The following is a 206547-nucleotide window of genomic DNA, read 5'->3' as shown; positions in this document are numbered from 1 at the left end:
TTTTATATAGCGCTAACATATTCCGCAGCGCTTTACAGTTTTGCACACATTATCATCACTGTCCCCGATGGGGCTCACAATCTAAATTCCCTATCAGTATGTCTTTGGAATGTGGGAGGAAACCGGAGTACCCGGAGGAAACCCACGCAAACACGGGGAGAACATACAAACTCCTTGCAGATGGTGTCCAAGGTGGGATTAGAACCCAGGACCCCAGCGCTGCAAGGCTGCAGTGCTATCCACTGAGCCACCGTGCATTATCTGCTATAAAGCAGCTTCATACTTTACATTAGGATTGGAAGGTTACACAAAATGCCACAAAGAGGACTGAGCATCTTTTTAAAGCCTCACTCCAACAGTCTAATTGCAGCACTGGATTGGTGCTTCTAATGCAGTGTTTCCCAAACCCCGTCTTCACTGCCCCTAACAGATAATGTTTTCAGGATTTCCTTAATCTTCTGTTAACAGCACCGCACTGGTCAGCCTCCAGCAGTTTGTGACCTGCTGGTTCGCTCCAGTATTTGCTGGAGGTCACTTTTTAATGCAAATTAATGAGCCTTGTTCTGGCTCTCACATTTGCATTGAATTCTTGTGACCATTACCTCTGACTTCCAGTCAGAAGTTGCAGTGACAAGTTCGCAGGGGGAGACTGGAGCAACACTGGGAAGAGATGAAGATGGAGGGTGGCAAGTACACTGCTCAAAAAAATAAAGTATACACTAAAATCCCACATCCTAGATATCACTGAATGAAATATTCCAGTTGTAAATCTTTATTCATTACATAGTAGAATTTGTTGAGAACAATAAAACCTAAAATTGATCAACGTAAATCACAACTAATATCCTACGGAGGTCTGGAGTTGGAATGATGCTCAAAATCAAAGTGGAAAATTAAGTTACAGGCTGATCCAACTTCAGTGGAAATGCCTCAAGACAAGGAAATGCTCAGTAGTGTGTGTGTGGCCTCCATGTGCCTGTTTGACCTTCCTACAACATCTGGGCATGCTCCTGCTGAGGCGGCAGATGGTCTCCTGAGGGATCTCCTCCCAGACCGGGACTTAAGCATCCGCTAACTCCTGGACAGTCTGTGGTGCAACGTGACATTGGTGAATAGTGCGAGACATGATGTCCCAGATGTGTTTAATCGGATTCAGGTCTGGGGAATGGGCGGGATAGTCCATAGCTTCAATGCTTTATCTTGCAGGAACTGCTGACACTCCAGCCACATGAGGTCTGGCATTGTCCTGCATTAAGAGGAACCCAGGGCCAACTGCACCAGCATATGGTCTCCCAAGGGGTCTGAGGATCTCAGTACCTAATGGCAGTCAGGCTACCTCTGGTGAGCACATGGAGAGCTGTGCAGCCCTCCAAAGAAATGCCAACCCACACCATTACTGACCCACTGCCAAACCGGTAATGCAGAAGGATGTTGCAGGCAGATCACTCTCCACGGTGTCTCCAGACTCTGTCACATGTGCTCAGTGTGAACCTGCTTTCATCTGTGAAGAGCACAGGGCACAAGTGGCAAATATGCCAATCCTGGTGTTCTGTGGCAAATGCCAAGCATCCTGCACGGTGTTGGGCTGTGAGCACAACCCCATCTGTGGATGTCGGACACTCAGACCATTCTCAGAGTCTGTTTCTAACCGTTTGTGCAGACACATGTACATTTGTGGCCTGCTGGAGGTCATTTTGCAGGGCTCTGGCAGTGCCCCTCCTGTTCCTCCTTGCACAAAGGCTGAGGTAGCGATCCTGCTGCTCTGTTTGCCCCTCCACCAGCCCCCTCTACGTTTCCTGGTAGCATCTCCAGCCTCTGGCCACTACGCTGACAGACACAGCAAACCTTCTTGCCACAGCTCCCATTGATGTGCCATCCTGGATGAGCTGCACTATCTGAGCCACTTGTGTGGCTTGTCAAGTTCGTCTCATGCTACCACAAGTGTGAAAGCACAACCAACATTCAAAAGTGACCAAAACATCAGCCAGAAAACAGTGGTACTGAGATGTGGTCCCCACCTGTAGAACCACTCCTTTATTGTGTCTTGAAAAATGCCAATAATTTCCATCTGTTGTCTATTCCATTTGTATAACAGCATATGAAATTGATTGTTAAACAGTGTTGCTCCCTAAGTGGACAGTTTGATTTCACATTAGTTTGATTTACTTGGAGTTTTCTGTTTAAAGGGAACCTGTCACCTGAATTTGGCGGGACTGGTTTTGGGTCATATGGGCGGAGTTTTCGGGTGTTTGATTCACCCTTTCCTTACCCGCTGGCTGCATGCTGGCTGCAATATTGGATTGAAGTTCATTCTCTGTCCTCCATAGTACACGCCTGCATAAGGCAAGATTGCTTTGCGCAGGCGTGTACTATGGAGGACAGAGAATGAACTTCAATCCAATATTGCAGCCAGCATGCAGCCAGCGGGTAAGGAAAGGGTGAATCAAACACCCAAAAACTCCGCCCATATGACCCAAAACCAGTCCCGCCAAATTCAGGTGACAGAGTCCCTTTAAGTGTTCCCTTTATTTTTTTGAGCAGTGTATAATGTATATATTCGGCGCAGGGAGGGATCTTAAGTTGGTAGCACTACTCCAGTGCTGAAATAAAGCACCACTCCGCTCGTTTTGTTTTTAACAGTTGTACAACAAATCTGCCACCTGTGAATTTACCCTAGGAGTATGGTCACTCCAAGCAAAAAAAAATCCACAATTGAGGGGGGGGAAAAAGCTCACTAAGGATTATTTTTTTTTTAGGTTTTTATATATGGGGCATTTTTACATGGATGGTAAAAGGAAAAACACTGATAAAAATACAAAACACTGAAAGGCACTCAAACCATTTTTTGTGTACGTGGACATCTAAATGAGGCCCAAGCATACCGAGAGTGGATTAACATGCTGGAGAACAATATGAAACAATTCCAATCAGATTAATCAAATGTTCATTTGCAAAGACCACAGATTTAGAAGTGGCAGATTTGGTTTAAAAAAATGTCTACTACTTTCCCATCATTTAAAGGGAACCTGTCACCTGAATTTGGCGGGACCGGTTTTCAGTCATATGGGCGGAGTTTTCGGTTGTTTGATTCACCCTTTCCTTACCCGCTGGCTGCATGCTGGCCGCAATATTGGATTGAAGTTCATTCTATGTCCTCCGTAGTACATGCCTGCGCAAGGCAAGATTACTACGGCGTGTACTACGGAGGACAGAGAATGAACTTCAATCCAATATTGCAGCCAGCATGCAGCCAGCGGGTAAGGAAAAAAGTGAATCAAACACCCGAAAACTCTGCCCATATGACCGAAAACCGATCCCGCCAAATTCAGGTGACAGGTTCCCGTTAAGGTAATTGTATTAGCAAAAAGGCAATTCACTGAGGTAGTGATGTTGGTAGATGGGCACATTGCTGCCACAGTGATATAAACATGAAGCAATGGGGTCTACTGGAGAAAGGGCCCTAGAGTAAAAGGAAACATAACAGGATTAGATTCTACTATTTAATTAGAATATTACCACCCTCCAATGACGTTTTTCTAAGAAAACATATTGAACACTAAATGAATTGCTGAAACAGAGGCCTATATACCACAAGACCCAATACATAAAATGCTTTTACATTCTACATCATTCATGATCACTGAATAGTATTTTCAATATATAGTCAAGGAGCATGAATTTGGACAATCATGATCAGTAAGAGGAACTAATTTTTATATTAACAAATGCACTGGAGAAAATCTGAAAATTATGTACATTGTTTATTTTGCACACAGGTTTGGTACAAGCTGGAAGGAAATATGATGATTTTATAAATTTATTCAGGGTACAATACTAAGTAGTTCAACAAAGTGGTGAAAAAACACGAAAGTCATACACTGTAAATGTAAAATCAGAACTCATAGAAGATGAAAAAGCAGGTCTTACATAATGACAACCAGCACCAGTCCATCCTACAACTGGACCGGGGACTTCATACAGGTCAAACAGCATTTAATAACATCAAGTAATCTATCCTTCCATAAAGTGTCCTGTCCTCACAGCCAGTATTAGTAATAATGAACATGATTTATATCATTTGTAGAAAGCATCTTTAAAAACTGGAAAATGTGGCACCAATTGAGGCTGAAGGTTTATAGTCAATCAGAATAGATTCATGAACAGACCGTCTCACAGGTCACGGTGTGTAATAGGATAATGCACTTCTACATACAATGGTTTCCATATAGCACTTAAGGAGGACCTGTCCAGGTCAAATGTGGCCAGTTTGTGCTCTTATTTTATTCCTGCTGTATCAAATTGGACTTTGTTTTTTTTTTAAGTTCTGCAAAAACCTGGCCTTATTTGACCTGCTGACAGGTCCTCATTGAAAGGCTGTGCTCATTGTGAGCACGGTATTACAGCTTATAAGTTACCAATATAAACATTATAAATATGGATCAGTGCAGTATAGTCTCTTCTCCAGTACAGTTTTCACATTTCTGCTGGTAGTAATCCACCAATACTGATCTGTGTACACATGCGCAATACGCTCATACCCATCTGGGAGATCTCCTGTAATATCACACACATTGTGTGCGCCCTGGGAGATTTGTTGTAGCCCCAATATTGCTAAACCAAGGCAGTGATTTGAGAGAAATGATAGATATTTGGAGAGACGCACACTTCCATTATAGTTTATATATATATATTTATATAGGTAAGTATGTGTATGTCAGTGCTGCATTACCGCCCCCCATCCTACATCTGCTGGGATCCATCCCTGTCCAAAGCAGAGAATACCAAAATAAATGGCAGATTACATCTTAATGTGCTTTCTATTAATGCAATGCAGGGCATTTGTGTTTTGTTTTTTTATTTTTTTAATTAAACAGTCATAAGACATTTTGGGCTATTAAAGTGGAGCAAACTCAGGAAGACTTCCTTTCCACCAGCTGTTATAGTTTATACTCGGTTATAAAATATAAAACAGTGTAGTGTCACCATCTACGCGCGTTTTTCTACATTCAAGTCCAAAAATGGTTAACCAAGATTGTTCTTTACAGCACTGGTATTATATATCTACGCTGCAGTCATGACGTCTGAATACTTTCTGGAAGTTTATGTGGGACTTTCAAATGTAATCCGGCAGGCTTCAAGTATGTTCCCATGGATATTTTGGAGACGAAAAAAAGAAAAGAAAAAAAAAAACTACTTCAAAAACCACCCAAAGTTAAAGGGAATTTGTCACCCCTTTTTTCGATATGAGATAAAAATATCGTTCAATTTAGCGTGAGCTCTGCATTACCGCAGTACCTTTCATATCCCCCGATTCCCCACCTTTGCCGAGAAAATACTTTTGTAATCTCTCCGGGGTCCTAAGTAAATTACCCCTGTCCGATGGGTGGGCCTATTCGCTGTCTCTCCCCACCTCCTGCCTTGGTCTACGCATTTATTTTTCTTCTTCACTGCGTTGGCGTTATTTTCCTGCGCATTGATATGTCCTCTCGTGCGTGCGCAGTATGTTTTGCCCAACAGTGGGCAAAGCATAAAACTCATTGTGCATGCGCCGGCATTTTCCATGATGTTCTGTGTCCCGGAAGTCTTTCCATGCAAAGTCCAGGAACACAAGATTTCCACAGCACTACTTCCCGGGCACAGAGCATAGGGTAAAAAGCCGGCGGATGCGCAATAATGATTTTATGCTTTGCCCACACTGCGAAGGCGCTAGAGGTCAATTCAATGCGCACGTACCGAAACTGTACGGGATCTGTGCTATTCACAGATCTCGTTACGTCCAGTGGGGGGGATGGTGAATAGGCCCCGCCCATCATAGCGGGGTAATTTACATAGGATTCCGGAGAGATTACAAAGGTATTTTCTCAGCAAAGGTGGGGAATCAGGGGATATGAAAGGTACTGCGGTAATGCAGAGCTCACGCTAAATTGAGCAATATTTTTATCATATCGAAAAAAAAGGGGTGACAGACTCCCTTTAATAGGCTTTTTTATTGATTTCAATGGAAAATCCAAATTGCTGTTCATAGAGCATGGTTTTAAAAACCAAAACTGCGTTGAAAAAACAAAAAATAGTATCTTTGATGCCGATTTTCAGAATCTGCACCAAGTTTGACACTGAAGTAAACCACTGCAAAAAAAAATAAAATGGATTTTTTATGTGGATTTCACTTAAGAAACAGTCAGATTTTTCCACTTCAAAAGACTTCATGTGAATATACCCATGGAAAGTCAGAATAGAACACAATTCTGCTACATCTTTTCACATACAAATGGATCCATAATGGTTCTAATTGGCCAATATGTAGGCCTGCTGTAGACAGGTTTAATCTGAAGATACCTAGATGATCTGTTAGATTTTTTTTTATTAAACAATAGAAATTGTATAAAATTAATCGTTTCCCAGAACAGTATGAAGATGGTGTCAAATTTGCCAAGTTTTGTACCTTTATTGTGGATAAAAATCCTTCTATATCTATAGTACACCACCAGCCTAATACGGTATAGTGAAGCACAGGACAACGGGAACAGCAGCACCTTGGATTTAAGAATTTACAATTTATCAAAAAACAAGCCTCCATGTGTTATTTATTCCAAAAGTCATTCAGTCATAGTTAATGTATGGAAATATTTACATTGTATTCCATCTGGATAATTACATTGATGCTCATCACAATATGCCAAGGTAAATCATGACCTGCATACAAGGTGACATTGAAAAATAGGAGAAAAAAATAATGGCCCACTGCTGCCAAGGAGCAGAATTATTTTGGACATCTAAGGCCTTATTCATATGGATCATTATGTCCATAACGTAAGTCCACATTTATGTTCTGCGTCTTTAAATTTAGCCATAGACAACACTTTCCTCATCAAAGTATATTTATATATGTACCTATTCTACACAAGGTAAGGCAGTTTTTACACAGCCATTTAAAGCACATACCATAATACACTGCTATATAGATTTGTCTCAAGAACAATGACTGGAGTCAAACCACTGAAAAATAGATCTCAATATATAATAATGACCCAACCCCTACAAAGTGGCCTTTGTTCTATTGGGCTGCTCTGACAAATCTGTGTGTTGTCTGCTTTTTATATTCATCAGATGGACCTATAAAGTGTCTGACACACACCCCTTAGTCTGCTCTAGTTTGCTGATCAGACTTGGCCACTAAATTGTATGGGGATCTGTAAAAAATGTAAGACATCCTCCCTACTTCAGTTTCCCATCAGAGTTTGATCCATTTTTGACTCATTGCTTGTTTAGAGTCAATGGATAAAAAAAAAAAAAAAAAAAAAAGTTTAGTCTACCTGCTTCAGTAACAAAAACAAACAAACAAAAGAGCCACACTGTTGGGAAAAAAACAAACAAAACAAAACGAGAAAGGGATGTTTTCAGAAGAAAAAGCTTTTTAAGTGGCATCTAACCGATTCCCATAGACTATTAGTCTAGTCTGGTTTGCAAAGTAAGATCAGAGCAGGACCTGTTCGGAGTCTCACGGAGCCGCAATTTTAATGGATGTGTGAATACATCCATTTTATTTTAAAGTGCTGTCCATTATTCTCATCCTTTCTTCAGGAGAACATTAACTACCCGATTTGTATGGCATCAAACATTTTTTAGCAAAACTTAGGCTGCATTTACACATCCATATTTGACAGATGAAGTAGCTGAAGCCAACATCTCAACTCACGTGTGTTCTGTTATGCATTTTTGTTTTTCTATTATCTGTTTTGTTTTGATTTTTTAAAGGAAAAAAATGCTTCATGTTTTTTTTTTCTTTAAATTGATACATCGCAATGGACTAGTTAATGGATGAACAAGAGGGGCGAGTTAGGCGCGACAACCAAGGCTTGTCTAATTCATCATGGGCTCTGGCATTCCTTGCGCCGGAAAACGCACTCCACTCAGGTCTGGAGTAAGGCTTCTGGAGTGGCAAATGGAAATGCACAGCACTTATCACCGCCCCTGATTCAATGAAAGGCGTGCACCTCTTGATGAGAGGTGCGTGTTTGAGCCAGATGTTCCGGATTCATAAAGATAGGCAAAAAAAATCACTGGTCTTGGTGACTCACAGTCACAGATCTTAACAGAAATCATAAAACACTGTGGCCCTGATTCATTAATACTTTTTCATGTTTGTCTTAATGAAGGAAACGCTGGAGTAAGATGCACAAACCCATCTTTCAACGGCTGTACACCACGACCAGAAAGGTGGCTTGCATACAATTCTGTTGTATGTGTAAAATATGATGAATAGGCCGGGTATGCTCGGCCACACCTTATCAAGCTCCATCCAGCTTTCAAAAAGCCAACTGCAATTGGGGTAAAAAAAAAAAAAAAAAGACAAATCGCGACACTTTGGCACAACGTTACACAAACTCTGGCTTGATAAATTGGGTGTATGGGTCAGTGTGATAGATTTAAAAATGGACAGCAGGCTAAGTAGTGAAGCAAACCAGCCGGTTATATAGCATCCTGAAGTTATGCAAGGTTCTAGCATTTCTGCATGGTATACTCTAAAATGCCCTTATGAATTGTGCCTTTCCCGTGCATTTATAGAAACCCAACTCACACCAGTCTAGTATGGCACATCCAAAGCCTAAAATCCTTAACACATCACCTTTGTCATTGGAGCATTCAGATCTATTACTTTTCATGCACTTAAGAGTTTAGTGAATTTGGGGGTAAATGGTGCAGACAACAAGCCATGGGATACTGCCAATTACAACAGCTTGCCCTTCCACTTTTTGCTCCAGGTCAAGTACCGGAAGGTACAGGAAGGTTATGTGCTCAATATACATAGATTATGAATAAATAAGCACAATGTACTGCAACTCAAAATATTACCATTGTTAAATTTGGCTTAGAACACAAGTTTCTTACAAACTACAATTTTATATTCAAAGTAAAGGCAGAGAACCTTAAAAATAAAAAAAGAAGTATATTTCTATTCACATTCTTTATACAGAAAATACAGTAGCTGTACAGGAGGTCGTCCTTCTTGTAATCCTATTTTGCGCTTATGCTCAATTTCCATATGTTACTGTAACATACACCAAAGCCCCCTTATTTACCTTAGTAAATGCAGGAAAAATTATAGCACAGGGGGCTATCCTCCTATTGTTAACAAAAATAACAAAGGCTAATATTTCACCCCTAAATAGAGGAAAACTTAGGGAGACAAAAACCTAGTAATTAAATAAGGGGAGAAAATTAGGAGACTACCTTATATTTAGGCATCTCAAAAAGTGGGGAGAAATCAAATTAAAACTATTGCTGCAAATTAAACCTTAAGCAGCGACAAGACCCTAAACCTATAGAAACCAGCGTTTTCTATTACATAATGTGCACATGTCGCTTTTCAACTTCAGTTCCAATTATACATATAACAATTAACAGTATTTGTCCATCTCCTTTTCACCGTTCTTCACAGTATAATCAGATCAACCAAATTGCCTTTAGGCGGCGTCATACTGTCCGGGAAGAAGTTGACAAGCGTATCAAAGAGTTGCGTCCTCTGAGCGTATGTGTGATCCACATCCGAGAGCCCTGTGTATTAAAAAAAGGCAAGTTTTCAGAACACTCCGAGAAAAAAAAGCAGGTAAATCACTGCGTAAGACAGCTACATAAGTGGTGGGGTTCATATAGGTCACTCCATTTTGCCCAATTACAACAATATAGTAGCAATACAGTATATAGAAAAAAATGTGATCAATAATCAGGGGACTAAAAAAAAAAAAAAAAAGAAAAAAACAAAAACAAAAGAAAACAAGTAATCATTTTGTATTGCATAAACGTATGAGCTATCTAAATAGAAAACTAATTGACCTACATAATAAACACTGTAAAGAAGAAAAAAAAAAATCTGAAATGTTACTTTTTCCAGTTGCCACACCGATCTTAAAAAATGCAATAAAAGCTGCCAAAATCTCATATATACCAAAATAGTATGAACAAAATAATCAAACAGACGCTAAAACAAGTCCTCTTCAAGCAACAAATAAAAATAAACCCGTGGGGTCTCCGAGAGCAAAGGATCTTTTCTGCTTGTCTTTAATTTTTTTTTTTTTTTTTTTTAAAGACGTTTTGGCCGTAATTGTGACAACTTGAAAATCACGTTCCTAAGTCTTTATATGAACAAGACGAAACAATCCAAAATTAATTGGGCATTACTTTTTACTTCACCATTTCTCCACACAGAATTTATCCCACAGCACAAAGTATGGAAAAATTGTGTCAATCAAAGTTACAACTTGACATAAAAAAATATTTATATTTATAACTACATAAGTGCATAAGTTATGAATACAGGAAGAAGGTGATGGAAAAAATGTAAGTGCTAAAAATAAAATTAGTTGCAGAGGAAAGGTGTTAAAGGAAAGATCAGCTTTACATTTACTAAAGTAGAAGGTTTTCTTTAATCCCATCATTAATTCCCCCATTAATATTTTATTACAAATTTTTATTGTAAATTAATACTGAATCAAAGATGGTCAATTACTATATTGCCATAATACTGCATCATTGATAGTGCTTAATTACATTACTATACAGCCATTGATAAAATACCAGAAAACATTTTTACAATAATTTCACTTACCCAACGGGGTGAAATCTTTGTTAGATTTAAAGAGTGCAGATGGAAGAAGCTGAAACTGTACAAAAAAATGTGTTATTCACAGTTAGTATGTAATCCATGTAATCAACAAATTCACATCATTCCGGATTCAAGCTATATAAAGCATTTATAAAGTTTTCAAAAAACGTAGAATTAAGCGCCAAGTCGTACAGACAATCATCATATATCCATTCTGTTAGCTTTAGGATAGTAGGAGATGGACTATTGCACAAAGATGAGCTCTAGGCAAATAAACATTGAATCCGGATTCCATGAAGGAAGCAGGTAAATAAAGCATGTTCTATTTATGTTGACTTTAAGCTTTTTATTTGAGAGAAAGACTAGTGCTATATGGGCCAAAAAATTGCCAAAACACTCAAAGAATAATTTTATTTGATATGCATTCAAAATAGAGACTAAACAGACAGAATATTAGCAACAAATATAAAACTGATAAAATATATCAGAAGAGCCAGGCAAAAGGAAGGCACCAATTTACCCCAGACTCAACCCTAGCTGTATACAACTGCCTGTATGGAGGTTGGCACCTGACGTATGGTCGATAATGGTACCTCCATCTCGGCGGCTGTCTCTAGAAATGCCCTATGTGACCATCAAAATCGTGGATAATCATATACAAAAAGGCCACACCTATTTAGTACATGATGGATACTTGCCCAATACAGACACCTCTTTGCATATCACTCTGCAAGTCAAGGAAAGTTTATAAATAATACTCATCACATGTTCTTGGAGTTCGCATCAAAAGTAGCCCCAACGCATTTCCCCAGCAGAAGGCCGAGATCTAGTCATAACAGCATAGCATGGCCAGTAAAGTTTGTCTGGCTCTTCTGACAACTATAGATCCTATCTAGTGATGAGCGAGGGTGCTCAGATATCAGGTTATCCAAGCATGCTTGGGTGTCAGTATCTTGGGTGTGCTAAAGTAATATGTTAGAGTCCCTGCGGCTGCATGATTTGCAACTGTTAGGCAGGCTTCACACTAGCGTTCGGCAGGGCTGCGGATGGAAGCCTTCTTCCTTCAGCTTCGCCTACGTCAACATGCATTCTGCGTACCCCATCTTTTACATTGGGTATGCAGGCCATGTGGATGTATGCGGATGCCTCCGCATGCGTCGTCTTGACGCTGCACTGACCTGCGTCAAATGCAACATGTTAGGATTTTGTTGCGGTCGGCGCAGCTTCAAAACTACGCATGCGGAGGAATCCACATGGCCTGCGTACCCAATGTTAAAGGAAACCTGTAACCCCCCCCCCCAAAAAAAAAAACTGCGCACTTCAGTACTTTGCTCTGCCCTCAACAGGGCAGACAAAGTAAGCCTGCACCGAAGCCGCAGCGTGATTACAAGAAGAGGACGTCATCGTAAGAAGATGGAAGGCCCCGGACCAGGACGCCCATCGGACCAGAATTGGACCAGGAACGCCCCTGGGTGAGTAATCTAACCTCTTTTTTCTCATCTTGCAGGATACATCGGGGGCTTATCTACAGCATTACAGAATGCTGTAGATAAGCCCCTGATGCTGGTGGGCTTAGCTCACCTTCGATTTTGGAGGTGACAGGTTCCCTTTAAAGATAGGGTATGCATAACGCATGCAGACATAGGTAGAGCTGAAGGAAGAGGCGCGGCCGTGGGCAGGGCTTCGCCGGGCACCACCTCCTCTTGCTGCATTATCGTCACCGGCGCCTGCGCTGTAAGCTTTTTTTCCCAGGCATGCGCAGTTGTGCTGCCCTTTGTACTTACACCGCAGGCGCCGGGATAACGCAGCAAGGGGAGGCGGCGCCCGGCGCGCACAGCTCTGGAGTGACGGCTGTGCTGCAACTAATTAGGAAGGAAAGTCCCGACCCGGGACGATTTAAGGGTATGTGGGGGCACATTTTATAAGCGTTTATTTCAGCGTGTGCAGGCGTTTGTAACTAAAAAGTCACCTTGTCAGAATGCAGCATTAGTGCTGCACAAGATGGCTCTTTTAGTTACAAACACCTGAGGGGGGTGACAGGTTCCCTTTAACCCCTTTACCCCCAAGGGTGGTTTGCACGTTATGGACCGGGCCAATTTTTACAATTCTGACCACTGTCCCTTTAAGAGGTTATAACTCTGGAACGCTTCAACGGATCCCAGTGTTTCTGACGTGGTTTTCTCGTGACATATTGTACTTCATGATAGTGGTAAAAATTCTTTGATATTACCTGCGTTTATTTGTGGAAAAAAACAGAAATTTGGCAAAAATTATGAAAATTTCGCAATTTTCCAACTTTGAATTTTTATGCAATTAAATCACAGAGATATGTCACACAAAATACTTAATACTGTATTTTCTGGCGTATAAGACTACATTTTCACCCCTGAATATTCTCTCAAAAGTCGGGTGTCGTCTTATACGCCAGGTGTCGTCTTACAGGGCAGATGCGGAGTAATCTGCGGTTGCCGCATATTGCGGGGGGAGCGGTCCCAATGTCAAGGTGAGGGGGCGCCTCACCGGGAAGGTGTAAGTGAAGCAGAGGCAGAGAAGGAGATAATAGGATACAAGGGCAAGCCAGATGAGTGAAAGAGGAGTGTTTTTCTAGGCACAGCACCGCTCTCTCTCTCTCTTTTTTGCATACCCCTGGCATCCCAGACACTGACAGTTTGCTTCACTTACACCTTCCTGGTGAGGCGCTCCCTCACCATCGGGACCACTCCCCCCCCCCCACACTATATACGTCAAACGCAGATTGCTCCGCACCCACCCTATAAGACGACACCCGGCATACAAGACAACCCCCGACTTTTGAGAAGATTTTATATTTTAACTGGAAAAGCTGGGGGTCGTCTTATACGCCCAGTCGTCTTATACGCCAGAAAATACGGTAAGTAACATTTCTCACATGTCTACTTTACATCAGCACAATTTTGGAACCAAAATTTTTTTTGTTAGGGAGTTATAAGGGTTAAAAGTTGACCAGCAATTTCTCATTTTTACATTATTTTTTTTTTAGGGACCACATCTCATTTGAAGTCATTTTGAGGGGTCTATATGATAGAAAATACCCAAGTGTGACACTATCCTAAAAACTGCACCCCTCAAGGTGCTCAAAACCATATTCAAGAAGTTTATTAACCCTTCTGGTGCTTCACAGGAATTTTTGGAATGTTTAACCCCTTAAGCCCCGAGGGTGGTTTGCACGTTATTGACCGGGCCAATTGTTACAATTCTGACCACTGTCCCTTTATGAGGTTATAACTCTGGAACGCTTCAACGGATCTTGGCGATTCTGACATAGTTTTCTCGTGACATATTGTACTTCATTTTAGTGGTAACATTTATTCGATATAACTTGCGTTTATTTGTGAAAAAAACGGAAATTTGGCGAAAATTTAGAAAATTTCGCAATTTTCCAACTTTAAATTTTTATGCCCTTAAATCACAGAGATATGTCACGCAAAATACTTAATAAGTAACATTTCCCACATGTCTACTTTACATCAGCACAATTTTGGAACCAAAATTTTTTTTTGTTAGGGAGTTATAAGGGTTAAAAGTTGACCAGCAATTTCTCATTTTTGCAACACCATTTTTTTTTAGGGACCACATCTCATTTGAAGTCATTTTGAGGGGTCTATATGATAGAAAATACCCAAGTGTGACACCATTCTAAAAACTGCACCCCTCAAGGTGCTCAAAACCACATTCAAGAAGTTTATTAACCCTTCAGGGGTTTCACAGGAATTTTTGGAATGTTTAAATAAAAATGAACATTTAACTTTTTTTCACACAAAATTTATTTCAGCTCCAATTTGTTTTATTTTACCAAGGGTAACAGGATAAAATGGATGCCAAACGTTGTTGTACAATCTGTACTGAGTACGCTGATACCCCATATATGGGTGTAAACCATTGTTTGGGCATATGGCAGAGCTCGGAAGGGAAGGAGCGCCATTTTACTTTTCAATGCAAAATTGACTGGAATTGAGATGGGATGCCATGTTGCGTTTGGAGAGCCCCTGATGTGCCTAAACATTGAAATCCCCACAAGTGACACCATTTTGGAAAGTAGACCCCTTAAGGAACTTATCTAGAGGTGTGGTGAGCACTTTGACCCAACAAGTGCTTCACAGAAGTTTATAATGCAGAGCCGTAAAAATAAAAAATCATATTTTTTCACAAAAATGATCTTTTCGCCACCAATTTTTTATTTTCCCAAGGGTAAGAGAAGAAATTAGACCACAAAAGTTGTTGTGCAATTTGTCCTGAGTGCGACGATACCCCATATGTGGGGGTAAACCACTGCTTGGGCGCATGGCAGAGCTCGGAAGGAAAGGAGCGCCATTTGACTTTTCAATGCAAAATTGACTGGAATTGAGATGGGACGCCATGTTGCGTTTGGAGAGCCCCTGATGTGCCTAACCATTGGAACCCCCCACAAGTGACACCATTTTGGAAACTAGACCCCCTAAGGAACTTATCTAGATGTGTTTTGAGAGCTTTGAACCCCCAAGTGTTTCACTACAGTTTATAACGCAGAGCCGTTAAAATAATTTTTTTTTTTTCGCAAAATGTTTTAGCCCCCAGTTATGTATTTTCACAAGGGTAACAGAATAAATTGGACCCCAAAAGTTGTTGTCCAATTTGTCCTGAGTACGCTGATACCCAATATGTGGGGGGGAACCACTGTTTGGGCGCATGGCAGAGCTCGGAAGGGAAGGAGCGCCATTTGGAATGCAGACTTAGATGGATTGGTCTGCAGGAGTCACGTTGCATTTGCAGAGCCCCTGATGTACCCAAACAGTACAAACCCCTCACAAGTGACCCCATATTAGAAACTAGACCTCCCAAGGAACTTATCTAGATGTGTTGTGAGAACTTTGAACCCCTAAGTGTTTCACTACAGTTTATAATGCAGAGCCGTGAAAATAAAAAATCCTTTTTTTTCCCACAAAAATGATTTTTAGCCCCCCAAATTTTTATTTTCCCAAGGATAACAAGAGAACTTGGACCCAAAAAGTTGTTGTCCAATTTGTCTCGAGTACGATGATACCCCATATGTTGGGGTAAACCCCTGTTTGGGCGCACGGGAGAGCTCGGAAGTGAAGGAGCACTGTTTTACTTATTCAATGCAGAATTGGCTGGAATTGAGATCGGACGCCATGTCACGTTTGGAGAGCCCCTGATGTGCCTTAACAGTGGAAACTCCCCAATTATAACTGAAACCCTAATCCAAACGCACCCCTAACCCTAATCCCAACTGTAACCCTAACCACACACGCACCCCTAACCCTAATCCCAACTGTAACCCTAACCACACACCTAACCCCGACACACCCCTAATTCTAATCGCAACCGTAAATGTAATCCAAACCCTAACCCTAGCCCTAACCCTAACCCTAATGGGAAAATGGAAATAAATACATTTTTTTAAATTTTATTATTTTTCCCTAAGGCTAGGTTCACATTGCGTTAGTGAAATCCGTTTAGCGCTAGCGGATTGCGCTAACGCAATGTCTTTTTAGGTGTCGTGTTTAGTGGTCGCGTTAACGTCCCCGCTCTGGAAGATCTGGGATCGGACCTCGGGCGCGCCGCGGACGCTGCAAGCAGCGTCCGAGGCGCGCCACAAAAGAACGGCACCTTGCTAGCGCGAGCCGAAAATGGCACGCTCTAGCGATGTGCTACACCCGAAAATCACATTGCTGTCAATGGGTGTGCTAACAGACCCGTTGCACGGCGTTAATTGTGACATTTTCGCCGTGCAACGCTGTCCGTTAGCGTAAACCCATTAACGCAATGTGAACCTAGCCTAACTAAGGGGGTGATGAAGGGGGGTTTGATTTACTTTTATAGCGTTTTTTATATCGGATTTTTATGATTGGCAGCCGTCACACACTAAAAGACGCTTTTTATAGCAAAAATGTTTTTGCGTCTCCACATTTTGAGACCTATAATTTTTCCATATTTTGGTCCACAGAGTCATGTGAGGTCTTGTTTTTTGCGGGACGAGTTGACGTTTTTATCGGTTACATTTTCGGACACGTGACAGTTTTTGATCGCTTTTTATTCCGATTTTTTGTGAGGCAGAATGACCAAAAACCAGCTATTCATGAATTTCTTTTGGGGGAGGCGTTTATACCGTTCCGCGTTTGGTAAAATTGATGAAGCAGTTTTATTCTTCGGGTCAGTACGATTACAGCGATACCTCATTTATATCATTTTTTTTATGTTTTGGCGCTTTTATACGATAAAAGCTATTTTATAGAAAAAAATAATTATTTTGGCATCGCTTTATTCTGAGGACTATAACTTTTTTATTTTTTTGGTTATGATGCTATATGGCGGCTCGTTTTTTGCGGGACAAGATGACGTTTTCAGCGGTACCATGGTTATTTATATCCGTCTTTTTGATCGCGTGTTATTCCACTTTTTGTTCAGCGTTATGATAAAGCGTTGTTTTTTGGCTCGTTTTTTTTTTTTCCTTACGGTGTTCACTGAAGGGGTTAACTAGTGGGCCAGTTTTAGAGGTCGGGTTGTTACGGACGCGGCGATACTAAATATGTGTACTTTTATTGTTTTTTTGTTTCTTTTTTTAGATAAAGAAATGTATTTATGGGAATAATATATATATTTTTTTCCTTCTTTATTTAGGAATTTTTTTTTTTTATTTTTTTTTTTTTTACTTTTTCACTTTGTCCCAGTTTGGACATCACAGATCACCGATCTGACAGTGTGCACAGCACTCTGTCAGATCGGTGATCTTACATACAGCCGGGCAGGATTAGAGCTGCGGCCATTTTGGATCCGGGGACTGCAGGGAGAAGACGCTCGGTACACGGTGAGTACATCACCGTGTACCGATCGTCTCAGGGAAGAACGCTGGGAGCCCCCTCCCTGCGCGATGCTTCCCTGTACCGCCGGCACACCGCGATCATCTTTGATCGCGGTGTGCCGGGGGTTAATGTGCCGGGAGCGGTCCGTGACCGCTCCTGGCACATAGTGCCGGATGTCAGCTGCGATAGGCAGCTGACACCCGGCCGCGCTCCCCCCGAGAGCGCGGCCGATCGCATATGACGTACTATCCCGTCAACGGGAATTAAGTCCCAGGTCACCTGGACGGGATAGTACGTCATATGGGATTAAGGGGTTAAATAAAAATGAACATTTAACTTTTTTTTTTTTCACAAAAAATTTATTCAGCTCCAATTTGTTTTATTTTACCAAGGGTAACAGGAGAAAATGGACCCCAAAAGTTGTTTTACAATTTGTCCTGAGTACGCCGATACCCCATATGTGGGGGTAAACCACTCTTTGGGCGCATGGGAGAGCTCGGAAGGGAAGGAGCGCCGTTTGACTTTTCAATGCAAAATTGACTGGAATTGAGATGGGACGCCATGTTGCGTTTGGAGAGCCACTGATGTGCCTAAACATTGAAACCCCCCACAAGTGAAACCATTTTGGAAAGTACACCCCCTAAGGAACTTATCTAGAGGTGTGGTGAGCACTTTGACCCACCAAGTGCTTCACAGAAGTTTATAATGCAGAACCGTAAAAATAAAAAATCATATTTTTTCACAAAAATTATCTTTTCGCCCCCAATTTTTTATTTTCCCAAGGGTAAGAAGAACTTGGACCCCAAGTTGTTGTCCAATTTGTCCTGAGTGCGCTAATAACCCATATGTGGGGGGGGGGAACCACTGTTTGGGCGCATGGGAGGGCTCAGAAGGGAAAGAGCGCCATTTGGAATGCAGACTTAGATAGAATGGTCTGCAGGTGTCACATTGCGTTTGCAGAGCCCCTAATGTACCTAAACAGAAGAAACCCCCCACAAATGACACCATTTTGGAAAATAGACCCCCTAAGGAACTTATCTAAATGTGTGGTGAGCGCTTTGACCCACCAAGGGCTTCACAGAAGTTTATAATGCAGAGCCGTAAAAATAAAAAATCTTTTTTTCCCACAAAAATTATTTTTTAGCCCCCAGTTTTGTGTTTTCCCAAGGATAACAGGAGAAATTGGACCCCAAAAGTTGTTGTCCAATTTGTCCTGAGTACGCTGATATCCCATATGTTGGGGTAAACCCCTGTTTGGGCACACGGGAGAGGTCGGAAGGGAAGGAGCACCGTTTTACTTTTTCAACGCAGAATTGGCTGGAATTGAGATCGGACGCCATGTCGCGTTTGGAGAGCCCCTGATGTGCCTAAACAGTGGAAACCCCCCAATTATAACTGAAACCCTAATCCAAACACACCCCTAACCCTAATCTCAACCGTAAATGTAATCTAAGCCCTAACCGTAACTTTAGCCCCAACCTTAACTTTAGCCCCAACCCTAACTGTAGCCCCAACCCTAACCCTAGCCCCAACCCTAGCCCTAACGGGAAAATGGAAATACATTTTTTTAATTTTTCCCTAACTAAGGGGGTGATGAAGGGGGGTTTGATTTACTTTTATAGCGGGTTTTTTAGCGGATTTTTATGATTGGCAGCCGTCACACACTGAAAGACGCTTTTTATTGCAAAAAATATTTTTTTGCGTTACCACATTTTGAGAGCTATAATTTTTCCATATTTTGGTCCACAGAGTCATGTGAGGTCTTGTTTTTTTTGCGGGACGAGTTGACGTTTTTATTGGTAATATTTTCGGGCACGTGACATTTTTTGATCGCTTTTTATTACGATTTTTGTGAGGCAGAATGACCAAAAGCCAGCTATTCATGAATTTCTTTTGGGGGAGGCGTTTATACCGTTCCGCGTTTGGTAAAATTGATAAAGAAGTTTTATTCTTCGGGTCCGTACGATTACAGCGACACCTCATTTATATCATTTTTTTATGTTTTGGCGCATTTAAACGATAAAAACTATTTTATAGAAAAAATTATTATTTTTGCATCGCTTTATTCTCAGGACTATAACTTTTTTATTTTTTTGCTGCTGTATGGCAGCTCGTTTTTTGCGGGACAAGATGACGTTTTCAGCGGTACCATGGTTATTTATATCTGTCTTTTTGATCGTGTGTTATTCCACTTTTTGTTCGGCGGTATGATAAATTTTTTTTTTTACTTTGTCCCGGGGGGGGGGGGGGGGGGGGGGGACATCACAGATCGGTGATCTGACATTTTGTACAGCACTCGGTCAGATCACCGATCTGACTTACAGTGGTGCAGGCTTCACAGTGCCTGCTCTGAGCAGGCTCTGTGAAGCCACCTCCCTCCCTGCAGGACCCGGATGCCGCGGCCATCTTGGATCCGGGCCTGCTACAGGGAGGGAGGTAAGGAGACCCTCGCAGCAACGCGATCACATCGCGTTGCTGCGGAGGGCTCAGGGAAGCCTGCAGGGAGCCCCCTCTGCGCGATGCTTCCCTGCACCGCTGGAACATCGCGATCATGTTTGATCGCGGTGTGCCGGGGGCTAATGTCCCGGGAGCGGTCATTGACCGCTCCTGGCATAGAGTGCCGGATGTCAGCTGCGATAGGCCGCGCTATGACGTACTATCCCGTCGGTGGTCCTAGGGGCCCACCCCACCTCGACGGGATAGTACGTCTAATGTCATAAAGGGGTTAAATGCTTATAGCTTTTAAATACTGATAGAGGAACATAAGGTAATAGAGAACCCCTTTTAACATTAACCTTTTTCCGACATGCACCATACTAGTAGTAGACGCGTTCCCGCAAGCAGCAGTATTAGTACTGCGCACCGATCGGGCAGCTTCACACTGAGCGGCACGCGGCAATTGGGTGCGAGTGTCAGCTGTATGTGACAGCTGACACCCCGCAGCAATGCCCATGATCGGTGCTAGCACCGATCGTGGACATTTAACCCCTCCGATACCGCTGCCAGCAGTGACAGACAGGAGCATCAAGCAGGGAGGGGCTCCTTATGAGCTTCAATCAGAACAACATGATGCTATCGCGTTGTCCCGAAAGTCTCCATGGAAACCACCAGCACCAAGATGGCTGTGGGGCCCTTGTGGGTCCTGCAGGGAAGGTGGCTTGTCAGCGCCTGCTGAAAGAACGCTCTGGAATTCCTCCTTCCCTGCCTGTCAGATCCTGATCTGATACTTTGCAGTGCAGTGTCAGATCAGTGATCTGATGTAATATACACTGTGTTCCAAATTATTATGCACAAAGAGTTTAGGAGTGATAAGGTTAGAATTTTTTTGTTTGTCATTTAAACTCATTGATGGTGATGTGTGTCAGGGCTATTTATATCACTGAAAGCAGCTGCAGATACCTGTGCAAATTAGTTTGGCAGGTGTGTCCAAATAAAGGCAAGACTACTTAAGAAGGCTGTTCGACATTATTAAGCAGCCTACATTTTTGGCCAAAATGGGAAAGAAAAAGGATGTGTCGGCTGCTGAGAAGAAACAAATTGTGAAGTATTTAAGTAAAGGCATGACTACAATCAACATTGCCAAGACACTTCCCAGCACACACGTGTACGTGCTGATAAGGAAAATTGAGGACTCTTTCCAACAGGCAATTGCGTAAGGTTAAAAGAGCAGCTGCAAAAATGCCTTGTCATAGCAGCAGACAAGTTTTTGAAGCTGCTGGTGCCTCCAACGTCCCCAGAACAACAAGATGCAGGGTCCTTCAGAGGTTTGCAGCTGTGTGTAAGCCATCCTGTCGACCACCTCTATCCACTGCACACAAGCAGAAACGGCTCCAGTGGGCCAAACAATACATGAAGACTGACTTCCAAACTGTTTTGTTCACCGATGAGTGCCGTGCAACGCTCGATGGTCCAGATGGATGGAGTGGAGGATGCCTGGTTAACGGACACCCCATGAAAACACAGCTAAGGCGCCAACAAGGAGGAGGGAGTAATGTTTTGGGCTGGAATCATGGGGAGAGAGATGGTCGGCCCCTTTATGATCCCTGAAGGGGTAAAGATGAACTCCATAATCTATGTGGAGTTTCTAAAACAACACTTCCTGCCATGGTTCAAGAGGAAGAACCGTGCTTTCCACAGCAAGATCATTTTCATGCATGCTAATGCACCGTCTCATGCTGCATAAAACACATCTGCATCTCTGGCTGCTGTGGGCATAAAGGAGGACAAATTTGTGGTGTGGTCACCATCTTCCCCTGACCTCAACCCCATTGAGAACCTCTGGAGCATCATCAAAAGGAGTGTCAATGATGGCGGGAGGCAGTTCAAATCTAAGCAACAGCTCTGGGAGGGTATTCTGTCCACATGCAAAACAATTGAAGCAGAAACCATCCAAAAACTGACAAATTCAATGGACGAGAGAGTTCAGAAGCTTCTTTCGAACAAGGGGTCCTATGTGCAAATGTCACATCACCTAGAATAAAAAGTTTTCACTTGAAAACTGTTTGATTTCATTTTGTAATAAGCGGATAATGCTTATAACTTCACAATTGACCATTTTTTTTGTTTAAATTTAAAAAAAAAAAAGGTTGTAAACTCTGCTGTGCATAATAATTTGGAACATGCATTTTGAGTGTTTATTTTTTTTAAAAAAGATACTGTTTTCATAGGCAGTTTGTTCCAAAACATAGCAATTATCCTAGAATAGTAGATGACTGGAAAATAACAATGACTGCAATTCAGATAGGTAATTTCGAGAAAATATGAGGAAATATTATTCGCACAATAATTTGGAACACAGTGTTTGTCCTCATCCTGGGACAAGGTAAAAAAAAGTTTTAAAAAATATATTACAAAGTGTAAAAATATATATATATATATATTTTTTTTTTTTTTAAAAAGTCCCTAAATAAAGGAAAAAAAAAGAAAATATTTTTCCCAATAAATACATTTATGTAAATAAAAAAACACAAAACAAAAGTACACATATTTGGTATCACTGCGTCCATAATGACCTGCTCTATAAAAAAAAAAAACTCCCACTTAACCCCTTCAGCGAACACGGTTAAAAAAATAGGGCAAAAAAAAGCAATTCCTGAATTGCTGGTTTTTGTTAATTCTGTCTCCCAAAAATCAGAATAGAAAGCGATCAAAAAATGTCATGTGCCCGAAAATGATACCAATAAAAACGTCAACTCATCCCGCAAAAAAAACAAGTCCTCATGACTGTCAGCTGAAACATGAAAAAAATTATAGCTCTGAAAATATGGTGCCGCAAATACTAGTTTTTGCAATAAAAAACATCTTTTATAGCGTGTGACAGCAGCCAAACATGAAAACCTGATATAAATCTAGTATCGCTGTAATCACACCGACCCGAAGAATAAAGTCTAAATCACCTACACAGCATAAAGAACAGTAAAAAATAAAACCAATTTTTCACCTACTGTTGATATTTTCCATTCTGCCTCCCAAATATCACAGTAAGGCTTGGCGCACATTTATACTGTACTCTGCACTGAGTGCTTACAATGGGGTTTCCGTGTAAATCTCTGAAATACGTGATTCAGACATAACCCCAGGCGGAAAATTACCTATAATGAGGTAGATGGACTCCCTGTGAATGCCAGGGGACCTGTGATCAGGGGGTTTCTGTCTTTTTAGGATTGCATAAAAGTGTCGTTGGCCAGTTTTGTGCAATTCTGAAAAGGACACTGCTAAACAGAGGCCAAACGGAGTCCAGAGTATGGCAGGTTTCACATTTGCGGTTGTGTCGGCAGCATTTCTGACGCATACATCCACATGCGTATTGATTTCATATCTTTTACATTGTGGATGCAGGTTCATGCATTTGCATGCGCTTGCTTTCGCATGTGTCTTTTCGCGGTGTGCGGCAGGGCGGGGCTAACGCACCATGTTGCAATTTTTGAGGCGGCAGATTTCCGTCAAATATGCGCATGCAGATGAGTGCGTTAAAAAAAAGCTTTACTGCCTATGGGAACGCATGAGTACGCATGCATTTGCCGCGCTTGCGTACTTCGGACTGCGCATGTCCAGGAACATTAATCTATAGAAACTGATTTAGACACGCCCATTGAGACACATCCTCCTGGAAATATCGAACGCACGCGCATAAAAAGAGCAAAAGCAGGCAAAAAACGCATACCAATGCAGCATTTTTTTGCCGCCATGCGTAACCTGATGCGGATAAAAAACACTGCATTAGCATGCATTTTTGGTTGCGTACAAGACGCTGCGGATTCAACCGCAAATGTGAAACTAGCCCAACTGCTGCCTCAGTGAATGGATCCCTCAGGATTTTCATATGTCACGTCAATTGGAGATTTAGATGGAAACCCCAAAGTAAGTGCTTTGCGTAGAGCAGATAAATGTGATCCTAAACGTTATGTAAAATGTTCTCAAAAAAAGCTTCAACTCCTTCCACAAAAAATCAAGTCCCCACTCAGGTCCATCATCTGTTAATGGAAATATAGGGGGCTTCCACGTTACTGCTAGCACAAAGACTCTGGAGAAGCTGAATTCTAACTCGTTCCCCAAACTACAACGGCAGTTTGCCATTTTCACTCCGCAACATCCACTGCTGCCTGTTTCTGGAAAACGCCAATTGAGTCAAAATCGTCACTACATCTGTAGATAAATTCCCAAAGGGTTATCATTTCCAAACTGGGGTCACTTGAGGGGGGATTCTGCTTTTCTAGCACTTAGGGGCCCTTTATATGGAATCGGCAAACTAGTCTAGGAAAATCTGCGCTCCAGGAGGCAAATAGCGCTCTGTCCCTCCCGTGTCTCTCCGTATGGCAAAGTAGTACTGTACATCCACATATGGGGTATTGCCACGTTCAGTAGAAATTATGGGACAAATTTTGGTGCCATTTTTACCCATTTCCCAGTGTGAAAATGTAAAACTTGGGGCTAACACAATTTTTGTGGTAAAAATGTTTTTCGTCACTGCCCAATGGTATAAAAGTCTGTGAGACACCTGTGGAGTCAATATAATCACTGCACCCTTAGATGAATTCATTGAGAGGTTTAATTGGTAAAATTGTGTCACTTATGAGGGTTCTGCTGTTAAGGCCCTCAGGGCTCTGCCAATGTAACATGACACCCTCAAACAAGTGCAGCAAAATTAATATGGTGCTACTTTCCTTTTGAGCTTTGCACTGTGCCTCAAAAGTAGTTTTCGACCACGTCAGGAGAAATTACACAACAAACTTTGGGATCCATTTTCTTTTGCCCTTGTGAAAATACAAAATTTGTAACCCAAAAAAATTTTTGTTGGAAAAATTAGATTTTTTTTATTTTTACGGCTTAACGTTATAAATTTGTGAAGTACCGGGGGGTTCAAGGTGCTCAATACACATCTAGAAAAGGTCTCAAAGGGGTCTAGTTTCCAAAATGGCATCATTTGTGGGGGGTTTCCACTGTTTAGGCACATCAGGGGCTCTTCAAGCGCGACAAGGCAGCTGCTAATTATTCTACTAAAATTTTCTAATTATTCCATCAAATTTTGCATTCAAAAAGTCAAATGGCGCTCCTTCCCTTCCAAGCCCTGCGCTTAAACAGTAGCATTCCCCCATATATGGGGTATCAGTGTACTTAAGAGAAAATTGCTCCATACAATTTTTAGTGCAATTTCTCCTGTTACCATTATGAAAATGCAAAATTTGGAGCTAAAAAAGATTTTTGTGGGAAAAATCGTATTTGTTTATTTTTACGGCTTAACGTTCTAAATTTGTGAAGTACCTGGGGATTCAAGGTGCTCAATACACATCTAGAAAAGGTCTCAAAAGGAGTCTAGTTTCCAAAATGGCAAATGGAATCATTTGTGGGGGGTTTCCACTGTTTAGGCACATCATGGAGTCTACTAATTATTCCATCAAATTTTGCATTCAAAAAGTCAAAAGGCGCTCCTTCCCTTCCAAGCCCTGCCGTGCGCTTAAACAGTGGTATTCCCCCATATATGGGGTATTGGTGTACTTAGGAGAAACTGCACAACAAAATGTATGGACCAATTTCTCCTGTTACCCGTGCAAAAGTTAAAAAACAAAAATTAGGCCAAAAGAAAATTTTTGGGAAACATACGTACCGTATATACTCGAGTATAAGCCGACCCAAGTATAAGCCGACCCCCCTAATTTTGCCACAAAAAACTGGGAAAAATTATTGACTTGAGTATAAGCCTAGGGTGGGAAATGCAGCAGCTACCGGTGAATTTCAAAAATAAAAATAGATGCTCCATACTGTTCATTATGGCCCCAGAGCTGTGCCATATAGTGCTCTGCACCGTTCATTATTGCCCCATAGATGTACGATAGAAAGCTGTGCCATATAGTGCTCTGCACCGTTCATTATTGCCCCATAGCTGTGCCATATAGTGCTCTGCGCCGTTCATTATTGCCCCATAGCTGTGCCATATAGTGCTCTGCGCCGTTCATTATTGCCCCATAGATGTGCCATATAGTGCTCTGCTCCGTTCATTATTGCCCCATAGCTGTGCCATATAGTGCTCTGCACCGTTCATTGTTGCCCCATAGCTGTGCCATATAGTGCTCTGCGCCGTTCATTATTGCCCCATAGATGTGCCATATAGTGCTCTGCGCCGTTCATTGTTGCCCCATAGCTGTGCCATATAGTGCTCTGCACTGTTCATTATTGCCCCATAGCTGCCATATAGTGCTCTGCGCCATTCATTATTGCCCCATAGCTGCCATATAGTGCTCTGCGCCGTTCATTATTGCCCCATAGCTGTGCCATATAGTGCTCTGCGCCGTTCATTATTGCCCCATAGCTGTGCCATATAGTGCTCTGCGCCGTTCATTATTGACCCATAGATGTGCCATATAGTGCTCTGCTCCGTTCATTATTGCCCCATAGCTGTGCCATATAGTGCTCTGCACCGTTCATTGTTGCCCCATAGCTGTGCCATATAGTGCTCTGCGCCGTTCATTATTGCCCCATAGATGTGCCATATAGTGCTCTGCGCCGTTCATTGTTGCCCCATAGCTGTGCCATATAGTGCTCTGCACTGTTCATTATTGCCCCATAGCTGCCATATAGTGCTCTGCGCCATTCATTATTGCCCCATAGCTGCCATATAGTGCTCTGCGCCGTTCATTATTGCCCCATAGCGGTGCCATATAGTGCTCTGCACCGTTCATTATTGCCCCATAGCTGTGCCATATAAAGCTGTGCCATTGCTGCTGCAATAAAAAAAAATGCCATACTCACCTCGCTGCTTGCAGCTCCCAGCATCTCGTCCCGGCGTCTCTCCACACTGACTGATCAGGCAGAGGGTGCCGCGCACACTATATGCGTCATCGCGCCCTCTGACCTGAACAGTCAGAGCAAGAGGACGCGAAGACAGAGCGGCGCCCGGCGTGTGGAACGCGGACAGGTGAATATTACATACTTACATGCTCCCGGCGTCCCGCTCCCTCTGCCTGTCACACAGTCTTCGGTGCCGCAGCCTCTTCCTCTATCAGCGGTCACCGGCACCGCTGATTAGAGAAATGAATATGCGGCTCCATCCCTATGGGAGGTGGAGCCGCATATTCATTTCTCTAATCAGCGGTCCCACGTGACCGCTGAACAGGGGAAGAGCTGCAGCACCGAAGACCGTGGGACGGGCAGAGCGAGCGTCAGGACCACCGGGACTAGGTGAGTATGCCTCAGCGCCCTCTCCCCCTCACCCGCTGACCCTGCCGCCCACCGTGACTCGAGTATAAGCCGAGAGGGGCACTTTCAGCCCAAAATTTGGGGCTGAAAATCTCGGCTTATACTCGAGTATATACGGTAATTGTTTTTTTTCTTCCACATTCTGAAAATTCCTGTGAAGCACCTGAAGGGTAATGTGGTTTTGAGTACCTTGAGGGGTGCAGTTTTTAGAATAGTGTAATTTTGGGGTATTTTCTGTCATATAGGCCCCTCTGTCACTTCAAATGTCAGGTGGTCCCAAAAAAATGGTTTTGCAAATTTTGTTGTAAAAATGAGAAATAGCTGGTCAACTTTTAACTCTTATAACTCCCCCCCCTCCCCCACCCCCCATAAAAAAATAATGTTTCCAATATTGTGCTGATGTAAATGTAGACATGGGGGGAATGTTATTAACCATTTTGTGTGATAGGACTCTCTGATTTTAGGGCATAAAAATTAAGTTTGAAAATTGCGAAATTTTCAAAATTTTTGCCAAATTTCCTTTGTTTGCAAATAAAACGCAAGTCAAATCAAATAAATTTTACTAAGATCACAAAGTACAATATGTCACGAGAAAATAGTTTTTAGAATCACTGGGATCCGTTGAAGCGTTTTAGAGTTACGACCTCAAAGTGACAGTGGTGAGAATTGTAAAGACGCATTCAAATGACCCGATGACGTAGCGGTCTCGCGAGACCGCCACATCATCACAGGTCATTGCTCGCAACTTAATTACTGGGAACGGGAGCTGCCGGCAGCATCGCGAGCATCGGGAACGCCGCAGGGGATGCCGGAAGGGAAGAATATCATGATTTTTTTATTATTTTTAACCTAGGTTGTGTATGCGTTTTCGCAGCGGAAAAATGCAGCGAAGACGCATACACAACGTGTGCACAAAGCCTTGACAGATCAGTCAAAAAAACAGACCCATTGCACCCGTTTTTAACAATCTGCACAGGATCCGTCTTTTCAACATTTTGACGGATTGTGACGGATTGTAAAAAATGGAAGTGTGAAAGAGGCCTTAAAAGGAGTTACCCAAATAAGTAGTTAGACAATACTGTAAACACAAGTTTCATACTGATAGTATTGCGTGCGCACACACAATAACATGTGTGTATATGTACAGGTGTAAGGAAAAAGCATATTACACGCACATACGCTGTGCATGTAATATACATATGTACATTGATATCTAACAAATCCATATGGCACATACAAAAATATAGTGAGCAATGTAAGCCCATGTACCCATGTAACCTGGGAGACAGTTCTCTCATTTGAAAGCGTTACAAGTAGAAAAATACATTTTTCCCCACCTCTTTAGTCTCTTCGGGGTCTGAATGATCCACAGTGACAAATAATTCATTCTGCAAGTATTTTAATGCACTAAGTGGCTCTGTCTGAGCATGTTCTTCAAACCTGAAGAAATGAAAAATTATTTTATTAGAACATACCACCTCAATGAATGTCGTTATAACATTTACTTAAGAATACAAAATGTTATTAAAGGAAAATAAAAACCCTTAAGTTACAGATTTAATTTTGGACAAACGTTACTCTGAAGTTTACAGATTTATTATGCTCATGTTATTATGTTATTAGTCATGAAGGAATCGAAAGTTAACCAAGTCCTGACCAAATAAGTACAGCGAAAAATGTATATGTAGCAGAAGAGACTTTTAGGTTAGGTACAGTACACATTACGGTTGTTGGCAGTGTCAGCAAGTTGTGTGCCCGATGGTGGCCACGGTCCGCATGAATGCCAAGGCTTCAGTCAAGGGACAGTCTAATGCGAGTTTCTATACAGTTAAATGTTACACCAACCAGACGTTGTGACAGAATACACTTTTGGCATCCAACTGGGGAATGGGGGCTTATGTGTACGTTTCAGTAACATTCATTAACTTATTCTGCATCCAGCAACATAATGCAACACTGACGCTGTGGAAGGAAAACTATGCAACATTTTTAATGAAACCTAGTTTCACGAATCCCTCTCCGTGCTGCCACTAATTTGTCACGTACCAGCTATCAGCACATGACTTGGGGTTTCGCCTGCAAGGGTTAATCTATCTCCCCCCTCTCAGTCCAGCATTCAACCTCTTCCCTATGCTGTAATGGGAGCATAAAACACACACGGACCCAGACCACACACCCACTCATACACGCTGCAACCACTCACCTAGTACACGGGCGATGAGTCCCGGAAATATGACTAATACTGTCTACCACTCATAAGGCTCACACACCTTAGGCTATGGACTCTTTAGAACATACAAGGTTCAACTGTTAAAAGTTTATGCTTTAATACTAAAAGTACAGTGCTTACAGTAAAGAAAAAGATACAAAAATATGGTAATAAAAAGACATACAGATAAGCAAAACAGTATAAAATAAACAGGAGAAAACTTACAGAAATAGCTAACTTGTAGTCTGCTTCTGCTCCCTTAGGGTAGGATGAATATAGACTGGATCACATCAGCTTCCCAGGCTGCTCTCACATGTGAACAATTTTGAATGTATACAAGCCAAATTTATAGAGTCACCCTGGAGGTCAGATTTCTAGACCAGACCCTCAAGTTGATATTCTAATTACTTATTTTTGATTGGACCACGGCCGCGCCCCCAATGAATATATTATATTCTCTGAGATTCTTTGTGTAAAGCTTCCCACAGATAGATATTGTCAGGCTGTAATTGACATCTCTCTTCAAAGAGCTGAAGGTGTGAAGCGCATCCTCTCTTTCCTGGTCCTAGCTAGGCCCCCTGGCAAGACTGGAGACAGAAGTCTGCTGTCTCAGGAAAATACATATTAACACTTGGGTGAGAGCTGCAGCCTTCAGGACAGATGTTATATTACTAGTCACACAATAAACCTATACATAGTTCACTGCACACATATATTTATACATATTTCACCACACCTAAATTTAAAAAATGATTTCTATCCCCAAATAAATGCATTTAATTTAAACACAAAAAATATTGGACAACCACTTTAAATGCTTGATTTTCGGTACCTGTGTTTTCTAATGAGGTATTTGCAGTGCCTTAGCAAGTACTCTTTGGAAGGTCGACATAATTTCAAAGACCAGAAGTCATCTAACCGCATTTTCGGTGAACAGGATTTTCCTGGATTTCCTCCAAAAAGATAATGAACCTGTGATAGAAAATAAAAAAATATACAGGAAAAAATTAACAACTTTATCAGTGCTGTTTGATAAGAGGGTTTAAGTTAAATGTAGAGGAAAGACGAGCTGCATACTGCCTTATTCTGAACAGGCCATAATTAATAATCTATATAATCGTCTAAGAGGTACTTCCGTCTGTTTGTCTGTCACGGAAATCCCGCGTCGCTGATTGGTCACGGCCAGCAGGCCGTGACCAATCAGCGACAGGCTTAGTCCGGCCGTGAATTGGCCCCTCCCTACTATCCTCCAGTCAGTGCCCCCTCCATACTCCCCTACAGTCAGCGCCAGTGTGTCGCCCCATCCCAGACCAACTTTACTATTGATGCTGGCTATGCAGCATCAACAGTAAAAAGCTATAATGTTAAAAATATAAAAAAAAATCATGCTATTCTCACCTTCCGTCGCTTCCGCAGCTTTCCTGCTCCTCGCGATGCGGCTGGCAGCTTCCGTTCCCAGAGATGCATTGCAAAATTACCCAGATGACTTAGCAGTCTCGCGAGACCACTACGTCATCTGGGTAAATTCGCAATGCATCTCTGGGAACAGAAGCTGCCGGCCGCATCGCGAGGAGCAGGACAGCTTCAGAGAAGGACAGCTTCGGTGGACGACTGAAGGTGAGTATATAACTTATTTTAATTCTTTTTTAACAGGGATATGGAGCTGGCTGTGCTACACGCCACGTGGGCTGTGCTACACGTCACGTGGGCTGTGCTACACGCCACGTGGGCTGTGCTACACGCCACGTGGGCTGTGCTACACGCCACGTGGCTGGGCAATACACTACGTGGGCTGTGTTAAACACTACATCGCTGTGCTATATACTAAGTGGCTGTGCTATATACTATGTGGCTGTGCTACATACTACGTGGCTGTGCTATATACTACACGGCCGTCCGCGACCAATCAGCGATATTGCTGCGGGATTTAAACACCGCTTCGGTGATTAATCGTGCCCAATCAGCGAAACGCAGTCTGGAATTGGTGCGGGATTTCAACCACACTTTGCTGATTGGTTGCGCCCAGCTGGCAGCGACCAATCAGCGATATTGACGAGGAATTTAACCCCCACTCACAGCGCGACGTACATACATATTCTAGAATACCCAATGCTTTAGAATCGGCCCACCAGGCATCTAGTATGTTACATAAAAAGGGTGGTAATTCATCTTAACTCCTTAAAAGGGGGTTGACCAGGCAAAACTTAACTTTACCAGCGGCTTGGGTTATTAAAATTAACAAAACGAAGCTACACTCACCTGCCGGCAGTTACCGGGATCCAGTACAAACCACTCCTTAATCTGTTATCCCAGGAAGGAAAGAGTCACAGTTCAAAGCAGCAAAATGACTACTGGGACAAGTTATAGTGGCTGCCATGGTCAGGTAACTTCAGCAACCTGAATTTCATTGATAATGTGCTTCTAAAGACACATGTACACCAGCCAAATCAGAGGTTTAAGTAAGCGACGGAAAGAGAGTATACATCAACCTAGTATGTTATTGTTAATATACCAAGTCACAGGTAAAATTTAACATTTTACCAAACAACCCCTTTTAGGATATGTCCAGACATGAACTTTTTTTCCTCTGCTTTGCATTCTGAATGAAAATCTTTTTTGCCCCTTATTGTATTATACTTCGTTTTTTCCATGAAAATTTTTATTAGTATGGTTTTTTCATAAATTAGAGAAAATTATTTAAAGGTTTCAAAAATCCAGAATGAAAATGTCAATTCTGCTGCAGTTTTTATTTTAATACAATCAGCATTGATTGTAACAGTTGCTATAGTTATGACTACACTAACAAGACATACCGTATAATTTTTCTGGGACTTAGAGGGGACAATATTATTCTTAAAAATTAATTGTATTCGGGGACAAAAATTTTTGCATTGCGGTTTCAATAACCCCATCACAATATTTGACGTACCTATACGGCTGGGCACGGGTTCCCAACAAATGACATATAGGTATTTCATTGAAATTGTGCATGATACAGGGGCTGTGCCCGCACAATTCCGACAGGAAGAGCGGCATAAATAATAGCAGAGCTCAGCCTGTTTAACCCCTAAATTACATGAACATAGATCGCAACATTTAAGAGGCTAGGAGAGAATGGGGGCTCTCCTTCCAATCGACGCTCATGCAACAAAGCAAAGTAATAAAAGTTGGGGAAAAAAGGAAAACCGCTGAAGAAAAAAAAAAACACCAAAAAGACCAAAAAAGTAATTAAAAAATATACAAATATAGCAATACATACATACATTTATGATAACTAAAGGGGTTAAATTGTGTGACAATTTTAGAGATCGGGTCATTACAGACGCAGCGATACCAAGTGTGTACCTTTTTTTGTATATGTATTCAACACACCAAAAAACGTGAAATAAAATGTGATGAAGTCGAATGTAAATAAAGACGGTATAGCTGAAAATGCCATTTTGTCCTGCAAAAATCAAACCGCCATACAGCTCCATCAGCAAAGAAATAAAAATCTTATAGGTGACAATACAGTGATGCAAAGAGAGGGATTTTTGGTACTCACCGTAAAATCTTTCTTGGAGCCTTCATTGGGGGACAGAGATAACCGTGGGGTGTATGCTGCTGCTGCTAGGAGGCTGACACTATGCAAAAAGGAAAAGAACAATAGCTCCTCCCCGGCAGTATACACCCTAGACAGGCACTGAGCATCCCAGTTGGTGAAAAAAAGCAGTAGGAGAAACAACCATAACCTAAAACACTTGCGTACCAACTCAATCGGTACTTGTAAGCCCAAACACGGTACCAAACAAATAACCAGGGAGGGTGCTGTGTCCCTTAGACAACCAAAAAGAACACAATATCCTAAAAAAAATACTTTATTGATATCTAAAATTTGTAATAGAAAAAAATATACTTAAATGTATGCTACCAACATCAACCGCCTAGGTTCGGGTAAGGTAGGAAAAAAATGTAGGAAGTGGTAACAAATGTATTCCTGAAGCAGTCCCTGTTAGGTGTCCCTAGAATATCTTACACCTGCCTAACAGCGGAGGTTGGCACCCTAAATAGCGATGTGGCGCCCCCGCTCCACGTCGACTGTCCCTTCTTGCCCTAACTGGGCCCTACCAACTACCCACGCCCAGGAGCCCCACAGACACACACAAATTGACCACAAAGGTCACACTAACCAAAAACGTGAAAAAAAAAATTGTGAAAAAAAGTGAAAATAGTGTAACAAAGCCTACTAAAAAACCGCAGCAAAGGAATAGTGCTGCGTAAAAGTCCACTAAATTACATGTACCCCAAGGCTATATCAGCCAAACTGGTATATATATTGCTCGAAAAAATAAATAATAATATAAAAGCAGCAATCAAAAACCAGAGTTATGTTTTTACTCATATGTCACTATAAAAAATGAGCAAAATATTCAACCAAAAAAGAAGAAAAAATGATCAAACACTACGTGGGGCTTGCTTACATATGGGCCCAGTCTAAATGAGAGATACTATATGTTATACCTGGCATAGTGTTCATTTTTTCATTTGTGTTTGATCATTTTTTCTTCTTTTTTGGTTGAATATTTTGCTCATTTTTTATATTTGACATCTTATGCTGAATTCATTTGGTATCTAGGATGTACATTTATATAACATCTAAACATATGAACACCCTTTGAGTGAGCTGATATATCTGCTATTTTCGTATCTTAGACACTTAGTCTAGGAAGTTACCTCTTGTATGGGTCCTAGGTATAGGTCTGCCGCTTATGACATGTGGGTCATGTACTAACAAAGATAGTGACATATGAGTATTAATACTAGGGGTTCTTATTTTTTTATGACCTCTGAAGCATTTATGAGCACAGGATATTGGTGCTCTACTGTACCCCATAACTCTGGTTTTTGATTGCGGCTTGTATATTATTATTTATTTTTTCGAGCAATATATATACCAGTTTGGCTGATATAGCCTTGGGGTACATGTAATTTAGTGGACTTTTACGCAGCACTATTCCTTTGCTGCGGTTTTTTAGTAGGCTTTGTTACACTTTTTTCACTTTTTTTCACAATTTTTTTTTTCACGTTTTTGGTTAGTGTGACCTTTCTGGTCAATTTGTGTTTATGTCTGTGGGGCTCCTGGGCGTGGGTAGTTGGTAGGGCCCAGTTAGGGCAAGAAGGGACAGTCGACGTGGAGCGGGGGCGCCACATCGCTATTTAGGGTGCCAACCTCCGCTGTTAGGCAGGTGTAAGATATTCTAGGGCCACCTAACAGGGACTGCTTCAGGAATACATTTGTTACCACTTCCTACATTTTTTTCCTACCTTACCCGAACCCAGGCGGTTGATGTTGGTAGCATACATTTAAGTATATTTTTTTCTATTACAAATTTTAGATATTATCAATAAAGTATTTTTTTTAGGATATTGTGTTCTTTTTGGTTGTCTAATCCAAGTATATCCTTATAGTATTCTAGTTGGTTGTCTACTTAGGGTGCTGTGTCCCCCAATGAAGGCTCCAAGAAAGATTTTACAGTGAGTACCAAAAATCCCTCTTTTATCGCTTCATTGGGGGACACATAACCGTGGGACGCCCAAAAGCAGTCCCAGAAAAGGGTGGGTAGAAAGGAAACATGAAAAGGGCTCAGGTCGGCTGGTGTGCGACTGCTGCCTGCAGCACCTTCCTACCAAAACCTGCATCTGACGAGGTCTGGGTATGAACCCTGTAGAACCTCGTGAACGTATGCAAAGACGATCAGGTGGCCGCCTTGCAAAGCTGAGGCTTGGTGACGAATAGCCCAGGAAGCACCGACCGCTCTGGTGGAGTGGGCCTGTACCCCAGGAGGGGGCTGTGTCTCTCGAGCACAGTAGGATTTCGTTATACCAGAATGAATCCAGCGAGAAATTGTGCATTTGGATGCTTGAAGGCCTTTCCGGCGACTCTCAGCGATGACAGAGTCGGATTTGCGAAAATGGGCAGTTCTAGAAAGATAGATCCGAACGGCCCTGACAACGTCAAGCTTGTGAAGAGACTTCTCCAAGGGGTGAACAGGAGAAGGGCAAAAGAAGGAAGAATGATATCCTCATTAAATGTGGAAGGTGGAAACCACCTTGGGAAGAAACTCGGGGACAGGTCTTAGAACGACCTTGTCCTGATGAAGAATCAGGAAAGGGGAGCGGCAGGATAACGCTGCCAACTCAAACTCTTCTAATTGAAGTTATGGCAATGAGGAAGGCCACCTTACAGGAAAAAAAAGGAAAAAGACGTCCTGAAGTGGTTCAAAAGGAACGGTCTGGAGGGCACTGAGAACCAAATTGAGGTCCCAAGGTTCCAGCGGAGGACAGAGGAGCAAGATGAGCAACTCCTTGCAGAAAGGTCTTCACTTGAGAGATGGAAATCAAGTCCCTTTGGAAAAGAATGGACAAGGCGGAAACTTGACCCTTTAGGGTACTGAGGGGCAAACCCGAGTCGAGACCCGACTGCAGGAAACCCAGAAAGTCCGGATGGGAAAAAAATCATCGGAAAGACGTCGTGTGTCTCGCACCACCGGAAGAAAGCCTTCCAGTACCTGTGGTAAATGCGAGAAGAAGGTGGCTTCCTGGCTCTGATCATGGTCTGTATGACCTGATGAGAAAACCCAGACTTCCTCAGAATCACGGCATCAACAGCCATGCCGGTAAATGCAGGGACTGAACTCTGGTGGAAGAGTGGGCCCTGTGAGAAGATCTGGGCGGTCTGGGAGTCTCCAAGGGGTATCCGCGAGCATGTTGATGAGCTCCGTGTACCAGGGGCGCCTTGGCCAGTCTGGAGCTATGAGTATGACAGGAATCCCCTCTATCTTTTTTACTACCCTTGGGATCAAGGGGAGAGGGGGAAAGAGGTAAGGAAACTGAAACTGTGACCATGGGATTACCAGGGCATCGTGGCTGATGGCCAGGGGGTCCCAGGATCTGGCCACAAATAAAAGGAACCTTGTGGTTTATCAGACGCCATGAGGTCTACGTCTGGGGTGCCCCAACGAAGACAAATCTGGTCGAATACTGAGGGATGGAGAGACCACTCGCCCGCCGCCAGGCCCTGACGGCTGAAGAAGTTGGCTGCCCAATTTTCGACCCCCGGAATGTGGACAGCTGAAATGACCGGAACGTGACATTCCGCCCAATTAAGTATCTGTGCTACTTCTGCCATTACCTGACTGCTGCGCGTCCCGCCCTGGTGGTTTAAGTACGCCATGACCGTGGCGATGTCCGACTGGATGCGGATGGGACGACCCGCCAGGAGTGATTGCCAGTGGAGTAGAGCAAGGAAGATTGCTCTGATCTCCAGTAAGCTGATAGGAAGAGCCTCCTGGGGGGTCCAGCGACCCTGCGCTGTGAGATGCCGGAAGACCGCTCCCCCAACTGAGCAGGCTGGCATCTGTGGTGATGACCTGCCACTGAAGCAGAAGGAAAGACCTCCCTCTGAGGAGCTAAGAAGACAGGGTCCACCAGGTCATTGACTGCCGAACTTGCCGAGGCAGACGAACGGGGCGGTCTAGTGAGGTCGTGGATCTGTTCCAAGTGGAGAGAAGAAACAGTTGGAGGGGACGGGTGTGGAATTGGGCAAAGGGAACGGCCTCCATGGAGGCAACCATCTTTCCCAGGACTGCCATGCAGAACCGAGGCGAGCGAGGAGCTGGGTGTTTGAGAGATCGGGCTGCCTTGCGGAGACCGGAGAACTTGTCCAGTGGGAGGAAGACCCGAGCCAAGTTAGTGTCGAATTCCATGCCCAGGAAGGACAGACGCTGGCAGGGAATCAGAGAGGACTTGTCCCGGTTGATGATCCAGCCGAGGCGAGTCAGTGTCCAGAGAGATCTGGAGGCTTCGCGCACAGTCTCGATGAAATGAACCCTTGATCAAAAGATCGTCCAGGTAGGGGATGATGAGTATCCCCCTGGAACGAAGGATGGCCATGACCGCCGCCATGATCTTGGTGAAGACCCTGGGGGCTGACGCCAGGCCGAACGGGAGAGCCGTGAATTGGTAGTGCTCTTCCTGGATAGCAAACCGAAGGTACCTCTGGTGCCGTATGTAGATAGGAACATGAAGGTACGCATCTTGAATGTCCACTGAACACAGGAACTCCCCGGGCTCCATGGCAGCAATCACAGACCGCAAGGACGCCATCCTGAAGTGGCAGAGTCGAACATGGTGGTTCAAAAGCTTGAGATCCATAATTGGGCGAAGGGAACCGTCCTTCTTGGGGACTACAAAGAGGTTCGAGAAGAACCCCGAAAAACGCTAGTTTGAAGGGACAGGAACGACAACGCCAGCTGTGACCACGGAAGAGACGGCCTGAAGAAAACCGGGCAGTAGAGACGGTTGCCTTGGTGGGCGAGAGAGGAAGAAGCGATTTTTCGGAAGGTACGATCTTGTAACAAGAGGTAACTATCTCTCTGACCCAGGTGTCGCTGACTACCGACAACCAAGGCGTCCCAGGAGGAAAGAAGTCTGCCTCCCACCCTGGAAACCATTCCAGGTGGGGGCGACCGTCACTTGGAACGAAATCTATCGGAACGGCAGCCAGAGGATCTGAAAGGTTGGCTCCTAGTTCTTCATCTGGGGGCTGGCTTATAAAAGGGTCTCCTCCGCTCTCCTGAAGCGGAAGGTTGCTCCTGCTGGGGAGAGGAGTCAGAGGTCCGAAATTGACGAAAGTGCCTAAAAGGCCTAGGGCTCTTTTTGTTGAAGAAACGTTTTGGTCTAGACTGAGGGAGGGAAGTGCTTTTACCTCCCGTGGCATCAGAAATGATCTGGTCTAACCGAGAGCCAAAGAGTCTGGAACCCTGAAAGGCTAGGTTAGTGAGAGACTTCTTAGAAGTTGTATCTGTGCTCCATGCTTTGAGCCAAAGAATGCGGCGTATAGCAATGATGTTGCTACTTGCCCTTGCGGAGCAGGCCGCTGCATCCAAGGAGGCAGCCAAAACGTACTTGCCCGCGTGGCCAATCTGGACCGCCAAATCAGCCAGTTCCTGTAGGGAAGCCGAAGCCAAAATGCCTCGTCGAAGAATCTTGGCCCAGGCGGAAATGGCCTTTGCCACCCAGGTGGAGGCGAAACTGGGGCAGTGGGAAGCTACCGATGCCTCAAAAGCTGATTTGGCTAGAGTTTCAATGTGTCTGTCCGTAGCGTCTTTAAGAGACGCACCGTCTGGTATAGTACGTCCAGGTGTTTTCTATCTGGGAAGCGCTTCTCAGGTTGTTCCTAGTGCTTAGACAGGGTAGACTCAAATTCCTTGTGATTGGGAAAAGAATGAGAAGGACACTTGACCCATTTGAAGGAGACAGAAGGATCCTGTGAGGGAACCTCGTCCTGTTTAAGTTTAAGAGTTTGGGAGATAGCCAAGATAAGACTATCTACAATAGTCTGTATGCGAGACGTCTGGTCTGAGACAGAGTCAGACCCGGACTGGGAGTCTATGTCCGACCCAAGATCCTCCTCCGAAGAGGGGAATTGGGAAGAGGCGAGCAGCTTGGGAATTGCTGAGGGACCCGGAGGACTGGAAGAGGAACCAGACAGGGACCTCTTTCTAGAACGGCCGGTGCGTTCTTCTGAGGGTTGATAACAGGTGCATGCGACTCGTCATGAGAGACGTTTGGAGCACTGGTGGCTGTAGATAGATGCGGAAGTTGTTCAAGCGCTTGGACCAGAGATTGGGATACTTTAGTCAAGTCAGAGTGACTGAGACATAGCAACAGCCCACTCTGGGGGAGGGGGAGTGCACTCAACCCCAGGTTCGGAAGCTTCCTGCGGGGCAGACATGGTAGGCGGACTGCAGGATTGGCAGAAGGGTGACGACCGACCTGCTGACCACTTTTTCTTGCAGCGTGAGCAAGCGTAATGAATGATTGAGGGTTTGGAAACCGAAGCCCCAATAGAATTGGACATATGTAGGCTGTGAGCTTATAGTAAGAAAAAAAGGTTGGAAAGCTCTGCCTGTGTAAGTAAACTACTGCAGTGCTGCCTCCGGAGTATGAAAGACCACAGGGGAGAGTTGCTAGGGCACGGATGAAAGCCTACCGTTCAGGAAGGAAAGAGCTGCAGCCGAGCCGGTATCTGTGCCCCCTCGAACGGCATCCGGATAGGAAGCAGAAACCAAGATGGAGGAGGAATAGAGGCCTCGTGGGGAAGGGAGGAGTGGTAAGCGCACAGCCAATGAATGAGAAGAGAGGGAAAACCCCTGATAGGTCCAGCAGTAGAAATGGGCGTGGAGCCGCATTAAAATATTGCTGGGCGCCAAGAAAACGCAGGCGATTAGGAGGTGTAGCCGATCGGCCCGAACTGAGGAAAAGTGAAAGTAAAAAAGAGAAGCCTGCGCGCGAGGACAATGCATGGAATAGATGGCAGGGCAGCGCTGACAGGTCCAGGGAAGGGATCTAGCGTGGAAGTAGAGCGTAATCCAAACACAATCCCATTCCCCCTGATATATCTTCATTACCTTGATCTTCAGCGCTGTATGGTGAAGGTTGTCCAGGGGCCCAAGGGAAGGCAGGGACGCTGGAGAGTAGAACCCTCTTCCAGGAGATGGCATCAACCCCCTTAAGAAAAAAGGAGGGAGGGTCACCGCTGGTGACTACCGTCTCCCTTTCAGCCCTGTCCGAGGAGAGGGGTGAGGAGGAAATTCGGCAAGGACCGGCCACCAAGCTCACCCTGAGGCACCAATGAAGGCGCAGGGGAGAAATGTCCTGCCTGCAGGCCTGAGTGTTGCGATGCGGGTGACACCACACTGCTCGCTCAGCCGCTAATAATGGGAAGGCAGAGTGAATTAACGCCCTGATTCCCTAAGAGTCGAATCTGGAAAACAAAATAAACAGTTAGTAAAACACAACAAATGATTAGCTGCAGATCTGAGAGATCCAGGTCCGCCTCCTACAGACACAAAGCACAAACTGGGATGCTCAGTGCCTGTCGGGGGTGTATACTGCCGGGGAGGAGCTATTGTTCTTTTCCTTTTTGCATAGTGTCAGCCTCCTAGCAGCAGCAGCATACACCCCACGGTTATCTGTGTCCCCCAGTGAAGCGATAAAGAAAACACTTTTTTTTTTTCTATAAAATAGTTGTGTAAAAGCGGCAAAACATTTAAAAAATCATATACGGTAACTAGTATTGTCGTCATCATCCTGACCCAAAGAATAAAGCTGTCTATCACTTTTAGCTCCTCGTGAAAGGCATAAAGTCCTGAATTACTGATTTTTGTTCATTCTGCCTCCCAAAAATCAATAGAAATAAAAAAAAAGTTATGTGCCCTAAAATGGTATGAATATAAACAACTCTGCCCACAAAATAAAGCACATATGACTGTGTATAGAAATATAGAAAAGTTATAGCTCTTAAAATATGGAGGTACAAAAACTTGTATTTGCAAGGAAAAAAAAAAAAAGCGTCTTAGTGTGTCACAGCAACCAAAAATAAAAATCCTATATAAATCTCTAATCACTGCGATTGCTAGGATTGTGGAGTCAGAGTCCATTTTGGTGGTGTCTGCGTTGGTAGAAAATGGACCGACGGACTCAAAATATATAATAAATTGGGTACAGTAGTAAAATGTAGGATGTGCGTTACATTTTTTTTCAGAAGAATCTGAAAAAGTTATGACATGTGCTATAAATGCCTGTTCTATTCCTGATCTAAGGATTTAGTTGAAATGTATCCGTGATGCACAATAGTGAGGCAGTGCTGTGGAGTCAGATGTCAGGGAAATTGAGGAGTCAGAGTTGAAGGTTTGGATTACTGACTCCGCAGCCAAGGTGATAAAATCAAATTATTGACCTGCTCTTGATTTGTTCATTCTGCCTCCCAAGCATCACAGAAAGGCTCAGCTCACATTTATTCTGCGCTTTGCACTGATCGCTTGCACAGGGGTTTTGTGTAAATCTCTAGAATACGTGACTCAGACTGAACCCTTGGCGTAAGATTCCCTATAGGGAGGCAGCTGCAGACACTGTTGATGCCATCTGGACTAGTATCTTGCGGTTTCCCTCATTTAAAAAGCCAATAAATGTGGTCAGCCACAGTTTTTTCTGAAAAAAGGACACGGCTGAACAGAGGCCAGATAAAAGCTTCAACTCAATCCACAAAAAAAAAAAAAAGCAAGTCCCCACTCAGAGGTCAATCATCTGTTAGCGGAAATATAGGTAACTTCCATGTTACTGTTAGTACAAAGGATCTGGAAAAGTGCTATCGCGCCTCGTATCCCAAAAGAAATCCAGATAAATGTGCACTCAAATCAAAATGCTCCCCTCCCTTCCGAGCCCTTCACTATGCCTGAACTGCAGTTACCATCTTCACGTATATATGGGCACTACAATGGCAAATTTGAAATTTTCACTCCATTGCTTTTCTGGCACTTGGCGCTCTGTCTATGAAGTCTGAACTTTTCTACGAAAAGTCAATAAACACTCCTTCCTTCCCAAGTCTTGCCATGTGGTTAAGAAGTACTGTAGAGCCACATATGATGTACTGCCACGTCCAGCAGAAGTGACAATTTTTTGGTGCAATTTTTGCCCAATTCCCCGTGTGAAACTGTAAAATTTAGAGTGAAAACAAATTTGATTAAAAAAAATGTAATTTATTTCTTCACTTCCCTATGGTATACAATTCTGTGACATACCTCTGGTGTCAATATGATCACTGCACCGTTATATATATATTCATTGAGAGGTATAGTTTGTTAAATGGGGTCACTTATGAAGGGGGTTCTGCTATTCTGGCACCTCAGGGGTCATGGCACCCACAAACCATTCCAGTAAAATCTGAACTCCACTATGGCGTTTCTCCCCATTTGAGCTATGCACTGTGTCTCAGTAGTAGTTTTCAGCCACATGTGTGGCATAGGCATACTGAGCAGAAATTGCGTAACAAACTGGACTGTTAATTTCTTCATTTAGCTCGATTGCGAGTCTTCGACGTGCCCTAATACTATGTTCGGGTCGCCGTGGCTGCATGTCTCGCAGCTGTTTAACAGCCGCAAAAGATGAAGCCATGGCAACTCAAACATAGTATTAGGGCACGTCGAAGACGCTGTTAGCAATCGAGCATGCTCTGATAACACCTTATCTGAGCATGCTCCCTCATCACTAGTGCGGAGAAACATCAATTGTTGAAATTATTCCAAGATCTATCGTTTAAGATGAACTTTGCTTGTGGGACAACCCCTTTAATTCCTGTGAAGCAACTAAAGGGTTAATAAACTGGCTGAATGTTTTGCGCACTTTGAGGAATGAATTTTTTAAAATGGTGGCATTGTTGGGCATTTTCTATCATATACGTCCCTCAAAGTTACTTCAAGTATGATGTGGTCCCTAAATTGTTGTAAATTTTATTGGAAAAATGAAAAACTGGCAATAAACTTTGACCCCTTTAACCTCCTACCAAGAAAAAAAATGTTTTAAAACTGTTAAAAATAAAAAAATAACTATTTTATGTGGTATAACTATCAAATTTAACCCTTTAGCGACAGCCAATTTTTACCTTCCTGACAGGGACATTTTTCCAATTCTAACCAGTGTCACTTTAATAGATAACAGTCATATGTATTGCAATGTATAAAAACCATCAGTTTTACACCTGTTAGACTGTGTTGGCTGAGTGACAGACCACCATATCTGGCAGACCCGGAGGTCATCATTTGAACTCTGGCTGCAATGACAACCCTCAGCTCCTCAGTGATCACGAAGCAGGGGTGCCAGAGGGGTGAGAGAAGGAGTACCCTCCCCAAATGATCAATAGTGATCGTGGCATCTAGAAGGTAACACCGGGTTAACATCATTGGCATCGGAGCCAATCAGGTCCCAATGATGTCACCGGTCAGAGCCATCAGTCTACACTGGAATTCCAGGGCTTGCAGGACTCTGGGGGGATGCCAAGCACTGCAAGACCGCTAAATGTAGAGAAACATTATTTACAGCCAGTGGTCATGAAGGTGTTAAGGGCATAACGATTCAAAGTTTGAAGATTGTGAATTTTTCACTGTCAATTTTTAATATTTTCTTAAGTACGAATCATTTTAACGAAAATTTAATGCTACTATAAAGTACAATATGTCACGAAAGACAGCCTCAGAATCACTGAAAGCGTTCCAGAGTTATTACCACACAGAGGTGACACAATCACCTGAGGAAGCCCACGTCAAGCACGCTGAGGCTGCGTTATCTGCTCTTGTCCACATGGTGTACTATGGGTAAGAAGGCCTTTTAGGCTCATGTTCGTTTTACTCAGCATTTTTAGGACACTACTCCGTGTGCTAGTGCTAAAGGACTCATATCCGGTTATATATATATTCCTTTGTCCATAGACATCATAATTCTATTCTATTAGCCTAAATACAATGTCTGGGATACGTTATGATTTCACTTGGGTATTCTACATTTAATCAATAAATATATCTGACAGTGACTTGTACATCATGTTTTCATAAATCTATATATTTTTATGGTGTCAACATTTTACATAACATTGGACACATGCATTGGCCTCTATTGCCTATACCGTTACAATTTTGTGGATCTGTAGCATCTTAACATCTTGTGCCATCGCTATTGACTTTGGTATTTTGTCAGTCTTTATGATTTTTTTTTTTTTAAATTAAAAACATTTTAATAAACATCGGACTTTGACTTTGTGTCTTATAGGTTATATATTTAAGGGAGTGTCCATTGTAATCATTCTAGGCTATTTATTAGCAATTCGCCATGATACATTAATACACCATCATATAATGCCTTTTGTTCGGTTGATATTGATCTCATAGAAAGGACACTGGTCAGAATTAAAAAATTTGCAAAAGTTGGCTTGGTCAGAGATGTGAAAACAGGCACGAGGGTGAAGGGGTTAAAAATGTTGGACTTTCACAGGCAGTTTCCTTGCACATTCATTTTTTTATATGACGTTTGGTCAAAAATCAGCAAAGAGCTCAGGAAAAAAACAATAGTAAAACTGACATGATTCGCGATAAACTCATTCTGCATCCAGTAATAGACCTACCTTGTGCAGCTCGTCATAAACCAATTGGTGCGCAAATCTTGGACAGGGCTCTTCCTCTTGAAGGCTTTTGTTTGGATTTTCTTTTGATGCCTGATCGTTCTTATAGACACAAGACCTATAAAAAGTCCATAGATTTTCTTTATTTTTTAATGAACAACTCCTTTTACCAGTAACTTATAACAATGTATAAACGTCACTCAAAAATAATCCTGTACATGTGTTCATGAAGTAATGTAAGTAAGTGAATGTGCAGGAGCCAAGCTCTATGACACCTCCGTTTCACCAACACCATTTCCTCCTGACTGACGGCTTCTTTCAATAGCCAAGTCAGCAGTCTTCCATCATGGCATTACAGAATGCTGTAGATAAGCCCCTGATGACGGTGGGCTTATCTCACCATCGATTTTGGGGGAGACAGGTTCCCTTTAAAGATGAGTAGCGTTTATATGCTTTAACCCCTTAGTGACTGGGCTAAAATTTCTCAATTCTCACCAGTGGCAGTAACGAGAACTCTTCAACAGATCTCATTGATTTTGAGACTGTTTTTTCGTAACACATTGTACTTAAATTTGCCATTAACATAATGTCAATATTTTTTGCTTTTATAAAAATATCTGAAACCTGTCAAAAAAAATTCTAAAAATTTGCCTTTCAAATATTGAATGATTATCCCTTTAATCCAGAAAATATTAAAGTAAAAATACAAAAGTTCAAATGACCCCACTTTCAAAATAAAAAAAAAAATCAAATAAAAAATCAAATATACACATTTGCTATCGCCGCGTTCAGAATCGCTCAATCAATATTAAAAAAAATGTTTTTTTACCCGATCGTAAAAACAAGTAAGGAGAAAAGTCAAAATGCCAGAATTACTTTTTTTGGTCGCCTCTACATTGCAATAAAATGCAATAACGGGCGATCAAAAGATCGTATCTACACCAAAATGGCAGCTGGGTGTGAAAAAAAAGCCCTAATCCGACCCAAGATCATGAAAAAATGGTCTCGGAAAATTGCGTTTGTTTTTTTTTAACAAAGTTTGGATTTTATTTCACCACTTAAATGAAAAAGAACCTAGACATGTTTGGTGTCTACGAACTCGTAATGACCTGGAGAATCATAATTGCAGGTCAGTTTTAGCATTTAGTGAACACTGGGGAAAATAAACCCCCAAAAACTGGAATTGCACTTTTTTTTGCAGTTTCACCGCACTTAGAATTATTTTCCCTTTTTCCAGTACACGATCTGTTAAAACCAATGGTGTTGCTCAAAAGTACAACTTGTCCTGTAAAATCAAGCCCTCACATGGCCATATTGACACAAAAATAAAAAAAATTCTGGCTCTGGGAAGAAGGTGAGCAAAATGCAAAAACTTAAATACCTCTGGTCATGGAGGGGTTAATGGGCAACTAGCTGCTTCATTTTTAAGGTGAAAATCAAAATAAGCAAGGCTTGTTACCTACCAACTATTTCGAACAATATCATAAATCCAGAAGGAATTTCTGACATTCTCTTCTCGCTTTTCTTTATCTTTACTCAGCCCCGACAAAACATGGATTTCGTTCAACTCTGGGTCAATGGTAGCTCTTTGAGTGAAGCCGGTCATTGGCACTGAGAAAATAGTAAAATGAACAAAGCAATTACTATAAAACCTCTGGTAGGTCTCGTTAAGAAGAATAGCGACCTGTACATTTTAAAGGGCTTGTGTCCAGAATTACACAGAACTACTGGCGGCAACAGTATAATCATATATACTCACCTACTGATCCAGCGCAGTGTCAATGCTGCTTTCCCACAGCCAAAGAAAGACTGCATGGTGCTGCTACATCTCAGCAAAATATAAGTAAGCGGGATAATACTGCAACCTGCAAGGTCACTTTAACAGTAAGAACCAAGAGGGTGGAGGGCACCGTCACTACAGTACAAACCTGGGATCAACATGAAGTATGTCAGAAAGAGCTATGTTGAAAAAAAGGAAAGAAACATACTAGAACCAGGGATGACCAGCGTAAATAAAAAACAATTTTATTTGAGTCAAAAGAACAGAAAATTTAAAAACATTTAAAAACAGAATGTTGCATACCCCCTAGTGGGCTCAGCCCCCCAAGGCCGATACACTATCACAGGACAGTCATGTAATTCTATTCATCATACAATAATCTGGCCATGACAAAAAAACGCACATATACATACAAAGAATACGCAAATATAGCAATAGGCAAACAAAACTACTCGATGTACAATGTGTCAATATAGCACCTGCAGTAGAAGAACCCCTAATTTTGCCCACTGTGTGCGTGCACCTATAACTAGCTCAATGAGCAGGAGAATACATATAATACAGATCACAAGAGACAAGGCAAATAAACGCCCCAAAAAATGCTATACCAGAAATGAAACAAATCAGCATAGTGAAATACTTAAGAATCCTGGAATAGGCTGCATACTCAGTGGACCTTATTACATACAAATAGTGGCTGAGATGATACTCAAGAAAGGAGCAATAAACAGTCGTCTATAGCCACTATAGGAAAGAGTTAATATGCAGTCAATCCTGACATACAGTGGAAATGCGCATAAGAGTATATAAAAAAAATATAGAAGAATAGATAACCACACTAGGTACAAATGTACCAAATAGTAGACCCCAAAGAGAAAAGATCAGCAGAATCCTCAAAGAAATCAATAGTGGGGAGTATACCTTAGATGGCAATAATATGGATCCATAGTGCACTAGGAGGCAAGCTGGAGCAGAGGAGATCCCTCAGCTCCAAGCCATGGCAAAAAAAAAGGCATAAAGCAGAATAGAAGAAGGGGCACTCCACCCTGCAAAAAATAACCAGATCAAGGCAGGGCCAGAGTGTAGTAAGGAACCGGTCTAGGGGGCACTAAGCCCAACATGTGTCGCCACAAGCGTGGATTCGTCAGGGGCAGAAGTGGTGGTAACCATGAACTCACGAGTATAAATATGTATGTATGTATGTATGTATGTATGTATGTATGTATGTATGTATGTATATATGTATATATATATATATATATATATATATATATATATATATATATATATATATATATATATCTATCAAGTGCTTGAGCAGTTAATCTGTATCAGCTGTGCAGATCCTCACCTGGGTCAGAGACGATACACTGTGCAAAGGCTTTGGAACACAGTACTAGACGCCAGAGGTCCTACAACACTTCAGGAAGTGTATGAGTGGGTGCACCAAGATAGAAGAAAATCGCGCACAGCTGATACAGATTAACTGCTTAAGCACTTGATATATACCGTATATACTCAAGTATAAGCCGAGATTTTCAGCCCAAATTTTTGGGCTGAAAGTGCCCCTCTCGGCTTATACTTGAGTCATGGTCGGCGACAGGGTCGGCGAGTGAGGGGGAGCGACGACTGTCGCATACTCACCTGCTCCTGGCACTGTCCCTGCATGTCCCATGGTCTTCGGGTGCCGCAGCTATGGGGCAATAATGAACGGTATGGAGCATTATATGTGGCACAGCTTTATATGGAGCATCTATGGGGTCATAATGAACTGTATGGAGCATCTATGGGGCCATAAAGAACTGCATGGAGCATTATATGGGACATCTATGGGGCCATAAAGAACTGCATGGAGCACTATATGGAGCACTATATGGAGCATCTATGGGGCCATAAAGAACTGCATGGAGCACTATATGGGGCATATTTTAATCTGGAGCATCTTATGAGGCCCATCATGAACTGTATGGAGCATTATATGGGGCTCCTGATTCAATATGAATATTCAAAAACACTTAAAGGGACACTGTCACCTGAATTTGGAGGGAACAATCTTCAGCCATGGAGGCGGGGTTTTTGGGTGTTTGATTCACCCTTTCCTTACCCGCTGGCTGCAATATTGGATTGAAGTTCATTCTCTGTCCTCCATAGTACACGCCTGCGCAAGGCAAGATTACCTTGTGCAGGCATGTACTACGGAGGACAGAGAATGAACTTCAATCCAATATTGCAGCCAACATGCAGCCAGCGGGTAAGGAAAGGGTGAATCAAACACCCAAAAACCTCGCCTCCATGGCTGAAGATTGTTCCCTCCAAATTCAGGTGACAGTGTCCCTTTAACCTACTGATGTCTCAATTTTACTCTTATTGGTATCTATTTTTATTTTTGGCATTTACCGGTAGCTGCTGCATTTTCCACCCTAGGCATATACTCGAGTCAATAAGTTTTCCCAGTTTTTGGGCTCAAAGTGCCCCTCTCGGCTTATACTCGAGTCAGGGTGGGTGGCAGGGTCAGCGGGTGAGGGCGCTGAGGCATACTTACCTGCTTCCAGCGATCCTGGCGCTCCCTCTGCCGTCCCACGGTCTTCGGTGCTGCAGTTCTTCCACTGTTCAGCGGTCACGTAGGACCGCTCATTAGAGAAATGAATAAGCGGCTCCACCTCCCATAGGGGTGGAGCCGCCTATTGATTTCTCTAATCAGCGGTGCCGGTGACCGCTGATAGAGGAAGAAGCTGCGGCACCGCAGACCAGCTGTACGGGGGAAGGAGCCGGACGCCGGGAGCAGGTAAGTATCGCATATTTACCTGTCCCCGTTCCAGCCGCCGGGCGCCGCTCCATCTTCCCGGCGTCTATCCGCTCTGACTGTGCAGGTCAGAGGGCGCGATGACGCATATAGTGTGCGCGGCGCCCTCTGCCTGATCAGTCAGAGCGGAGAGACGCCGGGACCGGACGCTGGGAGCTGCAAGCAAGAGGAGAGTATGGCTTTTTTTTTTTTTAATTGCAGCAGCAGCAGCAATGGCACAGATATATGTGGAGCATCTATGGGGAAATATGAACGGTGCAGAGCAGTATATGGGGCACAGCTATGGGGAAATATGAACGGTGCAGAGCACTATATGGCACAGCTATGGGGCAATAATGAACGGTGCAGAGCACTATGTGGCACAGCTATGGGGAAATATGAACGTGCAGAGCACTATATGGCAGCTATGGGGAAATATGAACGGTGCAGAGCACTATATGGCACAGCTATGGGGCAATAATGAACGGTGCAGAGCACTATATGGCACAGCTATGGGGCAATAATGAACGGTGCAGTGCACTATATGGCTCAGCTATGGGACAATAATGAACGGTGCAGAGCACTATATGGCACAGCTATGGGGCAATAATGAACGGTGTAGAGCACTATATGGCTCAGCTATGGGACAATAACGAACGGTGCAGAGCACTATATGGCACAGCTATGGGGCAATAATGAACGGTGCAGTGCACTATATGGCTCAGCTATGGGACAATAATGAACGGTGCAGAGCACTATGGCACAGCTATGGGGCAATAATGAACGGTGCAGTGCACTATATGGCTCAGCTATGGGACAATAATGAACGGTGCAGAGCACTATATGGCACAGCTATGGGGCAATAATGAACGGTGCAGAGCACTATATGGCTCAGCTATGGGACAATAATGAACGGTGCAGAGCACTATATGGCACAGCTATGGGGAAATAATGATCTATTTTTATTTTTGAAATTCACCGGTAAATGCTGCATTTCCACCCTAGGCTTATACTCGAGTCAATAAGTTTTCCCAGTTTTTTGTGCCAAAATTAGGGGGGTCGGCTTATACTCGGGTCGGCTTATACTCGAGTATATACGGTACATACACACATACACATTCGTGAGTTCATGGTTACCACCACTTCTGCCCCTGACGAAGCCACGCTTGTGGCGACACACGTTGGGCTTAGTGCCCCCTTAGATCGGTTCCTCACTACACTCTGGCCCTGCCTTGATCTGGTTATTTTTTTGCTGGGTGGAGTGCCCCTTCTATTGAGCTTTATGCCTTTTTTTGCCATGGCTTGGAACTGAGGCTCCAGCTTGCCTCCTAGTGCACTATGGATCCATACTATTGCCATCTAAGGTATACTCCCCACTATTGATTTCTTTGAGGATTCTGCTGATCTTTTTCTCTTTGGGGTCTACTATTTGGTACATTTTGTACCTAGTGTGGTTATCTATTCTTCTATATTTTTTTATATACTCTAATGCGCATTTCCACTGTATGTCAGTATTGACTGCATATTAACTCTTTCCTATAGTGGCTATAGACGACTGTTTATTGCTCCTTTCTTGAGTATCATCTCAGCCACTATTTGTATGTAATAAGGTCCACTGAGTATGCAGCCTATTCCAGGATTCTTAAGTATTTCACTATGCTGATTTGTTTCATTTCTGGTATAGCATTTTTTGGGGAGTTTGTTTATTTGCCTTGTGTCTTGTGATCTGTATTATATGTATTCTCCTGCTCATTGAGCTAGTTATAGGTGCACGCACACAGTGGGCAAAATTAGGGGTGGTTCTTCTACTGCAGGTGCCAAATTGACACCTTGTACATCAAGTAGTTTTGATAGCCTATTGATATATTATTTGCATATTATTTGTATGTATATGTTAGTTTTTGTGTCATGGCCAGATTATTGTATGATGAATAGAATTACATGACTGTCTTGCGATAGTGTATTGGTCGTGGGGGGCTGAGCACACTAGGGGGTATGCACCATTCTGTTTTTAAATGTTTTTAAATTGTTTGGTGTGTTCTTTTGACTCAAAATTGTTATTTTTATTTATTTATTTACTCTGGTGATCCCTGGTTTTAGAATGTTTCTTTCCTTTTTTCAACATGTCACATTAACATCAAGTCTCAAAACGTTGCGATGTAGCACAGACCTAGCTTGGACAACCACAACCACTTTCCCTTTTAAGGACGGTTGTGGACTGAATACAGAAAATGTTATCTACAGCCCAACATCTTGTATACATGTACAGTATGTGAGGTCCAAAATTATGGAGTGGGCTCAAGACCTGAGCCTGCACCTTACTCAGTAGATGCTAGCTGTGTTATACAGCCAACATCTGACAGCAACAGAAGCAAAATCGGAGCAAAGCCTCAAGAGCCATCAACCCCTTAAATGGGATATCCTGGACTTTATATTTAGAAAAAAAAAATTGTGCCTAAGCACCAACGGGCAGGTAGTTACTACCTGCCTATTGTGCTTGGCACCTTTCTTCACCGGCACAGAACACTCCTGCCGGCGATTCAGCTGCTCCTTGTCAACAGAGGAGTGCTTCTACCAGGCTGCTCTGCTTGACAGGGTGAGACTGCTGACATGCTGATTGACAACTATTTAGGCAGCGGTGAGCTGGCTGTCAAGACCTGTCAACAAAGCCAGTCGGAAATGAAGCCATGACTGATGTGTCGTCAGCAGAAACAGCTGAATCGCTGTCTGGAGCAGTCTATGACAAATAGTCCCCAATATCGGCTTTAAATGCCAATTTCTGACACAAACAACGGGTGGGAAAGGGTTACCATGGCAGCTCGGGCCTGCTGAAAGTATGGCTGCTGTGTTGGAACTTCTGTGAAGCACAGCCATAGGGGCGGTGATTTTAGCAAGAAACTGCAATACAATTACATTGCAGTACATATCACAAGCGATCAGATGTTTCCGTAAGAGAAAAAAAAAATAAGGTTACAAAATCTAGATTTATTTGATATTTTAAACCAGCACGGTAATTGCCATAAAGCAACAAAAGAAAAATGCCAGAATTGCCACTGGTTAACACAAGTGTCAAAATGACAGCCCTTTTAAAAAAATAAATAAATAAAAAATGTAACCCAGAGAAATAAAGATAATGTTACTATACAAGTTTGGTATTGCCATAGTTGTACTGACCAGAATCACGTTGCCAGGTCATTTCTACCCTACAGTGACTGTTGCGAAAACAAGACCCAAATTGCATTATTTGGGTGACTTTGCTGCACTTCAATTTTCTTCCTTTATTTGCAGTGCGTTCAGTGATAAAATAAATGGCTTCATTCAAAAAGCAAAAAACAAAAAGGTTGGCTGCCGTGGGAAGGGAAAGTTTGGAGCATTTAACTGCTTTCACTACTCTGGATACTTCTAGAAAACGAGTCACTAATACAATTCCATTCTCCAGATCTCTAATAGAACTAGATTGTCAGTTCTGCTTCTAAGCTGCAGGTGGCAGAACAAGCTTGTAGGAACTCCTGGCGCACACGGCCTGGTGAGACTTTGCATTTGGAACGCCAATAACTTTCTCTTCTTGGTCAGTGAACAGTAGACTTACTTACCCATACCAGAATCCTTCTTGGTGCCATCTGATATAATTTCCACATGGTCACCATCAACATCGTAGCTGAAGAAGTCATTCAAATAGGTCTTTGATCTTTGTCCACCAAACACATACAAGCAGCGATTTTTCTGTAATGTAATAATTAATAGCTCAAGCATTTGGTAGCAAAAAAGAAAGCATTTTGTATGATAGAATGGTCACATGAGCTTTCTTTTTAAAAGGTGAAAATAAGAAATGAACTTACTGAGTGGAAGAGCATGCAGTGGCCTATCCTGGACTGTATGTCCTCAGGTCCAGCGTTACACGAGTCTTCTCGCAGTAGTTTCCACGTATGAGTATGACAGTCAAAAGCAAAAAGTCCACTAAACTGGGGTTCACTGGCCCTGCTGTCATCCACATTACCATTGCATGTAAGTATTCGCCCTCCAAAGGTGTAGATCATGTGCTTTTCTGAATCCATGCACATCTACAAACACAAGATATGAATGGTACAGGAACTGAGAAGACGATGTCACGGAACACACCAACATTCAAACCCACACTGTTACGTACCTGGTGATCGAACACCAGCTTTGGCCCACCATCAGCAGCAGTATCCTCACTTAGCAAGGACCACGTGTTCGTGTCAATGTCATAGCGATAGAAGTCACTTTTCAAAGACTTGCTGTTTCGCACAGATGAGTCCAGATATCGGCCTAAAGTATAAATCTGCCTCCGCTGAGTGTCAATGCACATCTTGTGACAAGACCGGGCACTGGGACCATTCTACGGGAAAACATCACAGTGGAAGAATTTACAAACTTGTACACACAAATGTGTGTTCCAGCCTATTCTGTCAAACAGACGTACTTCTGAATATTTATTACTAGTTGTGAACACGCTGGAGACTGAGAAATCAGAATGAGGAAGACGAGCAATGCTACTCATTCAGTCTCCAATAAGGCTTGAAAAGAGGAGCTTGTCCACTATGCATATTAGTGCAAACGTGGCCTTAGAGCATGGATCCAGATTTATTCCCCATTTGTACTTTATTCTATTTTCAGTATATGAATATGGTGCAGCCATCTTATCCGAGCTTTTTGTTCAGCCACAAGAACATAGCAACCTGGAGACTGGAGATGATTCATTGACATCATGCTCCGATCTATTTACCTTGAAATGCTGAATCAATAGTGTTATGTAAGGCTATGTCTCCACGTTCAGGATTCCCTGCGCTTTGGACGCAGCTGATACCCCACTCCACCCAAAGGGCCGCCCCCTGTTTTACGAGCAGTGAGTCCGGATGTGTTCATTGAACACATCCGGAATCACTGCATCGTATTCATAGACCGTTATTTATCTTGTGGAGATGGAGTGTCTCCGCAAGATAAAGACATGCTGCGGTCTGGAAAGATGCGCCGCATGTCCGGTTACGCAGGGAAGCTGGATGCAGCCCTGCACGCATAGTGGAGACGGAATTTCATAAAATCCCCTCTACTATGCTATAACATCTGGATGCTGCGGATTGGTTGCTACGGCTGTACGCAGCGTTTAATCCGCAGCAAATCCTGAAGGTTTCCTGACTGTGGAAACATACCCTAAGTGAATCAATTAAATACTAGTCAATTTAAATAGTAATTACACCAGTGACCCTAAATATATAAGAAAAAGCTATCTCCCCTATTTGGCTTCAAGAAGAAAAAAAAAATATTTCTAAAAATGGCATTTGAGGGCTGCAATAGTTTTAGACATTTGTTGAGCAAAAACAACAACTAAAATGACTAACAACACAGGCAGAGTTATTAAAATCTGCATGTGCTGCTCTTTATGGGTGTAGTTTTCACTCAGTACTGTTTGTCAAGACAAAATAACCATGATCGTCAAAACAATATGTTAGGATGAAAAAAATGTATTTTTTCACAATATTTATGCATGAGATCTACATTTCGGAGAGAGGGGAGACCAAAATTGGGGAGCTCAGTGGTCCTGTTATTGGCAGAGCGTTGCTCCACATTCGTCACCAGGAGAGAGTAGTTTAGGCTCCATATTTTTACAACAATCCCACTGTGAAAATTGTGGTCACTTGCCTCTTTCTCTGTGTCTCTAGATATACAAATCCATTGATTCTCTCTCACGCTATATGCCCAGAAGTCTGCTAGATCCTGTGTGCCGTCCCAGCCGCCAAACAAATATACCGTCTCTATTCCACGAGAAACAAAATTGTTAGAACATTGGCAGACCGCTCTAGAACACACATTACAGAAGCTGACATATGCCAAGAATGCATTCAAAAATAGAAGCGTACGTTTATTTTTATTAATAACAAAATGCAAAGTGAATGGACAGAAGGTACATCTAAATCAGAATACGGTGACCCCCCCCCCCCCCCGTAGTCTCTACACGTAACGATATTATATACACTGTTCTAAAGGCAAAAGGGCAGTCACACCAAATATTTTAATATTTTTATTAGACACACACACCCTTTAACTGCAACACCTGCATTTCAACATTAACCCCTTAAAAGGACTACAATTTGTTTTATTTTGTGTTTTCATTTTTTTTCTCTCCTTATTCAAAGAGCCATAACTTTTGTTATTCTTCAGTCGCCATAGCTGTGAGGGCTTGTTTATTACGGGACAAGTTGTACTTTTATTATTATTATTAATATTATTATTATAAATATATTATATTAATATGCTTCAAAACTCCTTGAGCAGCATGTCCATGCTCAAATTTTCTACCACCTCTCATTTAACTTTCTCCTTGAAAACCTCCAATCTGGCTACCGCCACTCCACCGAAACTGCCCTGACAAAAATTACTAATGACTTACTCACAGCCAAAGCTAACAGACAGTTCTCCATCCTCCTCCTTCTTGACCTGTCCTCTGCTTTCGACGGTCGATCACTGCCTACTGCTACAGATTCTTTCTTCCCTAGGCATCAAAGACCTTGCCCTGTCCTGGATTGCCTCATACCTTTCCGACCGCACATTTAGCTTTTCCCACTCCCACACCACCTCCTCATCCCGCCCGCTCTCTGTTGGAGTCCCTCAAGGCTCTGTCCTAGGGCCCCTACTTTTTTCCCCCATCTATACTCTTGGCCTAGGACAGCTCAAAGTCCCACGACTTCCAGTACCACCTGTATGCGGACGACACTCAGATCTACCTCTCTGGCCCAGATGTCACCTCTCTGCTGTCCAGAATCCCGGAGTGTCTGTCAGCCATATCCTCCTTCACCTCTCGCTTCCTAAAACTCAATGTAGACAAAACCAAACTCATCATCTTTCCCCCATCTCACGTATCCCCCACCTCACCTATCTATTATGGTAAACGGCATCACGCGCTCTCCAGCACCTGAAATCCGCTGCCTCGGGGTAACTCTCGACTCTGCCCTGTCCTTCAAACCGCACGTCCAAACTCTTGCCACCTCCTGTAGCCTCCAACTCAAAAATATTGCCAGAATCCGTTCCTTCCTCAGCCCACAATCTACCAAAACTCTTGTGCATGCCCTCATCATCTCCGGCCTCGACTACTGCAACACCCTCCTCTGTGGCCTCCCCGCTAACTCTTGCACCACTCCGGTCTGTCCTCAACTCTGCTGCTCGGCTTATCCACCTCTCTCCGCGCTATTCCCCTGCTTCTCCCCTCTGCAAATCCCTCCACTGGCTCCCAATTCCCCAACGAATCCAGTTCAACCTACTAACACTGATCTACAAAGCCATTCACAACCAGTCCCCTCCCTATATCTCTGAACTAATCTCCCAATATCTTCCCTCACGTAATCTTCGATCCTCCCAAGACCTTCTACTCTCCTCCACACTTATTCATTACTCACACAACCGCCTCCAAGATTTCTTCCGAATAACCTCATCCTCTGGAATTCCATGCCTCAACACGTCTGACTATCGACCACCCTCGGCTCCTTCAGACGGAACCTGAAAACCCATCTCTTCAAGAAAGCCTACAGACTGCAATAACCATTCTGCCGCCTCGCCATCGCCAGAGCCGCTGCCTCGCCCCTACCTTCTGCCTCTTCCCCACTATCCCATAGAATGTAAGTCCGTAAGGACAGGGTCCTCTCCCCTCTGTACCAGTCTGTCACTGTAAATTTGTTTATTGTAAACGATATCTATAACTCTGTATGTAACCCCTTTCTCATGTACAGCACCATGGAATTAATGGTGCCATATAAATAAATAATAATAATTATTACGGGACAAGTTGTACTTTTGAACAACACCAGCCATTTTACTGTGCAGTATTCATTTTACAGTAAAAGTTATCTGACAATATGATTCTCCATGTCCGTACAATTACAGAGATGCCAAACATGGATAGTTTTTGCTTCACTTAATTAGTGGGAAAAAAATATATATAATTTGCTAGTGACACCATTTTCCGAGAGCCTTAACGGTTTCCATTTTCGGGATATGGGGCTGTGTGAGGGCTTGTTTTTTTTTTTTTAGCCCAGAGCAGATGTTTTTAGTGACGTCATTTTGGAGGTTGATAAAATGTTTTGTTGCCCCTTATGTTTTTTGTGCTATTATTTGACTCTCTCGTTACGCTGTTTCATGAACACGGCTATACCAAATGTGTTTCTTGAGGTCTTAAATTTTAATGGGGGGAATAGAGTATGGGGGTAATTTGAATGAATATATATATATATATATATATATATATATATATATTTTTTTTTTTTTTTTTTTTTACTTGAACCTGTGATCATTCGATGACATTATTCACAGACTGGCTGTAAAACTGCTGTGTGGAAATCATGGTCTCTTAAAAAAGCCAGCTATAGGCTGGTCTTACACAGGTTTAGTTTACGGTCTTGACAAACAGGGATCTTCAGCAGATCCCCAGCTATCATGGCCATCCATCAGTGCCCTGCAATCACACCACAGTCAAGACCTTAAATAGAAGGTCAGCAGGTTTTTGCCACCTAATCGGAGAGCAACATAATGTAGCGATAAAGGCCCAGCTCCAGTGATGTGTCATAGGGCTGCTTCCTGTAGTTTGGAAAAAAAAAATCATCGTTTTATCAGGAGATCATCATCACAAGAGGACTAAAACCTGCTGCCATATAGTCCTCCATATTCATGAGCCATGTATAACCCCTGTCCCCTCCACCGATTGGCAGCTTTTGGCCTATGCACAGCACACATGGAAAGCTGCCAATAAGTAATGTGGGCAGGGTTAAACAGCTCAGCAGAGAACTGGCAGATTTTCAGTAGATAAAACTTGTATCAAAACTACACCCAGTAGCTCAAAAAGTGATACATCACAGTAATCAGTGATTTTACCCCAACATCATGCTGCTATGAGGTGAGAAGCAAAAATCTGGTGACAGATTTTCCTGAATCCCTATAAAGAAATGATGTTGGATGAAAGGAATCAAAAGCCCTCCAGTGATTGATGATGAAACTGTCAGTACAGCCTAGGGAAAACTGTACAATAAAGCAGTCAATTTTTATAACTACATGGAAGTAATGTTCTTATCGAATCCCATCCAAACACATGGAGAAGTGATTTAGCCAGCATGAGATGACTAAATAGCAGGTGAATGTCAGTGCATGATCATGCAATAAAATAGTGACAGAAGGAAATGGGAGTTCTGCACTTACATGGTTACTGAGGCTCAATAACTAATTATACTTTCTCCGATGGGCTCAATGCTAGAAGTTCTCTTCACAGAGAAAAAGCCCCATTGTGTACACAGTTCTCACAGCGCAAACACTCTGACCATTACAACAGCTTCATTCAAATGGGAAATTTGGAAAAGAAAGCGCTTCCGATGGGCTGAGAGCCAGAACACCAGCAGTAGCTATGCCAAGGGTTGTTAAACAACAATTCTACAATACAAGAGTGGGCAAAAGAGCCATATTTTCCAGAAAACATGCAAAAGAGAATACGGTGCTGTTCTATTTCACAGAAAATTACATTACGCAGCAGGAACAAAATTATAGTTATCAAAGCCAAGATGACAAAACTGACTTATGACTAGCTAGAAAGTGAACTTTAAAGTAAATACACTCAAATCTAAAAATTAGTCATCAATAAAATGCCAATTATAATATGCCTCAATGAGGAATTTAATCCGTTTAAAAGGGGTTATTCCATCTGGACAAGCCCTATTGTATTTCCATTAGGCAGACCCAAAACAAAACAAAAAAGAAACAAAACTGCTCTTGATCTTCGAGATGCCTGCAATTACAACGCGATGGGGCATGAGCTAACTATTAGGGTATGTGCACACGTCAGGTTTTTTTCCTGACAAAATCCGGAGAAATATGCCAGAAAATCGCGTTTTTTTCCCGCGCGTTTTTCTCGCGTTTTTTGCGCGGATTTTTTGCGTTTTTTTTTTTTTTTTTTTCCTGAATGCATGAAATCCGCAGAAAATCCGCAAAAAGAATGAGCATGGCCATTCTTTTTGCGGATTGCGTTTTTTTTGCGGAAAAAAACGCATACATCTGCACAAAAAATGCGCAAAAAAACCGCGAAAAATCCAGACGTGTGCACATACCCTTACGGTATTTTAAAGTCGGGACAGCATTAAGGTCATTTTCACATGTAACTGATAAGTGTCTGTCCATGTAGATTAATGCAAAATAAGTTGAAACTTTTAAATTATGCCGGAAAGAAATATATCTTGTTACCGTGTTAGCCAGTAGATAGAAAAATATTTAGAATTGAGAGTCCTCCGTGGTTGATACCTTTTAATGGCTAACTGAAAAGATGGTAACAAATTGCAAGCTTTCGAGACTACATACGTCTCTTCATCAGGCAAAGACTAAAACAAATTCTGAAGAATCACATATTTATGCACAACATAGTATAGGGAAAAAAAAAGGGGGGGGTTCCCTTTTTCTTTTTCCTATACTATGTTGTGCATAAATGTGATTCTTCAGAATTTGTTTTAGTCTTTGCCTGATGAAGAGACGTATGTAGTCTCGAAAGCTTGCAATTTGTTACCATCTTTTCAGTTAGCCATTAAAAGGTATCAACCACTGAGGAATCTCAATTCTAAATATTTTTAAATTATGCCAAGATTTTCGTTTCCACAGTGTTGATTGCGGTGTGCGCTGACAGTTTGATCACTGCACCGTATCACCAATTTCATCTGCCAGGCAGGTGTGCTCTTTTTGCCTTTTTACAACAATGAATTTTTAATAAACTCAAATTGTTTAACAGGAAATTGTTCTAGAAACAAAACTTGTGTTGTCTTTGTCCCCATGTGTTTATTTTTTCCTTATTTTGTGTGGAAAAAACAGCTGTGCAAAAAAGTAAATATTTAGACCTTCTTGGATATATATATCCCAAGTTGCTCAGTTAGTGCAGCTCATCCAGGATGGCACATCAATGTGAGCTGTGGAAAGAAGGGTAGCTGTGTCTGTCAGCACAGCGTCCAAAGCATGGAGCAGATAACAGAAGACAGGCCAGTACACCAGGAGATGTGGTGAGGGCTGTAGGAGGGCAACAACCCAGCAGCAGGACTGCCATCTCCTCCTTTGTGCAAGGAGAAGCAGGAGGAGCAGTACCAGAGCCCTGCAAAATTACCTCCAGCAGGCCACTAACATCCATGTGTCTGCTCAAACTGTCAAAAACAGACTCCATGAGGGTGGTATGAGGGCCGATGTATGCAAGTAGGTGTTGTGCTTATAGCCCAACACCGTGCAGAATGACTGGCATTTGCTCTTCATGAACATAAGCAGGTTCACATGTGACAGTCTGGAGATGCCGTGGAGAATGTTAGGCCACCTGCAACATCGAGTTGGCAGTGGGTCAGTAATAATGTGGGGAGTCATTTTCTTTTTTCTTTTAATAGAGTGCCACATTCAGTCCTCCATGTGCTAGCCAGAGGTACCTTGACTGCCATTAGGTAGCGGGAGATCATCAGACCCATTGTGAGACTATATGCAGGTGCAGTGGGCCCTTGGCTCCTTCTGATGCATGACAATGCCAGGCCTCATGTGGCTGGAGTGTGTCAGCATCTCCTGCATAATGAAGGCATTGATGCTATGGACTGGCCCGCCCGTTCCCCAGACCTGAATCCAATCCATCACTAAATTGCATCACAGACTATTCAGGAGTTGACTGATGATTTAATCCAGGTGTAGGAGGAGATCCCTCAGGAGAAGATCTGCCTCCTCATCAGGACCATGCCCAGGAGATGTAGGGAGGTAACACAGGCACATGGAGGACACACACACTGAGCATCATTTCCTTGTCTTGAGGTGTTTCCACTGAAGTGGATCAGCCTGTAATTTGATTTTCCACTTTGATTTTGAGCATCATTCCAAATCCAGACCACCATGATATATTAATTCTGATTTACATTGATAATTTTTATTTTATATTGGTCTCAACGCATTCCACTCTAATGAATAAAGATTTCCAACTGGAATATTTCATTCAGTGAACACACACACCTTACGTATAACAAAGATGAATTTAAAAGATCAGGCAGATCAAAAATCTGCCTACTAAATATCAGCCTCCCATGAAGGTAGATGTAAACCAACCATCATAGAAATTAGTTTGTGAAGTTTAAAGTAGAAGGCTAGTCTTAAGACTACGTGCTTTTTATTCTGAATAATACGCCAGACTCTCTGCAGATTCCTACAATTATTTCCAATGCTTGAACCAATTAAGTTTGGATTTCTTTTTTAAATATTCTAACATTACAAATGACATGAATAGCATGAGTTAACTCGCTTATAATAAATGTTTAACCCATCCATAACACCAAAATAAAAGTAAAAAAAACAAAAAAACAACCAATTTACCAGATTGAACATCAATGACCATCTGATGTCCTCCTCTCATTCCCGGACGACTGTCCTCTCCATCTCCTAAAAGAGGTGACAAAGTTTAGAATAAAGAGAAAAGAAAAGTACCAAGTGCATTTTTAGAGCCACCATTGTTTCCTAAGGAGTATTTTAGACTATGCATTTCCCCATACACCAAAATGACATCCAAATGAGTTCAGTAATTTAGAAATATTCTATATTAATCTGGAAACTGGCATGATTTACAATGCTACCAGTCTATACAATCCTTTAGTGCTCATGCTTGATGGCAGGTTTCTTAAGATACAAGAAGTAAATACACTGGCACTAAGGGTAGGTACAGGGTATGTGAAGGAGGATGCTGGTAGATAGGCAGGCTCTGTGTGTTAGGCTACTTTCACACTAGCGTTTTCTGCAATCCGTCACAATGCGTCGTTTTGCAGAAAAAACGCATCCTGCAAAAGTGCTTGCAGGATGCGTTTTTTCCCCATAGACTTGTATTGACGACGCATTTGCGACGGATTGCCACAAGTCGCATCCGTCGAGCGACTGATGCGTCGTGCTTTGGCGGACCGTCGGGAGCAAAAAACGCTACATGTAACGGTTTTTGCTCCTGACGGACCGCTTTTTCCGACCGCGCATGCGCGGCCGGAACTCCGCCCCCACCTCCCCGCACCTTACAATGGGGCAGCGGATGCGCCGGAGAAATGCATCCGCTGCCTCCATTGTGCAATGTGTTAAACGCTAGCGTCGGAATCTCTCCCCGACGCATTGCGACGGGGAGATTCCGACGCTAGTGTGAAAGAAGCCTTAGCCTGTCAGACAGAACACACTATAGTAATAACTACCGCCCTACCACAAAATCCTTTAAGGGCTTTAGTCCTTATATCATTGTGCATCATTAAGCAACAATGTTTCCAATCAGTTGTTGTCCACCTCATAGTACAGATTGTCGGAAGCCCCCTCTATGTACGTTATCTCCTATCAGTATTTTATATGGTAGCGAGGCAGATATTTATTACTAAAGGTTTCTAAAAGATTCTTACAGGATGTGTGTGAGAAAGCAGTGACAGGGATTTTTTTATATTTATATAAAATATAAATATTTGGTGCTGGTGAAACTTAGAATACATTTTTTACTCAGGTTAAACAATACAATTCTTAGGCCATGTTCACACAGTGCGTTTTTTACCGCGGAACCGCGGCGGTTTTGCCGCTGCGGTTCCGCAGCTGTTTTCCATGCAGGGTACAGTACACTGTACCCTATGGAAAACAGGACACACTGTGCACATGGTCCGGAAATTGTAAAAAAAAAGACGCGCTGAATAGCTCCCGGAAAAAAGAAGGAGCATGTCAATTCTTTTTCCGGAGCCGCAGCGGTTCTGCACCCATAGACCTCCATTGTGAGGTCCAAACCGCAGTAAAACCCGCAGATCAAAAATATATCTGCGGGTTTTACTGCGGTTTGATGTGCAGAACCGCTGCAGCAGGAAGTGCGGGGAGCGGGCGGAAGTGCGTGGGCGGAGTGTGGCTGCCCCCCCCCCGTGTTCCGATCCCGCCCCCCCGTGCTCCGATGCCCCCCCCCAGTGCTCCGATGCCCCCCCCGTGCCCTAATCTCCCCCCCTTATACTCACCCGGCGTCCCGGTGTCCGTCCGGCCGTCTTCTCCCTGGGCGCCGCCATCTTGCAAAATGGCGGGCGCATGCGCAGTGCGCCCGCCGAATCTGCCGGCCGGCAGATTCGTTCCAAAGTGCATTTTGATCACTGAGATATAACCTATCTCAGTGATCAAAATAAAAAAATAGTAAATGACACCCCCCCCCCTTTGTCACCCCCATAGGTAGGGACAATTAAAAAAAATAAAGAATTTTTTTTTTTTTTTTTTCACTAAGGTTAGAATAGGGGTAGGGGTAGGGTAAGGGGTAGGGTTAGGGTTAGGGGTAGGGTTAGGGGTAGGGTTAGGGGTAGGGTTAGGGGTAGGGTTAGGGGTAGGGGTAGGGTTAGGGTTAGGGGTAGGGGTAGGGTTAGGGTATTTTCAGCCATTTTAACCCTAAAAAAATTCCTAGAAAACACACAGACTCTGGCTAGAAAACTGCATCAAAAAAACGCATCAAAAAACGCATCAAAAAACGCATCAAAAACGGACCAAAAAAGGACCAAAAAAAGGACCTGCGTTTTCTGCCAAGAGCTGCAGTTTTTTAAAAAACAGTCAGGAAAAAAAAAGGATGGAAATCCTGAACGTGTGAACATACCCTTAAAGTTTTTTTCAGTTAAAGAAAAAAAGTGCTGAAGGTTTTTTTTGTCAATTTAAAAAAAATATGAAAAACAAAAAAACAACGTATGGGGATGGAGGGGGGGGGGGGGGGGAGGGAAGGGATCTGCTGGCATGTGTGGTGTCGCTCCTCCCTTTCCTTCCCTACTGGATGGAAAAGGGCAAGAAAGAACAAAGTTTTGGATCACAGTGCAATAACATTGTTGGTGACTGCAGGTGATACCGACATGTGGATACTGAGAGTCATTGAGAACGGCTAGCAGCGCCGACTCACTGTATTACACGATATGATAAGCTACACAGCTCAGGGAACAGTATCACATCACACATGGTGGGATTAGATACATGACTCTTGTGACAGTCACTGGCACTGTATTTGAGGGAACATGTGTCATGAAGATTGCTTTCCTAAATGATCTAGAAAACCATAAGTTTCTCTCCAGCAAGCTATGTGCTGAAGGGGTTAATCAGCCATGATTAGGGACAGGTTTTTTTTAGGTGAGTAGGTCAAAGATGGGCAGGTCGCCTACTCACCATATGGCCACCACAATGCAGTGGCTGGGAAGTTAAATACTGAGCCAGTGTTCTGTTTTTTTTCCCCTCTGTTGTGGTTTGGAGAGGAAAGTCTCCAGGAGGAAATGAAGACACATGCTGGTCGGAGCGGGAGAACCCCTCAGATTATGGACTGGGCTGCAATTTATTTTTTCTTTTGCGGTTATGCCAGAAAGGCCATGTTTACTCTACTGAACCCTGCTATGGCTTATGGTGTTCTATAATAAACCAGAAGTGAGTTATCTAAGAAGCGTTCCTGTGTCCACCTCAAAGCAGCTGAGCGAGTGAACCCCTCACACTCTTCAGTGAGCGAAAAGCCTCATTCAGATGTCTACTGCAGGGACGTCTGAATGAGGCCTTACGGGTGCGTCTGCAAAACATCAGAGATGAAACGTGATCTCCGAGCTACAATAACCTGGTGGGTTCCTCACAGCTGAGGCAGCAATACAACAGGAGATGTGGTCAGACACCAACTGCAAACTCCTAGTTGTGGGGCTGCAGTGGTTGCAGTGTGGAAGTGTCCTGCAGAGACTGACACACCAATCAAAAATGGAAGCCCACACTGGCAGCAGAAGACAAAAAATAAATGTTAAAATAGTACATTTTTTATTCATATAATACATTATATAATTAAAAAATAAATACAAAATTGTGACATAGGGTTTGGAGTTTTTCTATTTGGGAGGAGGATAAAAACTAAACTTATGACTTCACGGGACTTAAAACTGACAGAGAAAGAAAAACAAAATGAATGACATCAACTTATTAGTACACGGCCAGTTTATGTCCACCTTTAACCTACGTAAATGTTACATAAAACAGTTACTTTGGCCCGCTCTCCTATGCTCCATTTTGCCTACTTTCTTTTAGCCTAAAGATTTCTATTCATTAAAAAAAGAAACAAAAAAAAAATAAAAATCTTTTTTTTAACAAAAGGCATATTAAATGTTCAAGAAAAATATTAAATAAAATCCACAAAGGCGCCCTTTATAAAAAGGCATTGGAACCACTAAATCTGATGCATTAGAAAAATTATGATTGAAAATCTCTGCATTTCATTAGGATCACACAAGCATGTGAAAAGATTTGGGATTTTGTCTTTAGATGCCAGGCGATGCATCGTTCTGTCTGTATCCAAATCCTAGGAAGACCGATTCTGATCTATCACTTGGTTATACAAGGTACCGTATTTTTCGGACTACAAGACGCACTTTCCCCCCCCCCCCCAAAAAGGGGGAAAATTGGGGGTGCGTCTTATAGTTGGGATGCAGGCTTACCGGCAGTGGTGTGGCGGCGGCAGAGGTGCGGGGATGATGAGGCGCAGTGAGCGGTATGGCGTGAGCTCTAAATCTGCAAACTCCGCTTCAGGAAAATGGCCGCCGCGATCTCCATCTGCGCACGCGCGGCATCCCACGGCCATTTTCCTGAAGCCCCGGGAAGCAGAGCACTTCATCTGCACACGCACAGCCTCAGGAAGATGGCCTCCGCCACCGATAAAGCCATGATTCACCCTGCTCTGCTGCTTACCGGGCCACTGCGTCACCTCACCTTTGGAAGGGACCCTGCTCACACCATACCGCTCACTGCGCCGCCTCATCCCTGCACCTCTTCCGCCGCCACAGCACTGCTGCAACCCCCCCATGGACACCAGGCCGTGGCGTCGCCCACCTAAACCGGAAGAGACCCTGCTCAGGTCCACGCCATATCGCCCACCGCATCACCACCTCTGCCGACAACATGCCTCCTGTGACGCTGCTCTGCAACCGCCAGCCCTCAGGTAAGATACTGTAAATTCGGACAATAAGACGGACCCCCATCTTATTTAAAAAAAACAAAACAAAACTTTTTCTGCAATTTTCACCCCAAATTTGGGGTGCGTCTTATGGTCCGGTGCGTCTTATAGTCCGAAAAATACGGTAACTCCTGCATTTCAAGCAGATTATGGGAAAACTCAGGAGATGACCTCTGCTTATCTGACAGAGCTCTAATATTTTTTCTTCCCTCAAAATATTTATTGGTTTATTTGACTTTAAAATATTGTATCACATGCAGTAACAATAATAAAACATTCTTTATGTCCCAGATTATTTCTTGCAGCACATCTAGTTTAAGTGAACAGGTTTCTTTAGTGCTGGCAATTTATAATTTGTGATACTTCCATAAATTTGTTACCTTTAATGCTTTTAGGAATGATTTGGTTCCATTGTGGTTTATATTCCTGTTGACTGATGTACTGACTGAACAGTCCATCTAGAAGAAAACAAAAATTATTAAACAAATTGAAGACCGATGAGGAAAACCTAAAGTGGCCGAGCTATACTGAGTGTGCGCACGTCATCAGTAGGAAGAATGAGCTGCTGCCAGAGACCCCATTGTCATAGGGAAAGGCTTGGTTATGATACAATTCAACATGTACAATCCCCACACCTAACATCTGCATGGCAATCATCAGATAACTGTTCCACATGAGCATTTTTAACAAATTCCATCTATTGAGCGAGTAAGGGTAGGTTTCCACATTTAGGATTGCATCAGGATTTGACGCAGGTAAAATCTGCACCTGAGGTCACTGGCAGGTCATCTGCGTTTTTCATGCGGATTTGTGTGTGTTTTTGTAAGGTCAACAAAGATATACAAAAAAAAAAAAAAGAATTGAGATGTCATTTCTTGTCCAACCTCTTCATCTACATACTCCATTGAAGATAGATAGATAGATAGATAGATAGATAGAATGCATATCTATCGTATCTGTATCGTATCTATCCATCTATCATTTATCTATGGATCTATCCATCGTATTTATCTATGGTATCTATCAATATATCTATTATCTACCGCTATATCCATCTATAAATACATCTATATATAGATATATCAATAGATATATTGAAAGATAATAGATAAATAGATAGATACGATAGTTAGATAGATACATAAAACAATTTCACAGAAAGCCCCCCTAATACTAAAAATATCTTTATTAACAATAGTTAAAAACAACAAAGTGCATACAAATCCATCACCAGAAAAAAACACTTGAAAATAGAAGAAGAACCTAGGGAGGTGCCTGTCCCTAACAGCCTAACACTTGACGCAGGGGCACTCAGGTGCGTTACATTGGCCAGTTAATTGAGTCTTTATATGGTGAGGCGCAGACACTTGACTTCAGGCACTTAATCTGGAGGGTACATGCCTGGTGTCTGTCCTGTATCGTTATGGACAACTTAAAGCCAAGTAGCGGTCTCTTATATTATTGTTAAATACACTCCTGATGAACCTCCTTTGGGAGGAGAAACGCGTCGAGCTATGAGACTGTTGATTTATGTATGCCTATCTATCTTAATGTGAGTTTCGAATTTTTGTAAAATTGAGGGATTGGCCTCTTTTTGCAGAGTGTGGGTCTGAGTATTCTGAAGCTAGAGAAACAAGTATGTTTGCTTCATGACCCCACTGTCTATTAAGTGTGTGAACCAGGACACCACCTCGGGGAGTAGCTTCTTTCTTTTTTGAATTAAGCGTTTATATAGGACATATGTCTCATTTTATGATGAGTATGGGCAATGTGCAATACATGGTTAAGTATATAAGGCTAACATGCAATATCTGTGCGTTTAATTTATGGCAGCCTGTTGTAAGTTGTGTCATCTAGTATGTGAGATCTATAAGGCAAGACATATGACACTTATGTTAATAATGGCAATTCAAGATGGGATTATGTAGCACACCAGTGAATGAATCTCATAGTGCAATATCTGTGTGCAATTTATGACAGCCTGTTATGAGTTGTGTTATCTGATATGTGAGATCTATAAAGCAAGATATACACATTTGTTCAAATAATGGCAGCCTAAGATTGTGTTATTTAGCACACCAGTGAATCAATCTTTTATTGCTATATCCTTAATTAACCCCCTTTTTGAGGTGTGTGTTTTTTTTGTTTTTGTTTTTCTTTCCCCACTTCAACTAATTTTGGAGGAGTGATATAGTGAGTAATTATTGTGGCTGAATATTTTCTATAGATGTTGTTTATGTATTGTGTATTCAGTACAGCCAAAATTGTGGGTGTCATCCTAGCAAACAAATAATTAAATCTTCCGGGTCATTATATCCTTTGAATATTTTTTTTTTTTTTTTTGGTTCACTACGCTCTCACATCTTTCAGTACCCTACCACTACAAGGGCCTGAAATTTTTCTGCCAGGGTTAGCAATATTGGGACAGCCGTCGAGGAGTGGGGGCGCCATTGCGCAGGTCTAGGGTGCCAACCCCCGCTGATAGGTAGGGTGAGTGTGAGGGACAGTACCCACCTATATATCAACACCCTCCTCACTAAACTACACTTATACATTTTTCTTTCCCCTTCCCAATAGAGTCTGATAGACTAGAAGGGACAGTCGACGTTGAGCGGGGGCGCCACTGCGCAGGAATGGGGTGCCAACCTCCGCTGGCAGGTAGGGGTAGGGTGAAAAGTGTTAGGCTATTAGAAAAAGAACCTAGGGAGGTGCCTGTCCCTATTTTCAAGTGTTTTTTTCTGGTGATGGATTTGTATGCACGTTGTTTTTAACTATTGTTAATAAAGATATTTTTAGTATTAGGGGGGGCTTTCTGTGAAATTGTTCTATTTTTAAATCCCTCAGTATTGTTTTTTTCTGTGAGATTTTAGATACATAGATATGGATACGATAGATTGATAGATATGATAGATATCCATCGAATCTATTGAATCCATCTATTGAATCCATCTATTGAATCCATCTATTGAATCCATCTATTGAATCCATCTATTGAATCCATCTATTGTATCCATCTATTGTATCCATCTATTGTATCCATCTATTGAATCCATCTATTGAATCCATCTATTGAATCCATCTATTGAATCCATCTATAAATATATCGATCTATATATAGATATATCGATAGAAATATCGATCGATAGATAATAGATAAGCAGATGATTGCTAGATATGATAGATGGATCACACAAGCGAGAAACTCGGACGAGTCTCGCATCTTAATACCCGGCACTGCCGCCGGCACTCGGGAGCGGAGCGCCAGTGTCGGGTATTAAGATGCGAGACTCGACAGAGCTTCTCGCATTTGTGATCCCGGCCTTAAATAAAGACACACACACAAAAATCTGCGTTAGGCCGGGGTCACACACACGAGAAACTCACACAAGTGTCTCGCTTCAAAACCCGGCACTGCCACCGGCACTGCCGGGTATTGACGCCGGCCTTAAGCGCAATATGTTTAATTTCAAGAAGAAGAAAAAATGGCGTTTTTCTGCGCCAGAGAGGGAAAGCCAGCACCTGGGGACTGATGTTTGTAGCCTTGGAAGGGGTTAATACCCATGGAGCTTCCCAGGCTATGAATATCAGCCCGCAACTGTCTGCGTAGCCTTTACTGGCTATAAAAATAAGGGGACTCCCTTTTTTGACGCTGCGGCTGTAAGCAGTGTCAAACACGCAGCGTTACCCTAACATGTCAAAAATTTAACTTCAAATCGTGATTTTTTTAAATGTGTATTCAGACAGTCCGATTTAAATCCATTAACATGCACAGATTGACTATATACTAGTCAAGTGATGCTTGTTTAACAAGATTAGGAGTACTGATTACAAGAGAATCAATAATACTATAGTCTGCACTGCATTCCAAATTATCATGCAAATTGCATTTAAGTGTCTTACAAAGATGTAATTTTTTTGTTTTTCACATAAACTCATGGATGGTATTGTGTCTCAGGGCTCTTTGGATTATTGAAATCAACCTCAATCACCTGCAATAATTTGCCAGGTGGATTTCATTAAAGGAAAACTACTTGAGGCAACGTGCACACGTTGAGGCTTTGGTGAGTTTTTAAATCAGTATCTGTAAGCCAAAAACCAGGAGGAGTAAAATAATCAGAGAAAAAGTATAATAGAAACATCGCCACTTCTGTATTTATCACCCACTACTGGTTTTGGCTTACAAATACTGAGGTACAAAACTCAAATACTCAATGTCTGCACTTGGCCTAAGAGGGACGTTTCAAGCAATATGGTTAAATAAAAAACCTCTCTGCTGCCAAAAAGTGAGAAATAGTGCAAAACTTAAGGTAACCTGTCAACAGAAATATTGTCTGTTATCCGCAGATATGCGGTTAATCTGCAGGTTAATAATAATAATAATAATAATCTTTATTTTTATATAGCGCTAACATATTCCGCAGCGCTTTACATCACATTATCATCACTGTCCCCGATTGGGCTCACAATCTAGAATTCCTATCAGTATGTCTTTGGAATGTGGGAGGAAACCGGAGTGCCCGGAGGAAACCCACGCAAACACGGAGAGAACATACAAACTCTTTGCAGATGTTGTCCTGGGTGGGATTAGAACCCAGGACCCCAGTGCTGCAAGGCTGCTGTGCTAACCACTGCGCCACCGTGCTGCCCAGTTAATGCCCAAATGCAGGGGGAAGAAAAGGATCTTTAGTCTCCCCGCTAGAATTCGGCATTCAGTCATAGGTGTGGGGCCGGTTTACTCAAATCTGAGCATACACAGAGCGGCCGCTGTAACCGATACTGACTCTACATTGAGGCCAGCTGTCAGTCAGGGAGTGGTTACAGCTGCCGTTCTGTATATTCAGAGCGGTGACTGAACCGGCACCGCCGCTGTCCCTTTAACTGAATACCAAAGGCTGGCGGGGAGAATAAAGACCATTTTCTTCCCGCTGCAGGTTAACAGCATTATTTCTGGTGACAGGTTCCCTTTAAGCGTGATCATTATACCGTGAATGGATTTGTGGCAGATAAAAGCATTATAAAAAAGGACAGATGGGTTTGTGCAGAGAAAAGCATTATAAAAAAGGTTTCTGCCAAATTCATTGGTTTAAAGGGACTTATCACAGTATGACTGTTCAAACCAAGTACAGGCGCTCCCTGCTTTGGGGCATGGCCAATCATTTACATTCACCTTCCCACCTGCTTGTTTTCACCATCTAGCGCCACACTTCTCTGGGTCTTTGAAGCCAAAGATGTTAAAGAAGATGGAGATAAATAGAAAACAAACAGGTGGGAAGGTACATTTAAACGATTGATGCAGCCATGAAGCATCGAGGACTTGGTATTTTATCGGCTGCTCTCTTAGGGTATGTTCACACGTTCCTGATTTCCATCCTTTTTTTTTCAGGACTGTTTTTTAAAAAACTGCAGCTCTTGGCAGAAAACGCAGGTCCTTTTTTTGTCCTTTTTTGATGCGTTTTTTGATGCGTTTTTTGATCCTTTTTTTATGCAGTTTTCTATGCAGAGTGTGTGTTTTCTAGGAAGTTTTTTAGGGTTAAAATGGCTGAAAATACCCTAACCCTAACCCTACCCCTAACCCTATTCTAATCTTAGTGGAAAAAAAAAAAAATTCTTAATTTTTTTTTTATTGTCCCTACCTATGGGGGTGACAAAGGGGGGGGTGTCATTTACTATTTTTTTTATTTTGATCACTGAGATATAATCTATCTCAGTGATCAAAATGCACTTTGGAACGAATCTGCCGGCCGGCAGATTCGGCGGGCGCACTGCGCATGCGCCCGCCATTTTGCAAGATGGCGGCGCCCAGGGAGAAGACGGCCAGACGGACACCGGGACGCCGGGTAAGTATAAGGGGGGGAGATTAGGGCACGGGGGGGGCATCGGAGCACTGGGGGGGGGGGGGGCATCGGAGCACGGGGCGGTGGGATTGGAGCACGGGGGGGCGGGATCGGAGCACGGGGGGGCAGCCACACTCCGCCCACGCACTTCCGCCCGCTTCCCCGCACTTCCTGCTGCAGCGGTTCTGCACCACAAACCGCAGTAAAACCCGCAGATATTTTATTCATCTGCGGGTTTTACTGCGGGTTTGACCTCACAATGGAGGTCAATGGGTGCAGAACCGCTGCGGCTCCGAAAAAAGAAGTGACATGGTACTTCTTTTTTCCCGCAGCTATTCAGCACGGCTTTTTTTTTTTTTATTTTCCGCATTGTGGGCACAGCAGTTCCTGTTTTCCATAGGGTACAATGTAATGTACCCTGCATGGAAAACAGCTGCGGACCCGCAGCGGGAAAATCGCGGCAATTCCGCATGAAAAAAAGGATCGTGTGAACATGGCCTTAATGTCAGCACAGTGACTGTTCAAACTATTACAAAGCGGTAAAATGGTATTTGAAGCTGCTGGTGCCTCTGGAGTTCAGCAAAGCTCAAGGGTTAGGCTCCTCCAGAGGCTTGCATTTGTGCCTTCTGCCACCCCTAAATAGTGCTCACAAGCAGAAATGATTGCAGTGAGCCCAGACAAACATGAAGGCTAATTTAAAACCACTTTACCAATGAGTACCGTGCAACCCTCGATGGTTCAGATGGATAGAGTAGTGGATGGCCACCATCTCCAAACAAGACATCGCCAGCAAGGAGGTGGAGTCATGATTTGGGCTGGAATCATGGAGAGAGTTGGTAGGCTCCTTAACGGTCCCTGAAGGTCTGGAAATGACCTCTGCAAAGTTCCAGCTCCTTGAGAAAACAGGGAAAATATCCACACGAAATGCCCATTGGGTTAGAATCACCTGGTTTTGTGCACTGCACTTTCTCCTATAGGGTAAGAGGACCTGATCTTTGTTTTACTAAGCATACTGCTCTTTGAAATGTAGCGCTGGGCATAGTCAATATACTTAGTCAAGGTGACCAGACTATTACTCAGCCCTTTGAGGGTCTTATATTGACCTGTGCTGCATAAATCTACCTCTTATACCAATCCACATTGATCGGTTCATGATTACTATTTCTATGTACCTAACCTTATTGGAGTTAATTAGTATATTGTATTTTATGTCTATGTCCTTTTTGTATCCTAAATTTTTTACTATTTGACTATTTACGGTTGAAATGAATACAAATAAAAATATAAAATTGTTAAACCAACATACTCCACATTTTTCTCCTGGCTTGAATATTATGCATTGGAGTGTTTTTTCTTCTTCTTATAAATGCGACTATTTCCACCTTGTGGTGTATGGTCCTATTTGTCATTATGATACGGTTTTTATTGTTTCTAAGGTATATTGAGTTTCTGACCAATTTCTTCCAAGGAACAAAAAAAGAACATTGTCATCTGTATCAATATAACCTTCATGAATGACAATGCAACATCTCAAGCAGCAAAGAATACCCGAGTCATTTGCTGCTATGGGGATAAAAATAGAAACTCGGTATGTCCACCATCCTTCCCTGACCTCAATCCTATTGAGAACCTTTGGAGTATCCTCATGAAAAAGCTTTGAGGGTGTGAGGTAGTTCACATCAAGACAGCATCTCAGAGGCTATTCTGGCATCGTGCAAAGAAGTTCAAGCAGAAACTCTCCAAAAACTCACACGTTCAATGGATGAAAGAATTGTGAAGGTGATTTCAAAGAAGGGTTCCTATATAGTGATGAGCGAGTATACTCGTTGCTCGGGTTTTCACGAGCATGCTCGGGTGGTCTCCGAGTATTAGTGAATGCTCGGAGATTTAGTTTTTGTCCACGCAGCTACATGATTTACGGCTGCTAGACAGCCTGAATATATGTTGGGATTCCCTCAACCATTTCGTCACAACAACACGAATACACCCACGGCTGTTAGATCATCTGATCAGCAGTCATGTGCATCTGTCATGTGTAGGGAAGTATGCAGGCTCTGCACCAGAGCCCGCATCAAATGCAGGGACACGACATTTGACGTATGTACACGTCCAGGGTTGTGAAGGGGTTTAACAAAATGCATAAAAAAGATAAATTAAGATGCAAACAAAGTGTTATTACCGTTTACAGCTTTTTCGATCAGTTCCTCGCTGCCATCAAAGTCTCCTTTCAGTACTAGTTTATCATGCAACTCTGTTAGCATTGGGTGTTCTAAAGCTATTCTTGTTTTCTTCTGTAAAGACTCAAAAGCTTCTGTGTAGTTGTGCTGGCGGAAGTGCTTCAGACAAAGGCGAATGGCTTCCTGTTCACGGTACTACTGGAACAAGGAGAAGAATGAGCAGATTTACTATAATACAAACACCACAAAAAAAAAAAAAAAAAAAATCAGTCACCAGACAAGACCTATAAGCTTGCAGCAGAAAACTTGCATATGTTAAAATTACACAAGAAAAATGATAAACCCACATTTTCTTCACCTAAATCTGTACTCAGAATCTCCATCTAGGTTTCTGGCTGCCTTGACTGCATTTTTGATAATGAGAAAACCACATTGTCCTTGCTATCAATAATACCTCAACACCAAACGACTGCATTAAAATGAATGAGGTCGGGCGTCGTAGAAAATATTAAAAATCTTTTGAAATCACTTCTCCCCCTCCCTCCTTTCTCTTTTCCCACAGATGTCCAGTAAGAAAACCGGAGCTGACCGTTTCCTAGACTTAGACAATAGACTAATACAAGTAGGAAATTGTATGTGGCCGAATAGTGAACCACCTTAATTAACATGCAAGAGCTCCTTTTAGGAGAAAGATCATAAGGATGTGTTTTGGTGTGTAGTTATAGTTTGGACAGGTAATTACCGTAATATTTACAATAGAAAGGAGAACTTTTCAAAAAGTTGGACAATAGGGAACAGTGTTTACGCATAAATGGCAAAGTGGAAGTGTCTTTGTCCCAAGAAAATTCATTATGAATTCAAGTGACATTGTGGTTTCCTGCAGGGGTTATATTTATAACTAGCTATTGAACCCGTTCTACGCCCGGGTGGCGAGCATTTATATTGGTATATGGTCTCCATCCTGGTATGTGCTGCTCCATCCTGCGTCCCCATCCTGTCATGTGCTGCTCCATCCTGCGTCCCCATCCTGTCATGTGCTGCTCCATCCTGCGTCCCCATCCTGTCATGTGCTGCTCCATCCTGCGCCCCCATTCTGACATGTGCTGCTCCCATCCTGCGCCCCCATTCTGACATGTGCTGCTCCCATCCTGCGCCCCCATTCTGACATGTGCTGCTCCCATCCTGCGCCCCCATTCTGACATGTGCTGCTCCCATCCTGCGCCCCCATTCTGTCATGTGCTGCACCCATCCTGCGCCCCCATCCTGTCATGTGCTGCTCCCATCCTGCGCCACCGTTCTGTAATTTGCTGCTCCCATCCATATGCCCCATACGCTGCTCCATAAAGGTTTATGGCCCCGATAAGATGCTCCATAGTATATGCCCCGTACACTGCTCCATAAAGGTTTATGGCCCCGATAAGATGCTCCATAGTATATGCCCTCGTACACTGCTCCATTATGGTTGATGGCCCCATAAGATGCTCAATAGTGTATGCCCCGTACGCTGTTCCATAAAGGTTTATGGCCCCCATAAGATGCTCCATCATAGTGTATGCCCCCGTACACTGCTCCATTATGGTTGATGGCCCCATAAGATGCTTCATAGTGTATGCCCCCGTACACTGCTCCATTATGGTTTATGGCCCCCATAACATGCTCCATGGTATTATATGCCCCGTATGCTACTGCGATATATATAAAAAAAAAAAAACTACCATACTCGCCTATCGTGAGCCGAGTGCTGGGGGGCCTGAGCAGGCGGGGACACCGGCGCGCTGTGGGGGGTCAAGTGCCGGTATCGCCGCTAGCTCAGGCCCCCCAGCACTTACTATACTCACCTGTTTGTCCCATTCCAGCGCTGCGTGCCGCTCTCTTCCGGCTCCTCTGACTGTGACTGTACTGTCAGAGGGTGGCGCGCATTAAGCGCGTCATCGCGCCCTCTGAACTGTGAACGTCACAGCAGAGTACCCGGGAGATGGAGACGGAGCAGCACTGGAACGGGGGAAAGGTGAATATAGCCGATACTTACCCTCCTGGCGGTCCCTGCCTCTCCGATGGAGATCGCGGTGTGCGTTCAGTGCTTACGCATACCGCGATCTCCTGGGAGCGTCACTCTGAGGTCCAGACTGCGCCGGCGCTTGCGCAGTCTATAAAGGCTTCGGACAGAGTGACGCTCCCAGCGTTTTATTATAGATAGCTAGCCTAGACTGCCTCTAAAAGAAAATATGGAATATCAGAGTTTGTATAATATAGAACATGATATTGATCAGACATACATGTTCAGTGCCAGGGAGAACTAGGGAAGAAGATGCATATTTTCTCATAACTGTAACCCCTCCCTATCGGACACAAATCTATAATGGGCAAATCACTGACAGCCACTATGTCAGGTTTAGTATCTGGGTAATTGTAAAATCCCAATAAAAAATATGGTGGCAATCACAAACTTCTGGGATCATTGGGAGAGGACTTATTGCATAAGTTGGGATTTTCATAAAATCCTAAAGGGTTGAGGACATCCCACAACCAGGTCAACGTGAGATCATCAAGGTGGAAGTGCGTTGGTGAACTAGGGTGCTCATAAAAGATCAATGCAAACTATGATCTTGACACACTAGAGAAACATATCATATATGCATGAATCCCATTTACTGAACGGCCCCAAGCAAAGCACTATCCTTCGGCTACGATGACTTGCCTCTGCCAACAGCATAGTAAGTGATTTTGTTAATCCCTTTTATTTTCTGTAACTGTATATTATGTAATGTTTTGTCCCCTTTGTAAAATCTTTTGTATATTTTTCATAAACACTGCTCCTTTTGGATTAAATATAAAACTTTTATAGTGCTATTCCTTTTGTTCTGTAAACTGTGCCTCAAAGCCATATGCTTCCTACCATGTGTGTTAGTCAGCCTGTAAAAATTGACTGGTGGTAGCGAGTAGTCTGGTGTTATTGTGGAGTTAGCGGTGATCATACGGGGGTATATACATATTCCATGCATTGGAATCAAAGGTCTATATACCATACGCTCACTGCTAAATTCCCGATAGCTGGCCTATTAGTGGTGATAGACTGCGGCTTCATTTGTTTATTGTTGGTCAATCATGTAATTGTTTGAACGATCGGGGACAGCAGAAAGCTGTTCAACACAAAGATCACAGCAGGTGGTTATGCGTGACCTTCCCAGGCTGTAAATCTTGACATCGGGTCTGTCCAAATTTGGGACCATATATTCAAAAACTGAAGTGGCATAGCTACCATAGTTCCATTATCAATGGAAGCAATGCTACTAGTGTAAACAGAAACTTAACAGTTTGCATTATCAAAACAACAAGGGTCAAAAATGGAAATGGAAAAAAATAAATAAAGGAAACAAGTAAATGATTACCTCCCTATTCATTATTTGTGATCATTTGTGATCTATTTGTGATAGAACAACTGATATGCTAGGTCTCCGATGAATCCCAGGCTAAACCAACATGGCAGTTATGCAGACATTCAGAAAGCCCCTTGCCATCATGACAACCATTCGGCTGCACTTTAGGCAGCAAGTGGGTAGAAGCCATCAGGGACCCACCTGTCAGACTAGTTTCTAGTGTGGCTCGTTAATCTGTGACTTTTAAATTAGGTCTTTAAAGAATTCCAGAGTCAAGCATATCCCTGGCTGAGATCAATCAGCTAGTACCCGATTCCACAAGGAGCGTTACAATCAGCTGTAAGGTTCACTTTAAGGGTATGTGCACACGTATTTTTTAGGGCTGCGGATTTTTTCGCAGCGGATTTCAGAAATCCGCAGGTAAAAGGTACTGCCTTTTACCTGCTGATTTACCGTGGTTTTTATGCGTAATTTGTGCAGATTCCACCTGCGTTACCATAAACTCCTTAAAAAATTCATCAGACCAAAAATCGTATACAATATATTTTTATTCAAATAAAGTCATAATAATTTCACCATAAACATATATATAGAAACCTTTATTAAAATCAAAAATGATAAAAAATATATACAGAATCAATAAAAACAATGATGGTATATTGAAATGCTTTTGTATGTATATGCATATAACCAACTACCTCAATAAGTGAGATTTTAATAGGGATTTGATAACTTTATATTTATTATTAATTGGATTAATTCTGTTTTATTTTACCACAATCCCTGTATGTGCAGGACAGGGCAAACCCAAACTGATTGGAATAAACGCATACATATGAAAAAAAATTCTTTTATATAATAAAGAAATTCATTGTCAATGTGAAATTAAATAACTAAAGTCATACAGAATACATTTGTAATAAAGGAGGCACATGCGATCCAAAAAATCAATATATAATTGTGAAAAAATATAAAAAAAATAGTGAAAAAAATATGTTAAATATATTATAAAAATTTTTTTTATATCAATCTCATATGTGCAGCACAAATAATAATTATAATAAAGTGTTATTTGAATATTGAATCCATGAATAATGTGCACAAATAAATAAATGCAACTAAAAAATATATGTTAAAAAATAAAACACAAGAATATGATGAAGTTTTAGATCACATATGTACCAGATACACCACACACATATAATGCAATAGTATATACGTTACACCAACCAGTATAGGAATGCCGCTGCCCCGCACACACCACTCCAACGCACGTTTCGCTCACCGCTTCGTCAGGGAGTGACGAAGCGGTGAGCGAAACGTGCGTTGGAGTGGTGTGTGCAGGGCAGCGGCATTCCTATACTGGTTGGTGTAACGTATATACTATTGCATTATATGTGTGTGGTGTATCTGGTACATATGTGATCTAAAACTTCATCATATTCTTGTGTTTTATTTTTTAACATATATTTTTTAGTTGCATTTATTTATTTGTGCACATTATTCATGGATTCAATATTCAAATAACACTTTATTATAATTATTATTTGTGCTGCACATATGAGATTGATATAAAAAAAAATTTTATAATATATTTTATATAACATTTTTTCACTATTTTTTTATATTTTTTCACAATTAATTATATATTGATTTTTTGGATCGCATGTGCCTCCTTTATTACATATGTATTCTGTATGACTTTAGTTATTTAATTTCACATTGACAATTAATTTCTTTATTATATAAAAGAAATTTTTTTTCATATGTATGCGTTTATTCCAATCAGTTTGGGTTTGCCCTGTCCTGCACATACAGGGATTGTGGTAAAATAAAACAGAATTAATCCAATTAATAATAAATATAAAGTTATCAAATCCCTATTAAAATCTCATTTATTGAGGTAGTTGGTTATATGCATATACATACAAAAGCATTTCAATATACCATCATTGTTTTTATTGATTCTGTATATATTTTTTTATCATTTTTGATTTTAATAAAGATAGATAGATATATATATATATATATATATTTATGGTGAAATTATTATGATTTTTTTTTTAATAAAAATATATTGTATACGATTTTTGGTCTGATGAATTTTTTAAGGAGTTTATGGTATATATATATATATATATATATATATATTCATTGACCAGATAGAATTAGATTTCTGGTATTCTTTTCTATATAGGTTTTTGTTCCACCTGCGTTACACCTTTAGATTCCTATAAAGGAGCAGGTGTAAACCGCAGCGAAATCCGCAGAAAGAATTGACATGCGGCGGAATGTAACCCGCAGCGTTTTCGTGCGTATTTTTCTGCAGCATGGGCACTGCGGATTGCATTTTTCATAGGTTTACATTGTACTGTAAACACATGGAAAGCTGCTGCGGACCCAGCAGCTGCAGATCCGCAGCAAAATCCGCAACGTGTGCACATAGCCCAAGTCTGTTATCAAAGTCAAAGGTTCAAATGCACACCTACCTTGCTGTACCAATGCAGACATGGCTGTACCACATCTGGATCATCAATGCCGTTGATTTCAACGTACCAAATACTAAAGTTAAAACTTGGACCCCATGACAACAGAGGCACTAAAACAAAACATAACAAGATTAGATAAAGAATTCTGACATGCCCTGTTTGGAAGCTGCAATTTAAGATTCAAGAACCATGAATGGTATTGCTTGCAGCTGTTGTAAGAGGAGCTTACCGAATACATATAAACCTTCCAGAGGAGCAATATAGTACACACAGCTATACGATGTCAAAATTAAATATACATACAGTGAGTACGGAAAGTATTCAGAGCCCCTTTACATTTTTCAATGGTTTCATTGCAGCCATTTGGTAAATTCAAAAAAGTTTATTTTTTTCACATTAATGTACACTCTGCACCCCACCTTGACTGAAAACAAACGTAAAAATTTTTGCAAATTTAATAAAAGAAAAACTGAAATATCACTGTCACAAGTATTCAGACCCTTTGCTCAGACACTCCTATCCAAGTCACATGCTGTCCATTTCCTTGTGATCCTCCTTGAGATGGTTCTCCTCTTTCATTGGAGTCCAGCTATGTTTAATTAAACGGATAGGACTTGATTTGGAAATGCACACACCTGTCTATATAAGACCTCACAGCTCACAGTACATCAGACCAAATGAGAATCATGAGGTCAAAGGAACTGGCCAAGGAGCTCGGAGACAATTGTGGCAGGGCACAGATCTGACCAAGGTTTCAACAGAATTTCTGCAGTACTTAAGGTTCCTAAGAGCACAGTGGCCTCCATAATCCTTAAATGGAAGAAGTGTGTAACCACCAGAACTCTTCCTAGACCTGGCCGTCCAGCCAAGCTGAGCAATCGTAGGAAAAGAGCCTTGGTGAGAGAGGCAAAGAAGAACCCCAAGATCACTGTGGCTGAGCTCCAGAGATGCAGTAGGGAGATGGGAGAAAGTTCCACAAAATCAACTATCACTGCAGCCCTCCACCAGTCAGGCCTTTAAGGCAGAGTGGCCCGACAGAAGCCTCTTCTCAGTACAAGACATATGAAAGCACACAATTTGCTAAAAAAAAAAAAAAAAACACATGAAGGACTTCCCACACTAAGAAATATGATTCTCTGGTCTGATGAGATGAAGATAGACACATGCGTTAACGGGGCTGCTGTTAATGCAAGTGCCGATGTGTCATCGCGCTAGCGCAGATAGAGCTTGCAGATGCTCTATCTACGCTAGCAGTGACGGACCCGGAAACGCTGCAGCCCGCGTCCCAGGGTCCGTGACTCAATGACAGCACATCGCTAGCGCACGCCCATTGTGGGCATGCACTAGCGATGGCGTCCGACATAGGAATTAATGGCGGCGTTAACGGACTACGTTGCACCGCGTTATGCCACGGTGTAACGTAGTCCGTCTAACGGACGCCCATAACGAAGTGTGAACCCCGCCTAAGCGGTATGTGTGGAGAAAACCAGGCACTACTCATCACCTGCCCAATACAATCACAAAAGTGAAACATGGTGGTGGCAGCATCATGCTATGGGGGTGTTTTTAAGCTGCAGGGACAGGATGACTGGTGGTCATTGAAGGAAACATGAATGTGGCCAACTACAAAGATATCCTAGAGGAGAACCTCTTCCAGAGTGCTCTGGACCTCAGACTTGGGCGAAGGTTCACCTTCCAACAAGACAATGACCATAAGCACACAGCTAAAATAACAAAGGAGACGCTTCAGAACAACTCTGTGACCATTCTTGACTGGCTCAGCCAGAGCCCTGACTTAAACCCAATTGAGCATCTCTAGAGAGACCTGAAAATGGTGTCCACCAACATTCACCACCCAACCTGATGGAACTAGAGAGGATCTGCAAGGAAGAATGGCAGGGGATTCCCAAATCAAGGTGTGAAAAACTTGTTGCATCATTCCCAAGAAGGCACATGGCTGTACTAGCTCAAAAGGGTGCTTCTACTCAGTACTGCGCAAAAGGTCTGAATACTTTTGACCATGTGATATTTCAGGTTTTTCTTTTTTCATGCAGAGTGTACAGTAATGAGAAATTTTTTTTTTAACTTTTTTGAATTTACCAAATGGCTTCAATGAAACAGTGAAAAATTTAAAGGGGTCTGAATACTTTCCGTACTCACTGTACATCTGTATGCATACAGCGGCTGAAAAAAGTATTGAACACATACATTTCCTTATTAAATATATTTCTAAAGTTGCTATTAACAAGATATTCTCACCAGATGTCAGTAACAACCCATCCAATCCACACAAATTAATCAAACTATAGATGTCCATAAATTAAGTTGCGTAATAATGAGAATTGACACAGGAAAAAAGTATTGAACACTTACTGAAACTTAGTACTTCACACAAAAGCCTTTGTTGATGATCACAGCTTCAAGACACCTCCTGAATGGAGAAACTAGTCACATACATCACTCAGGTGGCATTTTTTTCCCCATTCCTCAACACAAACACTTAAAATCCTGAAGGTTCCGTGGGCTCCTATGAACTCTGAGCTTTAGTTCCTTCCATAAGTTTTCTATTGGATTCAGGTCAAGTGATTGGCTGGGCCATCCAAGCAGCTTTATTTTCTCTCTCGAACAAATTTAGTTTGCTTCGATGTGTATTTGGTTTCTTGTTTTGTTGAAATGTTATTGTTGTTCGCCCTCCCTCATCCATCCTCCTCATTCGAAGAAAGCCACAGATCTCCTATTAAGAATGTCTTGGTACATTTGTCCATTCATCCATCCTTCAATTAAGTTTGCCACTGCCATATACTAAAAAACTGCCCCATACCATGATGTTCCCACCTCCAAACTTCACTGTTTGTATGATGTTTTCAGGGTTATAGGCAGTGCCTTTTGACCTCCAAAGACTTAAAATTTTGGTCTCATCTGACCAGACTATATTCTTCAAGTATTTCACAAGCTCATTGTTGAGCAAACTAAACACGCAAGATTTTTGTTCAGCAAAGGAGTCTTGCGCACACACAGGCTATGAAGGTACATAGTTTTCTTTGAAACAATTGTACAACCTGATTCCAGGTCTTTCTGTAGTTCTCCACAGGTGGTCCATGGCTCTGACAACTCATCTGATAACTTCGCACGCCTCCTCTTGTCTTGCAGGGAGCAAATGGTTGTGGACTGTTCATAGTGAAATGATGTTCTTTCCACTTCAGAAATATGGCCGCAACAGTGCTCACTGGAACCTTCAGTAGTTTAGAAATTCTTCTATAACCTACACCACGAGTATGTTTTGCTATAAGGTTGTGAATAACTTGAGACAGATCACTGGTTTTAACGATCAGGAGATGTTTCTTGTGTGGCACCTTGGTAATGAGACTTTATAGGTCATCAGTGAAAAATATTAGCTTTTTCAACTAAGTGACAGGATTGCCTTCTCAGGACTGATAGATTTCAGATGGTGTCATGGCTTTTTTCACCTCACATGTTCAATACTTCTTCCCTGTTTAATTTCTCATTATTACACAACTTATTTTATGGACATCTATGGTCGGATTTCTTTGCCTGTGTGGAGGGAATGGTTTGTTACTGACAGCTGGTAAGAATTTCATGTCAGTAGCACGTTTAGAAATACATTTACTTAAAACATTGGTGTTGTGTTAAATACTTATTTCACCCGCTATCAAAATCAATTTATCAAGCAATGCAAATTTTAAAAAAATATGACAGGATTCAAACGAAATACCTATTTTAATGAAACGGCACGGGAACATCTGCTCGTCAATTTTATGCTTCAATGTGAAGGTCTCCTTGTTATAATCATTCTTTAGGCCACTGAAATAGGAATTTTTTATATACACTGGGTTAGTGAAAGAATACAAGCCTAGAGATGGCATAATGTGGCATTAAATTCAGTTATGGCTTTTGTAACTACTCATGTAACAATACTGTCTACAAAGCAGAGAGCAGGCAGAGGGACTGGTGGAGTCATCACTGCTTACTTCTGTACAGACTATGCTGTAGTAACAACCAATGATGGGGAGTGACTTGGAGTCAAAGTCCAAAAAAACATTCATATAAAAAAAAAAAATATATATAAAAATTATGTATCACAAAAACATGATAATACAAAAGTAGTGACTGCATAAGATGTCACAAAAATTCAGTCTCACACAGAAAAGTGTAGGGCATGGGTAAGTGGGTATGACCTAGTATCCCTATCAACAGGGTATGCCAAGAATCTAATATCCATAATTTTAAGGAAATAGACCTAGGGATAATAGATGGTGTCACGCAGTAATGACCTATTGAGAGGTCTCACAGTAGTATTAGGTGCATACTGCACGCATCCAGTGGTATCCGAAAAAGTAGACAAATAATGTAACTTATATTAATCCAGTAAAAGTATAAAGAAGCAAAAAATAAACCACCTAATTGAAGATGTAAATAGGGGATTAATTCATGATGCGGTCCCCAAAGGAAGCCCATGCACGTTGGAGCTACCTTTTCGTTGTGCTCTCTCACAATGGTAACTATGGAAGTAACGACTTCCGGAAGAAGCAGCGCCCTGCCGGCCAGCGTCGGAGCAGAGAGCCCCTCATCGGGAGGAGGCGGCTCTACCCAGGAGCACCGCTTAACTGGTTGCTGTGGCACCCCCTCCCCCCTTCCCGAGAGTTAGCCTTGGGCCTTCTTGATCGGGAGAAGGATTAGCTGCGCCACACGATCCCCCTGAGCCCATCCGGTAAGCTCCTGCGCTTCTCTCTTGTGCATCCCTCCATGCAGGGGCAGGAAAGAACAATGAGGGAGGTGAATGGGGAGGGGCCGGTTAACCGCTCATGTGTTTCCTGGCCCTGTAAGGAGGAGGAAGGCGACGATCTCTAAGGTGCGGTCAGGAGGGACATCCTCGAAAAGTTAATTTCAGTTCTTCAATACAAAAAGTCAATCTCATATTAAAGAGTAATTACAAACAGTGGTCTATTTCAAGTGCATTTCTGTTAATGTTGATGATCATGGCATACAGCCAACGAAAACCCAAACGTCATTATCTCAGTAAAATGAGAATACTTTATAACACCAGCTTGAAAAATGATTTTAAAAAACAGAAATGTTGGCCTACTGAAATGTTCAGTAAATGCATTCAATACTTGGTCGCAGCTCATTTTGCATCAATTACTGCATCAATGCCGCGTGGCATGGAGATCAGCCTGTGGCGCTTCTGAGGTGTTATGGAAGCCCAGGTTGGTTAGATAGCAGCCTTCAGCTCATCTGCATTGTTGGGTTTGGTGTCTCATCTTCTTCTTGACAATACCTCAAATTCTCTATGGGGTTAAGGTCAGGCGAGTTTGATGGCAAATCAAGCACAGTGATACTGTTTTTATATCAGGTATTGGTACTTTTGGCAGTGTGCCAAGTCCTGCTGGAGAATGAAATTTCCATCTCCAAAAAGCTTGTTGGCAGAGGGAAGCATGAAGTGCTCTAAAATTTCCTGGTAGACGGCTGCACTGACTTTGGTCTTGATAAAACACAGTGGACCTACCCCAGCAGATGACATGGCTCACCAAACATCACTGATTGTCGAAGTTTCACAGTAGACTTTAACCAGCTTGGATTGCGTGCCCCTACTCATCCTCCAGACTCTGGGACCTTAATTTCCAAATGAAATGCTAAATTAATTTCATCTGAAAACACCACCTTGGACCACTGAACAACAGTTCAATTCTTGTTCTTCTTGGCCCAGGTAAGACTCTTCTGGCGTCGTCTATTGGTCATGAGTGGCTTGACAAGAAATGAGACACTTGTAGCCCATGTCCTGGATATGTCTGTGTGATGTGGTTCTTGAAGAAATGACTCCAGCTGCAGTCCACTCCTTGTGAATCTACCCCAAATTTTTGAATGCCCTTTTCTTAATCGTTTAAAGGCTGCAGTTATCCCGGTTGCTTGTTAATTTTTCCTACCACACTTTTTCCTTCCACTAAACTTTCCATTAATATGAACAGCCAGCTTCTTTAGCAACAACCTTTTGTGACTTATCCTCCTTGTGGAGTGTGTCAATGACTGCTTTCTAGACATCTGTCAAGTCAGCAGTCTTCCCCATGATTGTGGAGCCTACTGAAAGACTAAGGGACCTTTTTAAAACAATAGGAATCCTTTGCAGGTGTTTTTTGTTAATTATTCTAATTTACTGAGATAATGACTTTGGTTTTCATTGGCTGTAAGCCATAATCATCAATATTAACAAACACTTGAAATAGATCACTCTGTTTGTAATGACTATATAATACACGAGTTTCACTTTTTGTATTGAAGAACTGAAATAAATTAATTAGAATATCAAAAAGTTTAGTGAGAAGCACTTGTATAGCAAAGCATCTATCACAAGTAGATAGCTCAGCTCGTGAGCCCCGTTCCATACTTATGAATTCCGGCGGTAACATACACGTGTCATTTTGTGTAAATGGTTAATCATAGAAAAGTAAACAAGAGGTTGTCCCAGAAGAAAGCACATGAAAGGAAATGCATTATTTAAAAGATGTATTTTATTTAAAGGGTTATTCCCACTGCAGACTGTCTAGGCTGGAAAATTAATAGCTCCATCCAGGTTCCAACCACTGAAGGAGGAGTTATGGAAACAGGCGAAAGAAGCTGGGCTAGTTAGAAATTATTGGGCGTTAGAAAAACAACATAGCTCAAACGTTCTTGACAGTTTCCGTAGCTCCACCTGCAAAAATCAGAGTGGGTACAAGTTATTCACAACTGAGACACAAGAAAAACATAACAAAACCCTTTAAACAGGGGTTTTATCATAAATAGGGATGAGCGAACGTGTTCGGTGAAACCCTTATCACTTGAGTATCACGAAGCTTATTACTCGGCGAGCATTAGGCGGTGCAAAATTTAAAACTCAAACCCCACCCAGCATGTTTGGCGCCTGTTACACAGCCAATAAACATGCGGGGATTGACTGTGCGTCACTGTAATGCAGTAGCCATCTTGGTAGTGGCATGACTGATTGGCTGGGCGTGTGACTTCACCAGGGGTCATATAAGAACAGGCGCCGCACACAGACGTCATTGCACAGCTCTGAGACCGTTCGTATTGGAGGGAGAGATAACTTGTCCAGGCCTGTGTGTGAACAGTATAACGAATATAACTAATCAGTTTTGTAGAGCTGATGCTGAACCATCATACTAACAGCCCTTCAAATCGTGAGAGAGAAAGAAAGTGAGTGTGAGAGGCACTTGCAGGAGCAATGGCAGGATGCAGTCTGTAGACTGGGATTAGGGCTTTGCAATCACTTGCCAAATATACAGCTGCAGCTTTTTTTCATATACGTGAGTAAAATATTGAATATATTGTGTGATTCATCGAATTCTGCCAGAAGCAGGGTCACTTACAGCCAGGCTGTAAATCGGACGTCAAGTAGTAGGTGGAGGCAGTCCCGCCAGCATACCGAGGAAGGAGATGAAAAAGCAGACACCTGAAGAGGATTACTGTATTACCTTCCTTATAATTTTTTACTGGCGTTGCACTTTGTGCAAAGCCTTTATGAGTATAGGCGTACAGCAACTACACTTTAAAAAAATATTTAAATGAGGCCCACCAGTTGTTGTAGAAGTACATAAACTACACTTTAAAAATATTTATTTTCCAAATTTATTTCTGGAGTCAATTAATCATCCAGTTCAACGTGGTTATTGGTACATTAAGGTGATATGTAAAACTCCAAAAACGCGTCTAAAAATGGGTCCGTATTCTAGAGTTTTACATGTTCTTGGGTAAAATTCGGTGGTATCTAGCCCTCCAAAAGATACTTCATAATGTATTGGTATTCTATTGCTCGTCCACAGAGTGTTGTGTCTTCTTGGGTACATTTCGGGGGTATGTACAGTGCTCAAAAAAAAAAAAAAAAAAAGAGAGGGAACACTTAAACACCACAATGTAACTCCACGTCAATCACACTTCTGTGAAATCAACCTGTCCAGTTATGAAGCAACACCTGTCCGAGTATGAATCAATTTCTCCTGCTGTTGTGCAAATGGAACAGACAACAAGTAGAAATTATAGTTAATTAGCAAGACATCCCTTATAAAGGACCGGTTCTGCAGGTGATGACCATAGACCATTTCTTTGTTCTTATCCTTTTTTGGCTGTTTTGGTCACTTCTGTCATTGCTCTCACCCCTAGAGGTACAGTAGCATGAGGCGGTGTCTACTGTACAACCCACATAAGTTGCTCAGGCAGTGCAGCTCATCCAATCCAGAAATGGCACATCAATGCGAGCAGTGGCAAAAAGGGAAGCTGTGTCTGTCAGGACAGTGTCCAGAACATGGAACAGATACCAGGAGACAGACAAGTACACCAGAAGACATGGAGGGGGCCAAAGGAGGGCATCAAACCACCAGCAGTACAGCTACCCCCTCCTTTGTGCAAAGAGCAACAAGAGGAGCAGTGCCAGAGCCCTGAAAAACGACCTCCAGCAGGCCACTAACATCCATGTGTCTGCTCAAACTGTCAGAAAAAGACTTCATGAGGGTGGTATAAGGGCCTGACGTCCACAAGTGGGTGTTGTGCTTAAAGCCCAACACACCACAGGGCAATTGGCATTTGCCAGAGAACACGAAGATTGGCAGATTCGACATTGGTGCCATTGGGTTCTTCACAGTAAAAAGCAGGTTCACACTGAGTACATGTGACAGTCTGAAGATGCAGTGGAGAACATTCTGATGCCTGCAACATCTTCCAGCATGACCGGTTTGGCAGTGGGTCAGTAATGGCGTGGGGTGGCATTTCTTTGGAGGGCTGCACAGCCCTCCATGTGCTAGCCGGAGGTACCCTGACTGCCATTAGGTGCCGGGATAAGATCCTCATGCCCATGGTGAGACCATATGCAGGTACAGATGACCCAGAGTTCCTTATGATGCATGACAATGCTAGGCCTCATATGGCTTACGTTTGTCAGGAGTTCCTGCACGCTAAATAAAAATAATAATTTATTTATATAGCGCCAACATATTCCACAGCGCTTTACAAATTATAGAGTGGACTTATACAAACAATAGACATTACAGCATAACAGAAATCACAGTTCAAAATAGATACCAAGAGGAATGAGGGGCCCTGCTCACAAGCTGAGGAAGAGGCATTGACGCCATGGACTGGCCTGCCTGTTCCCCAGACCTGAATACAATCGAGCACATCTGGGACAAAATGTCTTGTTCCATTCACCAACGCCACATTGCACCAGACTGTCCAGGATTTGATTGATGCTTTAAACCATGTCTGGGAGGAGATCCCTTTAGAGAACATACGCCGCCTTATCAGGACTGTCCCCAGGCATTGCAGGGAGATCATACAGGCACATGGACGTAACCCACACACTACTGAACATCATATCCTTGTCTTGAGGCATTTCCACTGAAGTTGGATCAGCCTGTAATTTGATTTTACACTTTGATTTTGAGTATCATTCTAAATCCAGACCTCCATGGGATATTAATTTTGATTTACATTGATCATTTTTATGTTATATTGATCTCAACACATTCCACTATGTAATGGATAAAGATTTGCAAAGGAAACATTTCAGCTATATCTAGTATGTGGTATTTTAGTGTTCCCTTTAATTTTTTGAGCAGTGTATATAACATTACAAAAAAGCACTGAGAAATTTGCCTGGATTCAACTACTCCATACAGTTTTACGTGCTTTGTTACATTTCGGTGTTATGTAAAACTCAAAAAACTTGAATAAATGTTTAGGGATTCAATGATTGATACATACAGTGTAATGTGCATTGTGTAAAACTACAGGGGGGTTAAGATTTTAGAAGTCAATTCAATTGGTACAGTTCAAAATATTTCTGATAAAAAATTGACTTGTTATACAGTGGGGAAAAAGGTATTTAGTCAGCCACCAGTTGTGCAAGTTCTCCCACTTAAAAAGATGAGAGGCCTGTAATTGACATCATAGGTAGACCACAACTATGAGAGTCAAAATGAGAAAACAAATCCAGAAAATCACCTTGTCTGATTTGGGAAGATTTTCCCAATTATGGTGGAAAATAAGTATTTCGTCATTAACAAAAATTAATCTCAATATTTTGTTACATATCCTTTGTTGGCAATGATACGTCAAACGTTTTCTGTAAGCCTTCACAAGGTTGGCACACACTGTTGGTGGTATGTTGGCCCATTCCTCCATGCAGATCTCCTCTAGATCAGTGATGTTTTGGGCCTGTCTCTGGGCAATACGGACTTTCAACTCCCTCCAAAGGTGTTCTCTGGGGTTAAGATCTGGAGATTGGCTAGGCCACTCCAGGACCTTCATATGCTTCTTACAAAGCCACTCCTTCGTTGCTCTGACAGTGTGCTTGGGATCATTATCATGCTGAAAAACTCATCCACATTTCATCTTCAGTGCACTTGCTGATGGAAGGAGGTTTGCACTCAAAATGTTTCACAATACATGGCCCCATTCATTCTTTCATGTACACGGATCAGTCGTCCTGGTCCCTTTCCAGAGAAAACCTCAAAGCATGATGTTGCCACCCCCATGCTTCACAGTAGGTATGGTGTTCTTTGGATGCAACTCAGCATTCTGTCTCCTCCAAACACGACATTTTGTTTCCACCAAACAGTTCTACTTTGTTTTTATCAGACCATATGACATTCTCCCCAATACTCTTCTGGATAATCCAAATGCTTTCTAGCAAACTTAGGCTACTTTCACTCTGGCGTTTCTTGCCAGACGTCGCAATGCGTCGTTTATGGCAAAAAACGCATCCTGCAAAGTTGTTTGCAGGATGCGTTTTTGCCCCATAGATTAACATTAGCGACGGTTGCGCCGTGTTGTGGCGGACCGCCGGGAGCAAAAAACGTTAAATGTTACGTTTTTTGCTCCTGACTGATCGCCTTTTCCGACCGCGCATGCGCGGCCGGAACTCCGCCCCCACCTCCACGCACCTCACAATGGGGCAGCGGATGCGCCGGAGAAATGCATCCGCTGCACCCGTTGTGCAGTGCGTCAAACGCCAGCGTCGGAATCTCTGCCCGACGCACTGCGACGGGGAGATTCCGACGCTAGTGTGAAAGTAGCCTTAAGACAGGCCCAGACATGTACTAGCTTAAGCAGGGGGACACGTCAGGCACTGCAGCATCAGATTTCCTGGCGGCGTAATATGTTACTGATGGTAGTTTTTGTTACGGAGGTCCCAGCTCTATGCAGGTCTTTCACTAGGTGCCCTGTGTGGTTCTGGGATTTTTGCTCAATCACCGTTCTTGTGATCATTTGGACCCCATGGGGTGAGATCTTGCGTGGGAGCACCAGATCGAGGGAGATCAGTAGTCTCGTATGTCTTCCATTATCTTATTATTGCACTCACAGTTGATTTCATCACACCAAGCTGCTTCCTTACTGCAGATTCAGTCTTCCCAGCCTTCTACAGGGCTACAATTTTGTTTCTGGTGTCCTTCGACAGCTTTTTGGTCTTCACCATAGTGGAGTTTGGAGTGTGACTGAGGTTGTGGACAGGTGTCTTTTATACTGGTAACAAGTTCAAACAGGTGCCATTACTACAGGTAATGAGTGGAGGACAGAGGAGCCTCTTACAGGTCTGTGAGAGCCAGATATCATGCATTTGTTTATGTGACCTAATACTTATTTTCCACCATAATTTGCTAAATAAATCTTGCCAAATCAGACAAGGTGATTTTCTGGATTTGTTTTCTCATTTTAACTCTCATAGTTGTGGTCTACCTGTGATGTCAATTAAAGGCCTCGCTCATCTTTAACCCCTTCATGACCCAGCCTATTTTGACCTTAAAGACCTTGCCGTTTTTTGCAATTCTGACCAGTGTCCCTTTATGAGGTAATAACTCAGGAACGCTTCAACGGATCCTAGCGCTTCTGAGATTGTTTTTTCGTGACATATTGGGCTTCATGTTAGTGGTAAATTTAGGTCAATAAATTCTGCGTTTATTTGTGATAAAAACGGAAATTTGGCGAAAATTTTGAAAATTTCGCAATTTTCACATTTTGAATTTTTATTCTGTTAAACCAGAGAGATATGTGACACAAAATAGTTAATAAATAACATTTCCCACATGTTTACTTTACATCAGCACAATTTTGGAAACAAAATTTTTTTTTGTTAGGAAGTTATAAGGGTTAAAATTTGACCAGCGATTTGTCATTTTTACAACGAAATTTACAAAACCATTTTTTTTAGGGACCACCTCACATTTGAAGTCAGTTTGAGGGGTCTATATGGCTGAAAATACCCAAAAGTGACACCATTCTAAAAACTGCACCCCTCAAGGTACTCAAAACCACATTCAAGAAGTTTATTAACCCTTCAGGTGCTTCACAGCAGCAGAAGCAACATGGAAGGAAAAAATGAACATTTAACTTTTTAGTCACAAAAATTATCTTTTAGCAACAATTTTTTTATTTTCCCAATGGTAAAAGGAGAAACTGAACCACGAAAGTTGTTGTCCAATTTGTCCTGAGTACGCTGATACCTCATATGTGGGGGTAAACCACTGTTTGGGCGCACGGCAGGGCTTGGAAGGGAAGGAGCGCCATTTGACTTTTTGAATCAAAAATTGGCTGCACTCTTTAGCGGACACCATGTCACGTTTGGAGAGCCCCCGTGTGCCTAAAAATTGGAGCTCCCCCACAAGTGACCCCATTTTGGAAACTAGACCCCCCAAGGAACTTATTTAGATGCCTAGTGAGCACTTTAAACCCTCAGGTGCTTCACAAATTGATCTGTAAAAATGAAAAAGTACTTTTTTTTCACAAAAAAATTCTTTTAGCCTCAATTTTTTCATTTTCACATGGGCAACAGGATAAAATGGATCCTAAAATGTGTTGGGCAATTTCTCCTGAGTACGCCGATACCTCATATGTGGGGGTAAACCACTGTTTGGGCACATGGTAAGGCTCGGAAGGGAAGGAGCGCCATTTGACTTATTGAATGAAAAATTATTTCCATCGTTAGCGGACACCATGTCGCGTTTGGAGAGCCCCTGTGTGCCTATGCATTGGAGCTCCCCCACAAGTGACCCCATTTTGGAAACTAGACCCCCCAAGGAACTTATCTAGATGCATATTGAGCACTTTAAACCCCCAGGTGCTTCACAGAAGTTTATAACGCAGAGCCATGAAAATAAAAAATAAATTTTCTTTCCTCAAAAATGATTTTTTAGCCTGGAATTTCCTATTTTGGCAAGGATAATAGGAGAAATTGGACCCCAAATATTGTTATCCAGTTTGTCCTGAGTACGCTGATACCCCATATGTGGGGGTAAACCACTGTTTGGGCGCACGGCAGGGCTCGGAAGGGATGGCACGCCATTTGGCTTTTTAAATGGAAAATTAGCTCCAATCATTAGCGGACACCATGTCACGTTTGGAGAGCCCCTGTGTGCCTAAACATTGGAGATCCCCCAGAAATGACCCCATTTTGGAAACTAGACCCCCAAAGGAACTAATCTAGATGTGTGGTGAGGACTTTGAACCCCCAAGTGCTTCACAGAAGTTTATAACGCAGAGCCATGAAAATAAAAATAAAAAATTATTTTCTCAAAAATGATCTTTTAGCCTGCAATTTTTTATTTTACAAAGGGTAACAGGAGAAATTTGACCCCAAAAGTTGTTGTCCAGTTTCTCCTGAGTACGCTGATACCCCATATTTGGGGGTAAACCACTGTTTGGGCACATGCCGGGGCTCGGAAGTGAAGTAGTGACATTTTGAAATGCAGACTTTGATGGAATGCTCTGTGGGCGTCACGTTGCGTTTGCAGAGCCCCTGATGTGGCTTAACAGTAGAAACCCCCCACAAGTGACCCCATTTTGGAAACTAGACCCCGAAAGGAACTAATCTAGATGTGTGGTGAGCACTTTGAACCCCCAAGTGCTTCACAGAAGTTTATAATGCAGAGCCGTGAAAATAATAAATACGTTTTCTTTCCTCAAAAATGATGTTTTAGCAAGCATTTCTTTATTTTCACAAGGGTAACAGGAGAAATTGGACCCCAGTAATTGTTGCGCAGTTTGTCCTGAGTACGCTGGTACCCCATATGTGGGGGTAAACCACTGTTTGGGTGCACGTCGGGGCTCGGAAGTGAGGGAGCACCATTTGACTTTTTGAATACAAGATTGGCTGGAATCAATGGTGGCGCCATGTTGCGTTTGGAGACCACCTGATGTGCCTAAACAGTGGAAACCCCTCAATTCTAACTCCAACACACCCCTAACCCTTATCCCAACTGTAGCCGTAACCCTAATCACAACCCTAACCCCAACACACCCGTAACCCCAACACACCCCTAGCCCTAACCACAACCCTAATTCCAACCCAACCCTAGCCCTAAGGCTATGTGCCAACGTTGCGGATTCGTATGAGATTTTTCAGCACCATTTTTGAAAAATCCGCGGGTAAAAGGCACTGCGTCTTACCTGCGGATTTACCGCGGATTGCCAGTGTTTTTTGTCCGGATTTCACCTGCGGATTCCTATTGAGGAACAGGTGTAAAACGCTGCGGAATCCGCACAAAGAATTGACATGCTGCGGAAAATACAACGCAGCGTTCCCGCGCGGTATTTTCCGCACCATGGGCACAGCGGATTTGGCTTTCCATATGTTTACATGGTACTGTAAACCTGATGGAACACTGCTGCGCAGCCAAATCCGCACCGTGTGCACATAGCCTAATTCTAAAGGTATGTGCACACGCTGCGGAAAATGCTGCGGATCCGCAGCAGTTTCCCATGAGTTTACAGTTCAATGCAAACCTATGGAAAACAAAAATCGCTGTACACATGCTGCAGAAAAACTGCACGGAAACGCAGCGGTTTACATTCCGCAGCATGTTGCTTCTTTCTGCGGATTCCGCAGCGGTTTTACAACTGCTCAAATAGAAAATCGCTGTTGTAAAACCGCATTGAAATGCGCAGGAAAAACATGGTAAATCCGCCATAAATCCGCAGCGGTTTAGCACTGCGGATTTATCAAATCCGCAGCGGAAAAATCCGCAGAGGACCAGAATATGTGTGCACATTCCTAACCCTACCCCTAACCCTAACCCTACCCCTACCCCTAATTCTTACCCCAACCTTAGTGGAAAAAAAAAAATTTTTTTATTTTCCCTACCTATGGGGGTGACAAAGGGGGGGGGTCATTTACTTTTTTTTTTATTATTTTGATCACTGAGATATAACCTATCTCAGTGATCAAAATTCACTCTGGAACGAATCTGCCGGCCGACAGATTCGGCGGGCGCACTGCACATGCGCCCGCCATTTTGGAAGATGGCGGCGCCCAGGAAAGAAGACGGACGGTCCCCGGGAGGCCAGGTAAGTATAAGGGGGGGGGGAGATCAGGGCACGGGGGGGGCGTCGGAGCACGGGGGGGGGTGGATCGGAACACGGGGGGGTGGATTGGAGCACGGAGTGGGGGATCGCTGTGCGGGCGGGTGGATCGGAGCACGGGGGGGGGATCGCTGTGCGGGAGGGGGGGGATCGCTGTGCGGGGGGTGGGATCAGAGTGCGGGGGGTTTGTTTGGAGCACGGGGGGTGTGATTGGAGCACGGGGGGAGCGGGCAGGAGGACGGGGGGAGCGGAGCACAGGACCGAGGGGAGCGGACCACAGATCGGGGGGCTGGGGGGGCCGATCGGAGGGGTGGGGTGGGTGCACATTAGTGTGTCCAGCCATGGCCGATGATATTGCAGCATCGGCCATGGCTGGATTGTAATATTTCACCATTTTTTAGGTGAAATATTACAAATCGCTCTGATTGGCAGTTTCACTTTCAACAGCCAATCAGAGCGATCGTAGCCACGAGGGGGTGAAGCCACCCCCCCTGGGCTAAACTACCACTCCCCCTGTCCCTGCAGATCGGGTGAAATGGGAGTTAACCCTTTCACCCGGCCTGCAGGGACGCGATCTTTCCATGACGCATATGCTGCGTCATGGGTCGGAATGGCACCGACTTTCATGACGCAGCGTATGCGTCAAAGGTCGGGAAGGGGTTAAGTGGGAAAACTTGCACAATTGGTGGCTGACTAAATACTTTTTCCCCACTATATACTGTAGGACTTGCTTTGTGTGAAATTTTGTTGGTCTGAAATAAAAAAAAAAATTGGCCTGCCACAGGTGTATACTTTCTAAAAATAATTAATGAGGCAATTCAGTTGGTGCCTTCAAGGGTGTATAGATGACCCCACTTGTAATTTTTGGAAGGCTCTGCACTCTGCATAACTAAGGATTGTAGGAGTACCACAACTATATTTTCCTCACTATTTCAATGAGGTACAACAGTTGGTGCCTTCAAGGTTGTATGGATGACATTGCTTGTAATTTTTGGAAGGCATTGTGCTTAGTGCAAAGCTTTTGAGTCTAGTAGTAACACTACAAGACATTTTGAACAAAATGTGTATTATGCCCACCCTTTATGTCTCATACAGGGTGTATCCAAGTCCCTCTTGCATGACATTTTTGGCAGTTCTTGCTTCCTTCATAAATTATACTGACATTTCCAATTTTTTTTTACTTAAAGTTTAAATTTTGGTTTACTTTAAATAAAAAATTAATCATTTTTAAATGTTGCCTTATACAAGTCATTGTACAGGAAATAATATTTCTTACCATTTTCTCCCATGTAAACTCCAATTCATTGCTTTTGTATTTTTTTTTTTTTTATGTTTTTTGTCAGTCCTTAAAGAGGAGTAAAAGTGTGACGCCATTGTTCTCAGCCGTGATCTGGGAGTCAAAGATGCTTCAAGGGGTCCCGATGCTGATCTTCATTCAGCACTTTTTACATACATTTCAATATTTTCACTGCCTCCTCTCTTTGTAGGGTCCGCCAGAAATATGCTAAGATTTCCCATCGACTCCCATTATACTAGTTACTCGAAAAAGAGCATTTGAGCATTAGGAATTGCTTGGCTCGAGAAACGAGCATTTTATTACTCGCTCATCTCTTATTATAAATCCTATCTTTAAATGATTTATCGTGTTTATTTATAAAGGTTTTGACATATTCCAGGTATACTTTGTTCCAATCAATATTGTAATTGAGTAGTCATCTCATCACTAAAAAGTAGGCATGTTAAGGGGATACTCTGAGAACATTTATGTACTGTTCCCGTACTCATCTACTATATAATTGCCGAAGGGTTTTTCCGTCTGTCTGTCTGTCTCTGTCCTGGAAATCCCGCGTCTCTGATTGGCGGCCTCGACCAATCAGCGACAGGCAGAGCGACGATGATGTCATAATGGTTGCCATGGCAACGATGTCAAAGGTTGCCTCGACCAATCAACGACAGGCACAGTCTGCCACGAATTCCGGAATCATCATTGTCCATATACTACGGGGACATGCATATTCTAGAATACCCGATGCGTTAGAATCGGGCCACAATCTAGTCTACTATATAATTGTCTAAGGGTCACTTCCGTCTGTCCTTCCGTTTGTCTGTCACGGTTATTCATTCGCTGATTGGTCTCGCCAGCTGCCTGTCATGGCTGCTGCGACCAATAAGCGACGGGCACAGTCCGGAAGAAAATGGCTGCTCCTTACTCCCTGCAGTCAGTGCCTGTCGCCCGCATACTCCCCTCCGGTCACTGCTAACACAGGGTTAATGCTGGCGGTAACGGACCGCGTTATGCCGCGGGTAACGCACTTAGTTACCGCCGCTATTAACCCTGTGTGTCCCCAACTTTTTACTATTGATGCTGCCTATGCGGCATCAATAGTAAAAAATGTAATGTTAAAAAAAAAAACCTGCTATACTCACCCTCCGTAGTTGCTCACGCCGGCTGCCATCTTCCATTGCAGGTCCCGGTGGCAAAGATGGTACGGGAGAAGGACCTGCCATGACGGCCCTGCGCGCCTGCGCCAGAAAGACCTGCCATGACGTCACGGTCATGTGACCGCGACGTCATCACAGGTCCTGCGCTCATACCAACCCTGGGCCCGGAAGCTGCCGTTGACTACAAGGGGTCCTCGGAAAGGTGAGTATATGTTTATTTTTTATTTTTTAAACTGTGACAAACCTGGCTGGGCAATATACTACGTGGCTGGGCAATATACTACGTGGACATGCATATTCTAGAATACCCGATGCGTTAGAATCGGGCCACCATCAAGTCTACTATATAATTGTCTAAGGGTCACTTCCTTCTGTCTGTCTTTCTGTCTGTCACGGTTATTCATTCGCTGATTGGTCTCGGCAGCTGCCTGTCATGGCTGCCGCGACCAATCAGTGACGGGCACAGTCCGGAAGAAAATGGCCGCTCCTTACTCCCTGCAGTCAGTGCCTGTCACTCGCATACTCCCCAGAGTTAATGCCGGCGGTAACGGACCGCGTTATGCCGCGGGTAACACACTCCATTACCGCCGCTATTAACCCTGTTTGTCCCCAACTTTTTACTATTGATGCTGCATATGCAGCATCATTAGTAAAACTAATGTTAAAAATAATAATTAAAAAAAAAAAACCTTATTCTCACCTTCCGCCGTCGCGTCCTCTCCTCGGCACTGCAAGCGGCAGGTTCCGCTTCCAAAGATGCTATGGGAGAAGGACCTTCCATGACGTCACGGTCATGTGACCGCGACTTCATGGAAGGTCCTGCGCTCATACCAATCCTGGGACCGGACACCACACACAAGCGCCGGAACTACAACGGCCTCTTCGGATGGTGAGTATGTTTCTTTTTTATTTTTTAACCTGTTACATACGTGGCTGGGCAATATACTACGGTGCTGGGCAATATACTACGGTGCTGGGCAATATACTACGAGGACATGCATATTCTAGAATACCCGATGCGTTAGAATCGGGCCACCATCTAGTCGAATATATTAAAGTGTGTGTGTGTGTGTCACTATTTATACAATCTATATTACTAGATATACAATCTAATATATAAAGCTGAGTGTGTGTGTGTGTGTGTGTGTGTGTGTGTGTGTGTGTGTGTGTGTGTGTGTGTGTGTGTGTGTGTGTGTGTGAGTGTGAGTGAGAGAGAGAGAGTGTGTGTATGTCCGGGATTGGCATCTGCACCGTCGCAGCTACAGCTACAAAATTTTGTACAGTCACATCTGGACCCTGGGAGCATCATAGGCTATGTTATGAGACAAAATTTTAACCCCACACGTTCCAATTCACCAAACAATTTTGCCCCTACAGTTGCTACGGTGGGGCCCCGACATGGGATACTCACCACACACAGGGATATGAACACACAAAATGCACCACACACTATCACGTGCTTGAACACATATCACCCTCAGCACACATTTCACCACACATACACCAACCTCGCCACATAAGTCGAAACACAAAAGTCACCGCTCAAAACTCGCCACGCACAAAACTCGCCACATGCAAAACTAGGCTCACGCAAAACTCGCCACACGTGCAAAACTCACCTCATGGAAAACTCGCCACACGCGGAAAAATTGCCACATGCACAAAAGTTGCAACACATGCAAAAGTTGCCTCACACAAAACTTGCACACTCAAAACGCACCACAAAACTCGCCACGCGCAAAACTCGCCATGCGCAAAACTTGCTGCACACAACTTGCTGCACTAACCTGTCACATGCAACTCGACACAAAACGTTGCTACACGCATGTCGCCACACAAAACTCATCTCACAAAAGTCGCTACATGCATGTCGCCACATGCAACTAAACACACACAATTTGACACATGAAACTCGCCCTAAAACACACACAAGTCTGGTATTATCCTTCAAAAATAAAAATCTGATTAATAAGCAGACAAACTACAAGAGCAACAAATGTACCATATAGGAAATACGGCAGCTGTCAGTCACATGACCTGTCTATTATGTGTATGTGAGAGCTAATATACACTGCCAGGGGGGAGGGCTGTCTGTTGGCTGGGGATTGATCAGGCTGCCAATTTAGCATACAAATACGGAGGTAAAAATACTGAGCAAATAACGTGTGAACGAGGTCCAATACAGGAGGAGATGACACAGATATATACTATATACAGAGGAGATGACATACATATACTATATACAAGAGGAGATGACAGGTATATACTATATACAGGAGGAGATGACAGGTATATACTATATACAGGAGGAGATGACCGGTATATACTATATACAGGGGAGATGACAGGTATATACTATACTAGCTATTGAACCCGTTCTACGCCCGGGTGGCGAGCATTTATATTGGTATATTGTCTCCATCCTGGTATGTGCTGCTCCATCCTGCGTCCCCATCCTGTCATGCGCTGCTCCATCCTGCGTTCCCCTTCCTGTCATGCGCTGCTCCATCCTGCGTCCCCATCCTTATGTGCTGCTCCATCCTGCGTCCCCATCCTTATGTGCTGCTCCATCCTGCGTCCCCATCCTTATGTGCTGCTCCATCCTGCGTCCCCATCCTTATGTGCTGCTCCATCCTGCGTCCCCATCCTTATGTGCTGCTCCATCCTGCGTCCCCATCCTTATGTGCTGCTCCATCCTGCGTCCCCATCCTTATGTGCTGCTCCATCCTGCGTCCCCATCCTTATGTGCTGCTCCATCCCGCGTCCCCATCCTTATGTGCTGCTCCCATCCTGCGTCCCCATCCTTATGTGCTGCTCCATCCTGCGTCCCCATCCTGCTGCTCCATCCTGCGTCCCCATCCTGCTGCTCCATCCTGCGTCCCCATCCTGCTGCTCCATCCTGCGTCCCCATCCTGCGTCCCCATCCTGCTGCTCCATCCTGCGTCCCCATCCTTATGTGCTGCTCCATCCCGTGTCCCCATCCTTATGTGCTGCTCCATCCTGCGTCCCCATCCTGCTGCTCCATCCCGTGTCCCCATCCTTATGTGCTGCTCCATCCCGTGTCCCCATCCTTATGTGCTGCTCCATCCTGCGTCCCCATCCTGCTGCTCCATCCCGTGTCGCCATCCTGCTGCTCCATCCTGCGTCCCCATCCTGCTGCTCCATCCCGTGTCCCCATCCTTATGTGCTGCTCCATCCCGTGTCCCCATCCTTATGTGCTGCTCCATCCTGCGTCCCCATCCTGCTGCTCTATCCCGTGTCCCCATCCTTATGTGCTGCTCCATCCTGCGTCCCCATCCTGCTGCTCCATCCCGTGTCCCCATCCTTATGTACTGCTCCATCCCGTGTCCCCATCCTTATGTGCTGCTCCATCCTGCGTCCCCATCCTGCTGCTCTATCCCGTGTCCCCATCCTTATGTGCTGCTCCATCCTGCGTCCCCATCCTGCTGCTCTATCCCGTGTCCCCATCCTTATGTGCTGCTCCATCCTGCGTCCCCATCCTTATGTGCTGCTCCATCCTGCGTCCCCATCCTTATGTGCTGCTCCATCCTGCGTCCCCATCCTTATGTGCTGCTCCATCCTGCGTCCCCATCCTTATGTGCTGCTCCATCCCGCGTCCCCATCCTTATGTGCTGCTCCATCCTGCGTCCCCATCCTTATGTGCTGCTCCATCCCGCGTCCCCATCCTTATGTGCTGCTCCATCCCGCGTCCCCATCCTTATGTGCTGCTCCCATCCTGCGTCCCCATCCTTATGTGCTGCTCCATCCTGCGTCCCCATCCTTATGTGCTGCTCCATCCCGTGTCCCCATCCTTATGTGCTGCTCCCATCCTGCGTCCCCATCCTTATGTGCTGCTCCATCCTGCGTCCCCATCCTTATGTGCTGCTCCATCCCGTGTCCCCATCCTTATGTGCTGCTCCATCCTGCGTCCCCATCCTTATGTGCTGCTCCATCCTGCGTCCCCATCCTTATGTGCTGCTCCATCCCGTGTCCCCATCCTTATGTGCTGCTCCATCCCGTGTCCCCATCCTTATGTGCTGCTCCATCCTGCGTCCCCATCCTGCTGCTCCATCCCGTGTCCCCATCCTTATGTGCTGCTCCATCCCGTGTCCCCATCCTTATGTGCTGCTCCATCCTGCGTCCCCATCCTGCTGCTCCATCCTGCGTCCCCATCCTGCTGATCCATCCCGTGTCCCCATCCTTATGTGCTGCTCCATCCCGTGTCCCCATCCTTATGTGCTGCTCCATCCCGTGTCCCCATCCTTATGTGCTGCTCCATCCTGCGTCCCCATCCTGCTGCTCCATCCCGTGTCCCCATCCTTATGTGCTGCTCCATCCCGTGTCCCCATCCTTATGTGCTGCTCCATCCTGCGTCCCCATCCTTATGTGCTGCTCCATCCCGTGTCCCCATCCTTATGTGCTGCTCCCATCCTGCGTCCCCATCCTTATGTGCTGCTCCATCCTGCGTCCCCATCCTTATGTGCTGCTCCATCCCGTGTCCCCATCCTTATGTGCTGCTCCATCCTGCGTCCCCATCCTTATGTGCTGCTCCATCCTGCGTCCCCATCCTTATGTGCTGCTCCATCCCGTGTCCCCATCCTTATGTGCTGCTCCATCCCGTGTCCCCATCCTTATGTGCTGCTCCATCCTGCGTCCCCATCCTGCTGCTCCATCCCGTGTCCCCATCCTTATGTGCTGCTCCATCCCGTGTCCCCATCCTTATGTGCTGCTCCATCCCGTGTCCCCATCCTTATGTGCTGCTCCATCCTGCGTCCCCATCCTGCTGCTCCATCCTGCGTCCCCATCCTGCTGCTCCATCCTGCGTCCCCATCCTGCTGCTCCATCCTGCGTCCCCATCCTGCTGCTCCATCCTGCGTCCCCATCCTTATGTGCTGCTCCATCCCGTGTCCCCATCCTTATGTGCTGCTCCATCCTGCGTCCCCATCCTGCTGCTCCATCCCGTGTCCCCATCCTTATGTGCTGCTCCATCCCGTGTCCCCATCCTTATGTGCTGCTCCATCCCGCGTCCCCATCCTGCTGCTCCATCCTGCGTCCCCATCCTGCTGCTCCATCCCGTGTCCCCATCCTGCTGCTCCATCCTGCGTCCCCATCCTGCTGCTCCATCCCGTGTCCCCATCCTTATGTGCTGCTCCATCCCGTGTCCCCATCCTTATGTGCTGCTCCATCCTGCGTCCCCATCCTGCTGCTCTATCCCGTGTCCCCATCCTTATGTGCTGCTCCATCCTGCGTCCCCATCCTTATGTGCTGCTCCATCCCGTGTCCCCATCCTTATGTGCTGCTCCATCCTGCGTCCCCATCCTGCTGCTCTATCCCGTGTCCCCATCCTTATGTGCTGCTCCATCCTGCGTCCCCATCCTGCTGCTCCATCCCGTGTCCCCATCCTTATGTGCTGCTCTATCCCGTGTCCCCATCCTTATGTGCTGCTCCATCCTGCGTCCCCATCCTGCTGCTCCATCCCGTGTCCCCATCCTTATGTGCTGCTCCATCCTGCGTCCCCATCCTTATGTGCTGCTCCATCCTGCGTCCCCATCCTGCTGCTCCATCCTGCGTCCCCATCCTGCGTCCCCCATCCTGCTGCTCCATCCTGCGTCCCCATCCTGCGTCCCCATCCTGCTGCTCCATCCTGCGTCCCCATCCTGCTGCTCCATCCTGCGTCCCCATCCTGCTGCTCCATCCTGCGTCCCCATCCTGCGTCCCCATCCTGCCTCTGACCCGCTCGGCGCCGAGTGCTGGGGGGCCTTAGCAGGCGGGGACACCGGCGCGCTGTGGGGGTCAGGTGCCGGTATCGCCGCCAGCTCAGGCCCCCCAGCACTTACTATATTCACCTGTCCCCGTTCCATCGCTGAGCGGCGCCATCTTCCCGGTCTCCTCGGCCTGTGACTTTTCAGTCAGAGGGCGGCGCCGGCGCGCATGCGCGTCATCGCGCCCTCTGAACTGAAGGCCACAGGCCGAGGAGACCGGGAAGATGGCGCCGCTCAGCGATGGAACGGGGACAGGTGAATATGTCCGATACTCACCCTCCTGGCGGTCCCTGCTTCTGCGGGGGAGATTGCGGTGTGCGTTCAGTGTGAACGCACACCGCGATCTCCCGGGAGCGTTGCTCTGTGAGGCCCAGACTGCGCCGGCGCTTGCGCAGTCTATCGAGGCTTCGGACAGAGTGACGCTCCCAGCGTTATATTATAGATACAGGGGAGATGACAGGTATATACTATATACAGGGGAGATGACAGGTATATACTATATACAGGGGAGATGACAGGTATATACTATATACAGGGGAGATGACAGGTATATACTATATACAGGGGAGATGACAGGTATATACTATATACAGGGGAGATGACAGGTATATACTATATACAGGGGAGATGACACGTATATACAATATACAGGTACATACTATATACAGGAGGAGATGACATACAGGTACATACTATATACAGGGGAGATGACCGATATATACTATATAAAAGATGACACATACTATATAAAAGAGGAGATGACACATACTATATAAAAGAGGAGATGACACATAGGTATATAGAGGAGGAGATGACATACAGCAGGTATATACTATTTACAGGGGAGATGACATACAGGTATATACTATATACAGGAGCTTACATACAGGTGTATACTATATATAAGGGAGATGACAAACATGTATATACTGAGGGGAAAATGAGAGGGGTGAGGTGAAAATGAGGGGTGTGAGGTGAAAATGAAAAGGTGTGAGTGCAAACTGAGAGGAGTGAGGGAAAATAGTGGAGTGATCGGAAAATGACAGATGTGAGGTTGAAATGAAAAGTTTTAGGGGGGAATGAGAGGAGTGAGGGGGAAAATAAGGAGTGAGGGGGAAAATGAGAGGTGTAAGGGGGAAAATGAGAGGTGTAAGGGGGAAAATGAGAGGAGTGAGGTGCTATAACTAACCACAGATATTTACTATGCCCAAGCAACGCCTTTATAACCCTTGTAATTCAGCGTGACAGCGGCTGCTCCTCACCCCTGCCATCTGGGACACTATATCACTCACCAATGTGCAGCTCCCCCTGCTCCTCACAGCCAGCTTCTTGATAATAGCAGAGTACCCCTTTAATGACATCTCTATTTTACTGATGGTCGCCTAGAAAAAGAAGTCTACTACAAATCTCAAATATCCCTTTCTCTCCAGTCACCTTCCACAACAGCCACTCTGGAGGCTGTCTTCCCCGCCCTAATAAGGGACAGGAACACAGAGGTTAAATACTCCTCTCCCCTTCCTGCAACCACCAGTGTTTTCCTGTCCCCTATGGGGCATGAAGAGATCTCTGAAGGTGCTGCCGTGGCCGGCGATCAGAGCACCCCACATACCTATAGAAGCCGGGCAGCTGAGATCTGGGGTAATGGCTCTCCATTGCTGCTCCTGTCTCCTCGCCCTGGCGGGACTTGGGACGTTCCCGCACCTCCTTCGCTCCCTTCAGGGGTAAAGCGGGGCGGTGACGTGCGCGCCGGGGGCCTCTTGCAGCTCCCCGGCTTCTTCCTTCCCCGGCTGTTCTCGAAGCGCGCACTGGCCAGGTGTCGCGCCCCACACTTCCGGGGCTGCGATCCACGCTGTGGTTCGTGTCACTTCCGTTCCTTCCCTGATGCGTTTCATGATGGAGCGCATGCCAGCGTTTTTTCCCCTGGGCCAAAGCAGCAAAACCAGGGTCTCTCCACGGACGTTTCACCCCTATTGGGCCAGATTTCGGGGAGGAGGAGCACAGATGACGCTGGACCCTCGATCCTATAAAGATCCGGGTGGGGTGTCACCAGGTAAGATATACTGTGTGACGTTGACTGTGGACTGACAGATATGGATGGTGACAAGCCCCCTTTCTCTGCGGAGCCCAGCGTACCCCCTCCTACTGTAAGTAGCATGTGTCGGCACCAGTTATCCAGTATTTAGTCCCACAAGCGGCTTAGCAAACCTTCTCTCTCTCTTATAGGGAGAAAAGATCTCCGAAACTAAAAACAAGCCGCAAGTGTAAGATGTGTGCTGCCAGGCTCCCTTCTACATATGGGAAAAAGCTCTGCCAGTCCTGTACAGACGAGGTCCTACGCGCCGAACAGACCTCCCATCTGGATAGCATCAGATCCCTCATTAAATAAGAGGTCCAGACCTCTATGGCTACCCTCTCCCAGCTCCCAATGCCTCAACCACATCCTCCTAAAGAGAGGAAAAGGGATTCCGGTGGAGTCTGACTCACTCTGGCGAAACTCGATCCTTGGGTTCTGAGGACATTTGGGAGAATGAGGGTTCCACTTGCACCCCTAAATCAGAAAACAGTAAACACTACTTTAGTTCCGAAGATATGGGTGAGCTAATCAGTATAGTGAGAGGCACCATGGGGGTGGAGGATGAGGAAGTTAAACTCACGGTACAGGACAAAATGTTTGGGGGTCGGAAACCCAAAGATCAAAAGGGTTTCCCATACATAAAAATATACAAAATCTGATTCTACATGAATGGGGCCTCCCTGAAAAAGGACTTAGCGTGCCCTCAGAGTTAAAAAAAAAAAAAAAAAACGCTTCCCCTTGGATGGGGATAACTCCTTATAGGAAATCCCTAAAGTGATGTCCAAGTGTACAGGGTAACTAAAAAAAAAAAAAAAAAAAACAGCCCTTCCATTTGAGGACTCCTCCCAGCTCAAAGATCCGATGGATCGAAAAATAGAGAGCTCGATAAGGAAGTCCTGGGACACCTCCACAAATTTACTAAAAATCAACATAGCCTCCACATGCGTGGCCAGATCCCCATTTATCTGCTTACGCAAACTGGAGTATCATCTGACACAAAGCACCTCGAGAGGAAATCTTAGACTCCCTACCTAGAAGGCAACAGGTTTCCTAGCCTCCGCCGAGTGTCTGAGTAGCTGCAAAAGCTGCCGTCCTCTCCAACTCAACCAGGAGAGCTCTCTAGCTGAAATCTTGGGGAGGCGATTTCGTCTCCAAATCCAAACTGTGCGGCATCCCCTTCCAGGGTCATCATGTATTTGGGCCAGTTCTGGATGATATCGTGGATAAACCTTCGGACAAGAAAAAAAAAAAAAAAAAAAAAAATCTCTTCTCGAACAAAAAATCCCTAAGAAACGTTTTTTTTTTTTGCCCCTCCTGTGGCCAACTTTCACAGAGAGAATATAGGGGAAAAGGCAAAACAGGGAGATGGAGTTATCCCAAAGGAGGCAAAGGCAGGATCATCATTGTACCTTAAGCAAAACAGACCCCAGATAAGCAATGACGGCGCTCTGGTCGGGGGTCGACTCACTCTTCCTCACCCAGTGGCAGTCCATCTCCACAAATCAATGGGTCCTTCGTACCATACGATAGGGACTAAAAATATAGTTCGAGAGGCCTCCCCTACAATGCTTGAGGGTAACCTCCCTACAAACTCCACATCTTCAAAACTCCTTATTAAAGGATCTACAAGATCTGCTCCGCTCAAACGTGATCTCACGGGTGCCAAGACAGGAAGAAGGTCGTGGCCATTACTCGCATCTTCATGGTGACGAAACCATCAGGGAAAAACAGGAACATCATGAACCTGAAGCAATTAAACGAATCAGTCCGGTACAGGAGATTCAATATGGAAACAATCAGGTCGACAGTCCCTCTCATCGGGTAAGATTGGGTAATGGCAACAGTGGATCTGAGGGATGCATATTACCATGTACCAATCCACCCAGAACACAGGAAATTTCTCAGTTTTGCAGTCTCTCAAGGACAGCAAGTCAAACACTTCCAGTTCAACATCCTACCCTTCGGCATTTCCTTGGCACTGCGGGTCTTTACCAAAATTATGGCAGAAGCAGTGATGTTCATCAGTCGCCAGGGGATATGCACTGTCCCATATCTGGACGATTTCCTTATCACTGCACCATCTACCCGTCTGAAGACGGACGTGATAAACACCTTGGAGATATTGAGATCCCTGGGCTGGATACCGAACGTTAAAAAAAAAAAAAATAATAATAATAATCTGAGATCCATCCCGCCACAAGGAGAAAGTTCCTAGGGGTCCTTCTGGACTCAAAACACCGGCTTACGTACCGGTAATGCTCTTTTATAGAGCCACGACAGCACCCACTGAGAGAGGGGATCCGCCCCTAGGAACAGGAAACCCTACGGAGAGATAAAAGGGGCGGTCCCCCTCGCTCCCACAGTTTGGGTTACAGAGATTGCGAGGAACCGCCCACCAGTTTTAGTAGACAATTCTTTATCATCATTCATTATAATTTAACTACGTATAAGTACAAGAATCCACCACCCTTAACAGTGCTCATATGTACACTAATATATATAAATGGGAAGGAAGTGAAGGGGTGCTGTCGTGGCTCTATAAAAGAGCATTACCGGTACGTAATCCGGTGTTTTCTCTTCGCCACGACAGCACCCACTGAGAGACTTTCAGAGATAGTTATTTGGGGGGGGATTATCGTATTAAGGACTGATCTACCGAAACACAAGTCAGTGGAGGCAGATAGATCTAATCTATAGTGACTATAGAAGGTAGAAGGAGAAGACCAGGTTGCGGCCTTACATATGAGTTCTATAGGAACCTCTGCTCGTTCAGCTCAGGATGATGCTATCGCCCGGGTGGAATGTGCCTTCACAGTCTCAGGTGGATTCTCCCCTTTAGATGAATAGGCCAGGTATATCGCCTCCCGACTCCATCGGGATAGTGTGCTTTTTGTAACACCAGATCCTTTCCTTTGACCCTGGTAGGAAACAAAGAGAGCCCTGCTCTTCCTCCAGGCGCTAGTCCTATCCAGATAAATTATTATAGCCCTTCTCACATCTAAAGTATGGTACTCCTCTTCCTCCTGGTCTGTAGGATTATTATAAAAAGAAGGAAGAAGGATCTCTTGAGATCTATGGAATTTTGTACACATTTTAGGTAGGTAGGAAGGGTCTGTTTTCAGGACAATTCTATCAGGAAATATTGACATAAAGGGAGGATCTACTGATAGCGCCTGTATGTCACCTACTCTTCTTGCCGATACTAGCGCGACAAGAAGAACGGTCTTAAGTGAAATATATTTAATGTGAGCTAAGTCTAGAGGCTCAAATGGATGACCTGTTAAGGCTTCCAGGACCAAATTAATATCCCAAGGAGGCATCTGCGGAATCTGAACTGGCTCTGATCTCTGGCAAGCTGAAATAAATCTAGCTATCCATCTATTACCCGCAACATTGTGACTATACAAGGCCCCTAGAGCAGAAACTTGTACCTTCAGAGTATTAACTGAAAGGCCTAGGTCACGTCCTTTTTGAAGAAATTCTAGAATAGTGGAGACGGGAACTTCACTAGATAACGCCGATGGATAAAGATTTAGAAATTTCTTCCACACTCTCACATATATGTCAGTAGTGGATCTTTTTCTACTTGTTAACAAGGTATTAATTACACTATCGGAGAAGCCTCTTAGTTTTAACAGCTGCCTCTCAAATTCCAGGCTGTCAACCTTAGTCCCTTCACATGAGGGTGGTTGAAGGGCCCCTGGGAAAGAAGATCCTGATCCTCCGGGAGGATCCACGGATCCGAAACGGACATGGCTCTGAGCAGGGAAAACCATGGTCTTTTTGGCCAAAATGGGGCAATTAGGATTATATTTGCCCGGTCCTCCCTTATCTTCCTAATTACTGTTGGTAGAAGAATCAGAGGAGGAAAAGCGTATGCTTTCTGAAATGTCCAAGGAGTCTGAAGGGCATCGAGAATGTCGGGATTGTCGGCCCGGAACATTGAAGCGAATCTTTTTAGTTGTCGGTTTTGTCTTGTGGCGAAGAGATCTATCTCGGGTGTACCCCATTTCATAGTTATCATTTTGAAAATGTGAGGATTTAGGACCCACTCCCCTTGGTGGAGGGTATGACGACTGAGGAAGTCTGCTCTTGAGTTGTCCACTCCTCTGACATGTAGCGCTGACAGGGACAGAAGATGTTCTTCGGCTATGGTTAGAATGTCTTCGGTTATAGACATGAGCGTTCCTGATCTTGTTCCTCCTTGATGATTGATATAGGCGACTGATGTCATGTTGTCGGACAGAATTCTGGTATGTGTCCCGTGTAGCTGCGGAAGGAATTCACATAGAGCATGATAGATAGCTTTTAGCTCTCTTATATTAGAAGAGTCGTCTGACTCAGTGACTGACCATAATCCTTGGACTAAATGTTCTTTTAAATGTGCGCCCCAGCCAGTAGGACTGGCATCAGTATATATTATATTTGAGGGTTCAACTACCCAGGGGACTCCACTGACCAGGTTTTTTGGATCTAGCCACCATATCAGAGATTGGATTACTTTATTAGAAAGGGAAATTTTAATATTTAAATGACCATGAGATTTTTCTTCTTCATGTAAAATTGCATACTGTAAATGCCTCGAGTGAAATTGGGCCCATGGAACCGCTGGAATACATGACGTGAAGGAGCCAAGAAGGGACATGCCTTCTCTCAAAGAAATTAGGGGTTTATCTATTACCGACTGAACTTTATTCCTAACCGTTATCTGTTTATTTTCCGGAAGGAAACATTTCTGGCTTGTAGAATCTAATATAATCCCCAGGAAAATTTGCCGAGTTGTTGGGATAAGTCTAGATTTTTCCCAGTTTATTATCCAACCCAATCTTTGCAGAGATGCTATCATATCACACAACCGTTGTTGACATTGCGAAGGAGAATTTCCTACTACTAAGATGTCATCTAAGTAGGGAATTACGAGAGTGTCTTTTAGTCTTAGATATGACATTACCTCCGCCATTAGTTTAGTGAATACTCTTGGGGCTATAGATAGCCCAAAGGGCATTGCAGTATACTGAAAGTGTCGGACACACCCATTCAATACAAATCGCTACCCGTAGATATTGTTGATGCTCTGCATGAATAGGTAGATGGTAATACGCATCTTTAAGGTCGAGAACTGTCATAAAGCAATAGGGAAACAGGAGTTTAATGGTGGACCGGATAGACTCCATCTTAAAGGTTTGATTTTCTAGGTAGATGTTTAATTTTTTAAGATTAATAATAGTTCTGAATGTCCCATCTGGTTTAGGGATTAAAAATAACGGGGAATAGAATCCCTTTCCCTCCTGTAGAAATGGAACCTCCACCAAGACTCCCTTAGCTAGGAGATTTATTACCTCCTGCTCCAATGCCTCTTGTTGTAACTGAGACTTTAATGAAGTCAATAGAAATGAGTCCGGAGGGACTCGGGAAAATTTTAATTGTAACCCAGCGGTAATAAGGTTATTTGCCCAAATATTTGCTGTTATGGCCCGCCATTGATTAGCGAAGGAGGACAATCTGCCTCCCACAGGTAGATCTGTCCTAACGGGGTTTTTCTTCAAACTTGAAAGGGCGCTTCCCAAAGAACGCACCCCTTTGTTTTGTGTCTCTTGTGGCCCAGCGATCCTGGTTCTTAAACTCCTTCCTTTTATTAAATGCGGGTTTTCGGAACGCTCTCCTATAAAATGGAACGTAATTATTACTATTTGGAAAGCCTTTCTTCCTTTCCCCTGCTTTAGTTAAGATCTCATCCAGTTTGGTACCAAACAGGTACTCACCCTGACATGGGAGGCTGCATAACTTAGACTTGGTCTGAGGGTCACCCTTCCAGCCCTTAAGCCACAGGGCCCTACGTGCTGCATTGGTTAATCCTGCCGACTTGGCTGCCAGGCGTATAGAGTCGGCAGATGAGTCCGCTAGAAAGGCTGTGGCACCTCTAATTAGGGGTATAGAGGACAATAATTTTTCTCGAGAGAGACCTCCTTTCAGCCCTTCTTCCAAGTCACTCAGCCAAACAAGCATGGATCTTGCGGTGCATGTGGCTGAGATTGCCGGTTTAAAAGCCCCTGCAGAAGTCTCCCATGCTCTTTTAAGGAGCGAATCGGCTTTGCGATCTAGAAGATCTTGTAACGAGCCTGAATCCTCTACAGGCAGTAAGGATCTCTTTGATGTAGACGCCACAGCTGCGTCTACTTTTGGGGCTTTTGACCATGTTGTGAATTCTTCATCATTAAAGGGGTAGCGTCTCTTTGAGGATGGTGGTAACCCCCTCTGCCCCTGGCTTTCCCACTCTTTTTTGATCAAACTTTTTACTGCCGTTATTACCGGAAAAGAGGCTCTCTTCTTTTCGGATAGGCCAGCAAACAATGTCTTGCTGTGTTTTAGGGACTTTAAGATCTTCTATGCCCATGGTATTGCAAACTGATCTTACCAGATTGTCAATGCTATCTGTGGGGAAGCACGTATCCTGATCCTCATCTGAGGATATCTCCTGCTGCGATCTATCCGAGTTTGCTTCCTCTAACTCAGAGGCCTGATCGGATACAGGTGAAACGTATCCTTTTTTTCTCCTTAATATGTGGCTCTTTGTCAACGCTTTGTAGGGCTCGTAATTCTTCCCTAATCATGGCTCTTATATCCTCTGATTTAACTGAGGCTTCCTCACGTAACGTTAATTTTATACATGAATCACATAGCCTTTTAGTGTAACTATCCGGAAGGGGCTGGATACATAACGCACACTGCTTGTGTTTCGCTTTTTCCTTCCTTTTTGCCTATTATAAAGGGAGAGGGACAATAATCAGACTAGTGGGGTAGATGCACACTCACCCAGAAGCTGACTGATCAGGTACCGGCTGAGGAGGAGACACAGATGCAGGCTTCCTTTTGGACGATCCGCTCTGCCTAGAGCAGCTGCTGCTGCTGGCATGGCTGCGAGGGGTGATGGCGGTAACTTCTAAAGAAGGTACCGCAGGCTCTCTTGCAGAATCCATTATGGACGCCGGGATGCAGCGCCGGCGTCCTTTTCACATGGGGGACGCCATGTTCTTCCTGTTGAACCCGGAAGTGCTAACCACTTCTGGGTCGCGGCCATATTGTGTACTCCAGCGCTGTTACCCGGCTTCAGCGCCAGCGTCGTCTCACTCCTCCGCACCCCGGAAGCTTACCAGCACTTCCGGGGGCATGCACTGGGCTCCATACCACACCAGCGTCCGCCGAGGACGGCGCGACGCTACCACCTGGTGCTTGCCCCGCAGACCGCCGGACATCAGCCGCGAACCGACCCCCACGACCCGGTCTCGCGACGTCTGCCAGCAGAGGGGGGAAAACTGAATCAGCACCCCCGACGCTGCATCCAGTCCTGGAGCCCTTGCCGTCCTCACAGGTAAACTGCGCAAGCGGCGTCCAGGCTGGGAATCCTCTTCACTCCGTGGATCTTCCCGTAGGAACAGGAAACCAAACTGTGGGAGCGAGGGGGACCGCCCCTTTTATCTCTCCGTAGGGTTTCCTGTTCCTAGGGGCGGATCCCCTCTCTCAGTGGGTGCTGTCGTAGCGAAGAGAAAAGAAAGGACATCCTTTTTACCCAAGGATCATCAGGTCAATCTTGTCCACAGGATATACTCAAGCTACTTACCGGTAGCGGTGCTTTTCAGAAGTCCATGACCGCACTAACGAGCGAGGGGATCCGCCCTTCAGGGACAGTAAACCTACAGAGATTAAAGGGCAGCACCTCTCCCGCATCAGTTGGATTACAGAGCATGAGAGGACCTCCTTGGTTAATAGCACATAAATAATCTACACATTTCACCCTGTGACTAAACTTAAAAAAATTATATAAGTAAGTGGTGATAAGCCATGTCAGCATAAATGGAGGGAATATAGGAGTGCTGTCATGGACTCATGAAAAACACCACTACCGGTAAGTAGCTTGAGCATTTATTCAGTCGCCATGACAGCACTAACGAGAGATTTACAGAGAAAAGCGTCTTAGGGAAGGACTACTGCTGCCAGCACCCTTCTACCAAACGTGAGATCGTTGGAGCCACCCATATCTAATCTATAATGCTTAAAGAAAGTAGATGGAGATGACCATGTGACCGCCTTACATATATCCTCAATTGACACTTCCGACCTTTCCGCTCAGGATGTCGCTATGGCCTGACTGGAATGAGCTCTTATGCCTTCCGGGACTTCTAGGCCACCTGCTGAATAAGCCAAAGAAATCCCTTCCGTAATCCATCTACTTAAGGTGTTTTTGGACACCCTAAACCCTTTCCGGACTCCCTGAAAGGATACGAACAAAGAACTCTCTTTTTTTCCAGGGGTCTGGTAAAGTTATATACCTGAGTAGACATCTTTTAACATCTAATGAGTGGAGTTTAAGCTCTTTTTGATTTTTAGAATTAGGACAAAAAGTGGGGAGATTTATTTCTTGAAGTCTGTGGAACTTTGACGCTACCTTTGGAAGGTAAAGGGGATCAGTTCTTAAGACTACCCTATCATCTCTAAACTGAATGTATGGAGGCTGTCTAGAGAGGGCTTGTAGGTCACTAACTCTGCTTGCTGATGTGAGAGCGACCAAAAGAGCTGTTTTAAAGGACAGGACTTTTATAGGAGCAGATTCTATAGGCTCAAAGGGGGCTTCAGTCAAAGCTGTAAGTACCAAGTTTAAGTCCCACGGGGCTAGATTTTTCTTAACAATGGGTCTCGACCTAGCCGCTGCTTTGATGAATCCAGCAATCCAGTAGTTAGCTAAATTACAATTGTATAATTCCCCCAAAGCTGATACATGGACTCTAAGGGTGCTTGTATCTAGCCCTATTTCAAGACTCTCTTTGCAGAAACTCCAGAATCTTAGCAATACTGACTTTTTGACCAATCTCTGATCCTGAAACAGTCAAGAATTCTTTACAGACTAACAAATATTTGTCGTGGAAACCTTCCTGCTTTTTAATAAAGTATTAATCAGTCCTTGTGAAAACCCCTTCTTTTTCAATAATGTCCCCTCAAATTCCACGCCGCCAGATGTAAATTGGACACTCGTGGAGAGAGAATTGGACCCTGGGAGAGGAGGTCTGGGAGTTCTGGGAGAATCCAAGGCTGAAAAATTGACATTTTCCTCAGCCACGGAAACCACGGCCTCCTAGGCCAGAACAGCGCTATTAGGATTACCTGAGCTCTGTCCTCCCGTATCTTCCTCAGAACAATCAGGATTAAGTTCAATGGAGGAAAGGCATAGGCCATACTGAAATGCCATGGAATTCGGAGGGCATCCACCGCATATGGATTGTCTCTGGGGTTTAGGGAGCAAAACCGGTGACCCTTTGTTCTCCTTGCTGGCGAAGAGGTCTATGTCTGGGCACCCCCACAGAAGTGTGATTTGGTCGAAGACGGGCTGATTGAGAACCCAATCTCCTTGTCTGAGTTTTCTGCGACTTAGATAATCTGCCATGATGTTGTGTTTTCCCTTTATATGAAGAGATGTGAGCGACAGTAGATGAGTTTCGGCTATCAGCAAGATACGACCCGCCACTTCCATTAAAGATCTGGATCGGGTTCCCCCCTGATGATTAATATAAGCTACGGTTACCTGATTATTTGAGAATAGCCTGACGTGATGGCCCTGCAAGTACATAAGGAAATACCTCAGAGCTCGTTCTACCGCCAATAACTCTTTAAGGTTGGAGGAGAAACTTTGTTCAGAATGTGACCAAACCCCCTGGAGCCACATAACACCCATATGTGCTCCATATCCACTGGGGCTAGCATCTGTGGTCACCACACGAGATCTATGGTTTATCCAGGGGACACCTGTCCGTAGGTTTGGCGTGTGTAACCACCAACGTAAGGATTGTATAGATGCATCAGACAAGGAAAAGGTACTATCAAGGTGGCCCTCTAACTGACAAGTATTGCACAATACATCCCACTGTAGGACTCTGGTGTGGTACTGGGCCAAAAGAACAGCCGGGATACAAGACGTGAGTGAGCCTAACAGTGACATTGCTCCTCTTAATGTTACTGATGGATTGCTAACAGCCTTGAGTATTTGCTGTTGAATCTTGTCTACCTTCGTATCTGGTAGACGGCATTCCTGCAACCTGGAGTCTAAGATGAGACCCAGGAATTCTTGAACTCTTAGGGGCAGTAACCGTGATTTTTTTTAAATTAATAATCCATCCCAACCTTTGTAAGGCTGCAATTACATTTGCTAGTTGGGCCGAGCAGTGTGATTCTGAGTTCCCTATTATCAATAGATCATCCAGATACGGAACCACTAGAATATCCTGTTCATGAAGATGTGCCTTGACCTCCACCATTATCTTCGTGAATACACGAGGGGCGACTACAACACCAAAGGGGAGTGCCCTGGAAGTGTTTAATTGTCCCACCTAGTAAGACTGCTACCCTTAAATATTGCTGGTGGTCTGCGTGTATAGGTACATGATAATAGGTGTCTAAGATCTAAGACGACCATGAAACACCTGTCAAACAATAGCTTTATTGCTGTTTTTACAGACTACATTTTAAACGACTGAACCCATAAGAATTTATTCAGGCCTTTAAGGTTGATGATGCGAAAATAATTGTCTGGCTTCCTAATCAAGAAGAGGGGGGAATAAAACCCCTTACCTCTTTGTGCTTCAGAAACTTCCACCAATACACCCTTTTGTTGGAGTTCCTGGACCTCAGACTCTAATGCCAGTTCTGCAGGTGAAGAACGTACAGGTGTTATCAGAAATTTATCAATAGGAATGTTCTCAAAATTAAACTTTAGTCCGGATTTAATAATGTTCGGGACGTATGGGCTACTAGAGATTTTTAGCCAAGCAGGCTAGAAGGCCAAAAGCCTTCCTTCCACCCAGTCCGGCAGTCATTGTGGACCTTTCTCTATTAGATCTTGTTCGGTCAAACCATCTTCTATTAGTACCTCGTCTGTAGGAGGGTCTTCTTAAGTAAGGGAAACGTTTTTTTAATATCCCCTGCTTTTTCCAATAGTTCATCTAGAACTGACCCGAACAAATGCACCCCTTCACACGGAATACTGCACAGTTTTGATCTGGCCTGCATGTCACCTGGCCAACATTTTAGCCATATGGCTCTACGAGCGGCAATAGAAAGGGCCGCTGATCTGTCCGCCAGCTTCTCCGAATCTGCAGAAGCATCAGCAAGGTAAGCTGCCGCTCCTTGAACCATAGAAAGAGGATAACATCTCATTTCTCGGAGTCTTGTTCTTAAGCTGATCCTCCAAACTATCCAACCACACCATCATAGACCGTGCCATACAGGTGGCTGCAATTGACAGCCTAAAGCTCCTGCTGATGTTTCCCAAGCCCCTTTAAAGGAACACATCAACTCTCCTGTCCAGCGGTTCCTTTAAAGTTCCCAAATCCTCAAATGGTAAAGAGGATTTCTTGGAAGCTTTGGCTATGGCCGCATCAAGTTTTGGGGCTTTATCCCATGTTGAGGATGCCGCCTCATCAAAAGGATATTTCCTTTAAAAGGGAACCCGTCACCTGAATTTGGCGGGACCGGTTTTCGGTCATATGGGCAGAGTTTTCAGGTGTTTGATTCACCCTTTCCTTACCTGCTGGCTGCATGCTGGCCGCAATATTGGATTGAAGTTCATTCTCTGTCCTCCGTAGTACTACGCATGCAGCCAGCGGGTAAGGAAAGGGCGAGTCAAACACCTGAAAACTCCGCCAATATGACCGAAAACCGGTCGCGCCAAATTCAGGAGATAGGTTCCCTTTAAACTATGGCAGAAGAGAGCCCTTCCTCTCAGGTTTCTTCCACTCTAGCAGAATCAGGAGGGAGTTCACCTTTTCCACCACCGGAAAGCATCTACGAGATTTCCGGTCTAGACCTTTAAACATAACATCCTGCATGGATTTCTCCGACAGGGTTTCTTCAATTCTCATAGTATTATTTACGGCCTTGACCAGGCGATCTATTCGTTCAAAAGAAGAACATGAATGACTAGACTCAGTCTCTGAAGATGATTAAAAAAGAGAATCTGATCCTGGCTCCCCTGAATGACTGTCATCAATTTGAAACTGGGGATCTGGGCTCTCTTCCTCTACTCTCCCTATCCTCGGAAAGGGATTTGACCGAACCTCTGACCTCCTGCCTGACCATTTGTCTCAGGCTGGTAACAAAGTCTGGTGTCTCCTCCGCTATTAAACGCTGAATACAGGGTCCACATAGTTTCTTTATGTGGCTGTCCGGAAACGGAACTCCACATTCAGCACATTCTCTATGTTTAGTTTTGGTGGACCGTTTCTTTCCCTGATAAGTAAGGAGAGAGGGAACATAAGGGGAGACACATAACCTAGTGAACTTTCTCGGAGATCACTTACCCCTAAAAAGTAATTGAGTGGTACCGTAGACTGCAGGAGGGTCCTTCACAGCCGGTACATCATCCTTACGGCTTGAAGATCTTCCAGGCTTAAGTTTCTGACTGGTCCTTTCCTTTTCTGGGTGACTACTGCCACTGGACCTTCGCTGGATAGTCGTCACTAGGGGCTCCTCCAAGGAATCACACTGCTGCTCCAGAGATTGCCGCAGCGCTTGGGACTCCATCTCCAAATGGATAAGAAGCATGCAGTAGCCCCTAGGGATCCCTTAAAAAGCCTGGTCCCGCTCAGGTACCTCCCCCGGATGGGGTCAGCAGGCCAATCCTGGTGAACTGCCTGGTACATAGTATGTGGGAGGCCCCTCCCCCACAAGACCGCACCGCCCCCAATACTAACAGCCGCCTGCTGTGTCGAGCGTCGCTCCTTTAACCCACTGAAAACCCCTCAGCTATCGGAACTGCCAAGCGCCCCCTTTACCTTATTGCTCCACAGGGCGCCACCATATTTACCGCCGTGGCACTACTGCGCATGCGTCGCGTGTCATCGTCGCCCAGTTAAGCACACCAGCTTCCCATACATCATATCCGGTGTGCCTCGCTGCGCCCAGAAATGCCGACCACGCTAGCGCAACAGACACCCGGCCCCCACCGGAAGGGAAACGCTAGTACCTCACGCAGTCCCAGAAGATAGGGCCTCCACACTACACACCTGTACCTGCGGCAATGGGACACCTCAAGACAGCACTCCCCTTGAAGGCCTCTTCCTGCTGCTGCCTACCCCCACAGCCCTCTGTGGTGTGGCACTTCCAGCACTCCGACCAGCACCGAGGAAGGGGCCTTCCCGCTTCCTGGACCGGTCTGTCGGGTCCGGGCAAAAAAATCTTCTATCTTCACCTTTCTTCATAAGGTATGTCTGTAGGGTCCTCTGTCAGGGACAGGAAACCAACTGATGCGGGAGAGAGGTGCCGCCCTTTTCTCTGTAGGTGTCCTGTCCCTGAAGGGCAGATCCCCTCTCTCGTTAGTGCTGTCATGGCGACTGAATAAAACCAGGTTCAGGGACCAGCGGGCACCAACCCTCAGAGAATCATTGTCTGTTTTAGGATCCCTGACCACATGTATTCAAGCGGTTTCCTGGGCTCAGGCTCATACACGAATCCTACAGACCCACGTGCTTCTACATTCCAGAAGATGACAAATCCCATTGACCCAAAGGATTCCCCTTCCCAGCAACGCAAGATCAGCTCTGAAGTGGTTAAATTACCGAAACCTTCAGAAGGGGGTCAGATGGGATCAGCTTCCCCTGAAAACGCTCCGCTCATATGCCAGCCAACGAGGTTGGGGTGCAGTGGTAGAGGGCTCCTATTTCCAGGGACGATGGCCATCAAACATCAGCACCAGTTCCTTGAACTTGAGAGAACTAAAAGTCATGGAAGAAGCCCTAAAGGCATCATTACCGCTGATCCAAAACCACCACGTCCGTATCTACTCGGACAACAGTGGCCTATCTCCGGCACCAGGGAGGCACGAAGTACGCCACTCTAAAGGAAATCGCAGCAAGGATTTTTTTCTGGGCAGAGAAATACCTACTGTCAGTCACGGCGGTGCATCTGAGAGGATGAGACAATACCCAGGCAGATTTCCGCAGTCGGAAAGACATACAGGTCCTTCTCAAAAAATTAGCATATAGTGTTAAATTTCATTATTTACCATAATGTAATGATTACAATTAAACTTTCATATATTATAGATTCATTATCCACCAACTGAAATTTGTCAGGTCTTTTATTGTTTTAATACTGATGATTTTGGCATACAACTCCTGATAACCCAAAAAACCTGTCTCAATAAATTAGCATATTTCACCCATCCAATCAAATAAAAGTGTTTTTTAATAACAAACAAAAAAATCATCAAATAATAATGTTCAGTTATGCACTCAATACTTGGTCGGGAATCCTTTGGCAGAAATGACTGCTTCAATGCGGCGTGGCATGGAGGCAATCAGCCTGTGACACTGCTGAGATGTTATGGAGGCCCAGGATGCTTCAATAGCGGCCTTAAGCTCATCCAGAGTGTTGGGTCTTGCGTCTCTCAACTTTCTCTTCACAATATCCCACAGATTCTCTATGGGGTTCAGGTCAGGAGAGTTGGCAGGCCAATTGAGCACAGTAATACCATGGTCAGTAAACCATTTACCAGTGGTTTTGGCACTGTGGGCAGGTGCCAGGTCGTGCTGAAAAATGAAATCATCTCCATAAAGCATTTCAGCCGATGGAAGCATGAAGTGCTCCAAAATCTCCTGATAGCTAGCTGCATTGACCCTGCCCTTGATGAAACACCGTGGACCAACACCAGCAGCTGACATGGCACCCCACACCATCACTGACTGTGGGTACTTGACACTGGACTCCAGGCATTTTGGCATTTCCTTCTCCCCAGTCTTCCTCCAGACTCTGGCACCTTGATTTCCGAATGACATGCAAAATTTGCTTTCATCAGAAAAAAGTACTTGGGACCACTTAGCAACAGTCCAGTGCTGCTTCTCTGTAGCCCAGGTCAGGCGCCTCTGCCGCTGTTTATGGTTCAAAAGTGGCTTTACCTGGGGAATGCGGCACCTGTAGCCCATTTCCTGCACACGCCTGTGCACGGTGGCTCTGGATGTTTCCACACCAGACTCAGTCCACTGCTTCCTCAGGTTCCCCAAGGTCTGGAATCGGTCCTTCTCCACAATCTTCCTCAGGGTCCGGTCTCCTCTTCTCGTTGTACAGCGTTTTCTGCCACATTGTTTCCTTCCAACAGACTTACCATTGAGGTGCCTTGATACAGCACTCTGGGAACAGCCTATTTGTTGAGAAATTTCTTTCTGGGTCTTACCCTCTTGCTTGAGGGTGTCAATGATGGCCTTCTTGACATCTGTCAGGTCGCTAGTCTTACCCATGATGGGGGTTTTGAGTAATGAACCTGGCAGGGAGTTTATAAAAGCCTCAGGTATCTTTTGCATGTGTTTAGAGTTAATTAGTTGATTCAGAAGATTAGGGTAATAGGTCGTTTAGAGAACCTTTTCTTGATATGCTAATTTATTGAGACAGGTTTTTTGGGTTATCAGGAGTTGTATGCCAAAACCATCAGTATTAAAACAATAAAAGACCTGACAAATTTCAGTTGGTGGATAATGAATCTATAATATATGAAAGTTTAATTGTAATCATTACATTATGGTAAATAATGAAATTTAACACTATATGCTAATTTTTTGAGAAGGACCTGTATATCCAGGAGAGTGGTGTCTAGACTAGACAGTGTTCTTGACCCTAACCTCAAGATGGGGGAGTCCAGAGGTGGACCCATTTGCCAACAGTCAGAATGCGAAAGCGGAGACATTCTTCTCCCTCTACAACAGGGACGGAGCACAGGGAATAGATGCATTCTAACAACGGTGGAACTTCAACCTCGTTCGTAGGGTGGTCCTATTTTACCTACAACAGACTGAAGCCTGGCAAATTGACCAGAATCTATTCATCCAGTTTTCAGGACAAAATAAAGGCAAGAAGGCAGCAAAAAACACGATCTGGATCAAACTGGATCAGGCAGTCTATTTGCCTGGCCTACTCATCACAGAAGCGGGATCCACCTGCTTCACTGAAGGCACACTCTACCCGTGCGATGGCAACTTCATGGGCTCAGTGGGGGAATGCTTCATCAGAGCAGATATGCAGAGCTGCCACCTGGTCGTCTGTCCACACGTTTACCAAACATTACAGGCTTAGGCTATGTGCACTCGTTCAGGTTTTTTTGCTTTTTTTTGCGGTTTTTCGCGGTAAAAACGCTATAAAAACTCATTAAAAACGCATACATTATGCATTCTATCATTTAGAATGCATTCTGCATGTTATGTGCACATGGATGTGTTTTTTTCCGCGAAAAAAACGCATCGCGGTAAAAAAAAATGAGCATGTTCATTATTTTTGCGGATTTTCTGCGTTTTTCCCGCAATTCTATGCATTTGGGAAAAAACGCACAAAAAACGCGTCAAAAATGCGGTAAAAACGCATGCGGATTTCTGGCAGAAATGTCTGGTTTTTGTCAGGAAAATTTCTGCAAGAAATCCTGACGTGTGCACATACCCTAAATTTCAATAGGGATTTAACATTTGGCAGACGAGTTCTGCAGGCAGTGATCCCTCCCTAGAGAAATTAGCTGTCGGTACTACTCCGAAGTGGCTGTCGTGGAAGGTGACTGGAGAAAATAGAATTAGTCCTACCGATAATTCGGTTTCTAGGAACCTTCCACGACAGCACTAATTTCCCTCCCTACCTGATGTTCTTATTGGATGATTCCTGCACTTGTGGTAACTGTACATGCCCCCGATCTCAGCTGCCCGGCTTCTATAGGTATGTGGGGTGCTCCATTCGCCTTGTTTGCAGGATGCGTTTTTGCCCCATAGAGTTACATTACCGAAGCATTGCGACGTATTGACACACGTCGCAACCGTCTTGCGCCGTGTTGTGGCGGACCGCCGGAAGCAAAAAACGTTAAATGTAACGTTTTTTTCCAGCCGACGGACTACTTTTTCCGACCGCGCATGCGCGGCTGGAACTCCGCCCCCACCTCCCCGCACCTCACAATGGGGCAGCGGATGCGCCAGAGAAATGCATCCGTTGCCTCCGTTGTGCGGCACAACAAACGCTAGCGTCGGAATCTCAGCCCGACGCAATGCGACGGGCCGAATACGACGCTAGTGTGAAAATAGCCTTAGACTAATTCTATTTTTTAACAATTTGTGTTAAATGACTTCATCTTTACAAGATTTACAAGATAAAAATAAGTTTGTGCCTTCAGTATGGCCACCTTAGAAACATTTCTAAACATAAAGGTATATATTGCCATCAGATATACCTAGACAAAAGTTCTGTCATGTTTTCTTCATTCATTCCACCAAAGACTTTAAACTTCTTCAAATTACATACATGTGTCTTCTCATATTTTCCAAATGTGATGCTTTGTACAATGGCTGGCCTTTCAACTTTCAGTATCAAAAACTGTGAGAAAAAGCAATAAAAACAATTAGCTACACAAGCCAGAGTACACAAATACTTTACAGCCCTATAATTGTGTTCTAGCAGCTCATTGGGCTTAGCATAGGTTTAACCTGAGAATCACAGGACACTTATTTTAAGCTTACTTCTCCCCCCTAAATGTCCATAATAAATCTATTGTTCCTGAAAGAGTGCTGTATTCCAAATAAACCCATAACATCCATGTAATTTTGTTACACACACACTTACCTGAGGAGGGTAGTTGCTCTCTGATGACCACCGTGAAGATTGATCATTAGGTCTGTCAACTAAAATGTTCCTAAGAAAGAAAAAAAAAGTGTACAAATAAGCATAGTAACATAGTAACATAGTTAGTAAGGCCGAAAAAAGACATTTGTCCATCCAGTTCAGCCTATATTCCATCATAGTAAATCCCCAGATCTACGTCCTTCTACAGAACCTAATAATTGTATGATACAATATTGTTCTGCTCCAGGAAGACATCCAGGCCTCTCTTGAACCCCTCGACTGAGTTCGCCATCACCACCTCCTCAGGCAAGCAATTCCAGATTCTCACTGCCCTAACAGTAAAGAATCCTCTTCTATGTTGGTGGAAAAACCTTCTCTCCTCCAGATGCAAAGAATGCCCCCTTGTGCCCGTCACCTTCCTTGGTATAAACAGATCCTCAGCGAGATATTTGTATTGTCCCCTTATATACTTATACATGGTTATTAGATCGCCCCTCAGTCGTCTTTTTTCTAGACTAAATAATCCTAATTTCGCTAATCTATCTGGGTATTGTAGTTCTCCCATCCCCTTTATTAATTTTGTTGCCCTCCTTTGTACTCTCTCTAGTTCCATTATATCCTTCCTGAGCACCGGTGCCCAAAACTGGACACAGTACTCCATGTGCGGTCTAACTAGGGATTTGTACAGAGGCAGTATAATGCTCTCATCATGTGTATCCAGACCTCTTTTAATGCACCCCATGATCCTGTTTGCCTTGGCAGCTGCTGCCTGGCACTGGCTGCTCCAGGTAAGTTTATCATTAACTAGGATCCCCAAGTCCTTCTCCCAAGCATGTTCATACACAATATAAAAAAGCTACAAATAAACAGCCAAAACACTATAAATTGCACAAAAAGTCAAAAATACAAACCCAGTACTGAAGAGTTAGGAAGTAAAAAAAAAAGCAATGATAATAAAATTATCTGGAAATCCTAGCCATATTTTATTCATAACATTGAATACGGTACAAATCAGAAGTTAAAAAAACAAAACACTCATCAAATGTACTGGAAAAATGTGTACATTTATTTAGAAATTGATGGCATATACATTGGGAAAGCTTTACAGGGATTATCCAGGACATATTTCTGCATATGGGGCTAAACGCTGCTCGGTTGATGAGAAGTGAAATGAAGGGGTATCGCCGGCTGAGAATATCCACGGAAAAATAGGCAGGCAGTTAGCAAGTATTCTATTATTTCTTAGCATTATATTCAGTACATTTATACATTTGTGTGTAACTCCCTGAGAAAAAAGGGCTGGAAAATAAGTCACTTGCAAAAAAAAAAACAGATGAAGGGTCAATTTTGAACTATGTCACAATTATTAGTGATGAGCGAACGCACTATGATAAGGTCTTAACCGAGCATGCTGTTCGACCGCCGCAACACAAGCAGTTGTGGGGACTTCAACATTTTTCAAACATGCCGAAGTCACTCTGTTAGCACCCGAGCATGCTCGGATATAAGACCTTACCCGAGCACGTCCGCCCATCAGTAATACTGATGTATAAAGAGAATATGTTAGAGAGGTAGAGTCTCAGAAGCAAAAATTGCTCACTAATCAAAACTGCATTTAAGTATTGTGGAACAATTTCAGAAAAATGATTCTCGAAATAAAATTACAATGACTGAATATTGACTATCTACAGCACATAATATAAAAAAATTCAAAGAATCTGGAGAAAACCCATACGCATAATTAGAGCTGTGTCGTTGTCCATTTTAGTGAAGTTGGCATAAAATGGACCGACTCTGAAAATACACAATGGCACAGCAGCTCAAAGCATTATGTGCTGTAAAATGTTTTCAGAAGAATTTGGGAAAGTTATGAAATGTCCTATATATGTCTATTCTATTCCTGATCTAAGGATCTAGACTTTTAGTGGAGATAAATCTGTGCTGCACTTTATGTACATGCTCAATAGTGAGGCAGTGCTGAGGAGTCAGAGTTGAGGAAATTGGAGTCAGTAAGCCAAGTTTCCGACTTCTCAGAGTCCACCGCCCTGTGCATAAGGCCGGCGTCACACTGGCATTATAAACAGCCGAGTGCAATGCGATAAAAAAAAAAAATTTAAAAAAAAAAACGCATTGCACTCGGACCGATGCTAACATATGGGGCAGCTCCCAGCAGATGACTTTTTGTTGTCCGTTTTCCTCGGTCCGAGACAATCGCAGCATGCTGCGATTGTCTCTGACCGAGGAAAACTTTCGGCTCACTCGCACCCATATAAGCCTATGGGTGCGAGTGGGTGCGAGTGAGACAGCGCAGACCACTCGGATATCATCCGAGTGATGTGCGCTATAAGCGGACCCCAGCAATGGAGGAGATGGAGAAATTCATTTCTCCGCCTCCTCCGCAGCTGTGCTCCGATCCTCCCTGTGCGAGAGAATCAGAGCACAGACGCATGACACTCGGCTCCTGCTCTGCTGCGAGCAAGAGCAGAGTGTCATTAGCATATCGCATCCGATGATCTCGCATCGGATGCAATACGCTAGTGTGACACCAGCCTAAAGCTGACGGTCAATATTGGACAATGGAGAAATATAGGCCCTCAGGCGGAACTATAAACAAATCAAGCATGATTCGGTTGTACCAATTATTGCATGAGTTCAGGAATAATATGCTTCCATCCAGATGTCAATTTCAGGGAAGGCCTTGCATATTTCAGTAATGAGAACCACAAACTGCACCTATCACAGCAGCACAGCTTTGCAGTAGTTGGGGTGACGAACTGGACAACTACAGTCCAGCCATATCACCAAGAGACATTTGGAGCTTTATGAAGCTAAAAAATCTGGCAAAGGTGACCCAGGACTGTTGAGGAACTAGAATCCTACATCAGACAAGAATGGGGCAACATTGCTTTGCCAAAACTCCAGCAAATGTAGTCTCCTCGCCTCTCAGATAAACTGCTTTGTAAAAAGAAGATGGGATGGTATATTATGGCAGACAAGGCCTTGTCACTTTTTTTTTTTTTTTTTTTTTGACAGTAACACATTTCAAAAAAGTCTAACTTTCAACTTCTGATATTTCTTCTGTTCTGAATAAAATATGGCTATAAAGTTTTCTAAATCCCCGTATTATTGTTTTCCTTACATTAGCGTCCCAACCTGTTTGGCGTTGAATCTTTGCTGCAATGATTGACAGGCACATGTGGCTTGCTGGAACTTTTTTGTCTCTTGACTGCCAATATGTCCAGCATTCAGTGAGGTTGTCCTGGATTACTAGCCCTGCCCCAGAATGCCACACCTCTGGAAAATAGATTCCTCTCAAAGTAAACTTACAGAAGCACTACGGCATATTTTTATCGGAACAGCTCCCTATATGGTAGACCGTGTTATGTGTGGAGGTTATTACTGTACTGACAATTGTCCTTTGTATACGTTTGCTACGACGGGAGGTCATGCTTTCTTCTAAAGAGAAAATCACAAAAAAAAAAAAATAACTAAATAAATTAATATATATATATATATATATATATATATATATATATATATATATATATATATATATATATATATATATATATATATATATATATATATATGTGTATGTACATACATACACACATACCATACATAAACTGTGGAGACATACCATTTTCAAAAACAATTTTCCCCGCTTTCGTTTTTCTGTTTCAATTGAATTCTGTTTGGAATGACATTGAAAACCATCAGGGTATAAAAATAAAAGATTCTCATAGAAATGAAATACAGCTTTCAAAAATCCCTTCACAACTAAGCCTTTTTACTGCTGCACATTTCAGCACATAAGGCAAACTGCACTAACATTGGGAATGGCAAAAAGCAAAAAAAAAAAAAAAAGCCATCATCAACCAGTCTTCAGGTTTATTAAAGCACAACTCCAGCATTTTTTTTATAGCATGGCTGGAGTGGTACTTTAACCCCAGGAGCTTTTTTCGGTTTTGCGTTTTCATTTTTCGCTCCTCTCCTTCCCAGAGCCATAACTTTATTTTTCCGTCAATATGGCCATGTGAGGGCTTATTTTTGGGGGGACGAATTGTACTTTTAAACAACACCATTGGATTTACCATGTTGTTTACTAAAAAGGGATAAAAATTCCAAGTGCGGTGAAATTGCAAAAAAAAGTGCAATCCCACACTTTTTTTGTTTGGCTTTTTTGCTAGGTTAACTAAATGCTAAAACTGACCCACCATTATGATTCCCCATATCATTACGAGTTCAGAGACACCAAACATGTCTAGATTCTTTTATCTAATTGGTGACAAAAAATTCCAAACGCTGCTTAACCCCTTTACCCCCAAGGGTGGTTTGCACGTTAATGACCGGGCCAATTTTTACAATTCTGACCACTGTCCCTTTATGAGGTTATAACTCTGGAACGCTTCAATGGATCCTGGTGATTCTGACATTGTTTTCTCGTGACATATTGTACTTCATGACAATGGTAAAAATTATTTGATAGTACCTGCGTTTATTTGTGAAAAAAACGGAAATTTGGCGAAAATTATGAAAATTTCGCAATTTTCCAACTTTGAATTTTTATGCAATTAAATCACAGAGATATGTCACACAAAATACTTAATAAATAACATTTCCCACATGTCTACTTTACATCAGCACAATTTTGGAAACAAAATTTTTTTTTGTTAGGGAGTTATAAGGGTTAAAAGTTGACCAGCAATTTCTCATTTCTACAACACCATTTTATTTTAGGGACCACATCTCATTTGAAGTCATTTTGAGGGGTCTATATGATAGAAAATACCCAAGTGTGACACCATTCTAAAAACTACACCCCTCAAGGTGCTCAAAACCATATTCAAGAAGTTTATTAACCCTTCTGGTGCTTCACAGGAATTTTTTGAATGTTTAAATAAAAATGAACATTTAACTTTTTTTCACAAAAAATTTAATTCAGCTCCAATTTGTTTTATTTTACCAAGGGTAACAGGAGAAATTGGACCCCAAACATTGTTGTACAATTTGTCCTGAGTATGCCAATACCCCACATGTGGGGGTAAACCACTTTTGGGCGCATGGCAGAGCTCGGAAGCGAAGGAGTGCCATTTGACTTTCAATGCAAAATTGACTGGAATTGAGATGGGACGCCATGTTTCGTTTGGAGAGCCACTGATGTGGCTAAACATTGAAACCCCCCACAAGTGACACCATTTTGGAAAGTAGACCCCCTAAGGAACTTATCTAGAGGTGTGGTGAGCACTTTGACCCAACAAGTGCTTCACAGAAGTTTATAATGTAGAACCGTAAAAATAAAAAATCATATTTTTTCACAAAAATTATCTTTTCGCCCCCAATTTTTTATTTTCCCAAGGGTAAGAGAAGAAATTGGACCCCAAAAGTTGTTGTACAATTTGTCCTGAGTACGCTGATACCCCATATGTGGGGGTAAACCACTGTTTGGGTGGATGGGAGAGCTCGGAAGGGAAGGAGCGCCGTTTGACTTTTCAAAGCAAAATTGACAGGAATTGAGATGGGACGCCATGTTGCGTTTGAAGAGCCACTGATGTGCCTAAACATTGAAACCCCCCACAAATGACACCATTTTGGAAAGTAGACCCCCTAAGGAACTTATCTAGAGGTGTGGTGAGCACTTTGACCCACCAAGTGCTTCACAGAAGTTTATAATGCAGAGCCGTAAAAATAAAACAAAATTTCTTTCCCACAAAAATTATTTTTTTAGCCCCCAGTTTTGTATTTTCCTGAGGGTAACAGGAGAAATTGGACCCCAAAATTTGTTGCCCAATTTGTCCTGAGTGCGATGATACACCATATGTGGGGGGAACCACTGTTTGGGCACATGGGAGGGCTCAGAAGGGAAGGAGTGCCATTTGAATGCAGACTTAGATGGAATGGTCTGCAGGTGTCACATTGCGTTTGCAGAGCCCCTAATGTACCTAAACAGTAGAAACCCCCCACAAGTGACACCATTTTGGAAAGTAGACCCCCTTAGGAACTTATCTAGATGTGTGCTGAGCGCTTTGACCCACCAAGGGCTTCACAGAAGTTTATAATGGAGAGCCGTAAAAATAAAACAAAAATTTTTTCCCACAAAAATTATTTTTTAGCCCCCAGTTTTGTATTTTCCCGAGGGTAACAGGAGAAATTCGACCCCACAATTTGTTGTCCAATTTGTCCTGAGTGCGCTGATACCCCATATGTGGGGGGGAACCACTGTTTGGGCGCATGGGAGGGCTCGGAAGGGAAGGAGCTCCATTTGGAATGAGGACTTAGATGGAATGGTCTGCAGGTGTCACATTGCATTTGCAGAGCCCCTAATGTACCTAAACAGTAGAAACCTCCCACAAGTGACACCATTTTGGAAACTAGACCCCCTAAGGAACTCATCTAGATGTGTTGTGATAGCTTTGAACCCCCAAGTGTTTCACTACAGTTTGTAACGCAGAGCCGTGAAAATTAAAAAAAAAAATCTTTCCCCCCAAAATTATTTTTTAGCCCCCAGTTTTGTATTTTCCCGAGGGTAAGAGGAGAAATTCGACCCCAAAAGTTGTTGTCCAATTTGTCCTGAGTACGCTGATACCCTGTATGTTGGGGGAAACCACTGTTTGGGCGCATGGGAGGGCTCGGAAGGGAAGGAGCTCCATTTGGAATGCAGACTTAGATGGAATGGTCTGCAGACGTCACATTGCGTTTGCAGAACCCCTAATGTACCTAAACAGTAGAAACCCCCCACAAGTGACCCCATATTGGAAACTAGACCCCCCAGGGAACTAATCTAGATGTGTTGTGAGAACTTTGAACCCCCAAGTGTTTCACTACAGTTTATAACGCAGAGCCGTGAAAATAAAAAATCTTTTTTTTTCCCCACAAAAAATATGTTTTAGCCCCGAGTTTTGTATTTTCCCAAGGGTAACAGGAGAAATTGGACCCCAAAAGTTGTTGTCCTATTTGTCCTGAGTACGCTGATACCCCATATGTTGGGGTAAACCCCTGTTTGGGCACACGGGAGAGCTCGGAAGGGAAGAAGCACTGTTTTACTTTTACAACGCAGAATTGGCTGGAATTGAGATCGGACGCCATGTCGCGTTTGGAGAGCCCCTGATGTGCCTAAACAGTGGAAACCCCCCAATTATAACTGAAACCCTAATCCAAACACATCCCTAACCCTAATCCCAACAGTAACCCTAACCACACCTCTAACCCTGACACACCCCTAACCCTAATCCCAACCCTATTCCCAACCGTAAATGTAATCTAAACCCTAACTGTAACTTTAGCCCCAACCCAAACTGTAGCCCTAGCCCTAACCCTAGCCCTAACCCTAGCCCTAACCCTAACCCTAGCCCTAACCCTAACCCTAGCCCTAACCCTAACCCTAGCCCTAACCCTAACCCTAATGGGAAAATGGAAATAAATACATTTTTTAAATTTTTCCCTAACTAAGGGGGTGATGAAGGGGGGTTTGATTTACTTTTATAGCGGGTTTTTTAGCGGATTTTTATGATTGGCAGCCGTCACACACTGAAAGACGCTTTTTATTGCAAAAAATATTTTTTGCGTTACCACATTTTGAGAGCTATAATTTTTCTATATTTTGGTCCACAGAGTCATGTGAGGTCTTGTTTTTTGCGGGACGAGTTGATGTTTTTATTGGTAACATTTTCGGGCACGTGACATTTTTTAATCGCTTTTTATTCCGATTTTTGTGAGGCAGAATGACCAAAAACCAGCTATTCATGAATTTCTTTTGGGGGAGGCGTTTATACCGTTCCGCGTTTGGTAAAATTGATGAAGCAGTTTTATTCTTCGGGTCAGTACGATTACAGCGATACCTCATTTATATCATTTTTTTATGTTTTGGCGCTTTTATACGATAAAAACTATTTTATAGAAAAAATAATTATTTTTGCATCACTTTATTCTCAGGACTATAACTTTTTTATTTTTTTGCTGATGATGGTGTATGGTGGCTCGTTTTTTGCGGGACAAGATGACGCTTTCAGCGGTACCATGGTTAGTTATATCTGTCTTTTTGATCGCGTGTTATTCCACTTTTTGTTCGGCGGTATGATAAAGCGTTTTTTGCCTCGTTTTTTTTTTTTTTCTTACGGTGTTTACTGAAGGGGTTAACTAGTGGGCCAGTTTTATAGGTCGGGCCGTTACGGACGCGGCGATACTAAATATGTGTACTTTTATTGTTTTTTTTTTTATTTAGATAAAGAAATGTATTTATGGGAATAATATATATTTTTTTTTTCATTATTTTGGAATATTTTTTTTTATTTTTTTTACACATTTGAAATTTTTTTTTTTTACTTTTTTACTTTGTCCCAGGGGGGGACATCACAGATCAGTGATCTGACAGTTTGCACAGCACTCTGTCAGATCACTGATCTGATAGGAGTGCAGGCTGCTTCACAGTGCCTGCTCTGAGCAGGCTCTGTGAAGCCACCTCCCTCCCTGCAGGACCCGGATCCGCGGCCATCTTGGATCCGGGGCTGGAGGGAGCAGGGAGGGAGGTGAGACCCTCGCAGCAACGCGATCACATCGCGTTGCTGCGGGGGGCTCAGGGAAGCCCGCAGGGAGCCCCCTCCCTGCGCGGTGCTTCCCTGTACCGCCGGCACATCGCGATCATCTTTGATCGCGGTGTGCCGGGGGTTAATGTGCCGGGGGCGGTCCGTGACCGCTCCTGGCACATAGTGCCGGATGTCAGCTGCGATAAACAGCTGACACCCGGCCGCGATCGGCGGCGCTCCCCCCGTGAGCGCTGCCGATCGCATATGACGTACTATTGCGTCCTTGGGAAGTAAAGCCCACCCCACATGGACGCAATAGTACGTCTAATGGCAGAAAGGGGTTAAAAAAAAAAAAAAACGCAATTTTCCGATACCCAAAGCGTCTCCATTTTTCGTGATCTGGGTTTTTTTTGCGTGCCGAGCTGACATTTTTAATGGTATCATTTTGGTACAGATATTTTTTTTGATCGCCTGTTATTGCATTTTAATGCAATGTTTCGGCGACCAAAAAAGGGGTGATTTGAACTTTTAAATATTTTTAAAAACTTTCTTTTTTTTTACTTTTGGCAAGCTTTAATAGATGCCACAACTTGATCGGCTCTGCTACATAGAGGCGATGCTTAGATTCAAAAACAGCTGACATGTCCCGGCTTTGATGCGGGCTCACCGCCGGAGCCCACATCAAAGCAGGGGTATTGTCATCGGACGTACTATTCCGACCGAAGGCAGTAAGGGGTTAAATGGCCCCTGCCGCCTTCATCCTTCGCCAGCGTTGCTTCTGTCGCTCCAGTGTTTCATGCAGTGACTCAGAGGTCACAACTCAATACATCTCTACGAGAGCCTCATTCTGGCGTTTTTCTGGCTGTGATGGCCTTGCATGAGCTCGTGACTAGAGATGAGCGAATATTTCAAAGTATGGTTTGGCTCACGATTGTCGAATTTGCAATATTCGCTGATTTAATTGATTAAAGTCGCCGAATATTGCCGAACATACACAACACAAAAGCCGGTGTTTCCCAAGCTGTGTGACAACGTGGGAAACAGTGGCGTAGCGCTTCTGATTGGCAGCGAAATCTTCCCTGTCGATCAGGGAAAGGCGGTTCCCACACTGTCAGAAGACAGCCTTAGCGCTCAGCTGTTATCGGAGGTAAAAAGTTTACCTCTGGTCACTGGTGTCAGCTGATGGGAAAACTGCTCCAACCAGCGGACCCTTGCTGCCGCTAGTAACAGTGAGAGAGGACTGGCGGATGGGAGTATTCAGTACAGTTTCAGGTTGTTTTTTTTTGGTTTTTTTTTACATAGAGCATGTCACTTTCAGCTTCAGTGCTTTACACCCATTGACTTCAATGGATGGTGAAAAAACGCTGCAAATACGCAGGTTGACTTTTCTTGCAGAGCATGTGCTGCAGAAAAATCAAGGACAGCAGGATGTGACCTCACAGTCAGCTCCGCTACATCTAGATGGCAGGCTGCATGGTGAGTCCATACAGCCTGCCATCCAGCAGAGCGGACCTGAACCCCATTCACTTGAATGGGGGGCCCGACAATCGTGTTTGACACGCTGTCATATGCATGTAAGGTAAAGGCACTGGGGAGATGGCTGTCATTACATCTTCAATAAATGCACAAGTTTATGTTGATATTTTGGACACTTTTCTTATCCCATCAATTGAAAGGATGTTTGGGGATGATGAAATCATTTTTCAAGATGATAATGCATCCTGCCATAGAGCAAAAACTGTGAATGGTCCATGACAAGGCTCCAACCTGCAAAGCTGATCTGGCAACAGCAATCAGAGAAAGTTGGAGCCAGATTGATGAAGAGTCCTGTTTGACACTCATTAAGTCCATACCTCAGAGACTGCAAGCTGTTATAAAAGCCAGAGGTGGTGCAACAAAATACTAGTGATGTTTTGGGGTGGTTTTTTGTTTGTTTTTCATGATTCCATAATTTTTTCCTCAGAATTGAGTGATTCCACAATTTTTCCCCTATACTTGGTTAAAAAAAGAAACCATTACTGACTACTACATTTTTTGTTCTTGATTTCTTTTAGTGTTTCTTAAAGCCAGAAAGTTGCCATTTGAAATGACTTTAGTTTTGTGCCATGTCTTTGATCTGCTTTTTTTCTACAAAATTAAACAGAATTAACATCCTCCAAGGCCGGTGATTCCATAATTTTTGCCAGGGGTTATTGTATATATCTCTGTACATCTCTTCCGATTTTAAGAAAAATGCTTGTGCTACCGATCACGAATGCGAATGTACCATATTCGTGCCAAATTTATGTTTGGCGATCGTTTTTTTAACATATTCGCTCATGTCTACTCGTGATGTAACTTCTGACTTCCGGCCAGTCAGAAGTTACAGGCAAAAGATGCTGCTACAGGACCAGAGCGGCGTCGGTAAAAGGTGAAGCTGATGGAAGGGGATTATAAGAATGGGGCAGTGGGCTTAAGGTACCATCACACTAGACGATATCGCTAGCGATCCGTGACGTTGCAGCGTCCTGGCTAGCGATATCGTCCAGTGTGATACGCAGCAGCGATCAGGCCCCTGCTGTGATATCGCTGGTCGGGGAAGAAAGTCCAGAACTTTGTTTCGTCGCTGGCTCTCCCGCTGACATCGCTGAATCGGCGTGTGTGACGCCGATTCAGCGATGTCTTCGCTGGTAACCAGGGTAAACATCGGGATACTAAGCGCAGGGCCGCGCTTAGTAACCCGATGTTTACCCTGGTTACCATCGTTAAAGTAAAAAAAAACAACCACTACATACTTACCTTCGGCTGTCTGTCCTCGGCGCTCTGCTTCCTGCACTGGCTGTGAGCGCCGGGCAGCCGGAAAGCAGAGCGGTGACGTCACCGCTCTGCTTTCCGGCCGCTGTGCTCACAGCCAGTGCAGAGAAGCACAGCGCCGAGGACAGACAGCCGAAGGTAAGTATGTAGTGGTTGTTTTTTTTACTTTAACGATGGTAACCAGGGTAAACATCGGGTTACTAAGCGCGGCCCTGCGCTTAGTAACCCGATGTTTACCCTGGTTACCCGGGGACCTCGGGATCGTTGGTCGCTGGAGAGCTGTCTGTGTGACAGCTCTCCAGCGACCAAACAGCGACGCTGCAGCGATCCGGATCGTTGTTGGTATCGCTGCAGCGTCGCTTAGTGTGACGGTACCTTTAGGCCTCTTTCACACTTCTGTTTATCACAATCAGTCACAATCCGTCAAAATGCTGAAAAGATGGATCCTGTGCAGATTGTATAAAAAAAATGGATGCACAGGATCAGTTTTTTTGACTGATTGGTAGCGTTTTCCAAGCGATCTGTAGCATCGCTAGGAAAACCGATTGACAGGTTTGTCACACTTGTCAAGCATAGTGTTTGACAAGTATGACCAACATTTTACTATTGATCCTGCCTATGCAACATCAATAGTAAAAGATAGAATGTTCAAAAAAAATTTAAAAAAAAATTATTCTCACCTTCTAGCGTCCCTCGCAGCCTTCCCGATGCTCCTGTTCCCAGTAATGGCTTGCTAAATGACCCGGTGATGTAGTGGTCTCACTAGACCGCTACATCATCACAGGTTATTCTCGCAATGCATTACTGGGAACAGGAGCATAGCGAGCATCAGGAACGTTGCAAGGGACACCGGAAGGCGAGAATATCGAGATTTCTCTCTCTCTTTTTTTTTTTTTTATTATTTTTAACATTATATCTTTTTACTATTGAGGCTGCATAGGCAGCATCAATAATAAAAAGAGAGCGAGAGAGAATTTCCCTGACTCGAAATTCTTCCGCGCATGCTCGGTTTCAAAAGACCGAACCCATCGCTGGATTCCTGCTTTTGACAGTCAGCGACAGATCCTGCGCCAATGACGGATGGTGCAGGATCCGTCGCTGTGCGATTTTCCTACATGCACAAAAAAGTTCCTCTGTGTGTTGTCTCCGCCCGACGGACAGCGATTTTACAATGGATCCAGTGCACGACAGATGAAACGGAAGGCCATCCGTCACAATCCATCGCTAATACAAATGTATGAGAACCATAACGGATCCAGCAGAAACATTTGCTGGATCTGTTTTTTTTCCACAAGATGACGCATTGTGACGGAAAATACTCAAGCTACTTACCGGTAGCGGGGTTTTTCAGGAGCCCATGACAGCACTAACGAGAGAGGGGATCCACCCTTCAGGGACAGGAAACCTACAGAGATAAAAGGACGGCACCTCTCTCCCGCATCAGTTGGATTACAGAGCATTTATATAAATAGGTGGTGAAAGCCATGTCAGCATAAAGGGAGGGAATATAGGAGTGCCGTCATGGGCTCCTGAAAAACACTGCTATCGGTAAGTAGCTTGAGTATTTATTCAGTCGCCATGACAGCACTAACGAGAGAATTACAGAGAAAAGAGTCTTGGGGAGGGACTACTGCTTCCAGCACCCGTCTACCAAACGTGAGATCGCTGGAGCCACCCAGATCTAATCTATAATGCTTAAAGAAAGGGGATGGAGATGACCATGTGGCCGCCTTACATATATCCTCAATCGACACTTCCGACCTTTCCGCCCAGGATGTCGTAATGGCCCGAGTGGAATGAGCTCTTATGCCTTCCGGGGCTTCTAGGCCACCTGCTGAATAAGCCAAAGAAATCCCTTCCCTAATCCATGTACCTAAGGCGTTTTTGGACACCCTAAACCCTTTCCTGACTCCCTGAAAGGATACGAACAAAGAACTCTCTTTTTTCCAGGTGCCTGTTAAAGCTATATACCTGAGTAGACATCTTTTAACATCTAATGTGTGGAGTTTAAGTTCTTTTTGATTTTTAGGATTAGGACAAAAAGTGGGGAGATTTATTTCCTCAAGTCTGTGGAATTTTGATGCCATCTTTGGAAGATAAAGGGGATCAGTTCTTAATACTACCCTATCGTCTCTAAACTGAATATATGGAGGCTGTCTAGAGAGGGCCTGTAAGTCACTAACTCTCCTCGCAAATGTGAGAGCGACCAAAAGAGCTGTTTTAAAGGACAGGACTTTTATAGGAGCGTCCATAGGCTCAAAGGGGGCTTCAGTCAAAGCTGTAAGTACTCGGTTTAAATCCGACGGGGCTAGATTTTTCTTAATGGGTCTCGACCTAGCCGCTGCTTTGATGAATCTAGCAATCCAGTAACTGTTAGCCAAATTACAATTTTATAATGCCCATAAAGCTGATACATGGACTTTAAGGGTACTTGTAGCTAGTCCCATCTCTAGACCTCTGCAGCAACTCCAGAATCTTAGTAACACTGACTTTTTGACCCATCTCTGATCCTAAAACAGTCAAGAATTTCTTCCAGACTAAAATATTTGTCGTGGAAACCTTCCTGCTTTTTAGTAAAGTATTAATCATTTCTTGTGAAAACCCCTTCTTTTTTCAGTAATGTCCTTTCAAATTCCACGCCGCCAGATGTAAATTGGACACCCGTGGATGGAGAACTGGACCTTGGGAGAGGAGGTCTGGGAGAATCCAAGGCTGAGAAATGGACATTTTCCTCAGCCATGGAAACCACGGCCTCCTGGGCCAGAATGGCGCTATTAGGATTACCCAAGCTCTGTCCTCCCGTATCTTCCACAGAACAATCGGGATCAAGTTCAATGGAGGAAAGGCATAGGCCGTACTGAAATGCCATGGAATTCGGAGGGCATCCATCACATATGGATTGTCTCTGGGGTTTAGGGAGCAAAACCGGTGACCCTTTGTTCTCCTTGCTGGCGAAGAGGTCTATGTCTGGGCACCCCCATAGAAGTGTGATCTGGGCGAAGACAGTCTGATTGAGAACCCAATCTCCTTGTCTGAGTTTTCTGCGACTTAGATAATCGGCCATGATGTTGTGTTTTCCCTTTATATGAAGAGATGTGTGCGACAGTAGATGAGTTTCGGCTATCAGCAAGATACGACCCGCCACTTCCATTAAAGATCTGGATCGGGTTCCTCCCTGATGATTAATATAAGCTACAGTTACCTGATTGTCTGAAAATATTCTGATGTGACGGCCCTGCAAGGACATAAGGAAATAACTCAGAGCTCGTTCTACCGCCAATAACTCTTTAAGGTTGGAGGACAAGCTTTGTTCATAACGTGACCAAATTCGTTGGACCCACATATCACCCATATGTGCTCCCCATCCCCTGGGGCTAGCATCCGTGGTCACTACACGAGATATATGGTTTATCCAGGGAACACCTGTTCGCAGGTTTGGCGTGTGTAACCACCAACATAAGGATTGAATAGAGGCATCAGACAAGAAGAAAGTACTATCAAGATAGCCTTCTAACTCACGAGTATTGAACAGTATATCCCACTGTAGAACTCTAGTGTGGTACTGAGCCTAAAGAACCGCCGGGATACAAGACGTGAGCGAGCCTAACAGTGACATTGCCCCCCTTAACGTGACTGATGGATTGTTAACGACTGAGTATTTGCTGACGAATTTTTTCTACTTTTGTGTCTGGTAGGCAGCATTCCTGCAATCTGGAGTCTAAGATGAGACCCAAGAATTCTTGTACTGTTAGGGGTTGTAAGCGTGATTTTTTAAAATAATCCACCCCAAACATTGTAAGGCTGTAATTACTTTTACTAGTTGGGCCGAACAGTGTGATTCTGCGTGTCCTATGATCAATAGGTCATCTAGATATGGAACCACTAGAATATCTTGTTCGTGAAGATGTGCCATGACCTCCACCATTATCTTTGTGAAAACACGAGGGGCAACTGCAACACCGAAAGGGAGAGCCCTGTATTGAAAGTGCTTTACTTCCCCCGGATAGTGAGACCTATCCTACCCCTAAAAACTGTTGGTGGTCTTTGAGTATAGGGACATGATAATAGGAGTCTTTGAGATCTAAGACGACCATGAAACACCTGTCAAACAATAGCTTTATTGCAGTTTTTACAGACTCCATTTTAAACGATTGAACCCATAGGAATTTATTCAAGCCTTTAAGATTGATGATCGTACGAAAAGAACCGTCTGGCTTTTTCATCAAGAAGAGGGGGGAATAAAACCCCTTACCTCTGTGCTTCAGGAACTTCCACCAATACATCTTTTTGTTGAAGTTCTTGGACCTCCGAATCTACTGCCAGTTCTGCAGGTGAAGAACGTACAGGTGTTACCAAAAAATTGTCATTAGGAACGTTTTGAAAATCAAACCTCAGTCCTGATTTAATAACGTTTAGGACCCATGGGCTACTGGAAATATTTAGCTACGCCGGATAGAAAGCCAACAGTCTGCCTCCTAACCGGTCCGGCAGTCATTGTGGCTTCCTGTTGTCCCGAAAGGAGTTGAACATGTAACCTCTACCTTTCTTCCTATTGGTGTCATATCTCGGCTTTTCTCTGTTAGATCTTGTATGGTCAAACCATCTTCTGTTAGTGCCCCGTCTGTAGGAGGGTCTTCCCAGGTAAGGAAATCGTTTTTTACGATCCCCTGCTTTATCTAAAAGTTCATCCAGAACAGGACCGAAAAGATGCGCTCCTTCACACGGAATGCTGCACAGCTTTGATCTGGCCTGCATGTCCCCCTGCCAACATTTTAGCCAAATGGCTCTACGGGCTGAATTAGAAAGTGCCGCTGACCTTACTGCCAATTTCACCGAATCTGCTGAAGCATCAGCAAGATAAGCTGCTGCTCCCTGAATCATAGGAAGAAGGGATAAATTTCATTTCTCGTCGAATTTTTAAGCTGATCCTCTAAGCTGTCCAGCCATACCATCATAGAGCGTGCTGTACAGGTGGCTGCAATTGACGGCCTGAGAGCTCCTGCTGATGTTTCCCAAGCTCCCTTAAACACATCGGCTCTCCTGTCTAGCGGGTCCTTTAAAGGTCACAAATCCTCCAACGGCAGTGAGGATTTCTTGGAAGCCTTAGCAAGTTTTGGGGCCTTATCCCATGCAGCAGATGCTGCCTCCTCAAAAGGATATTTTCTCTTAAATGATGGTGGAAGAGAACCTTTCCTTTCAGGTTTCTTCCACTCTCGTGTAATGAGGGAGTTTACTTTGTCAACCACAGGAAAACATCTACGAGATTTTCGGTCTAGCCCTTTAAACATGACATCCTGCATAGATTTCTGACGGTGTTTCTTAAATTCCTATAGTATTGTTTACGGCTTTGACCAGCCGGTCTATCCGGTCAAAAGAAAAACATGAATGACAGGACTAAGTCTCCTGAGTCACTATCTTCAAATGAAATCTTGATAGGGATTTTACTGAACCCCTGACCTTCTGCCTGACAATTTGTCTAAAGGTACCGTTACACTAAGCGACGCTGCAGCGATATAGACAACGATCCGACCTAAACTAGATCGCTGGAGCATCGCTGTTAGGTCGCTGTAGAGACGTCAAACACAGCAACTCCAGAACGATGCAGGAGCGATCCAGTGACGTAATGGCGACTCGCTTATCGTTCTCGCTCCATGTAAAAACATTGCTGGCATCATTGCTTTTGATGTCAAACATGACAATACCCCCCGATCTAGCGACCAAATAAAGTTCTGGACTTCTAGCTGCGACCAGCGGTATAACAGCAGGATCCAGATCGCTGCTGCATGTCAAACACAACGAGATCGCTATCCAGGACGCTGCAACGTCACAGATTGTTGTCGTTCTCGTTGCAAAGTTACTGAGTGTGACGGTACCTTTAGGCTGGTAGCGAAGTCTGGTGTCTCCTCTGCTATCAAACGTTGAATACAAGGTCCACATAATTTGCTTATGTGGTCATCCTGCACAGGAATTCCACACTCCGCACATTCTCTATGTTTAGATTTAGAGGACCGTTTATTTCCCTGATAGACATGGAGAGAAGGAATTTAAGGGGACACACATCACTAAGTGAACTTTCTCGGCGATCACTTACCCCTATATAGTATCTGAGTGGTACCGCAGATTGCGGAGGGACCCTCTCAGCCGGTGCATCATCATTACGGCTTGAGGATTTTCCGGCCTTAGATCTTTGACCAGATCTATCTCCTCCAGGACGACTACTGCCACTAGATCGCCGCTGTGTACTTATTATTTGGGGCTTCTCCAAAGGCTGACACTGCTGCTCAGTCTGCAACAGTTCCTGCTCCTGAGACTCCATTGTAATATGGATAGGAAGCATGTGGTAGCCCATTAGGATTCCTTAAGTAGCCGGCCTCATTCAGGTACCTCCACCGGATGGGGTCAGCAGCATAATCCAATCTCCTAGCCCAGAACATCTGCCATTGGGAGGCCCCTCCCCCACGAGACAGCTTCCTAATTGAACCGCCGCCTCCTGACTGCTGCATCACCTACCCATACATCAGCGCTATCGTCGCCTGATATGCCAACCCCCCCACCGCGATATCGCAACCCACTGGTTATTCGTGATAAATGTGCACCTGCTCAGCGCCCCGGCACGAACAGGGCTTGCCCCGCTGCGTCACGAGGGACCGCCCCTTCCGCCGCACCCGAAACACACAATATGCCGGTACACTCAGCCAAGCAGCCCTTGGTCCCGGAGAGTGGGGCCTCCCACGGCCATACATACCGGAAAATGGGCTTGCTCAAGTCGGCACTCCCCCTGAAGGCCACTGTGTCCTGCTGCTGCCTACCCCCACAGCCCTCTGTGGTGTGGCACCTCCAGCACACCGGACCCGACCGAGGAAGAGGAACCCCCACTTCCAGAACCAGCCTGCCGAGCCTGGGTACTGTCTTCAGTCTTCACCTTTCTTCTAAAGGCAAGTCTGTAGGGTCCCCTGTCAGGGACAGGAAACAAACTGATGTGGGAGAGAGGTGCCGTCCTTTTATCTCTGTAGGTTTCCTGTCCCTGAAGGGCGGACCCCTCTCTCGTTAGTGCTGTCATGGCGACTGAATAAAAGAAAGACAGAAGTGTGAAAAAGGCCTTACATTTAAAGTGCCACTACAGTGCTGGAAAAAAAAAAATACACTGGAGTGGTGCTTTAAGATATCTGAATAAGTCATGTGAATACCAGAGCCATGATCACATTGTGACGTGCACTGTTCTCTTGGCTATTTACATACTAAAACTTGGCACTCGTCTTTTTACATCATTTCTTAAAGTACAATTAAAGGCGTTTAACAGAAGTGATCTATACAAATGATTGTGGAAGGGTAGTATAATCAGTTATTTAACCCATTCATGATCTTGGGATTTTCCGTGTTTGTTTTTTGCTCCCCTCTTTCCCAGAGCCATAACTTTTTATTTTTCTGTCAATATGGCTATGTGAGGGCTTGTTTTTTGCAGGACGAGATGTACTTTTGAGCGACATTGGTTTCACCATGTTGTGTACTAGAAAATGGGGAAAAAATTCCAAGTGTGGTGAAATTGCAAAAAAATTGCAATCCCATGCGTGTTTGTTTGGCTTTTTTTGCTAGGTTCACTAAATGCTAAAACTGACCAACCATTATCATTCTCCAGGTCATTACGAATTCATAGACACCAAACATGTCTAGGTTACTTTTTATCTAAGTGGTGAAAAAAAAAATCCAAACTTTGCTTAAAAAAAAAACAAATTGTGCCATTTTCCCGATACCCGTAGCGTCCCCATTTTTCGTGATCTGGGGTCGGTTGAGAGCTTATTTTTTGCGTTCCAAGATGACATTTTTATTGATACCACTTTTGTGCAGATACATTCTTTTGATCACCCACTATTGCGATTTAATGCAATGTCGCAGCGACCAAAAAAAAAAAGCATTAAGCTACTTACTGGTAGCGGCATTTTTCGGAGGCCCATGACAGCACTACGAGAGAGGGGATCCGCCCTTCAGGAACAGGAAACCTACAGATACAAAAGGGCGGCACCTCTCCCTATGCATCAGTTGTATTTCAGAGCCTGAGAGGACTACCGCGGTTAGTAGCACACAAATATACATTATATACAGTTTATGTACAAAAATAATCCATCATATTGAACTATATACCACACGTGAGATCTATCCATCTCATTATATATACTATAGGAAGTGCAACCCCCACGTGAATAGGGAGGGAACTAAGGGTGCTGTCATGGGCCTCCGAAAAATGCCGCTACCAGTAAGTAGCTTAATGCTTTATTCGGATTCCCATGACAGCACTACGAGAGAATTACAGAGATGTAAACTACCTTAGGGAGGGACTATAGCCTGCAGCACCCTTAACCCGAAGGTGAGATCAGAAGAGAACCCCAAGTCCAACCTATAGTGCTTGAAAAAGGTGGAAGGGGATGACCACGTAGCTGCCTTACATATCTGGTCGATCGACACTCCAGATCTTTCAGCCCAGGATGTAGCCATGGCGTGGGTGGAATGTGCCCTCAGATTCTGCGGAGCTGGACCTCCACCTGCAGTATAAGCCAGAGAGATAGCCTCCCTAATCCACTTCGCTAGCGTGTACTTTGAAACTCTAAGACCTTTCCTGGGACCTTGGAAGGATAGAAACAATGCATCCTCTCTTCCAAGCATCAGTGACTGATATATATTCTAATAGACATCTCCTAACATCTAATGTATGGAGTAACTCCTCTTTGGAATTAGAAGGATTAGGGAGAAATGACGGTAACACCATCTCCTGAGATCTGTGAAAATCTGAGGCCACTTTTGGTAAATAAGCTGGATCTGGTCTGAGGACTACTCTGTCCTGTAGAAATTCTGTATAAGGGGACAGCCTAGAAAGAGCCTGTATGTCTCCTACCCTACGAGCAGATGTAATTGCCACCAAAAATGCTGTTTTGAGGGATAGTAATTTAAGTGAGGCTGAATGTAAGGGCTCAAATGGTTCCTTAGTCAAGGCTGAAAGGACTAGATTGAGATCCCAAGGCATTGACCTATTCCTGTGTATAGGTCTGGATCTACTAGATGCTTTGATAAACCTTGATACCCAATAATTACCCGCAATGTTGCAAGAAAATAGAGCCCCCAGGGCTGATACTTGTACTTTTAGTGTACTTGTGGATAGATTTAGCTCTAGCCCCCTCTGCAGGAATTCTAGAATCTGGTTGATTGGTATGCCCTCTTCAATATTAAAATCTGAAGAGGCCAGAAACTTCCTCCAAGTTCTAGAGTAGATCTTAGTTGTTATGTTTTTCCTACTCTTCATAAGGGTATCAATTAGGTTTGGAGAAAAACCTCTGCTTTTTAACAATGACCTCTCAAAAACCATGCCGTCAAATGGAGACCCTTCACTTGTGGATGGTTGATCGGACCTTGATGAAGTAAGTCCGGAATGTCCGGCAGCACCCAGGGGTCTTTCACGGACATGGTCCTGAGCCAGGAAAACCAAGCTCTTCTGGGCCAGAACGGAGCGATCAGTATGACTCTCGCTTGATCCTCCCTTATCTTTCTGACCACCAGCGGCAATAGATTGAGCGGGGGGAACGCATATGCCAATCGGAAATCCCATCTGATCAGGAAGGCATCCACTGCCAGTGGATATTCCCTGGGATTTAAGGAACAGAAATTTATCGTCTTTCTGTTGTGCCTGGTGGCAAATAAGTCCACTTCTGGATGACCCCACATGTGGACAATCCGGTTGAAGATCTTTGTGTTCAGAGACCATTCTCCTTGTTTTAAGGTGCTTCGACTTAGAAAGTCTGCTCTTATATTCTCTCTCCCTCTTATGTGAACTGCGGATAAAGATAGAAAATGGTTTTCTGCTGTCTGGAGCAGGCGATCCGCTACTTCCATCAGGGACTTGGAGCGTGTTCCACCCTGGTGATTCACATAGGCCACTGCCACCTGGTTGTCGGAGAGGATTTTGACATGGTGACCCTGTATATATACGAGGAGTTCTTTAATTGAGAATTCAATTGCCATTAACTCCCTCTGATTGGAAGAGGCTGATGTTTGGGGATCCCATAAACCCTGGACTACTACGTCACCCATGTGTGCCCCCCACCCCGTGGGGCTGGCGGCCGTCGTAATTACCCGAGTCACTTGAGTCACCCAGGGAACTCCTGCTGACAGATTGTCTTCCTTCAGCCACCATCTAAGAGATGTCAGAACCTCTGGACTCAACGTCAACTGACCCTGCAAGGAACCTTGTAAAGACTCTATCATAATTCAGTACGTCAAACTGTAAAGGTCTGGAGTGGAACTGTGCCCAACGGACGGCCAGAATACAGGAAGTTAGGGAACCTAACAAAGACATAGCCTGTCTAAGTCATGGTTGGTTTATTAATTGCTTTTATTACCTGTTGTTGGATATGGAGCAGTTTATCAGGTGGAAGACAGCATTGTTGGGACTCGGAATCTAACAGCAGCCCTAGAAATCTCTGGGTTTTTAGGGGTTGTAATCGGGATTTTTCATAGTTTATAATCCAGCCCAGATGCTCTAGTTTAGACATAGCTGTTTTTACTTGAGCAAGGCAATGGTCTGCTGAGTTTCCAACTATCAGGAAATCATCCAGATAAGGGATTATGAGGATATCAAATTCACGTAAGTGTGCCATGACCTCCGCAACAACTTTAGTGAATACTCGGGGAGACGTTGAGAGGCCGAAGGGAAGGGCTCTAAATTGAAAATGTCGAACAATACCCCCCATAGACACTGCCACACGTAGAAACCTCTGAAAGTTCTCATGGATAGGAACATGATAATACGCATCTTTTAAGTCCACAACTACCATGAAGCAGTGTTTGAACAACATTTTTATTGCAGAGCTGATTCACTCCATTTTAAATGTGGCCTTAACCAGGTATTCATTAAGGGATTTAAGGTTAATAATAGTCCTAAATGACCTGTCCGGTTTTTGAATCAGAAATAGAGGAGAGTAGAATCCACTCCCTCTTTCTGACTCTGGGACCTCAATCAGCACGTTTTTAAGGCATAAACTCACAACTTCTGCCTCTAAAGCCGTCTGTTCAATAGTGGAGGAACGTAAGGGGGTTAGCATAAACTTATCCCGAGGCCAGTGAATAAATTCCAATTTCAGGCCTTCTGAAATAATACCTCGGACCCAGTCACTATTTGAGATGTTAGTCCATGCGGAAGAGAAGGCTGACAATCTCCCTCCCACAGGGATTGCTAGTCATTGGTCCGGTTTCTTACGTTCTTTTGAGGAACGGCGGAACATGTAACCCGTACCTCTCCTGCGTCTATCCTCCCATCTAAAATTCTCTCTAGAGGGCGAGGATGCGCGCTTCCTTCCACGACCAAATCTCCTCCTGTTGAATGGACGCCGATAAGAGGCTGATGACAAACTAGGGAATTTTTTCCTTGTCATCTCCAGCCTTTTCAAGCAGCTCATCCAAGGTTGGCCCAAAGAGATATTTCCCTTTGCATGGAATAGCGCATAATTTGGACCTTGATTGAATGTCACCCGACCAACACTTTAACCACAGGGCTCTACGAGCCGCGTTGGAGAGTCCTGCTGCTCTGGCCGCCATTCTGACCGAATCGACCGACGCGTCCGACAGGAAAGCCGCAGCATCTTGAATCACCGGAAGCGCACTTAGAATAGAACTTCTGGAAGCGCCTTCTTTAAGCTGGGATTCCAACTGTTCCAGCCAGACCATTAGGGATCTGGCTGTACAAGTCACAGCCACTGCCGGTCTCAAGGATCCGGCTGCCATCTCCCAAGTACCTTTAAGGAAGGTATCCGCCTTCCTGTCAAGAGGGTCTTTAAGGGATCCCATGTCCTCGAAAGGTAATGCGGCTCTCTTTGATGCCTTTGCCACCGCGACATCTAATTTAGGGGCCTTGTCCCAGGTATCCACAGTCGTATCCTCAAAGGGATACCTGCGTTTTAAAGCTGGTGGTAATGAGCCTTTCTTCTCCGGTTTCTTCCATTCTCGGAGAATCAGGTCTTGAATTTTATCATTCACCGGGAAGGATCTACGCTTCTTGTGTTCCAAGCCACTGAACATTAGCTCCTGACGGGAAAGCTGAGTCTTAGGTTCTTTTAGGCCCATCGTACCTCTGACCGACTTTAATTTATCCACCCGGTCCAGAGGCAGACAGAATCGGCCAGATTCCTCTTCTGATGACGAGGAAAAGAGATTTGAGCCATAAGAACCTTCCTCTTTATCTTCCTCTGACGAATCAGAGATCACCGAGGCTCTCTGTTTTGAACTTCCCGCCTGGGACATAGACCGCAGGGATTCCCTTACTTCTGTACGGATCATCTCACGTAGATTAGCCGTAGAAGCAGATTCTTCCGCTACCTAGGGGAGGACAATAAGGGTGATACCATCTATCTAGCCTGATGTCACTCAACCCCTCCACTCCTGTAGACCTCACCGTCTGTTGTATACAGGAGGCGCATAATTTTTTAGTATAAGAATCTGGTAACGGGACTTCACACAGGGCACACTCCTTATGTTTCGACTTTGCACTTTTCTTCCCCTAGAATGAAAAAGTATAAGGGGCCCGCGTCACTGAGTGAGCATTCACGTAGATTTCTTACCAGTGTACGCCAACAAAGGTACCGAAACACGAGGGGGTTCTTTGCCAGTCGATGCTCTAGATCCCTGCTTGGACGAGCTTTTACGGCTGGACTGGTTACTCCTGGCATGCTCCTTCTCCGTGGGCTTTTGTCGCACCTCCTCCGACAGCTGAAGCTGCCGCTCACCATCACTCTCCATGATGTGGATGTGACCAAAGGCAGAGCTCTAAATCCAGCTCCTGCTTAAATCCCCCTCAGATCCGGTCAGCAGGCTGCCTGGCGCCACTCTCCTTGGTTCCTGCTGATGAGGCTACAGCTGGGGGGTCAGCGCCGTGTGTGAGGAGTCCAGCGTTCAGGATCGATGGGCGCCGCCATCTTGGATGAACTGCGCATGCGCAGTTCCCCAGTGACCCGGAAGCGCCTGCTGACTCTGCCCCCTCGACGTCACTGCACCCGGAAACGCTCCAGCTAACGCTGAGAGCGATGCAGGACGCCGAAGAGCACGCAGCAGCGCTCCGGATAGCGTTCCCCTCCTGGCACCGCTACCTCACCACCGTGCTGCACCACCACATGAACCGAAGGAGCGCTATACTTACCGGCGCCGGCGCTGAAGGAGATCAGGAATCCTCCGGACTCTGCTCCCTGCTGTCTACGTCACTGACGTGCAGTCCAGCCAGGACCACCGTGACGTCTTCCAGGGGTTTCCGCACCGGCCGAGGTAGGAGACCCCCCCGCTACCTGATTCGGTCCGGCCGGCCTGGGATCCATTATGAGATTCATCTGTAGGATCCTGTCCCTTCAGGAACAGGAAACCAACTGATGCATAGGGAGAGGTGCCGCCCTTTTGTATCTGTAGGTTTCCTGTTCCTGAAGGGCGGATCCCCTCTCTCGTAGTGCGGTCATGGGAATCCGAATAAAAACGTAATTCGGGCAATTAATTTTTTTCTCGCTATGCAATTTAGCGATCAGGTTAACCCTTTTTTTTTTTGATAGATCGGGCGATTGTGAACGCGGTGATACCAAATGTGTAGGTTTGATTTTATTTTTATTGTTTTATTATGAATGGGGCGAAAGGGGGGGTGATTTAAACTTTCATATATTTTTTTTTTTAAGCTTTTTTTTTTTTTTTACTTTTGCCATGCTTCAATAGCTTCCATGGGAGGCAAGAAGCTGGCATAGCCTGATCAGCTCTGCTACATAGCAGCGATCATCAGATCGCTTCTATGTAGCTGAATTACAGGCTTGCTATGAGCGCCGACCATAGGGTTCTGTTTTTTTCCCCATAGAGTTGTATTCACGCCGGATTGTGCCTGATGGCCAGACGTTTTATCCATTTTTTTTCTGGATCCGTCCAAATAGTCGTTTCTGGCAGACGGAGAAAATGTCCACTGCAACGTTTTTTTTGACCAGCGTAAAAAAACGCACAGTGACGGAATCGGCCAAAAACACATGAAACGGAGGTGTGAAGCAATGGCGCCCGGAAACACAAACACACTCTCCCATTTCTTCCAGGCTAATTGGGTGTGCGGTGGAAAAGTTGGAGGGGTGTGTATTTTTATTAAATGCAACTTAACAGTGTTCAATGACAACATTGGGGGAAGCTGCAACAATGTAGAGTTAATATGGGTAAATGTACATGGGATGGTAATAAAGAAAAGCTGCTTATTGGAGTTTGCTACAAGCCTCCTAATATAGCTGAACAGGTAGAGGAGGAAATGCAGCAGGAAATTAAGACAGCAAATAGGATCCTTATTATGGGGGATTTTAACTATCCAGACATTCAACGGGACAGATTCTTCTGGCTGTGCTTAAGGGTATGTGCACACATAGAAAGCTCCTCTGTGGATTTTTCCGCAGCGGATTTGATAAATCCGCAGTGCAAAAACGCTGCGGTTTTTCCTGCGGATTTATCGCGGTTTCTATTGCGGATTCCGCTGCGGTTTTACATCTGCAGTTTTCTATTGGAGCAGGTGTAAAAACGCTGCGGATTCCGCACAAAGAATTGAAATGCTGCGGAAAATAAAACGCTGCGTTTCCGCGCGTTTTTTTCCGCAGCATGTGCACTGCGGATTTCATTTCCCATAGGTTTACATTGTACTGTAAACTCATGGGAAACTGCTGCGGTTCCGCAGCTGCGGAAACGCTGCAGATCCGCAGCAAAATCCGCAACGTGTGCACATACCCTGAAGCTGCAAGTTCTTATCCACAGTTCAGGACAATTGCCTCTCTAAGCTGATAGATCAACCCGACCAGGGGAGGAAATATGCTGGATCCGGTTTTGTAAATAAACCAGATACAATTTCAGATCTACAGGTTAGGGAACATTTGGGATGCAGTGACCATAACATGGTAAGTCTCAAAGTAATTATCAAACATTCAAAAGGGGAAATGCAAAAACCTGGAACTCTAGAAAGAAGATTTCAACAAATTAAGGGAAGAGTTGTCATGGTAACTGGGAATACCGAGCATAAACGGGGCTTGTTTAAGGAAATACTACTAGAATACTGTAGAAATCTATACCCTCTGGCAATAAAATCTCCAGGAATAAAAAGAAACCATTATGGATACATAAGACAGTTTAATAAGACTAAAACAAAGTGCATTTAATGTCTTGAAGGCATAGAAGAATACAGAAGTTGCATTTCAAGGCGTATAAAGATCTCAATAAGAAATGTAAAAAATAAATCAAACTAGCAAAGTTATCCACAGTGAAACAAATCGCTGGCAACATTAAAATAAATCCCCAAAAATTGTATAAATATATCAATGTCAAAAAGAAAAAGAAAAAACAGATGGAATCTGCCCCTAAATTAAAAAAAAAAAAAAAAAAAATGAACAAGCTAATTATAGAGGACAAAGACAAGGCTGAGATATTAAACATGCACTTTTCATCAGTGTTCACCAATGAACTGACTGCTCCAGGTATCAACAAGGCAAAAATCAAAATCTCACTACCTGGTAGAACTAGTTTAACACAAGAACTACTCATGCGTGTCGGCAAATTAAACATTTAGGAATAAATTACCGCACACTCAGAACTGGTATGATGCAAATAGATATATGCCAGGTTTATTCAAATGAAAAAAGTAGGTTGCCACATAGTGAAATAGATGAAATAAACCCAACGTTTCGACCCTCCCGGGTCTTATTCATGGGGTTACTAGGAGAACAAAGATACACAATAAATAAATAAATGGCTGTTCGTCATATAGCAACATTTTCATCATTCTCAGACAAACACTGTACAATACAAAAACTTTCTAACAACACAGTAATAATAAAACCAAAAGGGAAATACAAAATATGCAGATAAAAAGGCAGCCAGAGATGGTGAAGGACTGGCGGTCGAGAGCAATGATTCCAGATATTTTTCAATCATGCAAGCTAAATGAGTAAGGTCAAGTGAGATACAGGTTATTTACCTTAGATCCTTTAGTAAAAGTACATAAGAGTGGCAATGGTAAATGGCGGACAAACGATCCCTTTCAGAGCATATCCAGTCACTGTGATAAGATATCACTATTATATAATGCATAGGTAGAAAGACAGTTTCAGCATACATAGCTTATATGTGTAACAGGATATAGAGAGGGGCCTCAAACGATATCAGACACGTATAGCCATATTGGGATGATATAAGAATGAATAGATAAACATGGCCGTGGATCCCCCGTGTCAATGAGGATCAAGGAGTCACAGGACATACAGTATAGGTTCATATAAGCGTACGCAAACGCTTATATGAACTCATTTGAAGAAAGCTTTATCTACACAGATGACAGGTTCAAGCAACACATAGATTGCTATCTTCGCTATATAGAGGACATCTTTATTTGGGCGGGGCCAGCACACATACTACAGGCATTCTACCAGACCCTCAATTCAATCTACTCCAAACTTCAATTCACCATCCACTATGACCCCAACCAGATTTTCTTTCTGGATACCCTCATACAGAAAGACGATCAGGGCCACCTCCAACCCATCTCTATTCCAAACCTACGGACTGTAACAGCCTCCTACACTACTCTAGCAGCCATCTGAAAGCTACACGCAATAGCCTTCCCCGCTCTTAATTCACCAGAGTAGCTAGGATTGTTTCTGACCCAGACACTCCCTACACGCCTGGACAGCATGTCCAAGAAATTCAGGTAAAGGAGCTACCCCCAGTGTCTACTTGATAAAGAGAAATCACGGGTCCGTCAACCGCAATTACCATCCCTGCGACACCAACAAGGTTTGGGTACCATTCGTCCATACCTTTCATCCTTTCATGCGCAAAATAGAGTCAGTCATTAACAAGCATTGGCCTATATTAGCAAAATCCTATCCCAACATCACGAGATTTTCAGTACCGCCCTTGATGTGTAACAGGAGAGCCCCCAACATCAATGACAGACTGGTCCGGGCGGACATTGGCAGTACTTGCCCTTCCACGAGTTAGAGTGTATTGACTCCACGCCGCCATGGGACATTCCTTTGTCTTAACTGCGCCTCCTGCTCAAAAGTCCAACAGTGTTACACATCCCAGAACAGGTAAAACATATCCCATCCGCGGTTATTACACGTGCAACTCTAATTTTGTAGTCTACGTCATAAAGTGTCCATGTGGCCTCCTGTATGTAGGGGAAACAACGCAACACATCAAAGACCGTATAGCTAGTCACAAATCCACTATTCGCTGCAGCAAAACAAGGCTACCCATCCCCGAACACTTTGTCAAGTTCAGACATACGGTAGCAAAGTTAAAGTACCAAGTAATTGAACAAGTACCTAGACCTAGAAGAGGGGGTAATCATATTAAACTAAAATTAAGAGAAACATTTTGGATCCACAAACTCGAGACCCTTACTAGCAAAGGTCTCAACAGGGAAATAGACTGGCTACTATAATACTGTCCTAACCTTTGCATTTTACCTTCCAGACACGTTGAGTCTACAATCCAATAAGTTCCCCACCTTTTTCCTATTTTTTCCATTTTCACTACATCCATGCAGAATTCTATTATATTTCTTATTTCCACCATTTTTGTTTTTCAATTTTCTATTTTCATTTTTTCCGTTTTTTTTTCCGTTTTATCATGCATTATTCATTTAGAATATTTTCTCTTATTCCATTGTCTATTTCTTTGCTTATTTACTAGTCCGTTCTTTTTTTCTGTTTTATTTTGCGCTTTTGTGCTCTAGTTTCATATACTCTGTTCATCTTTATTTATAACTTTTTATTATCACCATTTATTTCTTCCTAATTTTGGGTCCAGTATCATTTAGTACGCTCACCTGAAAGTTACTACCCCCATATTCAATCTTTGTTCCCTATGTCCTTTTTTTGTGGCTATTTACCCAGGACACCATAGCTATGGACTTTACAAACTGCATTCATTATATAGCTACCTACCAGGCTCATACACTTCACCGCATTACAGATCTCTTGATGCAGCCACTACAGACTGCGCCTACACACTCCCACTATTGGGCATTTCCATGCCCATTCTGAGACACAGCGCTTACCGCGCATGCGCCTACACCGGCCGCCACGTCACCTCACTTCCGGTCCAGGAGAACTCACTTCCAGTGCGGCGGTACCTCAGCACGGCATATAAAGCCGCCTTCTCCCTCCAACCAGGACAGCACCACTAGCAGGGCGTGGGAGCTCCGCTTATCCTGGAAACACTACATTAAAGGTACTCTAGCTGCTCACCCCTGAATGTGCCATTTCTCCTCCTGCCTTCCATTTTCTGTCCCTGACATGTGGATACTTACAGGCCCTTCTTAGCCGTGATGGCCATTTCACTCCAAGCCTCCTCCACCTGGGACACACAGGCCCTTACTGGCCCTATAGCAAGGTATCCACCATAATCACCATTACTGTATAACATTGGTACTTAGGGGAGTTTATTTGCTAGCTTGTCCCTCATGCGGTAACCTGTCTATACGGTCATATATGTCTAGGACTACTTGTGATCCATCTCCTGGGACCTATACTATATTGTCCTGTGACTCCTTGATCCTCATTGATACGGGGGATCCACGGCCATGTTTATCTATTCATTCTTATATCATCCCAATATGGCTATACGTGTCTGATATAGTCTGAGGCCCCTCTCTATATCCTGTTACACATATAAGCTATGTATGCTGAAACTGTATTTCTACCTATGCATTAAATAATACTGATATCTTATCACAGTGACGGGATATGCTCTGAAAGGGATCGTTTGCCCGCCATTTACCATTGCCACTCTTATGTACTTTTACTAAAGGATCAGAGGTAAACCTGTATCTCACTTGACCTTACTCATTTTGCTTGCCTGATTGAAAAATATCTGGAATCATTGCTCTCGACCGCCAGTCCTTCACCATCTCTGGCTGCCTTTTTATCTGCATATTTTGTATTTTCTTTTTTGGTTTTATTATTACTGTGTTGTTAGTTTTTGTATTGTACAGTGTTTATGTCTGAGAATGATGAAAATGTTGCTATATGACGAACAGCCATTTATTTATTTATTGTGTTTCTTTGTTCTCCTAGTAACCCCATGAATAAGACCCGGGAGGGTCGAAACGTTGGGTTTCTTTCATCTATTTTTCTATGTGGCAACCCACTTTTTTTCATTTGAATATACCTGGCATATACCCATTTGCATCATACCAGTTTTGAGTGTGTGGTAATTTTTTCCTATATGATTTACGGGACCACACGGTCTGTTTTACCAGCACCTCCCTGTCCCTGACCTGAGTGCACACCATTATCCTTATATAGGCAAATTAAACTGACAAATCCCAAGGCCCAGATGGCATTCATCCACAAATACTGTGGGAATTGAGCTCAGTAATTAACAGACCGCTGTATCTTATATTCTTAGACTCTCTTTGTAACGGGTGGTACTTCAGGATTGTAGGATGGCTGATGTGGTCCCAATATATAAGAACAGGTAAGAAGGTGGACCCAGGCAACTACCGTCCGGTAAGCCCGACATCAGTTGTGTTTGCCCGACTTTGCCCTTTTCCGTTTTTGCGTTCTCGTTTTTCACTCCCCTCCTTACCAGAGCCATAACCTTTTTATTTTTCCATCAATATGGCCATGTGAGGTCTTGTTTTTTGCAGGACAAGTTACACTTTTTAACGACATCATTGGTTTTAGCTTGTCGTGTACTTGAAAACGGGAAAAAAAATTCCAAGTGCGGTGAAATTGCAAAAAAGTGCAATCCCACACTTGTTTTTTGTTTGGCTTTTTTGCTAGGTTCACTAAATGCTAAAACTGACCTGACATTATGATTCTCCAGGTCATTACGAGTTCATAGACACCAAACATGACTAGGTTACGTTTCATCTAAGTGGTAAAAAAAAAACATTCCAAATAAATAAATAAAAAATGCGCAATTTTCCGTTACCCGTAGCGTCTCCATTTTATGTGATCTGGGGTCGGGTGAGGGCTTATTTTTTTGCGTGCCGAGCTGGCGTTTTTAATGATACCATTTTGGTGCAGATATGTTCTTTTGATCGCCCGTTATATTTTAATGCAATTTCAAGGCGACCAAAAAAATGTAATTCTGGCGTTTCAAATTTTTTTCTCGCTACGCTGTTTAGCTTTCAGGTAAATGCTTTTTTTTTTTTTTTTTTTTTATTGATAGATCAGGAGATTCTGAATGCGGCGATACCAAATATGCGTAGGTTTGATTTTTTTTTTGTTTTATTTTGGATGGGGCGAAAGGGGGGTGATTTAAACTTTGATCGCTGCTATGCAGCTGAAATGCATGCTTGCTATGAGCGCCGACTACAGGGGGGCGCTCACAGAAGGCCGGCATCAGTAACCATAGAGGTCTCAAGGACCTCTATGGTTACCATCCTAACGCATCGCCGACCCCCCGATCATGTGACGGGGGACGGTGATGCGATCATATCCGGCCGCGTGGACGGAAGCGCCAGTTAAATGCCGCTGTCAGCGTTTGACAGCGGCATTTAACTGGTTAATAGCGGCAGGTGAATCGCGATTTCACCCACAGCTATTGCAGGCACATGTCAGCTGTTCAAAACAGCTGACATGTCTCGGCTTTGAGGTGGGCTCAGCGCCGGAGCCCACATCAAAGCAGGGGACCCGACCTCCGCAGTAATAGTACGGCGGAGGTCGGGAAGGGGTTAAAGGCATTATGAGATGACCTGCAGAAATATATTGCAAATAATAATATAACTGATAACAGGCATGGATTCATGAAGAATAAATCATGTCTAACATGTTGGGTTTCTATGAGGAGGTAAACGCAATTATGGATGTTGGCAATGCAGCTGATGTGATTCATCTTGATTTTGGAAAGGCATTTGATACAGTTCCACATAATAGCCTTATACCGAAGCTCCACAAGCATGGACTAGGGGAAACTAAATGAAGATGGGTATAAAGGAATTGGCTAAATGATAGGAAATCTTTTTATTAACCCCTTCCTGACCCATGACGCCACGTAGGCGTCATGAAAGTCGGTGCCAATCCGACCCATGACGCCTATGTGGCGTCATGGAAAGATCGCGTCCCTGCAGATCGGGTGAAAGGGTTAACTCCCATTTCACCCGATCTGCAGGGACGGGGGAGTGATAGTTTAGCCCAGGGGAGGTGGCTTCACCCCCCCGTGGCTACGATCGCTCTGATTGGCTGTTGAAAGTGAAACTGCCAATCAGAGCGATTTGTAATATTTCATCTATTATAACGGGTGAAATATTACAATCCAGCCATGGCCGATGCTGAAATATCATCGGCCATGGCTGGAAATACCAATGTGCCCCCACCCCACCGATCGCCCCCCCAGCCCCCCGATCTGCCCGGTACACTGCCCCGCTCCCCTCCCCCCCGTGCTCCGCTCCCCCCCCATGCTCTTGTCCGCTCACCCCCGTGCTCCAATCACCCCCCCGGGCACTCCGATCCACCCACCCCCCCCCGTGCTCCGTTCCACCCCCCCGTGCTCCATTCCACCCCTCCCGCGCTCCGATTCACCCCCCCATGCTCCGATCCCCCCCCCCCCCCCCCGTGCTCCTCCCCCACCCCATCATACTTACCGATCCTGCCGGGGTCCGTCCGTCTTCTCCCCGGGCGCCGCCATCTTCCAAAATGGCGGGCGCATGCGCAGTGCGCCCGCCGAATCTGCCGGCCGGCAGATTCGTTCCAAAGTGCATTTTGATCACTGAGAGATTATATCTCAGTGATCAAAATAAAATAATAAATGACCCCCCCCCCCCTTTGTCACCCCCATAGGTAGGGACAATAAAAAAATAAAGAATTTTTTTTTTTCCACTAATGCTAGGCTAGGGTTAGGGCTAGGGTTAGGGCTAGGGTTAGGGCTAGGGTTAGGGCTAGGGTTAGGGCTAGGGTTAGGGTTAGGGCTAGGGTTAGAGTTAGGGTTAGGGTTAGGGGTAGGGTTAGGGGTAGGGTTAGGGGGTAGGGTTAGGGTTAGGGCTAGGGCTAGGGTTTCGGTATGTGCACACGTATTCTGGTCCTCTGCGGATTTTTCCGCTGCGGATTAGATAAATCCGCAGTGCTAAACAGCTGCGGATTTATGGCGGATTTACCGCGTTTTTTCTGCGCATTTCACTGCAGTTTTACAACTGCGATTTTCTATTGGAGCAGTTGTAAAACCGCTGCGGAATCCGCACAAAGAAGTGACATGCTGCGGAATGTAAACCGCTGCGTTTCCGTGCAGTTTTTCCGCAGCATGTGTACAGCGATTTTTGTTTCCCATGGGTTTGCATTGAACTGTAAACTCATGGGAATCTGCTGCGGATCCGCAGTTTTCCGCAGCGTGTGCACATACCTTTAGAATTAGGCTATGTGCCCACACTGCGGATTGGCCGCTGCGGATTCGCAGCAGTGTTCCATCAGGTTTACAGTACCAAGTAAACCTATGGAAAGCCAAATCCGCTGTGCCCATGGTGCGGAAAATACCACACTGAAACGCTGCGTTGTATTTTCCGCAGCATGTCAATTCTTTGTGTGGATTCCGCAGCGTTTTACACCTGTTCCTCAATAGGAATCCGCAGGTGAAATCCGCACAAAAAACACTGGAAATCCGCGGAAAATCCGCCGGTAAAACGCAGTGCCTTTTACCCGCGGATTTTTCAAAAATGATGCTGAAAAATCTCACACGAATCCGCAACGTGGGCACATAGCCTTAGGGTTAGGGTTGGAATTAGGGTTATGGCTACAGTTGGGATTAGGGTTAGGGGTGTGGGGGGGGTTAGTGCTGGAGGTAGAATTGAGGGGTTTCCACTGTTTAGGCACATCAGGGGTCTCCAAACGCAACATGGCGCCACCATTGATTCCAGCCAATCTCGTATTCAAAAAGTCAAATGGTGCTCCTCAATTCCGAGTCCCGACGTGTGCCCAAATAGTGGTTTACCCCCACATATGGGGTACCAGCATACTCAGGATAAACTGCGCAACAATTACTGGGGTCCAATTTATCCTGTTACCCTTGTGAAAATAAAAAAATGCTTGCTAAAACATAATTTTTGAGGAAAGAAAAATGATTTTTTATTTTCACGGCTCTGCGTTGTAAACGTCTGTGAAGCACTTGGGGGTTCAAAGTGCTCACCACATATCTAGATAAGTTCCTTGGGGGGTCTAGTTTCTAAAATGGGGTCACTTGTAGGGGGTTTCTACTGTTAAGCCACATGAGGGGCTCTGCAAATGCAACGTGACGCCCACAGAGCATTCCATCAAAGTCTGCATTTCAAAACGTCACTACTTCACTTCCAAGCCCCGGCATGTGCCCAAACAGTGGTTTACCCCCACATATGGGGTATCAGCGTACTCAGGAGAAACTGGACAACAACTTTTGGGGTCAAATTTCTCCTGTTACCCTTGGGAAAATAAAAAATTGCAGGCTAAAAGATCATTTTTAAGAAAAAAAAAAATTTTTTATTTTCATGGCTCTGCGTTATAAACTTCTGTGAAGCACTTGGGGGTTCAAAGTCCTCACCACACATCTAGATTAGTTCCTTTGGGGGTCTAGTTTCCAAAATGGGGTCATTTCTGGGGGATCTCCAATGTTTAGGCACACAGGGGCTCTCCAAACGTGACATGGTGTCCGCTAATGATTGGAGCTAATTTTCCATTTAAAAAGCCAAATGGCGTGCCTTCCCTTCCGAGCCCTGCCGTGCGCCTAAACAGTGGTTTACCCCCACATATGGGGTATCTGCGTACTCAGGACAAACTGGACAACAACATTTGGGGTCAATTTCTCCTATTACCCTTGGCAAAATAGGAAATTCCAGGCTAAAAAATCATTTTTGAGGAAAGAAAAATTATTTTTTATTTTCATGGCTCTGCGTTATAAACTTCTGTGAAGCACCTGGGGGTTTAAAGTGCTCAATATGCATCTAGATAAGTTCCTTGGGGGGTCTAGTTTCCAAAATGGGGTCACTTGTGGGGGATCTCCAATGTTTAGGCACACAGGGGCTCTCCAAACGCGACATGGTGTCCGCTAACAATTGGAGCTAATTTTCCATTCAAAAAGTCAAATGGCACGCCTTCCCTTCCGAGCCCTGCCGTGTGCCCAAACAGTGGTTTACCCCCACATATGAGGTATCGGCGTACTCGGGAGAAATTGCCCAACAAATTATATGATCCATTTTATCCTGTTACCCATGTGAAAATGAAAAAATTGAGGCTAAAAGAATTTTTTTGTGAAAAAAAAAGTACTTTTTCATTTTTACGGATCAATTTGTGAAGCACCTGGGGGTTCAAAGTGCTCACTATGCATCTAGATAAGTTCCTTGGGGCGTCTAGTTTCCAAAATGGGGTCACTTGTGGGGGAGCTCCAATTTTTAGGCACACGGGGGCTCTCCAAACGTGACATGGTGTCCGCTAAAGAGTGGAGCCAATTTTTTATTCAAAAAATCAAATGGCGCTCCTTCCCTTCCAAGCCCTGCCGTGCGCCCAAACAGTGGTTTACCCCCACATATGAGGTATCAGCGTACTCAGGACAAATTGGACAACAACTTTCGTGGTTCAGTTTCTCCTTTTACCATTGGGAAAATAAAAAAATTGTTGCTAAAAGATAATTTTTGTGACTAAAGTTAAATGTTCATTTTTTCCTTCCATGTTGCTTCTGCTGCTGTGAAGCACCTGAAGGGTTAATAAACTTCTTGAATGTGGTTTTGAGTACCTTGAGGGGTGCAGTTTTTAGAATGGTGTCACTTTTGGGTATTTTCAGCCATATAGACCCCTCAAACTGACTTCAAATGTAAGGTGGTCCCTAAAAAAATGGTTTTGTAAATTTCGTTGTAAAAATGAGAAATCGCTGGTCAAATTTTAACCCTTATAACTTCCTAGCAAAAAAAAAATTTGTTTCCAAAATTGTGCTGATGTAAAGTATACATGTGGGAAATGTTATTTATTAACTATTTTGTGTCACATAACTCTCTGGTTTAACAGAATAAAAATTCAAAATGTGAAAATTGCGAAATTTTCAAAATTTTCGCCAAATTTCCATTTTTATCACAAATAAACGCATAATTTATTGACCTAAATTTACCACTAACATGAAGCCCAATATGTCACGAAAAAACAATCTCAGAACCGCTAGGATCCGTTGAAGTGTTCCTGAGTTATTACCTCATAAAGGGACACTGGTCAGAATTGCAAAAAACGGCAAGGTCTTTAACCCTGCTGTTCTGTTCGGTCTGGGGAGACCTATTTTGAACTTTGGTATTTTTTGGGGTGTTCAAGATGCGGTTCTGAAACTTGTGGTTGATTGACTTAAATGAGGATGGGTCGATCGGCCACGGGTTTCAGAGCCGCATCTTGAATATTTTAAAGAATATTGAAGTTCAAAGTCGGTCATTTTTGACCAACAGAACAGCAGGGTTAAGGTCAAAATAGGCTGGGTCATGAAGGGGTTAAAGACCTAGTAGATGGGATTGAGAGTAAAGTGTCAGTCTTTGCTGACAACACCAAACTATGTAGGATATTAAAATCTGACCTTGACATGACCGTACAATATTGCAAAACGATCTGAATAAGATGACCAAGTGCGCAGACACTTGGCAAATGAGGTATGATGTAGATAAATGTAGAGTAATGCACCTAGGATGGAGTAATCCTATTGTTGCATATACATTAAATGCGAGTATACTCAGGACTACTGAACAGGAGAAGGACTTGGGTATTCTAGTTACAAGTAAGCTGAGCAGCAGTATTCAATGTCAAGCAGAAGCTGCAAAAGCAAACAAGATTTTAGGGTTTATAAAAAGAAAATCCTGCAATCCCAATGTTTTGTTACCCCTTTATAAATAACTGGTGAGGCCACATCTATAAAATGAGATCCAGTTTTGGGTTCCACATTTAAAAAAGATATTCAGAAATTGGATTATAGTACAAGGCGGTTTAGTAGTGTAGCGCCAGGAGGTAGACCCAGAGAGGGGAGAGGGAAGAAAAGGTGCAGAGTCCCCGGCAGCTTCCAGCCGAACACCTCCAGTGGAGTACGCAATAGCAGGGAAAATTAAGAACGGTCTCAGGAGCGCAGAAAGAAGACTCGAACACCAGGTTGTATTTGAACCACAACGCGTTTCAACTAATAACACAGTCTTCATCAGGTGGGCAGTTTGCCCACCTGATGAAGACTGTTCCGTTGAAACGCGTTGGGGTTCAAATACAACCTGGTGTTCGAGTCTTCTTTCTGCGCTCCCGAGACCGATCTTCATTCAGAAATTGGAGTCAGTTCAAAGGCGGGCAACCAGATTATTACAAGGGATGGAAGACCTCATTTGATAAGAGGATGGAAAAGTTGGGCTTGTTTAGCTCAGAATAAGATGCCTCAGAGGGGATCTCATTTACATGTATAAATGTGTGTGTGGTCAGTATAAAGGACTGGCACAACCTATTCCTTCCAAGGACCATACTTAGGACAGGGGGTACTCATTATGGGTGGAAGAAAGGTGATTCCGAAAACTAAATAGGAAAGGGTTCCAGAATGTGAATGAAAATTCTCTACCGCATGAGGTAGTAATGGTAGACAGAATAACAGATTTAAAAAAAAAGGGCTGGATTTCCTCAATACACAACATTGCGGGTTATAGTTAATATAGCAACAAAATGTACAATTGGTAGAGAAAGGTTGAACTTGATGGACCTAGGTCTTTTCTCAACCTGTGTAACTATAACATTAACCGCTTCATGACCCAGCCTATTTTGACCTTAATGACCTGACCAGTTATTGCAATTCTGACCAGTGTCCATTTATGAGGTAATAACTCCGGAGCGCTTCAACAGATCCTAGCGATTCTGAGACTCTTTTCGTGACATATTGGGCTTAATGTTAGTAGTAGATTTAGGTCGATAATTTATGCGCTTTTTTGTGATAAAAAAAAAAACCGGAGATTTGGCTAAAATTTAGAAAAATTTCGCAATTTTCAAATTTTGAATTTTTATTCTGTTTAACCAGAGAGTTGTGTGACACAAAGTAGTTAACATTTTACATCACCACAATTTTGGAAACAACATTTTTTTTTTGGCTAGGAAGTCATAAGGGTTAAAATTTGACCAGCAATTTCTCATTTTTACAACAAAATTTACAAAACCATTTTTTTTTTTTAGGGACCACCTCACATTTGAAGTCAGTTTGAGGGCTCTGTATGGCTGAAAATACCCAAAATTGACAACATTCTAAAAACTGCACCCCTCAAGGTGCTCAAAACCACATTCAAGAAGTTTATTAACCCTTCAGGTGCTTCACAGCAGCAGAAGCAACATGGAAGGAAAAAATTGAGCCGGCAGCAGCAGGTGTTAAATAAGTGCAGGGGGTGATAAGAGGGCAGGGGGTGATGATTACCAGGGGAGGACGGAACTGTCAGGCACGGGGGGGGGGGTGCAGGAGGGAAGCAGAGGACAAGCTGTAGATGGAGTCGGCAGCAGGTAATCAGGGGTGATCACTGGAGAGGGTGATCACCAGGGGAGGAGGGACCGACAGGCGCAGGGGGGATAAGAGGAGAAAATGGAGCCAGCAGCAGTAGGTGATAAAGGGGGCAGGGGGGTGATCAGGGGGACAGAAGGTTTTCAGGGGTGATCACTGAAGAGGGTGATCACCAGGGGAGGAGGGGCTGTCAGGCGCGGGGGGGGGGGGGGGGGACAAGAGGAGCAGAGTACCAGCTACAGATGGAGTCGGCAGAAGCAGGTGATCAGGGGTGATCAGAGAGCAGGGAGTGATCAGGGGGTGATCAGGGGAGCAGATCACCAGGGGAGGATGGAGCTGTAAGGCGCAGTAAGGGGGGGGGGGGGCGTGAGAGGAGCAAATGGAGGCGGCAGCAGGTGATAAAGGAGTGCAGGGGGTGATTAGCGGGACCGAGGGGGTGATCACCAGGGGAGGATGGAGCTGTAAGGCACGGGAGAAGGGGGGGGCAGAGGACGAGCTGTAGATGGAGCCGGCAGCAGGTTATCAGGGGGTGATCAGGGGGGCAGGGGGTGATTAGGGGTGATCAATGAAGAGGGTGATCACCAGGGGAGAAGGACTGACAGGCGCAGGTGGCGGTAGGAGAGAAGAAAATAGAGCGGCAGCAGGTGATAAAGGGGAGCAGGGGGTGATCACCGGAGCTGGGGGGAGGAAGCGGAGGGTTGGGGGGAGTGGCGGACAAGAGAAGGGATGTACCTGTCCTCAACAGCAGCGGTGGTGCTGGCAGTGGCAGTGGGGGAGGCAGCGGCGCTGTGAAGAGGTGTGCAGCGGCGGCGATCGTGGTGTCTGGGGGGGCAGGTGAGCAGTCAGGCACCTCGCTTCTCAGCTTCCACGGATGGGTTGAAGCGGAGGAGCAAGGCAGAAATTCTTTTTCTCCGCCCCTCCACATATGATTGGAGGGCTAGCGTCAAATGGATGCCAGCTCCAATCAGATCTGAGGGGGGGGGTGACAAAAAGGTCACCAGGAGTGATCATAGCCTCGGGGGGGGGGGGGCAAAGCCACCCCCCCGGGGTCAAGTGTTGGTCCCACTGCACCTGCGGTTCGGGTGAACTTCCATTAACCCCGGTCACCCGACCCGCAGTAACGCAATCTTTCTGTGACACAGCATATGCGTCACAGGTCGGATTGGCACCGACTTTCATGACGCATACGCTGTGTCACAGATCGGGAAGGGGTAAACACTGCATTTCTCAACATCTACACCGCAGCTATGAGGCATATAGGCAAGACTGGTTAAATCTTTCTACTATCTGTATGTCCATAATAAAAGCTTCAATTCGTCCAAGGGAGTGACAGATTCCCTTTAACCCCTATGCCCCCAAGGGTGGTTTGCACGTTAATGAAAATGCCAATTTTTACAATTCTGACCACTGTCCCTTCATGAGGTTATAACTCTGGAACGCTTCAACGGATCCCGGTGATTCTGACATCGTTTTCTCGTGACATTGTACTTCATGCTAGTGGTAAAATTTCTTTGATATTACCTGCGTTTATTTGTGAAAAAAACGGAAATTTGGCGAAAATGTTGAAAATTTCGCAATTTTCCAACTTTGAATTTTTATGCAATTAAATCACGGAGATATGTCACACAAAATACTTAAGTAACATTTCCCACATGTCTACTTTACATCAGCACAATTTTGGAACCAAAATTTTTTTTTGTTAGGGAGTTATAAGGGTTAAAAGTTGACCAGCAATTTCTCATTTTTACAACACCATTTTTTTTTTTAGGGACCACATCTCATTTGAAGTCATTTTGAGGGGTCTATATGATAGAAAATACCCAAGTGTGACAGCATTCTAAAAACTGCACCCCTCAAGGTGCTCAAAACCACATTCAAGAAGTTTATTAACCCTTCAGGTGCTTCACAGGTATTTTTGGAATGTTTAAATAAAAATGAACATTTAACTTTTCACAAAAAAATTACTTCAGCTCCAATTTGTTTTATTTTACCAAGGGTAACAGGAGAAAATGGACCCCAAAAGTTGTTGTACAATTTGTCCTGGGTACGCCGATACCCCATAGGTGGGGGTAAAACACTGTTTGGGTGCATGACAGAGCTCGGAAGCGAAGGAGCGCCATTTGACTTTTCAATGCAAAATTGACTGGAATTGAGATGGGACGCCATGTTGTGTTTGGAGAGCCACTGATGTGCCTAAACATTGAAACCCCCCCCCACAAGCGACACCATTTTGGAAAGTAGACCCCCTAAGGAACTTCTCTAGATGTGTGGTGAGTACTTTGACCCATTAAGTGATTCACAGAAGTTTATAATGCAGAGCTGTAAAAATAAAAAATAGTTTTTTTTCACAAAAATGATCTTTTCGCCCCCAATTTTTTATTTTCCCAAGGGTAAGAGAAGAAATTGGACCCCAAAAGTTGTTGCACAGTTTGTCCCGAGTACACCGATACCCCATATGTGGGGGTAAACCACTGTTTGGGCGCATGGGAGAGCTCGGAAGGGAAGGAGTGCAGTTTACCTTTTCAATACAAAATTGACAGGAATTGAGATGGGACGCCTAACCCTAACCCGAAAATGGAAATAAATGCATTTTTTAATTTTTCCCTAACTAAGGGGGTGATGAAGGGGGATTTATTTACTTTTATAGAGGGTTATTTAGCGGATTTGTATGATTGGTAGCCGTCACACACTGAAAGACGCTTTTTATTGCAAAAAATATTTTTTGCGTTACCACATTATGAGAGCTATAATTTTTCCATATTTGGGTCCACAGAGTCATGTGAGGTCTTGTTTTTTGCGGGACGAGTTGACGTTTTTATTGGTAACATTTTTCAGGCACGTGACATTTTTTGATCGCTTTTTATTCCGATTTTTGTGAGGAAGAATGACCAAAAACCAGCTATTCATGAATTTCTTTTGGGGGAGGCGTTTATACCATTCCGTGTTTGGTAAAATTGATAAAGCAGTTTTATTCTTCGGGTCAGTACGATTACAGCGATACCTCATTTATATATTTTTTTTTATGTTCTGGCGCTTTTATACGATAAAAGCTATTTTATAGAAAAAATAATTATTTTTGCATCGCTTTATTCTGAGGACAATAACTTTTCTATTTTTTCGCTGATGCTGTATGGCGGATCATTGTTTGCGGGACAAGATGACGTTTTCGGCGGTACCATGGTTATTTACATCAGTCTTTTTGATCGCGTGTGATTCCACTTTGTTTGGCGGTATGAGAATAAAGCGTTTTTTGCCTTTTTTTAGGGTGTTCACTGAAGGGGTTAACTAGTGATCGTTTTATAGGTGGGGTCGTTACGGACGCGGCGATACTAAATGTGTGTACTTTTATTGTTTTTTTAGTTTAGATAAAGAAATGTATTTATAGGAACAACATTATTTTGGGGGGGGGGGAATTTTTACTTTTTTTTTTTAACACATGTGAATATTTTTTTCTTTACACGATAACATTGCCCCAGGGGGGGCATCATGTTATAGTGTAAGATCGCTGATCTGACACTTTGCTGTGCACGGTGTCAGATCAGCGATCTGACGTGCACTTCTGGAGGCTTCCCGGCGCCTGCTCTGAGCAGGCGCAGTGAAGCCACCTCCCTGCAGGACCCGGATGCCGCGGCCATTTTGGATCTGGGCCTGCTGCAGGGAGGAGGAGGTAAGAGACCCTCGCAGCAACGCGATCACATCGCGTTGCTCCGGGGGTCTCAGGGAAGCCCATAGGGAGCTGGCACACTGCGATCATGTTTGATCGCAGTGTGCCGGGGGTTTATGTGCCGGGGGCGGTCCGTGACCGCTCCTGGCACATAGTGCCGGATGTCAGCTGCGATAGTCAGCTGACACCCGGCCACGATCGGCCGCGCTACCCCCATGAGCGCAGCCGATCGCGTATGATGTACTATCCTGTCGGTGGTCATACGGGCCCACCCCACCTCGACGGGATAGTACGTCCGATGTCAGAAAGGGGTTAAGCAAGTCATTCTGATGACAGTTTTTAATATTACCGTATATTAACAAAAACAAACAAAATTAAACTAAACTAAAAAGTGTGCTTGTTCACAAGGGTGCGTGTGTGCGAGTGGGTGTGGTATTGGTTTGGTTTTTAACTAATTGTGACTTGTGAAATTTCTGAATTCGGGAGGATGCCCAAGTTACCTATTCATCCATTTCCTGTCTGCAACACACTTCATGCCTCATAGCCCTAAGGTCGGTTTCACATTTGCGGTTGTGTCCGCAGCGCTTCTTCCGCAATTATCCGCATGCGTTGTGTATTCCTACAGTTAACATTAGAGACGCATGTGTCTGCGATCGGTTGTGTTTTGCCGCGTTTGACGACGCATGCGTCGTTTCGTCGTCTCCGGTTTGGCACAGTAAATGCTACATGTAGTAATTTTAGAGGCGTCAATTTGCCACCTAGAAACATATGCGGTTGTTAGCGGATGGAATGCGGCAAAAACACCGGATTACGTACCGGTAATGCTCTTTTATAGAGCCACGACAGCACCGACTTGAGAGAGGGGATCCGCCCCTAGGAACAGGAAACCCTATGGAGAGAATAAAAGGGGCGGTCCCCCTCGCTCCCACAGTTGGGTTTACAGAGATTGCGAGGAACCGCCCACCAGACTTTAGTAGGTCATTCAATATCATCATTTATAATTAGTTAACTTAAGCATGGCTAACTATAAGAACCAAACACCCTTAACCGTGCTTATAAATAAAAACCTATAAGGGTGGGAAGTGAAGGGGTGCTGTCGTGGCTCTATAAAAGAGCATTACCGGTACGTAATCCGGTGTTTTCTCTTCGCCACGACAGCACCCACTTGAGAGACTTTCAGAGATAGTCATTTGGGAGGGATCACCATGTTAAGGACTGATCTACCGAAGGACAAGTCAGATCAGGAAGACAAGTCTAATCTATAGTGATTATAGAAGGTAGTAGGCGAAGACCAGGTTGCGGCCTTACATATCAGCTCTATCGGAACCTCCGCTCGTTCAGCCCAGGATGATGCAATCGCCCGGGTGGAATGTGCTCTTACGGTCTCAGGCGGATTCTCCCCTTTGGATGAATAGGCCAGACATATTGCATCTCGAATCCACCGAGATAAAGTACGCTTCGTAATTCCAGCTCCTTTTCTATGACCCTGGAACGAAACAAAGAGAGCCCTGTTCTTCCTCCAGGCGCTAGTCCTATCCAAATAGGCTAATATGGCTCTCCTCACATCTAATGTGTGGTATCTTTGTTCTTCCTGACTTGTAGGGTTATCATAGAAGGAGGGAAGGTAAATTTCTTGTGTTCTATGAAATTTAGTGCATACTTTGGGTAAGTATGAAGGGTCTGTTTTAAGGACAACTCTGTCTGGGAAGACTGACATAAAGGGAGGATCTATCGACAGTGCCTGTATGTCACTTACTCTTCTTGCTGACACTAAGGCGACGAGAAGAGCTGTCTTGAGGGAGACATGTTTTATGTGAGCTGAATGTAGAGGCTCAAAAGGGTGATCTGTAAGAGCTTCGAGAACTATATTAACATCCCAAGGTGGTACATGGGGAGTTCGAACTGTTTCTGACCTCTGGCATGCTGCAACAAATCTGGCTACCAACTTATTACCTGCGATATCAACACCATATAAAGCCCCCAGCGCAGAAATGTGTACTTTTAAAGGTACTGACTGCCAGACCTAGATCGCGCCCTTTTTGAAGAAATTCTAGAATCATGGGAATGTGAATTTCGTTTGACAGGGCCGTTGGGTAGAGGTTTAGAAATTTTTTCCACACTCTTGCATAGATGGAGGTAGTGGACTTTTTCCTACTTAGTAGTAGAGTGTCAATCACTTTGTTTGAGAACCCCCTCATCTTTAGCAGCTGCCTCTCAAGTTCCAGGCTGTTAACCGTAGACCCTTCACCTGAGGGTGGTTGAAGGGGCCCTGGAAGAGAAGATCCCGATCCTCCGGGAGGATCCAAGGGTCTGAGATTGACATGGCTCTCAGCCAGGAAAACCATGGCCTCTTGGGCCAGAATGGAGCAATTAGGATCACGTTTGCTCTGTCCTCCCTTATCTTCCTGATCACTGTCGAAAGTAGTATCAGCGGGGGAAAGGCATATGCCTTCTTGAATACCCATGGTACCTGTAGGGCGTCGAAGATATCTGGATTGTCAGATCGGAACAATGATGCGAATTTTTTGACTTGCCTGTTTTGTCTTGTCGCAAAGAGATCTATTTCGGGAGTGCCCCACTTTTTTATTATCATACAAAAGATACGACGATTTAGAACCCACTCTCCTTGATGGAGAGTGTGGCGACTGAGGAAATCTGCTCTCGAATTGTCGATTCCTCTTACATGTAGCGCTGATATGGACAGGAGGTATTCCTCTGCCATGGCTAGAATATCGTTGGCTATAGACATGAGTCCTTCCGATCTTGTTCCTCCTTGGTGGTTTATATAGGCTACTGCTGTCATGTTGTCTGAGAAGACTCTTGTATGTGTTCCGTGTAGCTGCGGAAGAAATTCAGATAAGGCATGATAGATAGCCTTCAGTTCTTTTTTATTAGAAGAATCATCTGATTCTGTAGGAGACCACAGACCTTGCACTATTTGATCTTCTAAATATGCTCCCCACCCACTAGGACTGGCGTCAGTGAAAACAGTTTTCGATGGTTTTACCACCCAGGGGACCCCACTGGAAAGATGGTTCGGATTTAACCACCAAGTGAGAGATTGTATCACGTCTGTCGTTAAGGAAATACGAGAATCTAATCGGCCAAGTAACCCTTCTTCCTCACGAAGTATTGTATACTGCAATTTCCTACTATGGAATTGGGCCCACGGAACAGCTGGAATACAGGAAGTGAAGGAACCAAGAAGGGACATACCTTCTCTTAGGGAAATTAGAGGGTGGTTAATCACTGATTGTACTTTGTTTATGATTGCTATTTGTTTTGACTCGGGAAGAAAGCACATTTGATTTGTAGAGTCTAGAATAATTCCTAAAAATTTTTGCTCAGTTGTGGGGGACAATCTAGATTTTTCCCAATTCACTAACCACCCTAACCCCTGTAAGGATGAAATTGAATCAGACACGCATTGATGACATTGAGAAAGAGTTCCCGACTATCAATAGGTCATCCAAATAAGGTATTATGAGTGTATCTTAACCTCAAATATGACATTACCTCTGACATCAGTTTTGTGAAAACTCTAGGGGCTATTGATAGTCCAAAGGGCATTGATGTGTATTGATAATGCCGTATCTGACCTTTGACCATAACTGCCACCCGTAGATATTGTTGATGCTCTCTGAAGATTGGCAGATGATAGTATGCATCTTTAAGGTCAAGAACTGCCATGAAGCAATGGGGAAACAGAAGCTTGACAGCTGACCGAATGGATTCCATTTTAAACGTTTGGTTCTCTAAGAAGACGTTTAGTCTTTTGAGGTTAATTATTGTTCTATATGATCCGTCAGGTTTTGAAATAAAAAATAAAGGGGAATAAAATCCCCTTCCTTTTTGATGAAAAGGGACTTCCACTAATACTCCTTTGGACAGGAGAGTTATTATTTCCTGTTCCAAGGCCTCTTGTTGTGAAGGTGAACCTAAGGAAGTCAAACAAAACGAGTCCGGCGGAACTTGAGAAAATCTTAGTTTTAGGCCTGTAGTTATAAGAGCTTTCGGAATGCTCTCCTATAAGATGGAAGATAAGTGTTATTGGGGAACCCTTTCTTCCTCTCACCCGCTTTGGTAAGAATGTCATCCAACTGAGCACCAAATAGGTACTCACCTTGGCAGGGCAGACCACATAACTTGGATTTTGTTTGTGGATCGCCTTTCCACCCCTTTAGCCACAAGGCGCGGCGAGCCGCGTTGGTTAGGCCTGCTGATTTGGCTGCTAGTCGGATGGAATCAGCCAAAGAATCTGCCAAAAAGGCAGTAGCTCCTCTAATTAACGGAATGGATGACACGGGTTTATTGCGGGAAAGGCCACCTTTTAAGCCTTCTTCCAGATCATTCAACCAAACCATCAGGGACCTAGCAGTACATGTGGCCGAGATAGCTGGTCTAAAGGCTCCTGTACAGGATTCCCAAGCTCTTTTTAAAAGGGAATCTGCTTTCCGATCGAGCGGGTCTTGCAGGGATCCTTAATCTTCAACAGGCAATAAAGATTTCTTAGAAGTGGATGCCACTGCCGCATCTACTTTTGGGGCTTTTAGCCATTTGGAGAAATCCTCGTCATTAAAGGGATAGCGACGTTTTGAGGAAGACGGCAACCCTCTTTGCCCCTGGCTATCCCACTCTTTTTTAACTAACTCCTTTATTGCTGGAATAATAGGAAAGGAAGGTCTCTTTTTCTCGGACAGGCCAGCAAACATCACGTCCTGAGGTGTTTTAAGGGTCTTAGTATCTTCTATACCCATGGTGTTACGTACTGATCTGACTAAATTGTCAATGCTTTCTGTAGGGAAACATGTATCCTGTTCACCCTCCGAGGATATAACCTCTTGGGAACTGTCCGACTCCTTACCCTCAACCTCAGATGACTGTTCAGATATAGGAGAGCTGTATTTCTTCCTACTTCCAGGAATTTTATCCGAGTTTCGAAAGGCTCGCAACTCCTCTCTTATCATACTACGTATATCATCCGACCTTACTGAAGACTCCTCTCGTAAGGTGGATTCGATGCAAGACTGGCATAACTTTTTTAAGTAGGTATCCGGGAGTGGCTGAGAGCATAAGGCACATTGCTTATGTTTTGATTTCCCTGTTCTTTTAACCTAGGGAATTAGACGAAAGAGGGAGTATAATCAGCTTAGAATAGGGTAGACATACACTCACCCCTGAAGCTGTCATAATACCGGCTGGAGAGGAGGAGACGGAGGCACAGATGGAGGAACCGACCGGTCCGATCTCTTTTCCCTGCCGCTCTTGGAGGATGATCTGCGGCTGCTAGTCCGGCTTCCTGGTGTGACAGCGTTAACCTCAGAAGAAGGCAACATTGTCTCTTGAGGAGATGCCATGATCGACGCCGGGAATCAGCGCCGGCGTCCTTTTGTTATGGGGGCCGCCATCTTCTTCCTGCCGCACCCGGAAGTGACCACTACATCCGGGTTGCGGCTCCGCTGTGCGCGCCTGCGCTCCCACCCAGCGATCGCGCAGGCGCCGTCCTCCTCCTCTATCACCCCGGAAGTTGTAGTAATACTTCCGGGGGAGAATTACTGGGCCCCATGCTGCCTGTGCGCCACCCGAGGCTGGCGTCACAGGATCTTACCCCAGCGGTCCGGCCCGCAGGTCTGCTGGATGCCTCTCCGTGAGCCAGGCGACTCCCCGATCCTGGCCTCACGGTACCTGCCAGCAGAGGGGGGAAGTTGAGACAGGACCCCCGACGCTGCTTCCAGCTCTGGAGCCCTTGCCGTCCCTATTCAGGTAAACCGCGCAAGCGGCGTCCAGGCTGGGAATCCTCTTCTCTCCAGGTCTCCCGTAGGAACAGGAAACCAACTGTGGGAGCGAGGGGGACCGCCCCTTTTATTCTCTCTATAGGGTTTCCTGTTCCTAGGGGCGGATCCCCTCTCTCAAGTGGGTGCTGTCGTGGCGAAGAGAAAAAATGCATTGCTGTCTATGTGAGCGCATGCGTTTGACTCCATTTGTGAACACATGCGTTGCACCACAGGAAAACATGTCTAGACACTGATTAGCCACCCCCCTCACACAAGGTGATAAAAGGAGGAAGTGGACATTTGCAGGTCACTACTCAGCAGACAGAGAACAAGACCAGAAAGAAGAAAGCACCTTGGAGGAAACAAGACTGAACAATGAGTATATCATAGCCAATGCCTTTATTTTTTTATTTTCTGTCTCTACATGTCCTAATTTCTGCCATTTCTTTATTTCTGCATGCATCAGAATGTCATCTTCTGATGAGGAGCAACGTCCTGGGCCTTCACAAGCCTTACATGTCAGTGAAGTGAGTACTCAACTCCTCAGATTGTTAAGTATTCACCGTCACATCTACAAATGTGAATTTTGTTTTCCTTTTTTTAGAGCACTTCTTCCACTACGGCAGAGGCTGAGCAGGAGCAGCGGGTCGCAAGGCAGCAGCGTGTAAGTATACCTGGCTGACTGTTTATTGTATCCTCACTTTAGTATTATTGAATCTTCCTTTCTTTACATTTTTCTTCTGGACTCCTTTTTTATCTTGACTTTCATTATTCATGCCATTTCTCTGCCTCTGTTTTCTTTCTTTTCCTTATGTTAATGTCTCCAACCTTAAAGTCTTTATTGTTTAAGTTCCAGAACGGGATGAGGACCTCATTGACAACGATAGCCTCATCTCCCTGGTCCATGAGAGAGTCCCGTTGTGGGACACCTGGGTTCCGCAGCACTCGGACAACGTGACGATCCGGAGGCTATGGAAAAAGGTGGCCAAAGTGATGTGGGATGGCTGGGACAACTGGCATTTGTTTAGAATTGTTACGTACCTTAATGTAACCAGCAGACGTTCCTCTTCTGGAATCGCTCTACGGAGCTGGGTGTCCTGTCTCCGGATAGCTCCTTGAACACAAGCAAGAAACTCCAAAAAAAAAAAAAGTCTTGCGACATACTGGTATATTCCGGGTTGGCATTAAGCTCTCCATATAGTGTGATAGGCTTCAGCGCTCTCACGTAGTTCGATAATGGGGTGTCGCCAAAAACGCCAACGCCGTGTCCTTCTCCATCTTTCACGATTTCTGTGTTGCTCCCAAGCAAACGCACAGGCAAGAAACAGCTTGATGCTTAAATCCAGGTTGAAATAAAAGCTTTCCATGCAAAGATCCATCATGACACAGGATACAGTAGCACACTGATAAGATTTCAGCAGTCCCAGGGTCTATATATAGATGTCCCATAATACACTCCCTCTGTAGTCCCATTGGCGGTGTCTGGTTATCTAGATATTTCCCCTGTAAAATTTTCCACAAATGTGCGCACAAAAACCGCAAACGCAAGACAAAACGCATGGAAAAGCGTGAAAACGCGGCGTTTTATTAACCGCATGCGTTCCCGCATGTGTCTAAAAACGGTGCATTTGTACGTGTTTCTATGCATTTTTTCCTGCACTTGCGGATGCGGATTAAACGCTGCGGATTCAAACGCAAATGTGAAACTAGCCTAAGTGCATGAATAATGCTGCAAGCTCACAATGTCCAGGAAACTCTAGACATTCAGCTAGGAGTTGAGGGGTCCAATAAAGTGTTTTTAATGCAGTATTGCAAACATGCAATATTTCCACTCGCACGGGTATAAGTTTTCAATTATATGTTATTGAATGAACCAGGGCACAATTAACTACAACATGTTAGCAACAGGCAGGCAGCTGTGTGCCTTTTTTAGAATGAAAATACAGGCCAAAGGTCCGGCGTAACTTTCATAACCATATTTAGAAAAGTTATCGCCCAGCTTCAATTAGGATATATGTACCGTATTATTCACATAAGATGCTCCGGATTATAAGACGCACCCCAAATTTTGAGGAGAAAAATAAGGAAAAATATTTTGTAATAAAATGGTGGTGCTTCTTATAATCCATGCATCTTATTGCTTACCGAGGGTGGTGGGTGCGGTGAAGCAGGGTCCCAGAGTCACTACAGGAGGAGGAAGGAGTGGGGTGATGCTGAAGGCGGCAGGCTAGGATGAGGGGGAGGCTCTGATGTGCGGCGCGCTGGTGCAGGGGTCTTGTGATGCTACAGGAGTCTTGTACAGGTGCATGTCTGGGTGTCTCCGGGTGCCTGGCGGTTGCTTGACAGTGCTGCAGGTGACTTCGGTGCCCAGCGCTGCCCGGGGCTCTGCCGACATTTTGCGACAGGCCAGAACCCCGGTAATTCCACTGTTCCCTGTGCGGCTGTGGTGGACTCCGGGTATGTGGCCACCGCCGGGCACCTGGAGACACCCGGACACCCTCTCATCCAAGCCTGCGGCCTACAGCTACAGTATTCATCATGTTATTCTCCATATATACAAGTACTTTATGTCTTCAGCGGGGGGTTGAATAGTAACAAATGGAGCATTTTGTTTATTTTTTTTATAAAGTGCACTTGAAAAAAAAATTACTGTCACTTTTTTAGTGGCACATAAGGCTATTGTTCTACTGTCAAAGTTTCACGTGCTGGAAGCTCCACAAAATCTAGAGCTAGAGAGGCACAAAACATCACTATACATAAAAGAACCATGTGCCAGTCGTTTCCAATAGGATAACTTTATGATCACTCTCTCGAAATGTGATGAGAGGAAAATAAAGCAAAAAGCACGCACAGCTTGCAAAGCGAACTTTACTTTTTCTATTACTTCAAACTTTGGAACCTTTTTTGTTTGCAAAACATATTTACTTACAAAGGTAAAGCAGTTTATCCAACTCTTGTTCTTTTAGACAAGGTCAAGTCTGGGTTACTGCCAGCTTTGCTAAAACGCATCTAGCCTCAAAATGCAGTATGCGTACCAGTCATTAAAAAAGGATGAATTAGATTTTCTGTATTAATTCATACAATGCAGCTTACAAATAAAAACCACTATAGGATATTCAGTTCATCTATGTGCCTTAGGATAAAACATTCTACGGACTCCGGCATAGAACCAGTGGCACATGGACTATGATATCTACATTTCAGTATTTGAGAAGTTAGCACAACTCTAAAGTCAGTCTTGCCAAAGTAGTTTTAACCCCTAAGTAACCACTAATATGACTTTTTACCGACCTGCTGCTGTATAAGGCTGAGTTCACATTGCGTCTTTGGCGTCCATTAGACGGACTACATTACACCGGTATAACGCAGTCCGTTAACGCCACCATTAAGTCCTATGGCGGACGCATCACTAGCACACGCCCACAATGGGCATGCGCTAGCAATGTGCCGTCATTGAGTGACGGACCCTGGGACGCGGGCTGCAGCGTTTCCGGGTCCGTCACTGCTAGCGCATATAGAGCATCCGGTAGCTCTATCTGTGCTACTGCAATGACATATCGGCACAGCAGCCTGTTAACGCATGTGTTGAACGGGCTGCTGTTAATGCAATGTGAACCTAGCCTAAGAGACTAGCATCCCCCCCACGGGTGACAATGCAGCAGCTTACACCTGTACACTACAGCTGACAACATGCTGCATTCACCATGATCAGCGTTGGTATGGATTATAGTTATTTAACCCCTTTACCCCTTCCCGACATGCGCCGCACATGTACTGCTCGGTGTGAGCAGTGTTCCCGCAAACAGCAGTACATTTATGGAAGCACGATCGCGTCGCCTCATGCTGAGCGCTGCAGCGATTGAGTGTTGGGTGTCAGCTTTGTGTGAGAGCATCAATCGCAGGCATTTAAGCTCTCTGATGCCGCTGTCAGTAGTGACAAAAAAAAAAAAAAGAGGAGCATCACAAAGGAAATGGCTTCCCTACGCACTTTCATCAGGACAACGCGATGCGTTCACATTGTCCTGATGGTCTCCATGGAGTTCCCCGGCCGCAAGATGGCTGTGGTGTCCTTCAGGGTCCTATAGGGAAGGTGACTTGCTGAGAACAGGCACTGACATACCATCTCCTCTGTCAGATACTGATGTGATACTCTGCAGTGCAAAAGCATTGCAGAGTATCAGATCAGTGATCTGACACCATACAATGACGTCCCAGGATGGGACAATGTAAAAAAGAGTGAAAACTTTTTTTTTTTTTTTTTTTAAACGAGCAAAACATGTAAATAAAAAAAAAAAAAAAAATCACCCAAGAACAAAACAAAAAATTATATATATATATATATATATATATATATATATATATATATATATATATATATATATATATATATATATATATATATATATATATATATATATATATATATATATATATATCCATTACATGCATGTGGAAAAAAAAAAACAAAAGTACACATTTGGTATTGCCATGTCCGTAAAAACCCGCTCTACTAAACAGTCCCACTGATTAACCCCTTCAGTGATCATAAAAAAATTTAAATAGCGAGGCAAAAAAAAAAAAAAAATACTATCATATTGCTGAACAAAAAGTGCAATAAAACGCGATCAAAAAGACGGATGTAAATAAAAATGGTACAGCAAACGTCATCTTGTCCCGCAAAAACAAGCCGCCATACAGCTCCATCAGCTGAAAATAAGAATGTTATAGTTCTCAAAATAACGTGATGCAAAAATAATTTTTTTCTATAAAAGTATTATTGTGTAAGAGGGCCAAAACATAAAAAACTATCAATTGGGTATCGCTGTAATCTTACTGACCCGAAGAATAAAGCTGTCTTCCCACAAGCGGAACGGTATTAAAAAAAGATTCTTGAATTGCTGGTTTCTGTTCATTCTGTCTCCCAAAAAATAAGAATAGAAAGCGATCAAAAAATGTCACATGCCAGAAAATGATACCAAAAAAAAGTCAGCTTGTCCCACACAAAAAATGCCATAATATTACGGTCGGCCGAAATATGGAGGAATTATAGCTCTCAAAATATGGTGAGGCAAAAACCACTTTTTTGCATAAAAAGCGTCTTAGTGTGTGAGAAGCAGAACATAACCCAATACAAATCTGTTATCGCACCAATCGGAAGAATAAAGTCGCCTATTCACATATACTGCACAAGGAACGGCAAAAAAAAAAAAAAAAATTATATATATATAAATTTGTCACATGCTGCTGATTTTTTTCATTCTGCCTCTCAAAGATTGCAGTATGGTTCACGCACATTAATCCTGCACTCAGCGAAGAGCGCTTACATAGGGTTATCCGTGTACATCTCTGAAATACGTGATTCAGACGGAACCTGTGGTGGAAGATTCCCTATAATGAGGCAGATGAAGGCACTGTGGACGCCATAGGAACTGTGATCTGCCTCATTATAGTGAATGGATCCATCGGGGGTTTCATCTGTCACATCACAAGAAGATTTAGATGGAAACCCCAAAGTAGGTGCTCAGCGTAGAGTGCCGGATAAATGTGATCATAAATGTTTTGTAAAATGTTCCCAATAAAAGCTTCAACTCAATCCACAAAGAAGCAAGCCATCAGTCTGTTCTGTCAACTGTTAAGAGAACTATAGGGGCTTCCACGTTACTGGTAGCACAAAGGCTCTGGAAAAGCAAAATGGCTCCTCGTCCCCCAAAAGAAATTCAGCAAATTCGCCACTCCCAAATCCAAATGCCCCCCACCCTTCTGAGCCTCAGTGTGCCTAAACCACATTTAACGCCCACATGTTTGGCATTTCTGTAGTTATGAGAGACTGCCTAATTTACAAGTGCGTGTCTCCAGAAGCATGAGCTGAGCATGATGTACTGGTCACTGCAACGGCAGTTTGCCATTTTCACTCTGCAACATACACTGCTGCTTGTTTCTGGAAAACACCCAAGGAGTCCAAATCGGCTCTACGTCTGTAGATAAATTCCCAAAGAGTTATAATTTCCAAAATGGGGTCACCTGAGGTGGGATTCTGCTTTTCTATCATTTATGGGCTCTTTATATGGAATCCGCAAACTATTTTAGGAAAATCTGTGCTCCAGGAGGCAAATAGCGCTGCGTCCCTCCCGAGTCTCTTCATATGGCTAAGTAGTACCGTACAGCCACATATGGCGTATTCCCACATTCAGTAAAAATTGTGGAACAAATTCTGGTGCCATTTTAACCCATTTCCCAGTATGAAAGTGTAAAACTTGGGACTAACACAATCTTGATGGTAAAAATGTAAATTATTTTCTCTCCACTGCTCAATGGTATAAAGTCTGACACACCTGGTGTCAATATAATCACTGCACCCCTAGAAAAATTAATTGAGAGGTTTAGTTTGTAAAATGGGGTCACTTATGGGGGGGGGGGGGGGGTTTCTGCTATGTTGGCATCTCAGGGGCTCTGCCAATGTAACATGGCACCCTCAAATAAGTGCAGCAAAATCTGCATATGTAATACGGCGCTAATTCCTTCTGAGATTTGCACAGTGCCTCAAAAGTAGTTTTCGACTACATATGGGGTATCATTGCACAACAAATTTTGAGGTCCAGTTTCTCCTGTTACCCTTGCGAAAATACAAAACTTGGAGCTAAAAAAAGATTTATCTGGGAAAAATGTTTTTTTCACGGCTGTGAAGCACCTGTGGGCTCAAGGTGTTCAACACACATCTAGATTAGTTCCCAAAGGGGTCTAATTTCCACTGTTCAGGCACATCAGTAGCTCTCTAAACATGACATGGCATCCACTAATTATGCCAGCAAATTTTACATTGAAAATGTGAAATGGCGCTCCTTCCCTTTCGAGCCCTGCCGTGTACCAATACAGTAGATTCCCCATATGCGGTATTGGCATGCTCAAGCAAAATTGCTCAACAAATTTTATGGTCCATTTTCTCCTGATATCCTTGCAAAAAAAATTGTGAAAAAAAAGTACTGCATATACTCGAGTATAAGCCAAACCGAGTATATGCTGACCCTCCTAATTTTGCCACAAAAAAATGGGAAAACTTAATGACTCGAGTATAATGATAATGTGTGCAAAACTGTAAAGCGCTGCGGAATATGTTAGCGCTATATAAAAATAAAGATTATTATTATTATTATTATTATAAGCCTAGGGTGGGAAATGCAGCAGCTACCGGTAAATGTCAAAAGTAAAAATAGATACCAATAAATAGCCGGATTACTTACCGGTAATGCTCTTTTAATGAGTCCACGACAGCACCCGCTGGAGAGATAGGGATCTGCCCCAAGGAACAGGAAACCTAAAGAAGAATAAAAGGTGCAGTCCAACTCTCCTCCTCAGTTTAATTTTCAGAGTACCCAGAGGACCGCCAGTATTAGTCAAATATTTACAATATATATCTTACACTTACTCTATAGAAGTAATTCAATTGGTTTTAATTTATTAGGGAGGGATGTGACTAGGTGCTGCCGTGGACTCATTAAAAGAGCATTACCGGTAAGTAATCCGGCTATTTACCCTTCACCACGACAGCACCCACTGGAGAGATTTCTAGAGACCAACACCTGGGGGGGGACCACCGTGCTGAAGATAGTCCTGCCAAAGTGTAGGTCAGAAGTTGATAAAAGATCAAGCCTATAGTGGTTATAAAAGGTAGAAGGAGCCAACCATGTTGTCGCCTTACATATGTCCTCTATTGGAACGTTTCCCCTTTCGGCCCAGGAAGATGCCATAGCTCTGGTGGAATGTGCTTTAATGCCCTCCGGAGGTTCCTTATTTTTCATGGAGTAGGCCTGTCGGATAGCGTCTCTAATCCAATGGGATAATGTGGCTCTTGTGACTCCATACCCTTTCTTTTGCCCTGGAAGAATATGAACAGAGCCCTACTCTGCATCCAACTACTACTTCTTACAATATATTGTAAAACTACTCTCCTGACATCTAGAGTGTGACATTTTTGTTCTTCAGGAGTGGAGGGGTCTTTAAAGAAAGTGGGAAGATGTATCTCTTGTGATCTATAGAATTTTCCTGCTACCTTAGGAAGGTATAAGGGGTCTGGTTTAAAAATTAGTCTGTCCTGAAATGTTAGAAGGAAAGGTGGATCTATTGATAAGGCCTGAATGTCGCTGACTCTTCTAGCCAATGTTAATGCTACTAAGAAGGCAGTTTTTAACGATAGGTGTTTTAGAGACGCTGTATCTATAGGCTCAAACGGAGGTTCTGTTAGAGAGTCTAGGACTAGGTTTAGATCCCAAGGAGATACTCTAGGTATGTGGACAGGAGTAACTCGTTCACAGGCCGTGATAAAACGGGACACCCATTTATTTCCAGCAACATTATGGCCATAGAGGGCGCCTAGAGCGGATACTTGGACTTTTAGCATATTAACAGAAAGACCCAACTCTTTCCCTTTTTGTAGAAATTCTAAGATAGGTCTTATTGGAACTTCTGAGGGGTTTGAACTTGTATGGAACTGAAGAAACTTTTTCCATATTTTAGTATAAATCTTTGTAGTAGATGGTTTCCTGCTAAGCAGGAGTGTATCGATTAGACCTTTTGAAAAACCTCTTGAATTTAATATCTGCCATTCAAATTCCAGGCCAACAAGTGGAGGCTGTCCACTTGGGGGTGGAAGAAAGGTCCCCGAGACAGCAGGTCTGGGATTGAGGGAAGGACCCATGGATCTGTCACTGACATTGATTGCAGGCACGAGAACCATGGTCTCTTGGGCCAAAATGGTGCTATTAATATTATTCTGGCCTGTTCCTCTCCGATTTTCCATATGATTTGTGGAAGCAGAATCAGGGGGTAAACATACGGTATGTCAGATTGAAGTGCCAGGGTATTTGAAGAGCATCTAGAATGTCCGGGTGGCCTGCACAGGACTGAGATGCAAATTTTTTACTTGTCTGTTTGCTTCGTAGCAAACAGGTCCATCTGGGGCCGGCCCCATAATAATGTTATTTTGTGAAAAATGCAAGGATTCAGGCACCATTCTCCTTGATGTAGAGTGTGTCGACTTAGAAAGTCTGCCTGTTGATTGCTCTCTCCTTTGATGTGGATGGCAGAGAGAGACAACAGATGCTTTTCGGCCAGGATCAAGATGTTTTCTGCAGAAGACATTAGAGCGTCTGATCGAGTACCCCCTTGTTTGTTTAAGTAAGCCACTGTCGTAGTGTTGTCTGAACAGACTGACGTGATTTCCTCAAAGCTGTGGAAGAAATTGACGCAGTGCATAGTTTACCGCATTCAGCTTTTTTAAATTAGATGAATGTAGGATCTCTTCTTCATTCCATATTCCCTGGCAGAAACTATCTCCCATCTGTGCACCTCACCCGTGGGGACTAGCATCAGTAGTTAAAGTGTGGTATGGTGTTATCACCCAAGGGACACCCCCCGTTAAATGCTTACGATCTAGCCACCATAATAAGGAAGCTAGTACCTCCTGTGATAATGTTATTTTTGATTTGAGGTGGCCAAGGAATTTTCTCTGTTCCTGAAGAATTTGGTGTTGCAATGTTCGGGTATGGAGTTGTGCCCACTGGACGGCTGGAGTACAGGAAGAAAGGGATCCTAATAAGGACATCCCTTCCCTCAAGGACATTTGGGGTTTGTGAATGGCAGCAGCTACTTTTCCCTCTATTAGAGATATTTTTACCTGAGGGAGTAGACATCTTTGGTTTGTAGAATCTAGATGGAACCCTAGAAATGTCTGGGGGGGGGAAGTGGGATAAGTCTGGATTTTTCGGAGATTATGATCCAGCCTAGGTCCTGTGAAGATGAGACAGTGTCAGCTAAACGTTCAGCACACTGAAGGGACGAATTTCCTACAACTAAAAAGTCATCCAAATAGGGGATGATTAAGGTGTCCTTTAGATGAAGGTAGGCCATCACTTCCAACATTACTTTGGTGAAGATTCTTGGTGCCGTGGAGAGACCGAAGGGCATGGCCGTGCACTGGAAATGATGAATCTCTCCTTCGAGTTTTACTGCGACTCTGAAGTATCTTTGATATCTGTTTCTGAAGTATCTTTGATATCTGTTATGGATAGGGAGATGGTAGTAAGCATCTTTCAAATCAATGCTGCCCATTTTACAATTTGGATAAAGGAGCTTAATGGCAGATCTAATAGATTTCATTTTAAAAAAGTATAATTTTTAATGAATGTATTGAGTTTAAGATTTAATATTGTTCGGAACGAACCATCGGGCTTAGGGATTAAAAATAATGGAGAGTAGAACCCACTACCCTCTTGTCCCTTTGGTACTTGTACTAAGACATTTTTATCTATGAGACTTTGGACCTCAAGTTCAAGGGCCCTTTGTTGTATCGGTGAGCTGAGGGTTGTTATAATAAAGGATTCATGGGGAATTTGGAGGAATTCTATTTTAATCCCTTCTCTAATAATATTTAGAATCCAGGAATTTGATGTTATCTTTTGCCATTGAGGAACGTATAGTTTTAGCCTACCCTCTATTGGGGTGACTGGTGTTTTAATATTGTCTCTACGGAAGGGGGGGGGGCCTTTAAACATAGTACTCCTCTGTTTTTCTTCTTTTGTGGCCCACCGCGATGGTCTTTCATTTTGTCTTCTTTTCCCGAATGGTCTTCTCCTAAAAGCCTTCCTATAGAAAGGAATGGAGGGGTCAGGGAAGGCTTTTTTCCTTTCTTTTGCTTTTTTAAGGATCTCATCCAAAGCTTTTCTAAACAGAAACTCACCCTCTCACGGGATAGCACAGATTTTGGCCTTTGACTGCGTATCCCCCTTCCAACTCTTCATCCACAAGGCTCGTCTGGCATTATTTACTAGACCTGCTGATCTTGGTGCGAGGCGTAGAGAGAATCAGCTGATGCCTCAGCCATGAAGGCTGCCACCCCTCTAATCAATGGTATCGCCTCCCGCAATTTCTGTCTAGAGACTCTTTGTTTAATCTGTTGATCCAATTGATCAATCCAGACAAGCATGGATGTAGCAGTGCATGTACTGGCAATTGCCAGTTTAAATATGCCTGTGGAAGCTTCCCATGATCTTTTTAATGACGATTCCGCTTTCCGATCTAGAGGATCAGAGAGAGTAGGCCTGCATCCTCAACTGGTAAAGCTCATTGTTTTGAAGTGGAGGCGACCGATGCATCCACTTTAGGGATCTTAGTCCATGATATAAGCTTATCGTCACTAAGGGGGTACTTCCTTTTGGAGGCTGACGGGAGAAAACCTCTCTGGTCTTGTTTTTCCCATTCCCTCTATCAATGCTTTAACCGCAGGGATTACTCTCCGCTAACCCTGCACATGATATCCTGCACTCTCTAGTCATCCTTTGTATCTTCACAATCTATTGTGTTCCTGATGGATTTTACTAGTTTGTCAACCCCATCAAGGGGAAAACAAGACCGACCTTCAATGTCAGACGGTACTGAAGATGAGGATGACGTATGTGAAGAGTCCGAGTTGATTACGCCCTCATTATCGGACTCAGAGCTGGATACTATTTTCTCTCTACTGATTTTCTTAGGGGGTGCTTTGGCTTGGGTGATGGCCTGTAACTCTTCCCTGATTATGGCCCGTATACCCGTAAAGGTACCGTCACACTGAACGATATCGCTAGCGATCCGTGATGTTGCAGCGTCCTGGCTAGCGATATCGTTCAGTTTGACAGGCAGCAGCGATCAGGATCCTGCTGTGCCATCGTTGGTCGGCGAAGAAAGTTACCAGGGGACCGGCATCGTTGGTCGCTGGAGAGCGGTCTGTGTGACAGCTCTCCAGCGAACACACAGCGACGCTGCAGCGATTGGGATCGTTGTCTGGATCGCTGCAGCGTCGCTAAAGGCCCCTTCACATTAAGCGACGCTGCAGCGATACCGACAACGATCCGGATCGCTGCAGCGTCGCTGTTTGGTCGCTGGAGAGCCGTCACACAGACCGCTCTCCAGCGACCAACGATGGCGGTAACCAGGGTAAGCATCGGGTAACTAAGCGCAGGGCCGCGCTTAGTAACCCGATGTTTACCCTGGTTACCTTCCTAAAAGTAAAAAAAACAAACACTACATACAGTTAGGGCCATATATATTTGGACAGAGACAACATTTTTCTAATTTTGGTTATAGATATTACCACAATGAATTTTAAACAAAACAATTCAGATGCAGTTGAAGATCAGACTTTCAGCTTTCATTTGAGGGTATCCACATTCAAATTGGATGAAGGGTTTAAGAGTTTCCGCTCCTTAACATGTGCCACCCTGTTTTTAAAGGGACCAAAAGTAATTGGACAATTGACTCCAAGGCTATTTCTTGGACAGGTGTGGGCAATCCCTTCATTATGTCATTCTCAATTAAGCAGATAAAAGGCCTGGAGTTGATTTGAGGTGTGGTGCTTGCATTTGGAAGGTTTTGCTGTGAAGTAAATATGCAGTCAAAGGAGCTCTCCATGCAGGTGAAACAAGCCATCCTTAAGCTGCGAAAACAGAAAAAACCCATCCGAGAAATTGCTACAATATTAGGAGTGGCAAAATCTACAGTTTGGTGCATCCTGAGAAAGAAAGAAAGCACTGGTGAACTCATCAATGCAAAAAGACCTAGGCGCCCACGGAAGACAACAGTGGTGGATGATCGCAGAATAATCTCCATGGTGAAGAGAAACCCCTTCACAACAGCCAACCAAGTGACCAACACTCTCCAGGAGGTAGGCGTATCAATATCCCAATCTACCATAAAGAGAAAACTACATGAAAGTAAATACAGAGGGTTCACTGCAAGGTGCAAGCCACTCATAAGCATCAAGAATAAAAAGGCTAGACTTGACTTTGCTAAAAAATATCTAAAAAAGCCAGCACAGTTCTGGAATAACATTCTTTGGACAGATGAAACCAAGATCAACCTCTACCAGAATGATGGAAAGAGAAAAGTATGGCGAAGGCATGGTACAGCTCATGATCCAAAGCATACCACATCATCTGTAAAACACGGCAGAGGCAGTGTGATGGCTTGGGCATGCATGGCTGCCAGTGGCACTGGGTCACTAGTGTTTATTGATGATGTGACACAGGACAGAAGCAGCCGAATGAATTCTGAGGTATTCAGAGCCATACTGTGTGCTCATATCCAGCCAAATGCAGCCAAACTGATTGGTCGTCCTTTTATACTACAGATGAACAATGACCCAAAACATAAAGCCAAAGCAACCCAGGAGATTTTTAAAGCAAAGAAGTGGAATATTCTTGAATGGCCAAGTCAGTCACCTGATCTCAACCCAATTGAGCATGCATTTCACTTGTTAAAGACTAAACTTCAGACAGAAAGGCCCACAAACAAACAGCAGCTGAAAACCACCGCAGTGAAGGGCTGGCAGAGCATCAAAAAGGAGGAAACACAGCGTCTGGTGATGTCCATGAGGTCAAGACTTCAGGCAGTCATTGCCAACAAAGGGTTTTCAACCAAGGACTAAAAATGAACATTTTATTTAAAATTATTGAATCTGTCCAATTACTTTTGATCCCTTTAAAAACAGGGTGGCACATGATAAGGAGCTGAAACTCCTAAACCCTTCATCCAATTTTAATGTGGATACACTCAAATGAAAACTGAAAGTCTGAACTTCAACTGCATCTGAATTGTTTTGTTTAAAATTCATTGTGGTAATGTCTATAACCAAAATTAGAAAAATGTTGTCTCTGTCCAAATATATATGGACCTAACTGTACTTACCTACCGCTCTCTGTCCCCGGCGCTCTGCTTCTCTGCACTCCTCCTGTACTGGCTGTGAGCACAGCGGCCGGAAAGCAGAGCGGTGACGTCACCGCTCTGCTTTCCGGCTGACCGACGCTCACAGCCAGTACAGGAGGAGTGCAGAGCACAGCGCTGGAGGACAGACAGTGGTAGGTAAGTATGTACTGTTTGTTTTTTTTACTTTTAGGATGGTAACCAGGGTAAACATCGGGTTACTAAGCGCGGCCCTGCGCTTAGTTACCCGATGTTTACCCTGGTTACCAGTGAAGACATCGCTGGATCGGTGTCACACACGCCGATCCAGCGATGTCCACGGGAGATCCAGCGACGAAATAAAGTTCTGGACTTTCTTCAGCGACCAACGATCTCCCAGCAGGGGTCTGATCGTTGGTCGCTGTCACACATAACGATTTTATTAACGATATCGTTGCTACGTCACAAAAAGCAACGATATCGTTAACAATATCGTTATGTGTGAAGGTATTTTTAGTGTGATGGTACCTTAACAGACATACATGGACTCTGCATGGTTTCACTAATACATTGTTTGCAGAGTTTTTTAGGGTAGGAATCTGGGAGAGGTTGATCACACAATGCACACTGTTTGTGTTTGGATTTTTGTTTCTTTTTGGCCTGGGGGGAAAGATGTTGTGGAAAAGTGTGTCAGCTTAATAGGTAGAGGGTTTTTACACTCACAAAGTGAAGCTGTACGGTACTGGATCAGGTGGCCCAAGCGCCGTTCTGGACCTTGAATCTGTGGCATCGCTCCTACGGCTGGCGTCCGAGGACCTCCTGCTGGCTGGATCACCTGCTGGGTCCACCGTCTTGCCTGGGGATGACATATTGCATCGCCTATGCGCTCGCAACCATCCCCTTTTTTAAAGGCAGAAAATCCGGTATTTTTTTTTCCTTTGCGGTGTACTGCGCATGCGCGAAACCGCACTTTCCCTCACCGCTGTGCTGAATGCCCCGGAAGTGCTACAATCACTTCCGGGCAGGTAATGGAGACTTACACCGCTCTGCGCATGCGCGGCCACGATCTCACCTCAGCCCGCGCTAAGGAGCGGTGTTCCAGCTGTTGCTGGGGATCGTGCAACGGATCCCGGACCCCCATATGCTGGCCAGCGTCCAGAGCCATCTTCCAGGCCGCACAGCCCGCAGAGCTCCTCAGTGAGACAGGGTGGCCTCTCCCAGACCCAGCCATCACATGTGCCGGACAGACGAGGGGGGAGCCGTCTAACGGAATCTCCCCCGACGCTGCATCTGGACCGCATCCCCTGCCGTTCCCGCAGAGACCGCACAGGCGGATGCCCTGGCATGGTCTTCTGAGATTTCAGAGAATCCAGAGATCCTGTCCCCTGGGAACAGGAAACCTAAACTGAGGAGGAGAGGCGGACCGCCCCTTTTATTCTTTAGGTTTCCTGTTCCTTGGGGCGGATCCCTATCTCTCCAGTGGGTGCTGTCTTGGTGAAGAGTAAAAGTAAGATTAATTGAGACATTAGTAGTTTAAGTGTTTTTGAATATGCATATTGAATCAGAAAACCTATATAATGCTCCATAAAGTTTATGATGGGCCCCATAAGATGCTCCATATGAAAATATGCCCCATATAATCCTGCATAAAGGTTAATAATGGCCCCATAAGATGCTCCATAGACACATTTGCCCAATATCATGCTGCACAAATGCTGATTATGGTCCCATAAGATGCTCCATAAAGATATGTGCCCCATATAGTACTGCACAAACCTTGATTATGGCCCTATAAGATGTCCCATACAGACATTGCCCCATATAATGCTGCACAAACATTATGGCCCCATATAGTGCATAGTGCTGCAAAAAAGTTATGGCCCCATAGATGCTCCATACAAACACTTGCCCCATATAGTGCTGCACAAACGATATGGCCCCATAAGATGCTCCATACAGACACTTGCCCCATTTGCTGTTGCGGCGATAAAAAAAATATAAATCACATACTCACCTCTCCGTCGCACAGGCCCCCGACACTTTCAATAGTCACCTGCTCCTTGTTCCGGCACCACTCCATCTTCAGCGTCTTCTGCACTGACGTTCAGGCAGAGGGCGCGCACTAACCACGTCACCGCGCCCTCTAATCTGAGCGTCACTGCAGAATACGGAGCATCTTATGGGGCCATCAACCTTTGTGCAGCATTATATGGGGCACAATATTCTATGGCGCATCTTATGGGACCATCAACCTTTTGTGCAGCATTATATGGGGCACAATATTCTATGGCGCATCTTTTGGGACCATCAACCTTTTGTGCTGCATTATATGGGGCATATTATTCTATGGAGCATCTTATGGGGCCATCAACCTTTGTGGAGCATTATATGGGGCATAATATTCTATGGCGAATCTTATGGGGGCAATCAACCTTTTGTGCAGCATTATATGGGGCATACTATTCTATGGAGCATCTTATGGGGCCATCAACCTTTATGGAGCAGCATACAGTTAGGTCCATATATTTGGACAGACAACATTTTTCTAATTTTGGTTATAGACATTACCACAATGAATTTTAAACAAAACAATTCAGATGCAGTTGAAGTTCAGACTTACAACTTTCATTTGAGGGTATCCACATTAAAATTGGATGAAGTGTTTAGGAGTTTCAGCTCCTTAATATGTGCCACTCTGTTTTTAAAGGGACCAAAAGTAATTGGACAGATTAAATAATTTTAAATAAAATGTTCATTTTTAGTACTTGGTTGAAAACCCTTTGTTGCCAATGACTGCCTGAAGTCTTGAACTCATGGACATCACCAGAAGCGGTGTTTCCTCATTTTTGATGCTCTGCCAGGTCTTCACTGCGGTGGTTTTCAGTTTGTTTGTTTGTTTGTAGGCCTTTCTGTCTGAAGTTCAGTCTTTAACAAGTGAAATGCATGCTCAATTTGGTTGAGGTCAGGTGACTAACTTGGCCATTCAAGAATATTCCACTTCTTTACTTTAATAAACTCCTGTGTTGCTTTGGCTTTATGTTTTGGGTCACACAGTATGGCTCTGAATACCTCAGAATTCATTCGGCTGCTTCTGTCCTGTGTCACATCATCAATAAACACTAGTGACCCAGTGTCCACTGGCAGCCATGCATGCCCAAGCCATCACACTGCCTCCGCCGTGTTTTACAGATGATGTGGTATGCTTTGGATCATGAGCTGTACCACGCCTTCCCCATACTTTTCTCTTTCCATCATTCTGGTAGAGGTTGATCTTGGTTTCATCTGCCCAAAGAATGTTATTCCAGAACGGTGCTGGCTTTTTTAGATGTTTTTTTTAGCAAAGTCCAGTCTAGCCTTTTTATTCTTTATGCTTATGAGTGGCTTGCACCGTGCAGTAAACCCTCTGTATTTACTTTCATGCAGTCTTCTCTTTATGGTAGATTTGGATATTGATACGCCTACCTCCTGGAGAGTTGTTCACTAGGTTAGCTGTTGTGAAGGGGTTTCTCTTCATCATGGAGATTATTCTGCGATCATCCACCACTGTTGTCTTCCGTGGGAGCCCAGGTCTTTTTGTATTGATGAGTTCACCAGTGCTTTCTTTCTTTCTCAGGATGTACCAAACTGTAAGTTTTGCCACTCCTAATATTGTAGCAATTTCTCGGTTGGGTTTTTTTCTGTTTTCGCAGCTTAAGGATGGCTTGTTTCACCTGCATGGAGAGCTCCTTTGACCGCATGTTTACTTCACAGCAAAAACTTCCAAATGCAAGCACCACACCTCAAATCAACTCCAGGCCTTTTATCTGCTTAATTGAGAATGACATAACAAAGGGATTGCCCACACCTGTCCATGAAATGGACTTGGAGTCAATTGTCCAATTACCTTTGGTCCCTTTAAAAACAGGGTGGCACATATTAAGGAGCTGAAACTCCTAAACCCTTTATACAATTTTAATGTGGATACCCTCAAATGAAAGCTGAAAGTCTGAACTTCAACTGCATCTTAATTGTTTTGTTTAAAATTCATTGTGGTAATGTCTATAACCAAAATTAGAAAAATGTTGTCTCTGTTCAAATATATATGGACCTAACTGTATGCAGCATATTATTCTATGGAGCATCTTATGGGGCCATTATTAACCTTTATGCAGGATTACATGGGGCATACTTTAATATGAAGCATCTTATGGGGCCCATCATGAACTGTATGGAGCATTATATGGGGCTCCTGATTCAATATGGATATTCAAAAACACAACGTACTGAGGTCTCAATTTTATTGGTATCTTTTTATTTTTGAAATGTACCTGCTGCTGCATTTCCCACCCTAAGCTTATACTCAAGTCATTAAGTTTTCCCATTTTTTTTATGGCAAAATTAGGGGTCTCTGCTTATACTTGGGTCAGCTTATACTCTAGTATATACGGTAATAAGTAACATTTCCCATATGTCTCCTTTACATCAGCACACCAAGACTTGTTGTTGTTAGGAAGCTATAAGGGTTAAAAGTTGACCAGCGATTTCTCATTTTTACAACAAATTTTGCAAACCCATTTTTTTTTTAGGGACTACCTCACATTTGAAGTGAGTTGGGGGGTCAAAATAACAGAAAATACCCAAAAGTAACATCATTTTAAAAACTGCACCACTCAAGGTGTGCAAACCCACATTCAAGAAGTTTATTAATTCTTCATGTGCTTCACGAGAACTAAAGCAATGAGGAAGGAAAAAAAATTAACATTTTACTTTTTCACAAAAAATGTACCGTATATACTCGAGTATAAGCCGACCCTCCTAATTTGGCCACAAAAAACTGGGAAAACTTAATGACTCGAGTACAAGCCTAGGGTGGGAAATGCAGAAGCTACCGGTAAATGTCAAAAGTAAAAATAGATACCAATAAAAGTAAAATTAATTGATACATCAGTAGGGTAAGTGTTTTTGAATATCCATATTGAATCAGGAGCCCTATATAATGCTCCATACAATTTATGATGGCCCCATAAGATGCTCCATATACAAATATGCCCCATATAATCCTGCATAAAGGTTAATAATGGCCCCATAAGATGCTCCATATTAAAATATGCCCCATATAATCCTGCATAAAGGTAAATAATGGCCCCAAAAGATGCTCCATAGACACATTTGCCCAATATAATGCTGCACAAATGTTGATTATGGCTCCATAAGATGCTCCATAAAGATATTTGCCCCATATAGTGCTGCACAAACATTGATTATGGCCCCATACAGACGCTTGCCCCATATAGTGCTGCACAAACGTTGATTATGGCCCCATAAGATGCTCCATACAGACACTTCCCCCATTTGCTGCTGCTGCGATAAAAAAAAAAAAAAAAAAAAATCACATACTCACCGCTCCGTCGCTCAGGCCCCCGGCACTTTCAATAGTCACCTGACTTAGTTCCGGTGCTGCTCCATCTTCAGCATCTTCTGCGCCGACGTTCAGGCAGAGGGCGTGCACTAACCACGTCACCGCGCCCTCTGACCTGAGCGTCACTGCAGAAGACGCTGAAGACGGAGCGGCGCCGGAACGAGGAGCAGGTAAATATCATGCAGCGCTCCCCTCCCCGTTATGCTCACCTGCTCCTGGCACGGTGCAGTCCCTGCTTCCCCGATGCCGCAGCTTCTTCCTGTACTGAGCGGTCACCGTTACCGCTCATTACAGTAATAAATATGCGGCTCCACCCCTATGGGAGGTGGAGCCGCATATTCATTACTGTAATGAGCAGTACCATGTGACCGTTCAGTACACAAAGAATCTGCGGCGCCGGGGAACCAGGGACATGCAGGGACCGTGCCAGGAGCAGGTGAGTATTATTAGACAGCCCCCGCTCCCCCCCTTCTGCCGACCCCTGGGTATGACTCGAGTATAAGCAGAGAGGGGGACTTTCAGCCCAAAAAAAATTTGCTGAAAATGTTAGTTTATACTCGAGTATACACGGTAGTTGCCCGTTGTTAAACTGATTCTAACTTGTGAATATCCTTTTTAAAATGTGGAGCCCAAAACTGAATCCCATATTCTAGATGTAGCCTCCCAGTGATTTATAAAGTGGGAATACATTGGGATCGCAGGATTTTAGCTCTTTATATACATCCTAAAATCTTGTTTACTTTTGTAGCTGCTGCTGCTTGATTAGAACCAGAATACCCAAGTCCTTCTCCTGTTCTGTAGTCCCGAGTATACTCGCATTTAATGTATATGAAGCAATAGGATTACTCCGTCCTAGGTGCATTACTCAACATTTATCTACATTATACCTCATTTGCCAATTGTTTGCCCATTCGGTCACGGTGGCTCAGTGGATAGAACTACAGCCTTGCAGCGCTAGGGTCCTGGGTTCAAATCCCACCAAGGACAACATCTGCAAGGAGTTTGTATTTTCTCCCCGTATTTGCGTGGGTTCTTCCGGGTACTCCGGTTTCCTCCCACATTCCAAAGACATACTGATAGGGAATTTAGATTGTGAGCCCCATCGGGGACAGTGATGATAATGTGTGCAAACTGTAAAGTGCTGCAGAATGTGTTAGCGCTATATAAAAATAATAATGATTATCTTATTCAGATCGTTTTGCAATATTGCATTGTCAAGGCAGACATTCTGAAAATAAACAGTTGTAAAAATTATAGCTTGTAATAATAAATTGGAACATTGGTTCAGCATCATATGCCATGAAACTAAAGATACTATAAACCTTAGGTTATGTTCACAAGTTATGTTTTAGCAGTTTTTTTCCTACAGGTAAAACCTTGGCAGTAAAGATGCAATGTAAAAAAAAGCAGGTTTTGCTTAGTTTTCGCTTTTTTGTGGCATTTAGTGCATTTTTGAGTTTTTTTTGCCAGGATACATTTGTCTCTTCTGCATGCTGATAAAGGTTTAGTGCTTAAAAATATAACCTGATTCAACTGCAGGTTTTGGCACGCAAAACCTGTACCTGCGCTTTTGCTGCGTTTTTTCCATTACCCAAAGCTTTCAATGGGTGAAAAAATGCTGAAGTGACATGCTGCATTTTCCAAAAACGCAGCTCTATAAAAAAAAAAAAAAAAAAACAAATAAAAAATAAAAAAGGTGTGTTCATGATATTTCTGAAATCTCAGAAGTTGCTGGTACTGTGAAATGCAGCTAAAAGTTTACATAAACGCTGCAAAATAAAATGCAATGTGTGAACATAGCCTAGAACCTGATCCCGAGACACAGCATGGAGGGGAGGCACAACAGCTCACAGGAAACACCCCTTTGGTGTGCCAGTGCCACCACCAAACCAATGGTAATAATACCAACCACACAATGCCAGCAAATAAAGGGTGGGCCTTTTTTTTTTTTTTTTTGGAGACTGGACCAGCAGAGAGGAGCGCCACAGATTGAGCACAGTACAATATAACGGAGTCAGGCCATACCATAAACCAGAGACTCAACCTACCCCACAACCACAATCCAGACTCCCGACCCCGAAAAGATAAGCACTGACAGGCACTTCAGAAGGCGCACAGAAAAAGTACTGTATACTGCAGCACCAAGTACTGATCCGAATCCCAAACATCACACAGATCAGTAGAGCTGGGCACTACAGAGGGAGCACAGACCAGTACTGTGTACAGGAGCACCAAGTACTGATCACATGCCGGACATCGCACAGATCAGCAGTGCTGACCCACATGCCGGACATCGCACAGATCAGCCCTGTATAATGGAGGTCCATATACTGACCCACATGCCGGACATCGCACAGATCAGCCCTGTATACTGGAGCACCATATACTGACCCACATGCCGGACATCGCACAGATCAGCCCTGTATACTGGAGGTCCATGTACTGACCCACATGACAGACATCGCACAGATCAGCCCTGTATAATGGAGGTCCATATACTGACCCACATGCCGGACATCGCACAGATCAGCCCTGTATACTGGAGCACCATATACTGACCCACATGCCGGACATCGCACAGATCAGCCCTGTATACTGGAGGTCCATGTACTGACCCACATGACAGACATCGCACAGATCAGCCCTGTATACTGGAGGTCCATGTACTGACCCACGACAGACATAGCACAGATCAGCCCTGCATACTGGAGGTCCATGTACTGACCCACATGCCGGACATCGCACAGATCAGCCCTGTATACTGGAGGTCCATGTACTGACCCACATGACAGACATCACACAGATCAGCCCTGTATACTGGAGGTCCATGTACTGACCCACATGACAGACATCGCACAGATCAGCCCTGTATACTGGAGGTCCATGTACTGACCCACGACAGACATAGCACAGATCAGCCCTGTATACTGGAGGTCCATGTACTGACCCACATGACAGACATCGCACAGATCAGCCCTGTATACTGGAGGTCCATGTACTGACCCACATGACAGACATCGCACAGATCAGCCCTGTATACTGGAGGTCCATGTACTGACCCACATGACAGACATCGCACAGATCAGCCCTGTATACTGGAGGTCCATGTACTGACCCACATGACAGACATCGCACAGATCAGCCCTGTATACTGGAGGTCCATGTACTGACCCACATGACAGACATCACACAGATCAGCCCTGTATACTGGAGGTCCATGTACTGACCCACATGACAGACATCGCACAGATCAGCCCTGTATACTGGAGGTCCATGTACTGACCCACATGACAGACATCGCACAGATCAGCCCTGTATACTGGAGGTCCATGTACTGACCCACATGACAGACATCGCACAGATCAGCCCTGTATACTGGAGGTCCATGTACTGACCCACGACAGACATAGCACAGATCAGCCCTGTATACTGGAGGTCCATGTACTGACCCACATGCCGGACATCGCACAGATCAGCCCTGTATACTGGAGGTCCATGTACTGACCCACATGACAGACATCGCACAGATCAGCCCTGTATACTGGAGGTCCATGTACTGACCCACATGACAGACATCGCACAGATCAGCCCTGTATACTGGAGGTCCATGTACTGACCCACATGACAGACATCGCACAGATCAGCCCTGTATACTGGAGGTCCATGTACTGACCCACATGACAGACATCGCACAGATCAGCCCTGAATACTGGAGGTCCATGTACTGACCCACATGACAGACATCGCACAGATCAGCCCTGTATACTGGAGGTCCATGTACTGACCCACGACAGACATAGCACAGATCAGCCCTGTATACTGGAGGTCCATGTACTGACCCACATGACAGACATCGCACAGATCAGCCCTGTATACTGGAGGTCCATGTACTGACCCACATGACAGACATCGCACAGATCAGCCCTGTATACTGGAGGTCCATGTACTGACCCACATGACAGACATCGCACAGATCAGCCCTGTATACTGGAGGTCCATGTACTGACCCACATGCCGGACATCGCACAGATCAGCCCTGTATAATGGAGGTCCATGTACTGACCCACATGACAGACATCGCACAGATCAGCCCTGTATACTGGAGGTCCATGTACTGACCCACATGTCGGACATCGCACAGATCAGCCCTGTATACTGGAGGTCCATGTACTGACCCACATGACAGACATCGCACAGATCAGCCCTGCATACTGGAGGTCAATGTACTGACCCACATGTCGGACATCACACAGATCAGCCCTGTATAATGGAGGTCAATGTACTGACCCACATGTCGGACATCGCACAGATCAGCCCTGTATAATGGAGGTCCATGTACTGACCCACATGCCGGACATCGCACAGATCAGCCCTGTATACTGGAGGTCCATGTACTGACCCACATGCCGGACATCGCACAGATCAGCCCTGTATACTGGAGGTCCATGTACTGACCCACATGACAGACATCGCACAGATCAGCCCTGTATACTGGAGGTCCATGTACTGACCCACATGACAGACATCGCACAGATCAGCCCTGTATACTGGAGGTCCATGTACTGACCCACATGACAGACATCGCACAGATCAGCCCTGTATACTGGAGGTCCATGTACTGACCCACATGACAGACATCGCACAGATCAGCCCTGAATACTGGAGGTCCATGTACTGACCCACATGACAGACATCGCACAGATCAGCCCTGTATACTGGAGGTCCATGTACTGACCCACGACAGACATAGCACAGATCAGCCCTGTATACTGGAGGTCCATGTACTGACCCACATGACAGACATCACACAGATCAGCCCTGTATACTGGAGGTCCATGTACTGACCCACATGACAGACATCGCACAGATCAGCCCTGTATACTGGAGGTCCATGTACTGACCCACATGACAGACATCGCACAGATCAGCCCTGTATACTGGAGGTCCATGTACTGACCCACATGCCGGACATCGCACAGATCAGCCCTGTATACTGGAGGTCCATGTACTGACCCACATGACAGACATCGCACAGATCAGCCCTGTATAATGGAGGTCCATGTACTGACCCACATGACAGACATCGCACAGATCAGCCCTGTATACTGGAGGTCCATGTACTGACCCACATGTCGGACATCGCACAGATCAGCCCTGTATACTGGAGGTCCATGTACTGACCCACATGACAGACATCGCACAGATCAGCCCTGCATACTGGAGGTCAATGTACTGACCCACATGTCGGACATCACACAGATCAGCCCTGTATAATGGAGGTCAATGTACTGACCCACATGTCGGACATCGCACAGATCAGCCCTGTATAATGGAGGTCCATGTACTGACCCACATGCCGGACATCGCACAGATCAGCCCTGTATACTGGAGGTCCATGTACTGACCCACATGCCGGACATCGCACAGATCAGCCCTGTATACTGGAGGTCCATGTACTGACCCACATGACAGACATCGCACAGATCAGCCCTGTATACTGGAGGTCCATGTACTGACCCACATGACAGACATCGCACAGATCAGCCCTGCATACTGGAGGTCCATGTACTGACCCACGACAGACATAGCACAGATCAGCCCTGTATACTGGAGGTCCATGTACTGACCCACATGCCGGACATCGCACAGATCAGCCCTGTATAATGGAGGTCCATGTACTGACCCACATGACAGACATCGCACAGATCAGCCCTGTATACTGGAGGTCCATGTACTGACCCACATGACAGAGATCGCACAGATCAGCCCTGTATACTGGAGGTCCATGTACTGACCCACGACAGACATAGCACAGATCAGCCCTGTATACTGGAGGTCCATGTACTGACCCACATGACAGACATCGCACAGATCAGCCCTGCATACTGGAGGTCCATGTACTGACCCACGACAGACATAGCACAGATCAGCCCTGCATACTGGAGGTCCATGTACTGACCCACATGCCGGACATCGCACAGATCAGCCCTGTATAATGGAGGTCCATGTACTGACCCACATGACAGACATCGCACAGATCAGCCCTGTATACTGGAGGTCCATGTACTGACCCACATGACAGACATCGCACAGATCAGCCCTGCATACTGGAGGTCCATGTACTGACCCACATGCCGGACATCGCACAGATCAGCCCTGTATACTGGAGGTCCATGTACTGACCCACATGACAGACATCGCACAGATCAGCCCTGTATACTGGAGGTCCATGTACTGACCCACATGCCGGACATCGCACAGATCAGCCCTGTATACTGGAGGTCCATGTACTGACCCACATGACAGACATCGCACAGATCAGCCCTGTATACTGGAGGTCCATGTACTGACCCACATGACAGACATCACACAGATCAGCCCTGTATAATGGAGGTCCATGTACTGACCCACATGACAGACATCGCACAGATCAGCCCTGTATACTGGAGGTCCATGTACTGACCCACATGACAGACATCGCACAGATCAGCCCTGTATACTGGAGGTCCATGTACTGACCCACATGACAGACATCGCACAGATCAGCCCTGCATACTGGAGGTCCATGTACTGACCCACGACAGACATAGCACAGATCAGCCCTGTATACTGGAGGTCCATGTACTGACCCACATGCCGGACATCGCACAGATCAGCCCTGTATACTGGAGGTCCATGTACTGACCCACATGACAGACATCACACAGATCAGCCCTGTATACTGGAGGTCCATGTACTGACCCACATGACAGACATCGCACAGATCAGCCCTGTATAATGGAGGTCCATGTACTGACCCACATGACAGACATAGCACAGATCAGCCCTGTATACTGGAGGTCCATGTACTGACCCACATGCCGGACATCGCACAGATCAGCCCTGTATACTGGAGGTCCATGTACTGACCCACATGACAGACATCACACAGATCAGCCCTGTATAATGGAGGTCCATGTACTGACCCACATGACAGACATCGCACAGATCAGCCCTGTATAATGGAGGTCCATGTACTGACCCACATGACAGACATCGCACAGATCAGCCCTGTATAATGGAGGTCCATGTACTGACCCACATGACAGACATCACACAGATCAGCCCTGTATAATGGAGGTCCATGTACTGACCCACATGACAGACATCGCACAGATCAGCCCTGTATACTGGAGGTCCATGTACTGACCCACATGACAGACATCGCACAGATCAGCCCTGTATACTGGAGGTCCATGTACTGACCCACATGACAGACATCGCACAGATCAGCCCTGCATACTGGAGGTCCATGTACTGACCCACGACAGACATAGCACAGATCAGCCCTGTATACTGGAGGTCCATGTACTGACCCACATGCCGGACATCGCACAGATCAGCCCTGTATACTGGAGGTCCATGTACTGACCCACATGACAGACATCACACAGATCAGCCCTGTATACTGGAGGTCCATGTACTGACCCACATGACAGACATAGCACAGATCAGCCCTGTATACTGGAGGTCCATGTACTGACCCACATGACAGACATCACACAGATCAGCCCTGTATACTGGAGGTCCATGTACTGACCCACATGACAGACATCACACAGATCAGCCCTGTATACTGGAGGTCCATGTACTGACCCACATGACAGACATAGCACAGATCAGCCCTGTATACTGGAGGTCCATGTACTGACCCACATGCCGGACATCGCACAGATCAGCCCTGTATACTGGAGGTCCATGTACTGACCCACATGACAGACATCACACAGATCAGCCCTGTATACTGGAGGTCCATGTACTGACCCACATGACAGACATAGCACAGATCAGCCCTGTATACTGGAGGTCCATGTACTGACCCACATGACAGACATCGCACAGATCAGCCCTGTATACTGGAGGTCCATGTACTGACCCACATGCCGGACATCGCACAGATCAGCCCTGTATACTGGAGGTCCATGTACTGACCCACATGCCGGACATCGCACAGATCAGCCCTGTATACTGGAGGTCCATGTACTGACCCACATGACAGACATCACACAGATCAGCCCTGTATAATGGAGGTCCATGTACTGACCCACATGACAGACATCGCACAGATCAGCCCTGTATAATGGAGGTCCATGTACTGACCCACATGACAGACATCGCACAGATCAGCCCTGTATAATGGAGGTCCATGTACTGACCCACATGACAGACATCGCACAGATCAGCCCTGCATACTGGAACACCATATACTGACCCACATGCCGGACATCGCACAGATCAGTGTAGTTTACCAGAACCTCATGTTCCTGACCCACAACCTCCACGGACCTCGCACATATCTGCTCTGTACACACGAGCCCCACATGTCTACTGTGCAGCTCCCATGTCACAAGTATCACATCCACATCTGGCCCAAGAGGCCAAGGCCTGCACTCAGCACCGCCGTGCACACATAAACGCCGCCAGCACACGCGGCACTGCCCCGGCCAGGAGGACGCTGAGCCCGGAGCGCCGTCTACTCACTCGGGAAGATAACTAGAAGAGAACGAGCTCCACTTGTACACCGTATAGGCCAGCGCTCTGCTCTCCGCCGCCATCTTGTCAGCAGGAAGACTGGGGGCGGGGCTCCGCTCTTAAAGACACAGGCTCAGTGACAGCCGTCGGGTGGGCGGGATGTGTGGCAGTCAGAGAGCACACAGATGAGGTAAAGTGTGAGGCTGCTCGGCCCCGCCCCGTACCTCGGTAACACGTGACGTACCTGCCTGCTCGCTCCCCGCCCTCCTTGCTGGCCCGTGTCGGTCTTGTGACCAGCAAGTTCTAGTTTTTCTAACAAAATTTACCAAACCATTTTTTGGGGGCTACATCACATTTGAAGTGGCTAAGGCTACTTTCACACTAGCGTTGTTTTCAATACGTCGCAATGCGTCATTTAGGGGAAAAAATGCATCCTGCAAAGTTGTTTGCAGGATGCGTTTTTGCCCCATAGAGTAACATTACCGACGCATTGCGACGTATTGACGCACGTCGCAACCGTCGTGCGACCGCCAGGAGCAAAAAAACGTTAAATGTAATGTTTTTTGCTGCCGACGGACCGCTTTTTCCGACCGCGCATGTGCAGCCGGAACTCCGCCCCCACCTCCCCACACCTCACAATGGGGCAGCGGATGCTTCGGAGAAATGCATCCGCTGCACCCATTGTGCGGCGCATCAAACGCTAGCGTCGGAATCTCGGCCCGACGCATTGCGACGGGCCGAATCCGACGCTAGTGTGAAAGTAGCCTAAGGGTGGTTTCACACTTGCGTTTTTGTCTGCAGCGTTTTTTTTTTTCAAAAAAACGCATGCGTTTTTTTTCCTATATTTAACATTGAAAACGCATGCGTTTTTTTGTGTACGCGTTTGGTGACGCATGCGTTTTTTTACTGCATACGTTCATTTTCTGAAATGCTACTTGTAGTATTTTTAGAAGCGTTTTTTGGACCAAAAAAAAACGCATGCGTTTTCATGCGTTTTTTTGGGGTCAAAAAATACATTGGAGTCAATGGGGACGCATGCGTTTTTTTATTAAAAAACCAGAAAACACACTGATATGCCACCCCCCAACATATAGGTGATAAAGGGAACCTAACCCTACCCGTAACCCTACCCCTAACCCTAAGGGATCCTAACCCTATCCCTACCCCTAACCCTAAGGGATCCTAACCCTACCCCTAACTCTAACCCTACCCCTAACCCTACCCCTAACCCTAAGGGATCCTAACCCTAATCCCTTTATGGTTAGGGGTAGGGTTAGGGTTAGGATCCCTTAGGGTTAGGGGTAGGGTTAGGGGTAGGGTTAGGGTTAGGATCCCTTAGGGGTAGGGTTAGGGATAGGGTTAGGATCCCTTTAGGGTGGGGTAACCCTAACCCTAACTATTTCTGTTTATAGTGGGTTTTTTACTTTATTTTGATGATTGGCAGCTGTCACACATTTCTCAGCATGCGTTTAAAAAACGCAAACGCATGTAAAAACGCATGTAAACGCGTCAAAACGCCGCGCTTTTTTCACCACATGCAAAAACGCATGCGTCAAAAAAACGCAGCGTTTACACGCGTTTAACATGCGTTTTTTCACCATGCGTTTTTTTGCGTTTTTTACCGCAAAAACGCACCCCAAAAAATGCCAATGTGAAACCAGCCTTAGAGGGGTCTATATGACAAAAAAATACCTCAAAGTGACACCAGTCTAAAAACTGCACCCCTTACAGTGCTCAAAACCACATTCAAGAAGTTTGTTAACCATTTCATTTCTTCTCTGGAATTAACCCCTCTCTGACCTTAGACGCACTATCCCGTCAAGGTGCCCTGGGCCTATCTGACCCTCGACGGGATAGTACGTCATAGCGATCGGCCGCGCTCACCGGGGAGAGCGCGGCCGATCGTGGTCGGGTATCAGCTGCCTATCGCAGCTGACATCCGGCACAATGTGCCAGGAGCGGTCACGGACCGCTCCCGACACATTAACCCCCGGCACACCGCGATCAAACATGATCGCGGTGTGCCGGCGGTATAGGGAAGCGTCGCGCAGGGAGGGGGCTCCCTGCGGGCTTCCCTGAGACCCCCGCAGCAATGCGATGTGATCGCGTTGCTGCGAGGTTCTCCTTACCTCCCTCCCTGTAGCAGGCCCGGTTCCAAGATGGCCGCGGCATTCAGGTCCTGCAGGGAGGGAGGTGGCTTACCAAGTGCCTGCTCAGAGCAGGTGCTTGGTAAGGCTGCAGTGCTCTAACTCAGATCGCTGATCTTACAGAGTGCTGTGCAAACTGTCAGATCAGTGATCTGTGTTGTCCCCCCTGGGACAAAGTAAAAAAGTTTAAAAAAAAAATTTTCAAATGTGTAAAAAAATAAAAAAATAAATTCCTAAATAATGAAAAAAAAATATATATATATTATTCCCATAAATACATTTCTTTATCTAAATAATAAAAAAACAATACACATATTTAGTATCGCCGCGTCCGTAACGACCCCACCTATAAAACTATATCACTAGTTAACCCCTTCAGTGAACACCGTAAAAAAAAAACGAGACAAAAAACAACGCTTTCTTCTTATACCGCCAAACAAAAAGTGGAATAACACGCGATCAAAAAGACGGATATAAATAACCATGGTACCGATAAAAACGTCATCTTGTCCCGCAAAAAACGAGCCATGACACAGCATCATCCGCGAAAAAATAAAAAAGTTATAGTCCTCAGAATAAAGCGATGCAAAAATAATTATTTTTTCTGTAAAATAGTTTTTATCGTATAAAAGCGCCAAAACATAAAAAAATGATATAAATGAGGTATCGCTGTAATCGAACTTACCCGAAGAATAAAACTGCTTTAAAAATTTTACCAAACACGGAACGGTATAAACGCCTCCCCCAAAAGAAATTCATGAATAGCTGGTTTTTGGTCATTCTGCCTCACAAAAATCAGAATAAAAAGCGATCAAAAAAATGTCACGTGCCCGAAAATGTTACCAATAAAAACATCAACTCGTCCCGCAAAAAACAAGACCTCACATGACTCTGTGGACTCAAATATGGAAAAATTATAGCTCTCAAAATGTGGTAATAGAAAAAATATTTTTTGCAATAAAAAGCGGCTGTCAGTGTGTGACGGCTGCCAATCATAAAAATCCGCTAAAAACCCGCTATAAAAGTAAATCAAACCTCCCTTCATCACCCCCTTAGTTAGGGAAAAATAAAAAAAATGTATTTATTTCCATTTTCCCATTAGGGCTAGGGCTAGGGTTAGGGTTAGTGCTAGGGTTAGGGCTAGGGTTAGGGTTAGGGCTGGGGTTAGGGCTAGGGCTGGGGCTACGGTTAGGGTTAAGGTTACAGTTAGGGTTGGGGCTAAAGTTAGGGTTAGGGTTTGGATTACATTTACGGTTGGGAATAGGGTTGGGATTAGGGTTAGGGGTGTGTCTGGGTTAGGGGTGTGGTTAGGGTTACCGTTGGGATTAGGGTTAGGGGTGTGTTTGGATTAGGGTTTCAGTTATAATTGGGGGGTTTCCACTGTGTCACGCTCACGCCCTGACTGGTGGGCGTGAGCCCGGGGGTTTTGTGGCCCCACTGTGCCACAAACCAGACTACCCTGGAAGGGGCGTGACTATGACAGCTGCCTGGGTTTTCACTGGAGCCACTGATGGTGAGGACAGGCTTGTGCAGCAGGCAGCTGCCAGGTGCTACTCCAGGGTGGTGTCTGGCTGTGGCTGCTGATCCCACTTGGGAGACAGGAACACCAGGATTGGTGCGGGCATCAGGCAGGACTGGCAGAAGAGCACGGCTGGAACACAGACGAGTAGGCTGGCACGGCTGAGACAGGGCTGGCAGAGACACGGCGGAGAACTCAGGGCTGGCAGAGACACGGCAGGAAACAGGACTGGCTAGGACAGCAGGAACACAGGACTGGAAGGCAGGGCAGGAACGGCAGGACTGGCAGGAACACAGGATTGGGAGGCACTGCAGAGAACACAGGACTGGAAGGCAGGGCAGGAACGGCAGGACTGGCAGGAACACAGGATAGACAGGACTGGTTGATGTGGTGTATGAATCAGGCTGCACTCAGATGACACCCGAGTGCAGTCCTATTGTGAGTGTGATGAAGGAACAGGTAGGGACCTGTACACACAGAAGATGCAGGTACGGAAACAAGCCAGAAGGAGAGGAGAATGAAGGAACAGGTAGGGACCTGTTCACACAGGAGGACCAAGTAACAAGTAGAAGGTGGAACTAAGAAAAGAGAAGAAGGCAGAGCCAAGGGCGGAGATGCTGGAGGCGGAGCCAAGAGCGGAGACGCTGGAGGTGGAGCCAAGAGCGGAGACGCTGGAGGCGGAGCCAAGAGCGGAGACGCTGGAGGCGGAGCCAAGAGCGGAGATGCTGGAGGCGGAGCCAAGAGCGGAGACGCTAGAGGCGGAGCCAAGAGCGGAGACGCTAGAGGCGGAGCCAAGAGCGGAGACGCTAGAGGCGGAGCCAAGAGCGGAGATGCTAGAGGCGGAGCCAAGAGCGGAGACGCTGGAGGCGGAGCCAAGAGCGAAGACGCTGGAGGCGGAGCCAAGAGCGAAGACGCTGGAGGCGGAGCGAAGAGCGGAGACGCTGGAGGTAACGCCAAGAGCGGAGACGCTGGAGGCGGAGCCAAGAGCAGAGACGGAGCCAAGTGCAGAAACACAGGAGGCGGAGCCAGATAGTACCGCAAAGAGCGGAGCCAGATAGAACCGCAAAGAGCGGAGCCACAGAGCAAAGCCAGAGAGTGCGAAGCAAGGTCTGAGTGCAGAGCCGCAAGAGTGCGGAGTGTAAGCAGACAGAAAACACAAGGAAAGAAAGCAGGGAAGGAAGCCACAGAAAAGGAGACCGAGAAAAGACAAAGTACAGACAAGGCAATAGAACAAGACACAGGGACAAAGACACAGGGACCAGGATATTCTGCCTCCTGGAGGGCGGACTACAGGATCAAGGCAATAGCACAGAGAAAAGCCTCCAGAGAGGGAGTAACTCAGAGCAAGGCCAGGCAAACTCAGCAGCTAAACACTAACTGAGCTAACACATTGCACAGGCCCAGACCACAGGGTGGAGCTGCACTATATACAGGAGGCCTCTTGGTAATTGGTCAGGAACTGATTGGACAGGTGCACCTGATTCCTATAAGAACCAGAGAGTTCAGGCGCCGGCCCCCTATACACATAGCCATGAGGCATGCAGAGAGCAGAGACATAGAACATGGAGCTGGCATTAAAGAGAAAGCACATCATGGCCTGGAGCAGTGGGTAAGATTGTGTGAGAGATGTGAGGCCATGCTGTGATGCCAGCAGAGTTGTTACAGTACCCCCCCCTTTACGGCCCCTCCTCTTCAAGCCCGCCAGAACAACCTGTAGAAGAAGGATAGGAGGACACATAGTCATAGCCATCACAACATTCCTATCGTAGAATGAGGTATTTGAGACATTAAAGATCTCAGGATGCTCAGTCTCTTTAAGTCCAGTAAGATCAGCCTCCCGCTCAGAAGACACAAGGGACAGGACTTCTTTCACCTGGTCAACAGAAAGCAGGGACTTGGAAGCTTGTGATTTGACCACAACATAGTCTGATTCTTTGGACACTGAAGACACCTTCACTGGATCCAACTTAAGTCCATCATCACAAGAAAATTGGACCTCCTCCTTTAGACCGGTGGGAAGCAGAGATGAGAACACTTCAGTCTTGGGATCTTCGCCCGATAGCCAGATGGAAACTGGTGGCATACATATAGGAAACATCTTCAACCTGGTACCCTGAAAAAACTGGACCTCCTCTTCAAGATTAGAGGATGAGTAAGTCTCTGTCTTAGTATTATCAGCAAGTAGCCACTTGGAAGCAGAAGACATACATTTAGCAAGCCCCATCAGCCAGTTGCTCTGACAAGACTGGACCATTTCTTCCTCCGGATTGGTGAAGAACAGAGATGCAAGAGCTTCAGCTTCAATCTCTTCATCCACCTGCCACATGGAATCCAAAGGCATCATTACAGGAAGCATCTTCTTCCCAAAGTTCATAGAAAATGTTTTAAGTGACAGGGATGTTCCTGGGAACTGGTCACAGGTATTGACACTGGAGGTGTGCGGAGAGGACGCCACTGTTTCCTTTACTTCAGTGAGGTCAGCACACCGTGACTCAATAGCCAGCTGATTAGGTGGAGAAGATATCAACACTGTAGGTTGACCTAGCAGTTTAGGAACAAGAAACTTCTGGAGACTTGATAGTTCCAAACGCAGAACCACGCTGGGTCTTTGGACCGGAACGGGCAGCAGAGTATCCGGTTCAGAACGACCGACGGGCGGACTGGTCAACAAGTGGAAAAAAAATCTCTCCGCATACAATGCTCCGATTTGGAGCTGTAGTTGTTCCTTCAACACTGGACTGTTCATAAGTAGGACTCGGCAATCACCAAACACCTTCACAGGATTCTGGAGCAGTGGAACAGGAATCACACTTAGACTCCGTCTGTTTAGCAGCTTTAACACATCTGCAGGACCGAAGCTCCCACAAGGCACTGGAACAGACTCAGACTTTAGCGGAAGGGAGTTATTCTCACCAAGGGCAGTCTCTCCTACTGGCCCGAGGTTTTGGAGCTTTAGATCCCCTGGACAGAGGTCTTCCAGGTGTTCCTCACAACAGCAGCGACATAGTAAGCCCTTCTTACGACTGATCTTAGACTGATGCTTTGCCAGTCCACTCTTGACAGTCTTTTTGGGTTCTATTAGAGTAGCTGCTTTAACGGGTAAAGGAACTGGAGGATCACAGACGGTCATGGCTTGACGTGGAGGTTTCTTCACAGGTTTCGCCCGTCTGGAGCGCCTCTCGGATCTAGATGGGGAAGACTTCACAGGAGCAGCAGGACGAGGCTTGTCAAAGACTTTACGGAAGGCCACCAGGAAGGCCCCAAGACTCATGATGATAGGATCCCCTGCTTCCCAGAGGGGACAAATCCATAATAAAGCATCTCCTGCTAGGTAGGACATGATGTAGGCCACCTTAATCCGGTCAGAGGGAAAACAAGCTGCATTCTGCAGGATGTAGCGCAAGCACTGTTCCAGGAAGCTTTGACATTCCTCTGGATTCCCATAGAACCTAGGTGGGTCTGCTGGGTTGTGCTCTTCCTCATAGGCCCGGAGTTGATCGTAGAGAGCGTTTGAAATTATGATTGGGCCCGAGGTCTCCCCAATTGGAACGACACAGGGCGGAACAAATTCTTTAGCTTGCTCATACTGGTAGACAGAAAGTTCATCATGCTCTGAGAGCGGTAGGACATGGGATACAGCGGAGGCCATGGCCTGTGCAAACTGTCACGCTCACGCCCTGACTGGTGGGCGTGAGCTCGGGGGTTTTGTGGCCCCACTGTGCCACAAACCAGACTACCCTGGAAGGGGCGTGACTATGACAGCTGCCTGGGTTTTCACTGGAGCCACTGATGGTGAGGACAGGCTTGTGCAGCAGGCAGCTGCCAGGTGCTACTCCAGGGTGGTGTCTGGCTGTGGCTGCTGATCCCACTTGGGAGACAGGAACACCAGGATTGGTGCGGGCATCAGGCAGGACTGGCAGAAGAGCACGGCTGGAACACAGACGAGTAGGCTGGCACGGCTGAGACAGGGCTGGCAGAGACACGGCGGAGAACTCAGGGCTGGCAGAGACACGGCA

At 44.4% G+C, this 206547-nt stretch overlaps 1 protein-coding gene across 2 annotated transcripts; it reads right to left on the bottom strand.

Moving 5' to 3' along the window:
• Positions 1-3742: 3742 nt before the first annotated feature.
• MKLN1 (muskelin 1) lies at positions 3743-198966 on the bottom strand. Of its 2 annotated transcripts, none has more exons than XM_069765349.1 (18): positions 198875-198966; positions 123020-123089; positions 122631-122773; positions 83490-83578; positions 79757-79866; positions 73893-74085; positions 66260-66337; positions 61262-61327; positions 54560-54672; positions 53046-53258; positions 52738-52959; positions 52492-52621; positions 45800-45947; positions 44340-44454; positions 30177-30316; positions 28473-28575; positions 10607-10661; positions 3743-9555 (listed from the first exon to the last, which is right to left on the bottom strand). In XM_069765349.1, exons 1-18 carry the CDS (start codon positions 198946-198948, stop codon positions 9434-9436), a joined length of 2184 nt encoding a protein of 727 aa, XP_069621450.1. In that variant the 5' UTR covers positions 198949-198966; the 3' UTR covers positions 3743-9433. The 2 variants fall into 2 exon arrangements, with proteins under 2 accessions (XP_069621450.1, XP_069621451.1); XM_069765350.1 differs by having other exon boundaries at positions 9300-9555; positions 122702-122773; positions 198875-198943.
• Between the last annotated feature and the right edge of the window lie 7581 nt (positions 198967-206547).

This window comes from Ranitomeya imitator, chromosome 4 (assembly GCF_032444005.1).
Source record: "Ranitomeya imitator isolate aRanImi1 chromosome 4, aRanImi1.pri, whole genome shotgun sequence".
NCBI lineage: Eukaryota > Metazoa > Chordata > Amphibia > Anura > Dendrobatidae > Ranitomeya > Ranitomeya imitator.
This window is presented reverse-complemented; position numbering and strand designations above follow the sequence as displayed.

Coding starts and splice junctions, on each gene's coding strand:
- MKLN1 (XM_069765349.1), bottom strand. CDS start 198,948: ATGGCGGCGGAGAGCAGAGCGCTGGCCTATACGGTGTACAAGTGGAGC. Junction 79,867..83,489: donor GTGCCGTTTCATTAAAATAG/GTATTTCGTTTG, acceptor GTTTTGTTTTAG/TGCCTCTGTTGTCATGGGGT. Junction 30,317..44,339: donor TTTATGACGAGCTGCACAAG/GTAGGTCTATTA, acceptor TTTCTATCACAG/GTTCATTATCTTTTTGGAGG.